This window comes from Peromyscus californicus, unplaced genomic scaffold, assembly GCF_007827085.1.
Source record: "Peromyscus californicus insignis strain IS unplaced genomic scaffold, ASM782708v3 Scaffold_5__1_contigs__length_169319896, whole genome shotgun sequence".
NCBI classification, from domain to species: domain Eukaryota; kingdom Metazoa; phylum Chordata; class Mammalia; order Rodentia; family Cricetidae; genus Peromyscus; species Peromyscus californicus.
This window is the reverse complement of record NW_026294573.1, coordinates 111,146,020-111,434,377: the sequence shown is the minus strand read 5'-3', so window position 1 is coordinate 111,434,377 and position 288,358 is coordinate 111,146,020. Positions and strand designations below refer to the sequence as shown.

At 44.4% G+C, this 288,358-nt stretch overlaps 3 protein-coding genes, 1 long non-coding RNA gene and 1 pseudogene across 5 annotated transcripts; 4 read left to right on the top strand and 1 right to left on the bottom strand.

Moving 5' to 3' along the window:
• Positions 1-8,989: 8,989 nt before the first annotated feature.
• On the top strand, positions 8,990-11,803 carry Cga (glycoprotein hormones, alpha polypeptide). Its single transcript, XM_052718419.1, has 3 exons — positions 8,990-9,089; positions 10,083-10,267; positions 11,533-11,803. The coding sequence occupies exons 1-3, from the start codon at positions 8,990-8,992 to the stop codon at positions 11,608-11,610; spliced, it is 363 nt and encodes a 120-aa protein (XP_052574379.1). The 3' UTR covers positions 11,611-11,803.
• A 12,008-nt stretch (positions 11,804-23,811) lies between these two features.
• LOC128097043 (putative E3 ubiquitin-protein ligase UBR7) lies at positions 23,812-32,317 on the top strand (annotated as a pseudogene).
• Positions 32,318-66,431: 34,114 nt separating this feature from the next.
• Mob3b (MOB kinase activator 3B) lies at positions 66,432-264,545 on the bottom strand. Of its 2 annotated transcripts, none has more exons than XM_052716480.1 (4): positions 264,365-264,545; positions 187,518-188,132; positions 103,234-103,436; positions 66,432-71,942 (listed from the first exon to the last, which is right to left on the bottom strand). In XM_052716480.1, the coding sequence occupies exons 2-4, from the start codon at positions 187,933-187,935 to the stop codon at positions 71,913-71,915; spliced, it is 651 nt and encodes a 216-aa protein (XP_052572440.1). In that variant the 5' UTR covers positions 187,936-188,132; positions 264,365-264,545; the 3' UTR covers positions 66,432-71,912. The 2 variants fall into 2 exon arrangements, with proteins under 2 accessions (XP_052572440.1, XP_052572441.1); XM_052716481.1 differs by lacking the exon at positions 264,365-264,545 and adding an exon at positions 204,053-204,324.
• Ifnk (interferon kappa) lies at positions 258,656-260,417 on the top strand. Its single transcript, XM_052716482.1, has 2 exons — positions 258,656-259,238; positions 260,386-260,417. Exons 1-2 carry the CDS (start codon positions 258,656-258,658, stop codon positions 260,415-260,417), a joined length of 615 nt encoding a protein of 204 aa, XP_052572442.1.
• Positions 264,546-264,729: 184 nt separating the features above from the next.
• Positions 264,730-273,297, top strand: LOC128096650 (uncharacterized). The gene is made up of 2 exons (XR_008213692.1): positions 264,730-264,874; positions 269,726-273,297. It is a non-coding gene; the product is annotated as an uncharacterized LOC128096650 (long non-coding RNA).
• The last annotated feature ends 15,061 nt before the right edge of the window (positions 273,298-288,358 follow it).

Sequence of the window (288,358 nt, the reverse complement as noted above, 5' to 3'; positions counted from 1 at the left end):
GTTGACTTTAATCTTTTAAATCCTTTGAACAACATATCCTCAAAAATCACCAAAATCATTATACAGCTCTTGTTAATACACTTAAATGTGACTCTCAGCCTGGGCTTGGTGGCTTAGGGCTATAATCTCAGCACACAGGAGCAGAAATGGCAGTAGGGTTGCAGGGGTCTTGAGGCTAGTCTGGCTACAAAATACAAGAGTCACAATGACAGAAAGGGTAGCGTTTTTCCCTTGGGAGGCCCTTGCAATTCTAGGGCATGCATGACTGTCCTTGTATGTGTCTGTCTTCCTCTCTCTTAATGTCCGTGTTTAAATCTATAGTAACACCTGGGTATTGTGATGGTCTGTGTTGTCAACTTGATAGGCTCCAGAATCGCCTGGAGATGGGCCTGTTGGCATACACTAGGGGATTGTCTTGATTTCATTAATTGAGGTGGGAAGACCCACTCACTGTAAATGAGATCCTTTCTTAATAAACTGTGTTTGCTTCTTACTGACTTTGTTTGAAATTCTTTTCTGTAACATCACCAAGAACCACAGCCTTGGGCTGGTGAGATGGTTCAGTGTGTTTAAAGGTACGTGCTCCACCAGTCTGACAACCCATGCTTGATGCCTGAACTCAGAACCCACATACAGTGGAAGGAACAAGCCAGCTTCACGAAGTTATTCTGTGACCTCCACACATGCACAGTGGAACTTGTGAGACAGACAGACAGACAGACAGACAGACACAGACACACACACACACACACACACACACACACACACACACACACACACACACCCCATAGGCACACACTAATACATAAAATAAATTTAAAAAAATAAATTCTAAGATTCTGAAGAGCTTCCAATCAACAAAGTAAAATGAAGTACTTTTTAAAAAGAGAGAAGAATCATGGCTTCACTTAATTTTTTCCCAAGATTTAAAGTTTTGATTATTTATTTTTAATTTATGTGTATGTCTGTGGATAGACACAGATGAGTACAGGGGCCTGTGGAAGTATAGGCGTTGGCTCCTCCTGGAGCTGGAATTACATGTGAGCCTCTTGACCTGGCATGAAGTCAGGGGCCTCTGGAAGAGCAGTACAAGCCCTTAACTACTGAGCCATCTCTCTAGCCCCCTGATAAAAGACTTTTCTTGTTTTGTTTCATTTTTAATAATTCTTAGGCTGCTGTGAGGGACTGGAGAGAGCCCCTCTCCCCCTGACATGTGTACTGAGTACTAGTCAGTCCTTCTCAGGATGGCCTCATACTTTGCCATATATATTTATTAAATCCAGATGCCTGTTAATTTGAAAAATGGAAGTAATTGTTTTCTTTTTCTGTTTCCTGTTGGAGTAATGTAATCTTGGAAATGCTTTCCTCCTGCTTTATGAAAATATCAGGTACTTAGCTAATTAAAAGTGCTACTCTTAGAGACTTGTTTATTTAAAAAGTGTCAACTTTCAGGATGTTTTGTGTAAGTCTCAATAAAATTACGTAGAAAATGACCAAATGCTCTTTTTCCATAAGCTGTCCTTGAGGTCACCACTACCTGACAATGGCCAAAAACAAAAATGATCTGAGGATTGCAACCTGATAAGATCCAATTGATGTCATGGTAATTATACCAAGTACCATCCAATCACTAGGTAGAATTTACCGTTGATCCCTGGGCTTAGGTGCAGGTGGGAGCATGCAATTTGTATTACCCTGCTGCTATAAAAGACAGTGGGAGACTTTATTAGCTGCAGTTACTGAACTGTCCCTCTTCAGATCTACAATCAACTGCCTGGAACACGTCCCTCAAAAAGTCCAGGTGAAGGTAATGTGATGAACTAATTTGGGGTATTTTAATTCAGGAGTGAAATATTTGAGACCACGGGAAGGACTTTTCCTCACAAACCTTGGTAAGAGGTTAGGCATTTACTAATTGTCTTTACAGTGCTCATGACTGAGTTAGGAGGAAGTCTGTAAAAATGTAGTATGTGATCATAAGCTAAATAAGATGTTATCTAGCAGAAGCCAGAAACCAAGTGTCTCCTGCTGAGATGCTGGAGTACCTGTCACAATCTGAAATATTTTCTTGTTTGAAGGGCATTCATCTGAGTGTCTCTCAAAGACCAGACAGAGGGCAAGTAGACATTTATATAAGTAGCTGGTATTGTTATCAGTTTTGGATGATTCGTAACTAAATTTTCAAGTTGGCTATCAATAAAACAACTCGCTTGTTTAGTGAAATGACCACATCTCCCGTATATTTTGAATAAATGCTTTAGTGTGTTTAATTATATCACTGGAACTTGAGCATTGTTTTCTTTTTCTTTTCCGTATTCTATGAAATACCAGTTGGTAGTATTTGCCAGGTATTCTTGATGACCTTGCAATAATAAATCACTTTCCAAGTCTGAGTGGGTAGCTGTAATGAGCTTTTGAAAAATTTTTTCAGCTACCTTATAATTGGCATATTACGTGAGTACTGCACATTCTTGGATCCAACCAACCTCAAGTTAAAAAAAATTATCAATTCAATTATTCCTTGAGCAATAAAATATAACAGATATTTACATAACACTTGTATTCTTTTAAATATTATCAGTAATCTAGAGATAATTTAAAGTACAGAGGAAGTGTATGGGTTCTATGCAAATATGCCATTTGACAGAAGGTGTTTGAGCATCCAAGGACTTGGTATGGGAGGCTGCCCTCGGAACTGTCCCTACATAGATACCGGGGAACGACTGTAATTACATTTGTGTTAGCACTCGTTGAAATAGTGATTGTTTGGGAAACTGAAAATAGAAAATAAGAAGAACACTTTTGTTCCTCTTTCTCAGTATCGACAAATAGGATTTGGGCTCCAGTGAGGAGTGGCAGGTCTAATACACAGTGTGAGTTCCTTGGGCATGAGAAACAGCCACCGCATTTCAATAGGACTTTCTGCTTCCAAAGGACTATAAGTTTGTTTTCTATTCAAGAGTAAAATATTTTACATTAAAAGAGGAATTTGTTTTTTGGACACAGGTTAGTTAATATAGTTCAGACTATATGGCCTGGAACTTGCTATACAGTCAAAGATAACCTTGAACTCCTGAAAATCTTTTCTCTACCCCTCTGTATGCTGGGATTACAGGTAGAAGAGGAATCTTTTAAGTTTCTGAAGATTTCTCTTAACTAATTACTGGAGGGTCTGGAGAGATGGCTCAGCAGTTAAGAGCATTTACTGCTCGGGCAAAGGATCCAGGTTTGGTTTCCAGCACCCACATTGGGTGGCTCTTTCCAGGGAATCTGACACCTTCTTCTGGACTTCTAGGGCACCTGCATATATGTGGTGCACATAGAGACAAGGAGGTGCACATATACATGAAATAAAATAAAAAAATACTTAAAGGACAATTCTTGATATAGAGCTGGGTGTGGTACCACACCTATAATAACACCACTTGGTGGCCAAGGCACTAGGGTAACTGTATATTTGAGGTCAGGCCACTTCCGGGCTACATATCGAGATCTTGTCTCAAAAACAAAGACCAAGACAAAACAAAAAAATAATTACTTTGGGGCCGGGAAGATGGCTCAGCAGATAAGGGTGCTTGCCACCAAGCCTGACGACCTGAGTTCCATCCGCGGAATCTACTTGGGAGAAGGAGAGAAGTGACTCCCAGAGATTTGCCTCTAATTCCCAAACTTACACTGGGTGGTACAATCACACCCTACCCCACACAATAAATTAGTGTAAATTAAAAATTATGTCTCTAATTGTTTTGTCCAAGGTCTCCTTCTATAGCTGAGGCTGTCCTTGAACTCACACCTCAGCCTCCTGAGTGCTGATATTACAGATGACAAAACTGCTCCATTTAATACTAATTTAATTACTCAAAATATTGATCACTCAAAAATGTTTATTATCGCCGGGCGGTGGTGGCGCACGCCTTTAATCCCAGCACTCGGGAGGCAGAGCCAGGCGGATCTCTGTGAGTTCGAGGCCAGCCTGGACTACCAAGTGAGTTCCAGGAAAGGCGCAAAGCTACACAGAGAAACCCTGTCTCGAAAAACCAAAAAAAAAAAAAAAAAAAAAAATGTTTATTATCATTATTATGATAGTGTGTGTGTGTGTGTGTGTGTGTGTGTGTGTGTGTGTGTGTGTGTCTGTGTGTATTGGGCATGACAAGGTGCACATGCGGAAGCAAGAGGACATCTCTGTGAAGTCAGCTTTCTCCTACCTCTGTGTGAGCTTTGGGGATGAAATTCAGTACATCAGGATTTAGCCACAAGTACCCTTACTCACTGAGCCATCTGGCTGTCCCTTGAACTATTTTTAAAACACCAAAAGTCATCATCACTTATGAAAGGTTTATATGAGTCCCATTGCAAATTCACATTTGGTGTTTTAATTTTTACTGTTTATGTATTTCTTTGTGTGTGGACACACGTGTGCCACAGTGTGAGAGTGGAGGTCAGAGGACAACCTTGGGTATGAGCCCTTGTCTTCCACCTTGCCTGAGCCAGGGCCTCTTATTGTTCGCTGCCACTGATGCCAGGCGAGCTGGTCAGCTTCCCAAGGTCCTGCCTCTGCTTCCCGTCTCCAACTGAGCACTGCTGTACTGAGTGGGCTGAGGAGAGGAGCATAGTTTTGTAATTAGGAAGCTTTCAAATTGGGTGTGGTGGCACACTCTTTTAATTCCAGTACTCGGACTGAGTGAGGAGGATTGCTTCGAGGTTCAAGGCTAGCTTTGGCTACATGGTGAGTACCAGACCAGCTAGGGTTACATGGCACACCTTGTCTCAAAAAACAAAATAAGCCAACCAGAAAAAAAAGAAAAAAGCTTTCACATGGATAGGAAGATGATGTGTGTCCTCTAGCTGTCAGGCTGTGACATCGCTTATGAATTATGAGACAGGTGAATATAGTGGAATGGAAGGAATTGTTTCTTATGGCTTTGACGTTGACGGCAACCTTCACATGGAGTGGGCTGTCCCTTAAAGAACGCCGAAACGGATGGACTGAGAAGAAAAAATGGTCTTGGAGATCAAGTTGAAGCAATAATTATTTTCTTAGATTTACATTCCTTTACATTTTTTAATTATTTATTTAATTTAGACAGTGTCTTACTATATATCCTTGGTTAGCTTGGAACTCAATATGTAGACCAGGCTAGCCTCACACTCAGATTCTCCTGCCTTTGCCGGCTGAGTGCTGAGATTAAAGGTGGGTGCCCCCCCCACACCAGGATTCCCACTGTTTTGATGTGGTAAGTGGCAGGAAGTGAGGGTATGCTGAAGTGGGGATCAGCCTGGGATTTGATAAGCCTGGCATTTCTGCAGTCTTCCTTCAGAGTACCAAAACAGGTTAGGGTTAAGAAACCTGAGTTTAGATTGATCACAGTTTTGCAAAGTAATATACATTGCAAGTGAATATAGTTTTTTTTTCTGCTTGAATTCTTGAGTTTTCCTTTCAAGTTGTAAAGCAGAAAAGTGGAACCTGTCACAGTGTCACATGCTGTCATTCCAGCAAGAAGAAAGGTAGAAAAGTGTGACCTGTCAGGCACGGTGGTGTGTGCCTGTCACCCCAGCAAGCAGGAGGGGAGGTAGGAGAATTCCAGGTGTTCAAGTCTAGCCTGACTATATGGTGAGTTCCAGACCAGGCTGGGCTATAGAGTGGAACCTCAAAAAGTGCTCAAAATTGTTAGCAATTCGGGAAATGCAAATTAAAGCAATCCTGAGATTTTCTCTTCTTGGTTTGTTTGTTTGTTTGTTTTTGTTTGTTTGTTTGGTTTTCGAGACAGTGTTTCTCTGTGTAGCCCTGCCTGTCATGAACTCACTCTGTAGCCCAGGCTGGTGCTCTACTCAGAGATCTGCCTGCCTCTGCCTCCGAAGTGCTGGGATTGTACCATCACCTCCTGGCTTGAGATTTTATCTTATCCCAGGCAGAATGGCTGAGATCAAGATAACAACTGACAACAAATGCTGGCATGGATGTGGGGAGATGGACATGCTCATTTGCTGTGGATGGAATTGTAAACTGACACAGCCACCGTGGAAACCAATGCAGTGAATTCTTAGAAAATTAAAAAGAAATCTTCCGTATGACCCAGCTATACTACTTCTTGGTATATGCCTGAAGGACTCAGCATGCTACTCCACAGACAATCTGCTCAGCCATTTTCATTGCTACTTTATGCAAATAGTTAACAAGTAAAGCAACCTAAATGTCTTTCAATTGTTGAATGGGTAATGGAAACCTGAGGCATATACACAATGGAACCCTATTCAGTTGTAAAGGAAAGTGAAATAATGAAATTTTCAGATAAACAGATAGAAGTAGAAAATATTATGTTGAATGCGACAACACAGACCCAGAAAGACAAAGGACACATATTTTCTCTTAGTTGTCAATGTGAGCGTTGGGTCTTTAGATACTAGTATATAGCCTGGTGTACCAGCAACACCAGGAAAGTGAAAAGGGACCGTGGTGGAACATAGGGGAGAAAAGGGGCACCAGAGAAGGGAGCCATAGGACATGGTTAGGTTAGCAGTAGGAAAGGGAATGGGGGAAATGGATGAGGAAGACTTACCTGGGGAGGAAGAAGGAGGGGCAATACAGAGGACGTGAAAAGGATGAGGGATAAATAGCACTAAGGATGTTTGGGGAAGCTATAGGGAATACTATTTTATTGGTACTTAAATTGCATATAGTCTATATATGTTTATGTATCCATGTATGTATGTAGATATCTATCTATCTATCTATCTATCTATCTATCTATCTATCTATCTATCTATCTATCTATCCATCCATCCATCCATCCATCCATCCATCCATCCATCCATCCATCTATCTATCTATCTATCTATCTATCTATCTATCTATCTATCTATCATCTATCTAGTTTAATGTTATGCCGCTTAGGGTGACAATGCTCTTCCTCAAACCACAGACTAACAAAACCCCAAGTCTCCAGCATGAGAAAACTTGAGTTGTTGGTTAGGGGAGTCCAAGAGACACCTCCAAGGAGCTTAGGCTATTGCGTTTCCATTCGTGCCCTCCAGAAAAAGAAGGGATGACTCCATTGCTGAAGACACTACACATTTCAGAAATGGATTTAGAGAAGTCAGCTTGGGTCTGACATGGACGCCTCTCCACTGGGGATGAGCTCTCATAGTTTCTGAAGGAGCTTGCATACTGTCAACAGAGCCTCATGGAGATCCTCCTGCCTCTGCCTCCTGAGTGTTATAATTAAACATGTGCACCACTACTGCTGGGTTTTGATTTTTTTTTTTTTTTTGGTTTTTCGAGACAGGGTTTCTCTGTGTAGCTTTGCACCTTTCCTGGAACTCGCTTTGTAGACCAGGCTGGCCTCAAACTCACAGAGATCCACCTGCCTCTGACTCCTGAGTGCTGGGGTTAAAGGCGTGCGCCACCACCGCCCGGCTGATTTTTTTTTTTAAAGTTTCAAAATGATTTATTTAAAAAGCAGCAATAAGCCAGGCATGGTGGTACATGCCTGTAATCCCAGCACTTGAGAGGCTGAGGCAGGAGGATTGTTGATTGCTTGCAACTCTCTTAGGCTGTATAGTGAGTGCTAGGCCACAAAGCAAGATCCTGTGTCAAACAAAAGTAAAAACAAATGAAAAACCTGAAACGGAAAAGTTAGCATATAATGACATGGTGGGTTCCTTGGTCTTTACTTATTTACTTTTTGGGGACACAGAGTCTTGCTTTGTAGCACAGGCCGGTGTAGAAATGTGATGATCCCTTGGCCTTAGCTTTCAAAGCCATGGGATTATGGTTCCATGCCACCAGGAAGCAGATGACAATTTCCTAAGCAGAAGATAGCTGTGAGGCGTTGTTTGATGTGTTTTAAATCTCTTCCGTGTCGGGCCTAGTGGGACCCAGCTGGTTTGATGAGCTCCTTTATTCACTCTGTTTCACCACCACATCATGGATCAATCGATAAGGAAAAAGACCATTTGAGTATTATTACTAACCGTTTTGTCCTCGCAGACACACTGAGACTTCCTATGCTCTTCCCACTTCAAGAATCACTGACTTAGGACAGTGGTTACCTGTTCTAAGGATGTATTTCTATTATGTACTTACTATATATGTTATATTTATTTTATATACTATTATATAAACACAATTGTTGTATTTTATAATAATATATAATTATATTAAATCTATGCGCGCGCGCACACACACACACACACACACACACACACACACACACACACACACACAAATAGGAATAACAGCTGTGAAATTGTGTGAGTTAGCACACACCGGCAATCCTAGTGCTAGGAAGAGGAGGCAGTAGAATCAGGTGTTCAAGGTCATCCTCAGTTATAAAGTGAATTTTAGGACAGTCTGGCTTACCTGAAACCCTAGCTACTTAAATGAATAAATAAAGCAAGCAAACAGCCTCCCTCCAAACCCCAACTGAACAACAAGAAAAGCTACCAGGCTTTTCACCAGAGTGCCTGTATACTCTTACATTCCCACTGGAGATGTCTCTGTTATCCAGTTTCATGTATTCAGACCAGCATTTGACATTTCTTTAATTATAACTGTTCTGGTGATTGTTGTTTTAATTTGCATATCCATCACACCTAACTACTCCATTAATTACACCGGGGAGGCTGAAGGGGGAGGGGGAAGAAGAGAGAGAGTTGTTATGTGCTAATTGCTTATGTCAGAAATAGGGAGATCCAGTGCCCTACCTCTTTCCTAAAGGGATGGGGTGCTTTTATTTACATGGCTTTAGGATATGTTGAAAGCAGAGGGGGCAAGACATTGACAATTATGAGCAATAATGTTAAACATGCTGGTTGTTGGTGCTAGGGATATAGCTAAGGAGTAGAGCAGTTACTTAGCATGCCCAAAGCCAGCATCATCATTTAAAAGAAGAATCATACTGAAACTACAGGGTTTGTGTTATGCCTGGTAAGCTAAGATTAGACTGCTATTATTTTTATGCTTTTCTAATGTGTGCTTTGCAGGAGAATGATGGATTACTACAGAAAATATGCTGCTGCCATTCTGGTAGTGTTGTCCATGTTCCTGAATATTCTTCATTCTCTTCCTGATGGAGACTTTGTTATTCAGGGTATGTGACCAAGCTCAGGCTTACAATAAAAAGGAAAACATATTTCTAGATGCACATCAATAATCAATTAATTTCTACCACCTTTCACATGTGATAAATATCCACTCCTGGGTACATATCTAGGCACTTGTAGACTGTGAACATAAAATTAAATTAGGTTCAGAAAGCATACAGTGAAAATGTTATATTCCATATTCATTTTAATAGCATCCTAAACATGTTCATCTGAAGCACATTCTTTATTGTTCCACATCTGAGTTTTACAAGGAGAAAAATCATCCTTACTCAGCTCAATTTTTTTTCATATTTCTTCCAGATTTCAGAAAATTTTAACATTGCTTTTGCAGATGAATTTTCATTAACAAGTGAGGGAAACAAAAATCAGTTTTGTACGTTACATTTGTTTTGCTATATTGTTTGACATATCTCCCAGAGAACCTGACATAATCCCACCAGCTCTGAAATTGTGAACTATTATTATTTGTTATGGTTTTTCTCTTATTAAATGGTAATATTTGAATCTCAAATTCCAAGCACAGATGTCTTTTGTATTATCAAGCTATCTTAACTCATCAAGCTTTCTTAATTTTGATATTTTTTTTTCTGTCAACATTTGGAGTTTCTGTGGGGAATAAACAATAGCAGAATTGCCTCCGGAAAACTTCTCCTTCCAAATGAATGTGGCATTTATATCTGTCAAGCCTTTGTGTTCTCTCTAAGCATACTATTAGCATTGGGATAATCTGTGCTTAGAGAATGAGAAACCACTATAACAAACCCCCATGCAGATATGCAAAAATGGTTTCTCTGTGAATGTGGCTATAGTCATTATAAAGAGATAGTATATGTGAAGATTAATACATAGACAAAAATATTTATTTCCTTTTTTATTGCCAATACAAAAAAGTATTTGTCATATTGTGCTCAGGAAAGAGTTAGTTTGCTGTTGAATTCTGTCTCGGTAATTTCCTCCTTCCCTCTTTTGCTGGCTAGGTTGTCCAGAATGTAAACTAAAGGAAAATAAATACTTCTCCAAGCTGGGCGCCCCCATCTACCAGTGCATGGGCTGCTGCTTCTCCAGGGCATACCCCACTCCAGCAAGGTCCAAGAAGACAATGCTGGTTCCAAAGAACATCACCTCGGAGGCCACATGCTGTGTGGCCAAAGCATTTACTAAGGTGAGAGCTTCCTAACAGTCCATCCAGGGGCAGTTTGCACACCCAGGGTTTAATGTCCAGGTAGTCTAGTGACCTGTATTTATTAGTCCTTTGTACAGGCCACATCCTCACTTTCCCTCTTTAATTAAAAGAATAAGCTAAATGGAAAGTGTCGATGACACAGAAGCAGACCGAAGAGCAGCTGCCACAGTCTTACGCACCAGTGAGGGGTGCCTAAGGGGTTAGTGATAGCGTAACATCGGGAAGCAAGTTCTCGGGTTTTACACTCCAGCTAGGTGTTGACAGGTCACCACAGTTAGTTATACAGACTGTAGAGAACTAGAAGAGCAGGGTTCAAAAGTTGAAAGCACAAAGAAATGTTCCAATATGTTAGAGGAACGAAAACACAGCCACCCTGACTTGATCATCATCCTTTGTGTGCATGTATCACACGGCCAAACTGTACTCCATACACATGTGTGATTAATATCCTCTGAAAGTAAGTACAGCTTGTGGGTGTAGTGGTGCGTTCCTGTAGTCTCGTCATTCAGGAACTAGCGTCGAGAAGATCCTATGCATTCTCAGCCTACCTGGCTGGAACTGGTGAGATGGATCAGTGTGAAAGGCATCTGTCGACAAGAGTAACGATCTGAGTCAGATCCTGGGACCCAAATGATGGAAGGAGAGAACAGATCCTTTAAATTGCCCTCACCCCCCACCCCAACACACACACACACACACACACACACACACACACACACACACACACACTATATATATATATATAGAAGAGGAAAGGCCCACTTGGTCTTCACAGTGAGTTCTAGGTTAGCATAATATGATGATGTCTCAAAACAACAGCAACAAAAGTAAAAACAAAACAAACAAACAAAATCCCAGCAACCTGGGGGACATATGTGAGATGTGTGAATCTCTGAGGTTTGACTCATAAGGAATGTGTATGTGCGTGTTGGGGCAGGGAATCAAATAAATAGGTATTTTTTAGGAGTGGAGGATATAGTTCAATGGCTGAGTGCATGCCTAAGAAATGCTGAAATAAAAATTTAAAAAATGGGGGAGAGAGAGAGAGGACAGAGCTAAACAAAAAGCAGGTTGAAAAGAGCGTAGCTCATGTTGCAATATGAATTGAACTGTAGAATGAATATATCCCCGGAAAGTGAAAATGTAAATGCACCAGACATTACTAAGTTATGCAGGCTACTATTCCATTTAACATTTCGCAAGTTTGTCTGTCTACCTACCTACCTGTTCCTTGTCCCCTTCAGGCCACAGTGATGGGAAATGCCAGAGTGGAAAACCACACGGAGTGCCACTGCAGTACTTGTTACTATCACAAGTCTTAGACTGGGCAGCGAAGGGCTGTGCTGGTGACTGCTGGTCTGTGGGACGGCACTGTGTGACCCCGCCTCCTTCCTTACCAGGCTCTTGGCGTGCTCCAGTCGTACACTGCAGCTTTACTCCATCCCCCTCACACTTCAGTGTCATCAGCAGTCTCCTTTTGTTAGGGAAAAAGATAGTATTTAGCACGATCATAAAAGTTGGTTCCATCAGAAATAAAGCCTTTTAAATCATCAATCACAGAGTTTTGTCACCATCTTTAAAACTAAAGCTATTTACTTTTGACAAGATTTATCACAAGGAATGATCCAAGGTGTTGATATGGGACCACATACACTTAGTGACTTGACATTGGATAGCCTTGCTTCCATCTAGTCTTCTGGAAGCAAGCTGTCCATTCTGTCAGCTAGTAGGCTATTTCTTAGATAATTCTCTGGGGTGGGAGAAAAAGGTATGAAAATTCTATTTTTACTCATGTTTATGTCCCCTTTACATCTCTATTTTAAAATATTGTATCAAAATACAGATAAATCATTATGATTATACATGCATATGAATTATAAGTAAATATGCATACACTGTGGATATTTGAGTTGAAATGTTTTCACTAGTAACAATGTACAATCGATAAACAAAAAGTATACTTCTCCAGGGATGGGGAAAGGCAAAAATCTCTGTAAGCATGAATTTTCTATGTACATGCTTTATGCCTCCCTGAATGGAATTAGTCTTTGTTAGTCAGGCTATGGCTGAATGGTGGTTGGGAACAGGGCGTCAGTGTCCTCAGATACACTAACACTGCTCTAAAATTCCAGAAAACCAGATTTTTGTGTCACATATTCAAGCAAGTTTGACTGCATGAATAAATGACAAACGTAAGCTGGCCAAGGAGCACTCATGGGGGGAGGAGCAGTACAAGCACTTTGACTCAGTTCCAGAGAAATGCTCCACAGACCAAGGACATAGCTCCATAGTGGAGCTCTTGCCTAGCATGCACAGTCTTGGGTTCAACCCTCAACACAAACAGACAAATCCAATGAATTTCTTCATGGTTCTGTGAGGCATCACAGTCATATTCTTCGAGCTTTTATGTCTACAGTGATCCTTACTGTGAGGACAACAGGAGATTCATAACGTCATATTAGCCATGGTTGAAATCAAAGCTGCTCCGAATCTCTGTTCCTAAAAGAACCTAAAATTTTAAAACACAGACTTGAAATTTCTTTTAAAAAAATACCTACCACAGATAAGGTTTTCAAAACTTAATTTCAAGCTGATCATGGTGGAATATGCATCTAATCTCAGTTATATGTTGGTACTTGGTAGGTGAAGGCATCGGAGTTCAAGGTTAGCTTGGATCCCATGAGACCCTGCCTCAAAAACAACAACAACAAAAAAGCAAAATAAATAAATAAATATAAATCTCAACTATCACAAATATATCATTTTATCTCTGAGTGACCAACCAGTTCCTTAGCAAATTAGTAAACATTTCAGATGTCATAGTAAAAGTTAAAATAGATGTGTGTACTTTTTAAGACACATGAAACTACACACAAAGATTAGTTGTTTTGTTTTGGTAGGCTCTCATTCTATAGCTCAGGCTGGCCTAGACTTTACTATGTATCCCAAACTAGCCTTGAATGTGCAACTATCCTTTTGCTTCAAACTCCTGATCAATAGGATTATAGACATGCCTAGCTTACGCTACTTGTTTTGTTCATTAGTTGTTTCCCCTATTGTACATTTATTGAACACTCAGCAAGTATTGATACTTTGAGCATGAAGACTGAGAGATACAGAATTTTATAAAACACAAAGTTTAGATGAAGATTCAGAGATATAGAATTTTATAAAACACAAAGTTTGGAAAAGTAAGTAAGTACTCCTTAATCCAAGAGAATAGTGATGTTGATCACTGGTTCATTCAAAAGTTTAGCAGATAATCAGTCATAGAGTATGCACTGTGCATAGGTTTGATAACTTATTTGGAGAGATAAGAAGAAGAAGAAAACTACAGACACAACCTTGACTGGAGTGTCCTTATTAGCCTGAGATCATCCTGTGTTACAGAGGTAATTGGAAGGATGCTAAAATTGTAATGGGACAAAGGGACATCCCCAAGATCATCCAGATCAGACAAATTGACCTAGAAACTATTAGGATGAAACATCACTGCCAGACTGATCCCCGGTGCCAGGTAGAGTGGTATACGACATAGACAGACCTTGCTCTGGGGCAAGTCACAGACAGGGTTTGTGTCTGGAGAAGAGAGACACAAACTGTGGTAGGAGGAGGGGCTGACCTTGGCCAAGACAAGGAAAAACAAAAACAACAGGTGGGCTGGCTAGTGTTCGTGTGCGTCCATGATGGGTGGTCAGTGTGCTTATGCGGACATGTGAATCAACCAAGTCTCTCCTGCAGTTCCTTCCTCTCCTCTTCCTTTTATTCTAGTCAGTACTGCTCAGTAGTATGAAGTATCCAAAGTGAAGGTAGCCATATGTGGGAAACAGGCTGGAAATGTATGAAAGCCTCAACTATGCAACATTCTGGGTAGCCTCTGGAAAATAATCTGTAAGAAACCTATAGACTGGCACAAACTACTTCCTGGTGAAAGAAGTCTTGGGAACTTGTTTCATGAACTAGAAAAACCTTTGACATTTTGGGATGCTTGTAGCAGGATTATGATATTCTTTAATAATTAAAATTAAATAATGTACTTTTACATGAAATATTAAACAAATCACAAGATAGATTAGATATATAATTCAATCATGAATGTCAATTATGTCAAGAAAGTAAAATACAGTGACTTATTTAATCATTTTAACATAGAAAGAAGAACAGTAACATAGTACTGAGTAATAAATATGGTCCCACTCTGAAATAAACACATGATTAACTGAATTCAGAGAGGAATAAATAAGTCTTCTTTAGATACTTTTCTCTCTTGTAGATGAGGTGATCACATTTCATTTTTATTGTATCCCTGGCCATCACTTCTGGAGTCAGCCACACCCAACCCCAAGATCAAACCCATTCTGATCCAACCCCAACTCTAAACTCAATCCCAATTCCAAACCCTTCTCCAACATCAACTCCAACCCCAACACTCACTCTAACCTGAAACCCCACCCCAACAGCAATCACACCTCAAACACAAACCTCAATTTTAACTCCAACCCAAACTTCTACTCGAACAATAACCAGAACCCAATCCCATCCCAACTCAAACCCTTTCCTCAACCTGACCCCATTCCCCAACCCAGCTCCAACACCAACACCAACCAAGTCCCCATTTCATGCTAACCCATACACAATGCCCATCCTCAACCCAACCCACTTCTACAGCAAATCAAACTCAAACCCCAACTCCTGCTTTAACTTCCCAAACCTAACTCCAACCCCAACTGCAACTTAATGTCTACCCTAATACCCACCCAAACCCAATCTAAATCCCAAATCCAACCCCAGTATCCATCCTGACCCCAACCCCAATCTCTACTTTAATACTGCCCCAACACCAAACCAAATCTATACCCAGCCCAACACCAACCCAAGCTCCACCCCAAACATAACTCCAATCCTAACCCTAACCTCAACCCTAACCCCCAAACTCAAACTCAAACCCAACCACCACCATAATCCTAACCACAACCACAACTCCAAACCTAATGTCTTAATTAGGGTTACTATTGCTGTGATGAAATACCGTGACCAAAAGCAACTTGGAGAGGAAAGGATTTATTTCATTTACAGTTCCATAGAACAGTTCATCAAAGCAGTGAGGGCAGGAACTCACACAGGTCAGGAACCTGGAGGCAGGAACTGATGCAGAGGCCATGGAGGAATGCTGCTTACTGGCTTGCTCCTCGTGACTTGCTCAGCCTGCTTTCTAGTAGAATTTAGGATCACCAATCAGCCCAGGAATGGTACTACCTATTAAACACTATTATTTTCTCAACTGAGGTTCTTTCCTCTCAGATGACTCTAGTCTGTTTTAAGTTGACATAAAATTATCCAGCATACTTAACAACACCAATTTTAACCCCCAGGACATCTCCACTTCTACTCCCAACCCCATCCCCAAACCAAGCACAATTCTAACCCTAACCCCAACCCCATCTACAATACACACCCTGACCCAAAACCTAACCCCATCCACATCCCCAACCCCAAACCCCATCTTCAATTCCCACCCCTAATCCAAACCCCAAGCCCATTCACAACTACCACCCTTATGCTAAACCCCAATCCCATCCACATTTCCAACCCCAAACCCCAACCCCATTCATATCCATAACCCCTACCCTTATCCCAAACCCCATCCACATTCCAAACCCCAAACACCAACCCCATTCACATACACAACCCCAATTGCTACCCCAAGCCCCAATCCCACCCACATTCCCAACCCCAAAACCAAACCCCATTCACATCCACAAACCCTGTCCGCTATCCTAAACCCCAACGCCACCCCTACCTCAAACCCCAACCCCATCCGTAGCACCAACCTCTACTCCAAACCCCAACCCCATCTACAACCCCCCCCTACCCCAAACCCAAACCTCATCCACACACCCCCAACCTCAAAACCCAACCTTATTCACCATGCCCACTCTGAATCCAAACCCCATACCCATCCACAACACCACAACCTCAAACCCAACACCAAATTTAATATCAATTCCAAACCAAACCCCAATCCTAATTCCAACACCATCCCAACCCTGCTCTAACCCTGACCCCAACCCAACTAGAATACCAAGCCCATATCAGACCACATCCCTAAACTCCATCCCATACCTGGCCATTTCCATCCCCAACCACAACCTCCAATACTACTTCCATCCCACATCAAACCCAAATTCAACCCCAACTCCCAGCCCTAACACCAACCCAACAAACACAAACACCAAACCCAACTGCAACCCAACCACAACACTAACCAAAAACTCAAAACCCAACACCAAATGAAACCCTAATAACAACCCCAATGATAACTCCAAACCTTACTTCAACCACAACTCTAACCCTATCCTGAAGCACAATCCCAAGCCCATTCCCAAGTCCTACCCCACCCCATAATCAACTCCCATCCCAACCCCATACCCAATGATAACCCCAAATCTAACCCCATCCCCAACATCAAATACAACCTCAACCTTGTATGTACAAGTACTCACCATACATACCAGAGAAAAGACCACATTTTAGACAAAATGTACTGGGAAAACTGGAGTCTCACATATAGAAGAAGAGTGGCATTGGACACATATCTATCAGGTTTTATTACAGAGCTATAGTAATAAAAACTACATGGTATTGGCATAAAAATAGACATGTTGATCAATGAAACTGAATCAAAGGCCCAGACATAAATCCATACACCTACAGATACCTAATTTTTAATAAGGAAGCCACAAATACACAAGGGAAAAGACAGCTTCTTCAATAAATGGTGCTGGTCAAGCTGGATGTCTGCATGTAGAAGAATGCAAATAGATCAATACTTATCATGCTGTACAAAAGTCAAGTCTAAGTGGATTAAAGACCTCAACATAAAACCAGATACACTGGACCTAATAGAAGAGAAAGTGTGGGAATAGCCTTGAACTCATTGGCACAGGAGAAGACTTTCTGAACAAAACACCATTAGCATAAGCATTAAGGTCAACAATTAATAAATGGGACTTCATGAAACTGAAAAGCTTCTGTAAGGCAAAGGACACCATCATTTGAACAAAGTGGCAGCCTATAGAATGGGGAAAGATTTTGAGCAACTCCACATCCAATAGAGGACTAATATCCAAAATATATAAAGAACTCAAGAAACTCGATTATCAGAAAACCAAATAATCCAACTAAAAATGGGGTACAGATCTAAAAAGAATTGCCAATAGCAGAACCTCAAATGGCTAGAAACACTTAAAGAAATATTCAATTTCCTTATCTACCAGGGAAATGCAAATCAAAATTACATTAAGATTCCATCTTACACCTGTCAGAATGGCCAAGATCAATAAAGCAAGTGACAGTTCATGCTGGCAAAGATGTGGAATAAGAACACTTCTCCATTGCTAGTGGGAGTGCAAACTTGTACAGCCACTATAGAAATCAACATGGCAGTTTCTTGGAAAAATGGAAATCATTCTACCTCAAGACACAGTTATATCACTCTTGGGCATGTACCCAAAGGACACTCTGTCCTGCCACAAGTACACTTGCTCAATCATGTTCACTGCTGCTCTATTCTCAATAGCCAGAAACTGGAAACAACCTAGATGTCCCTCAATTGAAGAATGGATGAAGTAAATGCAGTACATTCATACAATGGAGTATTACTCAGCTGTTTAAAAAATGATATCATGAAATTTGCAAGTAAATGGATGGAACTAGAAAAAAATCATCCTGAATGAGGTAACCCAGACCCAGAAAGACAAACATGGTATGTATTCACTTGTAAGTGAATATTAGCCATTGAATAAATGATAACCAAGCCACAATCCATAGACCTAGAGAGTTTAGGTATATAGGAAGGGGGAACACATGGATCTCCCTGGGAGGGGGAAATAAAACAGATTTTATGGGTGGACTGGGGGCAGAGGAGCAACAAGAACCACAGGATCAGGTGGGGAGGGGTAGAAGAGATAGGGTTGATGGAAAGAATTCAGGGAGAGACAGCTGGAATTGAGGGACGTTTGAGGGATGATATGGAAACCTAGTACAGTGGAAACTTCCTAAAATATATGAAGGTGATCCTAATGAAGTCTCCTAATAATAGGGGCTATGGAGTCTTAACTGGCTACCTCTTGTCACCAAACAAGTCTTCCAGTAGTGGGACTAGGTTGCATCCAATTGAGTTGTTGACCAAGGAAGTCCCATGGAAATCCCCCCAAAATCCAGGTTGTTGCTAAGACAATGGGTTGTTCTCTTCAAACTGACAGCTGGGCTGTATTGCTGAGGACAACACCCAATTACTCAGTGAACATAGAGAAGTTGAGCTGGAATCTTCACCCCTATATTCTAGTGTCTTTGTTATTGGAAGGTATTTGGCATGCTATCAAAGGAGAAACATATACACCAAGCCAGTCACAAAACCTTTACCTTACAATCTGTTCTGCCTGCGAGATATGCTAGGGCAATGGTGGCACAGAATGTGTAGGAGTAGACAGTCAGTGTCTGATTTGACTTAAGGTCCACTCCATGAGACAGAACCCATACCCAACACTGCTTGGGTGACCAAGAACCAAAGACAAGTCCAGAGACCAAGGATAAAACCAACACTACTGCTATAAAACATATATCAATAAAATGACTCCTAATGATTTCTGCTATACTCATAGATCAGTGCCTTATTCAGTCATCATCAGAGAGACTTTCTGGCAGCAGATGGAAACAAATACAAAGACCCACAGCCAGACATTATGTGGTGAGCGAGAGTCTAAATGGGATGTCTTGATCAAATCCCTCCCCTCAGAGCTTAGGGAACCTCATGGAAGAGGAGGTGGAAAGAGGGTAAGAGGCAGAGGGGATGGAGGACACCAGGAGAACATGACCCTCTGAATCAACTGAGCAAGGCACATTGTAGTGGGTAGCTGTTCCAGCTTTGACCTGGAAGTACTACCTCCAGTGACGCTTCCAGTAACTGTCATGACTACCTATGACCTGCCCCTGAGGCAGGGCCGAGATCCAGATCTCCTTAAGTCCTGAGATCCAGATGTGCCGCCTCTCTTGCTTCCTGGTGATCCTGGATGCTGGATGGGAGACCTAGCGGAGTTCTCCAGAGAACCCAGCTGGACTGCTCCTCACCTCTCCCCGATCCTGTAACCAATCTCTTTACTAGCTGTAAGTTACCCCCCAAAATAAACCTCCTTTCTAACTACATGGAGTTGCCTTAATAAATCCCCCAATAGCACATGTGAACTCAGAGACTGAAGCAGCCAGCATAGGGCCTCAAGGGTCTGCACCAGGTCCTCTGATTATAGTTTTCAGCTTGGTATTTTAATGGACTCCTGAGTGTGTGAATGAGTGGGTCTCTGTGGCTGCTCTTGAGGCTCTTTTCTTTCTGTTGGGTTGCCTTGTCCAGCCTGATGTGATGCTTTTTTTTATCTTATATTTTATTTTGTCATGTTTGATTGTTGTCTCTTAGAAGGCTGTTCTTTTCTAATGAGAGACAGAAAGGGAGTGGATCTGGCGGGGAGGGGAGATGGGAGGAGTAGAGGGAGGGGAAACTAAAATCAGGACATATTGTATGAGAACAGAATCTATTTTTAATAAAAGGGAAAATGGGGGGAAAGATCATTTAGTTTTCTTTTGTGTGTGTTTGGGTTTGCCTGTGTCTTCTCTCTACTACACGTTTGCAGTGCTCACGGAGGTCAGAAGAGGTCATTGGATACTCTGAAACTAGAGTTATAGGCTACTGTCAGCTGCCAGGTAGGTGCTGAAGCTGAATTCAGGTCCTCCGGAAGAGAAGCCAGGGCTCTTAAGCCTGAGCCATCTCCCTAGCATCACAAAACTGATCCCCCCAGCTGACTCAGAAAACATTCCATTGCCTGAATTTTTCCACATGTAAATGTTTGATCTTCTGAAGTTTATTATATATGCTATGAAGATGCCAATGACCCTTATTTTCTTCTATATTGGTTATTGGTTTATGTCCACAATTTAATATAAGAAACACTTACTAAGTAAGCCAAGAGCAGTGGTGTATGTCTTTAATTCCATCACTCTGGAGGCACACTGGTGAGTTCAAAGCCAGACTGGACTACATAGCAAGTTCCAGGCCAACCATGGTTAGATAAACCCTTCCTCAAAAAACAAAAACAAAACAAAACACACTTCCTGTGTTTCTGTTATTGATTGGAAATGCTCTAGTGTGTCTAGACACTTAGACCAGTTCCACAGTCTTTGGCATAGTGGGGCTCTGGACTTCATTGTAGAACCATGCCAATTCAATTTTAGTTCTTGAACTTGACTGTCCCTTGCTCACCTGTCTCCCACTATGACTCTTCTGTCTTGTTTTTTAAAAATCCAGCAATGGTTTTTAAATTTTATTGTGTGTGCCTTTTTTTGCATTTTTCTTTTGTCTTTTCTTTCCTTTCTTCCTTCCTTCCTTCCTTCCTTCCTTCCTTCCTTCCTTCCTTCCTTCCTTCCTTCCTTTCTTTCCTTCCTTCTTTCTTTTTTTGGAGACAAGTTTTCTATGTGTAACAGTGCTAGTTATCCTGGAACTCACTTTGTAGACCAGGCTGGCCTCAAACTCACAGAGATCTGCCTGCCTCTGCCTCCCAAGTGCTGTAGTTAAAGGTGTGTGCCACTACACCCAGCTTATTTGCTTTTTTAGTGGGTAGAGGGTATGGTATGTATGTCACAGTAAGCATGGACAGGGCAGAGAACAAACTGCTTGATTTGGTTCTCCCCTGTAAGATCTGTAATTCCAGCTCCAGAGGGTCCAACATGTTCTCTCTCTCTCTCTCTCTCTCTCTCTCTCTCTCTCTCTCTCTCTCTCTCTCTCTCTCTCGATATCCTACACACACACACACACACACACACACACACACACACACACATACACACACACACACACACACACACACAGTTAGTCTTCAAAAAAAGCAAAGTCGGATACCCATATCTTAGAGTCCAACTCCAGCATTTAGGGACTATGCAGGGTTTGGTAAAGAAGGGTGGGGCCACTTATCATATGTGTGATCTTGAGAGTCTGTGCAAAACAGAACTTAGTTGAACCAGCTGCCTACATATCAGGTTCTAAGCCAGCCAGGGCTACATAGTGTGACCCCATGTAAAACAATTTAAAAACACGTAAGTCAATGGAACCCATTAAATATTGAGTACACTTGAAGGCAAATAGACTGAGCAGTAAGCCAACAACAGCTAGATAGGCTGATGTATAATTCTAGGACCTTAGAGTGAGTTTGAGGACAGCCTGATCCACATATTGAGCTCCAGGCTACATAGTGAGACCCTATGTTTTCTTTTTTAAGTTACAAGAAAGATAGGATGTCACCATCCCCTCCTTGCACTCCAGGGGCTGAAGTAAATTGAACACAGACTTATCAGGCTGATGGTGTATAGTTGCATGATATTGACAATGAAGTAAAAAAAAAACTTATGGAAACATAATAACCAAAACAGTAATGGTAAATCTAAGCATACATTGTGTAACAGTTTCCTTGGAGGTTGAAACATTCCATCTGGCAGGGAAGCCCCTTAAGCAGGAAAGTAAACCACTCAAAATAGCTTCAGGAAGTCCCTGAAACTAACCAGATTTGCTAGCTCCCCACCCCTAGAATAAGCAATAAAGCTGCTAAGAGTCACTCTCGGGCAAGCCAAGCTGCAAAGACTTGGACTAGACCAGTCTCCCTGAAGAAGCAGAAGCCAGCAGAGCTGCCTGGAAGAGTCGTTAGAAAGGACACTCTACTACTTACTGAGCTGTCTGCAGGCTGTGTAGTGCACTCGGGGCTCCCAGCTTTTGTGGGCTGTCACCCATGCTGGAGTAGGCTCTGGTGATGTAACTGTCTTTGAGTCATTTCTGCTTCTATAAGTAACCCCTCACCCATATGCCTGTGAGTTGTTAGGGCCCGTGAGAAGTCCCATAAAAGACCACCAGTCACATATGCCATCAACAGGAGTGTTTAATAAAAAAAAATTCCAGCAGGCTGGGGTCAAACCATCTGACAAAGTGGTGAACGGTGACCCAGAGAGAAGCTCGCAGGCTCCTTTTATGCAGGATTAGGGGAATTCCAGGTGTGGTTAAGTGGACTTTGAAGTGATCGGGTATAGACTCTTACTGGTACAGGAATCATTTTATGATTGGCTCATGACATCTGGTCAGCAACAGTGGTTGCTGTGTCAGGGTCTGTCTGCTGTGTTAGGGGTCTGTCTGTCTGCTGTGTCAGGGTCTGTCTGTCTGCTGTGTCAGGGGTCTGTCTGTCTGCTGTGTCAGGGGCCTATCTGTCTGCTGTGTCAGGGTCTGTCTGCTGTGTTAGGGGTCTGTCTGTCTGCTGTGTCAGGGTCTGTCTGTCTGCTGTGTCAGGGGTCTGTCTGTCTGCTGTGTCAGGGTCTGTCTGTCTGCTGTGTCAGGGTCTGTCTGCTGTGTCAGGGTCTGTCTGTCTGCTGTGTCAGGGTCTGTCTGTCTGCTGTGTCAGGGGTCTGTCTGTCTGCTGTGTCAGGGGTCTGTCTGTCTGCTGTGTCATGGGTCTGTCTGTCTGCTGTGTCAGGGTCTGTCTGCTGTGTCAGGGGTCTGTCTGAATGAAAATAGCAAGAACAGTTCCTGCTTGCAGTCGGGTAGGAACCTGATTGGCTACCAGACTGGACGTACTTCCTGAGGGTCTGATTGAAGCCATACATGAGTCAACATAGGATGGTGTGGTATTATCGGGCAAAGGTCTTGACAAACTGGCCCCTGGAAAAAAATTAAAAAAAAAAAACAACCCAAAACTGGCCCTGTTAGGGTCAGTCCTGTTATAAGAGGGGACAGCCACTTCATGAGTCACTCCAATAGAACTCATGGTTTACCACGCTGAACTTTGCTGGTATTTACTCTGGTCCATAGTGGGCTCCGCATCTAGGGTAAGTAGATGTGTGTGTTGCATCTCCCCTGGAAACATCTTGTCACACAGCACCATATCAATTCTTTACAATAGTTTAGATGTGCTGACTTGTCAGAGCACAGGAAGTCAAGAGCATCTGTCATATTCTGTCACCATCATTGAGGATGTTGAGTTATGCTACAAATGCATGCAGCTTTAATTTTGTTCAATACTACCTCTGAAATAAACTTTATTCCCTTTATTTTAAAGTATGTCTGTATGTATAAAAATATGTTTGTAGGTCTGTACAAAATTCACTGATTTCGAATGTGTTTTAATTTGTTTTCAATTAGAGGACTTTCTTGAACTTAAAATCAAATGCATGCCAGGTGTTGTGCTGCATGCCTTTAATCCCAACACGAGGGAGTAGGGTAGGTCTTATAAGCCAGCCTGGTCTATATAGTAAGACCCTGTCTCAAGAAAACAAAAACAAAAACAAAAAACAACTAAATTGAACTAAATGTATTTATGGAGTCTCTAAGCCATGACTTAGTAGGAAATACTGGTCAACCTAACCTACCATTCCCTGGAATGCTGTTAGCTACACAGGCTAGGAATTTTTTTACTAGCACTCGTACAGATCCTAATTGTGCGATGTACAAGAACAGTGTATGTCCAGGTATCAGCATCAAGGACATCCTGGAAGTCATGACAGTTACGATCTTCCTAGTTTACAGATCCTGAAACAGTATATTATGTTTTCGAAAAGCATTTAATTACAGTAAAGATGATATATTAAGCCATTTTTTTGGTGTTATTTAAAATTAACAATTTGTGGCAGCCTCTCCCAAGATGAAAACCAACCAATCATAATGGAGGAACATCATTTTCCTTCAAGGTCAGTGACTTTCCTCCATATCAGACCTCTAGTGTGGTGTTTAAAATTTGCCATTATTATTATCTTTTTTGGGGGGGCTAGGGTGTCACTCTGTAGAAGGCTTGCCTAAAAATTACAGAAAGTATACATTGTAAAGAAAAATTAGGGCGCTAAGAAAAAGAAGAAAGAAGTTGATTCCTGATCCACCCAGATGGAAACATCTTCTTCTGCCATGCCTTCCCCGTCACATTGGACTGGAGCCTCTTAGACCATAAGGCCACATTAATCCCTTCTTCTTCTTCCAGTCATCGGGTGATGGTCGCTCCGTTGTGCTCTCCAGCGACAATCCAATGGTATCACTGAGCTCAGTGAAGAGACAAGCACTGTATGTCTGTGGTGCCTGCATGTCAGAGGGAGACGACCCAGCAGGATGTCTAGCTTGCAGTTAATGAACGCCGTGGAAGTCATAAACTACTTGAACTATACACAAAAAGAAATTTTCATTGTGATTGCGTAAACAGCAAGTTAAATTTGCAATGCAAATAATTTCCCCCCAAATCAAAGTTAAATTCTTGCAGTAAGTACAATGACTACTTTGTGGGGTTATCCTGCATTTCTAAGAGACCTTATCCTAGTCTTGAGATGAGGTTCTAGATGAGATCATTCAGCGTGTGGTCTGTGAAGACTGGTTCCGTGGCAGGCAGCTCAGCGCCATTTCCCGAGAGCGAGGATTTCCAAGAGTTGGTGTGCCAGGCTTGTGTGAAATGCTCTTCTGTCTTTTGTGCTTACGCTGGCCACTTGGCAGTCACACGCATATCTGCTAAAGATGATGGGCTGCTGCTCAGTGTTGACAGGATGGGCGATCAAGGGCTTATCAAGCCTGAAAATGGAGTCACCAAGATAACATCCTCAAAGAGGATGTTCCAGAATACGGAAGAAATGCTGGCAAGGAAGTTAAAGCTGGGCAGAAGAGCGAGTCCTGTACCAGCTAGTTCTGAGTCTGGCCTCTAGACAGTGGATAAGTATGAAAACACCAAAACTGAATGAACCTTCAGGAGCCGGAAGCTCACAAGCTAAGCAGTTTGTAAAGAAACATGCTGCCACCTACTGGCCGCTCAATGGCGCAGCAGCTCTTGCACCTGCCAAGACTAAGAAAATGTGTGGAGAGCTAGATGGATAAGATACAGTTCTGACAGGCGAATAGGAAAGATACAGTTTGGCGTTTGAGAACAAAGGCAAGAGTGACCAGGCAATGACAGAAGGGACCCTTTAACGGACACCCTTAGCAGCTTGGACAGACTCCATCAAGAGCAGCTCATTTGGGAATACAATGACTTGAAGACTGAACTTGAAGACTATCTGAAGAGACTTGCTGGTGAAGGCATGGTTGTTACGAGAGAGGACATCCGGCAGTTCTTTGAAGAGTTTCAATCAAAAAAGAGAAGGAGAGTGTGGGCTGAAGTATCGGTCGCTAGAGTGGAGCGCGACACTTCCTCATTCAGGGCCACAAAAATGCCACTGTTCTGCAAGAGACCTGTGTCACACTTGGTTCCCTTTCCGTCCTCCTGTGATCTCAAGCTCTCTTCTCCTCCACAGTTGCCTCGGTGTTTATGCTGGTCTCTCGGTAAGCATCCTTGATAACTCAGCTAAATACACCACACTCGTAGACGTCACATCTCCTGTCCAGGATACCCAGGGGGTTTTTGCTTATATTTTTAAGAAGTTTGATTTGATCTTGAGAAAGCAAATTGCTTTCTTTTTTAGCAGTTTTTTCCATGACTCCCAGATGTGTGTCCACAGGGCTGTTGCCTTCTGGGTCCTCCGTGTCTTTCAGGTTCTCTTCCTGTCAGCGGAGCCTCTATGGGGTTGGGGGGGGGGAGCCCATACCCTCTGCTCCCCATTATCACAGTGCCTTGGGTCAAAGCCTCCTCAGGCCTGCTGTGTGAGTCCTCCCACTGCTTTCTGAGGTTCGATCACGGCTTAGAAGGGATTTAGGAACTTTTCTCCTGACTTACCTTCGGAGTACCAGGACTGGGGTTCTGGAGTTGATGTCTGTCATAGGCAGGGAGGTTGACTCATGGCAGGATTGAGGAAGCAAGCCTTTGTTCTGAATTTCGTTGATAAATTTCAAGTGAAATTTTACTTCTGGCTCAAATGTCAGTGTTAGTTCTGTAATGGACCCAGGGTCTCCGGGGACCCTACCCATATCTGAGTCCCTTTGCTGCTGCCTAAAAATAACCAGATCCTACCCTGTGACATGTGGGTGCTTTACAGAGTCCTCTGGTTTCTTACATTATCAGGAATATGTATAAGCCTGGATTAAAAAGGAACCTAATTGGATATCGTTCTCTTAGGCAAATGTTATTGGAACCCCAGTAAATTATTGTTCCCCTTGAATCTGTGCTGAAGGCAGAGATTAATGACTAGTCTTAGTGGTGGTGAGTGGGGCAGTGATACTGCCCTGGAAGAGAGACTGAAGATTTCAGACAAAGCCTTCAGCTTCACATGTGTTGAGTTTTTGTGTAAACAGTGTGCACAACCACTCCCCTACAGATGGAAATCTGAAGATCTTCATAGAATCGTGTATAAAACCCCAGATTTGAGGGAAGTCTCTCAGATGGTGTGAAATCTCTTTGAAGCTCCCTCAGTCTATGTGGAAAACATCTTTTGATTCACAGAGTCCTAAGTTGCACCCTCCAGAGAAACAAGGCCTTCTGTAATACACTGTGAGGTATATTAAAGGCATTTTAAGCCACATGTTACGGTGCATATTTGTGTGTGTGTGTGTGTGTGTGTGTGTGTGTGTGTGTGTGTGTGTGCGCGCGCGCGCGCGCGCGCGCACGCACGCGTGCACTGAGCTGGCCTCCTGGAGAGGGCTCAGTTAAAAACTTACAGCTTGGGGATCTTCCAAGTCTGAGGGTATTTGAACTTGAGAGCTTCACTTTCGGTGTGCCAGCATGTCCTCAAAGTTTTTATCTTCTCAAATGTCTGACTTAACGACCCAAAAGTTCCTGTCTGTCTGTGACAGGTCAGAGCCACGGCTCGCAGTAGTGTTAGCAACAGCAGAAGCCGAAGTGCCCGGTGCTGAAGGGCTTGTCTGAGAAAGACTCTCCTCCGTATTAACCAGAAAACCTCTGTTTGTACCTGTCCACAGCTGGTTTTCTTCCTGTCTGTATTGGGCCGTCTCTTCTTGTAGAGATGGTTTGGGCCAATATGTGGCAGCTGATATTAATGTATATTTTATGCAAAACAAAATTGTGATGCTAGTTGCTTTTAAGGAATTCTGGTACTGTATGGTGAATTTCAAGTGAAATTCTACATCTTTGTAGAAATTATTATTGGACTTACATACTTCGATCAGGTTTCTGTAAAATCCAGATAAAACCTATTACAAATTGACAATTTGTGGCAGCTTCTCCCAGGATGAGAACCAACCAACCTTAGGGGAGGAACATCATTTTCCTTCAAGGTCAGTGACTGGCCTCCATGTCAGGCCTCCAGTGTGGTGTTTAAAATGCGCTATTTTTATCTTTTTTTCCCCTTGAGACAAGGTGTCACTCTAGTAGAGGGGTTGCCTAAAAATTACAAAAAGTAAAGAAAAATTAGGGAACCAAAAAAGAAGACAGGCAGACAGACAGAAGGAAAGAGAGAAAGAAGAGAGAAAGAGGGAGAGGGAGAGGGAGAGGGGGGAGAAGGGAGAGGGGGAGAGGGGAGAGGGAGAGAGGGGAGGGAGGAGAGGGGAGAGGGGAGAGGGGAGAGAATTAAGGAAACCATGGAACTTGCCTTGCTTCATTAGCCTCCTTCTCATGTTGGGGGCGGTTGTGCCACCTTGTGGTCATTGTAGGCAACAACTACAAATTAGGTTTCTGACTTTTGGTTCAGTGCCTTTCCAGGAAAAATAGGGAGCCCCTCTCTTAGACAAGTGAATGTGGGAACATGGAATCCGTGTTCCTCAGCCATGGTCACTCAGAATGGCTCCAGAATAAACCAGCTCTTACTTCCTTTAAGATGAATGCTTATCTTAAAGGGGTGGAGTGGGGGGTAAGCCACCAGAGAAGACTGCTCAGACGTGGGTTTAAGCCAATAGAAAGTCTTTAATAGCTGGATGGCGACTACACTGGTTGTTCAGGATCCCTGTGTAGCCCTGAACCTTTCTCAAGATGAGCTTTTAAGCATGAACATCATGTTCCGGGCTGACACACTTCCGTTAACAAGAACAGTTAGCCAGAAGCAGAACTACAAAGCCAAAAAAGCAAGGTTGGTACATTTAGAGACTTTCCCACGACTATGGACGTTGATGGATTAGGCCTTTGTTTTTTGTCTTAGCAGGTGGTGCTATGTGCTGAGTTTTATGGCCTGAATGGTACTTCATCACGGTGTCAGTTGTGTTAAGATCTGGGGGCCTGTTACAGTAGAAATGTGCTTTCTGTGTCTACAATTATGATGCCACAACATGGGACTTACAGGACCGTCCACTTTTCACAGGCAGAATCACCAGCGTGGAAGCCAGAAATGGATCCTGCTGAGTCTGGACCATCTGATGTTGTTTCCTCAGATGGAGTGTTGATGAGTTCCTTTGGAGGGGTTCATACTTCTCTGGGTTTGGTGAGCTGTCCGTTTGTTTATTCTGAGCTGCTTAACAAGGACCCTACCCAGATAAATAATGTTTTGGTCTGCTTTCAAAGTATTTGGTTTCAAGTATCTGGTGTGTTGTCTTTGAAAACATTTTAGTCTAGACATTTGGAGTTGTTTGTGTGCTTGCTTTGCAGATCTCCAGCTGTGGGATGTTCTGTATGTCAAATGTGTTGCTGATTAGTCAATAAATAAAACACTGATTGGCCATTGGCTAGGCAGGAAGTGTAGGCGGGACAAGGAGGAGAATAAAGCTGGGAAGTGGAAGGCTGAGTCAGAGAGACACTGCCAGCCGCCACGATGAGAAATAGCATGTGAAGATGCCGGTAAGCCATGAGCCATGTGGCAAGGTATAGATTAATGGAAATGGATTAATTTAAGCTGTAAGAACAGTTAGCAAGAAGCCTGCCACGGCCATACAGTTTGTAACCAATATAAGTCTCTGTGTTTATTTGGTCGGGTCTGAGCGTCTGTGGGACTGGCAGGTGAGGGACTGGCAGGTGAGAGAGATTTGTCCTGACTGTGGGCCAGGCAAGAAAACTCTAGCTACAATCTCCAAAGGCATTTTTGATCTGCTTTGCTTGTTTTCAGTATTTTGATGCTTTTGGAACTTGGAAGGCATTTTTGTTTCTGTTTTGTTTGTCTTGGTTTTTGTTATATCTGAAATTGTTGATTTATTATCATTTGGCTGTTGTTTCCAGACACACCTCAAATTCATAATTTTTTATTTTTCAGCTATTTCTTTGGTGACCTTGCCAAGCTTGTCCCTTAGGGAGAATATGAGCAATGGATGATAATGACTCTGAAGGAAAGAGACACTTGTTCCCTCCCACCCCAAAGTGTGGAGGTGTCAGGGGGAACACCACATGACCTGCAGTGGCCTCATGGGAAAATGCAACGTTCATATTCCATTCCTGGGTCAGAAGGAGCTTTACTGGATCAGCTAGGAAACTACACATGGTGGATTGGTCACTCACTGTTTTGAGCTCTCTTGTTTGCAAAAGCCTGCAGGTTAATCTACTGAGACTCAGGAGGAGAAGAGGGTCTTGCAAAGGCGGAGAAAGTTGATCCAAAAGCAGCACATAGAACTACTGACCTCAAATACAAACTCCCATGGTTACTATGGCGCGTGCGCACGCGCGCGCGCACACACACACACACACACACACACACACACACACACACACACAAGAAACAAGGTTTCCAAAAAGGAGATGTGGCTTCATGTGTGACAGTCATTAACCTGAAAGTATTTGGGCAATTTAAACATTTACTACATCCAAACTGGTTTACTTTGCATGTTTAACAAAATCCTAGGGTTAGGGTTGCTAAGAGTTAGGTGTTAAGGGTTATGGTTAAGCTTAGGGTTAGAGTTAGAGTTCGAAGGTTAGGGTTAGGGGTTAGTGTTAGGATTAGGATTAGAGATTAGGGTTTGGGTTTAGGGTTAGGGTAAGTGCTAGGGTTAAACAAAGAATGAGGCTGACTATGAATGACTGATGGAACTACCTACATGGTTGTGGTTAGAGTTGTGCTTAGGGCTTGGTGTTGGGGCTAGGGTTAGCTTTAGAGAGATTCAGGGTTACGGTTAGAGTTAGAGGATTAAGATTAGGCTTTGGGTGGGAGGGGTTAGGGTTTGGTTTGGGGAGAATTGATGTCAAATCATATTATATGATTTTTATATCGATTAAGTATGTTTTACTCCAGCCCATTTTTTTTTGTGTGTGTTAAGATTTCATTATTGGGGCTAGAGTGATGTCTCAGTGGTTAAGACCATTGATTGCTGCTCTTACAGAAGACCCAGTTTCAGTTTCCAGCACCAACATGGAGGCTCACCACCTTCTGTAGCACCAAATAATGGATCTGACTCCCTCCTGTGGAGTTGGGAACTAAGCATTCTTGTAGCACACATACATACATGCAAGCAAAACATTCATTCACATAAAAGTAAAATTAAAAACTACACTGCCCACATAATTCAAGTGCCTTCAGAAAGGAGCTTCTGGTGCCTGAGGCATGGAGTCAATGTCAGTTAAAGGAGATCTCAAAGCCATAGTGAATGGCCAGGATCAAGCATGTTTGGAACCTTGTTGGGATAGTTCTCCTCCATGTTCAAGGAAGGACTAAAGCTGATGGCGCCGGCGGCTGATGGAGTTACCTACAGGGTTGTAAAATCAGCAAGACTTTGTCTTAGTCCTTGCCATTCCCCGCCCCCCATGCTCATGGCTTTCATCCACCTCACCTCACTGTCCTAAAATCACTCACTGAACTCCAAAGAACCTGTATCTCACACTGACACGTTACATATGTTCACCCCTGAAATATTGTGAGTTCAAGGTGTGTCTTATTCCTTGCTGACAGCTCAGCATCTGAAGCTTGATCTTTGTTACAAAATGGGATATCTTTTGTTACAGCATGTCTAAAACAAAATACTTGTTCTTCTTCAGAGCAGAGGGAGTTCAGGTTTCCCAACATATGTTTCCTTTTTTTTTTAAACAGGGTTTCTCTGTATATCCCTGGCTGTCCTGGACTCGCTCTGTAGACCAGGCTGGCCTCAAACTCACAGAGATCCACCTACCTCTGCCTCCCAAGTATTTCGACTTGTAATCTCCACTGCATCTCTCAGTCACTCTAGCTTCTAAACCAATTGTATTATTTATCATTTCATAAGTAAATTTAACAAGGCTAGGCTCAGTGATACACATCCATAGCCCTGGAACTTCAGAGGTGGGAAGAAGAGAATCACTTGAGTGCAAAGGTTCCAGATCAGCCTGGGTGACATAGTCCTACCCTTATCTCGTTAAATAGTTTAATACATAAATCAGTACTATTGCCGCTGCTGAAAGCTGTCCCTCCCCTTGGAAAAGGGAAGCTGATCAGTCTAGTTCCAGCTTCTAGGGAAGTTGGATGAAGCCACAAGTGAGGGACAAGGCGCTTACAGCTCACGGCAGCACTGGGGCTGGATCCCACAACCCCCAACAGAAGCCGGAAGTCCCACAGCACTGTGCACTAATCATTGTCTCCCCATCCGCCATCACCTCTGGCCACTCAACAGCCATCGCTGTGAATCATGAGTTCATCGTTCCTTTGATTTTTTACTTGTGTGATTTTCTTATGGCTGAGCGTGCACCTCAGAAAAGCGCACAGTTTAGTTGCTTTACTGTTGCTTTGTTGATGGGATGATAAGTTAACCCCGTCTTCAGCAGCTCTCCTTCTCCTTCTCCCTCCTCTCACAGGAGATTCTTATCTCTGAACACTAAAGTCTATGTCATTACAGAGGTGTGTTTTCTATTTTTATTTTTAATTTTGCTCTTATTTCTTTCAACCAACAAGAAGCAAAGTTTGATCACCTCAATCTTACAAACTTATATTTTTTTAAGATTTTATTTTATTTGGGGTATATGAGTGTCTGCCGGCGTGTGTTTATGTGCACCACATGCGTGCTCTGTGCCCACAGACACCAGAAGAGGGTGTTAGATGCTCCAGAACTGTAGTTACAGACAACTGTGAGTTGCCATGTGGGAGCTGGAAACCAAACCTGGTTCTGCAAAAACAGTAAGATGCTCTTAGCGTCTTTCCATCACTAACTCCTCATAACACGTCTCTTTTGCAGGTGGAATGAAGAATCTTGAAGTGGAAGATGATTCTGGGTGATCCTGGTAGACCCTAATGTGATCGTAGAAGTCTTTATAGAGAAAGGCAAAAAGGCCCAAGAGTGAGAAGGAGAAATGAGGAGAGAAGAAGGGAAGAAAACATGACATAGTGTGAGGCCAAGGTCAAGGAATCTGAGCAGCTGCAGAAGCTGGAAACGCAAGGATGTAGGTTCCACACGCGTATTCCGGAAGTAACCGGCCTTGCCAACACCTTAATTTTAGTCTGTTAAGTTCATTTTGGCATTCTGACCCCAAAAATTATAAAAACAAATTTTAATTTGGAATATTTTAAAAAATCTTAATAGGAGACTAATATAGCAAGCAGCAAAGATAGGAAAGTTGGATAAATGTAAAACGGCTTCTTATTACAAATCTCTTTCTCTTCTGCTGAGGTTGTGTTCAGATAGACTCTTCACAGAGTGAGCATATGTGGTGAAACACATGTAACCACTCCAACATGCTGAGCATTGTAACTCCATCTACCTTACTTTGCTGTGCTCACAACACATTAGGTTACCATTAGGAAAAGTCACCAAACACCATACATACAAATGTAAATATACATATAAACAGATATATAAATATATACACACAGTTATACATATGTGCACATACATTATACACATGCACATACACAAGTATACACATGTATACACAAAAATATACACATGTATACACACAAACACACAGATGTACACACATAAAATACACATGTACAAAAACACATAGATGCATGTATATAAAAATAAATATATATATGTAAACACATATAAACATACATGTTTATACACACAAATATTAAAATTCACCCCTATGTAAATATATGTATGTACACAGAAGTATTCACATGTACATGCACATAAATATATATATGTATACACACCTAAATATATATATGTACATCATAATTATAACACATGTACACACACTTAAATATACAAATAAACACATAAAAACACATCTACACAGATATAGATATACACATGAGCACACACAAAAATACACACATGTACACATACCTAAATATAAAGATGTACACACATATTAACATGCACAATTAGACACAGGCAATACACATGGACATATAAATATACACATATAAACACACAAATAAATATGCACATGTACACACATTATTACAAACATGTACACAAATATTAACAAACACGTACACACAAACATACGCATGTACACACAGACCTAAACATATGTATATACACACAAAATAGACATACACATGTACAAAACACAAAAATAGATATACACATGCACACATACATATATACATGGATAATATAAATACACACAGTGGTTTAGTCCATTATTGTCATGGCAGGAAACATGACAGCATGTATGCAGACATGGGGCTGGAGAAGGAGCTGAGAGTTCTACATCCGGATCAGCAGGAAGAGAGACACTGGGCCTGGCTTGAGCTTCTGAGACCCCAACACCCCCCCACCCCCCACCCCCGTGATGACACATTTCTTCCAGCAAGGCCACACCTCCTCCCTCTCAAGTAGTGTCACTCCTTGATGACTAAGCATTCAAATGTATGAGCCTATGAGGACCATTCTTTTTTTTTTTTTGGTTTTTCGAGACAGGGTTTCTCTGTGTAGCTTTGCACCTTTCCTGGAACTCACTTGGTAGCCCAGGCTGGCCTCGAACTCACAGAGATCCGCCTGGCTCTGCCTCCTGAGTGCTGGGATTAAAGGCGTGCGCCACCACCGCCCGGCCGAGGACCATTCTTATTCAAACCAACACACATGTACACAAATGTGCACATGTAAATACATAACATGACAATAATTATACACATGAACATATGTGTATACACACATTAATAGACACATGTACACACAAAAATACACATATACATATGTGAGCATACTTAAATAGACATACATGCACAAATATATACATACACATAAGACATACACATGAGGCTGGGTGGTGGTGGTGAGCGCCTTTAATCCCAGCTCTTCGTGAGTTTGAGACCAGCCGGGTCTACAGAGTGAGTTCCAGGACAGCCAGGGCTACACAGAGATACCCTGTCTCGAAACCAAAACCAAATATATATACACATGTACACACATATACACACATTAACATTCACACGTAGACACACATAAACATACAGATGTACACACACATATATACACATATACACACAAGTAAACAGACAAACACACACATAAATTGTACATGTTCACACACAAATATACACACATAAATACAACATACATACAATATTAAACACATACATGTACATACATAACACACCCATGTACACAGATGTAGATATCCACATATATACACATAAATAAACACATATACACACAAATAATTATACAAATGTACATACACATGAAGATAGACAAGTACACAAATGTACACACAGATTAGCATATACATGTACACACATAAATATATGCGTGTGCACAAAAATGACTATACCCATGTACATCCATGTACACACATGTCATACACATGGAAATACTTAAATATACACATGTATACACATAAAATACGTACACAATAAGTATATACATGTGTACAAACATGTATACACAATAAGTATAAACATGTACACACATAAATGTGGACTTTTTTTTATGGAGGACAGGACAGAAAATTAAGGTCTTGGTCACTTTCACTTCCAAACCTCAAAGGGCAGAATACAGCATCCTGCTTGATTACGGACACCAGTGGAGCCAAGCTGAGACAGCGTATGACGTGCTGAGACAGCGTGTGACGTGATGAGACAGCAGGAGGCACAGGCATTTGAGCAGCGCTGTCACGTATGTCCTCACTATGGTGACGACAGACCGCACCTGGACATTTCCCAGGCGAGCGCCCTGAGCGCAGCCTCCAGCTGCCTCCCCGAAGCAAGCGTTTCTGAGGATGTTTGCAAAACACTCGTCAGAGGACAAGGGCGGATCCAGCTCGAAGGCGTGGACACTGAGAAAACCTCACATTGCGGCACACGGGGTCAAACATGGGGTCAATGTGTCCCTGATCTAAGACGTTTGCCCTGAAGAGCAGGAAACAGTGGGGAGCAGACGGCTGCTGCAGGGTGACATGCTCTCAAGAACGAAGTCAGAGGAAACTGCTCGCCGTGAAGAGGCCTTGGGATGAAATCACAAAGGTACACTCGGACACACCTGACCGCCAGTTTAAGTACAACCTAACATTCAGGGTTTGATAGCCACGCACGGACTCTCCTGTCTTCAGGCCCGGTATGTCTTGAACAAATCCTGGACAACGTGTGGGTCTCACCTGGGAGCCAGGCAAACCCTGTACCCGAACAATCTCGACTCACAACATGGTTTCCTGTGCCAACCACAGACATCGGGGCAAAGGCCACATCCTGATATCAACACTGACTGGGCTGTTCCTTGACCATCAAGGATCCTACGCACATCTCAGGTCCAAGTGTGTGTGGGCTGAACCCTGTCTCATCTAACCCAACCACATCGAGGGAATCAAGAACACACTATGACCTTGATGCTGTCCTGGCTGATATCTCAAGCTGCACCTTGAAATCATCTGTGACCAGATCTGACCTTACTTCAGGAGACGAAGACCACAAATTGTCCTTAACTATGATCCATTCTAGATGCTGTACTCCAAGAAGGTAGCATCAATCTTACCAAAAGTGACTGGTTGTCTGAGACTGATATCAGGGTAAATGTCATATCCTGGCATTCATGGTTAAGAGGTGAGTAGTGAACCACCAATAGCCTGGGCCCACCTTAACTTTCAGAGTGTGTACATCCTACCAAGTCTGAGCTGAGACCATATCCTTACCTCAAGGGAACCAGGAACACCCCAGAGCCTAAATGGTAGCTTGTCCTCAACGTTCTCACAAAGCAGCTAGGGCCGTTCTCGAATTCAAGACGTTGTGTGCTATAACCTGTTATCATTTCAGTGTATATAACGTCCTTGCCTCAATGAAGCCAGGTCCATACCCGGACTCACTTGATGACCTCGCACCATGCTCAGTATCAAGGGTGGTTGGACTATACCCTCAAACAGTATGAGTTTAAACCTGATCCTGAGCAATAACTGGTGGATTACATGACAACCCATCTGCTCCAAAAGCTTGACACAATTGATATTGAAAATTTCTTTGGTGAAGACTGACATCAGGACACAGGCTGTAGGGCACCACTGAGTGTTAACTTGGAGCACCATGTCAGTTGGGTCTACATTGACATTAAGGGTGGCACAGCAATCCCCCTTCTAAAGGGTCAGCCATGTCTCGGCTCCACCATCCCTTATTGAGAGACAAAGTGGAATACTGGTGGTAGAGAGAATGCAGTGCCAGCCATAGGTGAACCATGGACTTGACAGAGAGCCCCAGGTCAGTGCAGGGTTAAGAAGAGCATCCTGGACTGCATTACCTGAAGGTGCATGGAGACAGTGAACTTGCATATTTGAGTATGGTAGGATCATTCCTCCACATACTCAGTCATTAGGAGCCAAAAAATGACAGACAGGACAAGTAAGAGAAGCTTCTTCCATGAATCTATGTACCTCACAGCTGGGCACTCTTTGCAAAAGCTACTAAGGATTCATCCACACTTTACTTATCCATTCATGTCTTTATTTATGCATTGAGTACTTATTCACTATTAATCTGTGAAAAGCTGAATGCATGGTCATTTTTAGAAATTCTCAGGTTGAGGTACATGAGGTCAAGGTATTCTCACAGGATGGCTGCCTGCCATAGTTACATCCGTGGTCTTTGCCTGAGAGCCATGCAGACACCATTGGGGAGGGCAAGATTCAAAGCAGGACAAAGTGTCAAGGTGGGTTTTGGCTGTTTTGTGGGTTGAACACGCCCTTAAATTGGTCATCTGGGTGACTCCTCAGTGAGAGGTACTTCTTATTTGGGACCTTAAATGGGAACACACACATAGTGAGGTGCTGGATGTGTCCTGATCTAAGACAGCTCACCCTAAGAAGAGCTGGAAACAGCAGGGATCAGAAGGCTGCTAAAGGGTGACATGCCACTCAACAAAGTTAGAGGAAACCCTCTGCTCCCCATGAGAGAGTTCTTGGGATGAAGCCACACAGGTGTAGCTGGACAAGGACTCCAGCCTCAAGACCTGAGAAGGATGAAGTTCTGCTTTTTCTGTGCCTATATTTGACCATTATTCATAGTGGCCAGGACAGGTAGGCAAAGCATCTGTAGGTCCAGATGTCAGGACTTCCCCGATGGCCTCAGTAGTAGCAATCTCCTTGACTCAGAGGGTTGTCCCAATATAGGAACAACCATCAATGTCACTGTAGCAGAAAACACCATCACAGCACTCTCCCTCTGAATTTCATATTTAATTTGTTTATATGTTATCATTTTAGGTATGTGTTGTATGCATGTTCATGTATGGGCTCCTGTCTGCATGTCCATATGTGTAAAAGTGCACATAGATGCCATTCAAGATGTCACATGTCTTCCTGTGTCAACATGCACAAAATTGTTTTGTTTTGTTTTGAGATAGGCTGATTGTGTGTCCACGCTTTTTCTAATGAAACCAATATCACCATGTGTATAACCTCCCACTATGCTGGGACACTGGGCTCAGAACAGTGTGAAAGCTTCCTTGTTCCCCATGCTACTTTCGTGCTCTGAGAAGCTAGGCTAAGACAGGAAAGACAGGAGCTCCCCCATGAGTCCATGATCTTCACGCCATGGGCTCCCTATGCGTAGGGCTCATAGGTTATTTCATTCTGCATCCACACTTCATCTGTTTATTACCTGTGTACCTATCTGTTCATATCTGAGGTGCTGGTGCTTCAAGTTCAGGCATCCAGCTACCATGCTAGACTAGGACTCTCCATGGATCCTCATCAGAACTCAACACTGAACTCTAATGATGGAACATCTGCAATCTTCTCTGTACCCCAAATCCCAGATGCAGTAAACGGCATCCTCCAGGCTAACTGGCAACAAGGGATCCTTGCTGGCAAAACCAGCAGCTGAAGTGACTGGGCAGTGTGTGGGCTCCTTCCACTGGAGCTGAGGAAGGGGTGTCATTACCGCCCGTCTCCCTGATCCCAGAGCTGACATGGCCCACTGTAGGAAGAGGACTGGACGTGAGGTGGTTCTCAGGGAAGAGTGTTTGAGCAGGATGCAGGCTACACCTGCAAGGTTCTCTGAGGATGCTGATGATGGGCTGGCTCAAAGGAAGGATGGACAATGTAGGGAGGAACATAAAAGAGTGGACACCTTTAGAGATTCTCAGCGTGAGACAAGGGTAGTCCTCTGTGGCCTCATGGGTCATTGCCATGGTGAGATATGTGGCTGAGGATTAAGAAAGCACAGAGTCCACTGGAGTTGACAGGGATACAGAAGTAGGAGCAATTGGGTAAGGAGGTCAGGGCTGTGTGGTGGTTTATGAGGTCAGGGCTGTGTGGTGGTGGGTCAGGAGGTCGGGGTTGTGTGGTGGTGGGTCAGGAGGTCAGGGCTGCATGGTGGTGGGTCAGGAGGTTGGGGCTGTATGGTGGTGGGTCAGGATTTCCCCTTTCTGGAATGAAGATCTAATTTAACCCTAGCATGATGGACAGTGAGGAAGGAGCCTTAGAGGCTGAGTCACAATGAGGGCTCTGAAGTATCTTTTATCAAACAGGACAGTGCAGTGCTTGTTTTTAAGAAGAGATGGTGGCAACGTGGATCAGAGAGATGTGTGCAGAGGAACCAGGCATGGAAGGACACAGGGAGATGACATCCACAAGTCACCAGAGAAAGAGGCCACAGAATGACCACACCCAGCCTGCACAACCTGAAAGGACTCCAGCTCCAGAGAGGTTGAAGATGAAGCTTTGCTGTGGTGCCCTGATCCAGAAACAACTGTGGGCTATGGAAGTCCACAGTGTCCGGGCAGGTGGGAGATGCTTCACAGAGTCCTGTTGTCTGGAGAGGCCCAGGGACTTTGTTCTCCACAGTAGCCATCTTGTCATTTGTGCCCATGGTTTGTCAAGAGCGTAACTGAAGGCAGGGACCCAGCAGTAGACCCCCACTGCAGGGCTCTCCCTAACCCTGTGCGTTATTTATCCCATTCAAATTAAATGTTACTTAGCTCTGGTGATTACACGTGGGAGTACATGTCAGGGACATAGGCATTCAAGTGTGAGTGCAAGCAACAGCCAGATATCAGATTCAGGTGACTGTTGTTCGAATCTTAGAGGATCTTTTAATAAAAAATCCAGAGCCAGATATCAGGGTGAAAGCTGAAAGATCAGAGAAGCAGAACATCCAGCCACTAGTTCTTACCTCTATGAAATCCTCAGCCTAAAGAGAATGAGTTCCTGTTTCCTCACACCTTCTATACCTTTCTCTGCCCTGCCATATTACTTTCTGGGATTAAAGGCGTGTGCGCTTCCCATGCAAAGGCATGAGATCTCAACTTCTGGGATTAAAAGTGTATTCCACCACTGCTTGGCTCAGTTTCTCTCCTATACTGGATCAATCTCATGTAGCCCAGGGTGGCCTTGAACTCACAGAGATGCAGAGGGATCTCTGCCTCCCGAGTGATAGGATCAAAGGTGTGTGCCACCACTGCCTGGCCTCTATGTCTAATCTAGTGGTTGGCTCTGTCCTCTGATCCTCAGGCAAGTTTATTAGGGTACACAATATATCACCACAGGTGATTTTCTCGATTCCATTTCTCCTTATTGTTTTGAGACAGGGTGACTCTGGGCTCAGCGCACTGCTACAGGAAACACTCTGCCACAGCAGCAGAGTCCCTGGGCCTGGGCAACAGGCTCGGCTCACTGTGGAGACACATGGACATTCAGTGCTTCCCTCAGCCTTCATGAGGAAGCACAGCTGTGGTGGTAGCAGGGAGGGAGCCACAGTTGGGCTCTCTGTTGTGCTCGATGAGCTGTCCGGCATGCAGCCTGTCATTACTTAAGTTTAAAATGGAATGGTGTTGACGGGCATGCCTGTGGATCAAAGATTTCATTTCCCTCTACCCAGAAACAATAGATGGCAGCCTGAGAGTATGGGAACCAAGCTGACAAAGCCTCGGCTGACATGGCTGGGCAGAGTGACGCTCGGAATTGTGAGAGACAGATGAGGCACTGTCACCTGGCCTTCCCTCCCGGGCTCAATGTCCTGACTGAGAGGAAGGTGTAGGCAGTTCCCAGGGAAGCAACTGAGACAAGTCATGGGCTAATAATTGCCTGAACCTCTTTTAGGGCCCTTGAAATCAGTAGTTAGAAAATGTGCGTGGTCCATAGCAACTGGAATGCCTGGGCACCCTTTCAGATTCTCAGAATCAGTGATGTCAGGCCACTCTGACATAAGAGTAGGAGTCATTGCCATGGGAAAGCAGTAGGCCTTGGTGGGAGGGCAACACAGTGTCCACTGGGGTTGGCTGTGCACCTATTAAAAGTTGGGCAAGATGGCTGCTTTGTGGGTTGGGAGACTCACATACTTTCAGGCTGAAAGCTACATCCATATTCCTTGTGATAAACTGTTGACCTTAATGGGGTGACTGGTTCCTAATATGTCTGTGATCTAACATGACAGAATTCCTGGTGAGACAGAGCAGCAGAAATGCAAGAACGTCTGCAGAGTGGCATGTTATATCAAGTCTCAGGGAGAGGCAGCTGGAGGAACCTGTTCATTCAGCACCTAGACTAAGAGTCAAGTCTCTGGCCCACAGAAGGTTGAAGATCAGCTATTTACACCACCCGCCAGTGACATGCCCTTCAGGAGCACATGCTCCTCAACATAGGTAGGTTTGTTCATTGGGACCTTCCCTTGACCTTCTCTAGAGATGAAGCTTCCTGGCAACAATCATATTTATTCCACTCATAGGACCATTGGTCTTGCTTGACCGATGCTAAAGATGTCATAGAAAACACCAATCTGGCATGTACTTTTCATGCTTATACTTTTACTTATTGAACGTGTGTTCATACATTGAGGACAATTTTGTGTGTAAATGTGTATGTGTGTGTGTGTGAGGTGTGTCTGTTGTTTTCTCCTACTAATCTTCATCTGTATTTGTTAGAAAAGGAGACAGCAGCTGAGACAGAGCCAGCACCTGACTCCACTTTCCAAAATGAAGCAGGGTAAAGCTCTGCTGTTATGCTGTTCTTCAGTGAGTGACAGTCTCAGAAGTCATCAGCGCCATGCAGGGCCAAGGAGGGAAAACCTCAGGGCATCCTGCTTTCTGGACAATCCCATTTCAAGTTGTGTTTAATGATGGTGAAGGGACAGGTCAGAGGCCAAAATTTTCAATCAGCTCTGTATCCAAAACCCACGGTGCTGCAGCTGGTGAAAGGTATCCTGGCAGTCGGGAACCAAGGAATACCACAAAGTCACACCGCACAACAAACCTCACACAAGAGATTTAGTGGGAGGGAAACACCCTGGAGAGTGGTCGCCTCTGCTCAGGTGAGAAGCAGCAGAGAACCGAGCAGAAGGCAGGATTTTCATAGAGTTTCTTGGGAGGAGGGGGGATTTTCAGGGTCAAGCTTTCCAGGGTGGGGATTCCTGGGATTTCAAGTCCAGACCTTGGGCTTTTTGCTCTATAGGTTGGGGACAGGGTCCAGCCATTAGGGCAGTTAGAGTGTTCTGTGCGTGGAACCTGGCAGATGGAGGTCCTCAGAGGAGGGGCCTGGCCACTCACGTGCTTTGAGGGGCTTAGAGATGGAGCATTGCAAGTCTCTTGACAAGAGAATGATGGTAAACTGAGCAGCAGAAATGACAGCCCAAGATCTGAACTTTGTCACTTGGGCTGAGTATACCCTGTTCCCACCAGCCTTCCTCATCTCCGAGGTGGTTTCCTGCAGGAGGATGACTGGATGTGAGTTGTTCCCAAGAAATGATTATAGTTGAAACCTTCAGATACTTCCCCTAAGTATGAGTCCAAAATATACCTGTGTTGGTGCCTAGACAGCCTTTGAGCTTCCCTGAGCAGAGTGAGGCCTGGCCTCTGTGACCTCACATAATGATGTCATAGTCACGTGTGTTCCCTTGACCTGTTGGAAGCACAAGTCCATTTCAGTGGGCTGTGATTCTAAACCAGAATAAAGTGAGTAGGGATCTCTTTCTGGTAAGTTGGTTTAGAAATTCTTTGTGGGAAGAAGACCTGATATTAAATCAGTGAGTGTACTTGGCAGGTAGCTTTCTTGAAAGGCGTCACTAAGGCACAGTTCACTGTTTGCAGGGGTTTTTGAAGTACAACACATGTGAAATCTTGGAAAGGACGGAAAGGACGCCATCTGCTGTTTTGTCTTCGTCATAACGCTGCACCTTAATCTACTGCTATTTCAGCCTTAGTTGCAATTCTGCAGTTACCAGCCTGCTTCACAAGCAGCAGCACAGCCGCTCTGGCTGCAGCCTGGCGAGCATTCTGTTCCCACAGGCATGGGCCCTGTTGCTGCCGCTAAATGTACCTTTAACTAAATCTTCATCTTTCTATTTATAAATAAGACTCAAGATTCCAGGGCTGGGGTGAAAACCCGCGAGTTCAGAGAGGCTGAGTAGCACCTAGCTGACCCTCTCTTCCTCCTGGTGTCTCTGAAAGACCTGTGCTGCTTCTCCACCAAACGAGAAAAAGCCATGTCACTCCAGATCCCTCCCTGCTACCTCCTGTGTCCCTCATCTCTCCCGGATGCCCTCTGATGCTCTGATGCTCTACTTTCTGTCAACTAGTTGCTAACTCAGCCTCCTGACCCAAGGTTAATGTTATTTAATCAATGCAAATGAAAACTTGGGGTTTACAGTGTGATTGAATATCCCCCAGCAACCATCACTATGCTATGGAAAGAGCCATGTGAAGATCTACAAAAGCTGCATGTTCCTCAACAAGACAGCCTCCAGAGAAATGGAGGATTGGGTTCTGCTGTTTCTATAACTACCTGTGATATTCCCTCATGGTATCAGAAGGGAGGAAAAGTCAAATGGCACCCTGTTGGGACCCCCCTTTGGGTCTCTCTACTTGGAAACAACAATATTTCCACAAGAGTTCATAAGGACTCTCCATGACAGTCAGTCATGACTTTCCCACAAAACTTTCCCAACCACCTTTCTCTCCTACTTATTTTATCTTTCTGTTTGTGTAGTGTGTCATGTTTTATCTGGACTGGGTGCTGTATGGGTTGGTGTCTGTTCACATTTCCCTGGGGACACATCAATGTTCTGTGTGTATTTGAGATCCCAGTGAAGGACAATCAGGACTCTATCAATATTCACCTGTTAATTTTTTTTCCAGAAAGGCTGAATGAAGATCAAGGTCAGTGACAAAAGAGCTTTGGGTAAATCTGGACTCAGAAGGACCCACAGCCTCAACCCTAAAGAGAAGAAGGTAGTGACAGTCCCAGGTGATCAATGTACCCACACTAAACCCCAACCACAAAAAAAGCCTGGATACAGCCATACAGCAAAAGTAGCCCAGGCCAAATGAATTCTGAAAAAAACAAAACAAAACAAAGCATGCTAATAACCTAAAGAGAAAGTAACCCAGAATCCAAAGATGTCAAGAAGTATGCTTGGGCATAAGGCTGAACCTGATGAAACCTGAGAATAAAGCCAAAACTTCAATAAGCATTGGCTTTACCTTCACCCAAAGAGGTCTAGGCTGAAACTAAGAATAAAAGCATGCATAAGTAAAAACATGAACTGAAAGAGGGCTGAGGCAAAACCTGACCCTGAATTGAGAAGTATGAAATGAAAGAATCCCAGCCAAAGCAAGAAGAGGAGAATGCCCAGGCCTAACCCTTACCATAACTGAAGTTTGGGCCCACACCAAGAGGAGAGGTTAGCCCAAGCCCAGCCCTGTCCCTCCAGAAGTCCAGGCACAAACCAAGAATGTGGGCCTGGGCTGTTTCTTCAAGTGAAAGAGGCCTGGGTCAAAGCAGGAAAGGAGTGTGCCCAGGCCTAACCATTTTCTTGACTGAAGCCAGGGTCCATACCAAGAAGAGAAATGGGTCCAGGCCCATATGTGACCCTGAAGAAGCAATGGACCAAAAAATGAGAAGTTGGTTCAGGCCAATCCCTCAAATGAAAGTGAGAAAAGTGAAATGCCATGGGTAACCTTCACTATGAATAAGCCTGGGATCAAACCAAGAAGACAGGTGAGTCTGGCCTAGTTCTTTAAATGAAGGATGCCATGACAAAACCATGAAAATATGAATGTCTGGCCCTAATCCTTATTCTGAAGAAACCTGGGCACAAACCAAGAAAACAAGTGGGCCCAGGGCAATTACTAACTCTGCAGAAGTAATAGCTGATACATTGCTTAGAGAAGAGACTAGGCAAAACCAAAAGTGGAAATGTTACTGGGCCAACCACTGACCTTGCTGAAGATAGGCCCTGTCTTAGTTAGGGTTTCTATTGCTGTGAAGAGACACAATGACCATGGCAGCTCTTATAAAGGAAAACATTTAATTGAGGTGGCTCAGTTTCAGGGTTTCAGTCCATTATCGTGGCAGGGAGCATGGTGGCATGCAGGTAGATGTGGTGCTGGAGTAGTAGCTGAGAGTCTCACATCTTTCAGGCAATAGGAAGTTGACTGAGACACTGGGTAGTATACTGAGCATAGGAAACCTCAAGTTCACCTCACAGTGACAAACTTTCTCCATCAAGGCCATACCCACTCCAGCAAAGCCACACCTAATAGTACCATTCCCTGTGAGACTCTGGGGGCCAATTACATTCAAACAACCACAGGTCCAAAATCCTAAAATCAAAGGAGCCCCAGCCAATGCAATGAGAGAAATGGGCCAGACTAAATGCTGGCACTGTGAAGCCCAGTTTTAAGAGGTAAACTAAGTGGAGCTTAGTCCAACTTCATATGAGAAATCTTCCCACTCCAAACACTGACCTTCAAATAGCCAAGGACCAAGCTTTGCATAAAAGGAGTCCAGGTAAACCCAGACAAGAAATGTACTTGACCATAAAACTGATTATCAGTAGAAACCCACTGTGCAGGAATTAAACTTGCAAGTCCTTAACCTTATGGAAGTGTGGGTAGGAACCTCTATTCATCCAACACAGGATGCACCCTCACCAGAAGGGGCCCCAAACTACCACAGTCTTTGGTTTTAATGTTTGTTGCTGTGAAGACATCATGGTCACAGCAACTCTATATAAAGGAAAACATTTAATTGGGGCTGGCTTACAGTTTCAGAGGTTTGGTCCATTATTGTCATGGCAAGAAGCATGGTGGCATGCAGGCAGATGTGGTGCTGGAGAAGGGGCTGAGAGTTCTACATCTGGATCCACAGGCAGCAGGAAGTAACATTCCCACTAGGCCTGGCTTGAGCTTCTGAAACCTCAAAGCTCTCAGTGACATTCCTCCAATAAGGCCACACCTACTCCAACAAGGCCACATCACCAATAATGCCACTCCCTATAAGTTTATGGGGGACATTTTCATTCACCCACCACATTCCACTCCCTAGTGCCCATAGGTTTAATGCAAAATGCATTTAGTCCATCTTCAAAAGTCCCCATAGTCTATCACAGTCTCAACAGTTAAAGGTCTCTGACACTCATGGAAATCTCTTAATTATAACCCATAAAAAATCAAAATGAAAAAGCAGATCACATACTTCGAACATATAATGGTGCAGGATATACATTACCATTCCAAAACGTAGGGAAGGGAGCATAGTGAGGAAATACTGGACCAAAGCAAGACCGAAAACCAGCTGGGCAAACTCCAAACTCTGCATCTCCATGTCAGGTGTCAAAGTGCTCTTCAGATGTCCAACTCCTTTCAGCTTTCTTTCTCTTGGGCTGGTTCCACTCCCTGTTAGCAGCTTTCCTTGACAGGTATCTCACATCTCGGTCATCTCCAACATCTTGGGGTCTCCAACCAAGGCAAATCCAGGTTTCATCTTCACAACTTCACACAATGGCCTCTCTAGGCCTCCATTCAGGGACACCCCTGACATATGCCTGGCCTCAGTGGCTTTCTTAATTGCAGAGGGAGATTCCTTCTATCCTTGACTCTACAGCCAGAACTGTGTAGCTAAATTTGCCAAATTCTTCTGCTTTTTGAGACTGAAACATGGCTTCTTGATCAATTACATTTTCACCAGCTTTCTATTTTCTATGGCTTCCTCTACCGCCTAAGCTTGGCTATCCTGAAACTTGATCTGTAGGCCAGGGTGGCCTTGAACTTAGAGATCTGGCAGCCTCTCTGCCTTATGAGTGATGGAATTAAAGGTGTGCACTAGCACATCTGGCCCTAAGTTTTCTTTAATTCCTTTTCATAAAATGGAAGCTTAACTGAGTGGGGTCTTGCTCCGAGGTCACCACTCCCTTTATTCCGGTTAGCATCTGGCATCTGTTTACACTTCCTGGTACCCCTTTTCTCCTCAAACTGTACATTTTGTATTTTTTCTTGCTCAGCTTTTCCTTTTCATCACAAATCTACGTAAGAGTGAACACTAAGAACCACGCAACAGTCAATACGAGGCTGCTTTGAGATGTCCTCTGCTAATGTAATTAATTCAAAACTCTTCAATTTAGCCTTCGGCAAACTTTTCAGACAAGAGTAAAAAGCAGCCACATTCTTTGACAAAATATCACAAGGACAGTCGTTAAGTCACATGCAAATATTCTTCTCTTCTGAAACCTCTTGAGCTGTGCTCCCACAGTTCAAATCCCTCTCAGCATCACTGTCTTCCATGTTTCTACTAGGATGGCCCATTAACCACACTTAAAATGTCCAACGTCTTTTCTAGTCCAAAGTCCCTAATTGTTCCATATGCCTCCAAACAAAACCATGATCAGGCCTATCACATTAATACCCCTCTGCTGGTACCAACTTCTTAGTTAGGGTTTTATTCCTATGAAGAGACACCATGACCATAGCAACTCTTATAAAGGAAAACATTTAATTGGGGCTAACTTACAGTTAAGAGGTTTAGTCCATTATTGCCATAACAAGAAACATGGTGGTGTGTAGGCCGATATGGTACTGGAGAGGTAGCTGAGAGTTCTACATCATGATCTGTAGGCAGCAGGAAGAGAGTGAGCCACTAGGCCTGGCTTGAGCTTCTGAAAAGTCAAAGACCACCCCTCAGTGACATAATTCCTCCAACAAGGCCACACCTATTCCAACAAGACCACACCTCCAATAATACCATTCCCTATGAGTTTATGGAGGCCATTTTCATTCAGACCACCACAGTCTTAGTGGAGCCCAGGGTTCCCTTACTGATGAGACCACATCTTCCCTTATGATGAACACCTTGAGGTGCTCTGATCCCAGGCTTTGATTTCCCTGGATGCTTTACAATCAAGGCCTCCAAGGAGACACACACCAGCGTGCTCATTGAAAACTTAGACTCACAGGAGTTTCTGTACTTGGGACTGATATAAGCTGACATCCTGAGTATCAAATGTATGTATCACACACTATTTATCACAGAGAACATCCTCATGACATGTGAGCCTTGAAGTCTCACCACAAGGAGGCAAGCTTTCACCGAAGTCACCAGTAAATATGGATTGTCCATAACATAAAGGGTGTTTTAATGAACCCCGTAATGGTCTATGACAAGTCTTAATCTTGACTTTGGTTTTCTTTTCTTTCCTTTTTTTTTTTAACAAACAAGTCTCAAATGTAACTCAGACCCTAATCTGTTTACTAAGACTCTTGGACTAACCTAAAATTTATCTTGTTCTAATTAATTGACATCTGGACTCATTCCATCCTCCAAGAAGGGAACTTTGTTAGTGATCTGATTATTAACACAGGTGCAAGACCATAAACAGACCTCAAAGAAACCTGGTAGTTCCTTGACCTTCAAGTAGCCAGAGCTCTTATATTATCAAGAGCGTGTGGTCTGCACCCTCTCTATATACAACCCAGGAAACAATCTCACTACAAATGAGCCAGGCCTTAAATGGACCAAACCTCACCACCTTAATGACTGAAAGAAATGGACATACCCATGATCATGGCCTGCTCTGACACCAGACATTATCTTCAATTTATTTTGTTGGACAAACCAAACCCTCATTTGTGACCCAGGCCACACAATGTTCACCAAGAAACCTTTACTCACACACAACCAATTCTGTGCTGATGATTGACATTAGATCATAAGCCATGACTTCCACCAATGCTAATCTGGCAGCTCCTTAGCCACCAAGTAGCCTGAGATCATTTAAACTATAAAGATGGATGGGCAGCACCCTATTTTCATCTAACCAAGGATTTCTCTCACCATTGTGTAACCAGGACCACACCTTGGCTTTCATGGTATCTAAACCAGACTTGACCATCAAATAATTTAGAAACCTCAGGAATGAGGGTGTGTGGGCCACACCCAGTAGTTGTCCATGTCCAGTTCCTGGATTAACTTGAGGAAATGCAGGACAAGTTAACCTCAACTGTGAGTTAGCCACTCCCCTCAACAATGCTCAAATCACTGTAATGACAAGAATTGGAAATCTGATGAGAGACATCCACACCCTTAAACTCAAGGGTCTGTGGGCTGCACCCTCCATTCTTCCAACCCAGGCAACCTCCTCACACCAGGTGTGTCATGATAGCAGCATGGCTTTGGTGTAGTCTGGGCTACACATGGACATCCAAGGACAGGAGCACAACTTGGAGTCAAGGGTGTGTGGGCAGCACCCATAAATCCTCTGTGCCCAGCTCTTATCTGGATTTCCAGAGACTGAGGATAACAAGTTGACCTTACCTGGGGCCTAGGCCACTGCCACTACTCCAGGAAGGTTGGATGTAGCTGGAGTATTCCTGTGTCCACCTGGCTTCCGCAGCCACTCAGACCCAATTAAACACACAGAGACATATTACTTATAAACTGTATGGCCGTGGCAGGCTTCTTGTTATCTAGTTCTTATATCTTAAATTAACCCATTTCTATAAATCTTACCTTGCCTCATGGCTCATGGCTTACTGGTATCTTACATCATGTTTCTCATGGTGGTGGCTGGCAGCATCTCCCTCTCCCTCAGCCTTCTACTTCCCAGAATTCTCCCTCCTTGTCCGGCCTATACTTCCTGCCTGGCTACTGGCCAATCAGCACTTTATTTATTAATCAATCATCCATAGCAGCTGGACACCATTAACTCCAAGGGGTGTAAGTCTGATGAGTCACATAGGGAAAAGGCCATAATGTGACATCAATGGTTGCCTGGCAGCTCCCTGACTGGTAAGTAGCCTGGGCCAGCTTAATTTCAAGAGTTTGTGGACCCTCTCTTCATGTCCCAGGACAATCTTCATTACAAGAGAGACATGACCACACCATGGTCCTGCTGGACCTAAGGGCCCACATTAGTGACCAAACAAAATGGACATACCTAAATACAAAGAATGGTTCAATTGTACCTGGACTTATCTTGACTTCAGTAAACACTTTCCCCAATCTAGACTCTGTTCAACAACAGCAACAAAATCATGTAATCAATACACAAGGTTTCCTAACCCAATGATTGGCTGCCAGGTGATAGGTATGTAAGTTTGTGGATCCTTGACCACCAAGAAGCTGAGACCAACCTCAAGTGTGTTTGGGCCATACCTCTCTTTATCCAACCCAGCCCATATCCTCTGTTTAGAGTAGCCAGGGTGAAATCATGTCTTTCATGATGTCTGGGCCACAAATGACAATCCCACAATCTGGGCAGTCTTTGGTATGAAGGATGTGTGGGGCATACCCTCTAGTCATGATTGACCATGTGCTATCTGCACTTCAAGAGATTCAGGACAAGTTGACCTCAAGTGTGAGTTAGCCAACACAAAATCAACAAGGATGGACCCACTGCAGTAACAAGGGTTGGTGATCTGATGAATGAAATCCTACATGTTACCTTCAAGATTTTTGAGCTACACTCACCTTTCATCCAAACCAGGAAACATTCTCAAATCAGAGGAGTCAAGACCACATTACAGCCTTCATGTAACCTGGGTTACACTTGAATATCAAGTAACATGGGCATACCTTGGAATAAAGGGTATGTGTGCCACACCAAGGAATACTCTGTACTCACATCTTTTCTAGACTGCCATAGATCAAGAACAAGTTGACCTCAAGTGACATAGGGCATATACACTGCTCTAGAAAAGTTGGACCCACCTTAATATCAAGAGGTGGTTATCTAACAGATGACCAAAACTTGCCTGTCAGGAGGCAATTAAAATGCTAATGCCACTTGTCAGGCTACTTTGGGACCCTTTAGAAATTAGGGCTCATGGCAAGGGAGAGCTATCAGAACACTGGGAAATTGCTTTGGTGTGGAAAAAGCTTAAGCAAAAATAAGGAACCTGGGTTGTGCCTGAGATGCAAGAGGGGAACATTGGATTAATAAAAGTCTATCAAGGACAAGGCATCATTGAGAGAGCTCATGACAGTCTTAAGGTGCAACTTCAAAAAATTAAGAGTGGGGAATTGTACCCTCAGTCACTAAGTGAAGTTCAATGGCTGCCTGAGCACTTGGTGTGGTGTGTGGAACAGAGGAATGTCAGCTTTGATGATGCTCCTCCAGAGGAACTGAAGTGAGAGCAGCTGGACCAATGTCCCTGATATTGATGTTCCATCCTGTAGTCTGGAGAAAGAAGGAGACTAAGAGGTAGAGCAGCTGCGATTGGCCATGGCCAGGTTTCCTTTCAGACCCAGAAGGGCTGCTTGTGAACTGCAACTCATAGTGTCTGGGATTCCTCCTGGAGCCAGGGCTTCTTAAGAGCTATAGCATATATCAGTGGGAAGAACCTTGAGCCCCTGGGGTAAGAGGCAGCTGAGAATGCTCAGGCCTCAGGACTGGGATTGTAAAAGCCTGAAAAAAGCTAGCAACTAAAATCTTGCAGTTTCTGTTTGTTGACTGAGTAGAAAGTTTTCTGAAAGTAGCTCTAGCAGTTCAGTTACTATGGCAATCACCTTTTCCCTGAGGGAGGTTCATGGGAAAGACTGTCATAAAATGCCTCTTTAGGTGGGAGTGAAGTTTCAGCAGCATTTGAATTGTTGCATTCAGGGGAAATGCAATGAATTTGGGTAAAGGGACTGCCCCATGACCAGTGACCGACTACTGCTGGGTGCACTTCCACCAGTTCTGGAATGGCTAGGAAGGCCCAGTGGGGAAGGTGGTTCAGGGGAGCATCATCCTCCTGAGTGTAACAGCCCCCTAGCAGCAGCACTCACTGAATCCTGGGGTTGAGGGAGCTGGATACAAAGACTCTAGAGCCGCTGATGAATTAGGCTCTGATTTCAAACTTTCAGATGAATTATAAGACTGTTATTAGAACTGACTTTTCTGAGCTTTTGCAAATTTCAGAAATGGAACAGTTTTAAATTCACCTACAATTTTAACTGTGGTAACTCATGATTCATGTACCCTCTGTCTTGTTGGAAGAAAATATAAATAGTTCTGTTAAGAAATCTCTTTTAGATATTTGCTAAAGTTTGTAAAGTAGTCCTATAGTTTGCTTTTGAATGTAAGTTTGTAAGAATTGTAACTATATATAGTAATAGTCATGCTAGTTGTGAATATGTATAGTAATAGTCACACTAGAATTATGTTAACCTGTTGATATTAATGTGCCATGGTTTGGTGAAGCTAAGGGAGTCTTTTGTTTGATGCAGTTGCATTTGGAGTTTATTGATTTATTTGATGCATTTGCATCAAGAGTTTATTGATATAAAAAAGGGCTTGGCACATCTAAGGCTGTTATAGACATCTTAGACCCATTCAAAAAGGACATTCCATCTTGGTCATTCTCTCCTCCTTTACTGGGCTGTATGGCAGCTCTAGGGACTGCTGTGGTTGTTTCAACTACTCACAAGCTCTTAGTAGGGACCTGAGTCAGAGCTGAGTTAAGCTCTATACTTTCTCCTGCCAGATGCTGGTAGTCAGGGATGGGCAATGTTCTTTTTGCTAACTTCCAACCTAAGACAGAGTATGCTTGATGGAACATTTATCTCAAGGACTGGGAAGGTTGCCTAGGGAAGAAGAATGACCTAAAGCAGGCACAGTCTATCTGAGGAATCTGAAGGGCCCTTTAATATATTAAGAAGGAGGAGCTGTGGAAACCCACAGAGGTTTCCTAGTGAGATCTGAGCTTGCTTTACCCACCAGGGCTGCAGAGGAGAATGATTGGACCATCGGCATGGTTACCAAGTGTTTGGAAGGGTCTGAACTTGGCTGTGTGGTAAGCTTTGATTTAGCAAGGGGGAGATCTTTTGCCCTGCCCCTTGGTATTGTTATAAAAAGCCCTTTTGAAAAGACAAAAGGGGCTGGTGGATTTTGATCCAGGTCCTCCTGAAACTACCATGTGTTTCTGTCTGTTTCCTCTCTACTATCTTTCTATCTAAAGGTTTCTCATTTCTCTCTCCTCCTCATAGGAACCCTTTAAAAGGTGGGAGCTAGCCTCTCACATCAAACAAAACCAAGCTCAAACTCAAATCTCTCCCTTCTACTTCCCGTGTTTCTCTATTCATCCCCCTGACTTCCTCTTACTCTCTCTGTTTTTTTTTTTCTTGTTCACTTCCTGTCAACTGGTTGCTTGTTCTGCCTCTTGACTTATGGTTGACTTTATTTAATCCTGTTTACAATATATAAACAGAAAGCTTTTGGATTAAAGGTGTGTGCTAGGGCTGAGCCACACCACAACTAGAAACACATTTTTCCAGTAAATAACACAATCTTGGGGTTCACACTGTGAGCAAATATCCTGCAACAGTGCATCATGTGATGTTTTGATGCATTGTATAATGTTCAAATTAGGCTAAACATTTATTTCCTCAAATTTTCATTTCTCTGTGTCTCACATAATCAAAAATTTTTTTCTACCCTTTTTACAGAATATATAATATGTTACCATTATCTACTGTCACCTTACAATGTAATGGAACATCTGAAAGTAATTTTTCTATCTAAAAATAACATAGAATGCTTTTATTAACCTTCCTCTTCCCTAGCCCTCCCAGCCTCTGATAACCACTAATTTACTCAAAATTTCTAAGAGATTCACTTTTAGATTGCACATAAGTGATATTGTACAATACTTTTTTATTTTAAATATTTGTTATTTAAAAAAAATTTTTTATTGGAGCTGGGCTCTGGTGGTGTACACCTTTAATTCCAGCAATCAGGAGGCAGAAACATGCAGGTCTTTGTGAGTTTGAGGCCAGCCTGGTCTACAGAGTGAGTTCCAGGACAGCCAGGGCTACACAGAGAAACCCTGTCTTGAAAAACTAAAAAAAGAAAAAATTTACTGAAAAAAATTTTCACACTTGTCCAAATAGCCCCCCCTTCATACAAAGACATCTTAATAAAATAAAGTGAGATAAATAAAAGTAGACAAGAACAGGACAAAAAAACCCTACATACTACCAAAGAAAAAGCTCAAAAACAGCTATAAGTGCAGAAACACACACATAAACCCCACGAAACACAATCACAGAAACCATAGTATGTATGCAAAAGGCCTATAAGGTTAAAAAAAAAGTCCTTATAAAGTGTTATGCATCAAGAACCTCCAAAATGCCATTGAGTTTGTTTTGTGTTGGCCATCTACTGCTGGGTATGGGGCCTGGCTTTAAGAGTGGTCTGTATACCCAGAGAGAATCCTCTGGAGAAAATTGATTTTTCTTATGCAAACTGTTATCAATTGGAGATTAGGTTAGTGATGGAGGCTTTTGTCCACTTCTTCTCTCAGTGCTGGGATCCTATCTGGCCAGATCTGTCCAGGTCCTGGGTATGCTGCTACAATCTCTGAGAGTTCATATTTGTACTTGTCCTGCTGTGTTTAGAAGATCTTGTTTCCTTGGTTTCTTCCATCCCCACTGGCTCTTAGAATCTTCCTACCTTTTCTTCTGAAGAGTTCCCTGAGCCCTGAAGGGAAGTATTTAATGGACATCACAATTAGGAGTGAGTGCTCCAAGGTCTTTCACTGTTTATACATTGTCCATATGTGGGTCTGTGTATTTGTTCCCGTCTGCTTCAGGAAGAACCTTTCCTGGTAATCCGAGCAATGCATTGACCTATGAGTACAGTGGGATGTCGTTTTGAGTCATTTTATTGTTACACTCCTTTAGGAGACAGTAGTATTTGGTTTTCCGCTAGGTCCCTGGCCTATTTAGTCTCAGTCCTTGACCACTTTAACAGTGTCAGGGATGGGTTCCATCTCATGTAATGGGCCTTACATACAATCAGAGACTGGGTAGTTACTCACACAAACTTTGTGTCATTATTGCACTAACCCATCTTGTAAGCAGGTCACCAATGTAGATCAAAGGGTTTGTAGCTTGGTTGATGTTTACCTTTTTCCTTTGGTATCATTCAGAATACCTTCCAATAACACGAACATTAGTCAGTATGGGTTATGTCTAATTGAGTTGTTGGTTAAAGGGGTCCCACAAGAACCCCCAAACAACCCAGATGTTGCTAAGGTTATGGGTTGCTCTCCACAAACTGATAGTAATACTGCATTGCTGAAGATAACACCTATACAACTCATTGAAAACAGAGAAGTCAAAACTGGTGTCTACCTACACTATGGGTGTATGGACTTATATCTAGGTCTTCAATTTTATTCTATTGATCAAAGTGCCTGTTTTTAAGCCAATACCATGCTGTAATTATTACTATAACTCTGTAGTCCAATTTGAGATTGAGGATGGTGATATCTCCAGCAGTTTTTGTTGTTGTTGTTGTTGTTCAGGAGTGTTTTAACTATCCTGGATTTTTAGTGTTTCCATATGAAGCTGAAAATTGTCCTTTCAACTTCTGTGAAGAACTGTGTTGGAATTTTGATGGGGTATTGCATTGAACCTGTAGATTGCTTTTCTTTTAACTACATTAATCATATTGATCCATGAGCATGGGAGATATTTCCATCTTCTGATATCTTCTTTGAATTCTTTATTCACTGTCTTAAATTTTTTATCATGTAAGTCTTTCACCTCCTTGATTACAATTGCCCCTAGAAATTTTATTTTTTGAGGCTATTGTGAAAGATATTGTTTTCCTGATTTTTTTCTCAGTCCATTTGTCATAGGTATAAAGGAAGGCTACTGATTTTTATGCATTAATTTCTGCTTTGCTGAAAGTTGTTATCAGCTGTGGTAGTTTTCTGGTGGAATTTTTAGGGTCACTTATGTGTACAATCATATCATGTGCAATTTAAGGTACTTTTGACTTCTTTCCTTCCTATTTGTATCCACTTGAACTCTTTCAGTTGTCTTATTGCTCTAGTGAAGACTTTAAGTACTATATTGAATAAGTATGGAGAGAGTGGACAACTTGTCTTGTTCCTGGTTTTAGTGGAAACAGAGTTTCTCTTCATTTAGGTTGATACTAATCTTGGGCTGACTGTAAATTGCCTTTATTATGTTGAAGTATGTCCCTTTTATCTCTAGTTGCTCTAGGACTTTTATCGAGAAAGGATATTGGATTTCTCAAAGGCCTTTTCTAAATCTAATGAGATGATCATGTGGTTTTTGTCTTTTAGTCTCTATAATTGATAATTACACTTATCAATTTACATATATTGAATCACCCATGCATCTCTGGGATGAAGACTACTTGATCATGGTGGATGATCTTTTGGATATTTTTGTTTATTTTGTTTGCAAGTATTTTACTGAGAATTTTTGCATCTATGTTAATAAAAAAATTGCTCTGTACATCTCTTATTTTGTTGGATCTTTGTGTGGTTTAGGTATCAGGGTAACTGTGGCCTTTTAAAGAGAATTGTACAGTTCTCCTTTTGTTTCGATTTAGTAGAATAATTTGACTAGTATTGGCATTTAATTCTTCTTTGAAAGTCTGATTGACTTCCGTTCTAAAATCATCTCGCCTTGCACTCTTTTTGGTTGGGAAACTTTTAGTTACTGCTTCTATTTCAGACCTATAGGGGTGATAGGTCTGTTTAAATTGCTTGTCTGATCTTGATTTAACACTGGTAGGTAGTGTATACCAAGAAAATGATCCATTTCTTTTAGATTTTCCAGTTTGATGAATGTGGTAGCTTGAAAGAAAATGGCCCCCATAGGGAGTGGCACTATTAGGAGTAGGTTGTTGGAGTGGCACTTGTTGAAGTAGGTGTGGCCTTGTTGGAGGAAGTGTTTCACTGTGGGGGGCAGGTTTTGAGGTCTTATATGCCAAATGTGACACACAGTTGCTTCTGCTGCTTGTGGATCAAGATGAAGAACCCTTAGCTCCTTCTCTGGCACCATGTCTGCTTACATGCTGCCATGTTCCGTGAAGAATAATGGACTAAACCTCTGAAACTGTAATCCAGCCCCAATTAAATGTTTTCCTTTATAATAACTGCCATGGTCATTGTGTCTCTTCATAGCAATAGAAGCCCCAACTAAGACAGAAGTTGGTACCAGGGGCTGAGGTATTACTGAAATAGGCTGGACCATGTTTTTGTTTGGAGGCATGTGGACTTTGGGAGTTTGGATTAGAAAAGCAGTTGAACAGTTTAAGTGGGGCTTAATGAGCCACACCGGTAGGAGCATGGAAGACAGTGGTGCTGAGGGTGATTTGAAATGTGGGGGCCTGGATCAAAATATTCCAGAGGAGAAGAATGTTAGTATGTTGCCTAGAGATAATTCTTGTGATATTTTGGTGAAAAATGTGGCTGGTTTTTGCTCTTGTTGAAAAAGTTTGTCTGAGGCTAAAGTAAAAAATTTTGGATTAATTTCATTGGTAGAGGAAATCTCAAAACAGCCTAGTATTGACTCTGTCCTGTAGTTATTAGTATTCACTCTGATGAAGATTTATAATGAAAAGGAGCAAGTTGAGCAAGGGAAAACACAAAATGTACAATTTGAAGAGAAAAGGAGCACCATTAAGTGGAGTGGAGCTGAGTTCCATGTTCAAGGAGATAAACACATTAAGAAATGGAATAAAAGGAGTAATGACCTCAGGACAAGACCTTACCCAGTTAAGCTTCCAACTTGCGAAATGGGATTAAAGAAAAGCTCAGAGCTGGGTGTGGTGGTGCAGACCTTTAATCCCAGCACTCAGAAGACAGAGGCAGGTGTGTCTCTGAGTTTGAGGCCAGCCTGGGCTACAGAGTGAGTTCCAAGACAGCCAAGCTTAGGCAGTAAAGGTAACTATCAAAACCAGAAAGCTGGTGAAGATGTAATTGAACAAGAAGGCCATGTTCCAGCCTCAGCAACCAGAAGAACTTGGCAGCTTTAGTCATGTGGTTCTGGCTATACAGTCAAGAATACAAGAAAGGGGTTACAAAATCTCCCTCTGTGACTTAGGAAAGCTACTAAAGCGAGGCATGTGTCGGAGGTGTTCCTGAATGGAGGCCTAGAGAAGTCATTGTGTGAAGTTGTGAAGGTGAAGCCTGGATTGTATTGGAGACCCCAAGATGTTGGAGATGTCAGAATCATGGGATACCTGTCGAGGAATCTGCTAACATGGAGTAAAAACAGCCCAAAAGAAAGAAGTGTGTTGCAGTCAAACAAAGCTGAAAGGTGTTGGAGATAGGCAGTGGTGGTTCACGACTTTAATCCCATCACTCAGGAGGCAGAGGCAGGTGGATCTCTGTGAGTTCAAGGCCAACCTGGTCTACAGAGAGAGTTACAGGACAGCAATGGCTACACAGAGAAACCCTGTCTCAAATAAATAAATAAATAAATAAATAAATAAATAAATAAATAATAAATAAATAAATAATAAATAAATAAATAAATAAATAAATAAATAAATAAATAAATAGAAAGGAAGGAAGGAAGGAAGGAAGAAAGGAAGGAAGGAATTGGGAAATTTGAAGAGTGCTTTGACATCAGACATGGAGAGTTTGGAGTGTGTCCATCTGGTTTTTGGTCTTGCTTTGGTCTAATATTTTCTCTCTATATTCCCTTCCCTATATTCTGGAATGGTAATGTATACCCTGTGCCATTATATGTTACAAGTATATGATCTGTTTTTTGATTTTGACTTTATAGGGGATTACAGTTAAGAGATTGCATGAATTTCAGAAGCGACTTTGCACTTTAGACCTTTAAATAAGTTTGAGACTGTTATAGACTTGGAGATTTTTGAAGTTGGACTGAAGGCATTTTTCCATTATGATATGGCCACAAGCCTGTGGGGCCAGGGAGTGGAAAGAAAGAAAATGGCCCCCATAGGGAGGGGCACTATTAGGAGGTATGTCCTTGTAGGAGTAGGTGTGGACTTGGAGGAAGTGTATCACTGTGTGGGGTGGTTTTTGAGGTCTCCTATGCTCAAGCTATGCCAAATGTGATACACAGTTGCTTCTACTGCATTTGGATCAAAATGTAGAACAGCTCCTTCTCTAGCACCATGTATGCCCACACACTGCCATGTTCTACCATGATAATAATAGACTGAACCTCTGAAACTATAAGCCAGCCTCAATTAAATGTTTTCCTTTATAAGAGTTGCCATGGTCTTGGTATCTCTTCACAGTACTAGAAACCCTAAGACAGTGGCGTACAGATTTTTAAAGCATGTCTTTATTATTCTCTGGGTTTCCTTTGTGTCTTTTTTTTAATCCTTTTTTTCTGGTCCCTAATTTTGTTAATTTGGATCTTTGCCTTCTGACTTTTAGTTAATTTGGCTAAGGGTCTGTCAATCTTATGATTTTCTCAAAGAACCTAGTTGTTTTATTGATTCTTTATATTATTTTTTTGTTTGTCTATTTGTTTCAATTTTATTGATTTCAGTCCCAAGTCTGATTATTTCTTGCCATCTACTCCTTTCAAATATTACTACTTTTTTTTCTAGAGCTTTCAGGTGTGTCATTAAGTTACTAATGTGAGATATCTCCAATTCTTTTACGTAGGCACTTAGTGCTATGAATATCCCTCCTTGAACTGCCTTCATTGTGTCCTGTAAGTTTGGGTATTGTGTATTCATTTCATTTTTTATTCAGTTTATTTAATTTCTTTTGTAATTTCTGTCTTGACAGAAATTATCATTCAGTAGTGTTTTTTTTTTTTCAGTTTGCATGAGTCTGTAAGCTTTCTGTTGTTTCTGTTGCTGTTGATATCCAGCTTTAGTCTGTCGTGTTCAAATAGGATGCAGGGTGCTATTTCAATTTTCTTGTATCTGTTGAGATTTGCTTTGTGTCTAAGTATGTAGTCAATTTTGGAGAAAGTTCCATGAGGTGCTTAGAAAAATGTATATTCTTTTGTGTTTGGGTGCTGTAGTGGTTTGAACAAGAATGCTCCCCCCACAGTAACTCATATTTGAATGCTTAGTCACTAGAGAGTGGAACTGTTTGAAAGGATCAGAAGAATTAGTTGTGGCCTTTTTGGAGGAAGAGTCTCCCAAGGGGTGGGTTTTGGTGTTTCAAAAGCCCATGCAAACCAAATCTCTCTCTCTTTCTCAATCTCTCTCATCTCTTTCTGCCTATGGATCAGGAGGTAGCTCTCAGCTACGTCTTCAGTACCATGTCTGCCTGCATGCTGCCATGCTTTCTGCCATCATGATAATGGGCTAAATCTCTGAAACTGTAAGCCAGCCCCAATTAAATGTTTTTTTAAAAAAGTAAGAGGTGCCTTGGTCATGATATCTCTCCACAGCAATAGGACAGTCACTAAGACAGGTGAAACATTCCATAAACATCTGTTATGTCCATTTGGTTTATGATGTCAGTGAGCTTCAGAGTTTCTCTGTTTAGTTTTTGTCTGCATGACAAAAGAATGGGGTGTTGAGGTGACCCACTATCACTGTGTGAAGGTCAGTATGTGTAGCTGTAGCAGTGTTTCTTTTTATGAACTTAGGTGCCCTTGTGTTTGGTGCATAGGTGTTTAGAGTTGTAGTATTTTCTTGGTGAAATTTCCCTTTGATGAGAATAGAACTTGTTTTTGTTGGAGGCCTATTTCATCAAATATTAAAATGGCTATACCCACTTGCTTTGTAGGTCCATTTGCTGGAGTATTTTTTTCCATCCTTTTACCCTGAGGTGATGTATATCCTTCATGTTTGGCTATGTTTCTTGGATGCAGCAGCAGAATGGATCTTGTTTTCATATCCAATCTGTTAGTCTGTGTCTTTCCTGGGGAATTGAGACCACTGATATTGATACTTATCAATGAGCAGTGCTTGTGGGTTCCCATTATTTTGTTTCTTATTGGGTGGGTTCCCTGCTCTTCTTTTGATTTACTGGTCTGAGATTATTTGTTCCTTGTGTTTTTGTACAGGTGGCTAACCTCTTCAGTTGAAGTTTTTCCCTCTAGTGTCTTCTGTAGAGCTGAATTTGGAGATAGACGCTGCTTAAATTTAGTTTTATCGTGGAATGTTTTTCTCTCTCCATCTATTGTGATTGAAAGTGTTGCTGGGTATAGTAGTCTTGGCTGGCTGGTATCTTTGGTCTCTTAGAGTTTTTAGAACATCCATTCAGGCCCTTCTGGCATTTAAGGTCTTTATTGAGAAGCAAGGTGTTATTCTAATGGGTCTGCTTTTATATAATATTATATAGTAATTTATATTTATAAATATAAATTATTTTTTCCTCTTATAGCTTTAATATTCTTTGTTCTGTACATTTAGTGTTTTGATTATTATGTGTCATGGAGAATTTCTTTTCTGGTCCATTGTATTTGGTGTTCTGTATGTTTCTTGTACCTTGATAGGCACCTTCTTCTTCAGTTTAGGGAAATTTTCTTCTATGACCTTGTTGAAAGTATTTTCTATGACTTTTACCTGGGTTTCTTCTCCTTCTTCTATTCCTGTTATTCATAGATCTGGTCTTTTCATAGTGTCCCAAGTTTCCTGGAGGTTTTACAACTGGATTTTTTATATTTAACATTTTCTTTAACTGAGGTATCCATTTCTTCTTTGTCTTCAGTGCCAGAGATTTTCTATTCTTTTTCTTGTATTCTGTTGGTGAGACCTCTGAGGTTTTGATTTCACTTTCTACATTTCTTATTTCTAGTTTTATCTTGGTTTGAGTTTTCTTTAGTGATTCCATTTCCACTTTCATACCTTCAACAGTTTTCTTAATTTTATTCCACTGTTTGTGTTTTCATTAATGGACTCATTCATATGCTCTTTAAGGTCCTTGTGTATATTCATCACAGCTATTTTGAAGTCCTTGTCTTGTGCTTCAGCTATGTTGCATTCTCATGGCCTACTGTAGTAGGGTTGCTGGGCCCATGTGGAGTCATTGTCTTGGCTCTTACTGATTGTATTTTAATGCTGGTGTGTAGGCATTTGGGTTTGGAATGATTGCAGTTGTAGGCGTTGATACCTGATTTTGTCTTTATTAAGTGGGTTTTCTGCTTCTTGGTTTTTGTTGCCCTCTCTGGATCTTAGGAGAATGTGGTGGCTGTGGTTTGCCTGGTAGATAGTGGTTCTGAGGCTCTGCCAGGTGTGGCCACTGGGGGTTCTGTGTAGCAAGTGTTTCTAGGTATTGGAAAGTGACAGGAAGGAGTGGGGAAGGGCTGTGGGAGGAGTGCTGAGGGGGCCACAGGAAGGAGGAAAGCTGGGTATGCCAAGACGATACGGGTAGTCTCCTATGAACGGGGGCAGAGGAGAGGCTACATCTGGTAGTCTGCTACAAAAGAAGGGACAAGACTGGGGGACTGGAATTGGAAGACAGGAGGGAGAGTGACGATGCCTACCTGATTCCACGGTGAGTGTGGCCAGCAGGTTTCCCGGGAGTGCCTCCTGGTGTTGGCACCTGAGACAAAGGGATCTGGTATGGGAGAGACACTGGAGAAGAATATCTGCTAGTCCCCTGGGGATGAGGGCAGAGAGGGTGCAGCAGATGGTCTGCTACTAAGTTGGGGATAATATTGAGGAACTGGAGGAGAGGAGGGAGATGAAGATCAACTAAATGATTCTGAACTCCATTCTTCATAAGTATTAAAAGTTCTTACTGGCTTGTACTGTTCCAGATGCATTGTGGAAATCATGAATTTCTGAGAAATTTCTCAAGACTACAGAGAAAGGAGGTAAAATAGTTGCTTCACTGTCTTTCTTTACCTTCCTTCCCTCCCTTTATTCTTTCCCTTGTTGGAAATAAGGCAATAACAAATTCAAAAGACTAGGGCAAGTGAAGCACTTTTGTTATATAACTCTGGAGAACAGGACGAGAGTACAGAGAAAAAGTAAAAAAAAAAAAAAAATGACCTCTGGTGTACTGATCTGGAGCCAGGCAGTGGTATTTAAAATCTTATGATCAGAAGTTTCTGTCCTCTTCTCCTATAGGCCAGAAGTTGCATCCTCCCCAAACTCCTCATCTTATTGGTCTAGGACACAAAGCCCCATTCATTGAACAGTTTGGAGCTTGAGGCAGCCAGCCCCCTTTGCCTACGCTGGGCTTAGTCACATCGAACTTTCTAAATCTCAGAGTCTTGAGACAAGCAGGTGCTAGGTGCTAGCTAGAGGAGGAAGGGGCCAATACCTCCTGTCTGTCTGTACCTCTGATGAACTCTAAGCACACATCATATCAAAAATGGACCACAACAATCTACCTCTTATACATTCCTTTCTTTTTTTCTTTATTGATAAAATCTCATATATCCCATGTTGGTCTTGAACTAATTCTGTAGCCAGGGATGATATTGATCTTCTTCTTCTTCTTCTTCTTCTTCTTCTTCTTCTTCTTCTTCTTCTTCTTCTTCTTCTTCTTCTTCTTCTTCTTCTTCTTCTTTCCCCTCAGAGATGGGGTTTCTCTGTGTAACAGTCCTGACTGGCCTCAAACTTACAGAGATCCACCTGCCTCTGTCTCCCCAGTTAAAGGTGTGCACCACTATTGTCCAGCTGACCTTGAACTTTTGATCCTCTGACCTCCATCCCCACACCACAATGCTGGGATTATAAGCATGAGCCTCCATGCCCAGCTTATGGAGTGTTGTAGATCCAAGGTAGAGCCTCATACATGCTACCCATGCATTCTAACAATTGAACCACACCCCAGCCCAGTGGAACAAAATGTGAGCACATGTAACGTTAGCCACTTAGTATTTGACTAAGACACCAAAAATATATCCCAAAGAAAGCATCTTCAAAAACTGGTCCTGGGAAAACTTGATATCCACATGCAGTAGAATTAAATTAGGCGCATATTTATCATCTTGCACAAAAACTGACTCCAAGTGGATCAAATACCTAAACATGAAACTGAAAACACTGAAACTTCTAGAAGAAAACACAAGCAATACCTTATGTGATATAGGAAAGGACTTTCTGAATAAAACTCCATTTGCCCCAAAATTAAGGCCAACAATTGACAGCTGGGACTTTGTAAAACTAAAAGGCTTCTGGACACCTAAAGAAACAACCAACCCCGTGAAGAAGACCACAGAATGGGGGAGAGTCTTTGCCAGTTATACACTGACAGAAGATTGATATCTGGAATATAAAAGAACTCAAAAAAAAAAAAAAACAAAAAGAGTGAAAGAAAGAAAATGACTCATTTGAAATATGGACCCAGGACCTGCATAGAAAGTTCTCATTTTAAATATGGACCCAGGACCTGCATAGAAAGTTCTCATTTTAAATATGGACCCAGGACCTGCATAGAAAGTTCTCAAAAGAAGAAAAAACATAGCTAAGAAATATCTCAGTGTTTATAACCCCTAGAAATTAGGGAAATTAAATGAAAACAACTTTGAGATTTCATCTTACCCAAGTCTTAGAATGGCGAAGATCAATGAAATAGCTGACAGAATGCTGGAGGGGTTGTAGGGAAAGGAGAATTCTTCCTCACTCTTGGTGGGATTGCAAACTGGTAAAGCCACTATGAAAATCAGAGTGAATCCTCAAAAATCTAAAAATATCCTACCATACAACCAAGCTGTGCCACTCCTTGGCATCTGCCCGGAGGACTTGACATCCTACTCCACAGATACTTACTCAGCCATATTCATTGATGCTGTGTTCACAATAGCTAGGAAATGGAAACAGCCTAAATGTCCTACGACTGATGAATGAATAATGAAAATGTGGCCCATATACATTATGGAATACTATTCATCTGTAAAGAAAAAATGAAATGATAAACTTTGCAAGTAAATGAATGGAACTAGAAAAGACCATATTGAATAAAGTAACCCAGACCCAGAAAGAAAAATGTTGCACCTTCTTTCTCACTGGAAGCCCCCAGCTTCAAATCTACAGATGTGAGTATGGCCTATAATAACTACAGAAACCAGGAAAGGAAAATGGGACCGCTGCCTGAATAAGGGGGACGAGGAGCAATAAAGCGGGGGGGATAGCACTGATCTGATTGTGGGGAGGGAGGCTTTTTAGGGAGGGGAAAGGAAGTAAATACAGAAGGAAGGAGGTGAGAAAAATATAAACAATCTCTGAAAAAGCCCTAAGGAACATAATATATAGTTTAAATGAGCTTTTCTCATCTAGGCTGATGGTGTTCCCTTCAAGAGCTGAAGACTAAACTAAGACCTGACACCAGGCGTGAAAAGCCCTCTTTTGAGTTGTTGTCCAGGGCTGTCCAAGAGACTCCAAAACATACAGCCTATTGCTATTGCCCATGGCTGCCTACGTAGGGGTGGAAGGTAAGTCCCTATTGCTGAAGACACTATGTACTTCAGACAGAGGGCCCAGAAACCCCTGCACTGGAACTGACCTGAATGACCCCTCCATGAGGACTAGCTTTCATGGTACCAGAAGGTACCATGCAAGCTTCCAAAGGAAGGAGGCAACTAACAGTTCAATCCAGCTTTGAGAACTATGAACCACATTGATGACCAGCATGGCCTGAGAACCCTAAGGGCACAGTAGTGGTACACACACCTCGGCGGTAACCAGAGGCTCTCTAGTTGGACTTAAGACTTGCTCAACAAGAGGGAAATCATGCCTGGAAACCTAGCTAACGAGGCTAGTGCTAGTGAAGTCATGGTTATTGGAGGAGAATCTAAAACCACTAATTTAATAAATCAGTACAATCTGTGACGACAACCTATAAACATTTGTCCTTATATCCACAGATATGTGTGTCTTCATCCCTCACCAAATAAACTTTTCTTTGTAACAGATGGAGACCACCACAGAAAACCACAACCAATCAATATGCAGTTGTGGGGCCCAGTACCAATGGATACATTTACACAATACTCCGACATTGAAAGTTCAGGAAACACTCTGGAAGAGGGGGCAAAAAGATTGTCAGGAGGATCAGGTAGTTATTGTGAGATTGTGCCTCCTAGTAATGTCAGAAAATATACCCATAAAGTATCACCAACAGGACTGTCCAAATGTGAGCTAAACAAGGGAGACACTAATGGACATGCCAAAGTGGATGAGGAAAAGCCCACAAGGCCTCACTCAACCCTATACAAAGAACTACAGGGAACTGAGGAAAGCTGGAAGTGGAAGAGGTGGTCCTCTCCAGGGAAGAGCACACGAATTGGCTGTCCAGTGCCTGATGGTCAGCCCTGAAAATATGTGTGCAAGTAATATTATATGGCCTGAGTAGGTTATATTTAGGAATGTATATGTGTATCCATATATATATATATATATGCATGCAATAGCAATTAGTCAAAAAAGAGGTCATGAATTTGAAGGAGAGTGAGAAGGGATATATATGTGTATATATATATACATATATATATATATACACATATATATGTATATATATCTCCATATGTATATGGGAGTTTGGAGAGAGGAAAGGGAGAACTGTTATAATCTAAAGAAGTGGGCGCTCCCAGCTGCTGCTGGGACCAGTCACCTTTTGCCATGTCTTCTCTCTACTGTCACAGGCTCTAACTCTGGGAACCATGTGCTGTGGTTTCTCCATCAGAGAGCCCAGTCTACCCAGTTCCAGCCTTTCTCTCTGTGGGTATACCTGTTCTTTCTTCATTTCCTCACCACCCCAGTCAGGTCCAAGTCCTGGAGGCCATGCAAAGACCTAACATCTTTATATATCAGACCACCATCAAATTAACATTAAATTCTATGGCAAGAAAATGTGTATAAGGACACTAGTCTGCTGGGAAGCTAAACTATATACTTACTGTCTTATTGGAAAACTGAAATAGGATAAAGGGATTTAGTTAAAATTTGAATGTGTCCATGTGTGCATTGAAACAAATTTTGAATTCGTTTTTATAAAATTAACCATTTCCCTTTTATTAACCCTTTGCCAGGACACTGCAGGCTGGCGAACTATTTGTTAAATAAATTAGGCATGTAAAGAAGACAGACTAGAAGGTGGCTATATAGCTTTTATTCATGACATTTGAATCCTTAAGCTCACACACAAATTTATTCCATAAATATTCTTTAGATTTATCTAGCTCTTCTAATTGATTTAATTATGTTAGTCTGCTTTCTTACAGTCAAACCCTTAACTGAATCACAAATGGAATGAAAATATAGTTAACATTTTTCAGATGTACTTAAAAAAGAAACAGGAAAACTTGGAAAGTAGAATACTAGAAGCTAGTAAAATAGCTTGCTTCATTAGAAATGACTCACCTTCTATGTTACACAAATTTTTACATATCATTGAAAATTTTTTACCCATATTTAATATTGCCCAGAGGAAAATAGCTTGTTATAAAAGTTTTTTTAATAAACATTTTTAAAACCAGGAAAAAAATCATTACTTCCAAAATATACTTTGTTTGGCTAATTCTAGACAGGAATTAAAGTCAAAATAATCAAAGCCAGAATGACATTATTATCCAAATGATGCCTCTGCCATTTCTTGAAGACATGCTGTATTTCTTTTTTTTTTTTTTTTTTTTTAGCATGGTATCATTTAGGCTAAGAGATTGGAAATGATGTGCTTTCACCAGCGACAATGGACTGGGTAAATGGTGGACTGGCATAAATCAAATTCCTTAATGTTTTCTAGTTAAGGAAAATTTCAACCAAATCCAGCGTGTTGTGATGAAAGATGTTAACAGTAGGAAGAAAGGAAATTTGGAATCGCTCAACATAACCTGGTTAGAGTTTCATATAGTCAACTAAAATAGGGAAGAAAATCCAAAGATTTCTCTTATAGCAAGACTAGAAGAAACACAGCAGGGTCTGGAGGAGGCATGAGATACCTTATCAGATTCACAGTGTGCAGTGTCTATACCACAGACACAGGGAGAGCTTTGGAGGAGTTTCTAGCTCAACTATAGACATGCTTAATGGTAGAATGGCAAACTTCTGAGAGGATGCCTCAGCAGGGACGATTTTGAAGGAAGGCTGAAGGACGGCTGGGTTAGTCTTCAGACAGTTCATGAATGTGCAAATGATGTTCTTTGTTAAGCATGTGCTGCTGCTGTACAGTCTCTGGACCTTCCAAATACAGGGCATGAGAAAAGCCTGGAGCTCGAGGGGACTATGTGGCCTGGGTTGGATAGAAGATTAGATAGGAGTTTAAGTGGGTCACACAGAGGATTCTGTAGAACTTTTATACCTGAATATCTGTAAAAGGAGAACAGGTTCTACCTGAAATGTTGCTGGCATGATTGGGAGAAAGGAAGAATAAGTTAGGAATCTCTAAAGTTCCTTCCATTCATCCTAGCTCTGAAAAAAAGCAGTAAGAAGACACTCAAAAAAGGCAGTAAGAAGAGCAAATCAACAGTCTAAGGAGCAGAAAAAGACTCTAGATCAGTAATTCAATCCATCCTTTCCATTATTGTTTGAAGGAAGAGCTTTGTCCGGCTGCCACCAATTGGCTGAACCTAAAAGGAAGCCAGAGGCAAGGGAGGCCTGGAGGAGGTGCTTGTAGGTCACTTTGGGGACAGAATTGGGAGGACAAATGTTCTGTTTCTTCAGTGCATCCCAAGTTCAAACTTTTACCCCAGAGGGCAGATTGGAAATATCTTACTAAGATGGTTGACATCCATATCTATTAGGATAAAAATGTGTGGCTTGTGATCTCACAGTGTGCCCAGGCTTGTGGATATGTTGTTTATTTGAAATTATCAAGATCTAAAAAAAAAATACTTCATTCCTAATCATCTCTTTTGCAGAGGCACAACCTACTGTGAAAGTTAAGATGTTTGCCTCCCCAAAATCATTAGTAGTCACCTCACCCTCAACAAGAATGCATGAATAGTCAGATATAGTGGTACATGCCTTTAATCCCAGCACTCAGAAAGCAGAGGCAGGATGATCTCTCTGAGTTCAAGGCCAGCCTGGCCTACAGAGTGAGTTTCAGGATACCCAGAACTATGTAAAGAGACACTGTCTCATAACATATGAGCTGAGCTCAACGAGTAAACGAGGGGTCTGAATGGGAAGTCACTAAAGAAATACACACACACACATACACACACACACACACACACACACACACACACACACACAGCACCCTCTCACGCACCCACGCATGTACACGTGCATACACGCATGCACACTTTACCTCTGGCTGTAGGCTCATACACACTTCCATGAACCAGCATTCTTATGTATTGTTTGCAAATGAAAAATTCCTGCTCCTTTTCATCTTAAGTGGAAAGGACAGACTCCTTTCACACTGCTTTACCTTCCACAGCAAAGGATTTAATGTTGGGGAGTGTGGACTTCTGATAACATGAAGGAGTGAAGTATACATGTTGAACTCATATTCCATAAATGGTGTGTGTGTTGAACCTCAGAGTTTAATGATGAATTATGAATTGGCTCAGGCAGATAACCCCTGAGCCCACTGATTAATCTTCAATCAGACATTCACATTTTCTAACATGATGTAAGGAGAATACATCATCATTGTGAAATTCTTACCCTCGACATGTTATCCTAAATCTCACAATGAGAAGAATATAATCCTCTAGAATGTGGGCATATCCCATAAACAAATCAACAAATCAACTTAGGTTCTTTAGTAATGCCAGTCATAAAAGACAGAACACACACACACACACACACACACACACACACACACACACACACACACACAGAGAGAGAGAGAGAGAGAGAGAGAGAGAGAGAGAGAGAGAGAGAGAGAGAGGAAATGATAATCTATTGGTGGAAATGAAGACAGTTAAATACAATGTGTAGGTTTTGATTATATCCTAGATTTTTTTAAAAGAAAAGTCAACTACAAAAAATTTTTTGAGGCAGAATTTGAACATTGTTTCAGGCTCTTGGAGCTGATGACGCTGAAGCTGGATAGGATAATGTTTTCATTGCTAACAGGAGGGCATGATAACGTCTTTTAAAACTTTATGATGACTGTAATTTGGTTTTTTGATGGTTCAGCCATGAGTGCATATACAGTGAGAAAGAAACAAGACGATGTGCTGACACTCGCTACATTTAAAGGACATAGGGTGCTCGGAATCTTTCAATTGTGAATTTTCCCAGAGTTAAAATAAATGTACAAGAACAAGGTTAGGAGAAAGAAACAGGCCTGGAGCTGTCCTAGGGGCTGTGAGGATCTCCTATTCACAAGACAGATGTATGGAAGACACGGGCAGGCCAAAGGCTTAGAAACAGCCCAGGAAGATTTTTCTTTAGAATTTGCCAAACAAAGTTCTGTAGAAATATGAACACCTTATACTTTAAAAAGGCAGAGCAATTGTCTAGACTTTCCTCCAAGAGCTGATTAGTGCAATTAACAATACAAGCCAGAGAAAAATCATTCTAAGAAGTTAAAAAAATATTTAGAATTTTTAAAGCTGGATAGAAATTTCACATACACAAACAATTGATAGAAAATAACTGGAGATAAATGCCAAATGCCTTCAGAGTCAGGCTTCCCCATGGGCTGAGCATTACTGGAATGCTGGCACACACTCAACTTCCTACCGCATGAGTCCTGCAGTTGGTCAAGTTCAAGGCAGCAGAGGCTCCCCAAGGCCATGGCCTATCATGTCTCATTGCCACCCTCCCGCACACCCATGAAGTGTGTTACTACTGTGCATTGCCTAGGTCAGGAATTCAGGGCTTGGTCTCTCTGGACCCTTAGCCAGATACGCTTTTAGGCCAAATTGCCTATCTTGGTCTCTAAAGGTTACTTAGGGAGAAAAGAGAAAGTTCCTGTAGATCAGAGAAGTAGCAGTGTTGGGTTTCATAAGACAACATCCATGAGACAGGAAGTAAGGGTTGTTCTAAGCATAGTTCCATCATGTAGAATGTCACTGCCCATACAGTCAGTCTTTTCATCATTAGGCAAATAAGTCACACTTTTTAGGATTTTGTGGCAGTCACAAACGGCTTTAACATAGTAATATATACTAAATAACATCAGACTAGCTTAGTCACCTTTTGTTATTACATTAACTGCAAGAGTACATTCATATCTACTTCCCTCCACCAATACACACTTTATTAAAGTCAGATATCATGGGAAGTATGAGTACTTCTTAGTCAATCTGTCAGAACCACAGTTTTGTGAATGAATCAGAGAAGGCAACATTTCATTCATGAAGGCTTCCAAAGGCAGGAGATAACACAGAATGGTTATTCTGACTGCTGGAAGGGACACATTGAACGGATAGAAGGGAGACCTTAGCGACTGCAGCACACCCACTAGACAGACATGAACTTTGTGTCATCATATAACACAGGAGATGGGGCGGGGTGGGGGGAGAGGGAGAGAGAGAGAAACCTACACAGAGAGGTGGGGAGAGGAGAAAGAGAGGAGATCATAGAGAAGAGAGAATGATAAAGAAATGGAGAGAGAAGGGATGGGACAGGGAGGGAAACCAGGGATCCGAGGAAGGGAGAATGGGAGGAGAGAAAACATCAGCTGAGTTCAGAAGCTCTGGGGTCAAGCTGGGGAGGCTACAAGACAAGTGTATTTGATCCCCATGTACCAAATACCAACTGTCTGGTCTTGTCACTGAAATCCTAGCACTGTGATATGTCTGGGTAGCCAGGACTCACTACCCCTCAGTGGAGAACAAACACCGCACTGATCTGGCTCAAGATCCCAGGGGTCATTTGTAACTTTCTTTCTCTCTTCTGGGAAATGGGAAAGTACATCTTCATGGAAGAGTTTAGAAATGACTGTTAGGATCCATCCTGACCAGGGCCGAGTGGTAATGCACCAGCTCACTTCCAGTCCCAGGCTCTCCCCAGTGGTGAGCATGTGAATGGCCTGCCTGGGGCACAGATCACGCACCCCATCGGGTGGTCCCTGGTGAAACCGCCTATGAGGGAAATGCCATGGACGCTGCCAGGAGAAGTGCAGGCCCCTCCCAGCTCCGAGCCCCATACAAGGTTAAGCCACAGGCCCAGAGCCGGTCCGCAGGGACTGGAGGAGAGGTGGGATAGGAAAAGGTACTGCTTATATGGTATTCCCCAAATTTGCTTGGTACTTAGAAAAATAAATGACAGAGAAGTTAGTCAAGACGTCTGGTAAGACATAAGTGGAAAAGAACAACAAAGACAAAAAACCTCTCAGTCTCAAAACCTGAATTCCAGTGAAGCCTAGGGGGCAGGTCACAGGCAGAAGTACGATGTGGGGAAGTGCAATGGCCTTTCCCGCACCGTCCTCAGCCTAAGGCGGCAAGGCTGGTCCTTCATGCTGTGGTCTGCCTGGCCCACGAGCCCTGGCTAGCAGCACTTAGAGGGTTAAGAGCGCACGAAGTGGGTAGGAGACATCTCTCAGAAGTCCGTGTGGGGCTCCAGCTTTCCTGCTCCTGGAAGTAGGGACCGTTTCAGCCGGGGAGGGCCACTTCCTGTCCCATGGGGACTCCTGGGAGAAACAGTGCTCCTTTCTTCCGGAAGATGAGGTGGAATGTTAGTGACACATCCTGGTTGTCATCTCTTTCTGGAAAGCAAGGAGAGAGGGCCTGTTAGGGGACAGTAAGCAGAGCAATATGGATATGCATGGGGGGCGGATTTACCCGGAACCTTTAAACCAAAGGTTGCAAGCCTGAGCCAGGTTCCATTTAGTCTGTAGGCCTGAGTGCCCTCGAGTTCTCTCTCCCTCCCGCTCTCTCTTGTACTAAGACACTGTTTAAAATATTTTACTCTCTTGCACAAAATCCAAACGACTTGTCTTTTCTGGGGTGGGGGGGAGGAAGATCTGGAGCCACTGAGCACTTGGAATTGGAGAACATTCCTCTGTGGACAGAGAATGGCCTCCAAGTTCCTCCCCACCTCTTCCCCATTGTCTCTCCAGGGAGAGCCGAGAACCACTTGCCAACTGGTATGATAACAGGTTTGGGTTGCTATTTGTAGACTAGAAAACATCTTCCATTTGACTAAGTTTCAATCAAAGATGGGAAAAATGAAGAATGTAATCTTGTACAAATCAAGAAAAGTGGGAAGAGGAAAGGAAGAAATCCCAGAGTCCAGCTCGCAGTCCACCTATGCTCATTACCTGCCTGTCTCTCACAGGAACTTGTGGATCCCAAATGTGCCAGCCTTTCTTCTCCTTGAGACTCTGCACAGGCTGGCCCGTTCCTATCCCATCTCATCTCTGCCCTCTTTACCTGGCTAATGGCCATTCATCTTTCCAGTTCAGACATGATGACATCAATTGGCTGAATGACCTCATACCCACCCACCTTTGGAGGTGGTCATGCCTTTCACCTATGCACACCTTGGCTTTTGTATAAGGCGTACTGGCTCTGGGTGTGTGTTAGTTTCAATGATAATGGCTCCCATAGGCTAATATGCTTGACTATTTTGTCCCAGTTGGTGGAACTATTTGGGAAGGATTAGGAGATGTGGACTATGGCACAAATCTTAGAAGGTCTTATTAATAAAAACAAACCTGGGGCCAGGTACTGGGGTCAATGGTGGAAGATCAGAGAAGCAGAACAAGCCACAGCCACCTCACCTCACTAATTCCTCAGCTGATCCTGTTTCCTCAGACTGGAAGCCTCTGTGTCCTCATAGCCGAATGGATCTCAGCTGAACTGCTGCTACTCACAGCCTGAAAGCTTAACCAGGCTCTAGTTCCTTGTCCTCACGCCTTAAATACCTTTCTGCTTCCTGCCATCACTTCCTGGGCTTAAAGGCTCTTGTTACCATACCTGGCTGTTTCCAGCGTGGCCTTGAACTCGCAGAGATCCAGGCGGATCTCTGCCTCTGGAATGCTAGGATTAAAGTCATGTGTGCCATCATTTTCTGGTCTCTATATCTAGCGGCTGTTCTGTTCTCTGACCCCAGTTAAGTTTATTAGGGTGCACAATATTTTGGGGAGCATAATATCACCACAGTGGACTTGTTGGAGAGGTGTTCCCACTAGACTGAGACTCACTAAATGGCAGGAAGAAAAAACACTCATTGCAATTGTACACAGGCTTTCACCTTGGTTGTCTCCCCAATCTTTCTCACAATGCTGGCACAAGGGAGTTCTTTTTTCACTTTAAGAACAGTGTGGGCTGCAGGCTGAAAAAGAGCCTTGAGCTTGTCAGCATTTGGGGAAGACAAGACTAAGTCATTTTAATTAGATGAGTGAGTTCTGAGTTCCACTTGCTGCTGAACTGACTCAGCTGCTCCATCTCTTGAATGCTGACCTGGGTCATCCCAGACAATAAAACAGCAAACACCGGAGTCAAAGGAGCTAGTGTGGGAGTGCCCTGGTGCTCAGAACGCTGTGTGAAAACCATACACACTGTGTGGGTTAAAGAAATAACACACAGCGTGAAATCTAGGTATTCTCACATTGCTTATTAAACACGGGCAATTTCCTACTGCATTACAGCCAGTAAACAAATGCATGTGCAGAACTCCTAAGGATCATTTACTTGTGCTTACTAATTGGACCACATAGTAGGAGACAGGGCTCGTGTTCTCAAGGACCTACAGTCTCCTAGGGAGGAGGAAATGTGGTGGATCACAAGCTGGAATAATGCCACTGCAAGTATTTATTTACTGAGAAAGACACGAAGCATGTTGGAACCCGGGTCAGACATGTTGAAGTCTCACTTCTGCCCCCTTACTGTCCACCCACAGGAATTCTAAGAGCATCTTGTTTTAGGTGAAATGTCTGTTTGGGGGGACATCTTCTGTAACTCCAAAAGAAGGCATAACCGTGTCTTCCCCCTGTAACAGCCACAGCACCCTTCTTCACCAGTGGAACAGTCCATCGACTTCATTTCTGCCTCCTGGATCATCCCATGCAAGATCCTATAGAATCCGAGAGAGCGGGGCTGTGCCTGACGTTTGCTCTTGCATCACCTGTGCCTGGTAATCCAGCTTCAGTGAACGCTGGCTTAATCAAGCAACGCACAGGTCCCCAGTCTCTTCCCCTGTAAGATGTACTGTGACAGTCAGTAGATCAAGGGAAGCTTAAATGGATTCATAGATGCTCAGACTCAATACATGTTAATTCCCCCTCTGTTCTCTTCCTATAGAGATGGGGTTCGGAATCACAAACCCAACAGCAGCCACTCAGTCCTTGCTGGCCGGTAGCCACCTGGGGAAGAGTTTTCTGTTGATAAATACCCTAGCACAGAGGCGCTGAAGTTTAGAGGCAGGGGAGGCTGCCCAGCGGGAGCAGAGAATGAGATTGGCTCAGGGAGCTGGATGTGTGCGGGAGCAGAAAGCTCAAGACCACAGCAGGTGCGGACAGCAAGAATATACACATGCAGAAAGAGCCAGGCGCTTTCTTCGAGGAAAGGAAATTACTCAAGAGACGCCCAAGAAAAAAGCTACTGTTCCCGCCTCAAGTTTCCAGAGGCTCCTGTGAACTGGGCACGGTGGTATAACCATGGTAATCCCGACACTTGGGAGGCTGAAGCAGGAGGATTGTGAGTTTGAGGCTAGCCTGGGGTATAAACAAGCAAGGAAATGAAAAACCAAACCAAGGGTTCTTGTGTGTTGAGTTAGCATTTGACGACAGACTGTGCATTTGAGAGAAAGAGTAATTCCAAGGATAAATGTGACTGCAGTTTTATAATTAACCCTGTGATTACTGGCAATGGATCAGTGCTCCAAGAGAGAGAGGAAGGGGCTTTTGATGAGCGCCCAGGAAGTGCTCAGCGCTTTGGGGTGGCTGTGTCATGTGTATGTAGATCTCCCAGAGGGATCGTTGGACAGAAGAATCCTACTCTTGGAGCTGAACTGCTTTGTTCCAGATGAACTGCGGCTTAAGCAGGCACAGGTGCTTCTAAAAGGCTGAGGTCTCGCCTGCTCACACTCGCTGCTCTGCACGTACACCCTGCAACCCTGGCTGGAGCCTTGAGAGATGGATGTGTGCTGCACTGACCAGGCAGGAGATTGAGAAGACAGGACGACTTACCAAAGCCGCATGGAGAGTGGCAGGCGTGGGGCTCCAACTGAAGCCTGTGCGAACGTGAAGGCCAGAACTTTCCCCACAGCGCGGGGTTTCTGAGCCAGTAATACACATGCACTTGAGTGGCGACTTGGAAATTAATTGACTCATGCATTAATTGTAGATGGTGGCAGGCCATTTCTGAATTTTTCACCCGTCCCCATCCCCCCACCCTTGGAGCTGGAACCCTGCAGTTTCCTTAGGCCAAATCAGGCTATTGCGCCCCTTCCCACCCTCTTCTCCCACCTTCCCCCGGAGCTGCCTGTAACCCCACAGCTCCTTTAGGACCTGAGCCTTTTGTGACCCCATTCCCCGATCCTTTCCTGTGGAAGAAACCCCTCCTCCTAGAGCTTGGCCTTCGGTTTTCTCTCGTTCTCGCCTTTGGGCCTCTACAAAAGCCGCTGGCTTAGTCAGGCTAAGCCCCTGACCCCATTGAGTGTGGTGACAACCCACTGAACGGCTTGGTCCTCCCTGAGTCCTGGGGACACCCACGACTACAGGTCGCAGTGACATTTTTCCTTTACTGTCATCCAGGGGACCGTGTCAGAACGCTAGCGTACTTTTCCTTCAGCTGGACTGACATCAGTTTGAATTAGGAGCTGCTACAGAAAGAAGCATGAAAACAATTATGTTTCTCAGAGTATGTTTAAAACACGGAAGAGTTTTTGAAAAAAGTGGAGAGAAGGTGAATACATTCAGAGACCATATGGTCTTATCCAAGGCCCTTGAGTTAGGTGTGAAGACTTAGGAATGGGGCTTTTCTCACCACAGTGTGAGCCCCAACGCGCAGAAGAAAAGCTGTTTCTGAGATGCCTCTTACAAGCAGTGGTTGTGACCACAGTTCACAAACTGAAAGATACTGTCTTTGCATCTGCTCTTTGAAAATCTACAGGCCTGGGCCGGAAAGACGGCTCAGCAGCTCAAAGTGCTTGCTACCTTACTGAAAATGTGAGTTCGAGACTCACATTGGTGGAAGGAGAGACCTGACTCTTCAAGTTGGTCTCTGACCTCCACAAGCACGCCATGCTCTCACATTGAATTTTTTAAAGTACAGGCGCCAAGGCTGTATTATACTATTTTGCCACTTGGTGGCGCCATCGAACCGTTTAAAGAAGCGTTCATCTGGCATCATCATGGCTCTCCTCACTGATCCTCCTGCAGGCTAACCAGTAGGGCCAAAGACATTCCTTCATTCCTTCCTCAAGGGGAGCGGTCTCAGAATCTTCCAATCTTTAAAGGAGACTTCTCTATGGCTGGTCACGCGGAAAGCCACTGTATAAGGCAGGCCGCCAAAACCTGCAACATGCTTAGAGCTTTGTCTGCAGGGGGCATTTTTCTGGCAGGTTTCTGGCAAGACACTGTATTTGGCTTGTTGATGAAGAAAATCGCCGCATTTGGAGGTTTGTTTGTTTGTTTATTTAATGATGCAGCTATTCCACTCCTGGGCACACACCTCACCACAGAGAGATACATGCACCAGTCATGTTCCTCCTGCTCTGTTCACAACAGCACGGAAATGGAACCAGCCTAGATGCTCATTTGCAGAGGAAGGGACAATGACAGTGGGGCGCATCTATGTACAAATGGAATTTTATTCAGCTGTAAAGAGAAATGGCATTTATGAAATCTGTAGGAAAATGGGTGGATTTGGGAAGTGATTAAGCATGATGTCAGAAAGACAAAAACTACATGTTCTTTCTTATATGCAGTTCTTAGCCTGCAGTGTGTGTGTGTGTGTGTGTGTGTGTGTGTGTGTGTGTGTGTGTATGTGTGCGCGTGCGCACACATACACATACACAAATGTGGATAAATCTAAAAGGTTAGAAAAGGTACCAAAGAAGATAAAAATGGGTGATTAGGAAGTCAAGGGTGGGTAAAAAGGACACTTAGGCTGAATTCAACACCATACAAACAGCCAGGCCAACCAGCTTCCCTAGGTCTCCACCAGCCTGGTGCCTTGGAGTTTCTCGCAGGCTGCTGCTTCTACCCAGTAAATGGGCTCCATTCCTCTATGCCTAGCAAATTCTCACAGCTTACAGGATGCTCTGAAAGCATTATTCGCTCCATTCTGGGTCCCCATGGCCTGGCTTTCTGCTAGCTTTGGAATTCATTACACAATTAGCCTTAATCTGAATTGTATATTATGCATCTCTTAGTGTATATTGTTATGTGATGAAGGATATTTTTTCAAGTCATATGCAGTAAATATGATTTGAGACAGTTATAAATAAAACTTATATTCAACATGAGTGTATAGCTGGGCAAATGAGATTATGTATGTTTTTATGTTTTCAATTTCTGATATTTTTGTCTTTGGCATAGTCTCTGGATTTTTAGATACTTTTAATACTCATATTATTTGTTGCTTTAAAAAAAAGCTCTAGTAACTTAAAAAGCAATAAAAGGGGAAATAGAATAAGAAACTCAATAGAAGTCACATTTAATTTTAGAAATGAAGTTTCAGTGCGTTTGCCTGGTTTTTGTAGGGAAGGTGGGGGTAGGGAAAAGAGCCTAAGCTTTGTATAAGTTACACAATGCCTTGTCTGAACTCAACTTTCAAAACTGAAAATGGCCTCTGTTAAGTAGTATTGTGAGGTGATTTTGACATCCATTGATCACATTTCTAGGAGTTCTATGATTTAAATATCATCATCATCATCATCATCATCATCATCATCATCATCTTACTGAAACAAAGTCTTCCTAAGTGGATCTGATTGGTCTGAGAATTGTCTGGACATCATGAGTCCTAAGCTAGCAGATAGCTCACTTGAAAATTGAGTTTACATGAAAGGGGTACCCCACCCTGTCCTCCCTCCTTCCCTATCTCCTGCCTGGGAATCTGAGATCCTGGCTACAGGCTCCTGCTGTGAACCCCTCTACTCCCCAAAAGTATAAGAGACCCCCACTATGTGTTCTGTCTCTGGTGCTGGGGCCTCAACTTTCCTTGGAGCCCCTGACATGCAGCTGCCACTCTGTCTGTCTATCTATCCATGGTTATAACAACTCTTCTAATAAACTCCTTCGTCCTCAGCAATGTGTCTTTTTTGAACCATCCACTTCATCCAAAACTTAACCTAGATTCGATTGGCCCCGAGCTGGAACCACTTGTCCAAACTCACATAGCTTCTGAGTGGCTTTCAATCTAGATGGAGGTGACTGGAATACAAGCAAGCAAACCCTCCGCTCTTCCCATTATTCCACATGGGGGAGATGCGGCTAATAACTTCAGTGGTAAAATGCCCAGGGACACAAGAGCAACAGCATCTTGAACCCAGGCTTTCTTTTAATCTGCAGCACTCTGCTGACTGCAAGGAACAAGAGTGTGAATTACCAATAGTGAAAACAACTAAGGCAGAGACAGAGCAGAGAGGGCAGAGAGGACTGTGGGTGCAGAAGTCCAGCATGTGGAACACTGGGGCCGCAAACTGTGAAGGCGGCCTCGGAGCAAATGGCCCCTCCCCAGCTCACAGTCGTTAAAAACGCCATGGCTTGCACCAGGGTCGTGTGAGAAGCCTACAACACAACGTTAGACTTGATCCAGAGGGAAAAGCTGTCAGCAAACTTAGGGCCCACAGATACTCCTGCCTCTGCCTCTCCCACACACTCCTGAAGTCACAGACATGACACGGGATGGAAAAGGGACCTGGCTCGCTGTGCCCCGTCTCCAGTGACAGATCTCAATCAGCACATTGTAAACCTGGTGTGACGATGGCTGCTGAAAATGTCTGACCAAAAAAAAGCAAAGGCCGTGGGGGTGTGGTTTCCTGCCAGGTGCTTCCATGCTGACCACACAGCAACACTGCCCACACCCCCAGCCCCTGGTGCCATTGCAGGTCTGGCCCCTTCTTCCCTCTGCGGTCTCAGAGGTCCAGTTCTGGGAAAGGGCCCGAGAAGTGCAGAAACCTGGTGTAGACATTCCCACTGGACCAGCTGGACTGCTGTGTAGACATTCCCACTGGACCAGCTGGACTGCTGTGTAGACATTCCCACTGGACCAGCTGGACTGTTGTAGGTGACACGGAACCACATAACCTGCTGGGTGTTGCTAGTACACACTTTTATCTCAGCACCTTCCTTTAATCCCAGCAGAGGCAGGTGGATCTCTGTGAGTTCAAGGCCAAGCTGGTTTACACAGTGAGTTCTAGGCCAATTAGGAGTTATAATGAGACCTGTCTCAATAATGAAACAAAATGAACACCATAGCCTGGAAGAGTTCCGTTCTGATGGCAAACGGGCACTTTGGGTAGAGGGTAGGGTGTGAAGATGGCCTTTCATCTCACACGGTCCATTTCTTAGACACTTGAAAGTCTCTACATTGTGTCCATATTATACCTGTTTACTTCATTCATTATGTGCTATCCCTCCACTTCCTCCCAAAAGCATGCAGATTAGAAACATCAACCATCTTGAAAATCCCATTTCTGCCATGGTATTCCCTTCCCTGCCTTATTGCCCATTGCTGCCCAGGTGAGGTCTCTACTAAGACTGACCTACTTTCTCTCTGAAGCTGGCTCCTGGCCACACCCACTCATCCATAGCCAGAGAGAGGTCCTTCCTGTCTGCAAACACAGGTAAGGGTGCATCTGACTATGTGAGAACCATGGGGACGTTGGTGTGAAAGCACCACAGAGAACAGGCAGATGTGGTGTTGGGCTCTGTAAAATCAGAATAGACTTTCTCTTAGCTCCAAAGACCCAGAAGGCCTTGCTCCGTCATGCTACCTTGCAGCCGTTCCAGAGTGCACCCCAGAGTAAGAAGCGGGGCTCTTTCCTCAGCCCCTGCTGGTTTCCTCAGCAGCACTGGCAAGGGCGGCACTGTGGAGGTTCAAAGAGACACAAGAGCGGTCCCGACATCCCTTCTCGCTTTCCTGTGCGATGTACTAGCAGCTGCACACCTGGTCTGCAAGGACCTCAGTCTCTACATCCATCACAGCGCCTGGCACATGCCGGGTTTCTGCACTTGTTCCTTTAGCACTGGGATGCCCAGAACACTCCAGCTCATCCTTCCAAGCCCTGCTCAGGGGTCTTTGAAGCTTCCAAGCCATCTAGATGGGAGACAGAGCAATTCTCCAGAAAGGGAAGAGGATCCCAGGGTGGAGAAGGAGAAAGGGTCTCAGGGTTGCTAACCATGCCTCCTGGAAGCTGATTCTCCCTCAGGTGGGTAGAAACAGAGAGTCGAGTCAAAGGTCAGCTGCTGGCTGGAGTAACATATGCAAAGCAAGGAAGAAGAGAGGTTAAGTGAAGTAAAAAAGCAAAATATAAAACATCCCAAACAATTCCCCAGCCAGCTCCCTGCAGAACAGTGGGGCTGCTAAAGATGCAGGAGCTGAGAGACGGCTCCCACCCAGCCTGGAGGCAGGCAGAGGTTTGGTGCTGGGACCACAGCTGTCCCAATAAGGCTAACTTCCATTTCCTGTGGTGAGGACTTCTTTTCTCACTTTCCAGAATCCAAGTAGCTGTGGGGACCGGGGGAATAGCATTGGTCCTTGGGCGGATGCTTTTGGCAATTCCTGAAGCTAAGCTTTTCCCACCTCACTTCTCGGAACAGATGGGTGAGTCCATGGGACTTGCTTGTCCACCATGCAGGGTGAGGCGTGCCTGGCTATTTTCATGATATGGAGTGAAGGCTGAAGGTCAGAAACTCTGTGAGCCACCAGGGCGAACGCAGGGTGAATCTTTATGTCATTTCCTTCCCTGAGCTCAGAGATCTTCCTTCTGGCCCCCAAGCAGGCAGACTTTCTGGGAGGAAGTTTCTGTTCAATTGTGGTCAGACTGACCAGCAGGTAATACCAGATTATAAGGTCCACACATTTTGCACACAACTATTTTTATAACGCAACTGTGCCCACTGAACAAGAACTTGTGGGATGGGAAACTCTAGTAGGAAGCTGACAGCAGTCACTCTAATATATGTACATCTACACACTCACAGACTTCACTTTGTGACAGCGATGGGTGATGGGTGATGCATAAAGTGGTGTAAGAAAGACGGGGTGAGCCAGGTGGCGGCGGCAATGGTACACACACCTTTAATTCCCAGCATTCGGGAGGCAGAGCTGGGCGGATCTCTGTGAGTTCGAGGCCAGCCTGGGCTACACAGTGAGATCTAGGGCAGGCACCAAAACTACAGGGAGAAAGATGGGGTGATGATACATGGACCTGGCAAGCCAGCAAGCATCTTGTGTCCTCACTGCGTACATCTATCTTTCCCTATGTGCCAGACACTGTCTGCACTATACAGCATTACTCAGGATGTCACCGTGTGTGTGGTCTCCATCTCAACTCTGCAGAAGGAACCGATGGCCAGCATTTTGGCATAGGCAGATACACAGTCGTCAGGACAGCAAGTCTGAAACTTCCCAGTCTGTCCTTCTCTGGGGTCCATCAGCTACATCCCCAGGCATCATGCCTTCTGAATCACCGTTCAATTAGCATGTACTTTCAGTGGAACCTGAGTCAGTGGTCACACTACATCTGCACTAGCCACAGGGTGGGACCACTCCCAGGAGGCTTAAGGCCAGGGCTGCTCCCCTCCCCGAGGAGCATTCCAAAGTCTGAGATGGTTGAAGAAAGCAGGAGAATAGTCAGACTACAAAAATTAGAAAATGAAAAACAGAAAAGACCAAAACTCTCACAAGAATAGTTGAGACCCAGCCAGTGCACCAGAATTAAAAATGTCCTCTCTGGTGCCTTGTAGAGATGTGGGTAGTGAATGAGCCCAATACAGTAAAAAGAGCAAAGTAGCAGGGCAGAGCTCCTTGACCGGAAAGGACAAATACTTATTTGATTAATTCTGTTCCTAGACACTCACATTACTGACACAAAGGGTGTTTCCTCTGTGCGAAGGTGGGTATGAGCATGGACACATACATGCAGGCCCGCAAACCCATACATGCGTAAGTATGGACAGATAAACAACCCCCCGCCACCCACCGAGAAGAGGTACTCATAACCAATACAAGAATCAAATTGCCAAGCCCTACAGACATTAAAAAGATGTCACTTTATGTAAACACAGTCAGTGCTCGGTTTACACTGATTCACAGACAGGAAGAGCTGCAGAATTCTGAAGTCCTCCCACAGAACCACAGAGTCACGAGGGCATGGCTGGGTGCCTCCTGCCAGGAGAGCATGGGTCTTAGAATCCGCAGGAGAAAAGAGGTCCACGAGCATCATGCCCATGGAAGATGACCTAGATTAGGTCAGAGTTATCCACATTAGGTGAGCCTCTGGGGATGCCTTTGAGGGATTGTCCAGATTGGGTTAACTGAAGTGGGAGAACCCACCTGAACTGTGGGCAGGACCATTTCACATGCTGGGGCCTTGGGCTGAATAAAGAGGAGAAAGTCAGCTGAGCAGAACTCATCACCCTCTGCTTCCTGACTGAGGGTGACTGCCATGTACCCAGCCATGACCCACCCTCCTACCTGGTGGACTGCCCCCCTTGAACCCTTCCTTAAGTCGATTTTCTTAGAGATTTCGTCACAGCAATAGGACAAGCCACTAATCCCCTGGTGTCATCAGACTCTGTTCTCAAGATCCCCCCAATCCCCCCCCCTCCCCGCACCCGGTCTTGGGGCAGCGTTCTTCCCAGCGCTGTGACTTTCTCTGCAGACTCACCCACTGAGACACTATCATTCCCTGACCAGGACAGGACAGCGACCAGACACAATCTTTGCTCTGAGCAATGCTACCTGAGATCCAGCCTAGCACAGAAGCTGCCCACTGAGGCTTTTGCCTTTTGCCCTCTCCCATTCCCATTTGCTCAGTTTCTTCACGGTTCCCTAGAGGTCAGTGTTGTCTGGTGTTTATTCCTGCAGCCATGGCAAGATGCCATCTTGGACCCTGTCCTGGAGCCATGGCAACTAGAACAGAACAGTGCAGTGGAAACCAAGGTCTATGGAGCAGTAATGGAGCTACTGACCCAGGGAGGAGACCCTTGCCTGGGATCCTAGCTCTTACTCCCTCTCCCAGCTACAACTTGGGGATGCTCAACTATATATAGGAAGCACTTCTAATTAAAAGCAGGACTCCAAGGTGTCGTGATGGTGTGGTACTTTGGAGTGATTCGGCTGCTTGGCTGTCACTGATGCTCCTGTAAGTGACCCTCACCCGTGCTCTGTAAGAAAGCTCAATAACCTTAGCAAGTGTTAGTATGCTGGACTTTGGTGAAAGAGTACTTCAGTTTGTCATTGGTTCCCTTCTGGGATGACTGGATATTTGTTTTTATCTCCCCGGGAAAAATGAACACAATGTTCCGGTGTCCGTCACAAGTCTAGTTTCCTTTTCCTACACTCCGAATTCACCCCCACAGCTGGATTGGCTTCTGCAGATGCTCAAAAGGTCCCCCTGTTTTGAGGGGTGAAACAGATTTCTGCATTGCTCAATGTTACCTACGGGGCCTCCCAGCTCCCGGACTCGGGCATCAAGATGCATTCTCCTCTGCTTCCTCTGTCACTGGCCTCCATCAGCATCCAGAAAGATGCTGGCCGGAAGCAGAGGTCTACTCCCTGAGGGGCGGTTGCAGGCACTAGGGTTTTCGTGAATGGGAATCAACTTTAATGAACTTCAAGAAGCCCTGGTCAGTCATTTTGGAAGTTTTCTGAACTTTCAGGGCATGGGTGCCTGAAGGGAGACTTTACCTCCCTTGGGAAAACAAAGAGTCTCAGAGAAGCCAGTCAGTGCCTTGAATGCATCACAGGATGGAGCCGGCTGCCACATAGTAAGACCTGTATTGTGTGCCCCATGAGTTGTGGGGGAGGGGCCTCTTCCTTGGCGAGCCTGTAACTTGGGAAGTTCATAGTTTCTTAGCGGGCCCATGCCTTTGGCAGGCACAGTGTTGTTTAGACTGAGTGGAGGCCCAAAACAAACTGAAAACTTCCATCTTCATAAAGTACGGTCTGCAGCTACTTCTCAATTTGCTGCGGGGTTATTTCCCAAGAAGCCCATCTTAATCTGTAGACAAGGTGAAAATAACTTCACACATCTGAACAAACTACAGAGGGTGTGCTCTGTGCACTGTTGCTCACATGCGTGCAAGCACGCGCGCGCGCACACACACACACACACACACAAACACACACACTTGTGCAGAGTTGAGGCTCCCTCTGCCTAGCATCGAAAGAGACTATCCTATCACCAGCCTGGAGGAAGACCAAAACTCAGAATTCAGAGTATGGCTCCTAGCATAAAGCCACGACAATTCTAAGCGGACTCACTGCAGGTTAGGGACTCGCTGTGTGCTGGTTTGACTAGCAGCAAATGCAATGTTTCAAGCTCCCACCGGGGGCCTTTTGCTTGTTTTCATATGTGCGGTGTGTTGGCATGCATGTATTCACGTTTCGCATGTGTATGCATGTCTAGGGTTTCCTCATTCATTCTCCACATTACATATTGAAGCAGGCTGTCTTGCTGAGGCAGAGCCTGCCCTCTTGGCTGGAGTGGATAGCCAGCCTGCTCTGGAGAGCCCCTATTTCCACCTCTGCCTCCTACGTGCTGGGATGGCAGCTGGCTGCCGTGCCCACCACGTCTTTACGTGGGCACTGGATCTGAACTGCGGGTCTTCACACTTCAACAAGACCTTTAACCACTGAGCAGTCTCCACCCTGGAGCCTTTGGAGCCAATCAGCATTTGGTTTGACATTTGGGAATTGACTCTCCTCTCTGTGGAGAGCCTGGAGAGGCCAGTGACTTGTCCGAGGTTACATGGTCAGAACTTGGCAGAGCAAGAATTTAAACCCGGATCATTCAGATCTTATGGACAAGCTTTGGAAACCCATTTTCCCTCTGTATCAGGGACGAGGAAAATATAATGTGTGGCTCAAATTCAGTCCATGCCTGCTTTTATATGGCCTACCGCATAAGAATGTGTTCATTTTTTCAAATAGTGGAAAAAATTAAAGGACTGTTTCACGACATGTGGTTATTATACGGAATTCAAATTTTTAAGACTTTTTTTTTAGGTGTGTAAGTGGTTTGCCTACATTTATGTAAATATGACACTGTGTGTGTGCGTGCGTGTCCATGGTGGCCAGAAGAGGGTTATGGATCCCCCGGAACTTGAGGTAGGCAGTTGTGAGTTGCCATGTGGGTGCTGGAGCTGAACCCCAGTCCTCTCAAAGAGCAGCCAGCGCTGTCGACAACTGAGCCCATCTCTCCAGCCTTTGGAATTCAAATTTTAATGTTCATGAGTCAAGTTCCATGGGAACCCAACCATCCCCAGGTATCTGTGATGTCTGAGACTGTATCCACACCTCAGTAGGAGAGTGGAGTAGAGACAGAGACCACGTGGCCCACAAAGCTACAGCATTTCATTTGCAGATCATTCCAGAAGAAGTTCACTGCCCAAACTCTGTTCCATGTTACCACTATCCCTGGGGAGACTTCGTGGGTTATAAGTAGGTCCCCAACTTGTCTTTTCCAAATTAGCCTGGCAATAGATATCAAACAGTTCTCTTGTCTGTAGAGACCAGTGAAGTCACCCCTGTAGGGACACACATTGGAAGCAGGAATAGAATGACCCAGACGTGTATTTGTGGCATGCAGGCACCCATGGCTCAGAGAGTGTGGGAGGACCTATCCTCTAATGAACTATGAAAGTGAAATTATGTGTTCTAAAGTGTTAATAGTTTTTACTTGTGGCTTTGTTTGTTTTAGTTTTTGTGCTATTACGTGGCTAGAAGACTTGTTAATAAGGAGGGGTCGTGAGGGGTAGTGAGTGGTACTGAGGCCACTGTTTTATTCCCCACAGAAGAGAGAAAGCTGGCAGCATCAAAGTCCAAGAGAGAAAGAAAAGACATTCCTCCTTTGCTCTCCACTCATTTCTTCATCCCCCAACAAACAGTAGGAAGAATATACATCACCAATTTTCTCTTCTAGTGTTTTAATACAGGGTCTTTTATGTGAGCCAGGCTGACCTCGAATGCTCAGTCTTCCTGCCTCTGTCTCCTAAGTGCTAGGATTCTAAGAGTGTTCTACCTTAGGTCCTAAAGGGTCACAGAGAGAGTTCAGTCAGTCAAGTGCCTGCTGTGAAATCGTAAAGACCCGAGTTCACATACACAGCATCCATCTGGGTATGGTAGCGCACTGTGGTAACTCTGGATTTGGAAGGGATGGGAACTGACCAGTATAATCCATGTAGCTCACTGGTCAGCCAGTCCAGCTGAATCAATGAGATGCAGGTTCAGAGAAAAAACCCCGTCTCAAAAAACGAAGGTGCTGGGAACTGAGGCGGGGCTGGGGACACGACCCAGTGTTGACAGCACAGACTGCTCTTGCTGTCCCAGGACCTACAGCTCCAGATCAGGGGATCTGATGCCCACTCCTGTCTTCTGCAGGCACCAGACACCCAGCTGGTGCAGTCACACATGCAGGCAAAACACTCATATGCACAAAATGATCACAAAAGTAAGACGGAGAGAGATAAGGAAGACACCCAATATTAATGTGTAGCTTCCACATGCACACACATGTACCCTCACACACGTATACACACCCAGATGGATATCACACACACACACACACACACACACACACACACACACACACACACACACACACGAAAACTATTGATTTTAAAACAAGGTATAAAGATGGGTATCATAATGGTTTTACAACAGTGAGCATGAGTAATAAGTTTAATTAATAACATTGAATGTTATCTGATGCATATTTTACCACAAAATAATTAAGATAGATATTAATTTTGAAAAAATTTTTAAAGTTTTCAAAAAAGTGTTTTTTTTATATATAAAATTTTATTAGCAAAACAAAACAAAACAACAATCCCCAGGGAGGGATTTAAAGGTTTGTTGCTAAAAGCTGAGCATGTATATGTATGTGTGTATATGGTGTGTGTGGTGTATATGTGTGTTTATGTATTTTCCAGAAAATACTCATGTTCCACTGATTAAATCCCCTTGATTATTGCTTTCAGTTTTAGGAATGTTCTCAGGAATTCTGACATTTAGAATGCAACACACCAAGCATTTCTGCAGCAGCAAAGAAACCAAAATAATTATGCCCGAGAACCTGTTATAACTCCAGTATCTCACATCGGTGTCACCAGAAGAAAAAAATCTGCAGCCCTGAGCATCTATTAGGCCTCTGCTGTGCACAGGCAAAGGCTGGTGCAACCTGGAGGAGAAAGTAGTGCTAACGAAAGTCAAAACCACAGCAGAAACCCAAGGCCAAACGGAACTGAGACACAGGCAAGTGCGCCAACCCTAGCGAAAGTTTTCCTCTCCAATCTGGAGGCTGCAAAATTAAAGCCGAGCGTGGATATCCTCAAACATCTTTCTCTAATCCTATTTGCTAATGTTTTCCAAAGATTAATAAGATAAAACCCCTCAGCATGTGCTTTGAGTTGTCTGGTAATTTCCACCGGCTCCTGAGGGCAGAAGTGGTGTATGGGGCTCCTGAAGGCTCTTCTGTTTGGAATACACACAGCAACAGCAGCTGCTTACAGCCTGGGCCTGGCAGCCATGGGGTCAACCCTCTACGTGCCGATCGGCAACAACACTGGGCTTCTTAAGTGAAGCTGGTGACTGAGGAACAGCGTGCTCCTTGTCCTCTGTCATCTGCAGCAATGCAGGCACTGCAGATCGGCAGTGGAGTTCTAGAATGAAACAGTGTGGTGTGCAGCAGATGCCAACGCAAACGAACGGCCATTGTCATGGTGCTTCATCTAAACCCTGTGCATTCAGTCATCACAAACCTTTACCACACACACACACACACACACACACACACACACACACACACACACACGTTGACATTGGATCATCTTAGACGTTACGGATTTTTCAAGAGAAAACTCTAAAATGAACATTGTCAGTACAGATGCCAGGTATGTATCGCCAAGCTGTAACAGGACAGAATTTGTTTTGTCAACCACAGGCTCGCTTTAGAGTAAGTGTGCAAATGGATGGCTCCTAAGCAGACTGTCATCCCAGGCGGGAGTTCAGTCTGAGATTTCAAAATAGAATGACTCCCTTCGTGAGATGCTGCGACCTAAAATTCTGGAGCATTGACAGAAAATGTTGTGGTCTCAGTTTTCCTCAGTTTGGAAACTTCATGTCCAGAAGCCTCTAGTGGGGGCTGCACTGGAAACAGTATAGGGAAAGGCAATAATAACCTGTGTCATTGTGGTGCCGGAAACAGAGGGAATCTAGACCTTTCTTCCCTAATCTATGTGAGTTACAAATTATTTTAGCAACAGGAACCATTTCTCCCACCATGAGTCTACACAGAGGTCATTAAATACTAAAAGGATGTGGCCGCTCTAACAGAAGGGGAGGTGAGGGCCCTAAACTGGACTCAGGCTTCACATAGTGTAGTCAGAGAACTTGTGTGCTAACGACTGTGGGTTGGCTCATCCTGACCATGTCCTGTATGACAGCTTGGATGAGAATGGCCCCTATAAGCTTTTAGGTTTCAGTACTTGGCCCCCAGTTGCTGGAGCTGTTTGGGAAGCATTAGTCTTGTTGGAGGAGGCATGTCACTGGGGCTGGGCTTTGAGGTTTATAAGACTCATTCCCCATGCCTTCCTATTTGTCTCAGAGTTGTGGCTCAATAAGTGAGTTCTTAGCTGTTCCTTTGCTCCGCCTAACTCTAACCCTCTGAAACTGTAAGTGCAACTAAATCCTTTCGTCTGTAAGGTGTCTTGGTCATAGTGTTTTATCACAGCAATAGAAAATGAACCAAGACGTTCTCCCATTTAAAAACGTTTTAATTATTTTCACAGTTTCAGACATGTATAGAACCCATCAGACCACTCTCACCACCTCCTCCTCCCAAATCTCTCTCTTACGTTCATGTCCACTATTTTGGTTTGTGACTGACTGAGAATAACCGGGGCCATCTGTGTGACCATGGGTTTGGAGCTTTCTGTTGGAGCCTGGTGGGGTACACAAGTAAAGACAGTGATTTCCCCTCCCCCAGAATCTATCAATAGTTAGTAGTTCAGAGGTTAAGGGTAGGACCCAGTGAGCCCTTCCTTGACTGACTGTTAATGGGGCTGATCTTGTGGGCCCAGTGCAGGTCACATAGTTGTTGTGAGTTAATGATGACAGTGGCCGTAATACGTCTAGAGAATGGCCATTCAGCCTATTTTTTGGCTCTTACATATTCCCTCCTGTCCTATTATTTTACCAGAAGATAAGGTAGGACCATTCATGTGTTCATACAGTAGGAAGCCTGGCCCCGAGTGCTCTGTTATTCCCAAGACTTGTATGAGGTGGGGAGAAGATCTAGTGTGGGTGAGGACCAGAAGCTTTGAGGCCTGAGGATGGGCCATTAGGGTGTGATGATAACTTTCTGTCAGCAGAAGGTGACAGAAACCCCAATTGGGTCTAGACAAGGTACTGGGTGTAGGGTTGATTCTGAGGGAAGAGACAGAGAAAAGGAAAGTAAGTGTAAGTTTGAAAACAAGAGAGATGGGACCAGATATCCTCTTTTAAAAAGTGAATAGGCCCTCCTCAGGCTCAGATATTTTGCTGACCTCAATTTTACTAAATTTGGGAATAGTTGCTATTAGTTCTTTAGTTCGATGCAGGTACTACCTGAACTACAAGGATCTAGGAGCTACTGAGAATACAGAATCATGGCCAGTGATATAGCTCAGTTGGTAGAGTGCTTGGCTAGCATGCATGAAGTTCTGGGTTCAATCCCCAGAATGGTATAACTTGGGTATGGCAGCTCAGTCTGTAATCCCAGCACTTGGGAGGTGGAGGCAGGAGGATCAGAAGTTCACGATCTTTCATGGTGGTGCTAAGGGAGATGTTTCAGTGGGCAGAGTGCTTGATAATATAAGTATAATATAAGCCGAGCATGGTAGGGAGGGTACCAGGAGACAGGCAGGCCTGGGGGCATACTGGCCAGTCTATCTAGACAAGATGGTAAGCTCCAGCTTTAGTAAAAGACCCTGCCTCAAAAAACCAGACAGACAGTGGTAGAGGAAGACGTTGGACATTCACACACAACTGCACCTGCATGTACTTATATGTGCACACCCTCCCCACCTGCACTCACACACAAGATGATCCTTAGCTACCTAGGGAGTCTGAAGCCAACTACCCAGGCTACATGAGATCCTGCCTCAAAAGCAAAACCAAAAACCACTCAGGAAGGCAGCATCATGAGCCCCATCTCCAGCCTTCGGCATCAGAATTCTTAACAGTGGCCCCATGCAGCTGTCCTTTATAAGCTCCCCAGATGCTCTTACACAGGAAATGGTTGAGAATTGCCTCATTCAGTCTCCCTGGTACTCACCCTTGAGGCTCTACTATGTCTGAGCCAGCCCTTGGAAATTCTGACTTAATACATTGGAGATATTCCCAGGTGATGCACCGTAGAAAGGTTTACAGCTATTCATAACTATTGCCAGAGCCCAGGATAAGCCATCTGTAAACACCTGCATGCACACCTGGAACAGCTGTGGTGGATGAGAACTTCGGACTCAGGCCTTGGGGACATAATTCTCCTGTATGGCATACACTGGGGCTGATAGAGGGCTGAGACGATGAGAGCCCTGACCAGAGTTTAGCACCCTCTGAAACTGCCCGCAGAGGCCTTTCCAGCCAGGCGCTACAGGACCTGTCCATGGTGTCTGTTTTTAGCTCCGAAATATACATACACATGAGAGCCTGAAGCCGAGCACACTGGGAACTTCATTGCCAGGGGGTTCCTCTTGTCTTTGCCTAACACATGAACATTTCTGTTATTATAATGAGCCCAAACTGGAGGTTTTCTAATCGTCCCTTAGAGATAAGTTTTTACTCTTCAGTTAGTCTTACTAACCACCCAGGAGGAAAGGACGTCAAAATCTCTGAGCAGAGGCCTGTCAAAACATTGTTCTTGTAAAGACTGAAGTTTTAAAAAACACGTTGGATGCGTTTACCGAGTATATTCTTAAAATAGAATTGATTCAGGCATATTTTATCTGCAGTAAAATGCTTCTATTTAAACGTACAGTGTGATGAGTTTTGACAGGTGTTTGTTCCCTGTAAACACGTAACCGTGCCACAATTAAAACATTTCCATCATTCTTGAACATTCTGTTATGTCTGTGCCATCAATCCCTTGGTCCCAGTTGTGGCCCCAGCCAACCACCGATACACGACCTGACACTCTGCACTAAACTGTTCTGGAGTTTGGGGTAAAGGGACTCAAACTACATGTATTTGTGGTGTCTGATTTCTTTTGCTCAGCACCATGTTCTAAAGATCTACTGATAAGCATGAATTACCAGAGAATTTTCCTAACATCCATGGCCTCTTGTGCATGACAAGCAAGCATGCAAGCCTGAAGGATCCTACCTCAGTAGGAAGTGCAGCATTCCGGAACGGAAAGCAAGTTACTGTGCAATGAATGGGGAGAGAGACAGCGAGTTCTTGATGAATGGGAAGTGAGGCAGTGAGTTCTTGATGAATGGGAAGTGAGGCAGTGAGTTCTTCACACCGGCAGTGCAGCAAGACTGCAGAGAGATAACGGGAGTTCTTACTGGGCCAGAGGATTTCTGAAGCAATGTGCTCAGTGGAAGAAGAAAAGGGAAGGTCGGGGTTAACGGCAGACATCACCAGCTTAAAGTTTATTAATATCTGTGACAGCTTAAAAATATATCCCCAGATTCTTCTCTTTAAGTGATGGGGCTTAAGTGTGAGCTGGGTTTAATAATTCACTGCTGATAAGCAGTAAAGGCCATGTTCTCATCTCTGACACTAATCCATGGTGACTTTTGTCTTGGCTGCTCTATATAGGGGGAGAACAGTTGTTCCCAGGGAAGTGACAATTAAACCAAGACCTGCAGAATGAACAGGACTTGGGAGGACATGACGCTGAGGGATTTGCATGTACAACAACTCACAGGTAAAGGCATGTAGCCCATGCAAAGGACTCTGGGAAATTCCTTTCAGATCCACACACCTCTCTCTTCATCCAAATCCAACTACATGCATTTATATGTTTATTTTTCCAGTTACATTCAAAGTCACAATGTAATGACATCTATTCATACTAATGTGGAGGGCTAATATCAGTTAGTACCATGCTCCAGTCCTATGCAATGGTTTAACTGTATATTTGACCTTTATATGTACGATTGCTTCATGGGAAGAGGTCCTCAAATCTCATAAGTGAATCCACGATAGTCCCTAGGTTAGGGATGCTTTGTAATCTTATCTTCGTGGTTTTCTTACAGTGGGGCAGACGAGTGATGAGTGATGATCCAGAGTTATATTTCCTTAAGGAAAATCTTTCTTCATTCAAGTCCCAAGTTGATATTCACTTGACACTTTTTCGAGCCAAAGAATCTAGTCTTATCTGGCTGGGAAATTTGAACTAGCGCAGATCACACAAAGCAGCCAGCATTTGGCAGGCTTGTCTATGGGCACCGGGCCACACTGCCTATCCCATTTTCATATAAATGTTGAAGATGATGAATTAATCCCTGCTGTGACTGACATCTGCAGTAATTTCCAGCACCAAAGAACACAGAAAGAAAGAAAAAAAAGCAATAACTGTTTGATATCCCAGAAACCAATATCACTCCTAATATTTCAAGCATTTCTGTGACATGGGAGATTTGATGGAAGACTCAGGGAGAAATGCTGAGCACATGGTTTTGAGTTTTATCTACAAACTAGGAGAGAAGTGGCTTAGCAAAAACCAACAGACCATATTAGGAGCTTAAGGAACCGAACGGCTCACTGAGGCAGCATAGGGACAATTCTGGGCACATCTGAAAGCCATTGTGTAGGGAGAGGGTAGTTAAGTGTGCTGTTAGGAGTTAGTCCAGAAGCTGAGCCAGTGATGCCTGGTAGACTGTTTCATTGCTGTGACAGTCATGACAAGAGTCACTAGACACGTGTGACCTCTGATCCCTTGAAATGCAGGTGTTACAAGTAGGGATACACATTTTTAAATCTTTCATTTAGTTTTAGCTAAGGTCACCAATGGCTGGTGACTACTATGTTGCTGATGACACATAAAGTAATGAACTAAAGAACATTGCTCTTTAAAACCACGAGCTGCTAGCTTGTCCTGGTTCGCTTTTAGTGTCAACCTGACACATTCAAAAGTCACTTGGGGAGAGAGAGTCTCAACTGAGACACTGCTTAGATCAGATTGGCCTGTGGCCCGAGTTTGTGAAGAACTGTCTTGATTAATAATTGACACGGAAGATCCAGCCCACTGTGGGTGGCACCATCCCTAGGCAGGTGGGCCTGGGCTGTATCAAAAAGCTAGCTAAGCACCAGCCACAGGGAGTGAACCAGGGAGTTACCTTCCTGCATGGTCTCCACTTCAGTTTTTGCTTTCAGGTTCCTGTTTTGAATTCTTGCCCTGACTTCCCTTGGTGATGGACAGTTACTAGGAAGTATAAATGGAAATAAGCCTTTTTCTTCCTAGGTTGCTTTGGGTCAGTGTTTTGTCACAGCATCAGAAAGGAAACCAGGGCAAACTGAATGCGTAATCCTGGTACTCAAGAGGCAGAGGCAGAAGGATCACGAGTTCCAGGTCAGCCTGAACTACAGAATGAGACTCTAACTGAAAAACATCAAGAAGCCAGCCAGCCAGCCCTGTGATTTTCTTAAAGAATGAAGATGTATCTTGTTTAATTATTACTGTGCTCAACTTGGAGTCTGACATGCAGCTGTTGGTTCATTTGTTTAAAAAGCTTATTAGCAGACATTCAGTAGAAGTCAGATCACTTAAGACACTGGAGTTAGTATTTCCCGAAGGGTCTTCATGGAGCTTTATACCCACAAATTGCTCTGTACCGAGCATGTATATTAGTGCATTAAAGAAAGCTGACCAGCTCTGTAAAGTGTTTCCTATAGCTCACTGTGGAACCTCCTCTTGCATAGTAACATTTGGCATCCCTTAGATCTAGCAGCTTCTGGCAAATACACTTTGGGAGATGCTGTAATAAGTCACAATGAAACTGAGAGGAAACCTTCTAGGTAGTTCCTAGAAGATAGGGACCCTTGTACAAATCAGTTGGTACATGTTTACCAGATGGTGTAGAAGGTACCCTTTCCTAGCCCAAGCTAGAAGTAGTTGCTAAACCATTTCCATCCAGAGAACAGCAGCAGCAGGGTGTGTGATTCCAGTCACTGCCAGGCTGCTATCATGGACTGAGTAGGCCTACAGAACTGGAAGACCATTGGCAGCTGAGAAGAGGAGGAAATCACAAGCTAAAACAAAAATAGTTACGGAAATGTATTAGTGTTCAAAAAGATTTTTAATTTATATTTTAAGCCAAAAGGTTAAATCCTGAGAATTTGTTGTGATTAGAATATCACCCTCCATACAAAGGATGGGCTAATCTGAGACATGGGGTACTGTGAACCGGGCCTGGCATGCCTCCTGCAGGGAGGAAAGAAAAAAATGATAAAACATGAATCTGATCGACACCAGGGTAGAGACAGCATCCTTAGTCACTCCTGGTTTTGTGTTTTGTTAATGTCTTAGTAAAGAGGGATAAGAATCAACAGCAACAAAGAATAATTTCGGCAAATTTTTCTGCAGTTGTTGTACATACACTCATGCTTAAATGTGATAAACTTTGCAGAGGTCATTCCACGATTTAGACGAACTGTTTTTTAACAAATCCCCTTTGTCCTCTTTAAAACTTGAAGTTGGAAAACAACAACAGAGGTCTTTTCAGAGCAAGTGGAGGAATCTGAACCTTTTATTTTCATTTACTTTTAATTAATGTGAGTGGCCAGCTAGGAAAGAGGCCAACTCTGTTCTTGGTCCTGGCACAGAGGCTGTGTGAAGCCTCAGTCTTTGGTGGTAAGGCCTTAATGGCATAAGGATTGATTTTCTTTTCCTGATACATAAATGATTCACGTTTGTGATAGAAAGACTGGAAACCCAAGGAGTTATGTATACAAAAGCAGCATTTTCTGTAATCCCATTAGGAGAAAACCACTGTTGTTGAGCTGGTGGCCTACACAGATAGTTTGGTGCATGATGGGCAGAGGCAGGGAGAGCCCAAGTTTGTAGCCAGCCTAGGTACATAGCAAGACCCTATCTCAAAAACAAGCAAAAGTCTCCCTCAAAACCAAACCCAAGTCTATCAAAGCAAATAATGATGAAAGAACTACTTCACCTTTTGCTCTGTTTCTTCCTTCCTTTATGGACATATGGTGATTAGTGATTCTGGAGTATAGTTTCAAATCCTATTTTTTTTTTTTTTTTTTTTTGTTTTTGTTTTTCGAGACAGGGTTTCTCTGTGTAGCTTTGCGCCTTTCCTGGAACTCGCTTGGTAGTCCAGGCTGGCCTCGAACTCACAGAGATCCGCCTGGCTCTGCCTCCCGAGTGCTGGGATTAAAGGCGTGCGCCACCACCGCCCGACTCAAATCCTATTTTTTATTGTTGAATATTATATGCTGATAATTTTTCAGTTTGCATCATTTTAACTCTAACAAAATATTTTAGAGTGTAAAAAAAATTAGACCACATCTCACTCGTGACTCAATTAAAAACAAAACAATGTGATACCCCCCTCCCCCCCCCAAGAAACCAACCACCTACCATCCTACAAACCAGAACCCAAAGCTCCCTGGATATCAAGAGGAAAGAATAAATAGGTCTGGCAAAGATGTGTGACTGATTCTGCACAATGCAATTAGTTGACAATAATTCTTTGCTATTTTTCAAAGACACACTTGAATAAGTCTGCCAAAGCTCCTAAAATGATCTCTGGCGGGCCTTCTGGCTCACCTCTGGGCACTTGGGTTGCTGTGAACAGACTGATGCCACCCTGCAGACACACACACACACACTTTCTCCTGCATGAATTCATGCACACATATACATGTGCATCATCTGAATTAGCAAAGTCAGTCTCATGAAGGCAGACTCAGCTTTTCTCTGGGCCAAGTCTATCTCTCTGCGGTCATGGTGAGCTTCCAGGCAGGAAGGCCTCTCTAAACAAAGAGGGGAGGTCATCTTGGACAAGAGATGACAAGCCTGGTGAGACACAATGCCAAAGATCCGAATCTCAGTCCATTAAGCCTGTATCACTCCAGAGTTGATGTCCTTTGAGAATGGGGAAACTGAGACCCAGAGGCATCACAAGCCTCACCCAGGGTCAAACAAGCAATGCGGTAACATGAGAGTGGAAATGTCAATACACAGCCCAGATTATAGGCTGTAGCTCTTTCTTCTACAGTGGTTGTGTCTAAGGTTGAGCCATTCGCCTGAAAAGCCCAGAACCGCCTGACACGCGGCTGTCTGAAGGCTTCTATCCAGATGATGCTCAGAAAGAAAGGATCCTTTCAAAAGCCCCACAATGGCTCTTCATTGCCAGCTATTCAGGGAGCAGCTTGGCTCATGCAAAAGGCTCTGCTGCTTTTCACAGTGCTGACCTGATCTTGCCTTGCAGACCAACCTTGCCTCCTGGACTCAGCCAGGCTTCTCCAAGGGACGAGCATGCTTGACCTGGCTGCCTCTTAGAGGGAACAGGGTCAGTCCCTGCGTGGGTCCAGATGATTTATGGTTAGGCTTTCATGAGACAAGGCTTTCTACAACCTCGGTCCTCACATTGTTTTTCGACGCTCCCATGTTCATGTGGTAGTTTGGGTGCTGAAAACTATGAACAATTGTTAGGCAACAGGCACCTACCTGATAAGGATGGACTGAGAGACGTGCTTTGGTGTAACTAAATGCCAGTAATGAGGCACGGTGAAGAATGTGGACCACATGTTGTCCTGTCTGAGGTAATGGTAACAAGCGTGAAGAGATGAAAGAATACACATAACAAGCTTAGTAGAGCGGCCAGCGAGATAGCTCAGCAGGTGAAGGTGCCTGCCACCGAGCCTGATCCTAGGACCCCATGTGGTGGAAGGAGATAACCAACTTCTGCCAAGCTGCCCTGCAGCCTCCCCGTGGGTACTCTCCAGTCCCGTCCTGTCAGACCCACAGAACCAGAATTTGTGCTTTAGCAAAGCTGACTCCTCTACAGAGTGGGTCTGAAATAGAGAGTGACCGGAATGAAGTCCTAATTTCAACAACTGGACTTCATGTAGCCAGATCAGGCTCATACACACCCATTTCAAAACACCACCTCCGGAGGTGATGATGCAGGTGGTGTGGGGACCACCCTCCTGTCTTAACAGAAGATCTCCTGGCCCAGCACTTGGGGTAACCTTTGCTTTTATAGCCTGCACCTCCAGGATGCATCTCTACCGTTAGAGATAAGGAAATGGAGTCCTGGTGAGAGACTCGGACAGCCTTGGGCCAGGTCATCCAGGGGTCAGCAGGCACAGTAGGATGAACTAGTTCCCTCAGTCGTCACCAGTCCTTTTCTTCCAGTAGCCCCACCAGCTCTTCATTCACAGCTACGGCTGCACTAACCTGCCCTCTTCCAGTTTGCTTTTGTTTTTAGTGAAAGGCCATCAACACACTGCACTTGCTAGTCTTGCTTGCTAGTGATAATTCTGATTAGATCAGTTCTGTCAGCTGACTCCCAGGCAGTCAGGGCCAACAGCAGCAACCCGCTTATTCAATCACGGCCTGGCCCATTTCCCAATTACCAGCATCACTTGGGCATCCTTTCCTCCCACTGTGAACTTGCATGAATTTGGTCATCTTCCGGGGCTGCACTTCCATGAGAAATGGATTGTCTCGGCATCCTGCCAGCCCCCTGCTGGAGAGCAAGCAGAATGGCTTGTGTTTCTCTGGGTACCCAGGCTGCCGGCTGGTTGCAGAGGCTGAGTGAGGTCTCAGTGGGGCCCTAAGGCAAGCTCTGGAGTCAGGAAGTCCTGCTGGCCTTCACTGGGCTGTCCAGGACGACCTCTTCCCAGCTTTTGAGTTCCAGATTGATTTCCTACTCAGAAGCCTGACCATTTGTCCCAGTTTGCCGGAGACCAAGGTTTTCCCAGGACATGGGACTTCCCATGCTAAGACACAGAGGGCAGGCTACCTTGTGTCTTCGGCACTAGGACACTGAGGTGGTATGAGCATGTTCAACATTTCCTGGGTGAATCAATCTGTAATCTGGGGTGGAGAATGTGCAGTCAGGTCCACAGTTTAAACACATCCCTTCACTGCTCTGCATCTTAATTTGCTTTGAATCTTTATTATAAATCAGTCAGGATGACATGTTAGTCCCAATAAATGAGTGGCTAAGTTGCAATTATGAAAGAAGGGTGGTACCAAGGAGGAACGGCTACATATAATCCTTTTGAACAGAGGTACATCATCCTTAAACCACTCTACCCAAAATAAAAAAAAAAAACAAAAACAAAAACCAAGTATTTATTATGTCCCAAGCCATGGACAATTCAGGTGCACATCTTATTTACTGGCTGCCCTCACAGAACTGACAACCCCAAGGGAGAGACAGATACAAATAGAATTAAGTCCGTTTGCTCTGAGGCCACCTAAGGAATCACTAGGATGGATGAAAGGCCATGAGAACCAGGGAAGGGAGAAGTCGGGTTGTTCTACTTACTGAGTACTAATTACTGTAAATTCATTATCTGACTTAATAGCTAACATTTCTTATGTACTTACTGTGTGCCTAATCTCTAATTTTTATAATTACATTATGGTTACTCCATGGTGAGGAAAACCATGGTTTCAGAAACTAAGTATCTTGTTAAAGGTTACAAGTTAGTAAGTGAAGGTTTGGGGTGTGAGCCCTGGGGCTGAGTCTTACGCTGGCTCTGTGTGGTACTGAGTCTCCTACCCTTGTGGGGCCCTGGATCCTCCAGATAATCCACGTGCCAGATGCTCAGGCAGCACTGCTCCCATGCAGTCAGGTGAACCTTGACCCAAAGGACCGTGGCTGTCATGGTAGATGCATGGAGGGGAAGGCCCAGGTGAGGCTCCAAGTTCCACACTGTGGAATTCTAAGTATGACCCCAGGAATGGCCCACTAATGGTGGGGGACTTCCGGCAATGCTGCTGCTTTGAAGGAAATTGGCTGAACAAATGCTACCCTTTGATCTCTAGCTGCATTACCCTATGAAGAATGCATGACCAGAACTTGAAGGCAAAGTCCTGAGTATTCATCCTCCGGGGATGAAGCAGATACTCAGCATTGTGTATTTTCTAGGCTGTGTTGTAAGTTTACCCCCTTACAACATATCCTTCTTATATAAAACATGATCTCTGAACGACTTGTTTTGAACATATGGAGTAGTGGACTGCACAACATAAGAATACATGGATCTTGGGTCAGTGAGGTGGCTCATCGGGTAAAGGCCTCTGCCACCAAGCTAGATGTCCCGGTCCTGGGACTCTGTGATGGAAGGAGAGAACTGACTCCCACAGTTGTTGTCTGCCCCCCCCACACATGTACATGCACTTGTGTGCAGCTGCATGTACAGAGACAAATGCAAGTCTAAACACAAGCACACCCCACACAATAAATAAATGTAAGAAACTACTTGACAAGTTTAAGTGTATTATGCTAGTGCTGATTGCAATATGTGCTTTGCAACATTAGATGGTTTGTCAGGAATTCCAGCAATATCAATGAGCACAGTGTCATCAGTGCCAATCCACAAGTACAACACTCTTAGTGATGCCAGATATGCAGTTGGGCCTGGCATCATATGATCGTGGGTTTTAAAAATTGTTTTATTCTGTATGTTTGGGTATTTTCCCTGCGTATATATGTCTGTGCACCATGTGCATACTTAGTGGCTACAAAAGCCAGAAGAGGTTGTCGAATTTCCTGGAATTGGTGTTACAGACAGCTATGAGCTGCCATGAAGGTGCTGGGAATCAATCCGGGGTCCTCTGGAAGAATAGCCAGTGCTCTGAAGAGCCCCTGTTATTGTTATTTTGGGGACAGGTTCTCTCTATGGAGCTCTGACTGGTCTGGAACATCCATGTAGATCAGGTTAGACTCAACATTGCAGCCATCCTTCTGAGTATGCCTCTAGAGTGTTGGGATTATAGGCATTTGTCACCATGCCTGGCCATCATAGGATCATTAAACTCAGAAACATTCACAGTATCCAATCCTGTGATTTACGGGTTTGAGCTTGTATAAACAAGCAAACACACAGTTCTACATAACTATTTTAAGATTACTTACTACTTATTACAATTAATTTTCCTGTCACTGTGATCAACAAAACATAAATGTGGGAAGAAAACAATCTTAAGTACAAGGTAAAGAAGTACAAACTTGGGGGGCACCCACTGCTTCTCTTGTTACTTCCACTGTTAACAATTCCTGGTGAGGATAATCATGTTTTTCTCCCAGGCCCCCAAAGAAGTTCTTTGTAGAATGCTGGCTTGTTCAGGGCCTAGCTGTGAGGCTGGAACTGCAAGGCAGCTCCTGGTACCACCAGGTACTCCAGCTCCTGGGGCCTCTCTTCAATAACAGAATACAACAGTGAGGTTTCAGACGGCAAAGGAAGGCTTTCTCTCCTTGCTGACTTGCCCCCAGCATTACCCCACAATAGTCTTTATGCTTCTGTGCATAAAGGAGAACTTGATGTCCAGCCCTATCCAGCTAACATTTATGTGTCAACTCAGCAAAATGCAAAGCGTGAGTGTCTAGCAGAGCTCTTACTTCTGGTGGCCTTTGGGGACTTGTTCCCGTTTACCTGGGCGTGACCCTGGATGGGAACTCGACTCCATGGCCCAGCACAGTGCTTTGTGTCTCTTCACTGGCAAGGCCCCTCTCTTTCCACTGCCCTTGACATTTTCGGAGATTAGCTTTATCAACAGTTTCCAGTATTTACACTCCCCTGAGCTGTTTGTACAACCTTTCACTCTTCGTGGTGGTTATTTACACTCAGCAGTCTTTGCACAGGACAAACTAGTAAACCCACCACCACTGATGCCTTTAAGTTTCTTTCCATGTGAGTCCTATGATGATGCCCAGAGATAACTCAGGGGCTGTCCCCAAAAGATTTCTAAGAATCCAATGGAAAGAAAGTGAAGATGACCATCTCTTCTTTAACCAATGATGTGAGAGATATCTCAACTGTATGCAAAGTAAACTGTTTGGTGTGTATTCCATGGTGCAATTGTAGATCATGAATTAAACTCCTAAAGGTAACAGAAGATTCACCAACATCTTCTTTAATAGTTATATAGTACATGTATAGCTAATATGTCATTATTTGCTTGCTTGTTTGTTTATTATTGATTGTTTGATTAATTGTATTTTGCTTCTTTAATCCCTGGGACCTTGCTAAGTCCAAGAGGGACCCCCCTGTCCTGCCCCTAGCTAGTTAATACCTGAGGTGGCAAACAGTTTACTCATGAGTTGTTCACACATAGCTAATATAAACCAGTCAATCTAGAGTCCACAGCCAACCACCTCCCACATTAGGCTGTCAGACCAAAGACGGTGAGGCAAGGTAACAGAGGACTGGAACAGCCTGTGTGCCCTGAGCCTACTGAGATCCTTCAAATGAGTATCCCTATGCCTGTTTCTCTGCCCGCTTGGCTCCTCTGTGATCTGCTGCTTCTCCACACAGCTGGGCTCAGCTCTTACTGTGGGGATATGTGACTATACTACAGTGTCTTTCCAGTGGTAGTCATGTGAGCTGTTGACCTCAGGTACCCAAACAAAGACGGGTAAACAGTAGAGCGGACACCTGGGCTCTGTACTTTGCTCAATATTCAAAAACACTTGTTCAAAACTGACTTTGCCAACTATATTTCGCAAAACTACACTTTAACTCTCTCAAGAGAAAAAAATAACAACTCATGGTTTTAATATAAAGCCATGTATCCTATTGGATAGACAGGTACTCACTAGTGCCACTGGGGACAGCTGTGAGGCAAGCATCCACATTAGAGTGAACCCGTTACAAAGGTTTTGAGGGTCCTTGATTTCTCAAGCACATAGTAAAGCCAACAGTGAAAGGGACTTTTGAAGAAAATAAACCCAGAGGATGGAGGAATAGCCCAGTGGTTAAGAGCACCTGTTGCTCTTTCAGAGAACTCAGGTTTGATTCCCAGCACCCACACGGCAGCTCACAACCACCTGCAACTTCAGTTCCAGGGGATTTGAGACCCTCCTCTGGCCTCCACAGGCACTGCATGCATATATGGTACACAAACATACATGCAGGGAAACACGCATACACAAAATAAAAATAAATCTCTTTTAAAAACAATAAAATAAGCAGACTCCACTCATCTGTATAAAAAGCTAGAGCTTACTCTCAAATGTTTTTAATCTCAAATGTTCTTAATCTCAAATGATAAACCCACAATGGCTTCACCCCAGGGGAGTCAGTAAAAAGAGCAAATTCCCTATGACACAGAACTCTTCCTTAGCTTCTCTCTGTGTCCTTGGAAGTTTAATTTAACTTTGCGTGCCTAGCAGCTGACATACAGTGAGTGTGAAATGTTCATTTACTGACTAAGAAAATAAATGTATCTGACCATCACTGACTAATAGTGATAGATCAAAGAAGTGTCTCAGTCGGGCAGTGGTAGTGCACGCCTTTAATCCTAGCACTCGGGAGGCAGCGGCAAGTGAGTCTCTGAGTTTGAGGCCAGCCTGGTCTACAGGATCGAGTTCCAGGACAGCCAGGGCTACACAGAGAAACTCTGTCTCAGGGAAAAAAAATAGAAGTGTCTCTAAGAAATTGAGTAAATGATTTTTTTTCAGAGTTAAGCATTAAATCTAGCTTCCTTGGCCCAAATCATTATATAAGAATAATGTCACCACATTATCTCACCTCCTGGAGAGAAACTTAAGACAGTTATCTGATTGCAGTAGACATTTTGATGCACCTTGCTCCTCTGCTGATCGAACGCTGTCTAATTCTACAGCCCCTTCCGACCCCAGCTTTCCATAGTTCTCACAGTGTATGGTGACGTACTGCTGAGACACTTACCAAGGGCTCTAGCTCCTTGCGGTCTATGAGGTTCATCTCCGTGACGAAGTAATAGAAGTGTTTGTAGCAGGTGTTGACGTGAGCCTCCGCACCCATCACAATGACCCGGTCAAAGTGGTGGATGTAGACATGGACGAAGACCCGAAAAAGGCGGCACAGGATCTTCTTGCAGATCTGAAGGAAGTTCTTTGGGAAGGGAACACCTAGAGGAACAAAAAGAAAAAGGTAATGAAGCCTCTAGGAAGGATCTTTTCCCCTTATGTCCAAGAGGAGAGAAAGGGTGCTGTGGAGGGGGAGGGGGAACTTACTAAGGTAGTCCTTACTGCACAGGACCCAGGGGGAAAAGGACTGTGACAGATTAAAAAGCACCATTTCACTTCCAGGTCCAAGTGGGTGGCTACTCCATTCCAGCGACCAGTGGCCAGAGGGGATTGGGGGCTCGGGGATAGCAGAACTTTGGATTTTTCAAGGTGATTTCGGAAACTTGGAGTTTTGTGTAAACCCGTTATCTTTGAAAAAGGTTAACAATTAATCTGAAGTTCTGAAAATTCCTGCCACTGAAACAAAACATCTCTCCACATTAGACACACCCCACAAAGCTACCCATTTGCAGATTGTGATTGAAAGTGTTTCCCAAGGTGTTGTCGCCAAGGTGGACAATTCACAGACGGCACGCGCGCCATCACTGGGTTCCATCTCTTGGAGGGGTTATGTTTTCGTGGTGGGGGAAAGGCAGGTGACTGGAAGAGCCATTCCAATTTCCCTGTCTGATGACCACAACTTCCAGCTGGGTGGAAGCAGCAGGTAGCAGAATGGCAAGGCCACTTCCCCTCTCCCTCTGAAAAGCTACTTACACTCTTGCTATTTACCCTGCCTTTAATGGGAAGCCAGCTGTAATGGACTTCAAAGTTAAACAGACTTTGTTTGAATTCCTGGTTGGCTCTCTTTTCCAGCTCTATGACCAGGCCCAGTTATTTACTCTTTGGTTTCTCGGCTCTAAAGGAGGGGTCAGAGCAAGGCTTTCCTTGCACAGTGGGTGGGTGTGGGGGGGTAGTCACAACGTGCAAGATCTTCCTATAGTGCCTAGAACATAGCAGGAGCTCACAAATGGGGCTGACCCCATCCCTCTGCATCCAGGCACTGTTACAAGGAAAATGTCCTTGTCCAGAAAAGACAGGTGTAACCACCAGCTTCCAGGTCACTGTAGAGTTGTGACATAATGATGCCCCAGGTCCTCAGAAGCCTGGGGTTTCGCTGTTCTTAGCTCTGCAGGGATCTGGGGCAGTTGTCTGCCATGAGATGTTCTGTCGGGTGAATCTCCTGTTATCATTCTCCCTCCAGGGCAGAAGAGGAGAGGTGGAATCTGTCTGGCAGTCGGCTGTGATGGGATCTGCCTCTCCAGGTCCCTGCATGGATACCAGCTTTTCTTGAAAGTCAAAGGCAACACACTGAACAAACCCAGGGAGAATGTGGGTACAGCATAGAGCCCGAATGATGTGGCAACAGGTGCTGGGATCCTGGGATGAGGTAAAACCAGAGCAAAGATGGGGTGAGGGCAGCAACTTGAGTTCTGGAGCTTTCTCTGGTGAAATGGGGCCACTAAACCACCACTGAATGTTGACAGACGGACCAGAATCTTCCAAAGAGTGTCCTATACAGATGACTGGACTCCCTCTAAGACAAGTGAGGCAAGCTGAAGAAGGGTGAATATGTCATCTTTACCTGTGAAATAGTTTTATTATTCCCATTTCACAGATGAGTAACACAGAGGCTCTGGAGCATGGGCTAAAGTTTTATATAACAGTGGGGCTGGGATTTCAGATCAGTCAAATTCTAGAATCCAAAGTACAGGTACCTTTGCAGTTTGACTTGCCTTTGGGCCTGTGTGAGAGACACCACTCAACAGCTCATCGTAATGAAGTATTTGAAATCACTCTTCAACAGCACAGGGGCACAAACAAGGGTGATGGAGAGAGAAGGGCAGGGGGAAGAAGTCCACAGCATCGGACGATGCCTTCCCAGGTCCAGGTCAGCTAACAGGTACTTAGCTGCCAATGGGGAGAAATGCTTTTGGAAGAAGGGAGAATTTCATAATGAAGAACAACTTTATCTAGCCTGTAGGGCGGGAAGTAAGAATCTGAAATCCCTTTTTCTTAATCATTAACTACCTTGCATATTTTCCATAACCTTTTCACGTGTATGTCTTGCATTGTGATTAGTTCTAGGGACAGTGGCCGTCTTTCATACTTAAGTTCCACTTTTAAAAATATCTGAGACAAGTGAGGCAGGGAACGTATCATCAGTCAAAACTGATCGAGAAAGGACAGTAGTTTTATTTCAGTAATATGTGAATCCAGCACCTCCTGCTTCGGAAAGGGGGAGAGCCCACAGCAGACATGAGAGCTTTTTGCTAGTCCTGGTATAGTTTTGACATGGGATGCTGCGTGCTGTTTTTGGAAGAAGGGAGAACTCTGTCATGAAGAACAACGCTATCTAGCCTATAGGATAGGAAAAGAATCTGAAATTCCTTTTTCGTAATCATTAATGAACTCCATTGTTCTTTCAATCTAGGTTTCCAGGTGGTGAAAGATTAGCTGCAGTCACTGTACTCAATCAGAAAGTTATGTAGGCCGGTGTCCACCAAGTCTCCACTGCAACAGACTGCATGTCTTAGGACAGTGTCCACCAACAGTCTCTGCTGCAGCAGACTGCATGTCTTAGGACAGTGTTCACTGCAACAGACTGCATGTCTTAGGACAGTGTCCACCAACAGTCTCTGCTGCAGCAGACTGCATGTCTTAGGACAGTGTTCATCAACAGTCTCTGCTGCAGCAGACTGCATGTCTTAGGACAGTGTTCATCAACAGTCTCTGCTGCAGCAGACTGCATGTCTTAGGACAGTGTTCACCAAGTCTCCACTGCAGCAGACTGCACGTCTCAGGTGTTTGGAGTTAAACTCTGATTAGTTTAATTCATGACAATCATCCTGGACAGGTAGATAAGAACTGAGATAGAAAATGAGGAAGATAACCAGCAGATCTCTAAGTGATCTACAGTTGATAACTGAGTCTCAAGAGATGCCTTTCCTCTGTCCTGCCCAGTCTACCTCACATCCTGTGACTCTCAGATTAAAGCTGGGAAATTTTAAGACTCCAAAGGGAAAACATATTCAGATGAGTGATCTACAAACAAGTGACAGACCAAAAATCCCAGGACTTCGATGCCCTAGGGTCACGTGCCATGCCTTGGTCTTTACAAATGGGCCAGTACTAAAACAGAATTAGTCAACCCAAAGCAGGACTAGGGTGAGATCAGATTCCAGAATGAGAGGAGGGAAACATGTCTGGGCATAGGTCAGAATCCAAGGCACTCACTCATGAGGTTCGAGCAGGACTCTGTTCCAGCCTGAGAAGGAGGCAGGCCAGGGAACTGGGGCAAGGGTGAGGTGGGTCTGAGGGCTGGGTGCTGACGAGATAGCTCCCCAGCCCGGGCTGCTGCTCCAGAGGTCTTGGTACTCTGTCAAGAGCCAGCATCTGAACAAAGCCTGCTGCGTTTATGAATTGTCTAACCACAACGTTCTGATCTCCAAGCCCCATTCAGTGAGAGAGCTAAACCCAGCACAGAATGTAACTTCTCGGGGGCCTGGGCAGACTTCCTTTCATCTCTGACTTAGTAAATCTCCTTTCTCCCAAAGAAAATTAAATACGAATTCCACGAAATTCTGAGCTTTAACCCATTTTTTTCTTGCTTGCTTTTTCTTTCCTCTCCCCTCCCTGCTACTAGGCCCTCAAACACCCATGAATATTTACGTTTCAGACTCTCTAAAGAAAAACAGATTTGTGGCTTGTGTGATTCCTCTTATCCTGTTATATAGACCAGAGTGGGGGCAAAGGGGGTGGAGAGAGCGTGCTTCAGAGAAGGCAGAAGGTTAGCAAAGGGTCCGAAGCTGGGCAAGACTTAAAGGGGCAGCTTCTGAGCTGTGCCACGTTCATTCTTTCCCCTGGTGAGAAGAACCGACGCTTGGCAATGAGAATGCGGCCTGTGGTCGTGCTGGGCTGAAACCTGGGCTCTGGAGGTGCAGAGCAGAAGGACCCGTCTCTATGGACTTTGGAGAGCGCTCCAAAGCAACCTGCTGATTCCTCAACCCTTGTAGACACCTAGTCACTGACTGTTCTTCCCTCTTCTGCGTCAGGGCTGTGACATCTGCTGTCTTTCTCCTGAGGTCTTCTTATGCAGGTCACAGACTATTGCACAGCTATTAAGAATCTGCTTTAGGACTATGCCCACACAAGGACAGGGGCTGCGTCAGTCTCCCTCACAGAAGACTCCTTACTGCCCAGCATAGGGCCTGGGCAGGATGGATATGAAATACTTGTTTAGATTACTCTCCAAGTAGGGTGGAGCTCCTTGGTCATCAGCTGACGGTGACATCAAAGCTCAGAAAGGGAAAGGACCAACTCAGGGCATCCAGAGCATCCAGGGCTCGTGATGAAAGAAAAGGGGTCTGAACGCAAGTGTGAGAATTCTAGAGACCATTGCTTTCCGCCCTGCTGGGAAGCTTTACAGAGTTCTCACGGCTCCTTTAATTCCACCCAGTTGGCAGGATCAGAGAAACAAACTTGTTAGAAGATGAAAGTGGAATACGGTAGCCTGGCTCTTACTTCTCCAAACCTAAGTGCCAGGGCTAGGGCACTGGTTAAACATCGGATTGGGCATCGATCATACTTGCGTCAGATTCCAGCTGTGGAGCCTCCATGCTGCCCACCCTGGGGCAGGTTTGCTATAGTAACTTCCAGGAGGCTCAGTATCCTCAGCTGAGGAATGTTGACACTGAAATGCGTGGCTGGAGCTCAGGCAGACATACAGAGGCACACAGCAGACGGGGTCAGATATTCCTATTGTTATAGACCGCTCTTCCTTGTCACAGCTGAGACGGTGCCAGGGGGGCAAAGGAAAGAGGAAAGATGAAGATGCCCTTTCCCAATGACGAAGAGTTCTCTGAAAAGTCGATACGGAAGAAAACTGGAATGGGGGCATACCACGTGACCTGTCCAAGGAGCTGGTCAGGACACAGGAAACCTAGCGCCCCAGTCCATCCTTCAGGGACCCCAATCTCATGTCAGTCACAACAACTGGAAATGCCCATCTTTGTCCTTTAAGCCGCAAGCAGACTGGAGGGCATTTGGGCGTCCCTTTTGTCTTTGGAGTCCAGTAATAGGAGTGTGCATGTGAAAATCCCTCTACAAGCCATAAAAATCACTCATTTTTAATAGCTCGTGAATACAAACAGTATCCCACACACGTGAGAAAAGAAAACAGACTTCTGGCAGCAGCGCTGAGGACATACCATTTACAGGACTCTTGCAAGACAAAACGCAGTTGGGTCGCACAGGGAAGAAAGGAACACAGATGTTTCTTAAGACTTTACATCCCCTCCTCTTTGTTTACTCCCTCTTCCTCTCCCTCCCCAGCCACACTGCCCTGCCTCCCGAAAACCCTTCTAATCTGCAGAAGCCTCATACTCTCTCTCCATGATGCCGCCGCCGCGCCGCACACTCAGCTGCAGAGAAGAGAGTCCTTTCAACAGATGTTTTGTGTTATCTCGATGTGCGCCTCAAGAAAGTGTCTGTTCACCATGCCAAAGAAAACAATTGCGTGTAGCAGGACTTTGTTCCTCTGCCTAAAAAGAAAAACGTCCCCAAACAAGCTGACAGCTGCAAATGGTTAGAAATAAACCGGCCACCCCTCTACTCTCCATCTCCCTTCCTCGGTCCTTCCCCGGCTCCTTTGTGCTGTCCTCTAGCCTCTCACAGTGGTTGCCGCAGAAGAAAGGGAAAGATTAACATGTGATTATATGTTCTAAACAGATTATTAATTCGTTCAGACATGCTATTTTCCAGGCATAGAAAGTACTGTTTCAGCTGCACAAAGGAGCAACTGTAAATGCAATATGCGGCTTCTGCTTCTCTGGCATCACAACCCCAGCTGCCACAGGCTGCCCCTCACCCACACCCAGCTCCTGGATGGTTTTCTCTGTTCTCAGCTGTCACAGTATGGACACAGAGGTGCAAGCTGACTGAGGACGATCCAAGAAAACCGGAGTCTAGTATTCCTTACGGATGGACAATAAAAGCAATTAGGAAGAAAGGAAGAAAAGAAAGAGGGAGAGAAGACGGGAGGGAGGGAGGGAGGGAGGGAGGGAGGGAGGGAGGGAGGGAGGGAGGCAAGCAGGCATGCAGGCTAACCTTAGTCGTCTGGGACAAGAGTGGCGGCCTATGAATGTAATCCTAGTACTCAAATAGGACCAACCAAGACCCTTTTCTTGGAGGTGATATTTTGAGTATCTTCACAAAGAAAAATATCCTTTATTCACTAGTTGTCTTCCATTTTTGTGAAGGGTCATTAGTCTCACATTTTGTCTGGACTATTTCTCATCTACAAACCACCCTTTAACCACAGGGCCCCACGCCCCCACCCTCCCCCACCCCCCCCACCTCCCCCACCCCCCCCACCTCCCCCTCCCGCTCCCGCCACCTGTAGCACCTCCTGCAAAGTGCATGCACCTTCCCCTCCCAGGCTCCCTCATTTTATTACCACAGTTCTCTCTCCACCTGGCAGGTGGGGAACCCTCCTAAAGTGCAAACCTAACCAAGAACTCGGTCTGTATAGGACTCCAAGGCCACTAGCTTGCTGCCTCCCCGGTGACATTAAAGCTACTAAACGTGATTTCCCACACATGCATCTCTCTATCTGCAGAGATTCATCTGGATCTTACAGTCTGCAACTGTACTGCAGCCATTAGGAGCCAAGATTCTCCCACGTGTGTCCGACTCCGGGGTTTAGGTGGATCTCTTGCCACATACCAGAGTTTTGTTTTTTTGGGCTTTGTGTTCTGTTTTGAAGGCAATTGCTTTTATACATAAATGTTTGCCTACATGTGGGTATGTACAGCATATGCATGCCTGGTATCCATGGAGGCCAAGAGAGGGCACTGGACCCTCTGGAACTGGAGTTAACTGAAGGTGGTGAGATGCATGCAGAAGCTGGGAACTGAACTCGAGTCCTCTGCAAGAACATCAAGTGCCCTTAATGGCTGAGCCATCTCTTCACTCCCAACCCTTTCCAAATACTTTTAAAAGAATGTAATTACATGTATTCACGGTAGAAGCTGTGCTAGAGTGCAGTGTCTGAGGACTGTCATCGAGCTGGAGTTACAGGGAGCTGGGAGCCACCTCACGGGGATGCTGAGAATCGAACTCATCCCCTCCAAGAGTAGCATGGGCTCTTAACCTCTGAGCTATCTCTGGAGTTCCCATGGATTCTTGTCTGGGCAACTCCCATTTGTTATCCAAACTTCAAGTAAACTATTATTCCCTCCAGAATGGTCTCTTGGCTCCCACCCTCAGTCTAGGTCCCTAACAACCTGCATTTCGCCCGTGTTGGGACTTTAACACAGTATCTTATATTGTCTTTTTTTCCCTTTTCCCTGCCTTTGGTTGCTGTTTTCCCCAGAAGACCATGACATTTGTAACATAAGAGAATATATCTGTTCAAAGTTATACCCCTGTCAGCTACTGTACCCAGCATATGATGATTCTCAGGAAGCATTCATTGGGTAAATATAACTTATAATCCTCCTCAAATTCACACGTCAAGTCTTCACTGCCCCATAATGACAGTATTGGCTGGAGGTGGAGACAATATGATCAGAAGAGCACCAATTTCATAAATGGTCTTAGCCCCTCCCTTAAGAACGTCCCTGTAGCCGGGTGTGGTGGCGCACGCCTTTAATCTCAGCACTGGGAGGCAGAGGCAAGCACATCTCTGAGTTCAAGGCCAGCCTGGTCTACAGAGTGAGTTCCAGGACAACCAGGGCTACACAGAGAAACCCTGTCTCAAAAAAACCTAAAAAGAAAAATTAAGAAAAAAAAAAAATCCCTGTGTGATGTCACAGCAGACCACTGTCCATGAACGTGGCCCTCATCAGATCTGCATGTGCCGTGCCTGGCTGGACTTCTAGCCTCTGGAACTGTGGAAACGAAGACATGTTTATTAGCCCTGGTACTTCTGCTACAGCAGCCTGGGTGGGCAGAGGCAGTGAAAGAGCTTCACGGGTGAGCAGGTGAGCTCGAGGAACATGCCGGTAATGAGCACTTACTCTTGCAGCTCCCAGCTTTGGCCCTCAAGTCACACTCTGAGAATCACTAATGAAAGACCCCAGGAAACCGCTACAGACTCACGCACGTTAGCCTTGTCACGTCTAAGGCAGTTGGCGGCGGTGAAAACTAACCCACATTTCTCTCTCAGTATCTCAGAGAAGTACATCTTTCACTCAGCTTTTCACTGGTGGTGAGGAAGAGGCATTTCCTTCCGTAAATGAGGCTTCACATTTATATTCAAGTGCCTATTTGCATCTAGGCAGAAAAGCCTCGACATGCAGAACTCTGGAGGTTCTAATATTTGCAATGATACAGGATTGATTGACAAATAATCCAGGGACACATAATGATGGAGGGGTAAGGGGAAGGCGGGGGTGGGGGGTGGGGTAGGATGAGGTGGGGTGGGGGGTGGAAGTAACTAATATTAGTAATTTATTCTGTGGTGTTAAGGACTGGACCCAGGGCCTTGGATGTGCTGAGCGAGTTTTATCGCACTAAAATATAATTTGATCTTTCATGGGAAGTGGGGAGGATCCAGAAAGATTGGTGAGTAGGCTCCAGTGTGAAAGAGAGCTTTCCAGATCCAAAAAGCAAGAAGTTAGTCTGAAGCTGGAACATAGCTATTGGGAATCTCTCCAGATGGAACAGGTCTAGGAAGATTCAAGTCAGACTCATGGTGCACACACTGACTACAGCATTCAGGCTGAGGGAGGCTGTGACTGCCTGGTGTGCACACACACACACACACACACACACACACACACACACACACACACACTATAGCACACAGGCTAAGGGAGGCTGTGACCGCCTGGTGCACACACACACTACAGGACACAGACTGAGGGAGGCTGTGACTCTGGTGTGCACACACTACAGGACACAGGCTGAGGGAGGCTGTGACTCTGGTGCACACACATACACACACACACACATTAATAATAATAATAATAATAATAATTCAATAGCAACATAAAAGTTTGAGCATGTAAAAGAGACACAGGAACCAATGTAAAAGACCTCCCAAATGGCCAGCATTAGAACCCTCTGACCAGCAAAAATCAGTGTAGTGGCACTGGGTTATAACCCAAGGTATAAAATAAATATCTACAAAGTCACACTGATACAATACACAGCGGAAAAATAAATCAGGAGTTTGCAAAGTGTCTGTGCTGTAAGAGTTGAAACAGTTTGTGCAGATGCCACCTGGAGGCAGAGGAGCCCGAGTGTGTTCCTGAGGGGTGACTTGCTTCCTGGAGAGTGTGCTCCGGAAGGGGTGTGACTTCACACAGGAGGAGTCTGACAAGCATACCCCTGGTCAAGCCATCTCGGCCAACACGAATGGGAGTAAACGTGGTTCATGGAGTATTCCTCTGATGGGATGTGATGAAAGCCACTTGCTGGTGAAGTCTCTGTCACCCAAACCCATCAGGCCCACTATGTGATGACAATAAACAAAACAAACAAACAAAAATAACAACAACAACAAAAGCAAACAAACTCAAATTAGGGAACACGTTACAAAGTATTGGACCAATGCTCCTTCAAAGGTTGACGTTCCTCAGAGACAAGGAAGGTCTGTTCCGCCTGGGATTGTTCTTTCAAACTCTAATACGTTGTCCTGGAGCTTCCGTGTATGCCACACATATAGACACATGGGCACATCTGCATCACAGCTCAGAGAGTACAGGGAGACGAGACGACAGATGTAACTGGTAATTAGATGGAGTTTGGAAACAGAAGAGCATCGGTGACAACCGGCAAACTTCAAATACAGAGTGGAGTGCAGGAGCAGCGAGGCTCCAGCCTTAGGTCTTCTCCTGTGGCAAATGTGTGACGAACTCATAGAAGATGTTACAACATGGAAAACCTGGTACCAGGTGTATGGATGCTCGGGCCTACCCTCTGCGACTTTTCCATAGTTCTAAAGCTGCTCCATATATATTTTAAAACACCCTATGAGTCAAAATACATGTTGATTCCAGGGGCTATGAGTTTATGCCCTTGTACATAAAATATATTTACTGATAAAAATATCTGATTGGAGCCAGGTGGTGGTGGTGCACGCTTTTAGTCCCAGCACTTGTGAGGCAGAGGCAGGCAGATCTCTGTGAGTTTGAGGCCAGCCTGGTCTACAGAGTGAGTTCCAGGACAGCCAGAGCTCCACAGAGAGATCCTGTCTTGAAAAATACAAACAAACAAACAAAAATATCTGATTGGAACTAGTTTGGCAAGCCCATTATTCAATAATTACCCAGAATTTCTAGATGGTAGCAGAATATTAAACTAAGCAGGTGCCTTTGGAGTGGGGTCCTACGACAGCTTGTCTCTGATTCCATATTGTTCTGAACAGAGAGATTATGTCACCTGCTCAGGGATACTGGTACAGAACTGGAATTTCAACCCAGAGCTGGCCCACTCCAAAACATCCATTGCCCAAATGATATACCTTCTACCTCTCAAAACCCAAGGCAACACTTTAAAGTTTATTCATCCTTGAGAGAGTATCTGTTGATAGCTTTTAAAAACTGCTACTGAAATAAATTTGTTATGTCAATTTTAAGGTCCTCATGAAACATCATTTTTGAGGAAAGTCTGAGAGTTCAGGAAACCTGTCTTTTGGAATTTGATGGAACAGGGATGAGAGAGGAGATATGAGAGGAGCCAGATGGCCGAAGAACTTGCTCCTTCGTACTGAATAATAAACGCAGAGGTAAGATGTTGAAGGCGGCTGGCCAAAGTTAGTCAGCAGATGTGTTTACTTTGGACTACATAATGTGGAAATGTCGCCAAGTCTAAAGGAAAAGAGAGACAGGATACAGAGGTCAAGAGTGCTGGCTTCCTTCAGACCTGGAACAACTGGGGACTGGTGTAGCTACATGACAACCGCTCATCCAGGCCTGTTCCTGAAAATGGACGATGCTGCACACACCTGGGCCGTCCCGTCCACTTCATGCATTCACTCTGCCAGCCTGGCTTCTTTTCTTGTAAACGTTTAATTATGTGTATGACTGTGTGCGTCTGTGAACAGGTTTCAGCAGAGGCCAGAAGAGGGTGTAGGATCCTCTGGAGCTGGAGCTACAGGGGGTTGTAAGCCACCTGATGTGGGCACTGGGGTCGAACTTAGGTCCTCTGAAAGAGCAGTACATCCTCCACCACTGAGCTATCTACACACACACACACACACACACACACACACACACACACACACACACACACACCAGAGTGAGAGAGAGAGAGAGAGAGAGAGAGAGAGAGAGAGAGAGAGAGAGAGAGTGTTATATCTATGTGTATATGTGTGTGTTTGCATCTATGTAGATGCCTGTATATGCAGGGGCCCGTGAAGGCCAGAAGAGGTTATTGGACCCCTGCATCTAGAGTTATAGGCGGTTGTTAGCTGCCCTGTGTAGATGCTGAGAACTAACCTCATGCCCTTTGGAAGAAGAGGAAGCTCTCCTAACTGCTGAGCCATCTCTCCAGCTCCTGATTTTTTTTTTTTCTTGTGGTTCTAAGGTGTTGAACCCTGGGCTTGGCAGATGGTAGACAAATGCTCTACCATTGAGGGAGGCGCTAGCCTGAATTCCTTAAAGGAAACAATGTCTGTGATTGCAAATTGACCATGGTTGATCTCAGGCCCTTTTTTTAGACACACAGGGAAGGAGGGTCTCTGTCTCCTATGGGGCCATCTCAGGACAATGCCCATTGCTTTCCACCTTATCCTTCAGACTAGTTCATTAATCTCACTATTGTTGTGTTTTATACAGCTAGGTGAGGCTTGATTGCATAGAAAATATCTATTTCACTAGTAATGGTGCCTCATGTACCTCATACCTTCAGACTTCTTCCCTGAAGCACCACTGAGCTCTTAGGGGACGGTTCCCTTTTCTCACGCTGTATTTGTCACACCTGCAAACATCCCATTTGCATGATTTCTGAAGGCAACTCTGAGTACTAAGGGCAGACTTCTAAGACTGATGAAGGTAAATGGGCTCGGTGTTTTTCAACATAGGAATGGCTACCAATGCCTTCCCTTTAATCTGTACAGGCCATCCTCCAGTTACATATGCTGAACTTTCTATCACCTGCATATCTACACCGAGCACCTGGATTCCCTTTGATATAGTTGATTTTGATCTGTGATATAGTAACTGCAATGATGTTTTGTGATGTCTCACAGAAGCACTGTTAGCCAGGTGTACTCACTGAACGGAAGAAAAAAAACAACCCTCCTCCTCCACCCCACATGGCCTCCCGCCTCCTCACCAAGGGAGACCCACGCACAGACAAAGTCCCCTTGCTCTCTGCTCTCTGCTAGGTTCCTATGAAGTTTTTCCACACTTTTAGGTGCAAAGGCAAAGCAGCATCCTTTGAGACCATAATTAAGAATCTTAAAATGTTTCTAGTTCTGAGAAATTTTCCAACTTACAAATCTATCATTTACTTTACAGCTATATTTTGCAGAACACATATTTATAAAAGCAGGTGACTGCCTAATTAATAGTAATTAAATATTTAATAAATTAATTAGTAAAACAAATTAATTAATAAGGTATATTAATAATTATCATTTTGAGACTATATAACCCTGGTTGGACTGGAATTCACTATGTAGGCCTCAAACTCAGAGAGATTCGCCTGCCTTTGCCCCACAAGTACTGGAATTAAAGGCGTGTGCCACCATGCTTGACCTAAATAATTTTTTTATTCTAAACACAATAATATTTTTGAAATGCTAGAAAAATTATATAAAGTATAAATTTCATTACTATCCATAATTGTACCAGGAAACAGCTACTGAGCAATATTTTTCCTTTTAATCTTTTTGTAGTATATATATATATGTGTGTGTGTGTGTGTGTGTGTGTGTATACACACATACATATGTAGCTCTCTAAAAATAAGATTAGACTCCTATATTGAGTTTGTACTTTTCTAGATGTAACATTCATTATATTGTAAGTACTAAGTATTCTTTCAACAATGAGTCATTGCAAACTCATCATGCAGATTTAATGTCCACTGAGACAAGGTGGTTGAGTAACCCTGGGCATCTGTCAGTCTCTTACAACTCTCCTTGACTAGATTTATAAGGGTGGACTAAAATCCACAATTTATAGCAACAGCTCATACACATTTTGCACTGTACTTCGTGGTAGATCTGCTTGTTTTATAGACAATATCAGAATTTTCATCCTGCAGGGCCGACTCTCCCTTCACAACACTGAGTTCCCTGGCAGCCTCACATGGAGAAACAGGGAGACAGGCCTGAGAAGCTGAAGCTATTCATGGCATTTAGTCCTTGAGTCTGACAGTGGGTCTCGATGCTAACTGTTCATTCAAATGACCAATGAGACAAAAGAAAAAACCGGACGGCCGTGGCCCACATTATAGTAGCCGAGTCTGAAGTCCCCAGTTTTGTATGCTGCCTGGTGCAGAAACACTAGCCCAGAGCAGTGATTTTTCAAGCGCGGCCCCGCAGCACCAGCAATATCAAAGAACTTGTCAGAACTGAGAGTTCTCAGGTCCTGATTCAGCAGCATTGTATCAAACACTCTGGAGCTAGAGTCCAGAGACTCATGTTGTAAGATGTCTTCCAGTAATCCCCAGCCATCACAGTGAAAAAAGCACAAGCTTAGAATGTTCCTTTGCTCACACGTGGCCTAAAGAGACGACTGCATAACCAAGCAAGGAGGATGGCTGGGGTTGGGTGGGAGTCACAGAATCTGCTCACAGATTTGAGTTCAAATCCCTCATCTGTTGTTATACTCATGCCATGACCCTGGGAAAATCACTCAGGCTCAGTCTCCCTGCAGGGGACACAAATATTAACAGTATCTACATCATTGGGTGATTGTGAGAAGTGAATGGAAATAAATGGAATAAAATAGTGCAAGGTATTTTCCAAAATACACGAGAACTTAGGTGGATAGAGCCGACTAGTGGCCAAGAGACCAGGAAGAAAGTTTCACAGATGGAGGACACTGAACATCCAAAGCAGAGTTTTGCTTCCTAACTCCTCTTTAGGCCCTCCAGAGATGAGGTGGTAAGCCATTCTCCTAGGCACTGTCTTTGAACTGTGGACATGCTGACAACCCAGGGCTGCAGAGTTGGTGTGGTCACCTGGGCCTGAGCACAGCTGGGGTGGGGAAGGGGAGGAGGAGGAGGCTCCGTTCCAACCCCTACACCAGCATTCTCAAACAGGAGCCACACAAGAAGTACCTGGAAGGATCTTGGGAAGTTCTTAAAATACATACTGATGGGCTGCATCTCCAGAGCTTGGATCTAGTGTTTAAGAACCTACACTTCAAGCAAGCCTTCATGGAATGCTCACATAGATTGACCACATTCACTATTCTATATTGAAAACAGTGGCAGTTTGCAAAATGGAAAGACAGCCAAGTCATGACCTATGAATGTTCAAGAAACAGAGACTTGTTCTTGAAGACTTCAAGAACTAGTCAGATTCACTCCAGAATAAAACAGATCCACTTTAGCCCTGTGTTTGGAAGTGTTTTCACTGGAACTGTAGGTCCCCGTGCAGAGGACTGGCAGGGCAGAGAAGATGGATGAGGAGTTAGTTATTTCATCAAGTTCCCAATCCACTGGCATCTCCTACCCAACCCCAAAAGTGGACACAGGCCAGTTACTTAGCAGATTCAGAGTTACACTCATTAGTTGGATACCACTGATGTACATATTTTACAGATGGAGGAATGATTCTCAGAGAAGTGAAACAAGTTTTCTAAAGAAACTTGCCAGGCAATAAAGATCTTCAGGTCAGAGACCAGACTTCAAGATCTTTGCATTGCACGTCTTCTTCTGTCCCACACAATGAGTATAAGAGTCCTTGTTTCCAGAGTGGAAAACAACAGTGCCTGAGAACTGCTGGTACTAGACACCCACGTTCTGGGATGAAGTAGGAAAACAAGGATGAATTCTGAATGTCATGGGTTAGAGAGGCCGCAGTCCCCCTTCCAGCCCATAGCAAGCTCTTAGCATGTGCACAAATTTACTAGGAGGGATACTTGGAGCAGATTCCACCCTGTATCCTCAAAGATGTAGCCATTCTGGCTAATACACCTAATACAAGGTCCGAGGGGCACAGCCTGGGTTTGGCCTGAGAACCATCAGAAGCAGATATTAACCAAATCATCATGTGGGGAGGGGCTGGGAATGGGTGGGTATGTCCAAGTCTGTTCCCCTCTACCTGCCTTGGCTTAGTCCTTGGTTTTTGGTTGTTTCCTAGCCCTCAGTCAGGTAGACTCTCTGATGCAGAACCACAGCCTGGGAATCCTGTGTCTCTGTGTCATGTGATTGGGTAGGAGCAGAGACTGTGCGTGACTAAAGTGCAGAGAAAATGAAGTTCATCTCATTGGGAGACCGGGAGAAACCTGGAAGGACAGGGTTCAAGTATCTGAAAAATGGTTATTTGGAGGAGAAGAAAATAGAAATCCAGTTGTCCAGAGTCACACAGCTAACAGTCACTATAGAGGGTCTCAAGACACTGCTAAGCTTCTTCGCTTTGCCTTGCTCTGTCTGTTTCCTATGGCTGGAGGCCAGCCTCTTCCATCTTTGGCCAATAGGAAGACAGATTTTGCATTGTTGTAGGTATCCAAAGGGGATGCATTCCCCCAGGTGACAGTGATCTCTCTATGCCAGAAGGTGTCAAGAGGAAGACTGGAACAGGACAAATTTCCAGACTTCAGAGTCACTGGGTCTTAGATACAGGACAGGAATGAAGATTTTTAAAAGCACCATTGGGGAATCCCATGTGCCATTAGGAAATGTTGGGGTCTCTTTCAACTCCAGAACGCTATGGCTCTACATTGTCCATGCTGGTGATAACAGCATTGACTGGGTGTTGACTATGACTCAGAACCAACAAATTATGAATTTTCCACAAGGACCCTGCCCTAGGAAGGCACTATTACGGTCTCCATTTTGCAGAGGAAGAAACAACAGAGAAGACAAGGTTCCCATCCAAGGTTGTGCCACAAGTACCAGAGGCACCGGGGGTGCTGACTGACTGGCAACTGGACAGTCAGCGAGAGCTCCTATACAAGGTGGTCCAAAGCATCGTACCCACAACACACTGTGAGCAGAAGCTGCCTGCCCCTGTTCTCCCAAGTAACAGACCCGTCCAACAGACTCTTGGACCAGTAAGAACCACAAGAGTGTGCGAACTCTTGAGGCATTTTTGTTGTTGTTATTGTTTGTTATTGCCTTGGCAGAGAGAGCAAGGTCAATCCCTATACCTTGCATGTTGTGTCCAAATAGCAACCACTGTGAGGTCTAGAAGCCTCACCAGAAGTGACATTTTTAGTGTACAACCTTATGTCCTTGCTTCCTCTCTTGGGGCCAGTCTCAAGGTTCTATGAGGGCTAAGCACAATGAGATGAGATTTCTCTATCATAAGTACTGAAAGCCAAAGGGGACTTTTTTTCATGTCAAATACCTGATTACACTAAGGTGCTCAAGGAAGCTGATTGTGGGGAAAGTGGTGGGAACAGTGCAATCCTTTTGGTCTTGGTCTATCTCCCTCTATGTCCCCTTCTCTCCCTCTCCTCTCTCTCCCTCCTTTTTTCCCTTTCCCCAATCTATCTCTCCTTCCCCCCACCTCAACTGAGAAAACCCAGAAAAGATAAACCAGTTACAAAAGACATCTTCATTTTTTCACAGTCCAAGGTAGTTAAATCTAACCTGTGTGTAAGACATAGCTAAAATCATCTGTTTAGAGCTAGAAGTTGAAGAAGGAACCCCAGTTTGCTACCTGCGGTGGTTTGAGTAGGTACGGCCCCCATAGACTTATGTGCTTGAATGCTTGGCCCATAGGGAGCAGCACTATTAGGAGGTGTGGCCTTATTGGAGGAAGTGCATCACTGTGGGGGTGGGCTTTGAGGTCTCATATGCTTAAGCTATGCCCAGTGTAGGGTACAGTTCACTTCCTGTTGCCTGCAGATCCAGATGTAGAACTCTCAGCTCCTTCTCCAGGACCATGTCTGCTTGCACGCTGCCATGTTTCCTGCAATGATGCTAATGGACTGAACCTGAAGCCAGCCTCAGTGAAATGCTTTCCTTTATAAGAGTTGCTGTGGTCATGATGTCTCTTCACAGCAATAGAAACCCTGGCTGAGCTACTACCTCTTCTAGGCTAATAGTCTGGTGAACTATGAACTTAGTTAACGTCTCAATTTCTGTTCCTTGAGCTGAAAGACTAGAGCTGTTGTGGGATCAGTATGCTCAAACCATTTACTGTAGCACCGAGATGCTGCTGAACTGGTAGGAGGCATGAGGGATTCTCCTCTCATCCTCTGTCAACAATCAATGCTCAAGTTGACAAAGTTAAATTTGCAACCTCCTGGCCAAGGTAAATTATGAATAGACCTATCATTTTATGACCCTGGAACTTAAGTGGATGGCTGTGGCCTCAGAGTATTGCTACCCAGCCCAAGCCCACGCAAGGACTGCTAAACATCTTCCTTAGTGTTAGAGTATTCCCTGGGGCTAGAGTCCTAGAACTAACCTCTGGCTCTGCCAACAGACTGAGAAGCTGCCTCCATTTCCTGTCCACTCTGGGATCTGACAAGGACTCTCAGGGAACCTGAAACTCTGCCAAGTGCCTTTCTGAGACACAAGCTATGCCAGACATGGGTGACAGAGTTCTGGGTGGAATCTGGGCCTCTCACATCAATGTCTGATTTATAACGGTATTAAATAGGTTGGCTTGTCAAGTATTGGCCCTGACTCTCCAGGACTCTGAAAGATAATATTCAGTTGTGAGGGCAGGTTTGGTGAGTGTTAATAGCCTGAAGCCTTGAAGTCAGAAAGCTCTGGGTTCTTGGGCCTCAGGGAGATAGCTCAGTTAGTAAACGCTTGCTATGCGAGCCTGAAGACTTGAGTTCAAGCTCCAGAAACCATGTGAAAAACAAACAAGAACACAAAAACAGCAGCATGTGTCTACAATACCAGGGATAGGGAGGTGGAGACAGGTAAGAAAGTCGAGCAGAACCCCTGAGCTCCAGGTTGGCAGAGACCCTTTCTCAAAATACAAAACAAACAAACAAAACCAAAACAAAAAACATGGAATGTGATTGCGGAAGACACCAGACTAGACCTTTGTCTTCTACATGCACGTATACTCTGCCACCTAGCACACACATGTCCGTACACACACACACACACACACATACACACACACACACACACACACACACACACAGGTATGCACACGTGCATGTGAGCATCCTGTGCTTATAATTCTGCTTCCCTCATTCTGGCATTGGAGCCTTGAGCATGTTACCTCAGCATTCTGAGTGCAGCTTCTTTTTCATTGTTCAGATGGCTGCAGAAATAACACCGTGTGTGTTGACAGCTTAGCAGAGAGTCTAGCTTTATACATGTTAGTATTTGTTCTTGCTGCTGCCGTTGAGGACTAGGTCAGCTCCTGGATTGTTCCTGGACTGCTTTACAATATGATGAGTAAGAAAAGAAGTAGGGGAAAAAAAATCAAGAAAGAAAAAGAGAAAGGAAAAAAAAAAAGGCCAATGTGCCCAGTCACTCACACAGCTGTGGAATGCTTGCTCACTAGCTTCAGATTCCAGGCCAATTCTCTTTCTACACTTCCCTGACTAAAGCCCTAAGTGCAACATAATACAGAGTGTGCTCAAGCTGGTTATTCCCAAAGCCCTGATTCACTGTTTCTCCCAGAAGCTAAAAAGTATATATGGCTTTTGAGATATCTGAGCCAAGGCCTCCCTCATCTCCCCTCCACTCCCATAGCTTACGGCAGACAAAAAACAAAAAAAAAACACAAAACCTCATAAATCAATGCATATGATGAGTTCCTTTATGCTGACTCAGACGGACAACTTCTTGGCTCCTACCTGAGCTAAGAAAAGACAAGACTGAGGATTCCCTGGACCTTGCTTTCCTGAGTCATGATTAAATGAAAAAGCGTGAATCTGCCGTGAGAGAAGGCTCGCCAGCATGCCAGATGGAGAGGCCAGGCCCAGGGCTGGGCCCCATGGGCTACAGCGACATCAAACGCAGAATGTAAGCCAGGAGGGATCAGTGGTTTTTAAACTGCATTCTCCAGGTTCTACAACAGTGCTTAAGGGGGCTCCCTGAGGTGTGGGGGTGTCGAAAATGTGGGGTCCCCCACCCGCCCACCTGCCCTCTCAAGCTACCTCTCCCTGTTCTGTCTGTTCTCCATGTTACCCTGTATGGAGTGCTGCCAGGGCACTTCATTTATTGATGTCTGTAAAGCCCTCGAGAATTTTTGAAGGCATTTTCTGCAGGACAGGCCTAGGATCTTATTAAGCATGCAAAGGCAGATGCCAATATTGATTGTCCTAATGGGCTCTGGCACAGGAAACACACTTAGAGTTAATGGCTGTCTGAACCCTTTTCAGCCAGCACAAGAGCTGGCCAGGCCTGGCACTTCCTCAAGCACCTACTTGTAGCCGCTGGGATAAAAGCCTAACACCCTAAGGGGTGGGTGCTGCCCATCAGACATCTTAGAGAAGGGTGCCTTGTGGCCTGCACAAGGCAGATGAAAAGGGTTTTCGGGCGTGTCTGCGGCACTGTGAGCTCTAGACCCCTGGATGTCTTCACAAACATGTGTGAGGAGAAGTGCATGGTGCATCGACCCTGCCGCCTTTCTTCAAGTGTGCATATGCTCACAGCATGGTGGCACCCGAGAATGAGTCCAAAGCTGGAGCCCTTGCCTGTTACCACCTCACTTGTGACATGGGCAAGTGCTCTTTTACTTTCTATATCTTCAACTGCAAAGCAACGGCACTCACTGCTCTTAAGGAGTGAAGTTCAGAAAGGAACGTACCTAGACAAAAGGAGAGTTTTGCACACATTCAGCCTCCCCGCTCTCCCGCCCCCCAGACAGGGTTTCGCTGTGTAGCCCTGGCTGTCCTGGAACTTGCTCTGTAGACCAGGGTGGCCTTGAACACACAGAGATCCGCCTTCTTCTGTCTCCTGAGTGCTGGGATTAAAGACGTGTGCCACCAAGGCCTGGCTCATTCAGTCATTTTTAAAGTCACTGTGTTGTGGTAACTACCTGACACATTAAAGCCTTTCTGGTCATTTTCAGTAGTGATGTTGTGATAAGTACCTGATTCTTTCTTTTTTTTTTTTTTTTTTGATTTTTGAGACTGGGTTTTCCCGTGTAGCCCTGGCTATCCTGGAACTCACTTTGTAGACCAGGCTTGCATCGAACTCACAGAGATCTGCCTGCTTCTGCCTCCCAAGTGTGCCACCACCACCCAGTAATCTTGCCATTCTTTTTTTTTTTTTTTTTTGGTTTTTCGAGACAGGGTTTCTTTGTGTAGCTTTGCGCCTTTCCTGGGACTCACTTGGTAGCCCAGGCTGGCCTCGAACTCACAGAGATCCGCCTGCCTCTGCCTCCCGAGTGCTGGGATTAAAGGCGTGCGCCAGCACCGCCCGGCAATCTTGCCATTCTTACAGACACATCTGAGAAGAATAATTCCACAGGGCAGAGGAAATTTCTGTTAACAGCAGTTACCCGTTTGGGCGCCAGGTCTGGAAGTAACACTGCTTGTCAAACTGGGAGCCAAAACAGGCCCAGGGAGCGGCTTCGCTGACGGCACTTCCGTCTCAAGAGGAGCATGAAGAATTACTTATTTCCTTTCAGTTGCTATACCCTTCCTCCTCCAGGATGTCCTCAATTCTTTTCAAAGGAATTTACAAATCCATGCACGTAGCACACAAGGCTCACGTGCAGCCTCGAACTGGCTGTCATCACATTCTTGATGGCCCTGAAGGCTTAGTCAGCCCGAGTTCCATAGATATTTTATTAGCTACAGGAATTACGTTTTGAAGGAAGACATCAGCTTATCTTTTCCAGGGAGCAAGGCAGCAGACAGAGTCATGGAGGATGGTCGGGGAAAAGTGGGAGCTCTCATCCCTAACCCAGCCCTGAAAATTCAACACACCTGCAACCTCACAGCTGCCTGGGCTGCCCCTACAAGACAGATGCCTGTGCTGGCTTCCCCACAGTGTGGAAAGAGCAGTAGAATGTGGCACAGTTGCTTCTGGGTACCAAAAATACAATTACAGGCCTGGGAAAATGAATCATTGTCATTTAATGGAAAGCTCTAGACTAAATGTGCTCTAGACTAATGTGGACTTGGATGCCTCCACTGAACAGAGTGAAAGGAAAGAGATGAATGAAAAACCTTCATTTAAAGTTTTTATTATCAATTCATACAGTGATTTGTGAAATTTTACAGGAGTTCCTTCCTCCTCCTCCTCCTCCTCCTCCTCCTCCTCCTCCTCCTCCTCCTCTTCCTCCTCCTCCTCCCTCTCCATCCCCCCTCCCCCTCCCCCTCTCCCCTATCTGGTTTTTATGTAGCTAAGGTGGTTTCAGACTCACTATGTAGCTGAAGCTGGCCTGGAACTCCTGATCCTCCTCTGTCCATCTCCCAAGTGCTAGGATTATAGGTCTGTGCCACCATTCCCAGCTTTCTATGGGAAATTTCCACAGAAAGAATTTTTCTTTTTTTTATTGAAAAGATACTATAAATTCTTAAGTATGTTTAAGGATGAAAAATGATGAATCAAAATCAAAATGTTTTACACGCACCCTGTGGCCCCTGCCCCATATTACCTCTCACCAGATGTCTACCCCTCCTTTGGAAACAGTAGAGGTAAGAGCCTAGACCTGAAGTAGCTCTGCCACATTACTCCCTGTGCGATCTTGGGTAACTCCCTAGACCTCAGCAGCCTTGTCTTTAAAATGTGGTGATGACAGTTCCAAAGTCACAGTGAGGACTAAAAGAGTGAATAGTTTGGAGACACTCACATAATCTCATGTGAGTACATGCCACATTCACACACACACACACACACACACACACACACACACACACACACACGAGCTGCTACAGCTCCTATTGTTAGCGTGACATTCATCAGATTCTCCTGTTATACCCTTCCTCCTCCAGGATGTCCTCAAACTCCCCCATCAGCAACACTGATGGGAACATTTAAACCCAGAGATGCCATCATCAGGACATTTTAGGGTTTTGTTAATTGCTGACTTGGATTAACATTTTAAATGGCTTGAACTTCACCTGGGAAGTCCACTCTGAGAGACTGGAAGAGGGTACATTAAATGAGGAAGGGAGTCTTGGGGCAAGGGTTACTTCAAAAGGGTTCAGAGGCTGAAGGGGCCTCTGGGGTGTGTGCTGCTCAGCTGTAGGTACGCTGCTCCTCAGATGTTTGTAAAATCTGGACATAATTAGGGAAGGAGATGTTACAGCACCTGTGAGTAGAGCTATAGCTGATTCTAAACACCCCACAATGCACATGACAGCACCCCTCCCCCATGAAACCCTGTGTTAGACTTCGATAAAAGTCCATCATGGGGGGCTGGGAAGTGGTTCAGTGATTAAGAGCATACACCACTCTTTCAGAGGATCAAGAGTTCAGTTCCTAGTACCCACATAAAGCAGCTCATGACCACTTATTACTTCAGCCTCTGCAGGAACCCATACCCATACCCATACACGTATACACACACACACACAAACACACACACACACATATATATAAACATAAAATAAATAAATGAACAAACAAATCGTGCTGGCTAGTTTTAGGTCAACTTGACACAAGCTAGAGTTATTTTGGAAAAGGTAACCTCGACTGAGAAAATGCCCTCAGCAGATTGGCCTGTGAGCAAGCATGTGGTGCATTTTTTTTTCTTTCTTAATGATTGATGGGTGAGGGTCCATCCCACAGGAGGTGATGGCATCCTGAGCCGGTGGTCCTGGGTGCCTAAGAAATCAGACTGAGCAAGCCATGAAGAGTAGCACCCCTCCATGCCTGCTCCATTGGTTCCTGCCTCCTGCCTTGAGTTTTGCCCTGACTTCACCGGAAGATGGACTACAAGGATTAAGCTGAAATAAACCTTTACCCCCCAACTTGCTCTTTGTCATGGCATTTTATTATAGCACAGAAACCCTTAACTAAGACATCTATAATCTTAAAACAAAACACAAAAGGCCCACCATGGGTCCACAGGAACTCTCTCTTTATGTTGGATGTCCTGGCCACCCAGGAGCTAATCCAGCTTCCCAAAGCACCTCACCTACTTCTGAAATGGGTTGTGCAGGGTGCTACTTCTGGAGTGCAGGGGTTTATCAGAGTACACTCTCTGGAGACTGAAGACCTGCCATGGTCTTCCAACACCCATACAGTTCTCAGCTGAGCAATGACCAGGAGGCTACCGCCATCAGTGTTTTTAATTCACTCATTGAGGCATTCATACACAGGAGGCCCTGAACTCACAGAGATGTACCTGTCTAAAAACCATCTGATTTCTTTCCCTTCCTCTCTCTCCGATGCTTGTGACCCAGTGTTGCCCTTCTCAGTAAATGCCTTGACCATCTCTCCTATTGCTCAAGCTAGAGACCTAGGCGATGTCCTCCACTTCTGTTTTCACTTTTTTTCTCTCCCTTTGAGATAGTCTCACTTGGTAGACCAGGCTGACCTTGAACCCAAGGCAATCCCCCTGCCTCAGCTTCCCATATGCTGGAATTACATTCCAGAGTCTGCAGTCCTGGCTCTGCTCCTTTTTCTACCCATCACATCCACACACAGGCAGATTCTGTCATTGATGTTAAATGTCCCCTCTCCTCTCTTCTGCCACTGTCCTCACCTGACCATAAGAGTAGCATCTAAATCACCTCACTTGCATTCTTGACCATTTCTAATTAATTCTCTATACAACGACATGAGTCATCACCTTAAGAATTATTATTAAAACCTATCATCCTTAATATCCTTTGATGGAACCCCACTGTTGCTTCAAATGAACTTCAAATCCCTTACAATGTTCTCCAAAGCCTTGTGTTGGGTTCTAAATGACGGTCCTTTGCCAGCAGCACTACCTAGAACTGGTCTGAGCACCTTGCACTTTCTGGATCTGAGGCTCTGGGGTGGGGTGGCCATCAGCTATGTTTTCAGGGCTCCTGACACACACCGGAGCTTGAGAACCAAAGCTTGATGGCCTCGCATGCTGCCTATCCATTCATGCTCATGGTCTTTCCTTATTTTTCCTACTGAGTCCACCCCAGGCAAACAAAGATCCTGCCAATTCTTTGCACAAGCCATGATTTCTTCTCAGGTCCTAGCTTGTGATACCTCTGACCAGCCTTCCACCTCTGTATCTCTATGGCTAGAACCAGATGGTTTTCTCCAAATTCCCCATCACTAGACACCTGCTGTGTTTCTTTTCTAGCTTACTTGTTATGCTTAGGATCCTTTACCTGTCTGTAGGGGTTAATAGGCTAAGGACCATGCCTCTTTTTTTTGTTAATATATATACAACTGTTACCACAATGCTTGCCATAGACTAGTTATCAATAAATTAAAGGCAGGGACAGATTAACAACCTTAAGGCACTTTCTTTCAACCACAAGTAGAAAGAGAAAATGCATGGTTTGTGCTCTGACTCCAAATCTTTACAGGCTTTCTCCCTTAAGCCTGGAGATGGCCTCAGTCTTCAGACAGAGAGGAGGGGAAGGGAGGAGAGGGGAGGGCAGGGGAGAAAAGAAAGGAGGAGATAAAAGCAAAAAAGTTACTCGGAATAGAAGTAGAAGAGACAGTCATAATTTCAAACTCTAATTGCTAACATTAGCTCTCTGCCAGACACTGCTAATGTTTCACAACCATTTCTTCCCACACAAGAGAGTTGTTTGTGAGGATCTAGAAGGTAACTTAGCAGTTAGACAGAATAGGGCATGCTGCTCAGTTTCAGGTGCCAGAGAGTGTTCTGATGTGGATGCTTGTGTGTCTGCTGAATCGTCACTACCTTGAAATTGTCACCCTTGGGATGTGGCTGTAGTAGGCTGGGGGGCCTTTGAGAGATGATTACGTCATGAGGGTGGAGCCTCATGAATGGACTACTCCCCTTATATGAGAGACCCTAAAGAAGGGAACTCCCTCCCTGCTTTCACCAGGTGAAAATACAGGTAGAAGGCCACCGGCAACCTGCCAGAACTATCGATTCTGGTGCCCCGATTGTGGGGCTCCAGCATCCAGAACCGCGAAAACCAAATCTGTGTTATTAAATCAGCCCGTCTATGGAAGTTGCTATCACAGTCCAGATGGAGAAGTCAGAGGGGTCTAGAACTTCCAGTGCTTTATATTTGGTCAGGCGAAGACAGGTTTAGCACAGGCATAAAACCCTTTACTCATACATACACTTGTCTTAAAATAGAGGTCCTGATTGGAAAGAGGATTGCTTCAGGAAATTGTGCTATATTCACAGGATGACAGTTGGCTGGAAATATTTTATTCAGAAGTAAGAGATGTTGCTGAGTGTGTGATCCCAGTCCGTGGGGGCCAGAGGCAGATGGATCTCTGTGAGTTTGAGGTTAGCCTGGTCCATATAGTGAGACCCTGTCTCAAACAAACGAACAACGAACAAAACAGATGTGATGTTACTACCCGCCTTTCAGCATTTTTTTTTCTTAATAACACAGAATTTTTAGGTGTGTGAAGGATAGGCGAGGACAGCACTCCAGTCACACTTTGTTCAGCATTAATCATGTTCCAAGAAGCCAAGCAAGTGGTGGACCTGGCAAAGGGAGACACGTAGACAAATACCATTCCACAAACAGCCGCCAACATGGCCTTCCAAGGAATCTTTGATTTTCTAGTTTGCATTTTAAGTGTTTTGTTTTCAAGCACTGTTTTATATTGTCACGCATTAGCCTTCACAGCAACCCTAATGAACACTATCCCCACTTTCCACAAGAGGAAACTGAGTTTTAGGCAGTTGTTTGCTCAAGATCATCCAGCCTGCCAATGCACAAACAGAATTGGAAAGGAAGTCTTTGGAAATTCATAGTCTACACTCTATCCTTCTATGCTAAGCCACTGTACACGTAGAAAAAAGAAAACACAGAAGAAAGACCTTAAGCTGTCAGAGCGGGTTGTATTTGCTTCTCACCTTCCTCTTGAAGTGCAGTTGGCCAGTTCAGGCTCATATTTGACTTCTAGAAGGTAGAAAATAAAAGCTTCCTGAAATACTTGGTTCATTGATCCCTTTAGATATGGCACCCCTGTTCTGCAGGGGCGGGGGTTGGGGGACTTTCTATATTGGAGCTTCTCTCAGAATGGGCTGGCCACTGTATTCCCTGAAGGGATGCCCTCCTTCTTCATCTGGTCTGCTGAACAAGACAGAGAGGAGTAGCCAAGAGTCCTGTCATCGGGCCTCCTTCATGATAAGCCTGGTGAGTGGTTGTCCTGGAAGCGGCTCTGTTAAAGCCCACTTTATTAGTCACCACCAAGAGCTAATAAAACATGTCAGGAAGTCTCCGTGAGCTGTAAAAACATTTCCAAAGGTCATTGCCAACACTCCGGACTTCAATGACTTTTTAAAGGAAAAGAAAACAAAAGCAGAGCGCTAGGATTTCAAAACACATAGCAGTGATCACAAATGGGCGAGAGGGGCTGACAGATCCATCCCACAGCAGCTGTTGAATGAATCAGGTCTAGAGGAGTGATGAAGAAGAGATCCAGAAACCTCAGTGTGGCAGTGAGGACAGTGGGAAGGGAAGGTAGGACATCCCGGGTTTGATCACAAATGAAGACGGTCATCATCCCTCAGTATCCTAGGAGACTGTCTTCTGGACCTCTGCAGATCCTAAAGGCTGATACTGTTCAAGCATCTTATGAAATGGCATCACATCTGCATGGATCCCATGAAGATCCTGCTATGAATTTCAAGTCACTCGTATATTACATACAATACCTAATATAATGCAAAATTTATGTAAATAGCTGTATTGTTTAAGGGAAATGCCTGTGCATGTTCAAACAAGTGTAACTATTATTGATCTGACCACATTCTCCTCCACGATTGGATGAATCTACTGATCCAGACAGCTAACTGTGTTTGTTTTGCTTATTTACGTTTGGTTGGAAGGCATCTATCAATAACAGTTATATCTACTTATACATCCATTGCCTACAATAGACTCCTTTATAAGCAGTAGAGTATGTGGCACATAAATGATTAATTTCAGATTAACCACAGTGGACCAGGCATTCTTCTTAATATATGATCTCTCCTATTATAAAGGAAAATAAACAGTTTAAAAATTTTCATTTTATTTTATGCATATGGATGTTTTGTCTGCAAGTACAACTGTGCACCATGTGAGCACAGAGCCCGAGGTGTCCGGAAGAGGATGTTGGATCTACTGGCACAGTTGTAGGCGGCCATATTTGTGTTGGGAACTGAAGCTGGGTCCTCTGGAAGAGGAGCCAGTGCTCTTAACTGCTTTGAATGCACCTGTACAGTTTAATTTTTAAGAGTAGACAAACATAGGAGAAAAAAAAATCACATCATTTTAAAGCTGGCATATGGTTTGATGCCTACTGTTTAATTCTTGTGTCAGGAGTCATACTTTGACATCTGGGTGTCTCAAGACAGGTGACTGCAAGCCACTGGTTCCACTGGGTTGGAAATGCTGATAATCATTGAGGTTTCCATTCACTATTGTCCAGAGAGCCCAGAAGAGAAGATACAATACTATCTTTTATCCTGTATTAGGATAAAATTTGAGTCTTGAAATCCGGGCTTTGTTTTGGGGGTGATGGGAAGGTCACCTGAGGATCCCAAAGTCTTGCAGAAGTGTCCAAGGGATGCAAAGCTTCAGTTAGACCAGAGGACTAAGCTGCACAGCACGGCGACCAAGGATAACGGGAAGTACATTTGGAATTCCTAACAGAGCTTCGATAATGTTCTCGCTACAAAAATGCTAAGTAGGAGGGTGACGGATGTGGTAATGAACTAGATTTAAGCATTCCATGGATACGATGGTGTATAATCAAAATATATATAATTTTACTTGTTGATCAAGTAATTATCTTTTAAAAAGAGGTCACTATCCCAGGCAGAGTGAGGCAGGTTCTCGCCTGTCCTGGGGCACACTGCATGTGGCCATCTTTCAACATTTATTTCAGACCTCAATAGGGAGTAAAGGTGACTCAGCATGTGCTGGGATTTAGTCAGTAACTGGAGACACCACAGGGCAGAGCTGCTCCTTCCATCTGCATTCCTCTCTTTTCCTTCTCCTCCCCTATCTGTGATCAAGATAATAGAAGCATACAAGAGCCTGGGTTTGGAGCTCGGGATAGAGCTCAGTGGTAGAGTCTGTGCCCAGCATGCCCAGAGTGCCCGGCCCTGGGTTCGATCCCCAGTAACAAAATATGCCCTGGAGTGCCTGTTCAGCTCCGCCAGCTTCTTCCCTGCAGGTTCCCTCTGGCTGCATCTTCACGAGGATAACACAGGACCTGTCTCGGGACACTCGGAGGATTAAATGAGACAGGCACTTTCAGGAGTCAGGTGTTCCCAGCCTTTGTGCAGAGGGTCTGAGGACAGGCAGAGTGCTTGGATCCTGAGCACGAGGTTACTGGAGCACCCATGGGAGAGTAAGGAACTTAGTTGAACTTATTTCATTTTTGTATTTTCTTTTCTTTCTCCAAAATGGTAAACTGTACTTTCTCCCACTTCAGTTATGTTGCCGGGTGGTGGTGGCGCACGCCTTTAATCCCAGCACTCGGGAGGCAGAGCCAGGTGGATCTCTGTGAGTTCAAGACCAGCCTGGGCTACAGAGCGAGATCCAGGATGGTCACCAAAACTGCACAGAGAAACCTTGTCTCAACAAAACAAAACAAAACAAAACAAAACAAAACAAAACAAAACAAAAACAGTTATGTTAAGGCTATGAATACATCAGTAGGACCAGATTCTCTTGTTTGTTGTGTGTTTTTTGGTATTCAGCACTCCTCTCTCCTCTTTCTCTCTTCATAGCTTTCATCCCTTTGTCCCTGGAGTTCCAGCAAGCACATCCATTTTACCCCCACCCACCCTGGCGGATTCCCGTTCTCACACTTAAAATCACTCTTCGGCTGATGCATTTTCTTCCTCCTCCGGCGGCCACTTGTGATTGCTGGCTGCCACAGAGTCCTACCTGATACATGAGTTTGGTTGTTATTTTCTTCTTTCCATTCTAGTCATGTTAGAGTTCTATTTCATGGGAACAAACGCAATCTCCTCCACCAAACATGGTAGACGCCATCCATTCTGAATGAGGGTGTCGCCTCTTTTCACTGGGCTCAGCTGTCCTTCTCACCGGCAGCACGGCTTGGCGAAATTCAGTTGCAATCAAGGTAGCCTGCGCCGGATGTTTTCTGAGCAGTACCTTAGAGGGAGCCTAAGCCCCAAAGACTTGGCTGTCACAGCTGTGAAGCAGTAACGTGCTGGAAGCAGCCACCACCCCTGCCAATACCCTCCATCTTAGAGTGACGAAGAAGGAGAAGAGGCTTAATGCCTTGAGAGAGGCTGAACTGCCAGGGAAGGGTCATCATCTTATTCAGCACTTACAAAAAATAGTATTTGATACTATTCTAAGCAGCTTTTCTTTGTGAAGCAGAAAAGGATAGTGATTTCTATAAAATAGTCTCTGAATAAAACATCTAAAAATGGGAATTTAGAGAGAAGAGTCCAGGAAGAAGGCAGGGAATTCTGGGAAAATGTCTGATGCTATTTCCTTGCAGAGCTGAGACCTTCTCTGATGGAAACTTCTGGGTCGTGGTAGGTTGTGACGAGACACTAGGACTATGGGGCTCATGGAAGTGGGGTAGGTCGGGGGGCGGGGTCAAGACTGTCTATACATACTTCAGAAAGCAATACCCAAGTAGATGAGTCAACAGCTCAATTGCAGCTGCACCGATCATTATATAAAGCAAAGGATACATTGAACAGAATAAAACAATGGTGCCTGGAGGCGTTTCACTGTCCACTGATCCTGAGTGGTTATCGCCTCCCTTTGCTCTGTCAGTGCAGTCTGCAGGCTGACACATCACTTCCCTCTGCAAAGAACACTTCTGCTGTAGCTCTGGAACCCCCAGAAGACTCTTACACTGGTTAAAAAAAAAAAATGCTCCCTTTTACAAATTACCTTCATGGCTGGTTGTAACTCTTGTTTACAAACAGATGCATGTAATGCTGTATACTTCCGATATACTTGAGAGCTAGCTTATCAAATCAGCTTGCTTTTCAGGCTCAGAGAATGATTTTCCAGGCAAGTGCCCTTTGGAGGAGGCTTCTTCTCCATAATCCACATGTGGGGCAGATAACTGTTAGTGTGGGAGGCTGTCCTGCATCACAGGATATTTCATTATATCTGTCCACTAGAGGGTCAGGGCACTCTCCCAAAGTTGACAGGGAAAGTGTCTTTAAACAAGCCAGTCACTGCAAAGCCACGCGTGGTTGGGACGTGGTGCTTTAGGCCACTGCCTGACTGCTCATTAGCTGCTCCTCTCTTTTTGACAGGTAATCCAGAGATAAATTTTATAGTACATCCCAGCCTGTGTGCTAGCTGAGTGGAAATTACACAGGCCCCCCGGGAGGGGTCCTGCTGTCACAGCCTTGCTTCATTGTTGAGAAACAGAAACCAGTGTCACTCGGTGAGACAGAGATAGATGCGTCTCCTCAAATGTCTCCCCATTTACCATCTGGGCAGTGGCTCACCACCTCCTCTGGGCCTTCTGCCTTGGCAGATATATGGTTTGACTCAGAGGGTTTCCCTGCCCAGAAAAAAGAACTAACCAAGAGCATGGCTTTGTGCCTCAGACGTCCTTCTCATAAAAGTGAAGACAGTAATTCTGACCTCAAGGTTCTTGCTCATAACTGGAGGATCTGGCAAGCACAAATATTTAGTGCCGAGTCAGCACAGGTGTGCACAGTCAGTGTGAGGTCCTTCCTTCTCTATTCATAAGGAATCTCAGTGGGCGGGGGGGGGGGGGGGGGGGCCCGGGGGGGATGTGATCTAATTAGAAAGTCAAGAGGAAGATAAAAGGAGGCGAAGGGCTAGTGGGGCCGGACAGGCAGAGCTTGCCACTGAGTTTGAGGCTAGCCCGCTCTATATATCAAGTTCCAGGCTAGCCGTGGCTACGAAGTGAGGACTCTGTCTTAAAGGAAAAAAAAAAAAGAAGCTGAGGGGAGGCATGGAAGAGGAAGCTGCTTATATGAGCCAGCCCCCTGCACTTGAAGAACAGAGAACAGCTGGTCAGAGGAAGAAGAAAGCGTCTTGGAGGATCTTAATACTGACTATGTAACATCCTAGATGAAGAGCAAACAACCATTAACCACCGGGGTGCATTTTCGAAGTGATGTGTGAATGATCTGAATTACGATATTTGAGAGAGCAATGGCAAGTTATTCAAAGCTGCCTAAAATGTCTTCCACTTTTACCTCTTACCACTGCTGAGAGTCAACTGGTTCACCTGCGTGTGTGTGTGTGTGCGCGCGCACCTGTCTGTGATCACGCACGCATACACGCACACCCTTGCAAAGTGGCAATCTCTTAGGGTTCCATCTAAATTTAGGGGAGGAAACTGACTCTTTAAAATATTTAAAATTCCTCAGTAGAGGTCAAATAATTTAATCTTAACCGCGGGAGGAAAACTGTAAGGAAAGCAGCAGCTGAAAGCCCACGGAAATTGGTTATTATAATTTGCAAAGATTCCATTCTCCATCATCTTTCCTCCATAAACCCAAGATGCAAATTTATAGAGCTCCCAAAAGACCCTTCAGCCAAAGAGGCAGGTGCTTTATCTCAATTCCCAGCAGGGCTCTGAATTAATCATAGGAAGAAGGTACATCTCGTCTGCTAATAAGCTATTAAGTTAGACAGCGTGTATGTGTCACACTGAGCAAGACAAGGGAGGAGGCCATGCAGCACAAAGTGGCAGGTGGAAACGCAGGCCGAGTCATTAGGGACTGGGTGCCAGTGGGTACCCCCAGCTCACTCTTACCTAGCTTTTGTCTTAGGGAAAAGAAAGAACTGGGAAGACAAGTTAGACTCCCAGGAACTTAGCTGGGAGGCAAGTCACTGAAGGACTGTTTCAGAGTATTTTATTTCATAACTGTATCTTCACTGATGTGGCCTGGAGAACCTTCTGGGAATACAAAATTTGGAAACCACCTTGTGTACCTTTAAAAACCCATCCCCAGTCAGAAGGACAGGATAAACACTCCCAAATTTGTAGATTCAACCTTATCTCTTTCCCAAGCCCCGGGCTTCCTTATTGACTGCCAACAGATCTTCTCTGTCTCCATAGCGTATGTATACACAATTTGTTATGTTCCAAAATGAAATCATCTCTTGACTTGGTCGCTCCCAGATCTCAGGGTGACTCATGTGTTGACTTGCCTTCCCAGGAACAGGTGTGATACTACTCATATCATCAAGCTGTCTGTAGCATAAGCCTAACCTGAAGATGGCTGTCATTGTGGGTCAAAGGTACGGTCAGGGGTCTGGGTGTAGAGACAATCCTTCCAATGCTACAGGAAGTGTGTTATTACTCTACTCAGGCACCTACTTCTCTCACTTGCTTCCTTTTGTTTACTGTTGCATTTTACCTCACCTGCTTGGGAGCTTGTGTTTTAACTTCTATGTGACAAGTAACAAGTCTCCTGCTGCTAGAGAAGTCACTGGGGCATACTGTGACAAAGCATGATACCCTAGAACAGTGGTTCTCAATGTGTGGGTTGTGACATATCAGATATCCTGGATATCAGATATTTATACTATGATTCAGAACAGTAGCAAAATTACAGTTATGATGAAGTAGCAATGAAATAATTTCATGGTTGGGGGTCACCACAACATGAGGTGCAGCATTAGGAAGGTTGAGAACCCCTGCCAATGAGGAAACAGCAGTAAGAACTGTGGGCAAGCAGCCGGGGGGGGGGGGGGGGGGGGGGGGGGGGGGGGGGGGGGGGGGGGGGGGGGGACGACGACTGAATGGTCTTTTCTTCCCATGGGCCATGTGACCTCGCTTCTGAGCGCTATCCCAGTCCCTGGAGGTCTTCTTTTCTCTTTCTCATTCCTTGAGACTACAGTCCCTTTCCACATGACAGGAAGGGAAGACCTAAATGCAATCTCACCCTGCATTCAATCACTTCAGCTCTTCTTCTGGGTAGCATGTAAGTCACACAGCACAAGCCAACCTACTGCTGGACTTGCCTCAGGTCAGGGTGGGTGGGCTCTTAGGGGCAGATGCCCTGCCACTTAGGACTCTGCATAGACAATAAGCAGATTATCGGGGAGGAATCACTGCTAGCAAACAGTCTAAATATCTCTAAAAGTGTTATGTCCCCTCTACCCTATTGGGGAAACCCGCCATATACACTTTTTCCTTACCCCTCACCACTGGCAGCTCTCCCAGCTTTCTACTCTGCCAGCATCCAAGAGCCAAACACAGAACATCCAGAAGCCAAAAAGTAAATCCTCTTTATATAGTAATGAGAAATTAAAACCATTAAAGGAACTTCAAAGCAAGGGAAGCAAAGGCAAACGCTGGGTAAGCCACATGGTGACTGCAGAACTCCAGTGCCCATCTGCAGAACTCTAGTGCCCATCTGATAACAGACTCTGAAATACGAGCAACACAATACTTCTGGGAGGCAAGCTTCATTTCATCAGTGATATCACAGGACAGGTGGGCATTATGCTCTTCCAGCTTCCTCTGCCCCCTTCCCATAGCCTGGTCCCTAATGGGCAGGTGCTGCTCGGTTGTAGATAGGATCCTTTTTGCCACCTTGTACTTGTGGCCAGTGAAAGCGCACCCAAATTCTGTGCCAGTTTTCTCATCTATAGAATGGAAATGATAAAAACCCTGCAGGGTTCTTGGGAATATTATCAGTGAGTTTATAAAGCATATATCCCTAGGTCTGGCATATGTGTGTTGTAAACAAGCAGGAACTACTAGGTTCAATTACATGAGGTTGATATTTTGGTAGATCAAACTAAATTATACATCCTTTCCCTATCAGAGGAATTACCATTTTTATCATTGCCATGTATGTATGTATGTATTTCTCCCACTAAAGAGTGAGCTCTTTGACAGCAGGCACTGACTTGGCAGATAGTTCATATTTCACTATATTTGCTGAATGAATGAATGTTATGCTATGAGGAAGCTGGTGATGATGGTGATGATGATGATGAGGAGGAGGATAGTGGAGGTTGTCTTAGAGTTTCTATTGCTGTGAAGAGACACCATGACCATGGCAACTCTTATAAAGGAAAACATTTAATTGGCGCAGGCTTACATCTTTGATCCACAGGCAACAGGAAGTGAGCTGAATGTCACACTGAGAGTAGCTTGAGCAAAGGAGACTTCAAAGCCCACCTCTACAGTGACATACTTCCTCCAACAAAGCCGCACCTCTAACAGTGCTACTCTCTTTGAGGGGCATTTTCTTTCAAACCACCACAGGGGTACTTCTGGGGATAATTGCTGAAAATACAGTCCTTTATCTCATTGTCTGATATGTGTTATCAAATAACAAATGTGTTAAGGGAACAAATAAGTAATTTAATGAATCTAGGAAGTCCAAAGAAACCATGAAGTCAATGAAAACTGCTATGAACCTGGCTTGGGGTTATTGCCATTAGCTTCATTTTCACCATTCTAGAAGGCTCTTTGGTGTTAGATGAAAGCATTAGAGTCCCTTTACTCCCATGGGTCTTCCAGGTAAATGAAAGACATGGTGACAAGCCAGAACAAAAAAGGGTTGTAGTGTGGAGACCCAAGCACCTGTTCATTACAGTCTGCCCAAGTACAGACAACAGCTGCCTTTGGGCAGGAAAATTCTCCCGAGGTACTGTGTGTGGCTCACAGCACTCACCATGCTTTGTCCTACGGACCTGTGAGGTTGACTCCCTGAGTCTCTCACCGGGCATTCAAGAAGGGAGAATGGTCCTAAAAATAGAAATAAATCAAAGCTCCTGTATATGGCTACCGGGGAACTAAGAGAGGCTCAGGAGCATGGATTAAGCAAGAAAACAGAAGAATAAGGAGAGAATTACAGTGAAGAGGGAAGGTTCAGCCCTTCTATATGGAATGTTGACACCTCAACTCAGATTTAAAGACAGGGATGTCTAGTTTTGACAATACATGAGGAAGAGAACAATGTGAAAAGGCAAAACATTCATTTAAAAGGGAAGCATTTACTTCAAACTACTTAAACTTGAGAGATGATAAATTTATATACACAGGGATAAGGAGGAAAGAATTGCCAAGGCCCACAAAGACCCACTGAAGTTACCTCCACCACCACTCAATGCGTATTAGCCCAGTGGTATCTGACAGTTCAGGGAAAAGACACGGCTAACTTGTACTTTGCCAACAGAGTTTAGACTTCAAAACAGAGAGTCAGGGAACCAGACAGACGGAGGTTTTTGTGATTTCTCATAGTACTGGAGCGGGCCTTTTCAACTCCAGCTACTGTTTACAGAAGCGTTACCACAGGATTATAATTATGGGGTTTGCTCAATTACAAAGGGTCTGAGTCTTCCATCAAAGGAAGAAGGACTAAGTTACTCAAGCATGTCCTTTCACACTTGCTGGTCAGTGGAAGGCTAGTGGCCTGCAGTGGCATGAATGACTAGAGCAGAAGCCCCCGGGCACAGAGAGCCCGAGGGCTGAAGTTCTCATCTTCTTCCTACTTTGCTTGGAGAAGCGAGGGTCTGGGGAGGCAGCAAGTCTTGAGTTCTCACTGGGTCAGTTCTCCCATCCATGCAGACTTCCACCTGCTCCAGGGAACATGATAGGTCTCATCTTTCTTCAGATCATGAAACCAGGAGTTCGAAGGACCTCAAAAAGAGACCATCTTGGCACTGGGAAGTTGCCATACTTCAGGGGGGCATCTCTGGCAAGACAATGGGATTCTTAGAAGGTCTGTTTATGACCCATATTGTTTCCTCTCAACTTTGTTCCTGCCCACACCCCCCACCCCCAATCTGGGGCACAACTGTAAAACGTACACAGTACATCCTTTGATAATCTTTTTCATCTCTGGGACTTAGGACCTGGGACCCAGCCCTGATCCTGACGTCCCCTCTTTGCTATGCTCACTGAGTACTTGTAGACATTTTCATCTCTAGAAGTTTTTGCTGGACACTCATCCTGGTACACAATACAACACCACCAGCTCACAGTAGACATGGCACTTCTGAAAGAACACAGTGAGCAGAGAGGAGACTCCATTGGACTTCTATCTATCCCAAGAAAGCTTCACAGAAAAACACAACACAGGTGACCCAGCATCTGGGATAATACATGTATGGTTTCTGAAATGACGCAGCATGTTCTGCCAAGCTGACGAGACAGAGAAGCTGGGGATGAAAGCATTATCTTCCACCTCAAAGAAATCTGTTCCAGACCAGCCAGCATCCATTCACTGGATACATAGTGGGTTAAATTAGGACTTAGTCTTGACTGGTACTGAGTACTGCAGAATCTACATTTCTATACCTGGATAGGTGCATTTTACATCACTTTCTGGGCAGAGGGGAAAACAGAGCCCTCTTGAAGTTAACTTCATTTTATACCTGAAACATTAGCATCCCACTAACATTTAAGGTTAGATGAAGCTAATTTTCCCAGTAGCAAAGTGTTAGCTGTACTCATAGTCACTAATCATGACTTAGTGTCCTCCATTCAGCAACCTCACTGTGCCTATTCTGGTTAAGGTCCTGCTGTCTGGGCACTGAGAGGTTGAGAACAGCTTCCTGAATCTCCTCACTGTGCGTTTCCTCCAGTACTGTTGCCAGGGAGTTCACGGGTTCCAGGATGCTCGTGGCTTAATGGATTTTTGTAGCATTTCCTCTTCCTTCCTGCTACAAAGCCCTAGCTTAGCATGAAAGCCACCCAGATTCCTGAACCAGTACTGACTGCCTTTCGGAACTCTCCACCATGCTGCAGACCCATGCTCAGCATGGACCTGCTTAGCCACAAGGAACTCTGGGTGGTTTTGCATATATGTAATCCTCATATGCCTTTGGCAGACCCCATTATTTTTCTTCCTGTGTTACAACTGAGGTTATTAACTTAAGTCAGCTTACATAGGCAGAGAGTGGTGGGCTGGAGTTCATGCATTCAACTGATTTTAACTTCTTACTATGGTCAGTTACTGTTCCTGGGATCAGGAAACATTTACGAGCAGCATACCTACAATGTGTTCCCACGTGGAGTTGACTCTCCAATGGGGCTTGAGCCCAAAGCTCTTGTTGATTTTCAGCTCCTGAATCTCAGAGCTGCTGTTTACAACCACACAGAAAGAAATGCTTTAGTGTCTGAAAATTTGGGGGCTGGGAAGGTGGTTCAGTGGATGAAGCACAGGAATTATGCAAGTGTGAAGTCCTGAGTTTAGGTCTCCTGAGCCCACAAAGAGACAGAGGCAGTAGCACATGCCTGTAATCCCACTGCTCCTAGGGCCAGATGGAAAGTGGAAACAGGAGAATCCCGGGTTTACAGGCCAACTTGCCCAGATTGCCATGGCAACAATAAAACTCTTCCTCCAAGGTGGAAGGTAAGGAAGGACCTATACCTGAGGTTTTCCTCCAACCTCCATATATACACTATGGCAAGTGCACGCCCATTCTCTCTCTCTCTCTCTCTCTCTCTCTCTCTCTCTCTCTCTCTCTCTCTCTCTCTCTCTCTCTCACCTTCCCTCTCCTGCGCGCGCGCGCGCGCACACACACACACACACACACACACACACACACACACACACACACACGTTTGCAAAAATAGAAAAAAAAATTGTAAATAACTGCACTGAGATATTAGGATAGCTACAATAAAAAATGGATAATAAATATTGACAAAAATGTAGGAAATTGGAATCCTATGCACATTATGTTCAGTGATGTGACATGAAAAATGGCCTGGTGGTTCCTCAAAAATCCAATACAGAAGAATTGTATGTTCCAATAATTCCGCCTCCAGATACAGAGTCAAAAGAATTGCAAGTGAGGACATGAACATACATTTGCATACCAGATACTCAACACAGATTTAACTAAAATTGCCTACAGGTGGCAATACTCCAGAGTCCATCAACAGATAAATGCATAAACAAAAATGTGGTGTAGCTACACAATACAATGTCGCTCAGTCATTAAAAAGCAAGGAAATTCTGACACTTGCTATGACTTGGATGGATTTTGAAATAATTATGGTTAGGAAAGTAAGCCAGACACACAAGGGACAGATACTGTATATGCAGTGTCCAGAACATGCACATTTTTGGAGACAGAACATAAAACAGAACAAGGCACAGAGGAGACAGGGATAAGTCGTGACTATTTAATGGGTATTGACTTTCAGTTTGGAGGTGATGAAAACATTCCAGGACTAGTGGTGATGACTAAACCATGATGCATTCAACACCTTGAATTACTCTCCTGAAACAGCACATCTCATGCAAAATGTATTTGACAATTAAGTCAATGAAAAATTTGATCACAGATGAAATTATCTCAAGAACAAGCCATGAGCACTCAGTTACAACTCTATAATGTCATTTAATTTCAAAATGAACAAACATTTCTTCCCCAGACAGGGAAGATGAGGCTTTCGTAATCTGACCCCATCTTTTATTGAGCAGGCCAGTCTTTCATTTCTGACTACAGTTGATAGTAAAATGTAGTGAATACAGCTTGATAAAGATGTATGGGGGCCGGGTGGTGGTGGCGCACGCCTTTAATCCCAGCACTTGGGAGGCAGAGCCAGGCGGATCTCTGTGAGTTCGAGGCCAGCCTGGGCTACCAAGTGAGTCCCAGGAAAGGCGCAAAGCTACACAGAGAAACCCTGTCTCGAAAAAACAAAACAAAACAAAAAAAAAAAAAAAAAAAAAAAAAAAAAGATGTATGGGGACATTGGAGCTGGCAAATTCAGACACCCAGTTCACTAGAACTTCTAAATGTGCCTGTAAGAAAGCTGTAGCTGGCTAGGAAAATGCTTAGAGAGTGGGATTGTTACTGGCTTGAATGTTTGGAAAATGTCTTTAAGAGTACAGTTGCAGGGCTGAGGGATGGCTCATTCGGCGGAGTGTTGGCTGCACACATGAGGACCCAGGTTTGAGTCCCAGCACGCACATGAAAGGCTAGGTGTGGCTTTTATGAACCAACAGGAAGGCTCTGGCTCCGGTGCATAAAAAAGAAAACAAAGAAGCACAAATAGCAAAATTTTAAAAAAATAAAGAGATGAACAGAAGTGTGTGTGTGTGTGTGTGTGTGTGTGTGTGTGTGTGTTAAGGAAATGAAATTATTTTTGTATAAGGTTATGTTGGTAGATACATGACCATACACATTTCCCAGAACTCAGACCCACACATCACAAAGAATGACCTCTGTTGTAAACTACAGACACTAATTAACATGACGTGTAAAGTACCATTCAGAGCCGAATCCCCTTGCTGCGGAGGCAGGAACAGGGAGATCCCTGAGACTCTGTGGTCAGCCAGTCCAGCCTTATTGGTGAGCTTCAGGATATGCTCTGTCTCAAAAACCATCGTAGAGAGCAATCCGAGAAATTTTGTTTACCCCCACACATACAAACACACTCATGCTCACACTCACACACATCACCACACACATACACACTCATGCTCACCCCCACACACACATTCACCACCCTCCACCCCCACCCTCACACACAGTTACTTTTGAGATGAATGCATGTTTTCCGTCTTCCTGGAGTTAAACACAGGAAACTGCTAACGCCAGGGGCCAACATCTGATCAGGGCTTTGCATCTCCTTGATGCTCACTTCGACTTGCTAAGGTAAAGAAGAATGTCTGGCAGCTTTTAGACCAAGTATATCTCCCTGAAATCATCACCATACAGAACACAATTGTTTTCTTTAATTTTTTTTTAAAGTTCTTTTTCCTGATTATAAAAGTAATGACATTCACTGTAGAAAATTTGGAAAACGTGGAAACAAAAAAAAAAATTGTTTATGGTCAGCTCAAGTAATACTCCGTATTTTAAAATAGTCTGCAAAAATATTATGTTTAGTAAGACTATAACATGTAGATGTATGAGTTAGCATTATGAATGAGAAAGGAAAGCTAGGTAGAAACATGACTAAAGAAAATGTGTTAGGAACTGGTCCTCTTGTCCTAAATGTATGGGATTATTATAGGGATACTATGTTTAAAACGGGGTTTTCTATGGTTATTAATTAAGGTGAGTATCAAGGACAGAACCTTGACCTTGCGGGTGGGGGTTTTCTGAGAACTGCTGGCCTTTCAGTGTACCTCTGTTAGGGAGAAAGCACATTGTTCTCCCAGCCTGCAATCTATAGCTGAGCCTGGGGTTGGGAGCATGGGCACTGTTGCTGTGGTCAACTCTAGCATTTTGTATAAATCCTATAGAAGGTTCAAAATTCCTAAGAAGAATCAACCTCATGAAAATGAGTGTCCTCTAGTTTTTACAGAAAGGTGCTGTGGATCTGTGCCAACCTGTGGGATTACACCTTGCTGATCGGAAGCCAGTGTGAGGACTTGCATGGACTAGAGAGTCTGGAGGTGTAGGGCAGCAACATCCTTTTAATTTTAGACTTCCAAATTGTCTGTTTCCTAGTTGATTTTCCTAAGGATTTGCAGCGGTTCTCAAACATCTGAAGGAATGTAAGTGTGCTAGATGAACTAAAAGGCGGGCTCTTCCTCACCCTTAGTGCATAACAAAGAAAACAAAACACACAAATAGCTAAAATGAAAAAATAAGGAAATCCGGTGGTGGTGACACACACCTTTAAAGCCAGCACTTGGGAGGCAGAGGCAGGAGGATCTCGGTGAGTTCGGGGCCAGCCTGGTCCACAGAGCAAGTTCCAGGACAGCAAAGGCTACACAGAGGAACTCTGTCTCAAAAAACCAAAAAGAAAAAATAAGGAGATGAACAGAATATGTTTTTATCTTTTTTAAGGAAGAGAAATTATTTTTGTATAATTCTAGACTGATAGATACATGACCATACACATGTCTCAAAATTTATATCCAGAAAACAAAAATAATGAACTCTATTGTAAACCACAGACACTAACTAGTTAACAAGACAAGTCAAATTTTGTTCAGTAATTTTAACAAGCATACCACACCAATGCAACACATTCCTAACAGGAAATTATACATGGGGAGAGGCACATGAAAACTCCTCACTATTCATTCACTTTTCTATAACTTCTCTACAAAGAATCTACCCATTGAATAAGAAAATGGAAATGCTTATAATTTCCAAATCATTATTCCTGGTGGCATTTTATGTGGTCTCATCAAACTGAATGAGACAATTCACAGGGTATGTGGCAAGATAACATGGGGTGCAATGATTATTTTTCTAAAAAGCCAGTCTTGTCTAGAAACCTGCCTTTTTGATTAAAAAGACACCAAAAAGTAGGGCCAGGTGTGGTGGAGCATGCCTTTAATACCACCATACAGGAGGCAGAGGCAGGTGGATCTCTGTGAATTCGAGGCCAGCTTGGTCTATGTAGTGAGTTTCCTGACAACCAGAGATATGTAGGGAGATCCTGTCTGAAAAACAACAAAAACAACAAGAAAACTAATGAAATAAATTAATAAAGGTAGCCCAGCATAACCATCATCCAGCGTGATGTCTACAGGGAAGAGATGGGCTTCTTGGGGAGAACAGAGCCATCTTAAAACTTCCTGGCAGGCCTCTCACAACGGGCGCAGGAATGATTTCTGGTTTTCCCAGATTTCAGAAACACTGCACCAAAAGCCAGACTCCTTTTGGCTTCTGCACTTCCGTGACTTACCCTTTCCTTTGTCTTCTGAATTGCCTTCCTTTTGTTTTTTTTTTTTCTTCCTTCTCCCTCCCATCATTCCTTGCTTGTTTTGAAATTTAAGCTTGAAGCAAGACGGCTAGATTTACAGCTTCTCGTCAGAAATGAAGAAAACGCCCTTATCTCTCTCTCTCTGGAAAGAATGTAGACCGTGGGTGCTGAGGGTCTATGCCGAATCAACTCGGATGGAGATGAACGGAAGGTGGTAACCTATCCTGCCTTAAACAGAAATCCTGTTCTTGGTCAGTGACACCCAGTCACTGACAGCCTACAGCTGAGGAGGCTTCCAACCCCTTCAAATACATGACATCCTCTCTTGCAGTACCATCTGTGCTAACCGTCCATCCAGGGTAGGGCTGACGGAAGCATGGCCAAGGTGAGGAGGGACTGTCGCTCTTCAGAGGGAAGCCCCTAAGAAAGACTCTCTTTAAAGAGTGAGCTTTCAACGCATAACATGAACTTCCAATCCGACACTAGTACAATGATTACATGCCGATGTAAAACATCTGAAAACCCAATAACAACAGCAAAAACAGAAGAAATAGAAGAGACTATCAGAAGGAAGGAAGACATCCAAAGGAAGGGGGAAGGCAGAGATAAAAGAAGATAATGGTGGGAATGAGACAAAAAGCGCACGTTTTCTTGCACACGCAGAACCTAGATTTGATAACATGTGAGTATTTACATAAATCATGAAAGCAGATGGGGAGTGATTGAGGGTGTGGAGAGGACCAGCAAGCAGGGAAGAGGAGGAGGAGGAGGGACGGGGGAAGGAGGGGGAGGATACAAAGTACAATGTATAAAAATGTCTTCAAGCCGGGCAGTGGTGTCGCACGCCTTTAATCCCAGCACTCGGGAGGCAGGGCCAGGCGGATCTCTGTGCGTTCGAGGCCAGCCTGGGCTACCAAGTGAGTTCCAGGAAAGGCGCAAAGCTACACAGAGAAACCCTGTCTCGAAAAACCAAAAAAAAAAAAGTCTTCAAACCCATCATTTTGTACGCAAACTAAAAAGTTAATAAGAATAAAACAGTAGCTTAAAAAACAGTTAGCTGTCTTTAGAGCCAGACACCAGAAAGACACCCCAGCAAGTAACAGCATTTCTAGCTACAACCCAAGCAGAGGCCCACGTCAGCTCTGGCAGAAGAAGGAAGTCCTGGAAGAGGAAAGGAACCTTGCCCGGTCTCCTTTGTCCCATTCCCTAGTGGCAAAAAGCTCAAAGGTAAACCCTGGCCTAGCAGAGAAGTAGGGAGCCAAGGGGGAGAGATTATTCTTATCTCCAGAATGTTATCTTTATCTTGAGCTGGATTCTCTTGCTCAGTTGGGACTGTGTGTGCCTTAAAGTCACACTATCACCTCAGAGTAATTAGAAATGCTTTCAAAAATGTTAATGAATAAGGGAAGACAACCCCACCACACTTTCTAAAGCATAGTCTGGAAGCAAGACTGAAATTGTATCTGGGCTGGTTCAGTAACGGAACCAGTTTAGCTACACTGCTAGATTTGTTTTACAAGATTATTTTGAAGAGATAGATTAGCGAAGGCAAGAGAGACCTGGAAATGTTAAAATTGTTGCTGCAAAGGCCCACGGTGTTCCAACAGATGACTTCAGCAATGCAATGGAGAGAACAGAAGACTAACAGATGTTAGTTAGCAAGTACAAGCAACAGGTTTTGAAGGTGGGCTGGAAGCGAGTGGGGCGAGGCAGGTATCAAGGATGTTTTTAGGTTCGGGGCCCGAGGAGCTGGGCAGAAAGTCTCAGAGCGGCGGCTGTAAAGTTCTCTTGGAGAAGTGAGCTTGGCATAAAGAAGAGGGGCTCCTAGTCAATCGGGGCTTTAGAAGTTCCCCAGGCTATTTCAGAACAGTTCCTGACAGCTTTGGCTGCTTTGAGGTGTCTCAATGAACAGAAGGCAAAGGCAAGAATCGGAGACGGATTTCAGAGACTGAAATGTGCGTTGGCTAGAGCTAAGCGTTCGTTGAGTTTAGGAACAAAGAATTCCATAATATTTCCACACAGTGCCTAGCTCTTCAGAACTTACGTTCTGAAGGGGAAATACATGTGATCTTTCTTGCTTGCTGTTTCTCAAAGGAAGGCCTTCGCTTTTCTAAGCTGAATGTGTTTGTCTACCCTTGTCGACAGACGCCAACTTCAGCAAGTCCAGCCAAATGGCTTCCCAAGACCCGAGAGCAGGACTAAAGAAGCACCATCCTTGGTAACAAGCAGGGAACTACATTCATTTCTCAGTGTTCAGAGTACGAACATCTGTCTAAAGCCAAAGGGTAGCTGAGAACAGGAGTTGGGGGGTGGTGTATGAGCATCCATCCTTAAACTCAGGGCTGGTCAGCGGGATGACCCGAGACTCACATCTCACTTCAGCGAAACTAATGGGAGGATTTGGTTTAAGATGCCAGAGACTTAGACAAAAGGCAGTTTTTCTTGGCTCTTATTCTTGAGGCTGTATGCCCCAATGGTCCCAGATTTGGTGATAAGGAGCCAGTTACACATGGTGTCTTTCAAAGTGCTGCCTCACTACTTAAACCAGCAACACAAATATTTGAAGAGGTGTCAGAAGTCAAAGGCCTATGGGCCTTCCAAGCAGCTGTGTTGTAGGAACTGCCATTCAGATCTTCAAAATGCTTATCTAAAATAAAGACAAAGTCTGTGAGAGCATTTGCCTGAACTGTTTGAACTGTGGGTTTAAAGAGCCCCAGAATAAGGGAAATGTTGGTGACTGCTTCCCAGGTACAACTTACAAACACACAATGCTGTGTTTTCCTCCAGTGGGTGCTGCAAAGTGGTTTGAGTGTTCTCTTCTAGAGAAATCATGAAAATTTTTGAATTAGACTATGTCAATTTCTTTGGCTTGAAAATGGCTCTAAAATTATGCAACAGCAGAAACATTTAGAGGAGAAGCAGGGTGAGCGGCACGTCATGTTCTTCACACTATTCCGCAGCTCAGCTCTAAGTCCAAAGTTACCAGAGGTTCTAAAACATGATTCTTCAAAACTAGGAATTGGTTCTACAGTCCCTGAGTTTTTGCTCCTATTATTCGTCTTTGAAATATTCTTTTGTTCATGAAAGAAAATGTGATTTTTGGGTAGGCTTATTAAAAAAAAAAACAAAAAACCAAAAGCACTGCATTGGCTAGTGATTGAAACATCCCAGCAATTGTCTCCAACCTGCCGGCAGAACACCATCCACTGTGTGAAAAAGACTCTTATGTTTCAATTCCAAATGGAAAAGGGCCTGGAGATTCAAAAGGATTTGGCTGTGCATCTAAAAACTTGCATGCTTTGGGAATAACCAACAAAATTCATCTACTCAACTGAAGAGCTGTGTTGCTGAAGAAAACAAAATTGCATAATGTTTTGTGCTAAATTGTCAGACAAACTCATGCATATCTGAACACAAGAGTTTGGAGTACTATGTGTTTAACTGATCTATGCAGCCAGAGAATCTTGTTTTATCCTTTGCTACCACCTCTGGATTATCCATGGATAATCCTAAAGGGAGAAGCATTTAAATTTTGTTGATTTTAGAACTGGCCTTTACATGCCCCAAACTGAACTTGGGGTTAATATAATATTCTGATTGACAAAAACACTATGTAGTTATATGTCCATACTCATAATTCCAGCACTCGGGGATCTTAAGGATCAGTCAGCAGGAGCTATCCAGAACGTGGTATATCAGAGGAAAAACTTCTCTTGGATTGAGTATTGGCAAATCTGGCAACATGGCAGTAGTGCAGTCACCTCGGGGAACATTTAGTCTAACCCTCATGTTTCTAGATTTTTTTTTTTACAAGTTTAAAATGGCTGGTGCTTAGTTTGCAGGTGCCGTGGGGATGCTGGACTCTTGACGATCTAATAAAGCTAAAGATATCCTGTCTATAAAACATATTACTAACAAATTAGGTATAATTTGAAGGATTCTGTGAAATGCCTGGAGTCATTTTTCTCTTCTCTAACACAAATGACAGCCGCCACCACAAACCCGCATCTCGCTGTCAGAAGACAGAGGAAAGCTTAGAGACACACACCACACCACGCGGCCGCTTTCTTCAGCTGTGGGTGGACTTTGAAAGTGGGAGGGGTAGGAGGGGAGAAAGAAACTTTTATTAAGGCTTTAGGCACTTGGTTCTCTGAAATTATTATTATTATGGGATATAGGATGACGTTTTAAACATAAGCAGCCGAGATGAAACGACAGACAGACTGCTTTAAATGGAGCAGTTATTTTGAGTGATCCGACTGATGTCGCTCCCTCACAGCCGCCCACCGCCAGCTGCGAAATAAGCCCTTCCCTTCCCCAGAATGTTACTGGAAGCCATGGGAGTTTCTCCTGCTGAGTCTCCAGGGAAGAAGAAAGCAGCCAGGCTTGAGGACTCTGACAGTAGAGAGGTAGGTAGCAAAGGAGTCCGGGCCGACTGAGTGTCAGCTAGGCATTTTTCATTTATTAATGTATTCTCACAGTATCCTGATGTCAACCGTCTGAGGTGAGAAAATGGGACGGCCAGCAACAATCCCTGACCCAGAAGTCAACAAGAATGATTGAAACCGAACCACGAGTCCTGTCTTAAGCCATGCTGCTTCTTCTTTTTTTTATTCTTCTCTCATATAATACGTTTCCAACCACAGTTTTCCCTCCCTCTGGTCCTCCCAGCCCCTCCCCCAATTCCCCCTCTCCCCCAGGTTCACTCCCCAGCTTCATTTCCCTTCAGCAGAGCTGTGCTTCTTTGACAAGATCTAGAAATGACTTCACCTTTCAGCTCAAAACCTGCCATGGGCTTCCCACCCAACTTTCAAATAAAATCCAAAAAACGTCACCCAAGACTTGACTTCCTCCAACGCCCCCACTTCCGCTGCAGGGCTCCCTTGCAGTTCCTCAAAGGTCATCCCACCTCAGGGCCACCTGAGGGAAGTGCCCTTCCTCTGTCCTCTGCCTCCAGGGTTTCCTGAGGTATCAGCTGTTCCCTTCCTGAACCGTTCAGGTACTGCTCAGTCTCAGCACATCTCAGAGCTGCTTTTCTGTCCCTGCTGCGTAACTAACACCTCAGTTTCTTCTTTGGTGCTGATCTCCACCTACTTCTATATTTGATTATGATCTTCTCCCCCAGAACCCCGACTCAGATGCCAATGCAAAGAGAGAGGATTTAGTCTTTACTATTTTTGCTGCCTTCCTAGAAAGTGTTGGAACCTGACAGGGGTTCCATCAATAGTTGCGGAGTAAATTAATGAATGAATATATCAATGTTACAAACGGAAAAGTGTGAAGATCAAATATTCAATCCACCTTGTAGTGTTGATCTTCTTCCTTCCATCCGTCTGTCCTTCCTCCTTTCCTTCCTTCCTTTTCTTAAGATTTACTTTTTAGTATTTTAAAAAGTATGTGTATGGGGTATCTGCATGTGAGCTCAGGTGCTCAGGGAGGTCAGAGGTATCAATACATCCTTGGAGCTACAGTTATAGGTGGTGCGAGCCACCTAATGTGGGTGTTGGGAATCCACTAATGTGGGTGTTGGGAATCCAGCTTCAGTCCTCTGGAAAATTACTGCCTGCTTTTTAACCTCTGGGCCATCTCTCTGCCCCTGCCTTTCTTCCAAAAAAACAAAACAAAACAAAACAACAAAAAAAAAACCATTTGGGGCCAGAGAGAAAGTGTTTAAAAGTACTGGCTGCTCTTCCAGAGGGCCCTGGTTCAATTCCCAGCACCCAGTATGGCTCACAAGTAACTCCAATTCCAGGGGAGCCCAGTGTCGTCTTCTGGTTCCAAAGGGCACTGGAGCACGTGGTACACAGATGTACATGCCGGCAAAATACCCATACATAGAAAAATCAATAATTTTTAAAGGGCTTTTTAACTTTTGTGTGTGGGGGGACGAATATCACGTGAGTGTGTGGGGTGGGGGTAGGGCAGAAGATGGTGTTAGAGCTCCGGAACTGGAGTGACTGGCATTTGTGAGCTTCCTGATATGGGTGCTGGAACTGAGCTCAAGGTTTCTGAAGGAACAATAAGCACTCTTAACCACCGAGTCCCCGCCCAGTCCTAATTCTGCTCTCTCAGCAAAACTGGCTGGACAGCGTCTCCATCTGCTTTCTTTTTTTTTTTTTTTTTTTTTTTTTTTTTTGGGTTTTTCGAGACAGGGTTTCTCTGTGTAGCTTTGCGCCTCTCCTGGAACTCACTTGGTAGCCCAAGCCGGCCTCGAACTCACAGAGATCCGCCTGGCTCTGCCTCCCGAGTGCTGGGATTAAAGGCGTGCGCCACCACCGCCCGGCTCCATCTGCTTTCTTTACTATTACTTCCTGAGTTGATTCCTTTGATCATCTCTGCATTCAACTAAATCAAGCACTCACCATTTCATGCATAAATTACATTCCGTACATTCAGCTCTTACTTCCTGAGCAGACTTTTACAACATAGGCATTTTGGAAGGGTAAAACACGCCCAACACCTAACTTGGTGGCACTTCTCAAATTCTGCCGACACAGTGTGACTGAGATTGGCATGAGATGCACTGTAGAAGTCAATATAACTGGAGAATCAGGATAGCTAAAGACAGATTTTTATCTTTGTGTTTCCAGGCACTTTAAATATATACTTTTGTATCTTGTCAACTTTTTCGGGGAGCGGTGGGGCTATGCCATTCAAGTTTTTCTTGTATGATAATCGTTGTGACAGAATGGATATTAATGATGAATTTGGAAAATGTTAATGACTTTGAAAAGATCGTACAATGAAGACATAGTCTAGGACTGGTTGACAGACATCTACCACTAGTCCACTTTGCCTTTAATTTCCAGTTACAGGACCAAGTAGCCTGGAAGCCTTGTAATGGGATTAAAAACATAAATGATCAATCTTACAAATTTGCTTTGTCTTGAATCTAAAAGTCTTTGTAAACATTATATATCTGCTATGTCCTGGTAAATTTAGAAAATAAGGGTTAGTCGATTATTATGTAGAAAGATGTTAGATACTAGATAAATCATCCCCATTAACATGAAATGTGAGAATTTTATACATCTGAGGTTTGGTTTGTATTCCATGCGGAGAACCAGAAAGAATCCTCCCCAGGAGTCAGGACACCCACAAACAGCTCTATCCAACAAACACTGCTAGTCAGAATACCCACAAATGGCTCTATCCAACAAATACTTCTAATATTAACTGGGTCTGGCACCAGCCAGACCAGTGACTCGGGGTCAGGCATTTGACTACTTTGTAAATCTTGGTTTCCTTACCTATAAATTAAGGGAAAATCTTGTTCTGTTGACTTTACATTATAGCTATGACCATCAAGAGGAAGCAAGAAATTGCTAAGCTATCTAGTTATGATTGATATAATTATTGCAAGTGAATATACTGATTTCTCCTGTTCCATACACAGCTTTGACCTCCACCCCCCAACCCACATTGTAAGAGCTATGAATTCTTTATCTCTTTTTAAAAACTTACCCAAGACTGAAGTTACTCCTTTTCTCAAGCAAGCAACTATTGGTATGACTATCATTCTAAGCCACATTCTAAGATGCAAAGGCATCTTCCCTGATCTCTGAGAAATGTATGAGGTACTTAATGTGGAGTATTAAAAGAGAAAAGACAATGGGGTTGGATTTATGATTATTTAACTCTGCTGATCTCTTTAGAGATTAGTCATGACACTCATAATACGTGGAGTAACTTGTCTAATATTTGTTTTCACAAGAACAGAAGACGCACACACTGTTGACCTTTTCAAGCATGCTGTCTTTGCATGGCAGACATGACATTTAAAAAAGGTTTTTAATGACTAGGTAAGATACTGAGTCTGTGCTCATCAGATGAATATATCAAACATTTAGCTAGAATGCTATATGCCAAGTGCTTTCTAGACATTTTGTGGGTTTTAATCCTTTCAGCCCTCATGACAACTATTCCCAGTCTGAGATAAAGTGCTGAGGACACAGAGAGGTCACTTTCTCAAGGTGATATAGCTAGCACATGATGGAACTATAACACAATCCAGGCAGGGTAGCTCAAGAGTCCGTACAGGTTTCCAGCCTCCTGACAGTTAATCGTCATCCATACTCCCGACAGTCCCCAGGTTTATGAATGAAGAAAAAGGAGGAAGGTATTTAGAAAGTTTCTGTGGTTTCTTACATACACTGAGACTGAAGACAACACGTCTAGAAGAGAAAGGGTTGTGTTGATTTAGAGGTTCATCTCAAACATCCCAATAGCCAGAAATGAATAAAGCCAGGTCTCACAGCCTGTTGGGCATGGCAATGGACTGATGTGGTTGAGCTTAAACTGGAGAGGACAGGACAGGCCCATGGGGAGAGATTTAGTTAGAATCAATTACTTTTTGTTGGTTTTCCAGAGTTTCATTCTTCACTTTGTGGTTTTTTTTTTTTTTTTTTTTTTTTTTTTTTGAGAGAGGGTTTCTCTGTGTAAAAGCCCTGGCTGTCCTGGAACTCACTCTGTAGACCAGACTGGCCTTGATCTCACAGAGATCTGCCTGCCTCTGCTTCCCAAGTCCCAGGATTAAAGGTGTGCGCCACCACACCTGGCTCACATTTTTCAAATGTAGATCAAAACCCAAAAGTATGGGGAAGATCAGCTCTTCAGTGATTCTTCAACTGTTGATTACAATGAAGGAGTCATAGGGGGCAGGTCACAAACCTTGTGCGAGCTCACAGATGCTCTGAAGACCACCACAAAGAAACTCCATAAAGGACAAATTCTAGTGGTAGGATTAATCAGACAGGGCAATTTGAAATGGTCAGAAAATCAAGAATATGCAAGACCAGAAAGCCCACTTGCCAATCAACATCTTCATACTCATCCTACCATTTGCCCTAGAATAGGCCATGATGGTTCAACTGATGCTTCTGTGGCAGCCCCATGTTCATATTCATGCTGTAGGAACAAGAGCATGCTTCCAATCTCCACTATCCCCCATGTGTTAAAAGCTTAATCTCCAGGGTGGTCCTATTGGGATATGGTAGAATCACTAGGAGGTGATGCCTAGAGAGGTCCTGGGGTCACTGAGGGCATGCCCCTGGAACGGTACCTAGGGATCTGAGCCCCTTTCCTTTTGTTCTCTTTTTCTCCTTGGCTCATGGTACAAGAAGTCTTGCTGTAATTTGTTCCCATCGTGATGTGCTGTTCTATTACAGACTCCAAAGCAATGGATCCAGTAGATCACAAACTAGACCCTCAACACTGCGAGGCAGAACAAACTTCTTACAAGCTTCTTGTCCTGGGTAATTTGTTACAGTGACAGAAAGCTGACTAGAACAACCTAGAACACTAGTAGTGGAACCTAGATCCTCAAAGGTCAGTTCTAGTGCCTTCTAAAGACAGCTGCGTCTATTCTAGAGTTTCTGAAATATTACTGACACGAAGACTGCTCCACGGCACTCTATTGTTTGCTTAAGTTAGTCTTTGTTACAGAAATGTCCTGCTTCAAAGTCACTGGAGGCAGACTTATTTTTAGCTCTCAGTATTGTTTAGAATTGGGACCAAGCACATTGATGTCCTTGCAGGGAAACGTAAGCATCTTACACTCTGTTGAGTAAAGACAGTATGTTAGCTTTGTGCCAGATAAAGAAACTTGTGACTTTTCAGACCTTTTCTTGACTTCAAAAGGATTAATAGTAGATTACAGGCCTGAATTTATAACCCAAAGTCTAACCAGTAGGCATTGTAAGTCTGGAAGGGGTCGAGTTGGATGGAAAACAGAGCTCAGTGAGTTCGTCAGAAAGCCAGCTGGGTGTGAGTACACCGTTACCCCGAACTTGGGAGGCAGAGACAGGCGGATTTCTGAGTTTGAGGCCAGCAGCCTTGGTCCACAGAATGAGTTCCAGGACAGCCAAGGCTACACAGACAAACCCTGTCTCGAACCCCACCCCTACCACAAAAAGAAAGCCTATGAACCTATTGCCCGCTCCTCGGTTCATTTCTCTTTTCCTAGTACTTCTTCCTGAGGTCTTTCCAAATTTACTTCTTCCATACATTTTGTCATCTGCTCATCAATCTAATCACAGAATCCCAAAACATCCTGCTGGAAAATTATAGGTGTCTCAGTTAGGGTTTCTATTGCTGTGAAGAGACACCATGATCACGGCAACTCTTATAAAGGAAAGCATTTAATTTGGGCTGGCTTACAGTTCAGAGACTTAGTTTATCATCATCATGGTAGGGAGCATGGTAGCACACTGGCAGACATGCTGTTAGAGAAGGAGCTGGGAGTTCTACATCTGAATTGGTAGGCAACAGGAAGTGAGCAAGAGCCACTGGGTCTGGCTGGAGCTTCTGAAACTTCAAAGTCCATCTTCAGTGACACACACTTCCTCCAGTGAGGCCACATCTACTCCAACAAAGCCATATGTCCTAATCCTTTTGAATAATGCCACTCCCTATGAGCATATGGGGTACATTTTCATTCAAACCACCACATTAGGTAAGGAAAAGGGATAGCTAGAAACTGACTTGTCCATTAGACATTAGACAGCATAGTCCAATTCATCCAGCAAACGAGGGAGGTGAGCAGCTTCTCTAGACTCTAGGGGGTAGCAACATTTACACCATCTTTACCATAGCAAAGCACTGTGCTAAGCCTTTGAATACAGGGTCTCACCCCATCCTCCTAGTAACTCTCAGGGGGCAGGTATTAGCCACATCATCATGTTTCTATGGCAACACAGAGGCTCATTGAAGCTGGTGTCAGGACTAGGATTTCAACCCAGGTTGATACTACAGCCCACAGTTGGAATCTGTTGAATTTGGTATAAAGCTACCTACCCTGAGTGGTACTCAGAGTCCATTTTCTCAGTGTTAACAAGTACCACATAGGAAGGGAGGAAAGAAAGCTTGCTTGTTGTTTTGTTTCCATTCTTGCTTGGCAGAAGAGGGTAGGTAGATATGCACTTTGAGGGGCAGAAGTGGTGTTAGGGTGCAATATAGCTTTCCAAGCCTGCATCACTTGAGATGTCACATATGTTAGCAGAGCTGATTCACAGAGGTCCAGGCAGATAACCAAACCGCTGCAAGAGACTTCTGAAACCAACTGGAGAATGTCACTGCCAAGGCCTGTCGTGGCATCTAGTTTCCATCCAGATAGTTGCTGCTCCTTCCGCATCCAGACTCAGCAGCTGAGTTGAGAACACACATGACAGTCTTCCCCGTCTCAACTCAGACTCACAAAGGCATGGGAGGCTGTCCAGGCTTCCTGGGACTCCTTTCCCTCACTTGCTTTGTTTCTTCCCAGCATTTTTCTGCTTATATTTGGAGCACCAGCTTCAACCAGAATAAACTCTCCGTGTGTGTGTGTGTGTGTGTGTGTGTGTGTGTGTGTGTGTGTGTGTGAACAAGGTGACATCATTACAAGCACAGAGAGGCGGAAGAAAATGGAATGATCAGGACACTTGATTTTGCTGACTTTTGCTTTCAGGGTCCCAGGCTTGTGCAGGCAAGATGGAATTTGCAAGCAGACACTGGATGATCCTAGTTGCCGACTTTGGCAGAGGAGGCTAAATTTGCCAGGAGCAGACAGAGTGAGGGCAACAGGCTATCCTGAAAGCAGACCACAGAATTCCGGGGCAGGAAGTGCAGAAAGCCCCAGGGCCTGACATCTCACTACTGTACAGAAGAAGTTAGACTCTTTGATGCTATCTCAGGATGGTGCTAGTTCCAGTTCCCCCTCCTACCACGAGTCTAGTGACCTGGGTAAAACTGAGTTAATATCCAACAGAAGGGAAATTGACAGTACCTGGTGTCCAAAGAGTTTCTGGTTAAAACTTAGGGAAATGGAAGGGCCAGCACTGGGGTACCGCTTCACTTGCAGACAATTCCCCTGTGGCTAGTGCGAAGCATTCTTTAATAGTAACCAGTCTGAAGAGAGGTGTCTGTACAGACAAACAGTCTTTTTATAGCTAGCCACTTCATTGCTTAGTTACTCTAAGAGTGCCTTAAGGTCAATCTGAGCTGTCATGTCTTTTGACAAGTAAGTGTATAAAAGCCATGTTGCCTAACAAATTTGAACCATGGGTTTAACTTATCGTCTTGACTCTTCTCTACCCTACCCCCCAGTTGGAAAGAATAAAAGGGATGTGCAGAATAATAAAGATTCAATTCCTAATTTTCATCTTGTCTTTGATACAGTCGGAGTTTGTGTTTCCGTAGTGGGAGGTGTGTCAGTCACTTTCCTCATTTCTGCAGCAAAATAACCGAGGAGAGCAGCTTAGGAAGGAAGGTTATCTTGGCTCACAGTTCTAGAGTACAGCCCGTCAGACAGCGGCAACAGAAGCTGAGGTTACAGGTTATATTGTATCCACAGCCAGGAAGCAGAGAGAGAGAGAGACATGCTGGCGCTCAGCTCCCACCCCCACCCCCGTTACTCAGTCCAAGACTCCAGCTTGTGGAGTGGAGCTGCCTATATTTCCCGTGGGTCTTCTCACTTCAACATTTCTAGAACAACCTGATGTGTAGAAGTGTCCTCCTTAAGATCCTCCATCTTGGAGAAAAACTCTTTTAAGATATGGGCTACAAAAAGGGGGTTAAACAACGGGATATTTTAGGACAGGGTGTTTACTTACAAAGAGGTAAAACATCAGGACAGTCTAAGAGGAAAATGAATGTACTCCATCCTGCACGAACGATTGTTAGATCTTGAAAACTAGTTAAGACAGGAAGTAAAGAACTCCAAACAACTTCAGGAAGTCCCTGAAACTGATCAGATTCACTAGGTGTCCCCTTCTCCAACAGTACATAAGCAATAAAAACTGCTGAGAAAACTCTCAGTTTCCAAGCCCAGCCTTGAAGAAGCAGAGACCAGCTGAACTGCCCAGAAGCAACCAAGACCAACAGAGCCACCTGGAAAGGACATTCCAACTTAGTGAGCTGCCTGCAGGCTGTGCAGTGTGTTCCAGGTCTCTGGCTTTGGTGTGCTGGAATGGACTTTGGCAATACAGTTGCCTTTGAGTCATTTTCTGCTCCTGTACGTAACCCCTGACCCATATTCCTACAAGTAACCCAAATAAAACTCTTTGGTTCACCAAGTTGGGCTCCCTGTCTGGGAGGAATAAATGGTCACACTCAGGAATAGTGTCTCACAACAACATCCTCATAGATCTGCCCAGCAGTTTGTCTCCTCGGCAGTTCTAGAACTTTCTAGGTGGGAAACCATAGCAGGTAGAAAATGGATGTCTCTGGAATGTCAGCCTACCTGCCCCAATTTATTTTTCCTCATGCCACGAGAAAGCCTCACATGGGCTCACCTACCCACTCTCTTCCTTCTCTGGTCCAGTCTTTGCTCTCCTGGACGCAGGTCATGCTCTTCTTACCAGGCTTGCTGACTCGGCCCATTTAGCTCCACATTGCCTATTAAAATTGCTTGTTACCTCTCTGGACCTGGCCAGAGCCGAGGCCAGCAGGTCTAGCTCTACCAAATGGTTCCCGGCATCTTTTTATCCCTGGTTTGGTCCAGTTTCCTACCATGTGGATGACAGTAGACACAATCCCTCCTGTGATAGGGCCACTGCCAATGGAGTAATTGCTCTATTTGATTGTGGTCTATTTGTACATGCAGTATTTAGTGAGACGTTACCACAAACCGGGCCCTGTCAAAAGGGACAAACCAATGTCTTTGTTATTAAGGGACTGTTGACCTAGCAAGTCATTGCTTCTTACATTTGCTGGGCACGGGGTCACCAGAAGGTATTGTCAAAATTTAGTTTCTTTCCTTGTAAATATTCCGAGGTGGGGGCTTCACAGCATATTTTTTTTTTTTAACAATCTTCCAATTGGTCACCATGTATCACACTTGAAGTAGACAGTAAGTAGGCAACTGCATGGGCGGGTGGAGAGAGGTGAGCGTGGCCACACAAGCCCCTCAATTTTGGCAAGGGAGGCTGTAGCTGAGAACGAAAGGATGAGCAAGGGCTGGTCGGAACTGAATGATTACGTCTGTTTGGAGACATGGAGGGTAGCAGAGGCAAAAGACAAACAAAGTGAAAACATTGTGTCCATTCACCAAAGTCCCCAAACTTGAACTGAAGGAAACATTTTGCCATAATTTGCTGGTGTGACTTAGTGACAGGGAGAATGACAACATAATAGAGATGATGGCCGCAGAGCGCATCCAAAAGAGCTGGCTCTTGGGCACCAGGGTTCTCAGTAACGTCCAAGGCTCCCGTGCCCGTCTTCTTCCTCCTTTAGTTCAATGCGGTAAACTCAAGGAGACCGTGGAAGCTAGGACCATGGTCATCAGTGCAGATAAAAAACTGCGTGGGCTGCTTGGCACTCTGACACTGACTCAAGTCCTGGGAGCTTTGCCAAACTGGGAAACAGCAGAAAGTCTTAGGAATATCAGGGCTGGATCCTCTGTCCCTTCATGGGACGGGACAGTGTGAGTTAAATTTAAGTATATCAGATGAAGGAAATGAAACGTAATATTCTGTTCACTTTCAGACTTTTGTCTTGATTCACATATGTATCAGGAATTCAAAGTGGTAACGTCTGTACAGGACAGTCATGATCTTTAGGAGACACCAGCATTAAATCTGGGTTGTGGATGCTGTGACACACAGGAAAAAGCCCAGAGTAAGATCTCAATGCCAATCAGGCTTGGTAGTGCTTGATTGTAATCCCAGTAGTCAGGAAGCTGAGGGAGGAGGATTGTGGGTTCTACACTATCATTGGCTACATAAAGAGTTCCAGGTCAGCCTGAGCTACATAGTGAGACCCTATCTCAAAAATCAAGGTAGGGGGTGGAGAGATTGCTCAGTGGTCTGGGATGTTTAATACACAAGCATGGGGACCTAAGTTTGGATCCCAGTACCCATGTAAGAAGTCTGGTGTGAGCATGCAGGTGTCTGTGACCCCAGCACTATGGGGGATTAAGACAAGATGATCACTGGGGACTTGCTGCCTGCTTGCCTAGCTCCAGGTTCAGTGAGAGACCCTCTGTCAAGGGAATAAGATTGTGAGAAATAGCACATCATTTTCTCCTCTGGCCTTCGCACAAATATGTATTATACCTGCAGACACAGGTGAGAATATAACACATACATTACACTCACACACGTTCATATTCTCTCGCTCTCTCTACACACACACACACACACACCCACCAAACCAAACCAAACCAAACCAAACCAAAGTAAATTAAACCTCAACAATTGGTATGGTTTACAACTCAAGATAACTCAAGGTGAATTATTTGAAAAGTCTAATTAAATTAAGGTAGTCAAAGTATTAATACAAGCTACCCTTAGCCCCATATAGACATAGGCCCATGGAGGAAGATGGAGAGTAGTATCTCATAGCCTAAATCTAATATTACAAGGAAGCATCAGAACCAGGGCAGACTGTCCTAATAGTATTCTAATCACAGAGTAATTCAGACTGAGAAGCTGGTAGGAAAACTCCATCTTAAGGCCATTAAACAGAGTCAGTTCCTAGAAACTGAACACCATTCATTTTTCTTGGTTTGCTATGGCACTTGGTTAGTAGCAACAGGAAGAGTCTGGGCTTGGCACTGGAGAGTTAGGACCTGGGAAAGGAAGCGTGGGATTCTACGGCTGTTGCATGGTGGGAAGCATAAGGCAGCCCACAGATGGCTCTCTAGGAAGGTACTCAGTTCGAGGTCATGAACTCGAAGCTTCATAATACAGACTCCAACGTGATCACTCTGGATCCAGAACTCTTTCCAGGGAAAAAACATCAAGGCCCTCCTTCTCTGAGGACTATAGTGAACTCAGGCATTAGGGAAGCGTAGGCATGTGCCAAGGGTCAGGTCTAAGATGGCCTGAAGCAGGACTATCGTAGCCTGCTGCCCAGTAGTGACCCCAAAATGGCTCTCTGGAGCTTTTAGTTCTAACAGTTTCCCGAAGAGCCCCTGAGGGTGTCAATAATCTAGTCACAGCTTCCCAGAGCTGGTACTTAAACTTACCAGCCCTTCTCACCTCTCTGGATTTAAGGAGACAGGGGTATTTCATGAACATCCACGTCCTCTGTCAGGTACACCTTCTCACAACGGAAGTCAGAATGGCAAGCCTTCTGAGGCTAGCACCCGACTTCCCAGCCCACCCTTCCTGTGCTGCAAGGTCTCTGGCAGCTTCTCAGCCTCCCGGACTTGCAACCAAGAAAGCAGGCTCCAGAGGAAGGTGCCTTTGGCGCCTTGGATTTCAGGCCGTGCTCCTGAAAGCTGGAGGAGCGAGCCTCCGCAGTGAGGAAGGCTACCTTTCAGAATCAGGGTGGGTGTGTGGAACGCACCCCACAACATACATCGGCCAAAGCTATTTACTTGCTTTATTTTAGATCCTACATCCTTTTCAGTTGCTATTTGAAGATTAAAAAAAAAAAAAAAAAGCAAACAGGCTTGGAAACATGGAAACAGTATATTCCATCTGTCCCATCGTACCATATTTTTTTTTGCAGTTAAAAAAAGGACTGGCAAGTTGAGGCTGAGGTGAAGGCAGAACTGTGTGTCCAGGTGGAATTCAAAGGAGATGGAACATTCCAAAGCGGTCACTGTGAAACACGAAAGCTTGCTGAGCCACTTTTCTTGCCCGGAGAGAATTTTTGTGGCTGTTAAGCATTTTCTGTGAACATGGGCTTAGCTCCCAGTTCTTACCATGGCAAAGCACACCTTCTGAACTCTCCCCTTCACACCATTAACCTCGGGAGTTCTGTTGCAGTTTGTTAAAGGCTTTCCAGACTGCCAGTAAAAACAGAATTTCCCGGTAATGGATCGGATTTCACCTGACCCTCTTAAACCCCAACAAACTGGCTCCTGCTAATTTAGTCATTCCTAAAAAAGGTTCCTCTGGTTGGGCACGGCTGAGATTTTTGTTAAAAAAAAAAAAAAAAAAACGGTAGAAAAATTGACTTCTGGGACCGGGAAAAATTCTATTTTTTTTTTAAAGGGAGAAATTTTTTATTTTAAAAAAATGCTTTTTTACCCTTGCAAGGCCATTCTCTATCTATTCTCCAGGGAGGTGATGCTAGTTCACCCTAAGATTTAAAAATACACAAACAAACCCCATGAGTCACATTCAAAGAATCAAAAGTTAAACAAACAGCATTATTTGTCTCACTTAACTAGAGATGTTACATGAGGGCTTATTTTGGTGTTAAATCACATTCCCAACTTCCAAGTTTGTCTAAGGCTTAAGTACCAAAGTTGAAAGGACAGCAAGGAAAACAAATGGGGACTGAGACAGATGAATCCCCTTGGGCTTCACAAGTTTCAGAGGGGATCCCAGGCCATCAAGAGGAGAGCTTTACACTCTTTCTGGAAAAACAGGGCGTCTCGTGGGAAGGCCAGCTTGACCTCAAGTGACAACAGGAGCTAACTACTACAGACAGAACATCAGGCCACCAATAAATCTGTCTCAGAGAGCAAAGCACAGGACAGGTGGTCTCACTTGCCCTGCCCCTTCTCACCCCGTCTTCTCCTGGTCTCTCTCTCCTCTGCTTTTAGAGTTGTGGGATCTGGTGCCTGGGGAGGTGTGAGGCTGGGAATCTAGAGAATTCTGAAATGCAAAGCTCTAGAGAGAGCCCCAGAGGGAGAAGAGAACATTCTTTCCTGAATGACACCAAGCAGATTTAACTAAATTTATTCCTACAGAAGAGGTCAGTAAAGTCATGCTTTTCCCATTAAAAGCTGTGCACCACCAGTCAACATCACACACAATCCCGTGTACCGAGCGATCCCAGGCATGCTCAATGCCGCCGCCGCCGCCCCACACCCCCAGCAGATGAGCTGACAGTGTGGGCATCACAGGGCAGTGTGGGTCAGAGTCCAGTCAAGCGCACTTCTGAGGGCTCGGGGAAAATGAAAAGCAGCTTGGAAACAAAGGTAATATCCATTAATATCCATTAGGAATGTGCTTCAGAAAAGCAAAGGACATCAGACAACCAGCCACCACTTCCAGAGAAATAAAGCGGGAGTGGTGCAGAGAAGAGAGAAATTAATTAAAGAGAAGAAGGCAACCTGTCATTAGCGGGGTCAAAGAAAAGCGTGGGCAATCCAAGGCTTCACTCCAGTCATTAATGTAAAACACTGTGAACAACCAGCCAGAGAGGCGCGCTCTTACAACTCCATAACCTGCCTGTCTTCTTCCTCCCTTCGCTCCTCTGCTCCCCACCCCCACCCGGGACTTCTTTCTTCTCATCTCATCCTCTTCTCTTCCCAACCCCCTTTCACTGAGTGTCTCTCCTGTGTGGCAGAGACAGTAACAACTCCATTGCAGGGTCATTGTCATAGGGCGTGTTAGAATAATCTGCAAAATTAAAAGGTCTAATTAGTATTGCCATATTGGCAAAGCCTTTATTTTCTATTATTTATTTGCTTGTTTGTTTGTTGTGTGTGCACGTGTGCAAACACACGTGCTCCACAGCATGCCTGTAGAGGTCAGAAGACAACTTTCAAGAGTTACTTCTCCCCCATCGTGTAGCTCTTGGGAACTGAACTCAGATGGTCAGTTATCTTGCCTGCCCAAGCATTTATTTGTATCCACCCCACCCCCCTTTTTGAGAGGATGATGTCCATGAGGAGCACCTCAGCAAGGCCTCACCCAGTATTCATCACAAGGTAACCATCAATATGTCTCTTGAAACTAAACCGAGTCTCAGCCAGGAACTAAACCACAGGGTTCCGCCCCTTAACCCAGGTCTCACACTCAGAGCAGGTGCTGCAGTGCAGTCACTGGCAAGCTTCCTCTGTAGTGGAATGCAGGAACTGCCTGGACTCTGTGGTTCTTTTCTCATCCCCTTTTTTCCCAAAGACAGTTTGGGAAAAGGAGATTCATGTGAGAGTCAAGTCACAGCTCCACATTATCCAGTATCCCCGGAGTGGATCAGTGCCTTTTGGCCTCTTCAAAAAAGTGTAGAAGTGTGTGGAGTGGGGAAGGATGTTGGGGGCGCAAACTTAAGACTCCAAGAAGGAAGTAAAACAGGAATGAGAAAACCAAGCTATTTTTCCAAGTCTACTGAAAACAAAAATTACTCCCCAAGTACATTACCTTCTCAATTTCTGGAACACAGAGAAGATGTCAGAGCAGATTTAGAAAGACTTTTTCTCTTTTAGAATACTGTCTTTCCTTTAGAAAAAGTAGCATTTTCCTTTAAAAAATATTTTTAATCGAATTTTTGGTTTTCAACCAAGCATCCCCAAAGTTTTCAATCAGAAATCGTTCTGTTCCCATCCATCTCTTCCAGCTCCAAACACATTTTCTACCCATGTCAAGCCTGAGTGATAGCTAGACGGCCTCCACTTACCTTCAGCAGCAAGATGATTTTACACATAGACTACTACATCACAGTCAGATGCTCAGTGGATACAGGGATGTAAAACCCAACACAGACATCAGGGATGTGAGGGCTGGGGAGATGCCACAGCGGGAAAGAACACTTGAGTTTTGATTTCTAGTACCCATGGAAACAACCAGGCGTGAAACCCCAGGCTGGCGGTGGGGGTGGGGAGACAGGAGGATCGCTGGAGCTTGCTTGCCAGCAGCCTAACTCCAGGTGCAGTGAGAGACCCTTTCCTAAGGTAATAAAGTCGAGAGTGACGGAGCAAGACACACTCTTCTGGCCTCTGCTCTTACTGCACACACATGTGTGCATACACCACACACACACACACACACACACAGAGAGAGAGAGAGAGAGAGAGAGAGAGAGAGAGAGAGAGAGAGAGAGAGAGAGAGAGAGAGAGAGAGACCTTTCTGCAATAAGCCGGCCCCATGCTTTCCACCTCTACCTTAAGTGAGAATTATGTCCCCCTATCCGTCACAGAACCATGGATACTAAGTGAGCCTGCAGAACACCACCCCTACCCTTTAAGCTAATCAAGTCATAAAGAATTCCCAGAAGCAAACAGCGAAGGGAAGTAACACGCTGAACTGTCAAGACCTTCAGCATCGCTGTGATTTACGGATGAGAATGGAGCCTTTCTGTGCACGCGGAAGGAACATGGGAGGTGTAATTTACGGTTTCGGGGCTGCAAGCTATAGCAGCAAACCGGCTAAGCTGCCGAATCACTGTCAGGCTAACCTTTGCACGGTCTGAGGAGGGCAAGCGGACTTTTCTCTGCAAATCAGAGTTCTCCACTAACCCCAGGCTCTTCCGGTGGAAGGACAGAGAAAGAGCCACATGGATCAACAGGAGCTAATGTAGATGTTTAGAAATACACAAGAAGCCGGGACTGGAGCCTCAGATGTGAGAGAGATGGAAAACTACTGGAAAGCCAAAGCTCGGGGTCAAATTTTAATGTCTTTGCAGATGCCTGGCAGCCCTGTGTTATCTTCTGCAGACGACTTTCCTGTTCTGAAAACAGAGAGAAATTCTAGCCAGACTCTGATGGACTATTAGTTGGACCAGACTATCTCAAGAGGGAAATGCCCCCTTCTATCTCTTCAAACAGTTTGGTGCCCTTCTCAGTGTTTTGTCCTGTTGTCTGACTTGATCTATCAACACCTTACTCTCTCCGGCACACTCCTCTTTTGCCTTGTATGACACCACACTCTATTGGTTTCTTGTTAGGTCTTTGACTCCATCCAGACCCCCTTACAAGTTCACCTTCTCCACTCCACTATTAAATGTGCAGTCCCTAAGAGTTCTGTCTAGACTCTCTCTTTTTTAAAATGTATTTTAAGTGAAACAGAATTACAACCCTTTCCCCACTCCTTTTCCTCTCCCCAGCCCCTCCCTCTAATACCTCCCCTTCCTCACACCAAGTTGCTAGTCTCTTTTGCTTTGATCAGCATTGTTACATAGAATAATAATGTATGCATGTGCACACAAACACACACACACACACACACACACACACACACACACACACACAACCTGCTGATCCTGTTTTTGTGTATATATATGTGGCTTCAGGGCTGGCCACTCTGCATTGGACAACCAATAAGGGGGCCCATCCCTGGGGGAGGCTAACTCTCCACCCAGTAGTCATTAGTTGCCTGTAGTTCTCTGTCTGGGTATGTGATCCCATCAAATTTTCCTCCTTCCCCGTTGACATGTCCACTAACACTGCCATTGTTCTAATCTTGTCTCTGCAGCCATTTTTAGGGAGAGACTGTTTCACAGCAGACTTGCGGGTATTCTGGCTCTGAAAATCTTTCCTTCTCTCTCCTGCAATGTTCCCTGAGCCATGGAAGCTGCGATGTATCTTTCAGTACCAGGCTCCCCACAATCCACCGATCTCCGCATTGTGTGTGGTTGTAGTCTTCTGTGATGTAGACACTCTTTAGTCACTAAATTCCTTCAGTGATCTCAGTCATACTCATGATTGACACTTACACCAGCTGAGACCTCTGTTCTGAGTGCCAGCCTTGTGTGCCAGCCTTCCTTCTTGAAGGCCTCAAACTCAATTCGCCCAAACTTTTGACTCCTGCTGTCCCCCCCCCACCCCCCCACCCCCCCCCACCCCCACCCCCCCACCCCCCCCCCCCCCCCCGCAAAATCCTTCCTCCCTAATTCTCAGCAGTAACAAAAGAAAGCAGCTGCTCAGGCTGGAAACCTAGTTACCCATTACTCCTTCTGTGACCTCAATATTCTTCATTCCTTTCCTAACTTAGCCTCCCTATCCTGTCTCAGCCACGTGATTTCTCCACACTGGAGATCAGACTCTTTCTCCATCTTACCTGGACCACTGCAATGGACTCTTAGCATTAAGGCCGGAATTCCAAAACATGACTGTAGGAGATGCCCACCCCATATATGCCTTTTGGAGCAGAGAAATTGACATCTGTAACGATAACCCCATGTGTGAGGGAGTCTCTCTCTACACCAGGAAGACGGAGTGAATGCAGCTTGCAGTGAGATCTGTGGGAAGAACCTTACCCCAGTTGCTCTGCTTTTCATGGCTCCTCCACAGTTTCTAATCTTTGTTTTAGCCGATAACAGAGCTTAAACCTGAAGGATAAACTCTTTTTCTCGGGGATTTCTGTGTTTCGCCCTTGTGTCATATGAGGAACACTTGATAATAAACTGAGTTTGATTTGCACTTGTTCATCTGGCTTTTCTTCTCGGGAGTTCTGATTAAGAACTATAATAGGTTTGTTTTTATCTCCCTTGCCCTGGTCTCCACTTCCCTCCTTCTCCTCCCAGTCCGTGCACAGAGCAATCCATTCAAAGTCAAGGCTTCTCTTGCACGTCCCTGCTCCTAGGACTACAGACCATAGCTCAGGCTTCTTGCTAGGCCCCCTGCCCTCCCTGCCACATCCAGTCTGGTGGGGACTGTAAGGCCCTGCCCCCTCTCTGGACTCTTCCTACCTCTTCTGCCTCTCCCATGTGACTCTTACGGATGTTTTGTCAGCTTTTCAAAGACGCTCCACTCTTCTCACTTCAGGCTTTTGCACATGTGCCTCTTGATTTGCCCAGAACCCCACTTTCCCTCCTGTTTACCTAAATCATCACTTCTGAGGAGGTGCCCCTCTCCAACACTTTGTGTGTGTGTGTGTGTGTGTGTGTGTGTGTGTGTGTGTGTGTGTGTGTGTGAGAGAGAGAGAGAGAGAGAGAGAGAGAGAGAGAGAGAGAGAGAGAGAGAGAGTGATTGTGGGTATATCCGTATATTTCCTCTGCCAAACTTCTCCACTTGCATTTATGTTCATTTGTCACCTTGCACAAAGCACGTGGAACACGTAGCAGGCAGCACGCCTGTGTGGTAGGAGTCGCCTGACTGAGAAGCTGTTACTTGTTGTACAATAATAACTTCAGAAGGCTAGTTAAACGTCAGCAGATGTGTTTCACACGTGGCAGTGGTAAACAAAGCCAACATGCCTTCTCATGGAACCTGCAGTCCTATGGTGGAGTGAGATATCCCAAAGGGAAGGAAGCTTTTTGAGTGCAAGAATGTCTCCTTTTCAGTGCTGAGAGAAACACCCAGGAGCCTGCTCAAGAAGGGTTCAGTAGGCCAGGACAAGGGCTTAGGATTTTATTATAGCTGCAATGGGAATACACTAAGGGTTTTTTGTTTGCTTTATCAGAGAATTAATTTGATCTGATTATGCATTAAAAATAATTATTGGCTATGTGGAAAATTGACCAATGAGTTGTGCCCCTCTTGGCACTAAGACCTCTTAGAATCTCAAAGACATTTAATAGGAAAGTCAATGGACCTGACATTGAAAACCTCGCCTGTATCAAGGCATCCCCACACTTTAGTCCCTCTTGGTATTTTCAAGCTACTGACAGTAACAGGTCTCCTTTCCCATCTTTACCAGACAGCAAAAGAGCCACGACTAGTTTCAACTTTATTTCTTTATATGTACTCTATTTATCGGGGTTCAAAGAATATCATAGATGTGATCCATTTCACAGATATGTAAAAGAAAGAAACCAAACAGGCTATTTCTGAAAACTCCCTTCCTTGCTACGTAGTGCATAATAACACTGTCACCAGAGCTCTGCAATCTGAAAGTCCCTGGGGCACCTTACACCTGTCACACTCATTATTCACGAGCAGTGAGCTAATCAAGGAAGTTAGAGTCATCCTCAGGGTCACATCTGCTTGTTTACATTTAACATTACATTGTCTTACATTTAACTCATATATTACATTATCATTTATCTCCAAGGAAAGAAAAGGGCTCTCAGGTTTGCTGTTTGCTTTACTAATGCCATTATAAATATATTGTGGTGTCTTAGTCTAGAACTTTCTTCAGGTAAACAGCTGCTGCTGCTGCATAGGAGAGGTTTCCATGGGAGGCAATAAGGACTCCTGACAGATCCAAGAGGATGAGGCGGGTATAGGGGCCATCTTGATGGGAAGCGACTGAGGGAGCCAGAGTCCATGGGCAGAGTGCTGAGGTAGGAGAACAGGGGTTGGCTGATAGTCAGCATGGAGGGTCTGGCAGTGAGAAGAGGGAAGAGGCTGGGTCATGGGTCTAGACACCAAGAGTAAGGCTCCCCAACTAGGCAAATCTTTGATATACTTAACGTGCCTGTTATTGGGTAATTTACAGAGCTCATTTTGATAATGTCTCCTTGTTATCTTGCCTGGAAAAGGCTACAGTAGTCCCTGTTTAGTTCCCGTTTCTCATGAGCCAGCAGAGTGCCATAGCGACCTCTCACCATCCAGCTGCTAGATGACACCAGTCAGAAGTCAGTCTCAGGACTCACTGTTGGCTGTGCAGCCCTACCCCAGGCTATCCTAAAAGTCAACACAGCACGAAGCTAAAAACATTTTCCCAAAGTAAGAGGGGACCAAGAAGTCACCTGAGCACGAAAGCAAGAGACTGACCCTGTCTGTCTGCAGGGACTTTGGGCTTCCAGGGTCTATTTCTGGAGGCCTCAATGAGTGATCAATGTCTACAGCTTCTGACAGGGGAGAAGCCCACAGCGGGCTCAGGAGAACTACAGTCCTGTAAATATCATTGCTGATACTAGCTGGTAAACATCACACATTTTCTACATGTAAAACTCTGCGATATACTAAGATTTGGAGCTACCTAAGGAAACAGTTGACAGATTTGAGCAGTCAAAAGAAAGGCAGACTGAGACACTGAGACAAGACATTGGGCTGAGGGCTAAAGTCAGAGGCATTGAGTTTTATCCATTCTCTCGGCTGTGAAGCCACCAGCATAACGTATAGCTAGTTGGCACATCCTCATTGCTTTTAAAGTTATTTTCTTCCTAGACAGTGAGATTTTTATCTGTAAAAGACACACACCTCCACACCATCAACCTCAGCACATGCACAGTTATTGAACCATCTGTCTTGCCTTATTTAGTGGGAGGTTACATCGTTGTCAGAGGCCTTCTAGGTTCATCAGAGCCTGAGTAAACATCCGTGTATGCAAGAAAAGCAAGAATGCCAAGTCATGACAAGGAATCTCTTACTTTACCCATGCAAGGTTTCTTGTTCAAGGGCCCTGTGTTCAGTGACACACTAACCCTGCTTCTCAAATTATCCTTTCTTCTTGCACTCTTCATGCTGCTGCCCCCTGCATGTAGTCTGTGCATACATTTATGTCTGAGTACTATACAAAGGCATGCAAGTGCATGTCAAAAATACTCATATCCCAGATGTCCCTGGGAGAGTGAAAAACCCTAAGAGTGTTGGGCATTGTGACCCATGCCTGGAATTCCAACATTTATGAGGCTGACAGGAAGATGATGAGTTCAGTCCAACCTGGACTATATCACAAGTTCAAGTCCAGTCTGGGGCACATGGTGAGACTCTGTCTCAAAACAGAAGTGACAAAACAAAATCCAATCAGCCAAACAAAAAAATCCCCAGGGGGGTCTGAAAAACCCTCTTCAGACCTTTAAAATCTCCCGAGCCTCATTCAGTGTTTTCATTTGGAAAAATGAAAACAAAATCTATTTTTCTTAAAATGCTGGGTGGGGGGGTAAAAATCAGTGAGCACTGTACAACATTGAACCCGTAATATGAACTCAAGGGATGGTAAAACATCATTACTACGACAATTGGATAAAACGAAAGTTAACATAATCGTCTTAGCAAGACAAATGTAAGATAGGCCTCTGACACTAGCCATCAAAATGCCTTTAATCAACAGAAGAGGTTCTATAAACCCCATTCACAAAGGTCTGTTTGGAGGAAAACTCCTCTCTGTCTGTCTGCAATATAAAGCAATGCAGCCATGTTTGTCTAATGCTGAGAGTGTCTCTGTTCATAGGGCCTGGTTAATGCTGAATTAAACTATCTGTGTTGATGGAGAGGGCAAGGTTGCAGTTAATCCCATAAGGCAAATGCTGTGCTTTCTAAGTCTTTCTTTCTTTTTTTCCCATAATAGCTAACTTACAGGGTTACCCTGATCTTGGCTGATGTTTGACATTCTACAAGAGTATGTGTTGCTCAACAATGAGAGACTCATGACTTCACTGACCCAGATAGAAAGCTATCAGGAATGTAAATACATATTGCATCAAATTTGCAAGATGAATAACAGTGGTGGTCTCTAATGTACTCTCTAATGTATAGTACAGTAATTACATCACAGTAATGCTATTTAAATTTTAATATGCTTCCAACATGAACATCAAGTACCAGCAATTAGTGTCTAGTCTGGACTTCTTGGCTCATTAGGTTAGTATGGATATGGTATAAAAGAAATCATAGAACTCATATTTTTTCAGAGGCTAATTAGCATCTTTCTTTTGGTGGTCCAAAAATGGTCTGTGGTAGGGAGACACCATGATTACAGAGGTGAAAAGATGTCAGTATGGTTGAGTAAGTACCACACAATGTACGTCCAAGAACAGTGCTTTTTAGTTGGTTTAGATTATCAGCATGAAGCACTAATGTCACTGTTTAGTCTAAGACACTGTGAGATTCTCAATAAAATCTTAATTTTTATTCACTCTGTAAGTACTGTCAAGTGTATACCGGGCAGAAGACTGCCTCGCTCACTTTATATCCAGCTGGGACTGACAAAGTTGTGATCCCAGGAGAGCCTTTATGGATCTTACACAGGAAGTTTTCAAGTTCAGGATCGTTTCCCTCCTTCCTTCCTCCCATTGTTTTTTTTATTCTTGAAACAGGGTCTCATGAGGCCACAGCTGGCCCAAACCTGCTCTGCAGCCTAGGAAGACCTTGTGCTCTTGACCCTCCTGCCTCTACCTCCTAAGAGCTGGGATGACAGGCCTGTGCCACCACAGGCTTAGCTCAGGACAGCTTTCTGTCTGGGTTGAAGAGGTCCTGCTTCTTCTTAAGTGGATCCTTGAGGGTCCTTTCAGAGTCAAATTCCCCCTTTTCCTACTGCATATCTGTGGTAGCCCTGCCTCAGAAAAACAGTATATCCCGATAGACAGGACGACAGAAGCAGACAGGAAAAGCAGACACGAAAGATTTAGAGTAAGTAAAATACTGCAACTCTTCCAGATTAAAAGTAGGTTTTGGAGGAAAGTAAACTTTTTTTTTTCATTAAAAAGCATTATTTATAATGTGTTACTATGCACATAATGGGCTTACTATTTGTAATGCATTAATGTTTTATTTCTAAACTTTTAAATTTTAACTTCTAATATGACAATTAATAAATACATATGTGTTGGTTAATATTTCTCAACTGGACCCAAATCTAGACATACCTGGGAAGAGGGGATCTCAACTGAGAATTATCTCCATCAGACTGAGTGTGGCAGGTCTGTGGAGCATTTTCTTGATTAATGGTTGATGTGGGAGAGCCCAGCCCACTGTGGGTAGTGCCACCCCTGGGCAGGTGGTCCTGGACTGTGGAAGAAAAGAAGCTGAGCAAGCCACCAATGGCGTCCGTGTCCCCCCACAATGGTCTCTGCCTCTGACTACTTTGGCTTCCCTGACGATGGATCGTGTAGCCTGTAAGCCAGATAAACACTTTCTTCCACCAAATTACTTTCGATCATCCTGTTTCTCACAGTAGTAGTAAGCAAGCCAGGACAACGTAGAACCCACATAAGTATTTTAAGGATTTCCAATTGCTTTTGAATGTATAAAGACATTTTGAGACAAAAAAAATTGAGAACTAATGTTCTGAGCCTATCTCATTTAATTTTAAGTGTGTGTGAGTGTTAAGATATGTGTGTGTTGCAGCATCGATGGAGATGCCAGAGGCCAACTTTCGAGAGTTAGTTCTCTCGTTCCATCATAGTTTCTGGGGACTGAACTCAGGTTGCCAGGCTTGTACTGCAAGAGCTTTTATATCTCACCAGTCAGCTGCCTGCCTGCCTGCCTGCCTCTCTGCCTCCCTGTCTGCCTCCCTCCCTGCCTGCCTCCCTCCCTGCTTGCCTGCCTACCTCCCTGCCTGCCTGCCTGCCTCCCTTCTGAAGCATTACTCTACTTCTGAGGCTGGCCTCAAACTTGTGGGCATCCTCCTCAGCCTCTGGAAGGCTGAGATTACAGGTGTGCACCACCATGCCAAGAACCTCATTGAAATTTATAAAAATTCCGATTCCCTTGACTCCTGTCTTCAGATGTTACTGCCACCTAAAATGCTACCATGTATCATGTCTTCCCTATATGCCAGTCATGTGCCTGTCTGCTCCAGATCTCGATCCTTCCTCTGCAAAATATGTTTTCCAAGACTCTTTGCCAAGGACAATGGGAGCCGTGTGCTGGACACAGGAGGACATCCAGTCCTCCCACCCTCCTGCTCTGGGCTCAAGAAATACAGCACTTTCTCCTTGGTTCCACATCCTGCCGAATGGGCCTGCAGTGTGGTATCTGCCAGGCTGATGACACTTGTAGCTGTAGTGATAATCTCTCGCCTGTGTCAACCTACTGGAAGTGGTTGGTGGCTTCCTGTTCCTTTTGCCCAGGAGTTTCAACTTCTTAGTGTAATTGTTTTGTCTCCACACCTTTGCATGCATTCTCCAAGTGAATTTTTTTTTTACTATACTCTCTGGTGAGGGGTCTGTTCTCATGCCTGAAATGTAAGCTTTTTACGAAGTCATGATATGATGGCTGTTCTTGATTGTTAACTTGACTACATCTGTAATTAACTAAAATTAAAAAAAATGGAAGGCACACCTGTGAGGTATTGTTGCTTAATTTGAAGTAGGAAGATCTACTTCTAATCTGGATTAGACACATGCCTTTAATCTGGGTCACACCTTCTGCTGGAAGCCTATATAAGGACATAGAAGAAGGAAGCTTTTGCTCTTTGCCTGCTTACCCTTGCCTTGGTAGTAAGTCCATTCCTTCACTGGCATTAAACTTCTCCAGGATTCTAGCTTCTTTTTTTGTTTGTTTGTTTTTTTTTAATTTATTTATTTATTATGTATACAGTGTTCTGCCTGCATGTATGTCTGGAGGCCAGAAGAGAGCACCAGATCTCATTATAGATGGTTGTGAGCCACCATGTGGTTGCTGGGAATTGAACTTAGAACCTCTGGAAGAGCAGCCAGTGCTCTTAACCTCTGAGCCATCTCTCCAGCCCGGATTCTAGCTTCTACTGAAGACCAGCTGAGATATCTAGCCAGTAGACTGAGCAATTTCTGGATTCTTGGACTTTCCATTCGTAACCAACCATTGTTGGACTAGCTGGACCACAGCCTGCAAGTCATCCTAATAAATCCCCTTTATATGTGTGTGTATATACACATATGTATATATAAATGTATATGTATGTATACACACACACATATTCATTCTGTAAGTCCTGTTTCTCTAGAGAACCCTGACTAATACAGGGGATTTCCCGGTCTGTAATTCATTTTAATCATAAAACTAACAGATGTTAGTGTCATTACTATACATATGTAAAAACTGAGGCTCGGGGAGAATTAACTTGTCCCACAGAAGTGGGTCTCAGACTCTACCTTGAGTCAGAATTACCTGGAAAACTTCAAGACACAGACTTTTGGACTACCTCCAAATTTCTGACTCAAGAATTCTTGGGTAAGGCATAACCTGCATTTCTCGAAAGTTCATAGACAAAGCTGATGCCGCTGGTTTGGGGAGCCTGCTGAGGACCCCTGTCCTCAATAGTATATATCGGTGGGCAGTAGGGCCCACCCTATGCCAGATCTTCCCACTGCACTTTATAGCAGAGGAGTGTTTGACTAGCTCAAGGGTGGGCAAACAGTCCTGAAACAGCCACATATAACTCACTCTGAGATCGGAGTCCAGACATGTGCCCCATCATTCCTCCAGTTCTCTCCCATGGTTTATAAGTTTTTGATTCCAATACTCCCTTCTTTTGCTAGTCTAACACTGAACCTCCTCAAGCTTTAAAGATGTGCCATGATCTGATAAAGAATTTATCAGGGTGAGAGGGCCACAGACAGACCCAACTGTATCTGTCTTGTTTATTTTATAGATTTTCATCCTTTGGCCTTCTTACTAAGTAGTTTAAGTTAGTCCAGCCAGGCACGCTCAGTCCTCAGTGTCTATTCTCTTGATAATCTTTTCTAATATATACCTCCTTAGTTACATCAAGGACTAGACACTAAGATTCCAAGACTTACCATCTGGGTCTTTGATAAGAAAATGACATTTCAGTTTGGCTTTAGTATATACTTCCTGATTATGCCCAGAATTTTCTTTACTTTATTAGCCATAGTAGTAGGCTGGACTTTAGGGGTACTAATATGTGTATGCATGGTCTTTTTCCTGAGTTGTTAAATGACCATCCTTTAAAAGCAGGACCTGTATATGTTTTGAGATATTGCTAATCAATGACAGCATTTCCCTCGAGTCTCATGTCAGGAAGGCACATCAAAAGACTCTAAGCGAACAAAGCCCGCACTTAATGCTCACATTAGGTGCTTAGTGTGCACCATGTTACACAATTCTTAGAATGTTACAGAGAGTGTATTGCTCTTCTTGCCCCTTGCCCAGATGAAAAGGAAGGCTTAGAGAGGCTGAGGTCTCATAACACCTAAGAACAGGAGATCCTAGGACAAAAGGCGAGCCCCTAACCTGTAAACTACTTCTGGAAAACAAAGAGAACACACCCTGCCTGGGCTTTGACAGCTCCTGCCCACAGATGGTTCCCTAGGGATCGGGTGTCTGTTGTTGAAATCTTTGTGCATATTTCTCTCCAGAGACACGCAATGGCAGCTGGCCTCAGGGTTTCCACTGAGAAAGCCAATAGTGAATGGTGTATCTGAAGGCCACAACAGGTAAACACTGAATAACTAACAACAGTTCCTAGTTCCTTCTCGGCCCCTGGTGGCTGGGGTAGGCTTGGATATTGGTATGATGTGGAAGGAAGTCTTCCTTGGGTATCATGGTGCTTGGGTTTCTCTGCGTTGTCTGTCACATGTTGCTGTCATTGGGTATTAAGTTTCCATCACTTCAGTGGGACCAGGAGCCAGGGAGAACGGGCTGCTGCCAGCAGATCGACAGGACACAGGAAATGGAAAACAAAAGAAGTGCTGACTACGGGCAGGCACTGCTCCCATAATTCCTCACCGCTCTCCACTGCTGGTCATCTGGGCTGGATGACGAGAAATGCCAAGAGCCTGCGTGTCTTTGGAACGAACAACTTCAGTTTGTCTCTCCTTAAAGACCCCCATTCTAATTTCTAAAGGCATGAACTCAGAATCAATTAGATACAAGACTGAAAGGAATTCATGTGCTAAAAGAATTCTTGACCAACTTTTCTTTCAATATTAATGAATTGGAAATGAAAATGGTAAAGGTTTTGCTACCAAGCCTGGCCACCTGAGTTTGATTGATCCTAGGAACCCACATAGTGGAAGGAGGTAAACCAGTTAGCCTCTGACCCCCACAGATGTATCGTGCCACACACACACACCATCATCCACCCATACACTCATAAATAAATAAATAAATAAATAAATAAATAATAAATAAATAAGGAAGGAAAAGATGAAACTATTAGTCAAGTCACAAAATAAATGCCATTTCCTCACAGTTTTAGGGCAGGTTTCTTTCCTTGAACATCCTCTGCCAATCAGTTTACACTTTCATGGGAATAACTCTTTCACTAGTGGGCTACAGTATGTAATGTGTTATGCTGGCTGCTGCCTCCCGTAACGAGAAGGGAGGTAGGATGGCTGTGAAATGCCTGTGCAGTTTGGTTGTGGACACTCCTGCTCCATGCACGCTGTGAAAGGCAAGTATAGTCATCCAGCCTCACAAATGTTTACCTTTCCTACTGCCTCCGTAGACCAGAGTAAAAGATGGATGATCAACCGTGTGGCCAAATGCTTGAGGGAACCGAGGAGTTTGCATCCTGTGTTCTCTCACCTCTGTTCACCCGTGAGTCTATTTGATCACTGAGACTGTTTGAGGAAGCTCACTTTCCAGTCTATCTTCTCTACGTCCCAACAGTGCGCCAGCTGTTTAACGGGCAGCAAGCCATTAAGTACCCTCAATGATTCTGTGGAATGGGTACTTTCATATAGACTTTATAGACGAGGAAGCTGCCTCAGAGAGACCTAACATTGGCTGGTAAAAGTTGCCACAGTTCAGACAGCTCCACTCTCAAACTGGATCATCTTCCTACGGCATCATTTTACTGGAGGACTTAAGGAAAAACCTCATCATGTAAAAGAAAACCTGGATAGAATCATTAGAGTTTGAAATCAGCAAGAGTATTTTAAGCTAAAGCACAGACAAAGCCCTCAAAGATGACATATCCCAGCACACACACAGGTATTTTGAATACAAAACTTGTAAACCACTTGCCACACATGGAAGTCTGAGGCAGGTTAATTTGACTTCTTTCAAAATGACAATGTCGTTTAAGCCTCTCTATGCTATCTAGAGGACAGGTGGAACACTGGTGATGAGCAGAGGGAAGGCCTCTACAGTCAGGGCCTTGCTGAGATGTCCCTTCCAACTTCAGGCTGCCTCTCCATATACCACTGATCTCCACAATGCACCCTTGATTACACCAGGGCTCCAACTAGCCAATGAAGAGTGGGGCAAAGGCAGCAGATGCGCACATCCACACTCAGTTGAGTTTTAAGTCTCTGGCCTCCTCTTGAGTATCATGTATCCCATCTCCCTTCCCTGCTGGTGCTGAGATGTAACAGTGTGTCACCTGAGACGTGGCCATTAAAATTACATAGCACAGGTAATGGAGAATTCTGTGCAGATCAGGTAATTAGCCCTGGTTTCCAGGGTAGTTTCCTGGCCCTCTGGGCTCCCTCTCTCTGTCTCTTAGCACACCCGGGAGCCCTTTTCTGAGGCATCTCTTGGGGTTTGTTGAGTGGGGGTGGTTATTTAACACTGTCCTCATTAACTCAGCCACCAAGTCACCCTCAGTCTTGGGTTCACCATATGGGGGAAGGGATTTGTAACTCACAACAGACCATCAGTTCTCTAATGGCTGATGGCCAGTTGCAGCGGAGTGGATTCAGCTGTCTCTGCATGTTGCCCATGAACAAACAACTGAACAAACTTGGGTGGCAACAGAACCCACAGGGGGCAAATTTTTTAAAGGAACAGGACCTTAGAATGCCTATCTGTGTTAAAGTACTCAGTATAATCTACATCAGGGCCCTGGCTGTCTTCAAGTTTCTCCCTGTGACTGGTGATTCTGCCTCTGGATATCCCAAAAAAAGAACTCACAGGACAGTCAGGAGAAAGCCAAGAATGTTGCTGATTCTTGGGAAAGAACACTAGACATGAGATGCTGGCATAGTTGAGAACATGGGTTTTAAAGTTGGGTTACCTTCGGGCCACAAGGTGCTCCAAATGTGTTACATATTTTTATGAAATACTGTGCAAGTTACTTACTGCTTTTGAGTCTTAGTTTTCTCATATGAGAAATGGCAATCATATTCTAAGCCTTTCCATAATTTCCAGGCTAATGACAATGTACACTAGAAGCAGTATGTATTAGAAAATGGCAGCTTTACTGCCATGCCTTCTCAACTGGCAAGTTCTTAGAGCCAAACAGTTTATCAGAGCCCAAGGGTCAATCTTGTAGCCAAAGCTCTGGAAGTACTTGCCCGTTCACAAGACAATTTGGGGGAAAGGGATTCTACTGTTGGCAATGACTAGCCTGTAAAACAGAAACAAAGCCAACAGCCATAGACATGCTTTGACAACACTTAACCCTCCTTCAGAGTGTGATCCAAGCCTCCTTGCTTAGCCCTGGCTATGAGTAGACTGTCCTGGGTGTAACTAGTGGGCTCCGTCCCTGCTTGTCTAGCTAACCTGCACTCACTCACCTTCTGCTGAGGTTAACTAATCTGACACTGAACAGGGCAGATCTAGTGCTCAGTTTTCTGGAAATCAAGTGGGAGACCCTGACGAGTGGCAGTTTCTCTAAAGATTTAGGTTCTCTTCTTGAAACCATGAGTCACTCTGACTCCTGGAGTTTTCCAAAGATTTAGAAGACTCCCTGAAGGATTTGTGATCCTCATCACATCAACAAAGACTGACAAGGCCTGAAAATCTGCTGAGTCTACAAGTCTGTGTTGCTATTCTGCAGACATTGTTCATAAATTGTCTAGCAATTTCCATGAGTATGGTTGATAGTTGGGGAGGGGGGAGGGGAGAAAAAGAAGAGGAGAGAAGAAAAGAGGAAAGGAGAGCCAACCAACACAGACATACCTTCAGGACCTTTTATGCCCCCAGATTCTAATGTGATCCCTCACTCACCCACCATGTTGCCTCATTTGACTCTTAAAACAGCCCCAGGAGGTCTGAATTAGAACCTTGGTTTACAAACAGAGCAATGGAAATTTAGAGATAACAGCACACAGCAGCTTGTAAGCAGCAGACTGAGCTGATTAAAGCCAAACAGTACTTTCACCATACTGCAAATACATCCCATCCACACACATCCTGTCTGGTCGGTGTCGTGTGGATTTATTCTTAAGTTTGAAAATACAAGGGCAACATACAATAAAAAAAAAAAATGAAAGGTTAAATTTTGAATGTTAATCATAAATTTAACTTCTCAAATCCTGAGTCTGAGATATTTTTTTTTACCGTGTATGTATTTTATTTATTTATTTATTTAATTTTGCCATGATACTTTGGAAAATGATGAAATCATATGTAGGAACTGAACGTGACCATGGTGGCACATGCCTCTGATCCTAGCACTTAGAGAAGGCAGGAAGATCAAGAGTTCCAGGCCGGTCTGGGATGCATAAGTTCCATACTAGTCTGACCTACATAGTGAGGCTCTGTTTCAAAAATCCAAAGGTGGCAGATGTAGCCCATTGGTGGAATGTGTGACTAATATCCTGAGTTGGATCTCCAGCACTGAGAGAGAGAGAGAGAGAGAGAGAGAGAGAGAGAGAGAGAACACCCCATGAAAAGGTTGGTCAAAGGGTTACAACTATTTCCACACTGTACTTAGAAAAATATGCAGAATGGCTTAGAATAACTAGACGGCTGGGCATTACGTAAATGGCTCAAGGACATGGACTCTGTCTGCTTTGCTCTCTGGGTAACTGAAGCAGGACCTGATCCCAAGCATACACACACTAAACACTCACTGAATGGATGAGCGAATGAATAATAGCCAATTGGCAGTCACAGGCCATTGCGGACCAAAGGATGTGTTGGTCTGTGGCCAGTCTCAGAATGGACACAGGACATTTGCAGAACCTGAATGCATTTTCCAGACATCTCAGTGCTGATTTTTATTTTTATTTTTCTAAAGGAGCAAAAGTCAAAGCCAATCATTTTTAAATTAAAAAACAAACAAAACAAAACAAAAAACCCCAGACTTACGAAATTTTCTCTATCCTAATCCTCCTAAAACTATCGGTTGAGAATCTCCCAGCATGTGAACTAATGATACATCCATATAGACTTTCGGCCACTCTTGCTCGAACTGACTCCTAAATTACGTGCCAGCTGTATAGTCTAGAGAAAGTCCTTTAGGCTCCTGGCTACTAAAATGCAATAGTCACTCCACTGAGCTGTTGCAAGAACTAAGTAAGATTGGCAGTGGCAGCTACACATAAGCATTTAGCAGGCTCTGCAGACACGAATTTGCTTTCTCTGTAACTTTCACTAATCTTCCCTGCTGAGTCCCATTTATTCTAAAACTGTCGATGTCGGTGAGATCACGTAATTGTGTCTTACACACTCTTATTCCACCTTTACAAAGACGTTTTCAAAACACATGAGTCAGAGGGTTCTAACTTTTTGTCTGAGTATCCGATCTACAATGTTCAACCCTGTTATATAACCGAAAGGCAGGGGAGCTGGAACTAGAACAGAGGAGACGTTTTTGTAATTAGGCAACAGTATTTCTTTTAAGTCTGTGGCTTTCTGTTTTCTGTTTTGGTTGCATCTTTAAAAGAGGTAGAATCAAAGGGAGGTGTCCTTGCTTCTGCAGTCACTACTGTTCTGAAGGCTTCAACTGAGACATCTGCTGGGTTTCTACCCAAGCAGTCCAGAGGGGAGCAGTTCAAGGGAGAGTGGAGGGGGCCGTGGTTTACGAGGAGCCACATGTGTTTGTGCCCCCATCTGACAAAGCTTGACTTCTGCTTCACGGGCTCCTAGTTAAACTTGAATCTCGCAACAGATGAAAGGCCTGCTTTCTTCCGTGTTTCAGTGGTGGAGATCAACAGCTGTTTATATCCTTCAATACCTAACCAAGGGTGAAACCTTTACATCTGTCGGTGCTTTCCGGCTCTACTTCCATGGATCACAGTGGGAAGGAGGTTAAGTTTGAACCCTGCTCAGTTCCCATGCAGGAACACTGCCATGTGCCCAGGAGTCTAACTCGAAGCAGATCTCCCCGTGTCTCATCCTCCCAGGATCTCTTGTTTGCCTAAAGTTCTTTGATTTTATCCTGATACACCTCTTGATCATTTCTCTGAGAATGACTCATAATAGCACAAGAATGAAAAGGGAAAAAGCAGGTTGGACTTAGAGGGAGGCTGAAGGGGAGACAGTGGAGCGCACTGGAGAAAGGGCTCCTAAGACAGGATCTTTTCAAAGAAAGCACCAATGCACTCCTAACACGACATGTTAGAAAAGCTTGAGAATGAAGCCAGGCAGTAGAGAGCTTGCCTCGCAACCGGAGAACTAATTGTGATCTATATGTAAACACAAAACAAAACAAACAAAAAACTCAGAGTGATGGCACATGCTTATAATCCCAGTGCTGCAGAAGCAGATATGGGTAAATACTTGAAGCTCATTGGTTAAGCCAGCCTGCTCTAACTGGTGAGTTCCAGGTCAAGAGAGATCTTATATTAAACAAAGGTGAATAGCACCTGAGGAGTGAGTGATGTCTCAGGTTGTCCTACAACTCATGTATGTAGCTTGAGTTTTCCTGCCTGGCCCACAGTCAGGACAAATCTCTCTCACCTGCCAGTCCCACAGCCGCTCAGACCCAACCAAGTAAACACAGAGACTTCTATTGCTTACAAACTGTATGGCCGTGGCAGGCTTCTTGATAACTGTTCTTACAACTTAAATTAGTCCATTTCTATAAATCTATACCTTGCCATGTGGCTCGTGGCTTACCGGCATCTTCACATGCTGCTTGTCATTGTGACGGCTGGCAGTGTCTCTGACTCAGCCTTCCACTTCCCAGCTTTATTCTCCTCCTTGTCCCGCCTATACTTCCTGCCTGGCCACTGGCCAATCAGTGATTTATTTATTGACCAATCAGCAACACACTTGACATACAGACCATCCCACAGCACATGTACACACACACACACACACACACACACACACACACACACACACACGCACGCACGCACGCAGACATACACTAAAAAAAGGAAGTGTCTTAGAGTTTCTACTGCTGTGAAGAGACACCATGACCATGGCAACTCCTATGAATGAAAACATTTAATTGGAATGAGTAGCTCGCTTACAGTTTCAGAAGTTCAGTCCATTATCATCACAGCAGAGAGCATGGTGGCATGCAGGCAGACATGGTGTTGGCTACATCTTGATCAGAAGGCAACAGGAAGTAGACTGTGACACTGGGCAGTATCTTGAGCATAGGAAACCTCAAAGCCCACCCCTACAGTGACACACTTCCTTCATTAAGGCCATACCCACTCCAACAAAGCCACACCTCCTAATAGTACCACTCCCTGTGAGCTTATGGGGGTCAATCCATTCAAACTACTACAGGAAGCCTCATGAAAACAAGTGCTAGGTAAATCCAGAAGTGGTGGTGTGGTGGTTTGAACAGGTATGGCCCCCATAGACCCATGTGTTTAAATGCTTGGCCCATAGGAAGTGGCACTATTAGGAGGTGTGGCCTTGTTGGAGGAAGTGTGTCACTGTAGAGGTGGACTCTGAGGTCTCATATATGCTCAAGCTACACCCAGTGTGTCATACTCTCCTTCTGCTGCCTTTGGATCAAGTTTAGAACTCTCAGCTCCTCTAGCAGCATGTCTCTGTCTGCATGCTGCCATGTCCCACCATGATGATAACGGACTAAACCTCTGAAACTGTAAGACACCACCATTAAATATTTTCCTTTATAAGAATTGCTGTAGTCATGGTGCCTTTTCACAGCAATAAAACCCTAAATAAGACAGGTGGCATCTCTGCATTGAACACTAGCATCATGCAATGGTGGAACTTCACAAAGATTACTTTTCTAGTTACTAAGCCACTCCACATCATGAGGCTTCAGAACTCACTTATTCCTGAGATATTCAAATAGCACATATTCTACAGCTATACAGAGGTCATATCATAATGAGTGGAAACCTGCACACACACACACAAAATCTGGTATCTGATCTGGACCTCAAAGGAAACATACAAAAATCATCAGGGAAGGAGAGAGTATGGGTGACTATACTACCGTGAGAAGCAGATTGTTTCTCAGGAAAGAAAAGCATTATAAATGGTCACAGTAGAAGGAAGAGAGGTAGGGCTTTCAAAACTGAAGGTTCATAAGGAATTCAATGGGAAAAAGACAATTCAAGCAATGGACAAAAGACAGGTGTGGGTGTCTTAGGGTTACCTTTGCTATGATGAAACACCAGGACCAAAGTAACTTAGGGAGGAAAGGGTTTATTTGGCTTACTTTATTCCACATCACTGTTCACCATGGAAGGAAGTTAGGACAGGAACTCAAACAGGGCAGGAACCTAGAGGCAGGAGCTGATGCTGCCTCTGGAAGAGAAGCCAGTGCTCTTAACTGTTTGAGCCATCTCTCCAGTACCTCAGCTGTTTTCTTATAGAACCCAGGACCACCAGTCCAGGGGTGACCCCACCCACATGAGCTGCTGGGCCTGCCCACATCAACCACTAGTTAAGAAAATGCCCTACAGCTTGTCTACAGCTGATCTGATGAAGGTAATTTCTTAACTGAAATACCCTCCTCTCAGATGACTGGTTTGTGTCAAGTTGACATAAAACTACCCAGCATAGTGGCCATTTCTCAATAGAAGACATGTAAGCAACAGACAGGCATAGGAGAAAAGAAGACTTAAGGTACTATGTATGCAATCAGTAGATATCCAAATGGATGCCTGAGTAAAGAAAATGTGGCATACATACATAATGGAATGTTTTTCAGTCTTTAAAAAGAAGGAAATCAGGCCTGGAAAGAGAGCTCAGTGGTTAAGAGCTATTGCAGAGAACTTGGGTTCTGTTAACCAGAATCTACATGGCAGCTCACAACCACCCATATCTCCAGTTCCTGGGTATCTGTCATTCTCTTCTGGTCTCTGTGGACTCCTGCACACATATGGTGCACATAACCTCATGCAGGCTCACACACATACACACAGAATAAGTAAGTCTTAAAAGGCAGTCTTAGCTAGGTGTGGTGACATCACTTGGAAGGCCAACTAAGGCTATATAATGAGTTCTAGGCCAACCTGGCCCACACATGGAAACTTGTCTCTACTCTAACTCATTCTCTCTCTCTCTCTCTCTCTCTCTCTCTCTCTCTCTCTCTCTCTCTCTCTCCAGTCATTTGTAATAATATCTGTGAAACTTATGAATCATGGATGAACTGAGTTGGGCACACAAAGGCAAATGTCGTATTATCTCACAGGTGGAATCTAAAAATGCTAAATTCATAAGAATGGAGTGGAATGGAAGTTACCAGGGGCTAGTGAGAGATTTTGTTCAAAGGATACAAAATTTCAGCTAGAAAAGGAAAAAGAACAACTGTACAGTATAGTAACTATACTTTCTGTTGTCTGTTGTTAAGTTACAGGTTAAGTCTCATCTAAGAAATTATTATTATTATTATTATTATTATTATTATTATTATTATTATTATCAGGGATAGAGGATCAAACCCAGGGTCTTAGCCATGTTAGGCAAGTATTCCCCCATTGAAGTATACTCTCAACCCTCATCCAAGTTCAGGGAATCTGCATTTTGAATAGAAGGCTCAGGTAATGTTGACAACTCTAATCTATATAGATTAATATTTTCTTAAAACTAAAAGTGCTAGCTGGACATGGTGATTCAAGAATTTAATTCCAGCACTCAGGAGTGGAGCAAGTAGATCTCTGTGAGTTGGAGGCCAGCCTTGCCTACTGCCAAGTGCCAAACAGCCACAGTTACATAGAGAGACCCTGTCTAAACAAACAAATGAATGATAAATGCTAGTGAATTCCATTTTAAAAAAGAAAGAAAGTGCCATGTCAAACTTGGAAGGACACACACTGAAAAATCTTTTATTGGGGCCAGCAGGTAAAGATACGTTCCCACAAGCCCAATAACCTGGTTCTATCCTGAGATGCACAAGGTTGAAGGAGAGAACCAGTTCTTGCAAGTTGCCCTCTGACATCCACACATATACCTGGCATGCACACTTACACACATGCAGACAGATAAAATATTGAGAACAAAAACAAAAACCACTTTAGCTGGGAGGTGATGGAGCACACCTTTAATCCCAGCACTTGGGAGGCTGAGGCAGGCGGTTCTCTGTGAGTTTGAGGCCAAGCTGGTCTACAGAGTGAGTTCCAGGACACCAGGACTGTTTCACAGAGAAACCCTGTCTCAAAACCCCTCCTCCCCTCAAAAAGAAACAACAACAACAACAAAAACCCAAAAACACACTTTAAAGTACTCTTCTTGGTAATTCATAAGATGCACATTGACAGACTAGCCTGTGCTGAAAGGAAAATACTCAGCTTCCTCAGAATTTCCCAAACTGATTTTTTTTCTCAGGAGGAATCCAGCTAAGATTCCTCAGAACATCAATGCTATGAAGCAAAGAAACAGAGAATTCAGTTTGTATGGAGAATGATGAAGGAAACACCTAGAAAAGAAAGCAATAGTATTTTCTATGGGGAACATGGATACAGCCACTACTCCCCAGAACAAAGTCTAAAGCCACCTCTAATGCTCTGTTCCCCAAACAGATGTCCAGAAGCTGTCACCCTCTCAAGTAACCCAAGGGTGCTGTACTGAGATATTTGGTCTGCAACTCAATGTGGCAATGGCAACTGCCAGCTGGCAGGAGTGTGCAGAGTTCAAAGCATCCAGAAGCCAACACCAGAAGGATGATGCCATATCAATATTGTATGTTCTGCATGTGATATTAACAGTTGCTTCTGAAAAAGAAAATCCATCCCAGCACAAGTAGCCTCTAATAGTAAAATGAAAGTTCACGAAGATAAGAATGAAGGATTTCCCACCCTCCAGAGATGTGAAACACTAGCCCAGGGGAGTTTCTGGGAAACTCCTAGTCAATACTGTGTACCTCACCTCCTTTCTGGTAACAAGGGACAGGAGAGGGAAGTATGAGGGGACTAGACAGTTAAGGCAAAGCTAGTATCCTGACAAACTGGTTAATGTGTTGAATACTTCAAGATGCACCATACTGCACCAACCAATTTATGTACTTTTTTTCTAGTATAAACCTAATAACTTCCATACATCCCTTCTCAACTTAGGGACACCTCACCAGCTACAATGATTTCAACAGACTTCATCATGTGCATTCATCATATGCCTCTGTCTCAGCTCTCCTAGTAGTACAATATTCACTCATCTTAGAAATGTTTCTGAGTGCCTAGGCAGACTCCCAGCACTGTGCTAAGCACTGGAGACCTGGCGATGGGAACAAGAGGTCTCTCGTTCCTACTTAGCCTTGGATATAAAGCAGTGAATTCCATAGCCAGCCTGTCTGTCTGTCCATGGGATCCAATAGCTAGCAGTGCAAAGAAGTAGGAAAAGCTGAGTCCAAACCCTTCTGTTTTATGGCTGATAGCCCAAAACAAGCCCAAATATCTGCATTTCAAATGTTCCAGTCTGTCTAACAGAGTTAATAGTACAGCCTACAGCTGCAGTAACCTGTGATTAGAGGAGAGGCAAATGCCAGGATTTTTATTTCCCCAGGATAGGAGCCCCTGTGTGCTTGTTCCCCGAATAATCTGTAGATTCCCATAATGTGATTTTTTTTTTTTTTTTTTTGGTTTTTTGAGACAGGGTTTCTCTGTGTAGCTTTGCGCCTTTCCTGGAACTCACTTGGTAGTCCAGGCTGGCCTCGAACTCACAGAGATCCGCCTGGCTCTGCCTCCCGAGTGCTGGGGTTAAAGGCGTGCGCCACCACCGCCCGGCCCATAATGTGATTTTTAATCATGAAAGATTAATACCAACAGTAGTCATACCCCAAACAATGCAACCTTGAACACCAATTAGCCAAAAACTAAAAACCTTACCAGGCTAAGTAGATTTGGAGTCTAGCACTAAGAAAGCCAAGAAGATCCTATCTAACATTTTTCCGATACTCCCAAGCATGTGGAATGTATTCCACTAGAGTCCACAAAATTACAAATAGACCATAAATGACCTCTGTCCATTTCAATCAGATTCATATATATATGGATATATATATGAATATATATATGAATATATATATATATATATATATATATATTTCAGATATACAGCTGATGGAATTTGAGGAATCATTGACATAGGTGTTATCTAGTATTCAAAGGCAGTGTAAGACTCCCATTATGAAAACTTTATCAGCTCAGGATGGAATAGGACAAAACATTTTTTTTAAAAAAAGCAAAAACCACACAATCAAATTTCGAGGCCCATTGTGCACTCACCAACACATGTTGGAAATATGTCCTCATTGTTGATCTGGACTTCAATCCAATCCATAAGCAGGTTCATGTACTGGGGAGCCGGTAGTGCAGTTGGCTTCTTATACTTGAGGTCATCCTGCCACCGATACTCGTATTTGGGACCCCCTGACATCACGGGGCAGGTCTGCTCAGTGCAGAACTCACAGATGGTGCCGTAGATGAGGTTGATGCGATTGAAGAAGTCCACCACATGCACAGCCACCCAGTCATTCTGGTCCTCCCCGCTGGGCAGCTGCACAGCTGCCCTCAGGTCCACACCTGAGTTGAGGGATGCCTGAGCTCGTTTATGCAGCTCAAACCTCTGTGTGCCAGGTTCAAATTTCCTCTTGGGCCGGAAGGTCTTGTCCTTGTTGAACACTTGCTTCAGGGCTATGGACATGGTTTCCTCCTTGTCTTCCTTCCTTTTGCAGGAAGCAAAAAGGCACTTGGGACTTTTCAGTGAGAGATCACAACCCAACAGAGTTTTCCACTGCCAGCCCTCTGGCCCCAGTCTTGCAGCCTACAGTTTTCCTCTATTTTAAATGGCTCCTTCTATCTTCCTCTTGAATGATCTCCAAGGGAACCTCATGTTCCTTCCTAAAGACAAAAAAGAAAAGGGAACTTGTGAGTGCTCAGCATGCATGTAAGAACTAACAAAGGAGCCGGGGGCAGTGGCGCTTTCCTTTAATCCCAGCACTTGGGAGGCAGAGCCAGGTGGATCTCTGTGAGTTCGAGGCCAGCCTGGTCTACAGAGCGAGATCCAGGACAGGCACCAAAACTGCACAGAGAAACCCTGTCTCGAAAAACCAAACACAAAAAAGAACTAACAAAGGCTTAGGAGAATTTGCACCTTGCATTACTGGCTGTGGTTAGTCCCTCTGGGTCTCAGTATGTGAATGTGGAGGTTAAGCTATTGCCTTGCCGGCTGCACTGGTACTGTGAGCTATGCAAACAACTAAGGAAGAAGAGATGCTACCCGCCTCCTTTTCTTTGTGGTCCCTGTCAAATCTTTGCTGGCTCTTCTCTGTGTGATCCTCAGCTAAGGGCTTTTCCAGGGTGCCAAGGAAGAGTGCGTTGGCCAGTGATTCAATCCTATTGCATATCTACTCCTTTTTGAAGACTAATGAGTAGGCATAGATTGTCTCTGAGTTCCCAAATAGATGATGGGACCAGGCGGCTAAAAGGAACCAGAAGTCTGCATCTGTTCAATTTGTAAGAAGTGATGAAAGTGGTCAACTTAAGCCCTGTATGGGTCATGTGTAATGCAGGAGAGAAGGCTGGATCACAGGGGGGTGTGGGGGGAGATGAAATGAACAAGAGGAGAGGGCAAAGAGGAGGAGGAGGAAGAATAGGAGGGGGGATAGGGAGAGGAGTAGGAAGAGGAAGAGGAGGGAAGGAGGGTAGAGGAGAGGAGGAAGAGGAGGAAAGGATGGAAAGGGAGAGGAGGAGAGGAGAAGGAGGAGGGAAGGAGGCCGCTGCAACAGTGGCTACTGAAACAGAAACAGAGCACACACTCAGGTTGCCATGGGGAGAGGAACACTGGGAAGAAAGCGGCAATAAGAAGGGGAAAGTGGTTCCTTCAGATCCACACAATCTAGGAAATGGTCCCGACACTCCAGAAGCTTAGCTACACTTGGTACCTTTGGGATACAGTCCTTCTTCCAGGATTGCTCGAATAATCCCTGATTTTAACGCTGCTGACTTGAAGTCAGTTGTTCCTTTGCAGGGAGCCCTAACTCTGACGGCAGTTGTCACCTCCACAGTGCACAGCCTTTAAGTTCCTAATGTCACTCCCAGGAGCCCTTTGGAACGGAGCTGTTCAACAGAACTTGCTCTGGCAATGGACATGTTAGCTGTACTTGTGGTCCAATGTGACACCCTCTATCCACATGCGACACTGAGTACTTGGATATAGACCGTGTGACTCAGGAACTGAACTTTATAATTTATCTTACTTTAATTTATTTAGCCATACATGTCTAATGGCTGCCACAAGGGAGAGTGAAGCCTTGAAATCCCAATGTTGTCCATTATTCCATTTGACTCTCAGAACTTTGGGAAGACTTACAGATTCATGGAAGAGTGTACACTCACAGAAAGTGTCACTCTTCACGGATCTCTACGTGACAGAATTACTGGCTTGATAACATCCTGTAGCTAGCAGGAGGAACTGGATGTTATCATATTTGGCACCAAATTTGGTTTGTTGGCCCCTTGTGACGGCACTTTCCACATGGCCCCATACTCTGAACTGTGATGTATTTCATCCTGCCTTTCCTACTGGTTCATGAAGCTCCCTACCCAGAGGTCTGTCCCTGTTCTGTCCTATACACACATTCCCCAGAGGCTGCCAATAAAGCTTGGGTTGAGGTGAAGGCTGTCCTGTGGCCTTGACACAAAAGATGATAATGGGTCCTCTTGGGCCGAACCACAACAAAGTAAGCCCAGAGCTGAGGCCAGCTTCAGAACAGCCAGCACAAAATCTGTTACAGGGGATTGGTGGATGAGCTCTCTGAACTGTTTCAATAACAGCAAGGAAGGGTTCTGCCACCCCCACATGTGAATAGGGCTTGGTTAAGTCATTGACACAGGAATATGTTCCTGAGGCATCTTTTCAAACTTTTAAATTAGCATGCACAGTCTTCATCATGGCATTTTCCAAACAAAATTAGTTTCTGCTAATTCTTCCTGAGAGATCAGATTCCCTCCCACAAATTTTGCTTTTTGCTCAGCACAGCCATGGTCCTGCTACCATGTGCTTCTTCCTGTCTCTCCCACAGCCCAGTACTCCCATCCCCTCTCTTCTCCCACCCTTTTCCTAAGAGCTTTTCCCTGGAATGCCACATCTGGGAAATGGAACTTTTTTCTCCTTCTTTTGTGGCATTAAGCATACACTCCCTGCTCCCACAAAAAGATCCAAGTGGAAAAGATCACATGACACTCTGCCTGAGGTCTTCTATGAAGTCATACTCCAGGGTACTCTGGACTATCAACTACATGGATATCAACACGAAAGTCTTCAAACTCTAGGGTGTGAACAGGTGCGACCTCCTTTTAAATGAAAACCTTTTGGGGGGCTGGGTTATAAGCTCAGTGGCAGAGCAGTTACCCAGAATGCATAAGGCAGTAGATTCAACTCCAGTGCCACAGGGGTGGGGGGTTGGGGGGGGGAGAGGTAAGAGAGGGAAGGAAGGAGGGAGAGAAGATGGAAGGTGGGCTCCTTGAAGATTTAGTCTGCCTGGAAGGAGCCTGAAGAGACCTGAACCTTTAAAAGGTCATTACCAAAATAAATGCATGAGTGAGAAGTTGGGAAAATGGAGACGCAACGGCGAGACTTGCTTCTTCTTTTTCCTCACTAAATCAACAGTAGCTCCGCTCTGCAGCACAGCAGTAACAGGTGGCCCCCTCCCTTTGTCAACTCCCATGGTCCTTAGAGAAATGCTCTTCCGATTCCACGACCCGCAGTACCTCTGATTCTGCTGCTTGTGCGGCCTGCAGTGCCCATCCGATGGGCACCATGTGCCAGGCTCTTATGAACACCATCAACAGATGTGTCTGACGTCCCAGATGGAAACGCATGAATAAGAACTTTCTCAGCCAGGCAGTGGTCGTACACCCCTTTCATCCCAGCACTCCGGAGGCAGAAGCAGGCTCATCTCTCTGAGTCTGAGCGCTATAGAGTGACTTCCAGCAAAGCCAAGGTTACACAGAGAAAACCTGTCTCAAACCCCCACCCCCAAAAGAACTTTCTCTTTAAATCCCTAAGTGATTGGCACAATAAAAATAAAAAAATAGTCAAACCTTGCTAGAATTTTGGTTATTTTTTTTCTTTTTTCTAATGATACTTAAGTAACAGATTTCAAGATCTCAGTCTCTTTAACTGGAGGGACATTTATCCTAAACTTCAGTCAGGTTTAAAATCACTATCTTGGGGCTGGGGAGATGGATCACCCGGTAAGAGTGCTTTCTAAGCAAGCATGAAGTCCTTAGCTTAGATCCCCAATGTCCACATAAAAGTCAGGGTGTGGCCAAGGGAATGAGCAACCCTACCTAGTGCTTCAAGGGTAGGGAGGTAGGGAAGGAAGGATATAACAGGAAGATTGCCGGGGGCTTGTTTGCCAAAAAATAAGGAGCTCCAGATTCTGAATGACCGATGGAAAGCAGGAGCTGACTTTTTCCTGTTGCCTGTGTAAAGGCATACATGAATGTGTAAATTCTCCCTTCCACCACCCCTCAGATTTTGCCTTCTTGGCAGCTTTGGTGAAGGAGAAGCATCTTTTTTCCCCCCAAGACAAGGTTTCTCTATATAGCTCTGGCTGTCCTGGAACTCGCTCTGTAGACCAACCAGGCTGCCCTGCCTCTGCCTCCTGAGTGCTGGGATCAAAGGCGTGCACCACCACTGCCTGGCTAAGGAGAAGCATCCTTAGAATGTTTATTTCTCAAGTAAGTTCTTGAATCAGACACTTGTGATTAAACTCCACTCTGCCCTGGACCCTTCACTAACCTTTCTAGTTCTCAACTCATTTCTCTGCCCCGGAGATGTACATGATGTTTCCTCACTGCAGCTGTTTTACAATCCCATGGACGTCTTCAAATACAGTTCAAGCACCTTCCATCAAGGATCAAAGGGAGTACAGAGCACGTGGTAGTACTAGCTCCATTGGACAGGAGTGCTGGTCTCCTGGCACCGACTCCATGTTATCACACATGCTGTTGTGGTCAGACATGGGAATGCCTCTGCTGGTTCAATTTCTCATTTGCAGTGGAGTTACTCTGAGGAGAGTTCCAGTTGGCCAGGTGAGTTTCCCATATATAAAGACAAGGGGAATTATCTCCTTTCCAACCCCTGTCTCTATGGAGACCCTGCTCATAGTGCATTCTTCATCGATTCAACAGTTGCAGCTAGTCAGGCTTTGGACCTCAGACATTCAGGAAACTGGCTTGAGGACCGAAAGTTCCAGGCCAGCCTGACTAACTTAGCAAGTGCCTGTCTTAACAATTTTTAATAAAACAAATGAAAGGCTGGAGATAAAACTCAGTGGCAGGGCACTTTACCAACAAGCCCTGGGTTCAGTCCCTAGCACCGTTATAAAAAGCACCAGACAAGACTCTCATAGTGCTTATCACACGTTAACATGGAGACCCGAGGTTATGTTTAAATACAGGTAGACGCTTCAAGTTTGCACTTCAGACAGGCTCCGAATGACATCAGGACCTACTGATCCATAAACAGAGGTTATACTGAGTGTCAAAGCCTGATCTACACAAGGGGGTATGTTTGAAATGAAGACTCTCTGGCTTTACCCCAGACCAGTAGATCTAAATCTGCACTTTAACAACATCTCAGAAATAAACGCTTGAAGCCCTAGGTAGGGCAGATGACTGGCTGGACAACTGAAGGGCTGAAGACATAAATTTGTTCTTGTGATTTTGTCAACAGTAGGTTTCATAAACAGAGTCTGCGGTTGACTGTGCATGTATTGAGGAAGCGTGAGAAGAGCCTACTGCTTTCAACTCAACTGCTTTGCTTGTGGGGGTGGGGCTGGTGGGGGTTCTGATGTGGGTGGATCTGGATAGCAGAGCACCGAGCACCTCCAGGCCTCAGGGAAAACCGTTGTGTGATACACGCGGAGAGTGGCCACTGCCACCACGGCCGCATGCCGGAAGTTTCTTGGGCTGATAATGACATAGTGGTTATTCGCTGTCTTTGTCTAGACAAAGCCGTAAGTTTGGAGCCCTGGATAGAAACACTATGAAAACTCTGTTATGAATAGCATCCATTATCATGCTGGTTTTCAATAACTATTTGAAGCCAACCTCTCATTTAATTGAAGAACATTTACTAAGGCCCCTTTATTCAGCAGACACAGGACGAGGTACCAAGATTGCAGAATTAATTAAAATTTGGCCTCTGTGACGACCTCAGTATGTGGTCAGTCTGAACTTTTGCTTTTCATGCTCCAAAGTCTAGCACATAAATGTGGACACAGATGCCATTCCTTCCATGTGTCGCTTGAGTTAGGAATGAAAAAGGCACAAGGTCTTTGGAAAGAGAAAAACAGAAATCCAAACACACAGCATAAACTGACAGCAGCTCCATGTGTTCCCCATATTTTCTGCTTAATAGATCAACTTTAGCAATAAAAAAAAAAAAAAAACGCACAATGAAAATATGCGGAGAGAACTCTGCCGGGCTCTGAGGGAATGTTGACAAGGTAACTAAGCAACGCTGGCAGGCACTGGTGAAGGAAGTTCTTATTTTTCTTTTCCTATTGATGTCTTCTGCCTCATTAGTTGAAAAATCAGAGTCCTTGCCAGGGATAAAGGAAGAAATGAAACAACTCCCCCACTGACTCGGGGAAATGCATCTTCCGCAGCAGCGACCACCTCTGAGAGGCCATCACAGTGAGGCAGAGGGTGACAGGGACAGAAAGGGCTGACTGATGTTAACTGTCGGAAGTATGTGGTGGGGAGAAGTCCAAAATATCATCTTTGGGCTGGAGGATGTCTCTGGGCAGGACAACTGGCTACAGAAAAGTCACAAGAAAAATGCCCCCCAAACACCCCACACAAAGGAGGTACAATCCGGCCCTTGCCTTGCTGGGTTCCAAGAAGCTGGAATGGTGTCGGGCACAGACTTCAAGAAAGGTTTGTTGAACACATGAGTAAACAACAGTCAATGAAAACCACTTTGCACTAAACCAGAACCACAAAAGCTAAACCAAACTGTTAGCTCCTAAGCTGAGTCATTTGGGGATTTGACCTCGGCCTTGGAAAGCTCAGTCCATGACCGAATCTGAATATACCAGTTACTCAGGGATGTTCCATAGTGACATGCCAGTCTCCTACAGGGACAGACACCTGTCCACTTCCCTTTCTGATGGGATCCTCCAGTCCTCAGTGCTATTTCAAATTCTAGTCTCAGAATTAAAGAACAAGTCCGGTATCATCTACCAGTATATTTTCCTCTCTGTGGCTGGGATAGTCTACAGAACTTTGCTCTTACACTGTCAATACTGAATAAATTAGGTTTTAAGAGGTGGTGTGTGTCATGGCCTGGGTGGTGGTGGCACACACTTTTAATCCCAGTACTTGGGAGGCAGAGGCAAGTGGATCTTTGTGAGTTCGAGGCCAGCTTGGTCTACAGAGTAAATTCCAGGATAGCTAGGGCTCCAAAGAAAAACTCTTATCTCGAAAAACCAAAAAAGAAAAAAGAAAAAAAGAGGTGGCGTGTGTGTGTGTGTGTGTGTGTGTGTGTGTATGTGTGTGTGTGTGTGTGTGTGTGTGTGTGTGTGTGTGTGTGTGTGTGTGCATGAGTACATGTGTGTGTCTGTGTGCTTGGAGGTCAGAGGAGGATGTCAAGTGTCCTGCTTTACCCTATTCCTTCTTATTTGAGAGCCTTTTTCACTGAACCTGGAATGACGCTGTCAACCAGCACACCTCAGAGCTCCTCCCGTCTCCACAGCAGTGGGGTTAGAGGATCCCATCATACTGGTTTTTGATTTGAGTGTTCTAGTTGTTGTCTTTTTTTTTTTTTTTTTTCAATTTCTGTGATAAGATACTATAACCAAGGCAACTTGTAAAAGAAAGTAGGTACTGGGGTTTACAGTTTCAAAGGATCCATGGCAACAGGCAGGCAGGCATGGTGCTGGAGCAGTAGCTGAGAGCTCCTATCTTCAGACACAACCACAAGGCAGAGAGAGAGAGAGGCGGGGGTGGGGGGTGGGGGGGGGGGGTGGGGAGGGACAGAGATAGCAAAAGTGTTTTCAAACTTTAAAGCCCGCCCTCAGCGACAAACCTGCTCCAACAAGGCCACACCGTCTCATCCTTCCCAAACAATTCTACCAAATGAGGACCAAGTATTCCAATATATGAGCTGATGGGGGCCATTCTCATCCATACCACCACAAAGAGTTCTGGGGACTTGAACTCAGGTCCTTATACCTTCACAGCAAGTATTCTTATTTCCTGAACCACGCCTCAGCCCTGTGCATTTATAAATAAAATTGACGCCATCTGCTGTTCAGAGGCGCCTCCAAAGGATGTGCTGGCTGATTCCTTCCTACCAACTTTTATGTATCCGTGCACTCCTGTACTCTACACACAACACTAACAAATTGGACATTCCTGCTTGAGAAGGAGCTTCACTACCTACAGCCCCACTCCCAACACACCTTCTCAGCTCGGAGCTGCATCATCCATGCATGTTTTTAGATTGGGTGAGAGAAACAGTGTTGCCTCGCTGTGATCTTCAAAGACACGCGTGACTTCAGAAACCCGCAGCGCTTCTAAACACAGGCGAAATCAGTCAGAGCGGGTACAGCCTTGAATAAACCTGTCCCATGACTCTCATTGCCCATCATCCTTAGCTCTTCAATGGCCATTCATACTCCTTGATATTTCATCTATTTATTTAGCCACCAGTACAAATATTCTAACGTTAAAAGTTTGAGTATCTCACAAATGAAAGCATCCCATGTCAGCCTCGATGCTGTAGCAGCAGCAACCGCAGGAGTGGATCCATGCAGGGCAGGTGGCTTAGAAACAACCCACCCATAATGACCCAAATGATTCACCATTCCCCAGACTTAGAAACAGCCCTGTTCAGAAGAGGATCCAGTGCTGGAAAGAGAACGAGTGAGGTATAAGGAGAAGAGGCTCAACACACTACACATCATACTCCACAGAAGGAAGACGGAATCTTATCTACACGTCTGCTTAAATAAAGGCCTTGTGGATGGCAGTGTGGGGCGGCTGGGATTCCCAGAAATGAGGAAGATGGGGAGCCTTTGGTCCGACCTTAGATAGGCTTGATCCAACTTATCCCAGTTTTAAGAATGAGTAGTGAAGGAAAATCACGGCAGAAGCTCAGCTGGCCAATTAGATTTTATAAATGATATTCTGATGATTTTATTTTATTTTTATGTTTGTATTTTTTTTTAAATTTTGTTTTTGAGACAGGATCTCACTCTGTAGCTCTGGCTGGCCTTGAACTCAGAGATCCACCTGCCTCTACCTCCCAAGTTCTAGGATTAAAGGAGTGCACCACTATGCCCAGCACAGATTATTTGCTTGTTTGTTTGTTTGTTTGTTTGCTTAATGCATTGGAGTGTTGCTTTTTTTATCCTTTGTCTGCACACCAGAAGATGGCATCAGATCCCATGGGACTTCAGTTACAGATGGTTGTGAGCCCACATGTGGGTGCTGGGAATTGAAGTCAGGACCCCTGGAAGAGCAGCCAGTGCTCCTAACTGCTGAACCACCTCTCCTGGCCCTAGTGATTTTATTATCATTTTAAAGAAAAGAGAAAAAGACAAAAGTTTCAAGTTGGTAAAACCTGTTATATTATTTCCACGTCTTTCAGTTCTCAGGAAAATACTCATTTTGTGGCTTTAAAAAAAAAATGTGATTTTTAAAACATGGTATCTACGTTAGGCAAGGTGGGAGGAAAGCAGATGAGTATGGAGTGAAAGATAAAGATAATATAATGGCTGAAATAAAAAATTAAGGTAGGCAAAAATATGTAAGCATTTTTACGTTTTAAATTAGAGGTATTTAGCGGGTACCGTGACAATTAGAACCTCCTACATATGAGGTGGAGCTCATTGTTAACTATCATTTCTCTCTTTGTCTTTGAAACAAGGAATGACAGATGTTTCTTGGAGAAGTATTACTTTAAAGCAAAAACGTTCAGACTTCAGAAAGCCAGTTCCTGTAACTGTCAACGGACGTCTGTACCCTTAGCCATCCTAAGTGAATTTGAGTCTCAGAGGCTGGAAAAGTTTTATTCCTGGCTTGAGGGGAGCTGATGTGTGACATCTGGAACCACTGCAAGAGATCTTTGAAGCGGGGTAGAGAAGCCACGGTGGGCGGGAAGACTGGAAATTGGAAAAAGCAGTTCTCATTTTCAAGAGAGCACAACGTTCAGCTGGAAAGGGCAGGGGAGGGTTAAATCTGAGAGCATCCCCAGGCAGAGTTTCAAACAGGGTTCAAAGAGGTCAAAGCCACAGCTTCTGCAGGCTGGTGGGAGACTTCCACAAGGTGTGTTCACTGTGTGTCCAACCTGTGGTCCACCTAACACACACATTCTGGCACTGTTAGGAGCAACAATGATGTATCACTGTATCAAAAGATTTAACATTCCTGGTAGTGGATTTAGTACATAACAGGTACTTTTAAAAAGTGGCTACTGTTATCATTTGATTCACATCATGATGCACATTTTAATACAAAGTCTGGTTCTTACAGACTCAAACAGACTTAGGGGTCTATATTAGGATCTGAAAATTCTGTTCTACCAAATTACATATCAGTGAGTAGCAGAGTCAGCCAGCATTGATTGAGGACTTACTGGTTTATTAATTGTCACAATCCAATGCAAAGGTCTTATTATTAGTCCTGTTTTATACTTTAAAAAAATGGAAAGATAATATGCAAACTCTGTTGCACAAGCCAGATGTAGTGATACACTTTTAATTCCAGCCCTTGGAGGTAGAGACAGTGACCTCTGTGAATACACTCCCTGTTCTATATAGTCCCAGGCCAGCCAGGGCCACCTACCAAGACACTGTCTTAAATGACAAACAACAACAACAGAAAGCCACAGGTCTTTGCCCTACAAGCCAGCCTAATGGTTCGAAAACAAAGAGAGCAGAGGTGTCTGGACAGCAGGCAGAATCAGGTGGAGTCCTATATGGCATCCTAGGATGCACAGAGGGAGCTGGAGTCCTGAACATTATTGGTCCTGAGTCAGCTGGCTACGTCTCTGGACAAGGCGTCTTTACAAGCCTCTGTCCTTCCTTCTTTAAAGACAATGGTGGTTATCTTTCAAGGTATTGCAAAAATTAAGAGCTACTGTCTGTGGGAGCTTAAATGCATGGAAACCGGCTTATGGCAGGCACAGTCACTGGTATTAAAGGGTATTAGACCCAACACTCTGGAGTGATATATGTCACAGAAGGTGCTTTGGTGCGATGCAGGTGTGTTCCAGGAATGGCAGGGAGGCAATGGGGACCCTGGAAAGGATCAAAGAAAGGAATCACATGATTCCTTCTCACTTGATTTGGGTGGGCTTTTCATTATCAGAACAAAGCAAAGAGTATTAATCTGAGCAATATAACCTCAATATTCTCCAACGTTTCAAATACTCTTATGGGACTAGAGATGTGGTTCAGTTAAGAGCATATACTACTCTTGCAGAGAACCTAGGTTTAGTTCCTAACACCCAAAGCAGTAGGTAGCTCACAACCACCTGTCACTCCAGCTCCAGGGGAATCTGGCACCCTCTGGCCAACTCTGGTACTTGTGGTACACATAAACTCACGGGCATACAGATATGCACATACACTTAAAAAATATATATATATTTATGCTCTCATTGTGAGGGCATTTCTATACTTTTTGTCTATAATAAAATCGAGTGCACATGGTTTGTCTCTTGAATTTGGGTATAGAAGAGCAAATTATACGTCTCATGTCCTCCCACTAATCCTCCAAAAACACTTCAGAGTTTAACCTTTTCACACAGAAAACTTTAAAATGATGTGCACTGTACATAACTGTTCAGCACAACCCAGCTGCAATCTCCTGTTCTAGCAGGGACAACTCCCTACACTGCTTACGAAGTTTCCATGTTTTCGGAAAAGGGACTGTGCTGGAGGAAAGGGTCACAGCCTTAGAAACAGGAGACAAGAGACAGTGGCCAGCACTGCACTCTCCTAGATGCAAACAGGTAGGAAGCAGATAAGCCTGAGTGAAAAGGGACACAAATAATTCATGGGCTGTCTACTCTAGCCTCCTGAACATGTCCAAAACAAATAAAACAAGGAAGAAAATGGAGCCTGCATATAACTGCCAGCTCTATAACAATCACAAAGGGCAGGGGATCGGGGGCACCAACCCTAATTTCAGAGCCACAAAGATGTGGGCTTGCATCCACGCTCTCCTGGGTGAACTGGTTACATGAGGTACTGACACCCGTATCACGGTGTGTCTGGGGGACAGAGGAGGCAAGGTGAGTAAAGACAGGCAAGCAACAAGTATTAAATTTATTGACCCAGATGTCTCACATTACCAAGTCTCAAGCTTCAAGACATGTAGGAGCCCCAGACATCATCTGGTCTGTTCTTTGACTTAACCCTTGTAAGACTTCAGCATCTCGGCCTCCAATGCACCAAGTCTTGCACGGTGCTGTGGGGCAGCATCATTTGCTCACTTGAGGTTTTTATGAAGAAGAATTTCCCCTAAAAGCCGACTACTAGACTATCCCTGTCCTAGAGTTACCTCAGGGGAGAAGAAGACATTGTTTAGTTGCTAACTATGAGAATAATAAACTGGGCATGCTCAGCTGACTCAGCCTTACTTTTCTTCCTCTTGAGAAGTATCTACCTTCAGGAAGTAGGCTATTTCTTGCTGCCCAATTCCCTGACACCTGAATGGAAGAAGCCACTTTCTCTACCACTACAAGGAGAAACATAGATACATTTGGGATTTGGGTTCACAGGCCTGTCAGCTACAGATCTGGGACTATATTTTCCACTTGACTTCTTCTAGTTTTAGTCTCTGTTGCTGTGATAAACATGGCCAACATGACCAAGAAATGGTTTCTTTGGCTTACAGGTTACAGTCCATCATCGGAGGAAGCGAAGGGAGGAACTTCAAGGCAGGAACTGAAGCAGACAGCTGAGGAACGCTACTCACTGGCTTGCCTCCTGTGGCTTGCACAGTTACCTTCCTTGTATAACCCAGGACCACAAGCCCAGGGTTGGCGCCACCTATAGTGATTGGCAGTTAAGGAAATGCCCCACCGACCAATCTGATGGAGGCAGCTCCTCAGTGGAGGCTTCTTCTTTGCAGGGGTGTCAAATTGGAAACCGACGCTAACTATGGCACTGTATTTCTATACCAAATAAAGTTGAGGTCAAGTGTGTTGGTGTACATCTGTAATCCAAGCCCTGAGGTGGCTGAGGCAGGATGATTGAGAGTTCAAGGTCAGTCTGGGCTACATAGTCCTTGTCCCCTCCTCCCCCCCAAAAAAGGGTATTTTGGGTTTTTTTTTTTAATTGGTAGTGGTGGTGGTGGATTAAAATTGGGTGGGCTTTTAATTATCAGAACAAAGCAAAGAGTATTAATCTGACTGGAAAGGTCTCCTTTTGTTGTTCTGTAGTTTAATTTAACATCTGCTTTTCTTATCAGCGTCCTCGAAGCCAGGTAGAAAGCATTTCTTTGTTTATTGGGGGCCCTGGAGACTCAGTGTGAAGTTGTGCAGATTGGCTTGTCCACAACAAGTTAGCTGTTTTTCAGCAGTGACTTGTGGCAAAACTCAGGGAGGACTTTACATCATAACTTCCTCGTCTGTGGAAGCTCAGTCACCACACGATGGGAAGCACAGTTTTCTCATGAGTTTTCTTTGTTGAGAGACGACGACCTGGTCACAGGGCGCATTTATCCCAGATGCTGCCCAGCTGCCAGCGCTCTGGGTGGGGATTACCCAGAGAAGAGTAAGTCTCATGTGTGAGTCAACTCCAGGTCTCACAGGCCCAGGCTCTAGTATGTGACCTCTATCCAGCAACCTGATACCAGAAGGGAAGTGTTCTCCACGGGGACTGGGGAAACCTTCCAGCCATCCAGGTAAAGCAGCTCTTTTGCTTTGCCTCAGTTTTCTCAAAACTCTCTTTCTCAGCTCCAGTCATCGTGAAGAAGTAGGAGGACAGAGGCAGAGAAAGAGGAAGAGATGGCCGGTGCATGCTGCTCGTTTGTGGCCTGCAGCATCTGGTCCACTGCACGTATCCACCCACCCTCAGCATCTGGTCCACCCGCTCACTCATGACTTCACACTCCACTATGCGCTCCACTTCCTGTGGCCAGTCACTCCTTAGATAACTCTGGCACAAGTACTTTACACAGGACAGCAAAACAGAACTCAGGAGCCCTTCGTGGCTAAACCATTTATCTAAATGATTGCTGATCAAATACCAGGCAGATAAACAGTTCTCTCTCCCACCAACAAAAGAACCACACTCCCATACTCATGATTCACAATCTACAAAAGAAACCCTTTCAGAAAACAGAGACCTCTTGCAAAGGTCAGCAGCAGGGTCACTGGACATGCTGTTTTCCAGGTCAGTGTAAACAGCTGACATATTTTCATGTTGCAACAGTCGGTAAGAAGTCAACCCCTCCGGACAAGTGCGCAGCTCTAAGACTTGAAAAATATAGGACAAGGGCTGGGAGATGGCTCCGTGGCTAAGAACACGTACAAGCATGAGGACCTTAGTCTGGATCTCCCGAACCTGTGTAAAAGCTAGATATGGCCACACACACCGGCAACCTCATCTCTGGGGAGTAGAGACAAGAGAGCTAATCACCAGGGCTCAGTGGCCAATGAGCCTAGTGGAAAAGAAGAGAAAACAACAAGCAAGCGGCGGGGGGGGGGGGGGGGGGGGGGGGGCTAGTTCCTCCATAGCAGGATAGAGAGAGATCTCCTCGGGCCTCTGTCCATGCACACCCCAACCCCATGTATCACAAACACACACCCCCAAAGCACCACCACCAGCAAACCCTTAGGGTAGATCTTTGTACAGACCTTTCTGTGGGGTTGTGAACGACTTCTCGCGGTGAGCCTGCCCGTCTGTCTCCGTCACTTCTGTTACTGCAAACTCCACAGTATGAACTGTTGCTCTCCCTCGGGCTCTTTCTGCTGCATCTGCCTCCTCCCCTGGCCCCACAACGTCTGTGCCTCTAAACAGCATCCTGATACGGGTCTCCTTCGAGCTCTGATCCTCATACCCACTCCCACAAGCATGACAGGGAATTGTTACTGATAAGATTTTTGCAGCAGGAAGGTCTCTTGAAAACTTGCTTAATTCAATCCAACTTCTTAACTGGTGTAAAATAAAACTAAACCCACCTAATCCTCAGAAAAGTGAATTTTTAAAGGCCAGCAATTATGACAGACCGGGGGCTGAGAATTTAGCCTTCAGTGTTCTCACTCTGCATATGAGCCTCTTAAGCACTTAAGGGGAGGGTGATGAGTAACACCCTTCAAAACTGCCCAGAGTAGCTTGTCCTTAGTTAAGAAGGTAAGCACCTACTGGCTGGCTGATTGACTGACTTATAGATTTCTTCTTAACTTCTGGTGCTTTTTAAGCCATTTAAAACAACATAACTTTTTCCCCCTCCACTCAGATGAAGTCATACAGAGGACATCTGTGATATTAAAAACCTAGAAATTCTCCTCTCAGCTGTGGGAGCACAGAGTCCAGCCCCTCCCAGCCCTTATTCACATACCTCCAAGAACCTGGAGGCTTGTCTTTGTCATCCAGGTAACCAACGAGGCCCCCTGGAGTCCACCTGTTTTCCTCTGCCCTTCTGATCAGCCTCCAAGGCCTGTGGAGGTGCTGCCTCCTACCAATGGCCTGTCTTCACCTCACGGTGAGGAAGCAGTGCTTGGCTGCTTTGCCCTGAGCACTGCGTGTGTGCCTTTCCTCTACACCCAACAGTTCAAACCATTCTCTTTCCTCATACCTAATGCCTCAACACGTGGTTCATCTCTAATCAGAGCTCCCCTGCCACCCATCAGTCCCAACCCATCAAAGCAGTTTCAGCCACACCCTGCCTCTTGAGTAGAGAGTGCATCCTTTCCAGACCCTTCTACGAACTGATCTTGTTCCAGGTCACCCTTTTGCTAATTCTTAACCCTTGCTCCTCTGTAAATATCTGCATTTTGACTCTGTTCTTGAATGGTACTTTTCCCCAAGCCCCGCCTCCATTTCTCCTTTTACTCTGACTTTTCTCTCCTCTGAGGACTTGGGTAGAAGGTGGTAGCTGCTGACTTGAAAATACGTAACCCTCGTTCACCCTGAACCAGTTTTCTGCCAACCAACAAGTTTCCTTGGGTCTCGTTTCCAGCCCCTCCGAAACACGGTGATCACCTGAGGTACATGTTTAAAATACGGCCCTTTTAAGTCCTCCCCTCCCCTCTCTGAATGGGTTGACTGGATTGCTTTCTAGTATGTAAGAACTCTGAGTCAGGGGGCTGACACAGCAGGCCTGAGCCAAACTCAGACACAGGCAGGGTGGAAACGTCATGTGAGGATCTGAAATTCCAGGAGAAAGAATGACAGCCAAAGTCCACGGACAGCGGGAGGGCTACCCTGAACCAGGCTGAGAACTAAGTACGGTCTCCCCACTGCTGGTATGTCATCTACATCACCCACGGAGGGGACAGCTCAGTCCTTCCTTGTCCTCTGCATCTGCTGCATCAGCATCCTACAGACTGGATGCTGAATTGTGCACCTGAGATTTGCGCACAGGGATGCTGGGATTTGATTCCCACAGCGGCTGGCTCTTGAGCTTATTACATCCCATCATTAACCTTTGCCTTGCTTCTCTTTAAAACAGAGATCATGAAGGTACTTACCTCGTGTGTTCTGAGAATTAACATCATCCCAACAAAGCATTAGCACCCACCGGGCACACTGTCAGTATGTAACAGCTTTAATTCTTGGAATACTTACCCTCCTAAAATATCAGTGTCCTTCCTTCTAGTCCACCTCAAAGGCAGACAGCAGAGGCTTCCCTTTTCCCTGGCTCAGATCACACTCTAGGGCGAGCATACCCTGTGGATTTCAGTGTTGCTCCGTCAAGACGGTAAGTGGAGGCCAGCAGCTGGTCTGAAGCCCTGTAGGCAATCAGCACCCCTCAGGAACTGTAGAGGAGGGTGAGCCACCTTGTGCCCCCACCGGGAAGAGGAACAGCACCTTTCCGGTTATAGCCAGTTGGCTGGCACCTCCCTTCAGCCACAGTAAGCAAGCCAACCAGTGGTCCGCCAGGGTGAGAGCACAGGCTAGGGGGCTGCCATGGCGACATGAGAAGCTGCCAGGCAGTTTTGGTTTACTGGACATGGGTGCTTATTATTTAAGATCAGGAATTCGCTCTTCCATAGCAGCGCCAGCAAAACTCATCCCCAGTCAAGGCATGCTTTGTAAATACGAAACATCTTAATTTTGATTTTCTTATGTAACCAAGATGTGTAGACTTGCCAAAGAATGTTAAAAATAGGACCAAAAAAAAAAAAAAAAATCAAAGAGGAAGAGTGCCTCACAGTTTCTGCCCTGACTGGCGTGGAAACATTTGCCTCATACAACAGAGGTAAAGACGGGAGTTTTCATTGTCTAGGGGAGGTGTTTTGGGTTTTCTCCTTTATTCCTTGGGTAGTTTTATTTGTTTTTCCCACACTACTTTTCAGTGACAAGTCAGGGTGCCACCACTCTTCTGAAAAACACTAAAGGCTGCGGGAGGAGGAAACGTCCTCAAAAGTCTCCAGAGGCTGCAGGAACCTCGCCAAGGGAAGTGTCTGCTTCGGCCGAGCCACGGAAAACAGCGGCCGCCAGACACCAGGCTCAGCCAAACCCTGCAGCGAGGACTCGCTTTATTTCGGGTCCAAGCAAGAGTCCGGGAAGCCACATGCATTGGCTTCTTTTCCATTTTAAATTCTACGTTCACCAATATGTGGTGATGAGGGCGCGCCTGCATTAGGGTACCCCACTGTTAGTTCTCAGAAAGAGGAGGTGAGCCGCACAGTCCTAGGAAAGCGTCCTGTGTCTAGCAAGGAGACTAAGGCAAGTGTTAGGCGATGGTTCATCCTCTCCCCTCTCCTCTCCTTCCCTACCCCCCTCTCTTTCTCTTTCCAGAGTCTCAGAATGTAGCCCAGGCTGGCCTGGAAGTCAGCAATGACCCACCTGCCGACCTCTGCCTCCCATGTGCTGGGATTAAAGGTAAGTGCCACCACACCTGGCCTCCTATTCTCTTTAACTGACACTTTATTTATTTTAAAAACTCTGAAAAGATGTCATAGGTTTCCATAAAAAAATCTGATGACCTAAGCAGTTTTTGTACCAATTTTAGTCAATAAAAAAAATTCAAAGACCCAATATAAGCAAAAGTGAGGAATGACTTCAGAGTACCAGAAAGACAAGTAAGACAGTCAGACTTGGCATTGGGGGGAAAAAAGTGTCTAAAAGCCACTTCAGCACATCTCAAATGCAGATCTTTACAGAACCAAGCAAGATAGAAGCATTTGCAAACATTTATATTTTAAATCAGATAGCTAGTCCCAGATGCTACAGATTTTTCAGATTCTAAGAGATGATACAATGAGATGGTCCCTTTTTGATCCCTTCCGATATACCCTATTTCATAGCAGCTTCTAGAAAAAGAAACCCTGACAGTGTAGGGCAGCATGGCCAAGGAGCCCTGATTTATTTCAGCTTTGAAAGTTTTCTACACTTGGCTTCTGATTTCTTCAGGGAATGCAATCCCCACGACTCGCCTTGCTGTCTGAATAAAGTGCACGTTTTTCTCATCTAGCAGAGTAATCTTGTGAAATGTGAGGACAACCTGTCCTGGAGTCTGAGAGAGGCAAATGGGGGAGAGTAAGGTCATGCTGGGACACGAAGGGTTTAGAAAGCCTTGCTCTCTGGACACAGCTTACAGGGCACAGACATGGAAGGGGCAAGGTTCTAGTTGGTAAGGCACCTAGAAAGGAGTGGCTTTCTTTTATTAATGAGGTCTCATTATGCAGCACAGGCTGGCCTGGAACTTGCTCCGTAGACGGAGCTGGCACTGCATAGACCAGGCTAGCCGTGAACTCATAGAGATCCACCTGCCTTTGCCTAAGAACTGGGATTAAAGGTGTGTGCTGCCACAGTCAGCCAGAGTAGCTTCCTGAGCAACCACGGAGAGATGAAACAGACACCTTGAGACCCTAGGTTCTTAAACTCAACATTATCCAAAGGAGCCACGTGGCCTTTTGGCTTGCAAGGCCCAAACTGCAAAGCAGAAGGCAAAAGCAGAATGTGTGGCAAATTACAGCTCCTTCTCCACCTAATGTTAACCCTTACACAGGGATTGTTGATGAAAATTCCTATGAAGACATTCCCCCAACTTGATCAGAAGCCATTCAATACCCCCAGCTCCACAACTTGCAGATAATAGGAAGGAGATGGGGCAGCTTGCAATTCATTTGGGAGGCTTTTAAAGGAGACCAAGCCCTCACGTGAGGCACTAATCTAATAGCCACAGTAAATAATATCCGTTGAATTTTACATACTAAAAATCCTAACCCTGGGTGTGGCAGTGTTTGGAGGTGAGGCCTTTGGGAAGTAATCATGTCCTAAGGGCTCCCCCTTCAGAAATGGGGCTGGCTTCCTTATAAAAATGGATGCCAGAGAGCTCTGTTGCCCCTAAGAAGGCCCACATGAGAATGAAGCCATGTTGACACCCTAATCTTGGAACTATAGAATTGAATGTCTGTTGTTCAAAAGTCATCTGGCTTATGGTACTTAGCTATAGCAGACTGAACTATGACCCATAGACATTGGGAATGACAATTCCCTTACTTAAGTCTAGGATTGGGATATATTTAGCTCTACAAAACTCAAATTGTGTGGGAAGAAAATGCGGGAATTCTTACACTTATCTGTATTTCTTCCAAGCATTTTGGAGTAAACAGAGAAGGGTCCTTTAACAAGATCGTGCCTCCCACTCCATGGACCCCAGGAAGCTCCAGAGCAATGAGACTTAGGATGACTGAGTGTGTCTCCCTTGACATCACCGGCCCACCTAACTCCCTGGCCAAGTCTTGGATTTTTATCCCCTTCCTCAAGGGAGACGGAATAAATCTAACCCAAAGCCAGTAAACAAGTAAAGACAAGGATTTTTTCATGGCCCAGCCCAGGTCATCATAACCTAGACTAGCTACCAAGATGACAGGCATGGCATGTACTGGCGGACACTTTTGTATCATAAGACGCACCACTATTTCCTGTTCTAGAACATTTTGGAGGGGTGGGAAAAAGAAAGCCAGGAAGTTGAGATGATTGTGACAAAATTTGTCAAAGCCTCTTTCGAGGCCTCTCCCCCTCAGAGGAGGAAATAGCAGGAAAAAAAAAAAAAAAACCCAATAAAAATGAACTGGAAGTCTGGAACGAAACCTTTGTAAAGAAAGCTGATCTATATGAGACCTTTCTCTTAAAACTTAGGGTTTTATAGCTCTCAGGGTCACCTCAAAATTGCTTTGTCTAACAGCTGAGGATGACCTTGAGCTTCTGGTCCTCCTGCCTCCACTTCCCCAAGTGTTAGACTACAAATGTGGGCTAGCATGCCATCCAGATGAAATCTTAAAATGTGTATGTGTGCACGGTGGTGCACTTATACATCCAGATGTGTGAGGCAGCCAGAGAAAGATGTGACCTCCTCAATTGTTTCTCCACATCATCATCATTATTATTTTTTTTTTGAGACAGGGTCTCTCACCAAACCTGGAACTCACCATTTCTGCTAGGCAGGTGCCTGGGAGCCTCTGAAATCTGCCAGCCTTTGCTCCCCAGTGCTAGTATTACAGGTGGGCACTGTCAAGCTCAGCTTTTACCTGGGGACTAGAGATCCAAACTCGGGTCCTTATAATGTGCAGCAGGCACTTACCCTCAAAGCCATGTTCCCTACCCCTTCAAGTGCTTTTCGTTCCCTTGGCAAACCCATTGAAAACAAGTGTTTAGGGTTATTGTTGCGGGCAGGTTTCTAAGATGGAACTCAATGATCTCTGTTCCTAGCATCTATACCCTAGTGTAGTCCTCTGTTTAGTGAATGTGGACCTAGTGACTTCCCTCTAGTGATTGAGTGCCAGCAAGATGAAACACTTCGATGATTGGGCTGTAAGAACTGTGGCTTCTATTTTGTTCAAATACTCTTCCACTCTTTCTTGCTTACTTTGAAAAAAAAATAGCTGTCATGTTGTGGTTCTACCAAGAAACTCACATGGCAAAGGACTGACCAGTTAATGGAAAGTGAGGAATGGAGGTCCGCTAGGAGCTGTATCCTGCTGGCGACCACTGAGGACGTCAGAAGCAGCTTAAGATGCTTCTCTCAAGCAATCCTAAACCTAAGAGTCAGCTAAGCTGTACTATCACACTTGACCTGCGGAAACTGTAAAATAATTAGTGTTGCTCTTAAGCCACTAAATTGGAGGACTACTGTTTTCCTGAAGCGGTAGATAAACACACCTATTTAAGCATCACTGATGATAGCCACACATGAGGAGGAAGACAATGCAGAAGTCCATCCAGAGGGAGCTAGTTCCAGAGTGGTGCAACCATTCAAGAAATATTGGCTAGTCCTCAGAATACATCTATCTCTGCAGCGATACCGAAAGAAGCCAATGAAAACTGGGGTGCAGGCAGGGTGGGGGGCAGTACAAAACAAGATGCTACTTCTAAAACATTCCATTCCTGTGCACTCCAGACAAGTTCCTCACCTCACCCAGTTCCAGCCTCAGAAAGAATTCTAGTTGTTCTATACTAGCGCATATTTGTATATGTGTATATAAACACACACACACACACACACACACACACACACACACACACACACACATACACACACACACTCATTCCTGACTCTTCTCCTTCACACTGCTTATTCAACCCTTCCACACATTATAGAGTCTACCTTTTAGTTGACATCACATCTCACACTTTCATATCACCCACACAGTGAGTGTGAGCCCCTACTCTCTCCCTTTACTGATTCCATGATGGACTTCTCTGCATCTGCTTTTCCTCTACAATTTGTTTCCAGATCAGGTACTTTAGAAATATAAGTGAAATCAGGCGACTCCACTCTCTGAACCCCAAAAAGCTTCCCACCATACTCAGAACAAAAGCCCAAGTCACTCTGTTAACTCATGAAGCCTGTTATACAGACCCTACCCATCCCCAATGCCTCTCCTGCCTCTCCAGTTCTCCCTTTACTTGGTTCCTCTTCACTGCCCTCTTCAATGTTTCCACAACACATAAAATCTGCTATCACTTCAGGCCTCTGTTACTTTGCTAGGGTTGCTGTTAACAGAGCCTCGAAAAGCACTTGGCTTCTAAAATGGAAAGGCATTGTCTCATTTATGGAAATCTGAAATCCGTGTGTTGGCAGGACTGCACCCTCTCTGACGGTGCCAGGGAACATCTGACCTGTGCCTGTCTCCTTGCTTATGTGGTTTGCTGGCAATCCTCAGTGTCCCGTGGGGGCTTGTAGACTCATTGCTCCAATCTCTATTCTCATCTTCACCTGGTGTTCTCGCGAGCGTATCTACCTTCAAACATCTCACTTCTTATGAAGGCAGCTGTCACTTGAGAGTAGAGGCTCTACTCCAGTGGACCTCACTCTTATTTCCAAATAAAGGCACGTTCCAAGGTACTGCTGGTCAGGATTGCACCTGGGGAAATAATCCGACCCCTAACAAGAGGCTTTGCAATCACTGTTCACTCTGCCTAAAAGAAAATCACAGTGTGGCTGCCACAGGAATGTGCCTTATAGTCTTCGAACTTACGAGGCGCCTAAGGGCCAGGAACAGCTACTGTGCTTCCCAGGGGCCACTCCTACTGCTGCATGACTTGGCATGGCAAGGACACCAAAGCAAAGCTGCTTCTGGGGGGTGAGAACTCACCCAACAGGTGGCTTCAGCTCCAAGACGCTCCAAAAGCCTTGGCAAAATCTCAGGGCAGCTGGACAGAAGGATGCTTCCGCTCAACTTTCCTCTTCTCTCATGGCAGTCTGAATTCCCCAGTATCTCAACAGCCACTTCCCTCTTTCCTCCCACATTCAGACAGCACTTTCAGGAGGACTTTGCACTTCGCTGCACGCTCTTTAAGAGTCGTTTTGAAATTCTTAGTTAATTTTTAATAAGAGGGTTTAACAGTTTCCTTGTGCACTGGCCTCAGATCTTAACAAGAGGTTGCTGTTGTAGTTTGAACATCTGTTTTAGGAACCCCACTTTCTGTTCACTTTGTGCTTCATGGCTGTAGATGCAGCAAGACCAACAGCCCCCCACTCCTGGGGTCATGCTTTTCCCCACCATGATGGACTGTATCCCCTTGAACTATAAGCCAAAATGAACCCTTCTGCTCTTACGGCTTCCGGTCAGGCATTTTGTCACAGTGTTGAGGAAAGTAACTTTTAAAACTCTCTTGCATTGTTAATCCCATCTTGGTGCCTGCTTCTTGGAGAACCTGAGCTAATTAATCTCTCCAGTATCCCCATGATGCATCATCTCCTCACATAAGCCTCTGACTAGGGGTCCTTTGCCACCCAAAATAAAATATACTCATCCAAACTGGTCCTTCTTGCTTCATTTCCATAACTTCATCTGATTTTATGACATTTTTTACTTACTATTATTATTTATGCCATTCTTTCCAGGGGATTAAAAACTGTGAGTTGCTCACTTTTCCACTCTAATAACTATAGCAAAGCCAGGAACACAATAGGTAATTAATAGTTTGTGAATATATTTACTTTATAAAGAAATCAATGTCAGATTGAATTCACCAGAATCTCCCTTCAATTCCAAACATATAAAATATAACCTAGGGTGGCCACCATCATAAGAAAGTACCTCATAAACGTAGAAAGCCAAAGAATGGCCCAGCTACGCTCAGCTCTAGGTTGAGACTGAAATACCCAAGGGAGGCCAGGTAATATTGCCCTTAGCCATGCAAGGAAAACAGGCCAGAAGGACAAAACTACACCATCAGAATTCTGGAAATACTCCATCTGCATGGAAGTAGAGCTAGAAAAACCACCACTGTCCCCCAGGAAGCAGGCTAAGTCTGTATTGTGTTTTGCCACAGTTTCATATTTACATAAAAAGCACATCCCAAGAGTATGCGGAGGTCATCTACCAAGCACCAAGCCAATGCCATGCATAAGCATGTCACCAAGATTTACACTGTTTAGATTGCACAAGAATCCTGAGCCAATATATCACCATAAAAATGTTCCCTGGACCAGAGAAACCTTTGCAGAAGCAAACTCAGATTGCTCAGTAGGAATACTTTCTTTATAGCTCAAGGTTCACAAGGCTCCCTCAGGATAAACCATCCCTACTGAACAAATCAAAGATCTGAAAAAGTCAGAGGAGAAGCCATGTCCCCAGCAAGCCATACAAACAGCACCCCAAGAGTTGAGGCACGAGAAAAGCCATCATCTGTAAGATCTATACACTAATCAGGCTTAAAGTAAGTCCCTAACCAAAAAGAGAAAACATAAAAAGCACTATCCTCTATGAGAAAGGAGAAAGAAGGAAGTAGAATTCTTTTATGTTTATATTTTTGTTTGATTTGATTACATTTTACTGATTTGTGGGCGGTGGGGTTGCCTTGGGGGGTTTGTGTCAGCTAGTCAGTGCGTGGACATGTGTGGAAAGCACAACATGAAGGAGTCAGTTCTCTCCTATACAGTGGGTTCCAAGGATCGATCTTAGGGTGGCAAGCACTTTATCAGCTAAGTCATCTCGACCGCTCATAAACAGAACTTTAAAAATTACAATACAAGCCAGGTACTGTAATCACACCTGTAATCCTAGAACTCTAGTCACTGAGACAGGAGTGTTGCCTTGAGTTTTAGGCTAGTCTGAGCTACTTAGTGAATTCTAGGCTACAGACTGAAACTTTACCTCAAAAATAAAGGAGAGAAAAAGAGGAAAAACACAATGGGAAAAGTTGCATGTTAGCTGCAGTTGAAAAAAGAATGTTGTGGAAGATAGATCTAAAGAAAATATCTTAATGTTGCAGAGAGAGAAGAGAAAATATATGAAATAATAATTACAGGATGTAAAAATTAAATTCAAGGAAAATTAAAGTATAAATTTCAATTGAATTCCAGGAAGTCAGAGAGGCAATATTAAACTTGAAATGGTAATGGCTGAGAATTTTACAGAATTTAAGCAATATATAGTGTTCTTTTTAAAAAATTAGTCCTTGCTGTTTTTTAAAGTTATTTTAGTGGTATGTTTACTATGTATAAAACAGTGATTTCACACATCTGATTATATTCACTCCCTACTACCCTACTACTGTCTCTTAATGTGTTCTTTTAAGATGTGTGTGTGTGTGTGTGTGTGTGTGTGTGTGTGTGTGTGTGTGTGTGCACCTGTGTATAGATGTCTTTAGTGGCTAGAAGAGGCATCAGATTTCTTGGAGCTAGAGTTATGAGCAGTCATGAACCACCATTCATGAATGCTGGGAACCAATCTTTGGTCCAGTGCAAGACAGCAAATGCTCTTAATCACTGAGGCAAATGCTATTAATCACTCCAGCCCCTTAAAATGTGTTGAGTGGGAAAATTACAAATAGAAAGCAGAATTTAAACACACACACACACACACACACACACACACACACACACACACACACACACCATAGACTGCTTAAAAAAAACTGCAGAAAGTCAAATCTATAAAGAGAATCACAAAAACAATAAGAGCAAGATAAATTGCTAACCTAATAATGGCATTCAGATTGTCAACTGATTTGACATCAGTGACACAGAGAATAACAGAATATAAGAGAATAACATTCAGAACGGCATAAGGACACCACCTCCAGGCCAATAAACTAGCTCACTGAGTGGGTGGAAGTGCCTGCTGCCAAGCCTAATATGAGTTGAATCCTTAGCCTAGAAGGTGGGAGGAAAAACCTGACTTCTCATGTCCACAAACATACACACATATACACAAAATAAATAAGTGTAATAAAAGAAATTTGATTTAAAAACCTTTTTCAAAAAACCAAACCACTTTCAGTACCCAACTAAATTATTGCTCCAAAGTGAGAAGAAATAAAATATACCCATAGAAGCCAGGCATGAGTGGCATACGCCTTTAATCCCAGCACTCAGGAGGCAGAGACAGGCAGATAGATCTCTGTGAGTTCAAGAGCAGCCTGGTCTACAGAGCAAGTTCCAAGACAGCCAAGGCTATACAGAGGGACCCTGTCTTGAAAACAACAACAATAAAAATTTATATATATATGCATACCAAAATAATCAAGACCCCTGTGATATTAATAACCATGTATTTTAGGATAAAGTAAACTGAGAATGAAATAATGGTGGTCAAAACAGATACAAAGTACATTTGGTACATTTATAATCACCCCCACCATTAAAAAATACCCTTTTTCCAGATTATCAGGGAGTTACAAACAACTTGTAGTTAAAATCCAGATAGCATCAATGTGGAAGGATCACTAAGTTACAAGAGTCTAAGGTCCTTACACTGCTTGACCAAGAAGGAACAAGTCTGAATAATTTTTTATAAATTTAAACATATGTATTATTATTTTAGGAGAAATGAGGAGACAGGGGAGCAGAAATAGAATGTATAACTCCCGCCAGGCGGTGGTGGCGCACGCCTTTAATCCCAGCACTCGGGAGGCAGAGGCAGGCGGATCTCTTCGAGTTCAAGGCCAGCCTGGGCTACAGAGTGAGTTCCAGGAAAGGCGCAAAACTACACAGAGAAACCCTGTCTCGAAAAACCAAAAAAAAAAAAAAAAAAAGAATGTATAACTCCCCAAAAAGTGGAGGAGAGGGAAACACTCAAATCAGACAGGTACGTACAATTAACAGCAGGATGAATATGCTGCTCAGAGACCCTCACTAAAACTGTAAAAACCTCCTTTAGGGGCCAGGGAGATAGGTCCACAGATGAGGTACCGGCCACCTAGTCTGACAATCTGAGTTCAATCCTTGGGACCTACCTGGTGGAAGGAGAGAAATGACTCCTGGGAGTTGTCCCCTGACCTCCACACAGTGTCCTTCCTACTGGGCACACCAGCCTGGGTGTGCATTTATATGCGCACAAAACCAAGTTTTTATAATAAAAATAAATAAAAGGACTTGTAAAGAAGAGCTGCAGGAATGTGGAAAGTTAGGATAGTGAAATGTAAGAAAAAGAGTAAGACATAATGAAGTAAAAAATAGATAATTGAACATGTGCATTAGTTTTATAAAAGAAGGGATTCTAAGGACACATAAATGGAAAATTCATGAGAAATGAGGACTAGGATTGGAGGCACACATCTGAAGGGTGCGAGTCCAAAGGATGTAAAGGTGTAGATCACTTTAGAATTTAGTGAGTGAAAGGTGCACGCTCTAACTACTACAGGAGTGTAACAGGTGACTCCACTTTCAGAGTGGTTCTGGAGGAAAACGGAGACGACAAACCCACGTAGTTATAAGAAAACAAGAGAGCAGAAGAACCTCGGGAGTGGTGCCTCAAAATGCGAGGCATAAAAGACCCCTCAGATGTGACTGAGAGACAACAGTAATTATAACAAACACAGATCAGCTCACTGCTCAGCCGAAAGACAGCCCCCAACTGAAATGCCTTCCTGGGCAGAGGGGACCATGCCAATGAGTCAACAGTTAGGCAAAGGAGGCATGGGCTTAAAGAAAATGCTGCTGTTGTCTCCTGATCCAGAAGAGCAGGGCTGGAGGTGGGTGAGTCAGTGAGGGTACATGACTGCAGCTTGGGCAGTTCCCACCTTCTGCTGCCACAAGTGACAAGGCAGTGTCATACCAGTCAGCAAAACAGCAGTTCTGGACAAAACTGAAACCCACCAACAGGAAATCTGATTTCTAAACTATATTTTGAAACACACACACACATATGGAGCAGGGCAAGAGAGAGAAAATAGAAAAACTGTTAATAATTCAATTCATAGACATAAGGAGATAAAGCAGGACAAACACATGGGGAATTGCACAGTAAGTAAAAATCTCAAGACGAAAACAACAAAAGGCAAGTGAAAAGAACAGCCCCTGCGAACCTTTGCAACATGAATGGAAGCCATGTCTTCTGCTCAAGAGCCACTGGCAGCCTCACCCTGCAATTTCCACCCTGCTCAACCTTATCATTTGGCTGAGAGACCTAACATTACCGGATAGGAAAAATGCTGGGTAATTCAAACGTAAAACACATGCAGCCCCAGTGGTCACTCCAAACCTAAAATAATGTCTGGAGGTCTGTTCTGCCAGTTCCGCTCACACCGAGTCTCCTCTGGGCCTTACTGGATACCCGGACATCCCAAGCTGTTCGCAAAGCTCATGATCTTAAAGGCACCCTACAAGCTGGGAAGCATGGGGAAGAGAAGGAAGACAGAGGAAAAGAGAAATAAGAAGGAGGCGTGACGAACACTTCCGCGTCTGACTTCATAGCCCTGGAGAAGCACTGACGTTGCAGGAGATGGCTCAGACATCAGACGCAACCATCAAGAAGACACTTTTCTTCCGGCTTGATGCTGCTGTTAAGCAGCCGGGGTGGGGACTGGACCCTTTCAGGTGCTAGGGGCTGCCTTGCCAGTGGGCCTGCCCTAAACACCGGCTCATCGATCGTCCCCTCTGCCCAGGAAGGCATTTCAGTTGGGGGCTGTCTTTCGGCTGAGCAGTGAGTTGATCTGTGTTTGTTATAATTACTGTTGTCTCTCAGTCACATCTGAGGGGTCTTTTATGCCTCGCATTTTGAGGCACCACTCCCGAGGTTCTTCTGCTCTCTTGTTTTCTTATAACTACGTGGGTTTGTCGTCTCCGTTTTCCTCCAGAACCACTCTGAAAGTGGAGTCACCTGTTACACTCCTGTAGTAGTTAGAGCGTGCACCTTTCACTCACTAAATTCTAAAGTGATCTACACCTTTACATCCTTCGGAATCGCACCCTTCAGATGTGTGCCTCCAATCCTAGTCCTCATTTCTCATGAATTTTCAGTCGACATGTCTTTAGAATCCTACAAGGACTTCTTTATAAAGTTAACACACATGTTCATCTAACTATCTTTTATTTCCTTCTGTCTTTATTTTTCTTTTATTTCAGTATCATACCTTTCTATATTCTTTTTTCTTTAAATTAACATTTTTTCATACAATATATTTTATCATATTCGTTCCCCTTCCCCAACTCCTTCCAGATCATCCCACCTCCCTACCCAACCAACTACCCTACTTCATGTTCTCTGCCTCTCTTTCTCTCTTTCAAAAAACCAAAAACAAGACAAAAAATGAAAAATAAAAAGCAATGCAAAACAAAACAAAAATGCACACACACACCAAAAAAATGCACACAAAAAACACTAACAAAAAACAAAACAAAACATGGAGTCTGTTTTGTGTTTGCCAACTACTCCTCAGCATGGGGCCTGTTGTGGAGTGTGATTGACATCCCCAGTGTCACTCCATTGGCAAAAACTGATTTTCCTTTCCCAGCAAGTATCAATTGCAAATACCTTCTTAGTTGAGGGTGGGACTTTGCATCTACTTCCCTTCTCAGGGCTTGGACTTTGATTTCAATCCGTTCAGATCCTGTGCAAAGTGTCATATCCCTGTGAATTCATTTGTGGATCAGTCCTGTTGTATTGGATGGCATTTTTCCTTGGAGTCATCCATCACCTCTAGTTCTTTTTGTTTTGCTTTGTTTTGTTTTTCTCTGTGTTGTGTAGCCCTCACTCTATAGATCAGGTTGGCCTCAAACTCACAGAGATCTGCCTGCCTCTGCCTCTCAGTGCTGGAATTAAAGGTGTGTGCCGCCGCCGCCACCACCACCACCGCCACCGCCACCGCCACCGCCACCGCCACCGCCACCGCCACCGCCACCGCCACCGCCACCACCACCACCCCATACCTCTAGCTCTTATTATCTTCCTTCTTCTTCTTCCACATAGATCCTTTGGGGGTTTGATAGAGACATCCCATTTAAGGCTGAGTGTTCCAAAATCTCTCACTCTCTGCACATTGTCTAGTTGTGGGTCTCTGTGTTAATTACCATCTACTGCAAGAAGAGGCTTCTCTGAGGAGGGCTGAGTGAGGCACTATGGGTATGTCATTAGGAGTCATTTTGCTGCTATCTTCCTTTAGCAGAACAATAGTATTAGGTTTTCCCTTAGGGTCATGGCCTCTCTAGTCTCAGGTTCTTGGCCACTTTAGCAGTGTCAGATAGAGGTTCCATCTCATGGGCCTTAAATCCAGCCCTAATCTTATGGTAAGGCCAGACTGCTAAAGACCCAACTTACTTAAGTCATTAAACATGGAGAAGTTGAGCTGGCGCCCAACTAGAAGCTTCACTCCTCCTGACCATTGTTCACGGTGCTGGAAGGTCCTTTGCAGGTTACCGGAAGAGAAAGTAATCATCCGTATCACCCAGCTACAAACTCTGAGACCAACAGTAGTGACCTCCTGCCTGCAAGATGTACTGGTGCAACAGGAAATGTTACGGGAGCAACCAACCACTTTTTGACCTTTCTACATTCTTGCAGCAATTCTTTACACGTCCTTTTATTTATCTGTAATGTATTGTTACTACATTAAAAACTTTATTTTGTGTATATGCATGAGCACACACAGGCTGGTGCGCGTCCTAGGACACTTGTGTGAAGGTCAGAAGACAACTTGCAGGAGTCATTTCTCTCCTTCCACCATGTGGGTCTGAGACCTTGAACTCAAGTTGGTAGGCTGGATGGCACCTCCGGTTGAATCTCTTCTCAGTATGTACATAAAGATTTGATGGTTTAAAAGAGACTATTGTCTCTGTGGTACAAGAGAAATAACAGGAAATTTCCTATTATTCAAAGATATTTTATTTTACATGAAAAGTAATTCAAAGGATAATGTTCTTATTTTTAAGAACTCTCGATTATGTAACTCCTGAGAAACTTGAGCCAATCATACACTGAATGCGATACTTACAGTCCAATGATTTCAAAAAGCAAATTATAAACATGCTTTTCATTGCCTGAAGCAAAAATCACATTTAATGTGGGGTGTGGGTAGATGCTGGTATGTTTGGAATGTGTGTGGGCAGAAGGGGACCTAGAGCCTCGGAAAGTCTCAAAGATCCGGTCCCCTTTGTGGTTTGAAGGTGCAGAGGTGCTGGAGAAGGCAGAGCAATGCCAGGTTAAGTGGGATGGTGGGGGTGACCATGGGATCATAGCAGAGGGGTCCATGCTCAGCTCCTCAGCCTCCATGAAATCTTCAATCAAGTTACAGAGGCAAGGAAATACAGTCACTGGAAAAGGACCTTGTCACCCTGCATGTCTGTCAGGACTGTCTAGGGAGTGGGCTGGAATCAGAGATGAGGAGTCTTTCATGCATGCTTGAATATACTGTGGAGGAAAGGGGGTTAAGGCTAGGAAAGTTCAGCCAGAGAAAACTCTGATCTAAATAGAACCTCCTGGAGCTTCCATGGAAGCCTCCGAGCCAGGTCCTTCTAGTTAGGTTAGTTGAGACTTACTCTGAAATCAAAATAAAACTGGAGGGGCAGAAAGACAGAGGAAGCGAGCATTTCTCCCAGTGGAAAGTACGGGAAAGTCTATCAACTTCACTCTTACTTGTCACAAAACCAAAACAAAACAAAAAACAAAACCCAAACCCCTGAAGAGCTCGGAAAGAATTGCTGCTATCCAACTGTGCACTCACCCTCACCTTTCCACATTAAGGGGCCGTGGAGACACCTCCCTGGGCAGCGGTCCCGGAACTTCCCCTTGAGGTTGCTCCAGGCATTCCTGCTGCTTTTCAGGCCAGCTCCCAGCTCCCTAGTCTGATTGCCCTGGGGGCCTATACCTGACCAAATCAACACCTCTGCCCCACTTGCCTGCTAGCTTGTGTAGGCCTGCTATCTCACTCTCCTCCTCCCCCTTCTTCTCTCCCCACCTCCACTCTCCTACCTCGGGATCCTAGGCTTCCTCAGACTTTTTCTGTAGGTACCAGCCAGGGGTTCCCTAGGGTACCATCGAATGATTTCTATGCATACGATCAGGTTGAGGTACCTGACTTGGAAGTGGACTTTGGGATATATAGTAACAGTGACCTTTAACCCTTAGTGAATGGAATGTGACGGATAACCTTTAACCTTGCCAATACATGAGCCATCCTGGAATATCAGCCTTGCAACAGTTTTTTAAACAGACCACTCATCTAAGTCCCGGGCTGGTGGTTTCTATTGCCAGGTGGACAGTTTCAGCTGGATGACTCATAGGTATTCAGTCTCACAAAGTGACGATAAAATTATCAGTAACAGCCGGGCGATGGTGGCGCACGCCTTTAATCCCAGCACTTGGGAGGCAGAGCCTGGCGGATCTCTGTGAGTTTGAGGGCAAGCCTGGTCTACAGAGCGAGATCTAGGAAAGGTGCAAAGCCACACAGAGAAACCCTGTCTTGAAAAACAAACAAACAAACAAACAAAAAATTATCAGTCACAATAAGAAACATAGCAAATCATTCGTCCATATCTCTTACTGCATAAGAGCAATTTATTTAATCCTCAGAATACCTATGAGGTATTACTATTATTCCCAGGTTATAGATAAGGAAACTGAGAAAGGTTGCCTAATTTAGCCAAGATTGCTTAAACAGAAATCAGCAGAGATGGGATTCCAGCACAGTCAGTCTGGTTCCACAGTACAGTCCCTGCTGACCACAACCAAGCTCCATCTCTCACAAAGCCAGCAGCCCTCTCTTCCTCCAGTAGCAACAGTTTCCAGTTTGGAACATCTGCTGATGCTTACTCTGCTTGGTATTTACCCCCTCTGTGCCTCACAACAACCTGGCAAGCAGGGAGATTAGGAAGTTCAGCTCACAGAAGCAGGAAAGGGGCTTGCCAGGTTAGATGACTCTTGCAGATCTGAGCTCTCCCCATCTCCTCTGCGGCCTCCATTACCCATTTCCTTCCCAGATGGCACCCCCAAATGCCACTCTCCCCAGCTAAGAGCTAGGTCTGCGGCAGTCACACACCCCTAAGCCTCAGCACTGCCTCCGGCAATCCCACGCTCCTCGGCGGCCATGCCTCAGTGACTGAGCCTCTGGATCGACAGTGTAGTCCTCTTTTCTGAACCCCAGAACTGCTGCTTTACCTCAACTCTCTCCAGAATGCAAACTGCAGAGTTGCTGTGATATAGAATTTTTTTTTCCCCTGTGTGCTCTCTTGGTGTTTATTGAGTTGGAGGCATTGAGAATATATTGATTTTGTGATAGGAAAACCTATTAAGAAGACACTATCCAATAATATAAACTACCCTATGTATAAAAATGCTGTGATACTTGCAGAGTGCTTCAGTGCAAACTCACTGAGTGGATAGATAAGGCTTTTTTTACATGAAGAACCAAAAATGTATCCTGAATTTTGTCCAATATTTGTGATCTGTTGGATCAGGATCAGTTTGCCGTGATGAACAAAACAGGTAGAACTCTTTTCTCAATGGAGTTTACAGTCCAGTTGGGAAAAAACATTAAACATGCACATGCTCGAATCTGTACATGTGCACATGATTTACAGTTACAAATGATGCCATATGCTAAAAGTGACAAGAAAGCACTATGAGAGAGGACAAGAAGACAGAAACTTGTTTAGATGGTAGCCCCGGAAATGTGTCTTCAAATTTTTTAAAAATGATTTTTAGTTATGTGCTTCCCTGTATGTGAGTCTGTACATTTCTGGATGGATGCCCATGGAGACCAGAGGTATCAGAGTCCCCAGAACTGGAGCTCAGGCAGTTGTGAGCCACCTAGGTAGGAGCTGGAAACTGAAATCGGGTCCTCTGCAAGAGCAGTCCATGCTGCTGAGCCATCTGTCCAGCTCCCCAGAAATGTGTTATGGAAGAGGGTAACTTTGCATCAGGACTAAAGGGTTTCAGGAAAACACCATCACAAGTAAGACAAAGAGTGGACGTGCTTTCCCAGGGACACCTGACAAGTGAAATGTCTGGAGATGGGTGCCCCGAACTCCTCTGAAATCCACTAACACGCAGCAGAAGCCTGCAGCCTCAGCATCATTCCTTCACCACCTCTCCACTGCTTTCAGTATCTTCTGGTCATGTCCATCACCTTACATCCTACACACGTGCCACACGCTACAGCTCTGCTATGAAGCGCCCTCCCAAAGGACTCCTAAGATGAAGGGTCACCAAGTGGTGGACTGAATTAGTGAGACACGATTGGATCATGAGAGCTCTGGTGGAATCAGTGGCTTAATCTACAGAGAGATAAAAAATTGGGGAGGTGGTAGAAACTTTAGAAGATGGGACTGTATGAGAAGAAATGAGTTGCTAGGGGTATGTCTTTGAGGGAATATCTTGCATCTGACCCTGTCTGCTCACCTTGCTTCCAGACTGGCATAGTATAGGCAACCCTGTCCACCCTTTTGACCACAGCACAGAAACAAAGGAGACACTGACGTTGAACTGAACCCTTGAAACCGTAGGCCAGATAAATCTTTCCTTCTTTAAACTGCTTCTCTCAAGTATTTTGTCAGGGAGAGCTGTCCAACATGTTATATTTCCCACTAAAGCACTTAATTGTCACTATTAAAAATAACTCAGGTAGTTTAAAAAACCTTTTGACAAATGACTATGGTCAATATCTTAATTTGTTAGTACTTTAAAAAGTGACATCATCAACTTACAATCTGTCTGTCTGTCTGTCTGTCATCCATTTATCTATCATCTATTTTTTTTTCAGTTCTGGGGATATAGAACCCAGGGATTGTGCACACTTGTCAAAGGCTGTACCACCACTTAACTATATTCTCAGAACTATTTCCCCCAATTTCATATATATATACATATATATATATATGTATGTATATATATACACACACACATATATAAATACATATATAAAAATATATACACATGAATGAGAAAGAGCGGGGAGGTGAGAGAAAGAGAACACATGAGCACAAGTGCCAGCAGCTCCCAATTGTGTTTACGTTTATTGCTTGTGTATAAATAAGGGATCCCAACATTATCTTTTATAAACATCAAAGCTTTATTTAATTAAATGAGTAAAGACTTTTCAAAAGAAATCTGGAACAAGAAAGCCTGGCAATTCTAACTGTAGGAAATACAATGGATGACTTCTGACTAATTCAAAGCTGATGCTCCATTGACAGCACCTGGAGGTAGCCTACAGAAATGATGCCGTGTAAACTGGGAGGTGGTGGCGCACGCCTTTAATCCCAGCACTCGGGACAGCACCTGGAGGTAGCCTACAGAAATGATGCGGTGTAAACTGGGAGGTGGTGGCGCACGCCTTTAATCCCAGCACTCGGGAGGCAGAGGCAGGCGGATCTTTGTGAGTTCAAGGCCAGCCTGGTCTACAAAGCAAGATCCAGGAGAGGCGCAAAGCTACACAGAGAAACCCTGTCTCGAAAAACAAAACAAAACAAAACAAAAATTAAGGAAGAAAAGAAAAGATGCCGTGAGTGTGCCAGTCACATTCTGAATGAACACATGGGGATCAGGCATAATTGAAGCTAGTTCCAAGACATCCAAATTTCAGAGTTTGATATTTGGTTAAAATTTTTACCCAGCATTCAGGATTCTGAGTGCTACCTAATTTCTTGTTCTATATTAGCTCTGGTCTTCTAGAAGTAAGGAGAAACACACCCAGGACAGGGTGACTAACCGTGGTACTTTAAAGCGTGTGATGCAAGAAAGAACATGTGGATTTCTCATTAGTCCAAAAGGTGAGAACACAGGGCTTGCTTAGTTGTGTGGAAAGAGGCACGGGACAGCTCAAGAGTTCTTAGTGCTGGGGCACACCTCTCAGTGGTGTTTCCACAAGTGTGTGCCGGGTTACCTTTTACTGGATATCAGTACAGCAAACATTCTGGAGAGCTGGAGATGCTGCTCATCTGGAGATCAAGGAGCGGACAGATTTCCCAATCAACACAGTAGAGACAGAGGTCTCATCTACCCAGAGATGTTTGTACATTCCAGGGTAATAAAGATAATGCAAATTCGGATGCGTAAGACCCCTTAGAAGGCGGGGATTTTCCGCTCTTGTGATGTGCAGTTGTGAAACAGAGCCCTGTGTGCCCAGAACTCACTTGGGCCCACATCAGCCCCATGAGATGTGGGGGATACGGGCGGCCTGATGAAAGCATGGTGGCGTGTTTTCTGCTGTGCTCTGAGTCACAAACTGAGTAAATGCGTCTGCTTTCCCTGTTTTGTGACTGGTCGGCCAGGAGCTTCCCGTGGAAAGTCGCTCTGTCAGGGCTGTCTGACCAATGACCCTCGGACTTCAAAGCGTGTGGACCTTGTCTTTTGTGTCTGCATTCCAAAGGCCCCACATGGCGATGGACTCTGCATACTTTCTCACCCCGAGGCTATCGGACTTTACGCTGCCTGTGGCCTGTTTATCAGGGTGTCTGCCTCCCCACCTTTCAGGTTTGTCATGACTTCTTAGGTACACCCTTTCTTCCACTTCCATGGCTGATAATTTTTATTTCTAGAGTTCCAGAGAAACGGTCCTGCTGTACCGACTCGTCTGAGTGGTCAGAAACTTGCCAGCCAGACCAGTCCTCATCCCTGCTAACATGGAGACTGGCTCCCACGAGCCAGGTCACCATCCCTGAGGACCACTCACCTCCTGTCTCAACCTCACACTGGGCCTGCTGGCTTCTGCTCTGTGGTGCTCTGAGGCTAGAAGTCTGCACACCGCTTTCCTTCCAGGCCGCCACACTGGTGGCTTCCTGTTCTGTGGCATCCGTGGGAGGTAAAAGCGGGTGTGGTGACTGCCTTTCTTTTGGCTTTTCCTAGTCCATGCTTCTCTTTTACTTATGGTTTTCTCCCCCTGTCATTGGAGACTTTTCAGCTATGCACAGAAACGCAGCAGAAGTCTTCCGTGTGGAGCCCCCTCCCTCTCAGGCAGCTCTGAAGGCAGCAGGTGCCCTGAGCAAACCTTCGTTAGACTCAGATCCATGTCCAGCAGTCGCCAATCCTGGGTACGCGCACGCGCTGTCAGAAGCAGCACACGGGTGGGAGTTAACCCCTTGATCCTGAACTTCTCCCCATTCACTCCACTCTCAGTTCTCTCTCTGCGGGAAGCGAGACTGTATTGCTGGTACAGAACACGGCACAAACTGGACGTGGCAAGGCATGGACTTTCCTAATGAGGAGGTAAAACGCAAGCTGTGTGTATGTGGGTGGGGTGGCCTTGGGGGTGGCTGGCAGAGTGCTGGAGCTGCATACACATTGAAGCCCACACGCTAGCTGGAGGTAGGCCCCTGGAAAAGGAAATATCACACCACAAGAGGAAAGAAATTATATCCTTTTGCTCAGCAAGGCACTAAGAGGAAAGAAATTATATCCTTTTGCTCAGCAAGGCACTAGGGCTCAATATCCTCATGTGAGTAATTTCACCTATAGAACAAACTATGTTCTCAACTTCCGTACAGATGAACCTCTAAAGTCGGGTAAGCTAAAGAAGGAGAACAACTATAAAACTTCATAGTATATTCTTTATGGTTTTGCTCAAATATTAAAGTAGTAGTAAAAAATATGTAGGAAGGGCTGGAAAGATTGCTCAGCTGTTAACAGTACTTGCGGCTCTTCCAGAGGACCCAGGTTCAGTTCCCAGCACCTACGTGTTGGTTCACAACCATCTGTAACTCCAGTTCCAGAGGATCTGACGGCCCGTCTCACCTCCACTAGCACCAGGCACGCATGTGGTACACATGTACACATGCAGGCAAAACACTCACACACATAAAAATTTTAAAAATCTAAAAAGTATATGTATATAAAAGCCAAGAACAGCAGCACATACCTGTAATTCCATCTATTTGAGAGGTTGAGGCAGGAGGATTAGGAATTCAAGGTTAGTCTGAGCTACTTAAATTCTATCATCTATGTATCATTCTATCTATCTATATCTATCATCTATCTGTCTATCTATCATCTATCAGATCAATGCTTAGTAACTACACGGTAGATGTTTATGTTGGAAAAGGAAACAGTGGAAAAGAACAAGGTTACCTGGGAGAGAGAGAGGGAGGGATGGAGAGAGAGAGAGAGAGAGAAAGAGAGAGAGAGAGAGAGAGAGAGAGAGAGAGAGAGACCTAAGCATATATGGCAAACTATTCACCTCTGCCAGATCTGAGTGGTGTATATTTCTCTTCATCTCATACCATTTTCTAATTCTGTTTGTTTGGAACATTTCATGCTATAAAGGGTCGTGTTCTGAGAATGGGGGGGTAGACGGGATTCTCTAGGTCACACTCTTCCCTTTAAGCTTTGGCAAATGAGACTGACAGAGAACATCATAAAATGACATTCACTGAAATTTATCAGGGGATGAGGGGAGACACAAGCACACATCTGCTTCAAAAATTCCTTGCAAATGATCCCATCTGTCTTCCACACTGAGTAGCCAGAGTGGTCTCTCTAAAGCACAAACACAGTCAAAGGCTCAGCACCCTCCAGGTGCTCCACAACCTTCACAACACAGTTAAAGCACCTGGCCACGGCCTTAGGGGTCTCTCTTGATCTTGACCCATTTATTTCTCTTTGAATTCAACTCTCCAGTCAGATACACTTCCTGGGTACCCCTAGGGCAATTCTCTGACTCCAGGGCCTTGTGCATACTATTCCTGGCCTGTGTACTTACTCCTCTGGCCCCTCCTGACCCTGCCTGTGGCTCTCTTGCTCATTCTTCAGATCTGAGATTAGAGAAGTTTCGGGGAAAACTGTCCTGGCTTCCCAGGATACAGCTGAGGCATTCTACCTCTGTACTTTCCTCTTTCATAACTTTTATCAAGATGAAGGCCAGCTTTCTGGTCTTCTCTTTCCCTAAAAGAGAGTGAGATCGATGTCAGAGAGAGACTGTATTTTATTGTACGCTGCTTGCCTAGGACCATAAGCCTGGTACCCAGGGACCTTTATTGAAACATCTATTCCTGAGTAAGATGAGCCTGTGGATAATGAGCAGATCTAGACATGGAACTACCCAGCTTTCCTAGTCACTTCTAGTACAATGTCAAGAGACCCGGGAGTCTCTTTATCTTCTGATGAATATAAAAGCTTTACTGAAAACCTTTCCACAAGTTTATGATTCCCTTAATATGGTTACTTCCATTTAATTAATCAAACTCAGCAGGCCAACTTAATATAGCCACCGAGGAGGAAAGATGGTCCAAGACTCGGTGTCTTTGTTAGGGTTTCTATTGTTGTGATAAAGCAACAATAGATGAAAAGTAGGTAGGAAGGAAAGGGTTGATTTCATCTTATAGATTGTGGTCCATCCTCCAGTGAAGTCAGGCAAGAGCTCAAGGCAGGAACCTGGAGGCAGGGACTGAAGGAAGCAGTGGCCATGGAGGAGTGCTGCTTACTGGCTTCCTCCCCATGCCGTGCTTAGTGTATCATCTTAGACATCCCAGGACCACCTGCTGAGGGAATTGGGAGGTGGCACACCCACAATGGGCATCACCCATGTCAACCACTAATTGAGATAATGTCCTACAGACGTCCCTACAGGTCAGTCTGTTGGGGGCCGTTTTCTAAATTGAGGTTCTCTCTTCTCAGATGACTCTCGCCTGTGTCCAGGTGACATAAAAATGAGCCAGCACACTAGGTGAAAGAATAGCCTAACATTTTATAAACACATTAGAGCAAACAAACACGCTTCTTCTAACTACCAGAGTAAAATGGCATGGCAGGCGAGCTTCTCACTTCACTAGAATGCTTGCCCTCCATGCTACACAGACAAGCGTGGCTCACCACAAACTCAAGTCCTCTTCTTCAAGGTCTTTGTCCAAAAGAATTTCACACTGTTTTAACATCCCTGGGCTCGATCAATCCCCTTATTGTACATTAATCAGATTGCGACCTGGGAGGGAACTGACTGAGGTCAGTGCCTTTAGTGAGCAAACACAGAGGGCATTTACAATGTACTAGGGCTCTGGAGAAACAAAGAAGAGCAAGATACAGATCTTGGTGATGAAGACACAGGGGACCGTGTCTACAAGTCCCCACCCTACCCTCACATGCTCATAATGAAATCCTGACAGCAATGTTCCTGCTTGCAGACTTGTGAGATTGCTCAAGGAGGAGGCAACAAATAACAGCACGCAAGAGAGGGGCTTCAACTTTCAATGGGAGAAGAGATTTGAAGTTAGTCAGTAAAGATAAGCAGGAATTTGGTAGGAGACGAGGTGAACAAGGAGTCGGAAGAAACAGGGCCTGCAAAGGCTGTAGTGTGTCAGGAGCTGGGAGGAAGAAGTGGCAGGTCCATGAGTAGCCCTAAGATTCTACAGATCAACATCTCCAACCATGTTTCTTCCACTTCAGGACTGATTTTCATGCCTTTATCACCTGCAGCATGAACACATGTGACATACAAACCATTTCTAATAAATGCCATCAAATGTTGTGGGGACAGTGAGTTAGAAGGTCAAAGGGAGGCCAGAAGTTGGCCTATAAAAGCAAATCAGAAGGGCACAGGGCTAGAGAGATGGCTTGGTGGTTAAGAACACTGACTGCTTCTGCAGAGGACCTAGGTTTGGTTCCCAGCACCCACACAGTGGCTCACAACCATCTGTAACTGCAGTTCCAGGGAATCTGATAACCTCTGCTGGTCTCCTTGGGCACTGTATACAGGTAGTGAACCTCTGTGCATGTGTGTGTGCATGTGTGTGTGTGTGTGTGTGTGTGTGTGTGTGTGTGTGTGACAAACCACTCACACCTGTAAAATAAAAATAGATAAATCCTTTAAAGGAAGATTTAAAATAAACAACTAGAACAAAAGTTTTTATCCAAGCCCAAAACAGTATACCCTATGATCATTTTTCTTAAATTTAGAAACTGACGCATACCTAGGAGAGGAAGATGGCAATAAAATAGGATTAATAATTCTGCCTGTGCCCTCAGTACAGGACTCACCTTTCCAATCTTTGCCCATGAAGTTTTTCTTCATAAGAATAAGATAATCATACAGTGTGGATAAATTAATATGCAATCCGCAAGCTACAGGGAACAAGATGTATTATAACTTCATTTGAGGCCATCATGGCTTCAAAATGCAAATTAAACACCTTCACGATGAGGGTGTGGTGCCAGTTCCAGAGATTAGAGAAACTGAGATTGAGGTAAATTGTGCTGTTTATTAAAGGGGGAAAAATGTCTTTCTCACAAATCATGAAAAACTTTTAAGTTGTGCAAACACAGCTTAGGACTTGGGCTGACAATCACTGTGCCTGAATAAATGGTATTTTCTCTCCCCAATTGCTCAAACCATTTCCTTGTGGAGAGTGGGGAAAAGATCGTATACCTGTACCCATCATTGTTTTTCCACATTCTAGATTAGAAAGATAACTCCTTAAAGATGAACGTGGACATTTCCTTTCCTTTTCTTTTTTCTTTTCTGAGATAGGTTTTCTCTGTGTAACAGCTCTGGCTGTCCTGGCATCTGCTTTGTAGACCAGGCTGGCCTCGAACTCACAGAGATCCACCTGCCTCTGCCTCCTGAGTGCTGGAATTAAAGGCATGGGCCACCACCAGGTGGCATGGACATTCTCTATGTTAGAAGTGCCTTTTATATGATACCTGTAAGGTACATCTTAAACTCCAATCTGAGACTCTTAAACTGAAAAAAGATTTCTCATTTCTCTAATCAAACTGAAAATCCTTACAGTAGAGAAAAAAATAATTTTGCAAATGAGATTTGAAAGATGAGGGAGGGCAGTCCCTGGCATCTTAAGAGCAGATTCTGTTAAGACTGTAAACCTGGACATACACATCTCTGTGCACATTTGCAGGAGGAAAGATGTTATTTTTTTAATTGATCAACAAGAATTCCCTGAGTAATACATATTCCATAGTAATGAAATAGGTCCAGGCCAAATACCTAACAAGAAATCTGCCCCAGTGACCCCCAAATGAAGTGTACCTGAAGATTTCCAGAAAAACAATTCATATCTAGCATTACAAATTAGCAGATAAATGGGCTCAACCATTTGCTTATACTGCATCTAGGAGCCGACAGCTGCCAGGCATCACACCAGCCCGTAGAGAACAGTGGGTGATTTGTATCAGAGTAGAAGATAATTAACTCCAGTTTCAGAGCTGTTTGGGGCGAAGGCACTAAATTTCCATCGTGCAGCTGACAGATGAAAGGAAACTCAAAACAAGCTGCACGGACAAGGACTCCAACCTTTGAGAGCCTGTGTGGACAGCACAGGGGAAAGAACATGCTTTGGAACCATGCAAAGCCAGGTTTCAATTCTTCCTGTGAAGCCTGGACACCTCTCTACCTCCGCTAACTTCTACTTTCTAATCTTCAAAATGGGGGTGCTTGCTTTTATCTTGCAAGTTGTGGAGAGAAATGGGTAAGATCATATGTTTACGTTGCTCAGCAGCCGCACCTGGCAAGCATTAGACATATCTTAAAGGGGGCTATTCTATTAGTGCTACATTATTCCAGTCCTTGCTGATCAAGTTCTGCTATGTTTTCTTTTTTTTTAGGTTTTTTTTTTTTATTATTTTTATTTTGCAATACAATTCAGTTCTACATATCAGCCATGGATTCCCTTGTTCTCCCCCCTCCCACCCCCCTCACCTTCCCCCCAGCCCACCCCCCCATTCCCACCTCCTCCAGGGCAAAGCCTCCCCCGAGGACTGAGATCAACTTGGTAGACTCAGTCCAGGCAGGTCCAGTCCCCTCCTCCCAGGCCGAGCCAAGCGATCCTGCATAGGCCCCAGGTTTCAAACAGCCGACTCATGCAATGAGCACAGGACCCAGTCCCACTGCCTGGATGCCTCCCAAACAGATCAAGCCAATCAACTGTCTCACCCATTCAGAGGGCCTGATCCAGTGGGGACCCCTCAGCCATTGGTTCATAGTTCATGTGTTTCCATTCATTTGGCTATTTGTCCCTGTGCTTTATCCAACCTTGGTCTCAACAATTCTCGCTCATATAAACCCTCCTCTTTCTCGCTAATTGGACTCCCAGAGATCCACCCAGGGCCTAGTCATGGATCTCTGCATCCAGATCCCTCAGTAGTTGGATGAGGTTTCTAGCACGACAATTAGGGTGTTTGGCCATCCCATCACCAGAGTAGGTCAGTTCGGGCTGTCTCTCGACCATGGCCAGCAGTCTGTTGTGGGGGTATCTTTGTGGATTTCTGTGGGCCTCTCTAGCACTTTGCTTCTTCCTCTGCTATGTTGTCTAAGCACATAGATTTGTAATATCCCCCTACTGCATTCCATCTATACAAAGTTTTGACAGGGTGGCAAATTTTAGATCCTAAAGATCTTTTTAAGGCATAAATTGTGGCCAAGAGTGGCACACGTCTGTAATCTCAGTGCAGTGGGGGAAGAGAGATGCGGGCAGATCTCTTAGAGGAAGGCTAACCTGGTCTAAGAAGTCAGTTCTTGTCTCCTATTAAACCAAAAAAAGTAAACTGTCACCCAATGGGTCTGAACAGGGCCAAGAAGCTACATTTCTTTATTTTAATTTTTATTTTATGTATATGGCTGCTTTGTCTGCATATATATCTGTGAACTATGCACTTGCCTGGTACCCATGGGAGGTCAGAAGAGGACCCTAGATCTCCTGGAACTGCAGTTACGGATGGTTGTGAGCCACCATATGGGTGCTGGGAATTGAACCCAAGACCTCTGGAAGAGCAACAAGTGATCTAAACAGCTGAGGCAGCTCTAAAGCCCAGTGAGTTAAATGTCTAACTAAGTGAGCTGCTGCTGGCCAAACCAGAGCGTTGAGGTGCCAAGGTAAAGCAGTTGGAAAGTTTTTAAATGAAATAAACTGGGAAGGGGGCAGGAAGCAGGGTTAACCATTTCCATCCACGGGTACACTTCACCACAACATTCACAACAATCACACTGACTTAGAACCTCGGAGCTCCACAGGGCGGGGAGCCCCTTCTTACCTCCCCAAGGGGCTGTTACCCCTAAGGTCAGATACTCCATTTAGGACACAAGTCAAGAACTGAAGGAAGGAATAGGTCCGTGAATGTGAGGAGTGAAGTTCTGGAAAAGAGCTGCTGGCTTTTGCCTAGAAATGTGAGCTCCAGCTTCACATTTGTCAATTACTGAACTAGCTCCACACACTGCTCTGGCAGATGGACAGGTTAATTGCCTCCACACCTGAGCCAATCTGTTTTGACTCCCTCCCTAAATAATAAACCCATAACATCAGCCCCATCTGAAATAAATCAGGGGAAACCTCCACAAGAGTGACAGGACCTCCTAGTCAGTAATCTTCCTGTAGGTTTATAGGACCCAGGAATGCCTGCTGACCTGTCAATAACACCAAAACCACGTCAAGAGAACTGATGACTGCTAGAGTTAATGACCACGGGCCAGGCGTGATCCCATATTCAGGAGGTAGAGCCAGGTGGGTTTCTATGAGTCTGGGGCCCGCCAGTTCTACATAGTGAGTTCCACTCTGGCTCAAAAATCTTAGAATTTGACCACACCCCAAGATCTTAGAAGTGTCATCAATGAAAAGTCCAAGTTTCATTAGACAAAGACTAGGACGCGCTGATGGTATCTGATCTACTAGAGCATGACTCTTCTGTGAGAGCATAAAGGTTCGGCTGCTGGCAAGTCCAGAGCCCATCTTCCCATGGCTTTTGCAAACTGGGACACCTGGACAGTACGGCACTAATTTCTCAACCTCTCCAGACATGCTGAAAAGTAGACTTACAAGGTAAAGGCTGAAAAATAACTGACTCATCCTTCGACAGAATATCATGACTCCAGTAAACATGACGCATCTCATTTGCAACAGGAGATGGGGAAGGATGTGTGTTTTAAAAGCTTTAGTTCTGTTTTAAACAAGCCACACACACAGGCAGACATTAGTCCTTGTAAGTAAAGGAATGCATCCACTCTGAACTCTCCCTCAGCTTCAGGAGAACTTTCAAATCGTTCATTAATGAATGCTTACAGTGCCCCGGTGGCCTCATTATGCTGTTGTTATGAAGTGCTTATTTTCCTGATCCCAAGGGCTCTCTCTCACAGCAAAAAGATGCTCCCTAGCAGTTGCTTCTGCTTTCTTCCAGAATTATCCATTCAGCCATGTATGTTTATCCATACGTGACAGAAAACAAATGCTAACTCAAGGCATGGTTGAGATGGCCCCCACTATTTCCCCTCTTGAAAACATTTCCATAGCTGGCCACACTCTACTCTCTTTGTCCTCCTGTCCAAGAAACTCTACCAAGTGGTTGGGGCTTCACACGGTGTCAGAGGAGAGGCTCTGTCCCTCACAGCCTCAGCAGAGGTCACTTTGAAGTTCAAGTACCCCTTTGACTCCCAACTCATTCTAAGAATCTTTTCTAATGAAAAGCCCTAGGTTTCCACAAAGCTTATCTGCAGAACTTTATGGACCAATTTGCCAAAATTTGTTGTACAAATTTGCAAAACTTAAACTTTCTAAAAAATCATGGAATAGCCAAATAATAAATTTCTATATAGACATATGAAAATCTCAATGAAATGTCTTGATATGGAAATATTTATGATTTAGTATTATACACAAACAAGCGCACGATGATGCAAAGCAGGCTATGCCCTACTCTGTCACTCGGCTTCATTCTGACACTGTACAAACCACAAGCATGTTTGTCTGTGTTTCTGGCAGAGCATGCTCAGGACAGTATGCCTAAAATTTTCCTGGCTCCCTAAAAAATATACTTCCATATTTCCCTGGGACTCAGTAGCAATTACGGCTTACTGCTAATGAAGTGGTTTTTAAATTTCTTCTTTGTATGTTATTTAAATGTGGTAGTTTTACATTTTCTGCTCTAAATAAGTACAGCTTCCTAATTAGAATATAAATGTTTCCCTGGGGGAAGGAGTTCTCTTATCAGCATGAAAGTCGTTTCCATACAGGTGGAACAAATTAATCACTAATTAGTAGGAAAATTAATGGAATTAAGTAACAATGGTAAATATAAAGTTAACTTGCCATACAGATTTGGCTTTAACGTCTCCCATTTAAACAAATGCTTCCCAGTAGAGTGTCTCCTAACTAGCTCCAATTTCTACTAGCTTGTTCTTTTCTGAATTGCTCCAATGAGTCCTCGTACATCCACAACAAACTCCAAGAGAGACAAGGAGTGAGAGGGGCAAAGGGGGCCGGCCTTGACGTTCTGCAACATGGCAGCCATGAATATGAATGGAGGGAGCCGTGGGCAGAAGGATACCAGCAGAGGGAAGTGCTATTCAGATGACAGCTGTCGGCTCCCTCTCCCTGCACTGTCTTTCTCCAGCTGCCCACCCCCTCCGCAGGGCCTTGATTCCCAGCCAGAGGAAGGCTGTGGTGCAGGCAGGCAGCCTTCATGGTGTTCTCACACTCCAAAAGCACAGAGGATAAAAGGCTGCCGTGCGGGAAGCTTGTGCTTCATAGAGTAACAACAGTGCTAAATGTGTTTAAGAATACGGTGCTATTTTTCCTATCAATCACAGCAAATGCCAAGCGGCTCTCCAATCTACGGAGAGGTACAAAGGTGAGCATGGTTTAATTGGCTCTGGGAATCTTAGGAGCCAGCGAGACCTTTAATTAGAGGAGTTGCTGGATTGTGTGATGCCTGAGTTAGGGAGGGGCAGACTGGTTCTGCCCTGGTCCTGGTTGTCTGCAAATTCACCTTTGAACAAACTTAAAAGGATTCACTCATACTAAACGAAAAATTCAAGGTAACAGTACTCCACATATTTATCCACAATCCTAGTCTCTTTGCATATGAATTAGATTCGATAACAGTTTGTTTCCAATTCACAATTTCTTATCTAGGCCAAAAGGAGAAGCTCTGAGCTGCAGAAGGGGAATCTGAGACTCAAAAGCATCCAGCTGTCAAGTGGGTAGACAGGCATTTGGTGTGGGCCCAGGCACCACTAAAATGGGGGCCGTGTGGGGAGAAAGTTCCAATGTGGCTGGATCTTGTAACTTTTCAAGAGTAACTCCATAGTTTGGTGTGACTCTGGGTTACAGGATGACAAAGAGAGGCAAAAATCAGTACTTCCTATAAGAAAACAAAAATCTCTGAGGATCAGACTAGCCCTGTGGATACAGGGTTTGCAACCTTGCCCTCAAAAGGAGCAAGGCCTTAACACAGGACTTCTTTTATTTTGTGTGTGTGACAATGCACATAGGTATGTGTGTGGTGTATGTGCTCGTGTGTGCAGAGGCCCCAGGAGATGTTGGCTGGCCTCCTCTATCACTCTCCACGGTCTCTCACAGTATCTGAAGCTAGGCTGGTGGTCCTCCTGTTTCTGCCCCCAACATACATTGGAGCAGAGTATGTGTGGCCATGGCTGGCTTCTTAGGTAGGTGTGAGGGATTTGAATGCAGGTCCTCAGCTGTACGGGGCAAACACTCTTATCCACTGATGATCACTCCAGTCCCTGAAAACAGGACTTTCTTTAAAGAGCACCAAAATCATATATGCGTAAGTTACCATCCAATATGTAGATGAGAAATAGGAACAGATCATGAATTTGAATTCAAAACTGCTTTATCAATTTTCCTTAATCAAGTCCCTGGAATCATTTTGGATGTATTCCTCCTTTTATTGAAATAGTAATAATAAAGCTCCAGGGTTTACGTTTTAAATATTTTACCCAAGGATTTAAAGGCAAATGCATTTACTTCCACACCTCAGCTATTACAGATTTCTCTTTCATGTGTGAAAAGACTGAGGAACAAAGAAACAACACGATTAAATGGAGGAAGAGGTTAGAACTCCAAAGTCCAGTCTCCTTATGATTCAACAAGAGAGCAAGCCTCGTAAAACCCCTCAGGCCACGAAGCAGCATCATGGAACCAAGTTGCTTTCACAGTAGTCCCAGCAAGCTCTACATTCATGTTGCATCACTACTACCAGATGAGTGAGACTCTGGGAGAATATGCTATTTCATTACCTATGGCAACCTCGGGAGCAGCAGAGTCCAGTCCCCAGGACCTAGAGTGGTCTTACTGCAGCTGTAGACCTGTCAAACCAAACACGGTCAAGACCTAGCCACAGATTACTCTCCTCCATCTCCTTCCTATTCAATATTTTTATTTTCAGATTTAATTTATTCCCTACCTCTCTCCCAGAGTTCAGGAATTAGATACCTAACTAACCTTCACCCTCCATCCAGCATTTTACCTCTGAATTATTCAAAAATTGAAGTATTTCCCACATTGGATTAAAAATACACACTGGATATAGTTTTAAAAAATAAAGGACTCTTTAGTCAATTGTGGGTCATTGTGTAGAGATTCTAGTCCAGTGCTAGGTACACGGTAAATACGGGTTGGGTGTCCCACCCCTCCCCAGGTATACATCCAGGGAAGCCTACCAACGTCTAATCAGACAGTAGTTTTTTGGGCTTCAGAATCCTTCTTAATACATCCTCTCCAGGAAGCCATAACCGACGGGTCAGACTTGGCTTGTCACAAGGCCTCCAAACTCTCCAAATACCAATATGCTAAAACTAAATAAAAGCACAGACAGGAACATCCACAGTCTTGCAAAGACAGCATCACAAGAACGTTGGCAAATCTCTTTTTATCTACTGTTTAGCCTAAGTGTTAAGATCAGCAACCATAAAACAATCTGGCCGAAGTCAGGGACACGTCTTCTATTATCACCGCCCTGAGAGATGCCCTGACCCTTTCTGAATGGGAGCGCTTCTTAAAGTCCTGCATGGGAGTTGATCAGTCACACCAGAGAGCAGAAGGGCTGGCCCCCAGCGCAGTGAAGCAGCAGCCAGACTGCAGGCACTGTCCATGAATAAGGAAAAGAACAAGGGAGGACAAGGTGGATGTAGGGGTCTAAGAACCAAAAAGGGAAAGGAGGGCAGGGAGGGGGAGGCAGATGAAAAACTCTCATCTCGTGTTTCCAAAACACACCTTATAAGACAGAAGGAAGGCCATAAATGTCCCAACTGGGAGCAGCTTTTGCTTCAGGTTCTAGTCATCTCCTCTTCTCCAGTCTGGAGCCCAAGAGACTGGGCCAGATAACATGCATGACCTCCAGTTTCTCTCAAGTTGGCAAGCATGGCTTGGATGTAAATGTCTCCACGGGCTCAGACACTTGAATTCTTGGTTCCCATTGGTGGCATTGTCTGGAGAGTTGTAGGAGGTCTGGCCTTACTGAAGGAAGTATGTCACTGGAGGTGAAGATGTGAGCTTTCTCTCTGCCTCTGGTTTTGTCCTCTGTCATCCTGCCTGCTGCCAAGCCTCCCTACTGGGATTGTTCCCTTTGGAGCCGTGAGAGCAAACCAGCCCTCCCTTCTTTAAGTTGCTTTGGTCATGGTGTTGCACAGCAATGGGGAAGGAAGTAATTCATATAATGAATTAGGATGAACGGACATCAAAGCGGAGGCTGACCCCGTCAGCGTATGTACATGGACCGTGTGCATGCAGGCTGTGAGCAGCTGGGTATGGGTGCTGGGAACTGAACCTTGGTCCTCTGCAAGAACAGCATGTGCTCTCGACTACTAAGTTATCTCCCCAGCTCCTGTTCCTGCCTGTCTCTTACTTCTGCTTCCTCCAGATCTCGACTTGCGCCTTGTGAGAAATACTGACTAGCAGCCGTCTGTAAAGCCATAGCACCGGACTCAGGAACTTTCAGTGAAGAGGACCCCATAACCTGTCACCCCTTCAGGACTAGTGACTTCACTCTCCCAGTAATCAGGAGAGCTGGAAGTTGAAAGCTCTCAGCTGAAAGCCTCTCAAGGAATCGCAATTGGTTAGAGGGAGCAGATTCCCAGGAGCTGACAGATCCATGGGAGAGATGGGTAACCTACACACGGGTAAACTACAGACTAGCTGACAGAGGGACATAAAGACTAGGCCCCCTTGCCTTAATGTGGGACAACTCTTCTAGACTGGGTGTGCTTCAAAGCATCCTGTGTTTCATTCAGTTTCTCCCTTGCCCAATTCTGCTGCTCTCAATGACCTGCTGGGTGTTGTTGCTGGGTGCTATCCCTAGTAAACCTACACGCAAATCTCAATGTTCTAGAGAACTAAAGCGTGATCGATCATCAGAAACAAGGTACAACTATGTACAACTGTGTATTGTTTACTGAGACCTCCAACGTTTGTATCTACCCTACTTAAGACTTTGCCATTCAGGGGACACATGAAAGCACAGACAGGTTGTTTATCAGTCCCATTTTAACAGTGGCTCTGCTGGGTCTTTGTCTACGCTGTTCTCACTGGCCGTGGTTCTGAGGTGCATATGCACAGCGTCCACAGGGCATTATGTTAGTAACTGAATGAAGCACAAACTCAGCAGCTAACTCCTCAGTCCGTAAATCACTCACTGATATGAACAGCAGACGATACTATGGCCAATGATCAATCTTGCCACTTCTTCAAAGCATGTTAGTTACTGAATTGGTGTTAGCCCTGTGTGTTTGGGGAGTCAGAGAAAGGAAAACAGGATTCCTTGTTAGTGTTTCCACAGGCTTTCATGAGTGTCAGGAGCCTGAACAGGAAAGGGGTCTAAGAAAGGTCCTAGGAATGAGTTCTTTCATCCACCACAGGAAGAGCGGGACCAGTATCTATCCATGTCTGCTTGTTTCTTATTGATTCCATAACAAACTTCCATAAGCATAGACAACATGGTTTTTAAAATTTATACATTGGAGGTCAGGACCTTAAAATAGGGTTGTGCTCCTCTGGGAGGCTGAGAGGAAACGCCATTGCTCTCATTTCCTTGCTGCCAAAGGCTATGGGCTTCCTTGACCCATGGCCTTGCATCACACTAAACTTTGATTCTGTCACTATCCCAACTCTGATGACCTCCCATTTATTTAAAAAAAAAAAAAAAAAACAGTAAACATGGCAGGCCCACCTTGATAATCCCAGACGTCCATCTACTTCGGTATCTGTACAGGATCACATATACAAAATCCCTTTTGACATGCAAGTTGCATACCCTCAGACTTGATGGATGAGAATGGACAGCTTTGGTGGAATATCGTTCTGCCTTCCACTATCAGCTTTTCCCAAATGGCTGACACTCTCTGGACAAGGTTCTGAATTTAACTGCAGGAAAGACAGACTGCTTGTCAGCATCCGTCTGCCTCTGTACCCACTGGAAACAGGTGGGCACAAAAGAATGACTTAGCTTGGTGTTCTCGGGTCAGCTTTTCCAGGGAGGGTCTCTCAACACACTCAGCCCTGGTTTCACTCTGCACTGAAAAATACCCCCGTACCAGAGTACCAGGCATACTGAGTCCATTGTCTTTCTCTTGGATACTCACAGTTCCTACAAACATACCAAAGGTTGGCGATGCTGTACAATAAAGGAAGCCTTTCTGGCTTGCTGAAACCCGGGTTTTCTAAATGTGCTTTCTTATATTCATGGACACTTTGGGAATGCTGCCCTCCAACTCTGGACAATGTCATGAAAGCAGCTCTGTGGAAAGTCTGCAGACCTCTCAGTCCCCTGAAAAGCCAGTTTCCTGTCAGTCCATACCACCTGTTAGACTGGCTTCTTCTCTCACCAGCCCTGAGCTGATGATGCATGTTGACGCACGTGAGCCAAGTGTATGAAGTCATACTCTTCAGGTACCTCAGCACCGCCTGGAGATTCATTTCTGGGAAAGACTGTGCCCTGCTGCCCCCGCACCCAACTCAGCCCCCTTCTCCTTGAATCTGGCTTTCCAAGCTAATTTTAAAAGTCCAACAGGAAATGGTATGTCATCAAAAAGACCCAGAGGCTTTCACCGCCACTTCCTCATCAAATCAAATACTTGGGCAGACTGCCTAGTGAAACAGACACCCCCCCCCCCCCCCCCCCCCCGCCAAAAAAAATTGTTTCTTCTTTCAGAAAATGGACTGCTATTGTCAAAACAGATAGGAAGGCATTGCCTTGTATTGGTGCAGTCCAGGCTGCAGCCAGGGTCTCTACTGCAGTGGGAGGCTGGGTTCATAGGGTCTTTCTTTAGGCATCATTAGAGGCATTGGAAGAACAGAATCTGAGTCAAAAAGAAACTTAGAAATCATTCATTTAATTTCCTTTTATAATCCCGGAGTCTTCCTTCACTACACCTGATTTAAAAGCTCTTAACTCAGGTTTGGCATATTTTATAATCATCATCTGCCTTTAAGGATCAGGTGATTTGCAGAGCCTCATGCAGGTGATGTGCCTCGTCCCTGTGTCTGAATGCCTCCCCTCATCTGTCCAGAGTTTTCATCACAATAAGAGTCAATACTTATTGCATGCATCCATATTCCATGTGGTAAGCACTCTGCCAAACCCTATCATTACATCATCTTATTTGTGCTTGCCTACAGTCCGGTAGTACTGCTACTTTATAGGCAAACAGCCACTTCCTGAATTTTACTATATTGACTGGCACTGAGCGTGTCCCACGCTCGACAATGTACTCAGCACCTTCCACTTTTACCCTCGACCTGATGCCATGCTCCCCGCCATCGTGGTCATGGACTCTAACCCTCTGGGACTGTAAGCCCCAAATTAAAGGCTTTCTTTTCTAAATTACCTTGGCCAAGGTGTTTTATCACAGCAATAGAAAAGGGGTCCAGCCTCTGAGAGGCTGCCTATGACCCAGTGGATGGTCCCACTCCAGAGCATACACAGGCAGCGCTAAATAGACTCTGGGGGAAAAGGGAAATGTGAAGTTGGGAGGGCAAAATGGCTGTAGGAGGTAGGGGAGAGAGGGGAGGTAATGGGCGATAGATTTAATCAACACACACTGTGCACATGTATGAAATCCTCATACAACTGAAAAAAAAAATTTAAGTCATGTCCTTGTGAGGATACTGGTCACTCATATGTGTACAGACACACAAGCAGGCAAAACACTCATACACATAAAATAATAACACATTTTAAAAATAAGCTATGTCCTGCCAGTTGTGGTAAATGACCGTAATCCTAGCACTTCGGAAATTGGAACAGGAAGATCAGGGACGGAGGGATAAAAGTATAGGGACTGCCCAAGAATCCCTGGCAGGCTATCAGGGAATGGGAACAGGAAAATCTAGCAACCATCAAAGGTTTCTGAACACACAATGACCCCAAATTAGCCTAAAACCAAATACACAATGAATCTGAGGTGTTGCTGGTGGCACTCAACCACGCTGCATGACTTGACTGCAGCCCTGGTTCTGAACACAGCATGCTCATGTTGCACTGTGTGTGACGTTGAGCCACACAACGCCAGCAAACACCGCCTTCCCTGGAGTCCCTCAGATTCCGGAGCACTGCGTGCTATGAACTGTGGGGCATTTGTTGTGCAGAAACACAGTGATTTAACTCCATAAATCAAGGTCTTTTTTTTTTTTTTTTTTTGGTTTTTCGAGACAGGGTTTCTCTGTGTAGCTTTGCGCCTCTCCTGGAACTCACTTGGTAGCCCAGACTGGCCTCGAACTCACAGAGATCCGCCTGGCTCTGCCTCCCGAGTGCTGGGATTAAAGGCGTGCGCCACCACCGCCCGGCCAATCAAGGTCTTTTAACATCTTCTCGCCATCATGCCTCAGTCTACAAGTATTAAATTGGTATCCCTTTGGATTCGACTGTGTTAGATTTGATTTTTTTAAAATGCTATTTGAATTGCTGACTTGAGTTTCACAGAAAACTTGTTAAGAGAAATTTTTGGGTTAAAATTAGGACAGAATGGCCAACAGTTTCTGAAATGGCCCTAAACATACTTCAGCCATGTGGTGCTGTGTATTTATGTGAAGTGGCATCAACTTAAGACAGTCTTCATATTATAGAATCAAATATTTGCCCGAGACTTAATTCTTTATGTAAAATGACACATCCATCTCATCAATGTAAATATGCTTCCACCTCTAATAACTTCAATGCTATATGTGAAGATTTCAGTTGCATGCCTACTTTATATTTCTGTATACCTGGAGTTGCATAAAAATTTCTTGGGCAAGCAAGGTCACAAGTGGAAAACGTTTGAGAAGCCTTGCTCTAGACAGACTCGAAAGGCCTGTGTTGGAGAATGCAAAAAAAAATCAAGATGTTTATTCTTACATTTTGAAGTCCATTTCTCTAAAAATAAATGAATATATTAAAAGTATGTTACATTATTAACTCCTGCAGGAAACACGAAGAGGATGGTGATCGGATGCCTCCCCTAAATGCAAACAGAAAATCAAACGGAACCCCAGATGGACAGGCTGAAAGTGATATAGAGCTTGAGTTTGCCACTAAGACCATTCCAGTAGGCAGAAAAGCAACACTGATGTAGATGCTTAAAACAATACAGAGCCGGGCGGTGGTGGCGCACGCCTTTAATCCCAGCACTCGGGAGGCAGAGCCAGGCGGATCTCTGTGAGTTCGAGGCCAGCCTGGGCTACCAAGTGAGTCCCAGGAAAGGCGCAAAGCTACACAGAGAAACCCTGTCTCGAAAAACCAAAAAAAAAAAATTAAAAAAAAAAAACAATACAGAACATCATTTGGCCTAAATACATTTAAAAAAAAAGGGAGTGGGGGGTGGCCAATATCGCTGTTTGCTGAGATCAGACTTCTCACTAAAACAGAATTCCAGGTCTCTAAAATCCTAATCTTTCCATCACTCCAGCAAAAGCAAAGGGCTCCAGTTCCATGTGATTCAGGATGCCTACCTGTTACATAAACAAAGTCTGACCTTGGATTAGCAAGGATGGGCACCCTATGTGCACTGGTGTGATGGTAAGATGGATGGTGAATGGGATACAGATCTGCATCTGTATACCATGTCCCAGAGCCTAAGGCTCAGTCTATGGAAATGCCACCACAACTGTCAAGTGACAAGTCATCTTATTTTCTGATTTTCCTAATGCTCATTGTTCCCATAAGATAAATTTATTTACCCAATAAAATTACAAATAGATTCATATATTAAGAAATACTGTTTCTCCACCCCATCTATGAGCTGCTGGAGCACATGAAGGGGCCTGACCCGCAGACCCAAAGCTGCAGGATCTCCATAACACAGGGCAACAACAGGATATCCAAGAAGAGTCCCAATGAGGGCCCAGCATCGATAGTGTCATAGAAACCAGAGACCTAGAACCAAATCAATGGCTCTTTACAATGAACACTTGTAAGTAAAGATCTATGGACAAAGGGGCTTATTGCGTGACTCACTTGTCACACTGCAGCTTCCATGATGAGACTTTTAATTTTTCCTTTTCTCTTTTAAATTTTGTTTTATTTGAGTGGGAGGAGCATTGCAGGGCTGGAGGGTAGATGCAAAGGGACAGGGGAATGAATGGGATCAAGATGCAGGATGTGAAAGGCACATATAATAAATAAATAGAAAGCAATAAACAAACAAATAAATACTGCTTCCTAGTCAGGTGTAATAGGGCATGCCTTTAGTATCAGCATTGGGGAGGCAGAGGCAAGCGGACCTCTAAAATTTCAAGGGCAGGCTGGTCTACATAGTGAGTTCCAAGATAGCCAGAGCTACATAGTGAGACCCTGTCTCAACACACACACACACACACACATACACACACCCCACAGTTTCATAAGACTGAAACCCAGCAGGACAAACTCCCAATCCTGTAGCTCTATGTCTGATGCTAGAGGGCTTGGATAGTTCCACTCCTCCAGCTTTATGATTGAAACACACATGTTTCTCTTGGGATGGTTCTATGCCCTGTATGCAGCTCTCTCTTCTTAGCAGATATCTCATGATTCTGTCACCTATAACATCTTGGGGTCTCCAAATGCATTCCTGGCTTCATTTTCATATCTTCATGCAATGACCTCTCTGGGACTCCATGCAATGACCTCTCAGTCACCAGCCTGGCCTCGGCACCTCTCCTTAGCCTTGGAGGAAGGTTCTACTGACCCTTTACCCTTTCATGCTTTGGGGGAGCAGAAAACACCTTGGGCCTTTCGTTTTTACAAGCTGGAAGCTTAACTGGATAGGGTCTTGCCCTGAGGGCACCACTCCCTTTATTCCATTTTGGATCAGGCTTTTTAAAAATCTTCTCATCTCGGGGCTGGAGGGATGGCTCAGATGTTAAAAGCACTGACTGTTCTTCCAGAGGTCCCGGGTTCAGTTCCCAGCAACCACATGGCAGCTCACAATTGCCTGTAACTCCAAGATCTGATACCCTCACACAGACATACAGGCAGGATGCAGGCAAAGCATCAATGCACATAAAGTAAAAATAAATAATTAAAAAAACCTTCTCATCCCTTTCAGCATGAGCCTTGTCTCCAACATTAAATTTCCTGGTGCTGCTTCTCTCTTCAAGCCACACATTTTGTATTTCTTTTTGCCCACATGCACTTTTTTTTCACTGTAGAACTGCATAAGCATGATAACTAATAACTACATGACAGAGACAATACTAGACTGTCTGAAAATCTACTCCACCAAATAAAATCAGTTCATTGCTTTACAATTTAGCCTCAGACAGATTCTTAGGACATGGGCAAAAGGCAGCCACATTCTTTGCCAAAATACACTAGAATAGTCTCTAGATCAGTTGTTAATACTGCTTTCCTTTGAAGCCTTTGGAGCTAGTCCTCCACAATCCTCATTGCTCCAGGCTCCCACTGGGAGCGCCCATCAAGTGTCCAACCATTTGTCTAGTCCAAAATCCCCAAGACTTCCACATTCCTCCAAAAACCAGCAGGCTCAGGCCTGTCCGAGCAGTAGACTCCTCCCTGGTAACAGCTTCTGTTTTAGATCTGATAAGTACCTTCAGCAAAGACGCAGGATGTGAAATCAACATACAAGAATCAGAGGCTTTTCTGTATACCAAAAGTAAACTTGCTGAGAAAGAAACATAAGAAAAAAAAATCCCATTCACAACAGCTCCAAAAATTCAAAACAAAACAACATCATCTACAACAAAAAGCATAGGAATAAACCTAAGCAAAGGGGTTAAAGGATCTACAGTGAAAACATTAAGAAACTGGGAAAAGACATTAGACAGTGGAAAGACTTCCTAAGTTACCAGATTGGTAGAATTAATATCTCGAAAATGGCTATATTACCAAGAGTAATCTGTAAATTCCAAGCAATCCCCATCAAAATTCCACTGATGCTCTTCACAAAACTATAAGGACAAAACCAATAAAATTAACATGGAAACACAAAGGGCCCCAAACGGCCAAGTCAACCAAAGCAGAAACAGCGCCACTGCAGGGAGTGCAATGTCTGACCTCAAACTACACTAAAGAACCATAGTGACAGAAGTGGCATGTGCGGCCACAAACAGACACGCAGAGCAACAACAGAGCAGAATTCCCAGAAATAAACCTAAACAGCCGTTTCCGACAAATATGCACATACATGCACTGGAAAGAGGACAGCCTCTTCAACAGATGGTCCTGGGGAAACTAGATATCTACATGCAGAAGAATAAAGTTAGATCTATATCTCTCCTTACCAAAAACCAACCAACAAACAAACAAACAAAATAAAACCAAAAAATCCCCAAACAACAACAAAAACCAAAATCAATTCAAAATGGGTCTAAGACCTTGATATAAAACCCCAATACTACTATGACTAGAGGGGAAATGCCTTTGGATATGGGCATAGGCAAGAACTTTCTGAACAAAACTGTAGTAGCACAGCAAATAACCCCCAAAATGGGCAAATGAGATCTTTATGGAATTAAAACTCCTTCATAGCAAAGGAAGCTATCGGTATAGAGAGAAGATGTCCTACAGAATAGGAAAACACTTTGCCTCTTATATTCCAAAAGGAGCGTCAATAGTGGAAGAATCTCCAAAGTTCAGCAAAGCAAAGCACCTGAATCTTCAGATTGGTCAGCCAGTTTGTGAACCAAGCAGACAGTTCTCAAAAGATGAAACACAAATAGCCATAGAGTACTTTTTAAAATCCTCAGTCAACAGGGAAATGCAGGTGAAAACTCTCTTGCCATTCCACTGTACCTGAGTTAGAGTGGGCCCTGCTGGAGACAAAGGAGACTGGAAAGATGGTTCAGCGGTTAGAGCATGCTCTGCTCTTCCAAAGACGTCAGTTCACTCTCTGGCACTAATATGGGTGTGTCACAACTGCCTGTGATTCTGATGTGTTTGGATTCCAATGGCAGACCCTACACAAGTCACACCATTTAAAAAAATAAACAAATGACAACACATGTCAGGAAATGTGAGAAAAGGGCAACTGGGGGGAATGGAAGCTGGTACAGCCACGATGGGAATCAGGGTTGAGGAATCTCCATGAAGAAAAAGTACAAGGACCATATGACTTAGCTCATGGACATACACCCCAAGTTCAACGACAGACATACTTTCACATCTATGTTTATTGCTGCACGCTTCATAGTATATAGGAAATGGAAACAGCCTACTGTCCATCAACAGTGGGATGGATAATGAAAATAGACACCAGAAATTTTATTCAGCCACAAAGAAAAATGAAATTATGACATTTGCTGGCAAATGGATGGAATAAGAAATTATTGTATTAATCGATGTATTCCAGACTCAGAAAGTCAAGGACCGCAGTTTTTCTATCATATGTAGATTCTAGATTTTAATTTTCCTGTGTGCGTGTGTGGGTACAGGTCATGATGCAATGGAATGGACCGTGGAAGGGAAAAAAAAGAGATCCTGAAGGAAGTGAGGAGAGCAGAGAGGTGACAGAACACAGGTGGCACAGAAGTGGAATGGAGACTGCTTTGAGGAGGGCGGGGACAAGCAAGGAGGGCAGGGATCTGAGGGGTGGGGAGGAGGGTCAACAAAAGCAAGAGATGTATGAAAATCCGAAACCCATTATATAAAGAAAGAACGAGAAGAAGGGAGGTAGGAAGGAGGAAGGAGGGAGGGAGGAAGGAGGGAGGGAGGGAAGGAGAAAGGAAAAAGGGCAGGAGTTAAGGAGGGAGGGAGAAAGAAAAGCTGTACACCCTCCTCTGTTTTAACCACCTGCTGCTCCTGGGCCTGCCCACAACTTATCTCCGCAGGAGGATGCCCAAAGTCCTTGGTGAAGAGCCCTTCACCAGCTCAGGCTCTTGGCTCCTCTCACAGGAGTGGTAGTCCCTATTCCAGCTGCCACAGCAGAAGTGAATCCCAGCCACTCCCTGGAACCATGCATGAGGTCTCCCGTGCATGAGATTGGGTCTCACACCCAGGTCCCAGCATCCTCCTGAGCTCATAAGAAAGGCCCTGAGCTGCAAAGACAGAGAAGGGGTCCATGTGTCCAACTCATTTTGTCTAAGCCAGGAAGACTGTAAAGTTCTTTCTTATAAAGATGTTGTTTTTGACAGGGGAGGGTGGTCAGGCTATTAGGTGACAATTTTTTTTTATTAAGAAAAAACAAAGCATGGCATATTCAAGACATTTTTACTTAAATAATAACAGCCTGACAGAACCACACAGACTAGTTTTGTGTGACTTTGGCCAAGTTATGCAACCTTTTGCAGCTGTGGTTTTTCAACTATTGAAATAGCCATCTTGCAGGATTTTTTGTTATAATAATGCAAGTACACTAGCAGTACTACTCCTGGGTGCCACAGCGCTAACAAGAATGTTCCTGAAGGGGTCTCTCAGTCCCTGCCCACCTGTCTCAGTGCTGTGACGAAAAACCACGACCAGATGCAGCTTGGAGAGGAAAGGGTTTATTCTGCTTATGCTTCCACATCACTGTCCCTCACTGAAGAAGTCAGGGCAGGAACTCACACAGGAGGAACCTGGAGGCAGGAGCTGGTGCAGAGGCCATGGAGGAGTGCTGCTTCCTGTTGCTCCCCATGCCTTGCCAGCCGGGGGATAACCCCAGCCACAAAGGCCTGGGCCCTCCCCCGTTTGTCGTTAAGAAAATGCTTTACAGGCTTTTGTACAGCCTCATATTATGGTGGCATTTTCTCAATTGAGGTTCCCTCCTCTCAGATGACTCTAGCTTCTGTCAAGGTGACATAAAACCAGCCAGGACACCACCCCTACCTCTCTTTCTGACTACTATGGTGCTGGGCATCAAACCCAAGGCCTTGTGCATGAGCTACATGGCCATGGAGTCTAGCATTTTATTTATTTATTTATTTGTTTGTTTGTTTGTTTGTTTATTTATTTATTTATTTATTTATTATTTATTTATTCATTCATTTATTTAGGTATTTATTCCTTCTTTCCTTTCTTGTTAGTAACTTTAATTATTTTTAAATTGACAAAGTGAAGTTGTATGTTTTTATCATTTATGTCTTATGCCACTCCTGACCTGAACCAACTCACATCCCTGTCTGCACATTTTGACTGCCAGGCATTGGTTGAGATGGGCTAACAGCTACCAACCTACTTTCTTCCTTTCCCATTCAGGTAACTAAATGTCCTAGAATTCCTTGCACTTAGCTGTAAGTTCAAGGCAAGGGGATGCGACTAGCACTGGTACCCACTTTCTGAGGTCTAACCTCGTGTCGCTCGGCCATGCACACTTCACCTACGCTGCCTCTTCCCTCTGCTTGACAAGCAAAAACAGAAAGATGTGGAAGATGATGGAGCCACAAGACAGAGCGGCTCTGTGTCTGGTCGCTGCTTGGAGGAAGGCCAACTGCAGCTCAGTTTCCTGCTCAGAACTGAGACAAGCTAAAACTGCTCCTGCTACTTTTGAAGCAGTCTCTGGTTCAGAGTGTTTTGTTTTGTTTTTACAGTAGCTGGTAAATGAAATCCTGGGATTTTCAAAGAATGTCATCAGATTATATATAAAAATAATTAATCAGTGTGCCAAATCAGATCCCTGCTCACAAAATATGCTCCAAGACTAAGATTTCATTGGAAAGCAGGTCTTCTTTATTTATTTAAGGATTTGTTTATTTTCATTGTATGTGTATGAGGGTTTTCCTCGAATGTTGGTATGTGCACTGGGTACATGTCTGGTGCCCTTGGAAGTCAGAAGAGGGTGTTGGATCCCCTGGAAGTGGAGTTACGGATGGCTGTGAGCCACCACATGGGTACTGGGAACCGAACCGAGGTCCTCTGAGAGAACAAGTGTTTACCACTGAGTCATCTCTCCAGCCCCTGCAGACTAGGTTTTACTTCAGTTAACCTTACAATGTGCCAAAAGCTTAGGAAAACAATGAAAGTCCGCTTTAATGTACAGAAACTTCATTCCAGTGGATGTCTCTATGATGCAAAGAAAGCCTCAAAAGACAGCTTAACTCCAGGTAAATGGAGGCCCTGCCCTGCCCCGTGAGCAGCAGTGTTCCATGAGAATGTAGTGTGACTTAGAGGGTTAATGCAGAGACATTTTTGAGGTTTTTTTAAAAAAGTCAAATTGGAGAAAATTGGTGTTGTTAGATACATTCCTTTATATTTAGTAACAAATAAGGATCATGTTCTTTTCTTTTAAGAATTTTTTTTTTAATTTATTTAACCTGGATGTTTGCCGGCATGTATGCCTGTCCATCACATGTATGCCTGGTGTCCGAGGATACCAGAACAGGGCAATGGATCTCTTGGAACTGGAGTTACAGATAGTTGTGAGCCTCTGTGCGGGTGTTGGGAATTGAACCTGGATCCTCCAGAAGAGCAGTCAGTGCTCCCAACTGCTGAGCCATCTCTCCAGCTCAGGATCATGTTCTTAACTTAAGCAATTACATGATTTCTTAATTGTGTGATTATATTCCATTATGATTTGATGACAGAGTGTTATCCATGGCTTAAGTACATCTGAAACATCTTATTTAAATGTTAAAATATACAAGGCTATGCATTTGTTTTGTCTTTACCTAAGAATTACACCAGGGGATAGTCTCAGGAACTTAAGCCTGAAGCCAAACATGTAGAAATTCAAGTCCCAACTTCACCCTAAGATCAATTAAGTAAATTATTTAGGATAATGCCTGAGGTATAAGACACAAAATCTAACGAGGTCATCCAGCTAAAGATCTAAAGCTCCTTGAGATTACTTTTGACTTTTAGAAAATAATCATGCTAATTTGGTTAAGGTCATATCATCAAAGGAATATTAATAATCGATGGCCCTTCTGGAAACCCTCGCTGGTTTCACAGAAGTTAACTTGGACCAAACACATCACAGGCAACTTAATAAAATCATGCCTCCAACTATACTCTGTACCTCTGCTCCTGTCTCTATCTGAACCCCTCTGGTCCACTGAAAACCTGTTCAGTTTGGTCTCCTCGCTTCCTTGTGTGCTCCAAATATCCTCACACGCAGCTCCTCAAAGCATCTTTCTAAAATGCATGCCGCATCATACCAGTAGCTCTCCTGCTCAAAACTCCTTCCCCGTATTTTCATTGGTCTTACGGTAAAACAGGAACTGTATTTGCCTTGCCACGCCCCACCCAATGCCAGCTATTCTGGTACCTGCCTCATTTTCTTCCTTCCCATCATCTACTCTCCTTTGCATAAATACCCCAACTTCTTTCCCTCAACACCTTAACTTCCTGTTCCCTTTGCCCCAAATACTTTCCTTACAGCTCTTTACATGGCTGATTTATCTTTCTTTTTGTGTCTCAGATTACATATCCCTTCACCCCATTAGCTTCTTGCCCTGCTTATTTCCTTCATAAAATTTATAAGACCCTATAATTTTGTTTTTACAGTCTGAAATCTTGGGTATTTATGATGACACTAACCTCCAGCCAGCACTCCTACCCTCTTTAACACCTGGATCAAACATCATACCCTCAAAGAAGGATAGATAAGTAGATGAAATGTGTCAGCAATATATATTTCAACATCAATGACTTAGCAACGGGGACCATCCATGAAAAACTATATTACCATATTTGGCAATAATTGTCACTGCCCTGTCCTGCTGTACAAGGACAGCCCAATTGTACAATCTTAACTACATGTCCCCTGGGAATATAAAACTGTCTGAGGACATTCACATGGCCCTTTTCACACTGAGCTTTACCCTTAACAACAACAAAAATATAGAATTGGTAATCCCAAGATTTATGTCAAAATTTAAGTAGTTATAGTGTTTGGAGACATGAAGCTGTTCTGGCTTTGAACCTTAAGTCAGGAAACTTGTCAGAACACGAGAGAGACAGAGACAGACAGACAGACAGACAACAGACAGACAGACAGACAGACACACACACACACACACACACACACACACACACACACACACGAGAGAGAGAGACAGACAGACACACAGACAGACAGACAGACAGACAGACTGTTGTATCCAAGACTATTCCTTGGAAGGCACTATTCACATCAAACTCAGGATGCCACGGAAGTTCAGCATGACTTCAGCTTTGTTTATGACCCAGCTCACTTGACAGGGCAGTGTGTTTTCCAGGTCTGACTAAATGGTAGAGACTGGTGCCTACAAGTTATTTCCTCCACAGTTCCTGGTGCCTCTAATGGGAAATGCAGGCTTGGATCAGACACTGGAAATGTAAGGCAAGTCTCTCCACACTAAATGCCCCTGAGAACGCCAATGTGTGAGCGCAGTTTTCCCTACTTCAGATGACAAAGAAATGCTACCTGACTCCAGCGAACCTCTGAACTCCCTTCTATAGCTGAACATGAGAGAAACCACTGAGCCCCTGCACAGTGCCTGCCAAGGAGCTGGCAGAGACATCAGCCTGCACAGAGCAAAGTTTCAAGAACCAGGTCAGCAAAGTCCCTGAGGATGGACCCTCCTGTGAGGAAGTCAAGGGAGGGGATCTTTGCCTAGACATCCTCCAGTGCTCTCTGGAAGGCCCTTAGAGAACACTCCTGCCAGGAAGCAGCACCAGCGAAAGCTTTGGGTCTACTGAGCACTCAGTCTGGCTGCCTCTTTCCATTTGAGATACTGTGAACCTTTTAATAGATTATATTATATTTTCTCTTTGCTTGTAGAAAGCCCAGGGACAATTTCCAACTCTCTGCAATAATGCCATTGGACATTCTGGCGTGCATTCATTCATTCTGGTTATATCCTTGACTTCGTCTTATTTTCCCTCAACTCTGATTTCTTTAATTACTTTTTACTCCCTTGCATTCTGTATTACTTCAAGCAGCTTCAAATCCTTTTGGGAGTGAGTCTGTTAATGCAAAGATACAGTGAAGTTTAAACAAAAATCATGACTTCCCTAGTCTCTGAAAAGACAATGTGGCTTCATGCAGATTTAGTTTTGAAGACTGGTTTGGTCGGGTTCCACTCCTGTTACCTTGGCTAGGTTGCTCAGTATTTCAAATCTCCCATTTTCTCTCTTCTAAATTGACGGCAATAATACCTAAGTTGTGCAATGGCTATGAGAATGTTTTAAAAACTTAGGTAAAGAACTGAGAATACAGAATATAGCTCAGTGGTTGAGTGCTCACCTAGCATGCACATGCACAAGGCCCCAGGTTTGGTTCCCAGTACCATGACCAACTAAAACAGAGAACAAAGGGAGAAAAAAACAGTAAAATGTTAGGAATTAGTAACTGCTAAACTATTAGAATCCTTTATTACTATTAATACCCATACAGATTACACAATAATCTGCTCATGTGCTCATGGTTTTTGTTGTTTTGGTTTTTGTATTTTGTTTGTTTGTTTACTTTTGGTTTTTGGTTTTCTGTGTAGCCCTGGTTGTCCTGGAACTACCTCTGTAGACCAGGCTGTCCTCGAACTCACAGAGATGCACCTGTCTCTGCCTCCCGAGTGTTGGGATTAAAGGCGTGCACATGTTATTAGATTATGAGCACTAGCACTGAGGTGAACTACTCCTTCACCATCCTTTCCTCTAACAAACACTCATCACTCCCCAGTTAGAAAGCACAAACATGTCTAGTGAGTTACTCGAAGTTACACAGTTATAGTAAAAGTGTAGTTATTAGATTGATTGAAATTTAAAAAGCATACTCGAGCTAAAATACTACAACATACTTATCCATATTTATTAAACATTTATGCACGCTATGTGCTCAATGCATAAGGCAAGCATAATGAAAAAACTAATTTGATGTATCCAATGATATAATTTGATACAATAAAGAACACAAGCAAATAAGTGGGTTTCATGTATGGAAGAAAGTCCGGTAACTCTCAGGCTACCCATTCTAAGCTGTTTTTCTGAGTAAATGACTTTGCGTTGTAGCTCAGAAATCTGATGTCATGAGGCCCTGGAGTCTGGGGAAACCAGTCTTAATTTATACAATTCAAAATAAGTTTATAGAAACATTGGGAATATTAGGCCTAACTCAGCTTCCGTTATCAAAAGGTTTCCTCCCAGAACTGAGAAGCCCTGTGACAGCCGAAAGAGCTTGGGTAAGAACAGGAATAATCTGGAGTCTCTGAGATGCCTGTTCTTTCATGAAGGGGAGGGATGCTCCCATGTGAGAAAAGGAGATCTTCACACTACAGCAGGAAACTTAGGTTGATGGAGTTGAGGTGAAGACACCTTGGCTGAGCCCTGCTTGACCCCTAAATAGTACTGTGACCTTAAGGAAGTCACTTCACAAAACACACACACACACACACACACACACACACACACACACACACACACACACACACACACCAGTTCACCTCAAGGGCTTATGTCTAAATGCCCTCCACTGCTATACTCCATGACTAAGAGTCAGTGCTCACAGGGGTATGGGGGTAGAGCATGGGAGGGGGTGGGAATGGCAGCAGCACACACCTTTAATCCCAGCACTCAGGAAGCAGAGGCAGGTGGATCTCTGTGAGTTCGAGGACAGCCTGGTCTACAGAGTGAGTTCCAGGACAGCCAGAGCAGCACAGAGAAATCCTGTCTGGGGAAACAAAACCAAACCAAACAACAACAACAACAAAAGAGTCTGCTTCAGTGCTACCTCAGGTCAGGAGTGTTGCCAGGAAGAAAAGACCCCCTTCTCCACTCCTGCTGGGACCAAATTATCCCCAACACTCCTCCCAGTGCCACCACTGCTCCAAGAATAAGGAGTTCTGTGATTTGCATCAGATGATGGTGGTCTAAAGAAAGCTCCCAGGACTTTTTCTACAAAGCTTCTTTGCCCTTCATTAACGACAAGAAACAGGACCACAAGCAAGCCAACGGTGATTAAAAGAGGATGGTGCCTCATCTGCGGACCAAGCGTCTTCCTGCCCATTACTCAGCCCACCGTCACATTTCTCCTCAGCTATCAGCACGCTCAGATGGACACGCTCATCCACTGGGGTCCACTGTGGAAAGGGAAAGATTATCCTGGTAGGCGGCATATTTCACCACTATCCTCTGAAAGTCTTACTGCCATCCAGGGCATCCCCAGAGAAGACAACAAGGGGAATGAGGAAGTAGATGGAAGCTATTCTGACAGTCCCAAAATCAACATCATCTTCATTACTGGTGCATATTTATTTACTTATATTCAAACATTATAAATTTCTTTTGTCAAGGATCATCTTCTAACGTTCATATCATTCTTATGCAGGAAGCTGTAATGATGCAGCAGGGTTGCGAAAGAGGACTGATGTTGACGAGTCTAAAGAGCCTCCCGAATGATGATATGATAAACCATAGCTACTGAGAACACTGATACAAAGGCTTGGAGAAGTGGAAGAAAGGTCTTTCTTACTTTTGTCCTTACAAGTTAATATCCAACCAGACTTGAGAAACACAGGAAATCCCATGGTCCTTTTTATTCTACAAACAGTTGGAGTCATGATTACAAAACTGTATAAGTCACATTTCTAGTCTAGAAGACATGAATCAACCCAAAAATATGAACCCAAGATATCACTGGAGTTACCAAAGTGTTTATGACCTAACTAGCCTTGGGCAATTCAAAGAAGCAGCATCAAAAATAGCAATGGCAGACACTTCAGTTGCCATCTATCATATCCTCAATCACCCACAATACCTGACTTTCCTCCTTATCCCTAAACAAAAAGGAAATCGAGGTTTAATGCTCCATCATTTAACTGTCTGTTCTGGGCTTCATCTTTATGAAAAACTTTCAATCTACATTTTAAGATAATTACCTGCAGATGATAGCATGTAGTTCTACACATGAGGTGTCAATGTTACCAGAATTTTGATAACCCTGTTTTAGCGATTTAAGAAGCAGAGTCTCCTATCCCCGCCTGTGGAGGTGGTCCATATCTCTCACTTTCTTTTTTTTTTTAATTATTTATCTTTATTGTATGTGCATTGGCATTTTGACTGCATGCATGTGAGGGTGTCAGATCTTGGAGTTACAGACAGTTTGTTAGCTGCCATGTGAGTGCTGGGAATCGAACCCTGGTTCTCTGGAAGAGCCGTCAGTGCTCTTAACCACTGAGCCATCTCTCCACCCCCAGCTCTCTCACTTTCTATGGTTTCTGCAGGCCATTCAAAAGGCAGCAACCAACCAACAGCTCCTGCCATCATGGACCTGTGCTCAGACAGGAGAAAGACATGACCAAGGCCATAGAGCAGACTGATGACTTCCCCTGTCCTGGGGAAAGGAGAGCATGATGAGAAGCCAAGCTTTCATGATGGGAGGTGCTTTCTGGCCTCACTTTCCCCAAAGGGACTGAAGTTTCACAACGTGCCAATATCGTGACTGGTGTAGTCATTGACCCTTTCCACCCGGTACAAGTTCAGGGCAGCACAACAGAGGAAGGGACAGAGGACCCTGTGAGGAGCTAACCAGGAAAAGGAGGCAGTGGGCATGGTCCAGCAGAGCTCACAGAGCTGCTCTGGAATAAACACCCTACACAGTCAAGGCCTCAGTGTAAGGAAGCATATGCCCTAAGGTTTAATTACCTCCAAAACAGTACAACTGGAATGACTCAGGCTCAGTAACAAAGATGATCAACAGTCCAGACTGGAAACTTGTCCTTTCATAGTAAATTTTCACAACCCATGTGCCCCTGAGGTAAACCCAAACTAGCTTGTCTCCCCTGAAATGCTTCATTTCTCCATTTTGTCTGACACATTCCATCTTGTTCATTAGTGTCAGCCTTATAATCCAAAGGGACTTCACACAGTTCAACTGATAACAAGGTAGACACTGTTAATTGTGTTCCCTTTGATGGAAACAGCACTATACATAAAAGCTACTTCAGAGCATGCTGGGAAATGAAGACAGGTATCATGGGCACAGAGTTAGTACGTCAATGTACATGCTGCTAATGAAAGAGTGGACAGCTGTGACAGACATGTATAGGGAAAAAAAAAATGTTTCCTCATAGCCTTTCAATGATTCTGAGGTACATTCAGATGGCCTGAACAAGTGATTGATGATCCAAAAATGTTTCTTATTAGGGTAATTAGCAATTACATGTGAGTGTGTACACATGTGTCCTCTTTGGAATATGCACTGTTATTTGCATCTGTCCATAAGTGATGCCAGCATTGAGAAATGAAGCTAAATGCAGCTCTAGGGAGATGGAGAGAAGGCAGAGGAAAGTGTTCCTGAAGGAGGAGTGTCAGAGGTCAATGGGAGCTCTGTCAGAGGTCAATGGGAGCTCTCAGGGTCAGTAAAGTTGCCAGATAAAATAAAAATAGTAAATTAAACTTGGATCTTAGATTAATGGGAGAAAGGGTTTTCTCTTAGTGCAGGTATGTCAGAAATATTGCAGGAATATTCCTTAGGTTTATTTGCTAAATTAGGCGATCCTAATGGCCAGAGAGAGGGAGGGTATGCATGCCAGCCACCTTTCTTCTTGGTCATGAATACTATCAAGATTAGCACCAATTGACATTTAAAGCACCTAGAGAATGAGGTCTACCCACAATTACATGCCTGTAATTGCAAGTTCTTTGACATCAGGTAGTACACTGTATTCCTCCTTCTATAGGACCTGGGCCATGAGTCACACGTGACAAACACTTAAAATGAAGTTTTGAATAAATAAGGATACAAGATGAATGGGAGGGGATTTGGGGGGAGAGAGCTTAAAAATAACAAAGCCACTCATGGCTCGCGCGGAGGGGGTGGGGTCGGGGGACGGGGGACAGCAGGGAACTTCCGCATCTGTTGCAATCTGCTTCACCTATGGGAAGAAATGATGCCTCACTGTAGCAAGGCTGCTGCACAAGAGCTGAAGTGTCCTAAACAAGTGCAAAGAACACTGAGCACCGCAGTGAACTGGAGAGACTGAGGAGGAATGTTTTAAACTGGAGATCAACGCTTACACAATCATTTACTTCACAAACGTATAATTAAGGAAGGCAAGGCCTTGCAAAAGCCCCATCTGATAGGCAGCTCTACCTGGAACTGCTTGAACTAGAAGTTTTCAGTGGAAATGATACAAGCTTTGCAAGAAAGCGGGGGCCCTCAGAGGTGCTGTGCACTTTATTGACACTGTGTGCACATGTTTGCTCACAGATGTTTGTAGATATGCACAAACGTGTTTCTGTGTAAAGGGCTATGAGATCAGCACATTGATCTCCCATAGAATTCTCCGTTGTCCACAGTAACAGACTTAGGGAAACGTCCTTTGTAAGTAGAAATGTTGAAGTTTATTGATTCTGTTTCACTTTCTCTTAAAGATGCTTGCTTTTTAAATAAGAAAACACGTGCTGACCACAGACAACTTAATAAAATAGGCGAATAAAAATAAAAGAATAAAAATCACTAAATTTGCCAATCAGAGATAAGATGCAAATATTTTAGGATCTCCTTTTCTGTCCATGTTTGCAAATATCCACATTTAACAAAAATGGAACCAGATCCATCCTACCAAGAAAGCTTTTGTTTGTTTGTTTGTGGTTTGCTGTTGTTTTATTATTTTGTTTTGTTTCTCTTTGTAGACCCAGCTGTCCTGGTACTCACTCTGCAGACCAGGCTGACCAGACTCAGAGATCCACCTGCCTCAGCCTCCTGAGTGCCAAGATTAAAGGCGTGCATCACCACTGCCAGACCAAGAAAGTTTCTTTTAAGAAACAAAATAAAGTCACTCAAGTGACCAAATATATTCCGACATAACTTTTAGTACTTGTGCAGAAAATTTCTCTGGATGCTTTACTTAACCAAGTGCTGCTTACCTTGTTTAACAACCAAATCTTTAACGATATCACTATTCTTGGGCAAGAGGATGGAGAAAGTCTAAGAGAAAGGATTACTGAGTCAAAATATTGTAGAGTGTGAAAGATTTTGAGCAATGTCACCATTATGTTCCCTACGACAATCAAATGATTAAAATCAATGTATATTCTCATATAAAAGAGCCCCCTTTCCTGATTTTGTTTTTGACAATCAGCCATGCAGAGAAACAGTCTGTGAAATTAGAATTTATATAGATAAAGTATAGAGAGGAATATCTGTAATATTTCCTGTTTCCAAGAACCCGGTCCATAACAACCAACAGTTTAAGAAAGTCATCCACAATTAGCCTTTGATGCAACCAAATGATTAAGAAGAATTTTTAAGCCAGAATTTCAATCACAGTCTACTTGTTGTAGAACTCTAGCTGCTTCCCATTTCAATAGAATACTATTGAAAATTCATTAGTTTCCTTTTTTTTTTTACAAAAAGAAGAAAATAAGCTAGGGTCCTTTAAAGTCATAGTATTTTCCATTCTTAAAGAAAGGAATCCATTTCCTCTTAAAGAAAGGAAGACCATAATCCAAAGAAGGTAAGCACCATGGATGGCAGACGACCATCATAGCATAGTCATAGGAACCTCTGTATGAGTTAGCTGGCTGAAGTGGGTGACCTTCTACCCAAATGCCTTATGGGTGAAAAACATGCGGAGCAAACAAAATACTTCACAGATTCCAGAACCACCAAGTAAGAAGGGAAGAGAATGAAGTGAAAGTTTTTAAATACTCTATCTAATCTAAATCTGTATCTAAACTGTATAAAAAAGAAATTGCATGACACTACACCAGAGAAACAAATGAAGCAGAAAAAATACTCTCAGATATACAACCCACCAGAAGACTGCTAAGACATGAGCATATGGAATGCAACCCAGAGACGACTCTAATGAAAGGAAAGGGTAGCTGTAAAATATTAATTTCTAATGTCAACAGAAAACTAAGCTACCTTCATCCTGTATTTTCTAAAGCTATGCTAAGCAAAAAACTCAACTGTGTCATCCTTTTTGACATCAAGAACAATAAAGAAAGAAAGAGAGAGACGAAGGAAGAAGAAATATCTAAATACAGAAGCTTAATTTGTCAAGATTGGGAAAAGTTAAATTATGTTCTTGCTAGTGAACTAGTCATTAGTAGTCACAGTCATTTGGTTAATGACTAATTCAACTAAAATAGAAATTTGTCTATAGGATCAGGTACAAAAATATATTTTTCAGAAGGATTATTATGTCTTTGATGTGAGTTGAATCGGTTTTGTTTTGTTTTGTTTCTCCTAGTGTTGGGAACTGAACTTGGGGCCTTGCAAATGCCTAGCAAACGTCCCACTACTAAGCTACACCCCACCCCGTGTGTCAGTTTTGTTTGGATGTGTCTTATTCAGTGCTGGGATGGGTCAGCTGGGAACCTAAAGTAATGCTTTGCTCACTTAAAAAAAAAATGCCTGGAGGCAAAGGACTTGGGAATCTAAGTGGGAAAACTCCTCCCACCGAAGATAAACAGGTATATAACCCCATGAAAGAGTAGCTAAGACAAGACTATCAATCCTGGGTGTTACAGATGTTTTACTTTGGAAAAAATGCGGAGCACCAAGACTGAGATGACTCCAGAGCGTTTATGGCCGTTGATCCTTGTGGCTCTATTCATCACACCCATCCAGTCTCTGAACTGTGTTTATCTGGATAACACCACCTTGGAAAGTGTGAAACTTCTGGGCAGCATTATCCGCTCTCCCCTAAAATGTCTAAAAGAAATCAAGGATTTTGAGTTCCCTAAAGAAATTCTTCCACACATCCAGCATGTGGAAAGGGACATGAAGGAGGCCTTCTATCTTATATCGATTCAGGCACTAAATATTTTCAGTCAGAATAGCTACATCTCCCCTGTGACAAGGGAGCGGCTACAGCACATCAGAATGGGACTTTTTGAGCAAGTGCAGCAAGCGCTAGACTGCTTTATGGATGAGGAGAAAGAGAACAAGGAGGAGGATAATAAGACAGAACACCCCCGACCAAAGTACCCCCAGAGGGTCTACCTGGAATTGAGCAAGTATTTCATCAAAATCAAGAAGTTCCTGGGGGATAAGAAATACAGTTTCTGTGCCTGGGAGATTGTCGGAGCAGAAGTGAGAAGATGTTTCATGATATTTTACAACTTCAAAAGACTACTCAAAATACAATCAGGTATGTTTGCAGATTTGCGTTTCCCTCCATAGTTTCCTCCTTCATCTTGAGCATGCCTTGTGCTGTGTGTGATGTGGCTGTGTCCTCGGTTAGACTGGTCCTCAGTGTAATGTTTCCTGTCTCTGAGGCTTGACCTTGGCACATTAGCCACATTCACCTCTTTAAGAAGAGGCAGTTCCAGCCATGTTAATCAGCGCCTGTGTGACCCCAGGAATTTTCTTAGAAAGTACTGAAGACAGATTGAAAAGAGTAAGGTTTCCTTTCCATCTTCTCTCTCTTCCACTTTCCTTTGACCATTTTCTATTGGCTTTCCTTTACATCTAAGAAAGTTACAAGACAGTAGTTAGCAGATAGGGAGCAGAGAAGGTTTGAAAAGGTAACATTTCAACAAATCATCTCTCAGGCTGCCAGGGTTGTTTCTCCTACGAAAGTTCACCACATTAACCGTCTACATCCAGTCTATAGACTCAAAACCTTTCATTTTTTTTACCACCTCTTTTCTAGAGGAAAAAAAAAATGTTGAGATTGTTTATCAGCTTAGTTTCTTTGAAATGATCCAGTTTAAAGAATGTTAAGTTGTTACTTTAAAAGTCAAGGTCCATAGTGAAATGTGGGTGGATAGTTCAATCAGTTGATCTGTAAGCTCCTCCTTAATGCTTGGGAGCCTGTGATTCTAATGCAGCACATGTATCACGCCTGGAGAATATTGTTTGGTTTCTATATCTAAAGGTATAGAGAAGGCAACAGATGTCGCTCAAAGGTAGGACGTACTTGTCTAGCATGCATAGGACACTTGGATCGAATCCTCAGAACTGCAGTGGGGTTAGAGGAAGGCATAGAAAATGCTGGAGAACGTAGTGACAGCCTCTCATAGTGGGTGGTTTTCTTTGTGTGTGCCCCTAAAGCGAACATCTAGAGTCGTATTTATGGGAGAATTTTGCATTCATGTTCAATTTTCCCAGTTGGAAAGCTACTTGCTGCCAGTTCAGTGAATTAGCCATTCTAACAATACCTGGTACTTTAATGGCTTTTATCTTTTTAAAGTTATTTTGTATCAAGATTGTCTAGCTTATTTACTTAACTCTCCTGTTTTTACTCACCATCTGACTGAATGACTTTTCTCTTCCCCACCCCCATCATATTTCAGAGTCATCCACCTTCAGGCAAGAACTTAGATAGAAACTGACTGCTCAAACACACTCAGGAACCCTCTATGCTAAGGCTATCACCAGCATGCTGCTAAACTCTTCAGACTCAAGACTTTCCAAGTGCAAGGCTCAAGACAGTATACTCAAAGAAAGTCCTATGGCAAAACGAAGGACAAATTTCAGTGGAAGAGTTAGAAGAAATGTTAAATTAAAAATACCAAAAAAAAAAAAAAAGTTGTGGATTATGGCATTTAGGTTACCAGCCAAAGAACCAGATAATAAAACGAGTTAATACTCTAATTTTGCTACTGTTATGAATCTTAACGTAAATCTCTAACATACAACACCAAAGGGGTTGAGACCCACAGGTTGAGAACCACCACTTTAAGGGCCTCATGCCAGGGATCAAAACCTTGCCAGCAGCTTGTAATCTCCCAGTTGCTCTTTAAATGAGGTAGTATGAATCCTTCCAGTAATATATTTAAAAATATTAAGAAACCCTGCATTGCACATAGGCTTTTCTCTTCCTTTCCAGAGAGCAGGCCTCAGTGGAGAGCTGTGATGATTATTAATATGGCCAAAAGTCTCTTCTCTAAAAAATAGTAAATACATGCTTGTCTCAAAAAAAAAAAAAAAAAAGCCGAGTTACAATCTATTTGGTATAACAGCTCATCAGTAATGTCGTTTTAGATTGGGATCATGGCAGTGGGGCGGGGGTGGGGGGAGGCAGGACATGCAATGCAAGCAGGTACAGACACAGTGTTTTCTGTGATGCCTTTGCCTGACCTCTATGACAGCTCTATGGAGGCGGTGGCGGCCACAGATACTGCACTAACTTAGAGCCGCTGCCCTGCCCTGCCCTGGCCCGGCCTGGACCTGTGTTTGCTCTGTGCCAGGGAAGAGAACTGGCTAAGTGGGTGGGAGTGGAGTTCAGCGCTAGAGGACAAGCACAGTTGTGTGAGGCCCAACCCTTCAAGAAAAGAAGGAGAAAGAAGTGGCCAAGAAAACGCACCGCTTTCCAGTCAGGACAGACTGTTTGACAGAGAGGGCAGTCGAGTCAGAACCACACTCTTTTCATGGAGTACACGTTATCAAGAGACCAACCCCACCAAAGAGTAAGGTCACACGCAACATAAAGAAATGTTAGTGGACAATAGAAAAAGGGTTTTTTCCTCACCTTTGGCTTAAAAAGTGCTCAGTGAGGCAGCAATAAAATATTTCCCCCCTTTACCGCAACAGAAATGGAAAACAGTGATAATGCTGAGGGTGGGTAGAGTGTAGATCTCTTATATATCGCTGGGGAGACAGTAAACTGGCATGTGCTTACTATGGGCAATACTGCAATCTTCAATAGCCTAAAAAGTGAATCAATTCTGCTATGTCTCCAGAAACGTATTCCAAGGAAATAATCGGATAAGATTGCAATTCACTGGAGCTTGGCATATAGAGTTCTTAACTTTTCACCTATGAATTTTCTATTTTTCCTACGTAAGTTTTTGGAGAAGTCTTTTGGTTCTAAAATTAAAGAAGCAGAACACACTTATTTTCCTCTATAATGATTGTGTTTTCCCTCCTGGCAGGCTGGGCCAAGCCCTGACTTTAATGATGCCTCTGGTACTCCCTGAGCAAACAGAACCTAAGCAGGTCTTCAGCTGGTCCTGTTTGTTACTCTGCTGCTACTGTCAAATTTCAAAGAAATTTGATCTTGTGGGCCCTTATCTTTATAAAACGTTTGGACAGTGTGTTGAGCACTTTAGAAAAATTTCTGTTCTTCCTTTCAGGGACCCACCAGTAAGATCTAGAAATCGCGGGAAAAGTTCTCCATACTGTTTCTCTTGAGTTAACAGTCTCTCAGAGAACTTTTAAGTTAGTAAAGGACAAACCAGACTTGCGCAGGGCCCAGAACTTAAAAGGCATGAAGGAGGGCTGGGGTGTATGTGGCTCAGAACAGCGCACTTGCTTAGCATGCAGCGGCCCCATCCGCAGCAAGGGCGTTGGGCAGGTGCGTAGGTCACAGGCGGGCCCCATAGAAGCCTCCTCCTCCCCTGAGTTGGAGTCGGGGAGGCCCGGAAAATCGCATCTCCTAGAAGAAGATCTAAGGTAGGAATCCACAGGAACATTTGGCAATGGCGAACAAGGCTGGCCAGAGGCACCGGTCCCAACAGGTGCACACAATCAAACCTGCTCTAGCTGACCCTCCGGAAACCGTTCCATTCTGGTTCCCGCCGGTTTGGGAGTTAACTTTGCTCTTGCCAAGATTTTTCTTTTTCTCTTTCTTTCTTTCTTTTTTTTAACTTTCTTTTTATTTATTCTTTGTGTCTTTCACATCATGCATCTCGATCCCATTCATCTCCCTGTCCCTTCAAGACTTATTAATAAATAACCCACACTCGTTAACAGCACTACGTGTAAGCGCCCAATTTATTCCGGGAAACCCGACCTCCTATAGTCGTAACAGGCGCCCCCCTCTGGAGAACCGGGGCCTACCCCAAACCACCTGCTCTCAGTGCTCCGGGCCGCATCTGCCACCAGTACTGTGTAGTCGGGGCCTGCTTTTTCTACATTGCTGGGAGAAATTTGGGACTTAAACTTGGAGCCTTAGATAAAGTCAAAAGTCCACGAACATTTCACAGCTAGTCACGACACCACTATTTCCAGGCAGTCTTTAGCCTTCCCAGGTCATCTCAGTCTCCACTCATCCCTGCCCCTCGGCCCTTGAGAATCTGCCACCCCTGGGCTTTCCGTCCAGATGAGGTGCCAGCCCGCGCCCATCGCCCGGGTTGTGGGCCATCCACACGCGCTTAGCTAGCCACTGGAAGTCCTTCGGACCCTCTCGCAGATCTCCTGGCTTTCGAGAACTTCGCGGCCACTCTCTCGACCCGACACCCGTCTCGGATTCGCTGGGGATAAGATCTAAGAAATGCGCCCTGGGCCACAAGCAGCCTGGGAGGCGGGGTTAGGAACAACTTTCCCTCCGCCCTCTAACCGCAAAGCCCGGGTGGGGCGGCCTAGCCTTGTCCCGATCCCCCTCCTTCCCCGGCGGGGATCCCTGACCCGAGTTCGCGCCAAGGCCGGCGTGGAAGGCCCGCGAGCGGCGAAAGGGGCTTTCCTCTCCGCCGCAGCCCCACCAGATGTTAGAGGCGTAACAATAGTAGAACCGCAGAGAAACAAAAGGCCATTCACCCGCTGGATGAGAATGGCTCTGTCGCCCTGTCTCAGCCGGGAAGACTTACAGAGGGGTCTGAAGGGGGGTTGGGAGGGATCCTGAGTGGTCTGGAGCCTCTGCCACGCTCCAGGAGGCGGGGAGCCGTTCTTTACCACTAACCACCCAACCCTGGGGGGTCCAGTGGCGGGGAGGAGAAACCAAAGGAAAGTTTTAGTTTTCACCTTCTCTGGTGCAGGAAAGGGAGGGGCTGCGATTCCAGATGTTTGACAGTTGTTGGCCCAAAAGTTGAGCAAGATTTATTTGTTCTTAAGACCCTCCCTTCATGAGGCATCAGTAGCCTGGGGACAACCCGAACGGTGAGCTGTAGCCCCACGCAGTCCCCACGCTGGGTTCCAGGAGCCCGGGCGCGTCCCCCTGCACAGATGCACTTTCGTAAAAGTTTCTCTTCCCGCCGCCGCAGGCCAACGCGCACCCTACCCGCATCTGCGATTCAGAAAGGGTTCGGGGCGAGATTTGCACCCTGAAAGGGGCTGGGGTGGGTGTTTCAAATCAAAGCCAAGGATCCCTGGGTGGGAACTGGACTCACGTTCCAGCCCGGGAAGTGCGTACCCGGAGGCATAGAGAAGCCTAGGAGCCCGCACCGGTCTAAACCAGACTCTAACCCCGGAAGCTCGCGGAGGAGGGAATTAGGACCCGCGTCCGCGCGGTTGATCCGCTCCAGGTGTGCCCCGCACCTCGGCCCTCCTGGGCACAATCCGGAGCTGGAAGCTGCGGGACTGCGCCTCCTCCCCGCTCTCGGAAGGGTTACTTACCGTGGGGTTTTAACCTTCAGCCTAGGGCCCTGCTGTCGTCCTCCGCGCGGGCAGCTGCGGCTGGAGCGGTAGAAAAGGAGTGAGCTCCTCCAGCCGGAGCAGCGACGCTTGGCAGATCCACGCGAGGGGCTTCCTGGCCAGCACGCGCGACTCCAGACGCAGCCGCCGCGGCTCTGATGCGGCCCCCACATGCACCGAGCGCGCCGCGCAGCCCGCCCGGGCGCCACTGCAATTCATCGGCTCAGAGCGGAGTCCCCTGGCGGCCTCCTCTGGAAAGGCAGCTTCGTGGGGGCAAGAGGAGTCTTGTTGCCTTTAGGATCCTCTAATCTCCACAAGGGCCTGAGACAATGTGCAGTCTAAGAAGTTTCTCTCCTTTGATCCGCTGGCCAGCGTAGCTAAAAAAAATGCCAGACCAGAAAGACTGCGGTCCCTGTTGAGCTTTGTGAACTTCACACAAATCTAGGAAGAGGGAATCTTAATTGAGGAAATACCTCCATAGATAGACTATTGGTAAGTCTGTCCGGCATTTTTCTTGATTAATGATTGGCGTAGGAGGGCCTAGCCCACTGTGGGTGGTGCCAATTTGGGGCAGGTAGTCCTAGGGTGTATAAGAGAGAAGGTTGAGCAAGCCATGAAAAGCAAGCCAGTGAGCAGTGTTCCTCCATGGCTTCTGCTTCAGTTCCTGTTTCCAGGTAACTGCCTTGAGTTCCTGTCCTGACTTCCCTTTATGATGTACTACGATCAGAATGCATAAACCACATAAACCCTTTCCTCTCCAAGTTGCTTTTGGTCGTGCTGTTTTATTACAGCAGTAGAAACTCTAACTAAAGTCTACAAAAGTTTTTTTCCAAGGCACCCAGAAAGAGCCAAAGGACTTAACCTTCTTCACAATTTTCTGACTGTTGTAAAATGCCTTGGACTGCCTGACACACTACAGAAAGTAGCTTTAAATCATTGAAAAAAATGCTGGAAGTCATACCCACCTCCCAGGGTGGTTGTTAAGAGTAAACCAGTTATAAGAAGTATTCTTAGTTCATGGTAAGAGTCTTCGAACATGAGCTGACTCTCTGGGAAAAAAAGTGAATTTATCTACATGTCTTTATTCTCTTATAGAACATCTTAATGCATACTGATTGGGTATGGTATTGCATTCCATAACTGCAACTACACATTTGACAAAGTAGAGATAAATTAGGTGTGTGTGTGTATATATGTATACATATATATATATACATATACACATACATATATATGTATATATACATACATATACATATATATATATTCTATACCTCATTGCTACCAGCCTTTCCATCACAAATGTCTCTCTATGCATGATGCCTTTCTAGGCTCACAGAAATGTTTGGGAAGCTCCTGCCTCAAGGCCTTAGTACTTGCTATGCCCGGATTTCCCAGTCACATCACGGCTGAGAGTCTGCCTTTTCCCTCTAGCTCTTTGCTCAGAAGCCTTCCCTTCCAACTGTATCCTTCCTCTACCCACATGGCCTGCTGCAGTTTCCTCCATTCAATGAATTGCTGTCAGACACACTAAACACTGCACTTTGTTCACTCCATATTAGTTTTCTATGGGGAAAATAAGCCAGAAACTTCAAGGCTAAAAACAACATGAGCAGGGTTGGAGAGATGGCTCAGTAGTTAAGAGTACTTGCTGCTAGGTAACAAGGAGACCCTAAGAGGGATGCATGGATTGCCTTGGGAAGGGGAAACAGAGGAGATCTTCATGAGTAAACTGGGGATGGAGGGGAGGGGATATGGGGGATGAGAACATGAGGGAACAGGATGGCCCAGCTAGGGGAGGGACAGAGTGGGAAAGCAATGAAAGAGATATCTTGATAGAGGGGCACATTATGGGGTAAGGGATGCTAGGGAAATTCCCAAGAATCCACAAGGGTGACCCCAGATTAGACTACTAGCAATAGTGGTGAGGGTGCCTGAACTGGCCTACCCTGGTAATCAGATTGGTGAATACCCCAACTATCATCATAGAGCCTTCATCCAGTAACTAATGGAAGCAGATGCAGAGATCCACAACCAAGCACCAGGCCGAGCTCCAGGAGTCCAGCCGAAGAGAAGGAAGAGGGATTCTATGAGCAGGGGGTGGGGGTCATGATGGGAAAATCTAAAGAGACAGGCTGTAGGAACTCAAGAACTTTAGACTGACAGCTGTGGAACCTGCATGGGACCTGACTAGACCCTCCACATACGGGACAGTATGTGTAGCTTGGTCTGCTTGAGGGGCCCCTGGCCATGTAATCAGGACCTATCCCTGGTGCGTGAGCTGGCTTTTTGGAGCCCATTACCTATGGCTGGACACCTTGCACAGCCTTGATGCAGGGGGGAGGGGCTTCCTCAACCAAATGTACCAGGCTTTGCTGACTCCCTGTGGGAGGCCTTACCCTTTTGGAGGAGGGGATGGGGAGTGAGGAGAGACTGTGGCGGAGCAGGAGGAAGGATAGAGGGGGATCTGTGGTTGATATGTAAAATGAATTAAAAAAAATAAATAAAGAAAAAAGAGTACTTGCTGCTCCTCCAGAGGACCGGAATTTGGTTCCCAGCACTGTCAGTGGCTCAAAATCACCTATAACTCCAGTTTCAGCAGATCAGACCCCGCTTCTGACCTCCGCAGACCCCTCTGCATGCACACAGTGCACATAAACTCATGCAGGCACACATACATAAACATTCATAATAATTTTTTAATATATTATGATGAAGCATGGTCTAGCCAGGTTTCTCTCTCCATGTGAAGGTCAGCTGTTTAGCAAACTCAGTCTCAACTGCAAATGAATTCCCCTTTATCATGTAATATAGCCACAGGTTATAAACATATGCTATGTAATTGGGGGGCACTATTGTGTCTATAAATACCAACTTACTGTTTTCTAGCAGAAGGGATGTAAACAGGAACTTTCATCTATCTTGTTCATTGCTGTATGCCTAGACTGTTTCACTTAGTGAGCAGGTCCTTCAAAATACATATGCTGAAGTCCTAGCTCTCAAGGAGAGGTGTAGCTTTGAGGACTGAAGGAGTCATGAGGACTGGTAAGACTCTAATATCGGATTAGTGGCCGAGGAAAGAAGACCAAGTGGAAGATTATAATGAAAAATACAAAGTGGTAGAGGAGTAGAAGAGAGAACAAGAGAGTGTTTTCTCCACTAAGCAAGGATACAGCAAGATGGCAGCCATCTGCAAGCCACAAAGAGGCCTCTCACTAGACAGCAACCTTGCTGCCTTCCGGACCCCAACCTCCAAAATTGCTGTCTCGGGATGTTGTCTCTGCCACCTGGTCTATAGTATTGATATGGCAGCCCAAGGAGACCAACATAACAGCCAATAAATACTCGTTAAGTTAATCAATGAAAAGACTTGATTGTAAGCATTGCAATATCTAATCCCTACCACACACCCAAAGTATGGCAAGTATTTGCTGAGCACTTTATTGGAATATCTTCCTTAATTTTCACAAGATATCTGTACGCTAGGTACAGGTGAGTGAGTATAGGTTTTAAAACGGAGGTACCTTGCCTAAGGTCAAGATTTAGAAAACAGTATTAGAGAGTCTTGGCAGTGTGACTTCAGCAATGGCTGTAACCCTCACAATTCGCTGCTACTGTCACGGGGCAAAAGGCAGCCCTGGATCCTGTCCTAAAGGTGCTTATAATCTAATAAGAATGGCCAGAGAATACAAAAGCGGCAGTGCAAAGAAGACTATGCAGAGGGTTGGGATAGAGAAAAAAAAAAATGACCAGAACTATCTACAGCGCTTGGAGAAAGGGAACTGACCGTGGAAAGGAGTATGCAGATCTTAGGGATGGGGCAGTTGAGCTGAGCTTGGAAATGGTAGGCATGGCTGGAGTTAAGCAGAGATGGAGGAAGACAGAGAAAATTGAACTATGCTCTAAATTGTTTGGAGAGCTGGTCATGTAGCTACATAATAAGGACTGGGATCCCAAATGCTAGACTGAGGACCAAAGGAAAGTTCACAAGATTTGGGAACAGTTAGTGGGGAAAAGTCACCGGAAGCAATTGCCAAACATCGATCTGGAGCTGTAACTCAAAAAGTGAGAAGTACAGGAGAAAAACCAACTTCTTGCTGGGTAAGCATCGTCCAAAGATGTTAGCTATCATTTTCATGTTTTTTTTTTTATTTTGCATTATGGGTGTTTTGCCTGCCTGTGTGTCCCTGCACCACGTGCATACAGTGCTCCTGGAGGACACAGAAATGTATCAGTTCTCCTGGGACAGTTGGTAGCGTCCATGTGGGTGCTGAGGATTGAACCTGAGTCCCCTGGAACTGTAGCCAATATACTTTATCACTGAGCCATTGCTCCAGCCTCTACTTCATTTTAAAAGGGTAATTTTAGCCCATAATTCAGGATTTAGAGCATAATTTGATATGCCTTAGATCAGTGGTTCTCAACCTTCCTAATGCTGTGACCCTTCAATATAGTTCCTCACATTGCAGTGACCCCCAACCATAAAATTATTGTCATTGCTACTTCATAACTGTAATTTTGCTACTGTTATGAATCACAGTGTAAATATCTGATAGGATATTTGATATACGGCCCCCGTGAAAGGGTCATTTAATACCACCAAAGGGGTCTTGATCCACAGTTAAGAACTGCTGCCTTAGATGTGTAAGGTTTGAAAAGAACAACTATTGGCAGTGACAGTCAGTAACTAGCCTATTCCTGACCTTTGGGCAAATGTGTGACAAATTCTGTTCTCAACTTGATACAACCTAGAGTCACCTGGGAAGAAATCTCAATATTGTCTAGATCAGATTGGCCTGTGACCACATGTGCTGTGGGATGTTCTGTATGGCAAATGTGTTGCTAATTAGTCAATAAATGAAACACTGATTGGCCATTGGCTAGGCAGGAAGTGTAGGCGGGACAGGGAGGAGAATAAAGCTGGGAAGTGGAAGGCTGAGTCAGAGAGACACTGCCAGCCGCCACCATGACAAACAGCATGTGAAGATGCCGGTAAGCCACGAGCCATGTGGCAAGGTACAGATTAATGGAAATGGATTAATTTAAGCTGTAAGAACAGTTAACAAGAAGCCTGCCACGGCCATACAGTTTGTAACCAATACAAGTCTCTGTGTTTACTTGGTTGGGTCTGAGGGGCTGTGGGACTGGCAGGTGAGAGAGATTTGTCCTGACTGTGGGCCAGGCAGGAAAACTTAAGCTACACACATGTATAAGAAACTGTCTTGACTGATGATTGTTGAGGGAGGACACTGTCCCCTGTGGGTTACATTCCTAGGTAGGAGTGTCAGAAAGCTAGCTGAGCAGGAGGCAATGAATGAGATAGTAAACATTGTTCCTCCACAGTTTCTGCTTCAGTTCCTGCTTGAATTCCTGCCTTGACTTCCTTCCGTGATGGACTGTGGTCAGGAAGTGTGAGCTGAAATGAAACCCTTTCTTCTCCAAGTTGATTTTGGTCATGGTATTTATCACCGCAACAGAAGAAAAGCTAGAATAGCAAGCATGAGCTCTATCATTTCCTTTGCATGGAGAAAGAAACCCACTGGGATGATGAGTGACTTGTCCAACACTACACGAGTCAGACTGGAACACTGAGTCCAGCTCTTATGCCCATAATTGCGCCATGTGTCTCGACATGTGAAGAGGCCACAAATGCATTTTTATCTAAATTTACAATATGGCCAGCTTTGGGGCTGCTTCAGAGAGTCCTCACGAGGTTTGCAAGGAATGTAACTAAGGAATTTGATACAGGAAGAGGACCTGTGAATCTTAACTGAAAGCTCTTACAGGGAGAGCAGAAGGAACATGCTCACCTCACCTGAAAGACTCCAGAGAGACAAGATGGTGTGTCAACTAAGGGGTCACCTTCCAGGGTCAGAGACACAGAGTTGTGAGCTGAACCTGGCTGAATCTCAGCAAGCTGAGATTTAAATTGTGATAGTACTATAGGTGGTTGTATGGATTTGATGGAGACGCACATAACATGCTCAGCAATTGCCTGTCACCTGTTAGGTGCTCAAGAAACGCCACCAGCTCTTCTGAGCACAGTTCTCACACTTCCACATGGAGTCCCTCACAAAAGTAAGAGACTCGAACATGTGTTCCAGGCGCATTGAATCTAGACGTTTCACTGTCCCTTGGGATGCCATCTTCTGTAAGTGACAATGAAAAGAGAGCCTTTTCAAGTAGCCTGGTGCCAGTTAAATAAACTTCAGTTGCCTCATCCCAGTCAGCACAAGATAATCTCTAAGCTTTCCAACTGACACATTTTTAATGAAAGGAAATGACACACTGGTCTTCAATGGTGTTTGAGGAAAATCTGGGAAAGATTCTGTTACCAAACCACTTCCTTTCTGCATCCCCCAAAAGAACAAAAGGTATTGGGAAAGTATCACCATGACAACCTCCTAACAGCTGGATGACGGCAGAGGAAAGGTAAAGAGCATGCTTGTTTCATCACGGACTGCAATGGACCCATGGTCAAACTGCGTGAACAGCAGTTTTTATCATATATGTGTCTGCTTAGAATTTGATTACCCAGTGGTGCTGCGTTCAGCGGACATTAATTATAATTGCTCCAGGTAGTTAATAACAAACAGCAAACAAGCCTTCTCAAGAATTTTTAGCTCAAGCAGAGAGGGTTCACAAATCTAGGGGATCACCTGGCAAGTATCCAACAGCAAGGCCACACTTATGCCTTACCTTCTTCCACTCTGTGTTCAGGACCCTTGGCTAAGCACAAGGCTCAAGAGATTAATCTCCCTGTTTTATGGGAGCATCTGTGAGAACAGAATTTATGGTAATGAGCTCTGGGTCACAGAAGTCAGTGTGCATGGCTCCTCCTGAGCACTGGAGTAATGGTGGAGTAATGGTGATGCAAATGTGAGGTAATGCATGATGAGTGCATGGGTTGAAGTGGCTTAAACGGATTGATTTATATTACCTAAAGCGTATTTTCTGCCAGCACAATTGTTAACATTTAACACTGACACTAGATGCCTGTGGTAATCTTGGTCAGTGAGTGAGACTTCTGTGTCACTGTTAGCCAATAACCAAGGTAGTATCCCGCATATCCCATACTATCCCATCTCCTACTCCAGTGCCTCCCCCACCAAAGGCTACTGTTCATCCAGTCTTCTTAGTTAATGACATAGGAGTCTGGTGAAATTTTCCTTTAAAAATTCCTTCCTTTGAGAAGTTTGTTTGCCAGCCAGCCCTCTTTCATCCTACTTTCAATTTCCCCATTCCTTAGGGTATTATTGAAAGAACACACTGATGCTCACTTCCTTTACTTTCCCCACCTTACATCACAAGTGGTTCGGCTGAATTGGGTCGAGGCTTATCAATAGAGTTATTCAGCTGACCCAAGGCCTCTTGAGCAATAAAACCTAAGTGGTTGTATTAGTTCATTTGTTTATTAGTAAGACTATGGCTCTGGTTTAGTTACTAAATTTTGTTGTCAGTTTGATGCCTGGTCCATAAGAAGCACCCAATAAATGTTTGCCTGACTAGATTTAACTGGCAGATAAATTAATGTCTACCACCAGAGGCTTGATTAAATATATTTAGTATAGTTAGACAATGGAACACTGAGCAGTCACTAAAAAATATGAACAGCCATGTGTGGAGCATACACACCTGTGATAGAGGAATTACTTGAGCCCAGGAATTTGAGGCCAGCCCATGCAGCACAGTGAGACTCTGGTATGGTTTGAATCTACATGTCCCTCTTGGGCTCAAGTGTTTGAACCCTTAGTGCCCAAATGGTGGCGTTGTTTGGGGGAGGCTGTGGAACTTTTAAGACACGAGGCCTCCTTTGCAGAAATAGGTCTCTAGGGCCAGGTTATACTTGTTTTTGGGTTCTGGGCTCCTTCCTCTGCTTCCCGTTCACTGAGCTCTGGGGAGCTTTCCCAGCATTTTCTTCTCACCACAGTCACTGTGCCGTGCCTTCTCAGCCCAAAGACGCTGCTCCTCACTTAGGCTGCCAGGTATTTTGTTCATAGTGACCAAAAGTTACTAAAGACAGACCTTCTATAAAAGTAATTAATCAATCAATCAATTAAAAAACAAACAAACAGGCCGGGCAGTGGTGGCGCATGCCTTTAATCCCAGCACTCGGGAGGCAGAGCCAGGCGGATCTCTGTGAGTTCGGGGCCAGCCTGGACTCCCAAGTGAGTTCCAGGAAAGGTGCAAAGCTACACAGAGAAACTCTGTCTCGAAAAACCAAAAAACAAACAAACAAACAAACAAACAAAACCACAAAGGGCTGGAGATATGGCTCTTGCTGTTCTTCCAGAGGACCCACGTTCAGATCATAACAACACACATCATTCACATACACACACACACACACACACACACACACACACACACACACACGTAAAAACAATCTTAAAATAAAACTACAAAATACTCAAAACCAAAAAAAAAAAAGAAAGAATAAAAATCTAGTGAGCTAGTTTGTGGTTGAGGCTCTGTGCATTTTTCTGTATATACATCATACATCAACAAAGTATGTTACTAAGCAGCATGTATTGTATGATTCTAGTTTTGCTACTTAAAAATGCTACACTGTTACTATATAGATAAGGACAAGTACATACATGATATTGATAAAAAGGTTTTTTTGGGGGGGTGATAGAAATTTAGGTAATTTTATTTTATCTTTTTCTAGTATTTCTTTATTCAATTAGGGTTAGTGAGATGGTTCAGTTGGTAATGGCACTTGCCACCAAGTCTGATGGCCTGCCGATGTGGAACCCATATGGTGAAAGGAGAGAACCAACTCCCGCAGCTTGTCCTTTGACCTCCACATGTGTCTCACAGCACTAAACGGGTGTATGCACATTTTTTTGTGTGTGTATGTGTGTGTACGCACACACAGTAAATAAATAAAAATGCAATTAGAAATCTTGAAAGCTTTCAATTATACTTTTCCAGTAATTAATTTAAAAAGCTTATATGAAATCTTTTCAGTCCAAGACACCTAGTATGAGCTATCCTGATATGCTATTTCCTGTTTCTTTTCCTAAAGCACTGGTTACTTCTCCGAGGAAGGCACATGGGAAGAGGGCCACACAACCAGGCTTTGTTTGACACCAGATGAATGTGCTGAGTACTCCCATTGTTCCAAAAGAGCTCTGTTTTGAAGCTCAGTGCAGGCTACATTCAGTGCCTGGGTAGAAATCTGTGATTCCGCTGGCACTGCAGAAACTACCGTAAATAAACCCCTGCCTCCCCACATTGGTGTGGCCACAGGGGTAGGGGCTGTCTTAGTTAGGGTTTCCATTGCTCTGACAGAACACCATGGCCAAAAGCAACTTGGAGGAGCAAGAGTTTGGTTACACTTCCAGGTAACCTTCTCTCACTGAAGGAAGTCAGGCAGGAACGCATGCAAGGCAATAACCCACAGGCTGGAATTGAAGCAGAAAGTGCTGCTTACAGGTTTGCCTGCTTTCCTATAGCACCCAGAACGACCAGCCCAGCAGTAAGACTGCCAATAGTGAGCTGGGCCCTCCCACGTCATCAATCAAGAAAATGTACCTTACGCTTGGCCACAAGCCAATCTGGTAGGAGCATTTTATCAATTGAGGTTCTTGCTTCCAACATGACTCTGGCTTGTATCAAGTTGATATAAAACTAGCCATCACAGGGGCCTATCCAGGTGTCATTCTTATTAACCAGAGGCCTGTCAAGCCCTCTTCTCTCCCCACTCAAGCCCTGCCTCTTACTTTGTGTTAATGACTGGTGTTTGCCAGTAAGCCTTCCCTATAGCCTCCCTGGCAGGAACACGCTGCCCCAGACCATGCTCTGCAGTGACTTCAGACCTCCTTCCCCACTTTCAGGCACAATGTCGGTCATCATCCAGGTGAGACCAACTGAAGGAACCTTCCCTCCTAGGAATTAACACATCACCCTTCAAGTTCACCAACCAAGAGTGGTGCACACTGCTGTGGGGTGGTCTGTCTGGCAAACGTGTTGCTCTGATTGGTCAGTAAATACAACACTGATTGGCCAGTAGTCAGGCAGGAGGAAGTATAGGCGGGACAAGGAAGAAAAAAATTCTGAAAAATAGAAGGCTGGGTCGGAGACACTGCCAGCCACCGCCATGACAAACAACATGTAAAGATGCTGGTAAGCCACGAGCCACGTGGCAAGGTACAGATTTATAAAAATGGGTTAATTTAGGATATAAAAACAGTTAACAAGAAGCCTGCCACGGCCATACAGTTTGTAAATAATATAAGCGTCTGTGTGTTTATTTTACAAGTGGGCTGTCGGACTGCCAGGGTTCGACAGGACCTGGAGAAAAAACTCCAGCTGCAGCACACTAAAACTCTCTCACCGTTCTCAAACATAGGAAACCCACCACTAATATTGGAAAAGAAAAGAATAAGAAAACACAAACAGAAGGCGTTAATGACTGTGATGGTTTGAAAGAAAATGGCTCCCAAAGGGAGTGACACTATTAGGAGGTGTGGCTTTGTTGGAGGAAGTGTGTCACAGTGGGGACAGGCTTTGAGGTTTTTTTCGCTCAGGCTTCCCTCACTGCGACTTTCAGTCAACTTCCTGTTGTCTGCAAGATGTAGCACTCTCAGCTCCCAGTACCACATCTGCCAGCACGCCATCATGCTCTCTGTCATGATGATAAAGGATTGCACCTCTGAAACTATAAGCGAGCCACCCCAAATAAATGTTTTCTTATACAAGTTGCCGCGGTCATGTTGCCTCTTCACAGCAATAGAAAACTAAGACAATGACATTGTTGGCGCTTCTATATCCAGTAGCACCTGGAAACAACTGAAAGTCAAATACCCCCTTGTTTTGTTACTCTGAGTAGGATGCCTGTAACTTGCTATGGAAAGAATTCAAATACTTGTAGAGGAACCATTAAGTAAAGAGTTAGAGAGACCCTACCCCCCCCCCCCCAAACCTCAAGGCCATCTGCCTCAGCATCTATTGTAGTTCTAAAGGCTTTGTTGATAGAGGGTAGAGAACCAATGCTTATTGAGCATCTACTAGGTGTCAAGGCTTGTCCTGAGCATTATCACATACAGTCCAATCTTCCCAATGACCTTGAATAGTAGGTATTATTATCTACTTTTTGGAGTTTGGGAACTACGCTCCAGGTTTACCCTGAATTTCTTTGGTGCTGAGGCTCATGACTTTGTGTCTTCTCACATCACCAGCCCCATGACTGCTATGAGCTGGGTGGTGGTGGTGGTGGTGGTGGCAGTGGCGGGCGGCGGGGTGGCGGCAGTGCACGCCTTTAATCCCAGCACTCGGGAGGCAGAGGCAGGCGGATCTCTGTGAGTTCGAGGCCAGTCTGGGTTAAGAGTGAGATCCAGGAAAGGAGCAAAGCTACACAGGAAACCCTGTCTCGAAAAACCAAAAAAAAAAAAAAAAAAACCCAAAAAACAAAAAAAAACCCAAAACAAAAAATCTGCTATGAGTGTTCGAGGAGTAGAGCTTGGTGGAGTAAACATCTTTGGTGCTCTGTATACAGTGCTCAACACATTTCTAATTCCAGTGCATTTATGAAATGGCTGGTTTCCAAGATCTTGAGTGCACATCAGATATCATTTCACTGTCTGTTGCAAGACTGTTTCCACAGCTGCAGGAGCTTGTTCAACCCAGGAGCAAGCATAGTGGCTGCTGCAGGGAGGGAGGCTAACGCCCCCAGGGACAATCGAAAGGGAATCAGAGTCAGTAAGCAGACAAGGCATCTTTCCGTTTCCTAAAGACCGAAGAAAATTAGCTCCACTCGCATGAAGTGGCCACTTGCCAAATTCATTCGAGACAAATTTATTCAGCTCAAACCCTCGGTTTTTCCTCTATGTTCCAGTCAGCCAGATCTCCCAATTCCTAGAGTTGCTTCCCAGATAAGCAACCTACACTCTAGTCATCATTGTTCAGGTTGCTTTGATGGTAAATCCAAATAGACAGACTTAAGACTCCTGGAAATAAACAGTATCTTGTGCTCTGACTAGTCTGCTGCTGTGGGGACTATTGAGAAACAAGCCTAGTCTCTGGAGAAGAGAGACCCTGGGACAGAGGCCAGTGCAAGCTGGGGACTCTTCTAAGAAACACTCCCTACATAGAACTTCTTTGAGAAAAGACTCAGAGTGTAGACTCAACATGCCTGGAAGGAAACAGAACAGTGTTGACTGCTTTTCTCTTCTGAGTGAATCTTCAATGGAAGCTCCCCGATCCTCCTTGTTTATGCTACCCAACAGTCTTGGCCAGCCCCTCAAGGAATCTCAGTTCCTGTCACTGCAAATAAGGACTATGAGTCTCTTGAAGCTGGCTAGAAGACGATTAGCTATCATTCTCCACCTGGAAGGAAGTATAGCATGTTAGGTTGTGGTGTGGCCAGTGCAATTGTGATGGTTGGTCTTGAAAGTCAACTCAACTGTTCAAGAGGCTGGTACCAGTGAACTGCTTCTCTGTGTGTCTGTGGGGATATTTCCAGGGAGGGTTGCTATTTAGGAATGCACCGTGGGGGAAGAGAGGGAAGATCTGCATGCATGTGGATGGCACCTTCCAAGGGGCTGGAAGAAGTTGGAGGAAGGTGGCTTGCAGTGAATTGCAAGCGTGATCCTTTTCTGAGTCACAGTGTGTATGCGGCTGATATCATCTGCCACCGTAACACTCAGGCTTCTTTGGAGTGTGATGGGCCAATACCAGCAATTCTCCAGAGAGCTTCCAGGCTGTCAGCACTGGCCTTGTATGGTTGAAGTGACCAGCAGTCTCTGGTTCTCCAGCTTTTGCTGTTTGGAATTATTGGATTACCCAGCCCTTATTAGGTAAGCCAAATCAGTAACTCCCCCTTTATAATATATATTCTATCGATTCTGTTCCTCTGGAGAACCCAGTCTAATACAATGGAGGAACATTTTCTAATCAGCTGGGGACTTTGTTTGCTAGTCAATTTTTGTAATAGGAACAAACACCCCCTTATGATGGCTGATTTTATGTATCAGCTTGACCGAGGTAAGGGTTGCTCAGATAGCTGGTTAAACATGAACTCTGGATGTGTCTGTGAGGATATTTCAGGACTGATGAGCACTTGAATCAGTCTCTGATCCAAATTCCCCCTCACCAATGTGTGAATGCATCATATTGGAGAGATGAAAAGAGAAACTTGCTATCTCTTCTGCTGCAGGGATATCCCAACTTCCCCGTCCTGTACATCAGAGCACTGGGTTCCTAGGCACATGGATTGTAGGATTTATACTGACTGCATCTCCATCCCTAGCAAACACACACCCATCAGCAGCCATTAGGCTGAAATACATCATGGTCTTCCCTTTAGCTTGAAAATGGCAGGCTGAATTACTCAGCCCCTGGAAACATGTGTCTCAATTTCCATAATTTCCACAATGAATCTGTCTTTAAAGGTATCTAAATATTATGTCTTACTGGCTCTGCTTCTGTGTAGAGCCATGACTATAGCTCTCCGAACTCCCCAACTCAGTGGCATAAAAGTGCAAACTCTGTGACATGCACATCTTAGTATCTTGATGGGAACGGGAATAGGGCTCTGCCCCAGGAGCTCCTATACAGGGCTTAGTCTGTCATGGTCACCATGGAAGAGTAAGAAAGAGGCAGTGCTTATATTCTCCAGCTGGCTCTGGATGCCTCCTCACCCCCCAACAAAAAGTGATATTTGTTGTTCATGTTACACTGGCCACAAAGAGTCATGTCATGATGAGTTCTACTGTAAGGGGATGTGCAATCCAACTTCCAGGTTGAGAAAAGGAGAAAAGCTGAGTGTCTTAGTCAATGTTCTATTGCTGTGGAGAGACACCATGGCCACAGTAACTCTTATGAAGGAAAACATTTAATTAGCGCTTGCTTACAGTTTCAGGGGTTTATTCCATTATTCTGAGGCACATAGGTAGACACGGTACTGGAAAAGCAGCTGAGAGTTCTACATCCTGATCCACAGGCAGCAGGAAGAAAGAAAGCCACTGGGCCTGGCTTGGGCGTTTGAAAGCTCAAAGCCCACCCCCTAGTGACATACTTCCTTCAACAAGGCCACAATGACTCCAACAATGTAGATGGAGTTTTCCTGCCTGGCCCACAGTCAGGACAAATCTCTATCACCCGCCAGTCCCACAGCCACTCAGACCCAACCAAGTAAACACAGAGACTTATATTGGTTACAAACTGTATGGCCGTGGCAGGCTTCTTGCTAACTGTTCTTACAGCTTAAATTAATCCATTTCCATTAATCTATACCTTGCCACATGGCTCATGGCTTACCAGCATCTTCACATGTTGTTTCTCATCATGGCGGCTGACAGTGTCTCTCTCACCCAGCTTCCTGTTCTCTCCATTCTCCTCTCTGTTCGTCCCGCCTATACTTCCTGCCTGGCCATTGACCAATCAGTGATTTATTTATTGACCAATCAGCAACACATTTGACATACAGACCATCCCACAGCACAACAAGGCCATACTTTCTCAAGTAGTGCCACTCCCTAATGACTAAACATTCAAATATATGAGTCTATGGGGATCATTCCTATTCAAACTACCATACTGAGTGCTTGTGGAAAGTGTCTAGCATGTCTATATAGCCATTTAACCTATGCTCTGGTGTTCTGTGTACCCTGGGTATATACACTTAAGGAGGCTGCTATGAAAGTTAAATGCAAAATTATCTATAAAGGACTTGGCACTTGGCCATTATTCAGTACCTGAATAATGTACATGTTGCTAACTTGACTATGAGTTTTTTTCCATACCTGAAACACATTGTCAAGATTTACCCCAATCTTTCCATCATTTATGGGGTATTGCAACTGCTTCAGAGGGCTCCAGCCTTTAAGAAAAACAACTGTCCCTTTTCTCTAAATCTCTCCCAAGTTTTGTTCATCCTAAGACATGAAATTGGCAAAGTGCTTCCCACCTAAAAGGGAGCTGAATACCACTGGAGAACGAGAAAATACTTTGAAGGAGAGCTTTACAAATAAAAATTATAATTGTACTTCTTACATATAGCAAGTATTATTCTAGTACCTAAACTCGCTGTAAGTTCATTAGAACAGTATGGGCTTCATTAGAAAGAACACAATATCATAATGCTTGAAAAACTAGGACTGGGTATGCGGTTATTATAATAGTGTGGGCTCTGTTGGCCAAGTATGTTATTACAGTTTCAATGGAGCCATTATCTTGTTAACAGAACACACGGTGAAACCTGCAGGGGCTTCCTGTGACTTCATGAGAGTGCCCACACTCTGGCTCTCCCTAGGGAATGCGCAGGTTGTCATACCCTCTTCCACCCCTCACCACCCTTGCCCTAGGTTAGCAAAGCCAGCACGTGCAGTGTCTAGTCCTAAGATTCCCTGTCCTGCTGTCGATGCCTCTGTCCCCTCCTTGTTCCCAGGCACTGACCCTAGTTTCAGAAGGTGTTCATTAGTTTTGCAGAATTTGGGCCAGGGACTCTTAGTGTTCAGCAAGTGATTCAGCTCATGTAGGCCCTGGGGTTGTTTACATTCTCAGGAACTGCTATTGCAAAACCCCAAAGTTTATTTTATGTAGTGAGGTTATTTTTGCCAGACGAATTCATTTGGTCAAGTTATTTTTAAGATTTTTTTTTCTTAGCTCCCTAGAGAAGGGCTAGAGTCCTCTTTGTGTGTCTAGGCAAAAAAAAAAAAAAAAAAAGAAAGAAAAGAAAAAGAAAAAAGAAAGAAAGGAAGGAAGAAGGAAGGAAGGAAGGAAGGAAGAAGGAAGGAAGAAAGAAAGAAAGAAAGAAAGAAAGAAAGAAAGAAAGAAAGAAAGAAAGAAAGAAAGAAAGGGGCAGAGTCTATTTGGAAGTCAGAGAAAAAGTCTTGCTGAAGTGGATTAAAGGTTCTTAGCATTGAACAAAAACACTTGCGTGCAGAATGAGGGGAGAAGACACTCCATGGTACTGATTACAGTGGCTTGAGTCTGATGCTTCTAAAGGTGTGCAAATGCATTGCATGCTGCTGCAACAGATGTACTTGGGGAGAAGCTCAACTGGATATTCATCCAGAAGGAACACCTAAGACTACCAACCGCGAGGCTGCAGTCAGCAGCAGGGAGACCATTGAGAGCCCACAGGAAACCAGTGCACACACTGTGCACCCCATGTGAGGTCAAAAGGCTTGAAATGACTCATCAAGCTACTGTGCAAATAAATACCTTTAACAACTGATTTTCACATAGAAACTGCAACAATTTATTTTTATTATTTTTTAAAGTGTGTGTGTGTGTGTGTGTGTGTGTGTGTGTGTGTGTGTGTGGTGTGTTTGCACATGAGTGCCCTGCCTGAGGAAGCAGAAGTGTCAGACCCACTTTAAACTGTCCTTACAGGCAGTTATGAGCCCCAGAGGTGGGTGCTAGAACTGAACTTCAGATCTCTGCAAGAGCAGTACACATTCTTAATTGAGCCCTAATAATGTAAACATTTGATATGTTTATTTGTGTCTAGGGATGGGGGTGGGTACACCGCACAACGGTGTCAGTTCTCTCCTTCCTCTTTGTGAGTCTGGGCATGTAACTCAGGCTGTCGGGCTTAGCGGCAAGCATCTTTTCTCGCTGGGCCATCTCGCTGGCCCCACAAATTACACTTTTGCAAGATTAGCACGGCCCTTGTACAAGGACGACCTGCAGATCTGTGGCTTGTTCCGTATGAGGGAAAAATAACTTCCTCCCCACCTCTTTGACAGCTTTGTATGTTATGCCCAGAACGCGGGGACCCCCAAAAGACCACCACGGAGACCAAATCCCACATGTAAAAGCAAAGAGCCTTTATTCTCCTTAAGCTCTCTGTCTGTCCGACGCAGCAGTGAGAGCAGAGAGCCCTGAGCTCAGGTGGGGCAGAGTTTTTATCATAGCAGAGGTTGGGGTGAGGGGATTTCCAGGGTCCAGGACCCTGATTGGCTGACAATTGTCTAGAGGTATCTGTAAAACAGAAATAGGTGTGTGCTAGACTCAGGGACATCTGGCCATCTTATCTAATGGTTGGAATGCTTGGGATGTGAGGTACTTCCTCACCCCTGGGTGGATCCCTGGGTGGTATCAGCTTAAGGCTTTTCCTGGATCTGGGTGTTGCCTGCCAGTAAGCCTGTCACAAAAGCTGTGTCTAGGCCCCTAAGCCTGTCATGGCTGCTGTGAGGTCAAGCTGTTTTGGGGCTCCTCCACATACATATACACTGATCCACTCCCAACCCCACCTTCCTATACCCCTCAACACATTTCCTTCCCACCTTCATGCCCTCACCGTTTTATTCTTTTTTATGAGGCAGGATCATAGGCATTCCAGGTTGGCCTTGAAATCATGAAGTAGCAGAGGATGACCCAGAACTTCTGGATCTCCTGCCTCCACCTCCCCAGTTCTAGGATATAGGTGTGTATCACTATGTCTGTTTTTTTATGCTGAGTTGAGGATTCCATCTGGGGCGTTTGCATGCTAGGCAAACACCCCCCAAATTACATACCCTGCCCAAATAATAACACATAGAGCACAGAGTTATGTCTTGTATGGTCAGAGACTCCTGTAAAAACCTGATGGTGGTCAGGAATGGGAGTCCACACACTTACTTCTAAGTCTCAGGAGACAGAGGCAGAGGCAGAAGCAGAGAGATCTCTGTGAGTTCCAGGCCAGTCTGGTCAACATAGCAGGTTCTATACCAGCTAGGACTACATAATGAGACCCTGTCTTGAAAAAAAAAAAAAAAAGGATCTGGAAAAATGCATATAAATATAAGATTTTGTTAACAAATTTAGTGATATCATTGTGATGATTGTCTTAGTTTGGGTTTCTGTTGCTGTGAGGAGACATCATGACATGGCAACTCTTATAAAGGAAAACATTTCATTGGGGCTGGCTTACAGTTCCAGAGGTTTAGTTCATTATCGTCAGGGCAGGAAACATCGAAGCATGCAAGCAGACATGGTGTTGGAGAAGGAGTTGAGAGTCTTTCATCTTCATCAGGCAGCAGAAGGAGACTGTGTGCCACACTGGGCATAACTTAAGAATATAAGACCTCAAAGCCCATTCCCACAGTGACACACTTCCTCCAACAAGGCCACACCTCCTAATTGTGCCACTTCCTACAGGCCAAGCATTCAATCACATGAGTCTATGGGGGCCATTCAAACTACCACAATGACGTACAGGAACTGCTGGGGAGATCTATAAATCCCTTCACCTGAGAATTTAGGGAGATTTTGACCTAGATTAATACATGGTACATACACGGTACTCATTCACTTGTTCAGAACTTTCTGGGGATTCAGGGATGTGTAAGACAAGGGCTCAGTCATGTGCAGCTCACAGTCTGGTGGGAGACAGAGAGCAACAGTGCATTGTAGTGAGCCAAGTGCTAAGCTGCAACTACAAGCACAGAAGTGAGATAGAGCCCTGCGTGCAGGGCAGCTAATTTATTCAGTATTCAGTCAGGTTATTATCATGCAACGGGCAATTAGAGGACATGAAGTTCAAAATCTAGAATGTTCTACATGCAATGCTGTGGAAGCTCTGGAAGATTCACTTAAGGTCAACCCTGATGGACACAAGAAATGCATGTAGCTCATGAAGGGGGTGATATTTTAGGTAGTAACGTCAACATGTGAACAGGTTTAGTGATAGAGCAGGGTGTGATGGGACTCTGGCCAGCTTAAGCATGGCATGGCTCTGGCAGGCCATGCCCTTCTCCCATTCCCTATGCCTTTATGCGATCTAAAAACTATTAAATTATATTCCTAAAGCAGCTACCAAGGTCTATTCCCTAATTTGGCCTCTTCCTCTTCCTGAGACTGACTACCAAAGTCAAATCAAAAGCCCCCTCTGGCTCATCTAATTAACATGCACAATTAAACCTGGGGTGGGACGCCTTGCTCAGCCTTGATGCAGGGGGGAGGGGCTTGCACCTGCCTCTACTGAATGTACCAGGCTCTGCTGACTCCCCAGGAGAGGCCTTACCTCTTTGGAGGAGGTGATGGGGAGTGGGTTGGGAGAGAACATTGGGGGGGGGAGCGGGAGGAGGGATGAGAGGGGGATCTGTGGTTGGTATGTAAAATGAATAAGAATTTTCTTAATAAAGAAAAAAATTTAAAAAATAAAATTAAACACCTCATCCTAACACAGGTTTTCCTCCTTACCTCTATAAAAAGCCATTTTCCTATGTGCCATGGCTGCCTCTCCTTTATCCAGAGGCAAACATCCCTGACTCCTTCTCCTTGTCTGTTCCCCTTCTTCCTCAACCCCATCCCTGTACCACTGCATCCTGGCCCAGTCTAACTCAGACCTCCCTTTTGTCTCTTCTTAGGAATCACACCTGCAAGGTCATTGCTGCTGTTTTCTGCCCAGAAATCAGTCACTTTAACTTTTCTTTCTTGCTTAATAAAGGATCTCTCTGTGAAAACAGGTGTTTGGGTGTGGTTTGTGCCTAATCCCGGGTCCAGGAGGAGCCCCGCTGTGTGGAAGTCCCCTTCAGGGTGAGTTGGGGGAAAAGCTACAAATAGTTGAGTGAATCAGAGATGAGGCACAGTGAGAGGGCGTGGCTTAGAGCCCAAAGGCGCATGGGCTTTATCTGGGTCAAAGGTTGTAACTGAGGGCAAAAAACAAAAACCAAAACAAGCCAGTGAAGAGATCAGTGTCTTTTTGTTTCTTTGTTTGTTTTTTTTTTGTTGTTGTTTGGGTTTTTTTGTTTGTTTGGTTTTTCGCAAGAGGGTTTCTCTGTGTAGCTTTTGGAACCTGTCCTGGAACTCACTTTGTAGCCCAGGCTGGCCTGGAACTCACAGAGATTCACCTGCTTCTGCCTCCTGAGTGCTGGGATTACAGGTGTGCACTGCCACCACCCCTCAGTGTCCTAAGGCCCGAGGGATGACTCAGTGGGTAAAGTGCTTGCTTTACAAGACTGATGACCTGAGTTTGAGCCCCAGAACCTATATTTGGGGGGGGGGGAAGCTAGATAGAATTGTTTTCATCTGTAGTCTCAGTTTCTACCACAGAACAAGAGGCAGAGATGTGTTTATTATCTAAAATATCTTGAGCAAGCTAACCTGGAGCATGCAGCTCTCAGCCTGGCAGAAACAAGAAACGATTCCTGTCTCAACAAGATGGGAGGAGAGAATGAAGTCCTAGAAGTGGTCCTCTGATCACTTGTGCACTCTGGCCCACACGCATCCGTGGCTCTCTCTGTCTCTCTCTCACACAAAGTATAGCAGTAGTAGTAGTGGTAGTGACCATGACAAAGGTTACCTGCCTTCTGTGGGAAAATAAATGGGTTATGGATTGGACAAGGGAGACAGGGAGGGTGGTCGGTGAAATTACGGTTGACCAGAAGGAAAGAAACTGCCAAGTTATGCAGAATGACTGGCAGGAGAGACGGAGTGTTGGGAGCACAAAAGTTGTGCACTCACAGCTCAGCACTAGAAAATCCAGTAATGTTAAACATGCAGAATTGTCTCTTCAATGGAAGACCCTGTTTCCACCCAGAGGCTTGGAATGGAGATGGTTAATAGCCTAGGTGGGTGGTCCTTCTGCTATCTGTATGGCCAGGGGCTCTCCCAGGCCCCCACAAGCAGGACCGGAAATACTTAATAATGTAGGTCACCTCTGTGCTTTCTGTATGGCAACCCACAACCAGGACCCACAACCAGTTGATAGCCTGGATGACCTCTGTGCTATCAGTATGACCAAGATCACACCAGATCCTTACCTAGGCCCATATAATAACACATGTCTATAGACACAATCTATAGAGCCCATCTATATGGGAGGGAGAGTTCATATTACTTTGAAGAGTTTGGATGTAGTCATGCTTTATTGTGCACATGGGATTGAGCTGTCACCAGGAAACTTTTTTCCAAACTGTACCGTACTTAAATATGCCTAAAATAAACAGCCCGAAGTCAAACTCTAGAAGTTTAAATAAACACTAGTGTAGATGTAACAGTCTTATTAAATAAGAAACATAGAGCCAAATGCAGAGTTAAAAGCCCAAGAGGTCAGAGCAGTAGCTAAGAGCTGAAACTAAAACCACCTTCTTATCCCTCTCTGCCACTGCCGTCCTTCCCCTCAGAAAGAGACCTACTTCCTGTGTATCTGTCTTTTTATTGACTTTCTGTTCTGCCTTCTCATTGGTTGTAAACCCAACCACACGACCTCCTGGTCACTGCCTGTCTATACAGACCTCTAGGTCTCTATGGTTGGTATTGAGATTAAAGGCGTGTGTCTCCATGCTGGTGGTGTCCTTGAACACACAGAGATCTGCCTGTCATGTGATTGGGATTAAGGGCATGTGCTACCACTGCCAGACTTCTGCTATGGCTTGCTATTAGCTCTGACCCGCAGGTAACTTTATTTATTAACATACAAATAAAATCACATTTCAGCACAAATAAAATATCACCATACACTAGCAACTGAGTTGTGTTGAACTGGACTTCCTCCTCACCTCACATGGATCATTACTCTGCTGGCCCTAGTGTTTGCAGAGACCCCTACAGGGAATGCAGTAGACATATCTGAGAAATAGGAGGCCTCTGGATAATACCTGACACACACTCACTCACTTTCCCAGTGATTTTTGCCTAAGGAAATGCTCTGTACTGTGTGGTGAGGCAGCGATGGGATCAGGCTAGCAAAATAATCTTGCTGCTGAAGTGTATGTGTTGCCTAGAATCAAGGGGAAAGAATACATATGATTTAATTATCAGACATAGGAACTGAACATTAAGTTGCTCGATGATGATAATGATGCAAATGATGGGAATGATAACGATGCTCCATAGCGATTGCCTTCCAGGCATTTCGTATGCATTAGACCACTCACTCTTCAAGCAACCTTATGACTTAGGCTCTAGTCTTATTGGTACAGGATAGAAAGGATATAGCATAGATTGTTTAAATACCTTGGGTAAGGTCACTCCCTCAGGACGTACAGAAATTTGAAAGTCTCATTTCAAGGACCCCTACACTCAATAATTCTATTTGTCTATTATGACAAACAGAAATACACCCCTTTATATAACTCAGCAGAAACATCAATAATGACTCTCTCCGATTTGTTCTGGCATTCTGAAGAAGAACAATACAAAGGTTTCTACTCCACTTAGTCTCTAGAAAAGTCTTAGGAGGGGCACAAGAGGCAAAACGCTATGCTTTTGCAGATTCTGGCTCCAAAGAATAGAAAAGGGAGAAAAAACAAACAATGGTGTTTTTAAACAATGACTGATGTTTTCTTTTAGCCATAAGGGAATTTTAAAACTTGACAAACCCATTCAGCTTTCAAAGCATTCCACATTCCCCACCCACAAGCAAATGCCAGAAGCTGCCAGTTTGAGCCAACTCTGAGTTCAGGAACAATTTTCTAAATACTGGATCAGATTTCTTCAAAGTCCATACACCACAGATGAATACTCCCATTGTCTTTAATTGGCCTGATGAAATGTGCTTAGCAATTTATCAACTAATTAATTAATTTAAAAAGAACATTTCGGCAAGAGATGAGATAGTAAGGTACAAATGCAAACTAGAAAATGATAGGGCATTACTACTTCAAAAAGATTAAAATCATTGCTCATGATCTTTGAAATTTTATAGGTAGGTTTTGTACAGTCTCAAATTCAATGAAGGATTTTCTGGGAAGGGGAAAGTCTCTGATTACACAAAGAAGGCAATTTCCTCAATTTGAAGGAGAGTTTTCTTTTTGGAGAAGAAAAAGAAAATGCTGATTACAATTATTATATTCACTCAACTCATGTTCACTGGAAGTGGACCCTGTGCCTAGCCCCACGCAAGGCACTAAAATACAAAACTGTAAAGTATAGATCTTGTTGTCCAGCATGTCTGGGGAAAAGGACACGTAAAGGAATCATGTAATAAAGTGACAAAAGAATAAGTACGAGTGACCTGGGGAAGCAAGGCTAGAGGCGTGAGCCCAGACCGTGTTCCTAAGACTTTTGGATTTAGTCTGTAAGTGATGGAGAGCCATTAAGCAGAACAGGCAATCAGACAATATTAGAAATACTGTGCTATTATCAATAAGAATGGGCTAGAGGAGAAGGAAACATGGAAGGCAGACTGAGTCCCACTCTTCATAAAAATCATTCCAGAATGTTCTGATGTCTCCTTTTCTGTTTTCCAATCCACTTCCCCTTGCTCCAATACATAAGCAATTTAGAAATTTTTTTTAAAAAGACTCTGTGTGTGTGTGTGTGTGTGTGTGTGTGTGTGTGTGTGTGTGTGTGTACATGCACACAGGTGCCCACAAAAGCCAGAAGAGGGCACCAGATCCCCTGGCACTGGCTGTTGTGAGCTGTTCTATGTGGGTGCTGAGAGCCAGACTCCAGTCCTTGGCAGAAGCAGCAAGAGCTCTTAACTCTGAGCCATCTGTGCAGCCCGATACCTTACTTTCTAAAAGTGCTACTTCATTTCCAGGCTTTTGGGGTTTCCCCAATATCTATTATCGGTCTATAATCGAATTTCTCTGTAGTCAGATATCATAATTACTATGGATTGAATCCTTTTACATGTTTGGAGACTTGATATGGTCTACCTGGGTACGTGTATGTATATGTGTGTAGGTATATGTATTAATTATGTTTCTATTGCTATGATAAAACACCACGACCATGATAACCCAGCTGACCAGAACCACAGATTTTTAATTCAAAAATATCACTTGAATGGCCCTTGCAGAGTCTGTGCTTCCCTCTGAAACTTCACAAGCCAGGCCTCCGTCGTCTGCCCTGCTCTCAGCGTGATCTTCTAAGTTCCCACAAGAGCTCATTAAGTTGAACACTCAATGAATGGCTTTTCCAGCCCAAAGCTCCACCATCTACCCCGAACACCATGCTCAGGTTTGTCGCAGCCATATCCCATGAATCTGGTACCAATTTTTGTTTTAGGTTTCTATTGCTATGATAAAACACTATAAGCAAAAGCAACTTGGGGAGGAAAGGGTTTATTTCGTTTCCATATCCTGGGTCACC

Bases quoted from the DNA above. Each gene is read 5' to 3' on its own strand.
- Cga (XM_052718419.1), top strand. From the start codon at position 8,990: ATGGATTACTACAGAAAATATGCTGCTGCCATTCTGGTAGTGTTGTCC. The intron at 9,090-10,082 runs GTATGTGACCAA...TTTGCTGGCTAG, and splicing joins TGGAGACTTTGTTATTCAGG to GTTGTCCAGAATGTAAACTA. The intron at 10,268-11,532 runs GTGAGAGCTTCC...TGTCCCCTTCAG, and splicing joins TGGCCAAAGCATTTACTAAG to GCCACAGTGATGGGAAATGC.
- Mob3b (XM_052716480.1), bottom strand. From the start codon at position 187,935: ATGTCCATAGCCCTGAAGCAAGTGTTCAACAAGGACAAGACCTTCCGG. The intron at 103,437-187,517 runs GTGAGTGCACAA...TTGTTCCTCTAG, and splicing joins CATATTTCCAACATGTGTTG to GTGTTCCCTTCCCAAAGAAC. The intron at 71,943-103,233 runs GTAAGTGTCTCA...CTTGCTTTCCAG, and splicing joins GCAAGGAGCTAGAGCCCTTG to AAAGAGATGACAACCAGGAT.
- Ifnk (XM_052716482.1), top strand. From the start codon at position 258,656: ATGACTCCAGAGCGTTTATGGCCGTTGATCCTTGTGGCTCTATTCATC. The intron at 259,239-260,385 runs GTATGTTTGCAG...ATCATATTTCAG, and splicing joins ACTACTCAAAATACAATCAG to AGTCATCCACCTTCAGGCAA.